The sequence below is a fragment of the Strigops habroptila genome, chromosome 8 (assembly GCF_004027225.2).
Source record: "Strigops habroptila isolate Jane chromosome 8, bStrHab1.2.pri, whole genome shotgun sequence".
Lineage (NCBI taxonomy): Eukaryota > Metazoa > Chordata > Aves > Psittaciformes > Psittacidae > Strigops > Strigops habroptila.
Genome location: NC_044284.2, coordinates 29,188,387 through 29,453,608, shown reverse-complemented (window position 1 = coordinate 29,453,608; position 265,222 = coordinate 29,188,387). Strand labels below are relative to the sequence as shown.

The 265,222-nt window shown below is 40.0% G+C and overlaps 1 protein-coding gene across 9 annotated transcripts; it reads right to left on the bottom strand.

The window, feature by feature from the left end:
• Positions 1–32,478: 32,478 nt before the first annotated feature.
• Positions 32,479–246,200, bottom strand: LOC115611793 (multiple epidermal growth factor-like domains protein 6). 9 transcript variants are annotated; one of them, XR_003992698.1, is made up of 38 exons: positions 246,003–246,199; positions 231,435–231,569; positions 230,692–230,801; positions 229,108–229,212; positions 132,560–132,682; positions 112,297–112,419; positions 98,975–99,100; positions 94,788–94,910; positions 92,045–92,167; positions 89,268–89,405; positions 87,080–87,202; positions 86,384–86,506; positions 85,267–85,425; positions 82,607–82,738; positions 80,343–80,471; positions 79,875–80,003; positions 78,907–79,041; positions 77,786–77,920; positions 77,217–77,342; positions 76,190–76,321; positions 75,160–75,288; positions 73,432–73,563; positions 67,288–67,416; positions 60,325–60,453; positions 55,422–55,550; positions 54,151–54,279; positions 53,534–53,659; positions 52,337–52,465; positions 52,018–52,146; positions 50,785–50,916; positions 45,924–46,052; positions 44,911–45,036; positions 44,101–44,218; positions 41,749–41,877; positions 41,303–41,431; positions 40,492–40,617; positions 37,951–38,079; positions 32,479–37,172 (listed from the first exon to the last, which is right to left on the bottom strand). XR_003992698.1 is itself a non-coding variant. In XM_030495230.1 (38 exons), the coding sequence occupies exons 1-38, from the start codon at positions 246,095–246,097 to the stop codon at positions 37,093–37,095; spliced, it is 4,797 nt and encodes a 1,598-aa protein (XP_030351090.1). In that variant the 5' UTR covers positions 246,098–246,196; the 3' UTR covers positions 32,479–37,092. The 9 variants fall into 9 exon arrangements, 7 of the variants coding, with proteins under 7 accessions (XP_030351090.1, XP_030351091.1, XP_030351095.1 ...); XM_030495230.1 differs by having other exon boundaries at positions 41,749–41,880; positions 44,101–44,229; positions 246,003–246,196; XM_030495231.1 differs by having other exon boundaries at positions 44,101–44,229; positions 246,003–246,195.
• Between the last annotated feature and the right edge of the window lie 19,022 nt (positions 246,201–265,222).

The window sequence follows — 265,222 nt, the reverse complement described above, 5'->3', positions numbered from 1 at the left end:
ATCCTCACTACCACAGTGGGTCTGAGCCGCTGTTCCCGTGTCAGCCCTGCAGTTTTTCTGCATTAATAGCCACATTTGTGGAGTATGGGAGAGGAAGTTATTATAAAAACATTTGTGAGGTTGCTTTTGCTCAATGATTCAGTTTGGCCCATTGCTCCATGCGTGTCTTGAACTTTAAAACTTTCTGTCAGGTCCCTCTTGCTCAGACATACAGAGAATTGCTGCAAACTCCTGGATCGTTTTGCCACACTCTGCTCTTTCCAGCTATATTAACTCTCATTTGTGGTTTTGCTGCTCAGTAATATAGTGGCATGGAAAAGCTAGCTTGTTTTAAAGATGCTTCCAGTAATGATTTAAACAAAACAAAAGCATTCAGCAGCAAACAGAAAGCCCTTTCTCCATGTCAAAGACCACGTACCATGCCAGGACTCCAGTTATAAGAAAAATGTATTCTGCAGCCTGGCCAAAACCATCCTCTCTCCCATCCCATTGAATGGCTGGGTAGGTTTGCAAATATACCTACTCTGTGGCTTCCAATAGCCCGATTAATTCATCTTTTGTTTCTATAAAGAAAATGGTGCCAGCTTTAGGAAAGGCTGAGCTTTACAATTCAGAGACACTTAATGAAATCTGGGGAGAGGGTGAAGGGGAGAACATCAAATAAAAAGAAAAAAAATTACTGTATTCCTTTTCCTTTATTTTTTTTCCCTAGCTCAGATTCATCTGCTGCTAGAGGAAAAACAATTTTCAGCAAAATTTACTGTTTTCCCAGAATTTAGATTTTAATCAGACTAACATTTAAATAATCCCTGAAAAGAGGCCCCACTGCCACGCAGTGATTCAGGAACTCATGGCACATCTTGCAAGACTGAATCCTTTTTCCTAAACCTGCTGCCCAAATTTTGCTTTGGACTGGTTGTCCCCCCTGGCTATGACCATAGACATGCCTGAACACAGATCCTTTTGCTGCTGATTGCTGGAAGCAGATACTCCTTTTTTCTGATCTAGGAGTGTCTGTATTTTAATGGCAATTGAAGCTATTTATACCTATAAAGTTGGGGAACCTTTTATTATGAATGGTGCTATGGAAATATAAAAGTAGTCTCATATAACGTGCTGGATAGGAGCTTTAGCAGTATCTGCTCTGGCTGTCTGAGCGGAGGGTCTGAAAGAAGGCATCTCCAGAAGGCACCCTCCTTTTCCCTGCTTTATTATAATACTTATTAATTCCAGAAAGGCTAAAGAAATTTGATGAAATGCTGTACTTCTAAGAAAACGTTTTGCCGGAGAGTCTTAAAGCAGGCCTCCCAGCCTGGGAGGGTCTAGTGGGAGAAGAGAGTTAGTGGTCATTTTGATGCTTAAATTATAAGTAATTAAGAAGTTGATTTTCTAGGATTGAGGAAAATTTTAAACAGCTGCTTCTTTCAGGCCTTTACTCCTCATTTTCATTAGCATGTGTTAAGGCAATCTGGAAAATATATTTATACCTATACTATGCTATGTCAAGACCTCAGCATCTGTACCTTGGGGCAGATAAATGTGAGATAGCCAAGGGTAGATGTGCCAGCACACACATGTGGAAGAGTTCAATTTGTAATATGATTATAGCCCCAAAACAAAGCCTGCTTGATACCTGTGGCGTATTTGTTTCATGGTAAGTGCAGAAAATTCTCAAAAATCATGTTATGTTTTGCATCACCAGCCAACTCAAACTAGAGAAGTAGCGCTTTAATTCCTGGGGAATCTCTTTCAACAGGCATATGTCAAGCCCAATAAGGTCCAGGCAGCCTCACACTAATTAGATTGAGGTATGCAGCGGTGTAACATAGCCATTTAGCAAAGCACCCCCTTTGTCCAGGAGAGCACCTGCCCTTGTGCTGGCCAGTCTCTCTTCATGAGGACAGCAGACAGTGAAAATCCTCCTGGAAAATCACCTGGAAAAAGTTATCAAGTGGAGTGAGATTTTCTAGTAGTGGTGGATAAGACAGCTCAGGGTGCTCAGCCAACAGCTCACTGCTCAGTGTCCTGCATTAAAGTTGCCGTCACGGGAGACAATGGTAGTGAGCTACATCCTCCTCCCACGTAATGCAAGCCCAGCATCCTCCAAGGTGCTCTCTTTTCTTGTCTGGAGGTCTTTCTTCACTTCGAAAATAAGCACTTCTCTTACACCTGAAGTGCTAATACACTAGAACAGAGGAATAAAATGAAGGCATGAGCTGAGATGTGGAAATGAATTCAAGTGTTGAACCTCTCCTGAATTTTAGTGCGATTTGTGTGAAAATCCCAGCAATGACCAAATTCATCTGTAGTCTGAGCATGGCCAGGAATGTTTTATATCACCCTGCTTCTCCTGGTTCATGTTGAAAAGGAGGATAATCTTTGCCACCCTTGTACCAGTGTAAAGTCCCTGCACGCCGACACATGCCTACCCTTTCTCAGGAGGGTACTCCCAGAGGCATGAAGTCCAGTCAGCTGCAATCACAACTGTGTAAAAAAGTTTAGTTCAGAAGGATCCGCAGACCCTCTGCTCTGTGTAACCACAAGTCGCAAAACACTTTGCAATCCACTTTAATGAAGTAAAGACCTTTATTACATTTAGACTTGATTCCCTGGTACTCTTTTTGGAAGCAGTTCTGCTGGTTTTATTACTTAAGAGCTATTAAACCTTAACCACTGCATGGAGCAACTCACTCCAGCTTTACACTCGTCCATAAAAACTTTGAATGGGAGATCAGGAACTACTTTTTGGACATAACACCCCATCAGCTGAGGAATGCCAGAATCAGGTCTGAATTTGTCCCTGTCCCATCTGAGCGTACAGACCAGGCCGAGAGATGCTGAAAGGCAGGATCATAACTGTAAATGAATTTTACTAATGCTTTCCTCTGTGGCTAGTAGGGAAGGACAGAGAGTAGGAAGCCACAGTGACCTCTACTTTCCCCTTTTGCTGGTCATAAGCCAAGCTCTGCACTTGCCACCCTCTGTTAGCTTAGGAAGGAGCAAAGTTGAAAGAGAAGTCACTGTATGAAGAACTAAAGAGAAATGGGGTAAATCCCTCAAAAAAAAAAGAAAAAAGAAAAATCTTGAACCAGCCTAAATTTGGCATGGTTCTGGGGGAGAACAGCATCCACAGGTAATCAGCAGGATGGCACAGTGGTGTTGGACCAGCTCAGTCACCCCTGAAAAAAAGAAACCCTCTGAAGCACGAGTGCAAAACCAAGACAATGTGACACGGTGTCATGGAAAATACACTGGCCAAAAACTTCTATAAGGGAACTCCCTGTGTCGCTCTTTACATTGCCCAGATACTGGTGGCGTGCGTAATACAGAAGCTAGCTCAAAGCCTCTCATTATTTTCACTTTTTTTTATTATAGCGTTGAAAAATCTGGCTTTCTCAGCTCACCGCTAGTGCCAAAGCATAACTTCCTCCTCCTCCACTCTGCCACTGAATTTTTAATATTTCCTCTTCGGAAAATGTCAGGAGTCTCAGCAGGGTGTGGGTTTCTGCTCTAATACAGCTCTGCTGGGGGTGAATGAGGCTGGGGGGTATAAGGGAAACACTTTGCCCTTGGAAAACACATTCTAGCTTCTCTCCCCACAGAGAAAAAAAAAAAAAAAACAACCAAAAAAAGCATTTTTTCCAACACCTGAGGAACCAACCTCATAAATTATCCATTTATAGTGTTTCTTCGTTTCAGCTGAAACAATGATCCAAGTACATTTACTTTTAAACTTTGTCTCCCAGCCCAAGTGGCCACCTACTTTGTTCTGCAAATTTCTCGTGCACTTTGAATCCTACAATGCGTAATCTCAGTAGGGTTATCAGTTATGTCATGCATTATACAGCCTCCAATCAGCGTAGTGGGAAACAACATTTTCATTTAATACCAGGAGAAACAGTGGAAGTCAGCGATTGATACCAACACAATGATGGGAAAAAGTGTCCAGAGGTGCTACTCACATAATCTCACTTTACAACATCTTGAAAATTCAATAGAAAGGACTTTGCTAACAATACCAGAATGACATACCACTGATTATTGTTCCTAAAGCTCTTAACAATAAGAAAGCTCTCTAAATATATCTCAACAAAAAACATATAACAGTTTGTTTCTTTTTTTTTTTTCTTTGCAAAGCACAGAGTATTAGTCAACAATTGTTGTGTGGTGTGAGCCCGTTAGGGCTGTTGGCTGGTAGTGTTCTGGGAAATGAACTCTTGAAAGATCCTTTTTTCTTTTTTAAACATGCCTAACAATTGTATCTTAAAACAATCCTGGAAACATTAAATATCTGCAAACTGCAAGGACCCACTCTAACTTATTTTCTTAAGACTAAAGAAAGAACTACCTACCCTCGCATTTTATTCACTTGCTTCAAAATTCAGCCGTGAGAAGTAATTTTCAGCTCAGAGCAGAAATGAGAACCTTTTTAAGGACCGTTTCTTGTTAAGCCTCCGGTCTCTGCAGGGTTGGGTGAGTTCTCCAAATGACACTTTCCTGGTTAATCTCTCCCCAGCAGCCAGAGTCCCCAGCTTAATATGACTTTAAGAAAGCGTTAAAACACAATTAAAATGACCATTAAATATGCCATGACATTTCCCTCAGAAGGAAAGTTGAAATAGGCATATTTACTGCTAAAGCCACACTTTAGAGTTCGAACTATCAACCACTTAGCAATTGGTGTCTACCACAGAAGAGACCTGAAAGTAATTGCTCAGCACCCTCCAAGAGCAGTGCCCACCTTTGAGGCTGTTCCGGCTAACACTGAAGCACATAAGTGAAGCCACATGTGGGAGTAAAATCCTTCACTTGCTTTGCAGAGTCAGGCACAAAGTTATGTTTCATTATTGTACAACACTTTTGGTGTGTATGGCTACCCATAAACTCATTGGTGAAGATTAAATAATAATTTAAATTCTTTTATATTGTTATATATCAAAAGCAAACCTAACCCTTATATTTGATGCAGATCTTCACTGCATTTGTAGCACTAAAAGGCCAATGAAAGATACCTAAAAATCATTAACTGAAGTAATCATTGAATCACATTACAGAATCAACAACAGAAATTTTTGAATGAAATAAATGTGTCATGTTTGAGGATATCAAGTGAAATATCACTGGATTTTCTGTTATTGCATGCTCTTAATCTCTCTGTTTATTATTGAAGTGGTTAATAAGCAATTCCTAAAACAGATCCAGAAGGTGTCTTTAGCAGCCTGACTGTAAGCCCACACCATCAAAACATATTTTCCACCAACCTTTTGCAATCCTAGCCTGATTTCATCTTAAACACTTTTTGGAATGATTATTTTTGTTCTCTGAACTTAGACATTAATTGTATAGATTCAGTTAAGATTTGTTTGTGGTCAATATAAACATCATTTACTGGGTACAAGATACATCAGAAGGAAGAATTTCAACTTCTGAAAACATTTTAGGATGATCTAATGAATGGAGCAAGAAAACTTTGGAAAATCTGACTTGAGTGCTGGGCACTTGGCACTGCTTTCCAGTGGCACCACCACACAGTGTTTGTTATTGTCCATCAATAAACCGGAATTTATTTAGAGAAATAGACCTGTTATGTAATTTACTTTCCCTTTCCCCATTAAATACTATCGGAGTCCTTCAAAGCACTTTCTGGTATGCTTTGTGGCACCTAGTATTGAACCAACCATCTGATCTCCGCCAGTTGAATTTATTTACATAAATCTATATATTAAGTATTAAATATTAAGTATCTATTAAGTATTAAGCAAGATCTTTTCTTACCCTTTCTCTAATATTTAAGTACAGACTTAATTAGCAGTATCATTGCACATGGCAACCTGAATGAAGCATCAGCTAAATTAGGGGATGACTCTCCCAAAGGCAGGACTTGCCATGGCTTCAAAGATGGCTTTGTACATTTTGATGCTTTTCACTCCTCCCTGATTTTATATACTTACAATACTCATATAACAGTATTGCATATAAGAATGAATTATATGTAAGTATTGCATATAATTGCACATATACTCACGCAATTTGGAGATAGCATTTACTGCTCACCAAAGGGACGGCGGCAACCACAGTGGCCATGATTAACCCTGTCAATAAGGAGATGACTTCGAATTACCCCTGGCTGAAAGGTGTGGGAGTCCATGCACCTGTGCCCAGATTGGGTGTGTGTCTCCTGCGCTGGGTTCAGCGCAGGCCAATGCAGGGCAGAGCCTGTGGTTGTTGTTGTTTGGTTTTCAAGTCAAGACATAGGAAACAGCTTGAATGGCCGGAGCCAGAGTGTCTCTGCAAGGGGCAGCCAAATACGAAAAGCACACAAGGCTGTATTGGTGTTTAATTACTCTGTTGTTTTTAAAAAACATTTATTTTTTTATCCCTGTTGAAAGGCTCCAACTTGACAGTACCAGGTAGCGGGGCTGGTGTTGCTCACTGGGAACAAGGTGCCTTTGAGGATGTGAAGCAAAGCACCGAATTCCCTTTAGCCTTAGGCACCTTTTCCTTCTTCCTCCTTTCAACAGAGAACTTTCCCAAACCCAGACCTAGGAGCAAAAACTCTCTCCCCCATGGGATGGAGCCCTGACTGAGAGACACACTACAGCCGAAAGCAAAGAGCCAAAACAGTTTTGCTGAGGCTATTTACTGTGCCATGCAAGACATCATGGCGGGCCCCTCCCCGCCAGAGTGGACACCAACCCCAGCCTTGCTGCAGAACAGCTGGCACATGTTCTAGGGGTGTGCAAGTCACCAGCAGCTCTGGCAGCAGCAGTGGGATGGGATCAGAGCCTTGGCGATCGCAACTCTCAGCTGGGCACACTGCCTTGGACCTGTGCCCGTGCTGCAGCCTGAGAGCAGCTCTTACATGCCTGTGAAAATATGTACCCCAGTGACCACACAAGTAAACTTGTGCCTCATGAACTGCATGATTCATATGTAATCTGAGGTTTTAGGAGCAGAGATTTCTGCTTTTTTTTAATACTATCTGGCATATCTGAAAGCACTGTCCAGGAACATAAACGTCTATGTAAATGATTTTCCATTATGTATTGTATTTATGTCTTTTTTTTACAGCTCACCCTAAACCTTACAGTAAAAACTGGCATAAACTCTTTGAAAACAAAGGCAAAACCTGAACTGAGGCTTTAATGTCTGCTGGGAGTGCTGAAATTCTCCATGGGAGCATCAGAAATGTGTCCTGGGGTGGACAGCCGTGGGTGATGGGACAGGCCATCCCTGCTTCCCCACAGACCCCTTTCCCATGCCTGCTTGTACACACAACATTTTTTGTCTGTATCAACGTATCTAATATGTGAGAAATAAAGTGTGGAAAACTTATTTCAGCTGTATTTCATGGGCAGGCTCTTTGATCAGCCAATGCCTGAGTATTATTCAGCACACAGGAAAATGGACAACTTAGGTAAAGAGCTAGCCGCTGCTAAACAGCTGTCGACATTGCCAGCAGTCATTAGGCTGCCTTTGTCTTTGAACAAGAATATCATAAGCCAGGGGAGAAATTCCCTCTTTCCCTGCACTGGGGCAGTATTTCACAGCTACCGTCCCAACGCACCAACCCATGGCTAAACCTCGCAGAAACTTGCTACTCAAAACAAGTAGTGAGGGTTTAGTTAACCCTGGCTTGTATTCCTGACTCCAACTTTGTTTAAAGAGTATAAGGCAAGGAAGGAATCCTGCGAAGGGTTTCTCTCAACCTTGTCAGTGATTTATTTTCCTTCTCAGAGCAGCTCAAAGCCCTTCCAGACTAATTGCCGGGTGCTCTCTTGTGGCTGCTCGGGGAAGTGCTCACGGTCCCTCCAGCTCAGACCAGACCTTCTTCAAAACAAATTAAAGATAAGGGCCCATCGCCAACTGGAATTAACTGTTTATGATTGTAAAGTCCCCAGTAAGAACACTCCTTACAGCCCAGTACCCAAGTGCTGGGCTACCACAGCTCCTTGCTGGGCTGGTGTTTGAGAGCAAATTCAGATTTTTACCTAATTATTGCCTGTTGGAGCAACAGGGAGCTAAACCAGGTCTTGTTTGGCAGAGGTACCCGCAATGACCTCCTTGTGCTGGCAGCAAGTTTCTCTGCAGTATCTGGTAGCTACTATAGCAATTCTGAAGTTCTGCTTTACCATTTTTTTAGTATACATTAGTATGTGGAGAATAATACATGAGCCAGACCTAAGCAGTACAGAAAGGCTGTCTTGATTCGTTGCACTCATATGATTTTGGCTGCAGTAAATTCACTCTCCTGCTACAGCATGCAATTTGAGGGTTTATTGAATACTGGCACAAATAGAGGGGAATCATCAAAGTCTAGATAATTGCAGGGCTTTTTTTGCTTCTGCTGTCATTGCTTTACCAGCTATTGTATCACTGCTTGGGAAAGCATGGCCAGATACCTCTCATAAGAAATAAAATATTAAAAAAATAAATTTAATTCCTTCTTCTATTTCTTTTCCCTGTGGTAGGACTTACTCTTATGTACGAGTCTTTACAGTCTGCAGGAAGTTTTTGCTTTCTTCTCCTATTTCATTATCCCCCTTTTTTCTTTTGTTAGCACCCAAAATCTTGGCCCCTTTCTGTTAGAGATGGAAATCTAGCACTTTTTCAGCAGGAGTTTGGCTTGTGAAATTCCTAGAGAAGCTTTCTGTTCACCTCAGGGAACACCAGGCCGCTTGCTGAAAGCGCGCCTTCCCTCCTCAGCCTTCCCCTGACATTTGCCTTCTCTGCTATCCCCACGTTTCAGTTCCCTAAAAATCACCCAAAGATCATTGGCCATTTCAGAAGAGACAACTGCTCCATCGCAGTCGAAATCTGAGCTCGCACATATGGTTGAAGTTAAGCTAAGGTCTTCTTCCCAGAAATGCTTTGTGAAGTTCTTCTCCAGGCAAGTCTTTTCCAGGAAGATAGTGTCTCCTGCCTGCTATTTTGCTTAGTCTCGCTTTCTTTTATCTTCCTTGTCGAACTTAAATGTCGCCATTCACTGCTAGCAGATGTGGTTTGGGATTCTTACATTCTTTTATGCCTTTATTTCAGTGCTTTCATCACAGCTTCTCTTTCAGCTAGGTGAATCAAAGGCCTTTCCATAGTCCAGTCAGTGCAAGCTATACATGATGGCTTGTTTTATTTGGCAATCTTCTCCAGTATGTGATTCATTGTCTGCAGGTGATTCATAGTTAGGAAATTACTTCTGAACCCTGCCAGTACTTGTGGTTGATTAAAGTTCAGAAGTCCCTGTAGTCTGTTCACCAGCGCTTTTTTGTCAACTCAAATATTTTTGTGCAGTAAAGAACAGTAAAAAGTGGATGTGCTATTGACATGAGCAATTTACTTGAATGTTTGCATCTTTAGAAAGTTCTACCGAAATCTCTAGAACTGGCATGAAACTGTTTCACAATGTCTGACTAAATGAATCACGTTTTACAAATAAATAACTGTCAAATTGTTCAATTACTTGAGATCCAGTCATTAAGCAATAAAATAAAGCAGTAAATAGGAGACATCTGCTGCAAAGTGCTACAGAAACATAAGCATCTTTCTCAAGTTACCTTCTTTGCATTTCGGTATAATGATTCACAAAAAATGTCTTACCCAAGGCAATCAAACATCAGAAAATTGTCCTGCAAAACAATATTGGCATACCATGGTACCTTACCCAAAGCAAATACAGCTTAACATCTTGGTGGAGGCTACCTAGGAACAAAGTGGAGAAGAATGATCAGTTGATGTGCTGCGGCATTATTAGGTGAGATCAGATGGTTCAGGATACCGAACCCTGAAAGAAAAATAGAATTGGAGGTCATTACTTATGATCTTGAACTGATTTTTTTAAAGATGTAAATGCTGCCCTGCCTTTGAAAGGTAATATTTCCCGTAATGGCAGAGAGAACACAACTTTCTCTTTATATCAGAGATACTTTACATCAGAGGTGCTTGTAAGAATAACATTAAAACCCAAAGTGTGGATGATTGAGGGGTTTAAACACTGAGTCTTTCAAGACCGCCTGGTCAAATCCACTGCAGCAGTAACTGAATACCAAAGGTTGGTAACTTTCAGGTAACTGCTGTCAGACCAAAGAGGGGATAACAACTCATGTTGGTCAGGCACATCTCCACATCAGGACTGCCACTTTCCTCTGAAGGAGGAGGGACTTTCTGGCAACATCAGCCTACAGCATTGACCCAGAAAATGATATTTCCAAGAATACAAATTAATTAAAATACCTTTTGGAAAGGCACTCAGATAACAGCAAATTTAAGGTGTTGTAGACTCTTCCCTTTGCTTTCAGGCAGCTCAAGCTCATTGCTTCATCTAGAGTATCGGTTTGCAGAGCAGTGCTTGATTCACATTTCTTAAAAAAAAAAATAAAAATTAAAACTTATCTTGATTGTTATAGAATTTCCTGTGAAAGATACATTTTTCCTGCCAAAAGATTCCTACAATGCTCAAGTAGCACTTCAAAAACAGTAAAGCTGGAATGACACTCGCATATTTTACTGGTAATGGAGCATAGTAAAAACAGAAATTGAAAGAATACCCAAATATCCAAAGCTGCATTATCACAGAAGTATCAGATTCCTTCAGACCTTTCTCTGCATAACATTTCAGCACCAGCAGCCCTACCTAATACTTGACTCATGGATTATGACTAAAATTGGAATTGCACATATTAAACCCATACCATATGAAGGTTTCTGTGTATAACTTAAAATTCTTTTCTAAACAGAAACCCTGTAACTTCTCTGTGCTTCAGGTTGCAACAATTTCTCTGTACATATCTCCACTTCTACGATTGGGTGTTTTTTGCCACAAGTGATGTTTCAGATATCTATTTAGTGATTTTAGCTACTTTCCACAGCTCTCACAAGCCTGAGAAGCTCTAGCAAATGCAGTGTGTATTTTAAACCTCCTCACAATATGCTTGTTTGGACAAATATTTTTGCTGAGTTCAATTTCTCCCAGGGAAATTTACTTTGGATGTGAAGTGGTTAAAAAACATCCCCCAGGATTTGACTGAGTACAATTGGCAGCAATTTAGTAAGAAAGAACACTGGGACATCATGCAGTGCAAAATTGGATTTTTTTGCACTTCAAAAAAAAAATAAAAATCCTTAAAACAGCAGGTTAAGACCTCAGTTTTCCATCTCACCCAAGAAAAAGCTTCCAGCAAAATTTAAATAATGATGTTCAACAACTAAGTGCTGAATGCTTGACTTGTAGCCACCCTTTAAACCTGTCTCAAAAGACACAGAAATGCTCCACTCAGGCAATATTTTCCAAAAACCATCAGCTCCTCTTTGCCAGCTGCAATGTGTGTTTGCAAGTCTCACTGGCTCAGCAAACCTCCAGGTTAGATTTGCCTACCAAGATCAGCCTACAACACTCCTCTTTTATAAAAAACTACAAACAATGACAATGACTTTGGCATTTTATTCGTACGCAGTTCTCAGCTTTGAATTCCTGCCTCATTTAGACAAAGATATTTGGCTTGGTCACTCTTCCTTTTTGACAGCTTAGATATTGGTGCACTTTGCCTTTATGCAAACATGTGCTTTTCATTTTAAGCTATGCAAAACCTATGTCATGACCCCCAGGAAAATATATCCTCCCACAAATTCCAGGTTAAAAAGGAGGTAGTCGATTCGAATTGGTGCCCACTCTTCCATAGCAAGTGTATGCACATCTAGCTGATAAATGCATTTATTTCCAGTGTCTCTGTGTGGTTCAGATGTCAAGAGAAGCACAAAATCCACTACACATGGCAAAAGGACTTCCATGAAGAGCCGTGCCTCTGGCTGATCTTTCTAACTAACCAGCAAAGGCCCAAAACAACAAATGTGTCTTTAAAGTAAGGTTCGGTATGTCTCTCAGTAAGGTTCCATGGGACAAAGCCCTAGGGGGGAACGGGGCCAAGACTGCTGGTTAATACTGAAGGATGACCTGCTCCAAGCTCAGTAGCATTGTGTCCCGACAAGAAGGAAGGGCAAGAAGGCCAGGAGGCCTTCATGGATGGATAAGGAGCTGCTGAGAAAACTCATAAGCTTCTGAGAAAAAAATAAGCTTATAGAAGGTGGAAGGAAGGACAGGCAGCCTGGGAAGAATACAGGGATATTGTCCGGGAAGCTAGGGACCAGGTCAGGAAAGCTAAGGCCCAGTTAGAATTGAGTCTGGCAAGGGATGTGAAAGATAACAGGAAGGGCTTCTAAAGGTATGTAGCAAACAAAAGACAGACTAGGGATGATGTGGGTCCTCTCCGGAAGCTATTGGGAGAACTGGCTACCCTGGGTTTGGAGAAGGCTGAGGTTCTCAATGACTTCTTTGCCTCAGTCTTCACTGACAAATGCTCTGACCACACCAACCAAGTCTTGGAAGGCAGATGCAGGGACTGTGAGAATGAAGACCTTAGGCCCACTGTAGGAGACGATCAGGTTTGAGATCATCTTAAGAACCTGAATGTGCACAAGCCCATGGGACCTGATGAAATCCATCCACAGGTCCTGAAGGTTCGAACTTAAACAGGGGAAGTTCAGGTTAGATATAAGGAAGGAGTTCTTTACTATGATGGTGGTGAGGCACTGGAACAGGTTGCCCAAGGAAGTGGTAAATGCTCCATTCCTGGGAGTGTTAAAGGCCAGGGTGTTGCCATGGGCGACATGATCTAGTGTGAGGTGTTCCCATGGCAGGGGAGTTGGAACTAGATGATCTTAAGGTCCTTTCCAACCCTAACCATTCTATAATACTAAAGTAGGATTCAAAAGATAAAGTGCACAGACCAATAAAAAAAACTAGCATGGTTTTTACCTTTCTTCTGAAAAAAAAACCCCACAAACCCAAAACCCAAAACATCCCCAGGTGTTGTTATAAAATTCCAGTGTTCCTAGTTATGATATAGGGACTAATCACACATGGGGGAGAGATTGGAGGTAAAATGATGACTTTCTGAAATAAAACCCCAGGATTGCATGTTGCACTCAATTACACACAAGGAGAAGCGAGTGGAACTGCACATGCAAACGCCACAAGAGCTGATGTCCATGTGCATCCTGGCTGCCCAGTCGTCAGAAAGTAGTAGGAAGGTTAACAGTATCAGGAGTTGACCAGTCCCACTGGCGCATTTTTTGGGCATATAAAATAAATTAAACCCAAACAGTGAGCACAAAGGACTAACATAGTGAAAACTCTTTTTGAAAGTCTGGAGAGACTCCTTGGAAACAACAACTCTTCAGTATCATTTACAAATGCTGCCCCATCTGTAAACACAAGAAACATCCTTAGTGTAAACAGCGTTCTCTGCTCTGAAAGTGTGAGAAGAAATGAACAGGAAGCAAGGCAGCAGAAGGAGAAATAAATCAATGACAGAGTTTTATGAAACAAGACATCTTGGTCCTTACACATATACTCATACACCAAAATCACTTATTAACTCCACATGGATCAAGCAAACTCTTTGGAAAAGAAAGCCTAAAGAGATGAGGAACATGAAAGGAACATCTAGAAACAGATGGGACATAACGTTTTCAATAAACCCGAACATAGATGGGAATCTCACATAGCAGCAGCTAAACTACCTCGTGCTGTGAGCCCATCAAATTTCACAAGCTTAACAACATTGGACTGAATCTATACATGTGGATGAGAATTTGCAGAGGATAAATCTAGCATGTTATTTGAAGCTGATGAGCTCTGTGGTTCAGCAGTAGGGACGTTCCCTCCAGGTTAATACAGGATACCCATATAGCACATCATTAGAAGCAGCAGCTTCTCAATGTGATTTGAAAGCAGGTGATTTGTCAATGTATCTTGTCTATGGTTAATTAACTGATCTTGCAACTCCCTTTCCTGTTCTCTAAACTGTGACTGGGCCACAAATTCTTGCTCTAAGCCTCACTTTTAAATAATTTTTTTTTTAATCCCCAGTGTCTGGTAATATTCCATGGTAATTATTTGCTTTATAGGAAGATCAAGAAGTCCAAAAATAAGATGAGAACCAATATGCTCTCCTCCGTACAATATAGTGTAATTCTTCTTACGCTGAAAATTTTACAGTCAAATTAGGCAGAAATGACCAGAGATTCAAACACAAGCAATTAGCAATGCAGAAAATACCACCCCTAGTTCCTTGATAACCCACATACTGTCCTGTCCGTGCTGCCCATTCATCCTAGGCCTTCTAACAACTCCTAATGACCACTGAAGGTTGTTTTTTGATCAAGAGCTGCTGTGGTACTGATGAATACAAGTATTTCCTGTGATGATAGAGAAGAAAAGCAATCTTGACTGCAGAGAGAAAATGCCCCCAGGTGCAATCAGATTTCTGATTAAAAAGCTTCGTGTATCTTCAGATCTGACGAGACACTAATAGTCACCAATTATACATGACACGACAGATAGATAGTAAAAATCTATTGCTATCTCTAATATGTAACAGAGCCTACAACATAATTACCTTAATCACATTTACCCTTACTATGGGGCTGGCAATTCATGACCAATCATTCCACCAGCCTCCATCAAGTGTTTGATAAAAAGCACCTTTGAGGGAAACTTGCGCTTTACAAGAACGCTCTATTAGGCTATGGATTAAGAAAGGAAATTAGTACCTAGGGTCAAATCATTTTGGTACTATTTACATTGGAAAGGGGCTCCCTGATTTATATCTCTATAAATATTGTCTCCTCACGAGGTGCCAGCTGCCAGTGCTGGGCCAGGCTGGACTGCGTAGGGTGTAAATCAGGACAGGGCATGGTGCATCCTCTGTTTCTCAGGTTGATGAGTCTGCTTAAGAGCAGGTCCCTACGGGACAGCACAGTGTAATGAAGAGCCTTCCCTGGTGATATGAGTGGAAGTGTAGGCTGTGACACAAGACGCTTCATTTTGGGCTCCAGAAAATTTAAGGCTGAAATATAAACCCAGAAATGGCACAGAAGGTGGGTCACATGTATTCACACACATATATAATGTCTCTCCCATTTGGATCAATATGGATTAAGGGATATCCCAGTAACTTGTAAGCACTCCTTTAAGCAGGAGCAACAGCCACCTGCCTGACCTGGGGCAGGATTTATTCAGAGGACAGTAAATGCACCTCACCCTTCCCTCCACGTCCATAAAGATTAGGCTGTGCTCTGGAAGTTGGATTTTCTCACGACTATATCAGACATTATCAGCCCTTACCATGAAGTCCTGCAAATGGCACACAGGCCAGATCAGTCCTGCTTTTTCATCTTTTTCTGTACTGTGAGGTCAGTCCCAAAGGATGAATGAGCAATGAGCATGGTGCTGGGCATCCCCTTCCTGCTCCAGAAGCTCTTCAAGACCCACTTCATCACTTCACATCCTTCTGGGGCACGAGGTGATGTCAGTGATTCCATCATGGGTTTTTGCCATGATTTTGTGCAGTCCTGACCCATCCAGAAAGGAAAAGGTGATGCCAAAGCAAAGAGCCCATGTTCAAATCAGACCTGAGCTGCTGCCTTGGGGGATTCCCAGCAGAGATGGCACTCGGGTCACTAAGGATTTTATTTGTGAACTGCCTTTGCTAAGTCAGCAGAGGCTCTGCAGTGCACAGCCATTTGCAGGAAGCGTTTGGTAGAAAGACCATTAATTTTGTTCTACATTTCAGAAAAATGCCTGGGCAATTTAAACTCCATGATATTTTTGACAAAAGATGGCACAGCAGGAATATTTCAGAGAGGAAATCTGGATCACTCCATATTACACTATCCTCCTAGTCCAAGTGTTAGAAGGATTTATGGCAAGATTATGACTTCAACTATTGCTACCACAACTGCTAGTTCTACCCAGTCATTAAATATTGGGCTTTTGGAACAGCTGAGAGCCTTTCATAGTAAATAAATATAAGTACCCTCATTTTACTATTGAAGAAACAGAGAGCAAAGACATTAGATCTTCCTGACATCCCAGTCTGTGAAATATCCATACTAGAAAATCGCGATGCTCAGGAAAAAAACCCCAAAGATACAGAATCTAAGAAAGCTTCAACTGTTTTATAGAAACATTTATGCACATCAAAACATTTCATCCCAGGCCACTGCAGGTAGCTGCTAATTAAAATCTGGTGTGCTGCGGCTACTGTCCTTAAAACTCTGTCCAGCATATGTTTTATTTGTCTTCATTACACTTTTTTTTTAGCTTATAAGCTTGTCTGATGATATTTTCAAAATTCAGTTTTATGTTTAAAGACTGAGTTTAATAAGCTTGTACGATATATAAAGAGATTATAATTTATTATTTAAAAAGTTTCCTGACAAGATGTCTACAAGAAACATGACCCAAACCACAGTGCCTTGTAATAATACCTCTTAAAAATTCCTGACCTCCCACTAAACACTCCTGCAGACTTCCCTGCTTCAGTCCTCACTGAATATCTCATATATGTCCCCTATAACATTACACAGGAGGAAATGAAACAGGAAAGTCATCAGCTCAGACAGACAAACAATGGTAATTATTTAGCACCATGTTATTTTCTTCCCTTTTTTTAAAAATCGGCCACTAAGAGCATGGTGCACTGGAAAGGGAGAGATGGCACAGGCTGCTCCTGTGCAGATAGGGGTGCAGTACCTCAGCAATACCCTAGGCTGACGATTATGTCTCTGCTCCCAGTGGTTTCCATGTACCCGATGCCCTCTCCTTACCCATGTGTAATGGCTGCCTCCCTTCCCTGCATTATACCGCCTCTAGGGAGTTTATTTGCAGTATGAATCACAATAGCTACTCAGCCTTGTCTTCAGGTCTGACTGCAAATCCTTGCTGGGCTTTGGGCCACGACCACCTTTTTGGCATCACTGCTGCCCCTGTGTCCCTGCAGCTCCTGGTGACAATCTGTTGGGCAAGGGGTCGGTATTGTATTGACACACTGATTCATCAGTTTGTAATTTGTATCAGTATGGATCTCATATTTGCTAAAAAGTACTTGCTTTTCTAGCTGGAGAAGATTTTTTATTATTATTATTTGGTTTTTTGGACCTTGTGATAGGGGTTTGTAACTTTAGGAGCATTACTGTAAGAAAGCTTTTGTGTCAGCTCAGCCCACAGCATGCCAACAGCTATTCACAATCAGTAATAGGTAAAACTACTCTGGGATTTTAAAGCTTTTAAGAAGACCCTGTCTAGACTTGCATTTAGTAGCAATATAATTAAATCATATTGCAAAAGGAAAAAAACCACAGAGATTAAATTATTATAATTACCTTTTGAAGCCACTTCTTCCCTGTAGAGGTCAGATCTTGATCTGATTTAAATCGGTGTACATCAGGTGTTACTCCACTGACGTAGCAGCAGTATAAAGGTTAAAAGGGTCATGGTTCAGTCTGTCAGACTAGCTAAAGCCTGGTCTATAGTACAGCTATATTTACAATAAATTTGGTTGGTCTTTTTTCCTTCTACAAACTTTGCCAAAGGAGTCCCACAACACGGGGTAGTGACTCAGGACTTCATGTGAAATGCCCAAGATCCAGACACCAGGCATAAACCTTCCTGGAACGCACGGGTGTATTTTTCCTGCCTGCTCCCCATGGGCATCTCCTCGGTTCCGTGCGTCACCGCTCTGCCCTGCAGACCCTGCAGACATTGTGGCGAGTAGGCCACTGACAGTTTTGCTGAAGGCAGATGGCAATGGGCTTCCACCAGTTACTGAGAAGAGGCATTTGTGGCCATTCAACATGGCACTGACCTAGAGACTATTTTACCTCTTAAATGGGCTCATGATCCCCAACACAGAGTGGGAGAGGGCTGGTGCCTATGTATTTCTCCCATATTGTCCCATTTATTGTTTTCCAATTATGCTGGGGTGAATGGCTCAATGCTATTGCTTTGCTCCTTGGGCTTTTGCAGCCCTCTACATCAGATGCATTTCCAATGCCTGATATTCTTTCCGTAGATAATTAAACCTTCATTTGTTGCTTCCTTGCAACTCCAGATTTTAAAACTATACATTTTTTTTTCTGTTAGGTTAGGATCGCTTCCAACTTCCAATCCCCAATTTAGATTACATGCTCAGAAACTAACTCCAAACATTTACTGCGTTTGAAGGTCACAGTGCTATTGATTGATTTCCAGTTATAATGTATGTTGTCCTAACATGAGTTAAAAACATTTTGGGCTAAATCCAAAAATGCTGGGATCAAAGCATCTGGACTTGTTGCTTTCATGTTTGGCACATAAAGGGGCTGGCAGTCACCAATGTGGTCTTGGCTGGGCTATAGTTGTTTTCATTCTCTGATGTGAAACAGTTGGGAATCACAGACCCTCCAACAGTTATAGTGGACTAAATAAAAATTGGCTTAATAACCTGCCAAGCATTTGAAAGTGCCAGTCTCCAGAGTTTTTTCACAACTTATTGACTATGGCATGTTTTCCTTTTCATTTCTCTTGCCCTTTTTTTTTTTTTTTTTAAGAGAGAATTTTCTATAAAACTGGACTTTTTCAGTTCAGTATTTGAAATAGGTAAACTCTTTATCTCATCAGACTCAATTTATCATCTTTGATCTGACTTCACTCATTTCTTTGGCTGATCCATCTGAGTTTTAATTTTTGAAAAATAAAATAAAAAACAAACCCAACCCAACCCAACCCAACCCAAAAAACCCAATCCCAAAACATTTTCCTTACCTAACTTATCACATAAGAAAATAAACAAGGGCCGATTTCTTGGCTAGCCCGACTTAAAGATATCCCAGCACTGTATCTGCATGTCAGTTATTCACTTTCAAATTCACTTTAAATAGATTATTCCTAAAGTTTTTTCATTAGATTCCTTAAAAATCTTCTATTTATATTTGCTGTTTATAAAATAGTATCCAGAGGCCATTGTGCAATGCACTGCACATAGTCAAAAGCCATCAGGCTCTCGAGACAAACAATGGAAATACTTTACAGATGGGAGCTGTTTTACAGATGGCGTACGGGGGCAGGAGAGACACGAAGGTTGGAGAGAGGAAGAAATATGGACATTGGCCATGGTTGCGAAAGAAGCCAGTGGCAGAGCCAGGCACTTAACCCACGTTCCCGTTCAATTGCTTCCCTATTAATTTTCCTCTCTCATCCTTTCAGGAGACACATTATAATTTTTACCCCCTTCTCTCATGTTTCTAAAAAAATAAAGTGCTGGCGATTGAAAAATTTAATTCTCCGTGCACGTCACACATTTTTCAGACACTTTGGCTAATTTCAAGGAATTTTGCAACGGCTTTCAAAGTGATGCTTTGGAGCAGACATGGGGGCTGCCCATGGCGAGGGCACCCTGGGGCAGTACCGGTAAGGTCAATGCCTCCAAAGTAAGAGAACTGCTCCTGTTATTTCCAGCCGGGCAATGGCATCTCATTGCACATTAGGTTGAGGTTTATGCTCAGCCAACTTTTAGTGTAGTCTATCGGTCAAAGAGAGCAACGCTCTCCTCTCACTTCCCACTCTTGACAGCTAATCCACACAAAAAGTGAATTTATTGTGGCCCCATCAGTGGTTCAGCGTTGCACTAGACCTTGGAGTTCAAGATTGATGCCATAAATGTTTTTTGCCCATCCCTGCGAGGCTTCAGCAAATATCTCCCAAGGGACCATGTGCTGCAAAACCCTTTTCAGCTGCCCTAGCTGGGCCAAGATTCCTTGAATTCATGCAACTGATATCACAGGGAAAAACAGGAGAAAAAGGACTGTATGGTCCTTAACCTCTGAATGAGGAGCAGGGTCTTCTCTGACTGAATTTTAAGCAGCAGATTTTCGACATCTCCATGAACCTTGCAATCAGTTCTGAGATGGTGAGGCTTGGACTAAAGAGAGACTAAAACCAGCTAAAACTAATGTTTTAAAGATGGTCAGGACATGAGGAATGAAGTGTTTACATAAAGAGATTATTTCAGTTCTGGCACCTTTGGCAGGCCTAAATATCTCTTTAGGACTCGTAATAATGAAAAAATGAATCTACCACTAAGAAAACCAACACTCAGCATAAAAAATGTATTTACCTGTTACCAACAATTTCACTGTTGAATTTGTAGTCTAGAGACATCTAAAAGTAAGATTACTTTACATTAAAATGAATATAAATTTGCCCTGCTAAAGGATTTTGAGGATTTTTTTGTATTCAGGTGAAACATTATCAGTTGGTGCTGTGTGTGGCTGTATTTATACAGTTTGCTTTTCATACTGCCATCAGAAAAACCCATGCACATTCTTTCCGTGTAAAATAATTTTGTAAAATAACTTAGTCCAACAGTTACACCTAGTCTGAGTATCAAAGATTTTTTTTTTTATTATTTTTAATGTTTTGATTATAAGTGAGTAAATGAGCATATGTGCAATTATATTTAGGGTGCAATAGCTTCAGCAGCCACATTTTGGCATTTTATTTTATTAGCTAAAAGATCACATATGGTTTCCATGTTTCCAATCTGGCTTTAAGGATGCAATGGCTGAATTAAGAAATGTTTCTCCTCACTCCAATTCCCTTAGATACACTTAAAAGGTCCATTCAGATTATAAAAAAAGTAAATTAAGGTTTATAATATTCAGAAGGTGGCCCATGGTAGTGACGAATACAGTGCTATCTTGTAAGTACCCTTGCACCCTGCAGAAACTCTTAAAAGCCATGTTTCATAGTTTAAAATATTAAATCATTTCTATGATCCTGTGGGGCAAAGTCATGCCTGAATGCCAACATATTTCTTTTACGAACAACAATGCTGTTGTATCCGCCCAGGAGCTGCCAAATCCCCCCATGTGGCCACCAGGATTTTCAGGTCCTCCAGCACCTCCCAGTGTTGGACCCAAGGGATGTGGGGAGGACTTTGAGAGCTCTATTCAATGCTGTCTGACAAAGCCTAGAGAAATGACCTGAGGGAAGGAGCTCAGGGCCATTTGATGCATAGCCATGAGGGTGATCAGTAGAAGCGGAGCAGGAGCAGTGGATGGGATAGAGGTCTGGAAGAGGGGCACAGCTCCAGCGGGGATGTCACTGGGGAGAAACAAGTGTGCTGCAGCCTCAGAAACAGCCACACTTGGGAAACAATGAGACTGAAGTACTCTTATATATATGTGTATATATATGTATATGTATGTATATATATGTGTATATATATACACACACATATATATGTAAGCTTGAGAAGAATTGAAAAGGTGCTTGTTTTCACATGGGAGATGTGCTAGCTATCTCCTGGTGCACAAAGTGTGGCTATGAAAAGGGAAATGAACTCTCAATCCCATGGGAAAAGAAATTGCCCATGTTTGCAACAGAGGTGGTGTAGCTTGGATGTTAGGCAAAGCTTCTCAACTGCAAAGGTCATGAAGCACTTCGTGAAAAGAACAAAGATAGCGAGTCCCTCGAGAAGAGGTATTCAGTAACTGCACAGGCAAACACGTCAGGGACGGCCTTGGCATCAGTGCAGCAGCTTGACTGTGTGACCTCCCACGGTTCCAGTCAACCCCACGTTTCTGTGAGCCCATGAAAATGCATCTAGCATGTCTGGAAGCACAGGAGCTTGAGGCTTCTCTACTGCATCGATGCGAAAGCAAATCAGATTCAGGATATCATTCTTTTATATCCCTCTTCTCCAGGTTACCAACCTAACACTCAACCAAGCTGCTACAGTTCCCTTCTGGGCTTCCTAATTCGCTTTGGGCTGCACATTTCTGCTGTCAGTGTAAGATGATGTGTATGCCCTCCAACTCCATGATCACTGTTGACAGCAAGTGTGACATTAGGGGCTTTTTCAGAGCCACCTTCTCAGCATGGCTTCTCTGTTGGTGGTTGACATGAGATGTTCAGACGCTGAAGTACTGTGATCCAATCTGCATCACATCTTACAGACATGAGAAAAAAAATGGATAGGCAGATACTGAGCCCAAATCTCTACTAGTTATCATTGCCATGGGGGAAACTGGCCTCCGCTTTCGTTACTTATCTGAGTTTTTATTGATCAGTAAATAACCTGCCCGAGTAAAGCCCAAAGGATCAGAGATACAAACTTGCTTCTCCAGATATTCAAGTTTCTATCTAAATCCACCCTAATCCACCAAAACCTGCAAGTTTGAACATAAACCATATCCACAGGTACACTTAAGTATGGGATTAAACATTTTGCTGAATAGGGTCCCTACATTACTAAGGCATTTGGCTGTTAGTCTTGGCTCTTTTTTCAGATAAATTGTGATGGGAAAAGGTTTCCACACTAGGCTGAAACCAAGGTTTTTTTCTTTCCTTTTCTCTCTATTTTTTTTTTTTTTTCCTCCTCTTTCTCCAACAGAACTAGATAGATGCCCAAGAACTGTTTCTATTTTGCTAATATCCCGGAATTTAGGCCTGTCGCTGTGGGAAATTCAAGACCAAATCTCTGCTCAGATACATTTAGCTGAAAGTTGTAATCCCAGTTCTCACACATATGAGCTATCTGGCCACTGGGCTGTATAAAGCAGCAGCATTCTTGTGATTTGGGTAAATCACAGAGTAAGAAGTAGATACAGCAGAAGGTACAGTTTAAATTCACCTGATCCTCCACAGGGCTTTGGTGTTGACAAATGATTTTCTAAAATTTTATTTTAAGTGTCCTGACAAACTCTAAACATTCAACTGCTATATTTTAAAGGGCGAAGCCCTTTTAAAGGGTGAAGTCAAGAGACTCCAGGCTCATGCCTGGAGTTATGGAGAAGAAGATGACCTCAGCTTTTCTGAAAATCAGCTGTGTGTGTCATGTTTGTGAACAGAATTACTGTCTGCGACCACTTTTTAAAATGTGGACCTTGGAAGTCTTCCCTCGCTAGTACCAGTGAAATGAAATAATCAAAACATTGAGAGTTGGGAGAACAAGTGAATATTGTGTTGAAAATTCCACATACTGCCTGGACTGGTCCACATGGACATGCAATCTGGAAGATCAAGAGATGCTTCAGCCCTTCTGCTGACACTTGAAAAAAACAGTAAAAGGCTTAGGGAGGAAAACAAATTAATGGAAACACCCGCTTAAAAGGAACGTTTCCAATCGCTGGTACTCCATTCATTACAGGCCTGAGTTGTTCCAGAGACAACAGAAAACTATGCATTGTTGCAATGCCAAGAACAAGAGAGGTAATATGGATGTTGTGTTGCTGCTCACGGCAATCTGAATGTTTTCATGCCCTTCCCATCCTGCTTGGAGGTGACTGGCATCGTGTCACTCATGACCAAACTTTGGGGTAGTAGTGGTGTTTCAGGGCCCTTCCAGCCAGACATAGCTTGGGTTGGGGTGCTGGCACTATAGCTGCATCTGCTTGCACAGCCCTAAGAGCAACATAAGGCATTTGCTCGAGAGCAGGCAGACGCCAGGCAGTTTTTCTGCCTAATGCATTGTCAAGCTAAAAAGCTTTTATGGGAGGTAAAGGGTTTTTATGGGAGGTAAAAACACAGCAGTCATTTAATTAAGAGTACCTCAAAGTCTTTAGAGAACCACATGGCTGAAGTTTTCCCAGGCCCACTGCGATAACCTTTTTAAAATTTTGGACAACATTATTTAATCTTTGCTCTGTACGCCAGACTTCTGCTATTTCCCCAGCGTCACTGCAGAGTAGCAGTTTCCTACATTATGGCACAGACTCTCCAGCATGGCAAAGATTTGAAAATGTTACCATATGCTACGGGTATCTCAGAAGCACTGAAAAACTTCATATCAAGACCTAGGAAGACACACACAATAATATAGTGCTGTGGTCTTTTTCAGAAAGTGAACCAGCAGCCCTTCATTGGAGTTTCTTCCCAGCTATGTCTAACAGAGGGGAGGGTGCAACATTTCTGTTTAGTACCCAAGGGACTTCTGCTCAAAATACTCACTGTTTCACAAGGTAAGGCAGAAATAACCCTACATTGACCAATACTACCTGTGTTGAGGTTGATGGCCCAATGGACCATAACCAGGAGTAAGACATCATCTGCCACAGCCTGGTGTAAAGCCCATTGCGGGTGTGTAACGAAATTGTGCAACTTGTATTGTTTTGGCGCTACATATATTTTAAACTAATGATCTTGGCTGAGATAGGTTTGGTTTTTTTTTTATCTTTCCTTTTTGGCTTCTTGTAATTTAAGCTTACCCCAAAATTTATGGAAAGAATACATATCTGCTTTATTCCAACCAGTGAAGATCAGTATTTGCAAAGACTACTTTTGTCGTGCTATTTTGCATCTTGGTGCAGTTTTCTAGATCTCTTAAATGTAAAAATAAACAAACATCCATACATCTGGGAGCAGATTTCCAAGTGGAGCTCAGTGCCAGGTTTTTTCCTTTTCTGAGTGCTCAGCACCCATGATGGGGCCAGATTTTAAGGCCAGTTCAGCTAAACCAGGGCCAGGTTTCCACAGAAACACAGAGATCCAGAGGCTCCCATCATGACAAATATGTGCAGATTCATCGTTTAACTCATCCTCCCACCCAGGAATGATAAAATGACACAGTAACATAGCAGTAATAACATCAGCTATTGATAACAACAGCTATGACCCTATGATGGACGCATAAACAGCTGGGAGGAATGTTGGCCATGGAGGGCGATTGCTCAAGTCCCCAGTGAAGACCTGAGTGTTTGCTTATGTTCTTGCTTGGCAAGATACGGCACTATCAAGATACTATTTAGCTTTTGAATAAGAGTATCACTTCTGACATGCCACTGATTCCTTGGAACATAAGAAAGCCATTGGGAAGAGAGATATGCCGTTGGTAACTGCTCTTCCTTGCCGATTTACTGGGCCTAACCCTAATTTATGAAGTGCAGCTCTGGACAGGATGTTGCCAGTTGAGGCTGTATATAGCATGTCAGCTGCAGAACTTAGGGATGACTTATGTCCTGCAGGGAAATGGTTCTGCACTGGACAGAAGATGATCCGAGCAGGTGTTTTCCATCTCCAGCTTCTATGGTGAACTGAGTCATTCAGTTTGATGACTGCCAAGTGCACATTTAATTGGATGGGAGAGATAGTTGAGTGAGCAAAGCAGGGAAGTCCTGCTCTTAGCATACGAATAGCCTGATGAACTTCTTTCTGCTACAATCCCTCCTGTTTTGTGTTTCCTTTCCACAAACATTTGCATGAACAAAATTAACAGAAAAGCAATTCCATGGTCTTATACAAACTAGTTACTGGAAACCATTTTTTTGCACATACAAATACTTGAGCTGGTAATCATATGCCAGACAAGCAACATGGTCAGATGTTGGGTATCTGATCGACATCTGAATATCAAAAGCAGGAGTAGCAAATAGCCACACTAAAAAACAATTTGTTGAGAATTAGTGAGAAAAAAATTGTTATGGCATAACAATTATATAGATCATCTAGCTTGTAAGAAATTATATAGCATGTTGGGAACAACATTCATTTTGTCTAACTCCTCTGCATGCCACATCTTTTTCATAAGACTTTTTTCCAGTATTACAAAAAAACCTCAAGCAGGCCTGCACTTATTTGCTCATTGTTTGTAACACTCTGCAACTTTAAAAATTCTTCCTCCCCAGTGCAAACATACTTCCTCAGAGAGGCAGCAGCAGAGCCCTGCTAAGATGCTTGAGAGGAGGTCAAGAGAAAAGTCATTTACCAAGGGAATATCTCTCACTTCTTGATACATTTTTATTACTACCTATGCACACAGTGTTCTCTCAGAGGCTAGATGAATAAGTATGCCTCTTTTGAGCAAACATTTATAATACTACTTGAACATGGGGGAAGAACAGTTTCAGCTTAAAAATGATACTAGTACCATGTTTACATTTTTTCTTCCCAAGCTGCAGTTAAAATGAAATTATCCAGACAGACATGCTGCATGAAGCTCAGGAAAGCATGTTTTTTTTGGCCACTTCCACTACAGAATTTCACCTAAAAATGAAATACAAAAAATTGAGGTTGGGGGTAGGGGAGAAATACAAAAGAAAGATTTGTTTGTAGATTAATTACCCTGTGCAAATCCATCCAAAAACATCCATGTAATTGTTCATTAATAATAGACTTGGAAGATTCTTAGAAATGTTTCTCTTCTTTTGAACTTTCTGAAGGTAAACAGAGTCCTTGAGCTGGCAATGTACTTGTGCATAGATTTCACTTGTAGTGAAGGGGTACCCTTTACCTTCTCCTCCTCCACCACCCAAAGTCTAGCAGATAAGGCCCTTGCCCATTCTGGGGCACTCTGGGCTCAGCACTCTGGTGTCAGATCTGCCCCATGGCAAGGAGCTTTCCTCCTCTTTTTTACCTTTTCACATCCAGATTTTGAATTCCCAAGGTCAGGGCGCAGCTCATATTTTCTAAGATGATGGAGGCATGAGCTGGACCTCTGGACACTATCTCAGCAGCGTTACTAACACCAATTTCAAGAGGACTCCACACATACTAAAAGTTTAGCAGTGCTTAAGGGCTTTCCTGACTGGGGACTGGAGGAGGGTAATTAGCCCCTGTAAGGATCCCCATCCACCAAGCTGCAAGAAACTTCAAATCCCACTGACTTCACCGGCACTTCAGGGCATTCAGCGCCTTCCAAGATTAATTCTTCAAGCAGGGAGAGGTCTAGAAACATATATATTAGAGCACTTTACATCTTCAGTTGCAGTAGGGCTCTTTCTGGTGAGCTTGACAAAGGGCAGATTATATATTACTCTATGCCATAAACTTCAGCAATCTAAGAATTCAGAAAATACCCCGTTCTATTACTCTCCTTGCTTTGACGTGAAATATTAAACACCGCTTACTAAAGTAATGTTATTGAACACAGATGTCCTCTATCACATTCAAATTGTTCAAGTCAATCTAGTTTTATATATTTTCTTTACTTAAGCGTTTGTGTAAACCCAAGTGTGCCCTGACAGTAATGATTTCACAATATACTATATTCAATTAAGGAGACAAATACGCATCTACATTTTTACTGAACTTGCTTCACACACATGAGCTCCAGCTCCAACTTATTTTTTGACATTTGGTGGAAAATAAAGGAATAGAAAGGGTGCCACCTACTGTGTCACTCAGACAATTTTGGAGGCCAAAAAAACATACAGATTACCAATACGCTTGTTCCAGTTAAGAATAAACAAACATTAAAGCTATATTTATAAGCCTGTGGGAAGATAGGCATATATAGTGTTTTCCTTATCAAATCACTCAGTGACTGGAGCACTTACCAGGGTGTAGGAGATCCCAGCTCCAGCTCCCTCTTGTATCTCAGCAGGTTTGAATCCACCTATTCCTGCAGAAAACACAAGTAAAATGAATCAGGCTCTGTCATCACAGTTCATGAATATCTTTTACAAGCAATGGATGGGATACTCAACACATGAGAATCTAGGAGTGTTGCACCATCAACATGGACTGTTCCTTGGGTGCACATCATTTAGCAATCTGTCACTAACTGTAAATGTATGCTATCAAAGAGCTGACACATAAACCGTACAAAGCAGATGAGAATTAAGCAGATACCTAAACTTACAAACCCACTGTGAGAAGGTGTAGCAAGCCTTAAGAATGAAGACAGGCTCTCAGTACAACTTCAAAATCCAATGTCCCTTTTTGACATCCATCAAAGTATAGTCTCATCTTTAAGATCTGGCAGTGAGGAAGGTATATTGGAAGTGGTGTGCTAGTGCTGCAGTTTCCTTACTTGGGGGGGATAAATTATAGACCCCAAGTAAATAAACTTCAATGTTGCCTGGATATCAGGCAGAGAAGCTGCCATTTATGGTTTTTCTTTAGTTGCAAAGGTACACAGCCTGGTCAGCCTTGACTTCCACAGGAGTAAGTCTACCATGCCTTTCAAGAGCTCTGTAAATACACCATAAAAGAGCAGGCTCACATCTCTAATAAATCAGTTTTTTGCTGGTGTGAACTGGAGCTAGTGACAAAGCAACACCTTCAGAGGGATGAGGCAAATACAAGAAATCCACCCTGACTGGCCACCAATGCCACTCTCCTCCCTTCCCTTTAGCAGCCTCTGTACTAAAAAGTCAGGATGTGCCTTGAGTAGTTTGTTGCTTAACTTTCTTCTACAAGAGATGAGATATTTGTGTTAATTTTCTTTGAAAAAGTTGTTGTCATGACTGATAGAGCCACAGCTTTTTATTTTTCCTCACTGCATACAGAGCAGGGGGAGATATGAGGTCAGGTGTGCCCCATGTCAGGGGAATGGCATGAAAAGCACAAGTCTGAGATTTTTTCATCTCTAATGAAGTGGATCAGCTTTGGGACTGAAAAAGGATAGATTAAAAGTGAAGAATCACAAGGCTGGGCAAACAAATAATTCAGTGGCAAATAAGACCTTTAGTACTATGGTAAGGAGGCACGAGAATAGGTTATTTTTCATCTATGGACTGCTCTCTCTTCCCTAGTGCTAGTTCCCAAAGGATTCCGAGTGTGTGCCCAACACACCCCATTAATCCCTCCCTGCTGCATGCAAGCTTAGCTCCACTAAGCCCTCAGCAGACCCGCAGATGGAGCTTTATCTTGGTCTTTGCAGATGCAGCCAGACCAGAGGTTTTCACAGGTATCACGTGTATTTAATGTTTGCCAGAATTTCTTGTGTTGGGGACTGGTGTAGAAATAACATACTTGGGAAAATAATTGTGAAACATTAACAAGTCCTTATTGTTAACAGGTATTGCTGGCAGAGATTCCTTCAGGGCTACTTGGACAACACACCACAGTTGAGTTGGTAATGGCATTTTTCCCAGAGGGACCTTCAAAGTCTCTTGTGTGGTGCTTTGTATTCCTGGCAGCAGAGTCAGGAAGAAACATAGTTTTCAACATCCTCCTTCATGCCTACTCAAAATAAAACATTCATTTATTGGCTGCAACGTTTTTCACATCTCCTGGGACTTGGCACACGCTTATCACGTGATAGCTGTAGTGCAGGGTACTGAAGCACCATTTATGTGCTCAAATAACAGGGGCTGTGGATTTGTCTCTTTTTCAGTTCCTGAAGTCTTCAGGGGCTGCTTTCTGCTTGCATAAGCACTTACTGAGATAGGCATTAAAATGGATTTTTACTGCTGCCATGTTTAGGTAAAACCATTCTGCCCCAAGCCCTTAAAAAGGCCTTGTTTGATTTTTCCCATGGGAGGCAGCCCTGACTCTAGAGCTGAGGGATTCTGCACCCCTGGGAGCAGCACTGTTATTCTTCTATGGTTAAAAAAAAAAAAAACAAACCCCAAAACCAAAAAACTAAGTCCTTTTTCTGGAGCTAGAAGTCAGAAATAGGAGAAAATTCACTGCAAATTCGTCATGACACTATACTTAGTTTTTTAGGGCAAAACCCCTGGAATTAGAGGGCTGGACGCACTGCCCGAAGTCAGGCATCTCCATTGTTCCTCAAAGACAGCACATTATCAAACTAGTGACTACGAAGTTAATCTGCAAAGCTTCCCAAGGGGAAAAAACCCTCCAACTACCTTTAGACAGCAAAAGCAAAAACAAACCAAATCAAAACAACCCATGCCAACACTCTGAAAAGACGTAAAGATTTTTTCAGGACCTTGACATCTACCTTAACTTTTTAAGTAATATATCCTGCAGAGAGGATTCCCGTTGGATCAGAAGAGAGACCTTAGCTACAACAATAGCTGCACTGGCAAACCATCTCCTTTCAACACATTTTTGAGTTTGTATTTTAAGTGGTTTTGTCACATTGGCAGCCAAAAATAACTATTTTGTGATCAAATTCACTAGTTCTTGTAAAAACATTTAACATTCTAAATCTGACTGCGAACAGTTTGAATAGTCCTTCAAGGTGTCTGTTCAAACTCTTGCTTTTGAGAAGATGGAGAAGGGCTCCACAAAAAGCTTGAGCAGAACAAAGCCCTGGTCAGAACAGTTTGTTGTGAGGCTTCTTCTACAGCACTCCCATCCCTCATTACCCAGGAACATGGCCCATATTTAATCTGATGCTATTACGCTTGCTATTCTGTATTTCATATATACCCTTAAGGTTAAAGTAATAATTAAGAGCAGCCTTCTCATGTGCCTAGTAAAGCAAGGCCAAGATCCACAACAGCTACCACAACATAAATGTTGAACAGCAAAGGGAAAATAGCAAACAGACGGGCAGGAATTACCCCCACAGCCTCTACTCGCACTGATCTTACTCTTTTCTGATGACATACAGCAAGGAATCCTACTGCATATCTTACAGGAATAGAAATAATTTAAAACTGGATTTCTGGTTAAAAAACCCCAAAAACCGCCAGCTGCAAAAGCCCAGAGTTTCGTTAAGTCACTTTGTCAGTAATTTTATAGCACCATAAGACTTACAAAACAAAGAAATGACAAGCCAGTTTCATGTTAATGAGAACTGGAACAACAGGGCAGAATCGATGGGAGCACAGGGTATTTCCACCCTTTATCCAGGCGATGTTCACTCAGTTGGCTCTGGTGGTCCCACGTTGGGAAGCCTCCACACCATCTTCAAAGCTAGGGACAGAGATGAGACAATCCTTGAGCTTCTCAAAGTTTCCTTCATGTTTCTGGATGAACTAAGAAGGACTTGTAGGTAAAAAAGAAACATTGATGCAAAGCACAAAGACTTCTGCAAATTGGAAAGCTCCAAACTTTGTATTACTTTTGGTAACAGGTCTATGCAAGCACTAAGGCTACCTGAACAGAGTTGGGCCTGAGTTGCTGTGGACAAACATGGCGGCCTTAGGGTAGGACCATCGCCTTGCTACCTTTATGCAGCCTTTGCTCAGATGGGCCATGGTCTACAACTGTAGTGGGTCATATTTTATTATATTAATTAATTAGCCAAGATTTGACCTCTGAGGAACAGCAAGCCTCACTCTTTGATCTCTTAGCCTCACTCTTTGATCTCTTACACTGAGAAATCACAAACCTTAAAATAATTAATTAGTTTAATTATCATTAAGCTCTTGGAGTCACTAGAGGGAAAAATGAGCACATGCCTTAAGCCAAGATATTACATCTGGCCTGGAAAAAACACCCAGTAGATGATGGCATGAAGCATTTTAAACATTAACTATAATATCTACACCACATGCAGCTTCTCAAGATGTTTCGCTGTCATCAGCTTACTAAAAGATAAAGATTTATAGAGCTATTACTGAAAAGGAAGCTAGATACTGCCAAATGGCATGGACAGTTAGATGACTAGTTGCTGACATCTTTATTCATATATAAAACAACACAACTGAGTTGTATTTTTTTTTTTTTAAGTACCATGCTTGAAGGAATCAACAAAGCAGTGCCTTATCATACAGAAATTCTAAATAATTTTGAAATCATTCATGAACTTTAGACAGTTTTTGTTTTTACTGTGCGCGTACAGAATACTCCATTAGCACCCTGTGAACTTTTAGTGTTGACTAAAAGAAGAGATAAGCAGTGCTGACAACAGACTGGTTTCACAGCATCTAAAGCCACTGAGGGGACCATACCATGGAGCAGTGCTTCAAGGATCACAGCCACACGATCCCTCTTATTCTGGTGCCATACATCTATTGGAGGCATACATGACCATTCCAAGTGTTGCAGAGACATGGCTTAGTTACAGGTTTAAGACAAAGACCAATACTAACTCTGCATAGGTTGAGAATATTATGGTTTAATATTCCTATGTCTACTTTTTGATCAGCTCTCAATAGCAATCATTGGGACTGAAACATTAGTGCAAGATCAACAGTTTCTTTAAATAAATAGTTCTAATTTCTAATAGAGAAATTATTGAATAAGTTGCAATGATTATAGAACTATCTTTATAATGTAAGTTAAAAAGATGACAAAGTGAACTTAATTATTCTATTCCTTGTTGAAAACTATAGGAAACATGAAGTAAATCACATACAACAAAATCCTGCAGTACTACAGAGCTCAATTTCAAATGTTTCCTCTAAAATTTAAAAATAAGCCGAAGCCTGCAAAGCTGTTCTCCTGGAAGCTAGCTAGCCATATCTGCCCACTTCTTTGACTGTTTGATATACTGTTCCCCCTTTGTTACACATCTTGAATTCAATTTAGCATGCTACTTCCAATTAACCAGCACACACTTATTGCATTACTTGGCATTAAACAGGCACATGTGTTCCTTTAGCTCCTGCCGGTGTGAGAGGACAATACTCTTAAGGCGAACCAGGCTAATTGTTCGGCGGCTATTAGGCTCTGGGAAGTGTCCAAGAAGGCTGATGGAAGCCTGCAGGTGTTCAGTTTCAAATGCTTTCAAAGTGTTTCATGGCCAAGTCTTCCAGAAATGTTACACTTCATAACCATCCTCTTCAAGCAAGATTTATGCTATGCTTTGAATATTTTTAATACTCTGGAGTCTGAGTGCCAGAAACCTCTATTTATCAGGCTCGGTCACTGGACAAGTTGGTCTGGTCAGGGATCACATATAAACCCATTTATGTATAGGTCGTTATTTTATACAAACTACTAAAAGCAGGTGTGATTTCAGTGTGCTTGCTCTGAATGTGAAGCCTATTGCTTCAAGACTATCAATGAGGAGAAAACAGGAACAAGTTTTAATGACATGTTTATATAAAAAACCCCAAAACAGTGTCCTTTTTCTATGATATGTCTACAACAGAAAGTACAGTACAGTTTCGAGATACATCCCACATATTCTTTGAAGAGGGGTGACAAATTCACAAAGGCATAATACTGCTATGCAAGTGCTTATTAAAAGCAATAAAAAGAACAGAATGAACAATTTATGGTCCACAAATGAGAGATTCGGTGTTTACCAGGGGAAATTGCTTTACGCAGTGTTAGAATTTAAAGCCTTGACCCTGCAAAAGAATTACTGCGAACAGTTGCAGCTCATGCACAGAGCTGCTGCAGTTAGCCACAGGCCAATATGCAGGAAAAGTTCTTCGAGAACTGGGGACTGAGGTGGTTTCTAGCCTAACTAACTATATATATATATAAAATCAACACAAAGATGGGAGGATGGAGATTTCTTGGTCCACCAGTTCTCTCAAGAACTCTTCCTAAGCTTTTCTTTGCTCTGGTAAGAAGCTAAACTCTAACGGAAACATCATTTGTCACCATTAGACCAACAGTATGAAGCCATGATGGCTCCAAAATGTGTCTTTGGCTCTTCTGAGAATGACATAAAGGTATAATTTCCATGTTTGTCCTATTGGCAACTCCTGACACCAGGATGGTTATTACTTACACAAACAGAAATCTGCAGCCAATCAAAATAATATGGTTGGCAAGAAATCTGGGCAAACTTTAATAGCTATGGTTCTTCAACATCAAAAGGATAAAAGTAGAATAATAATTTTTGGCAGGGGAAGTGGAGATTTTTTAAAATTCTGATTGTTTTCCTATGAGGATTGTGTTATAAATACCAAAGTCTAACTTAAAACATGTTCTGGTTTCACGAATTCACATTGAGTAAGATTCTGCTGGACCCACTGAGTTACACTCAACTCACTTCCACTCTTCTCAAACTGAAGTTACCTGAAACAAAACAGCTAAGAGAGTGGGATTTGACACAGAAACTGCATGGCCAAAATTGTTTAAATGTCTTTCTGAAAGGAATTATCTATGCATGCAAGCATGCTACAGTGGAATACACAGAGTGCTCTTTTCCAGAAAGTCTAATTAACTTCAGCCTTCTGGGAAATGGAGAGCCAGGAAAGGCACTTACCAAGTGGAAGATGTACGTAAATTTAAATGTAAAACCTGAAGTTTTTACTTTCATTTTCAACCAGCTCCAGTGCTATGTTCAGGACAGTATCAGCCTGTCTTTCACTGGAATCTGATGAAGCAAATAAGCAGTTGTATTATTTCAGCAGGACCTATGCTCACTTGCCACAAGATTGATCTACGGAAAAGCTGTTTTAGTAGATTTTCCATTAAAAAAGTCCATGCTATCTAATAAAGACTATTTTGTAGGCACAGAATTAGGTACACTTGTTAATCTGCAGTGAGGAGCAGAATCAAAACATATTAATGACATTGCAAGCAAGTAAACTTCCTTAATTAATAGAAAATGACATAAAGTTTTGGCCTTCTTCTAGAAAACAACATCCTGTAAACATTTTCCTTGCCTTGTGAAAAGTGAATAGCCCCACAGGGAACCAAGAAAAAAATGTTCAAAACCCAATCAATATTTTTGAAATATTTGATTTTTACCTTTATATGACTGTACTTTGAAAAAGTCATACTGAGTCCTGAATCAGAATTATCTGTTTAATGGCACTGAAATGAACTTCTTTCCCCACGGCAATAACATAAAGAAGCAAAGAAGTATTTTGAAGGAGGAATAAACAAAAAAGATTATTTCATGTGAGTGGTTTTGTACGAATTGGTATTTTTGGATTTAAGTAAAAAGTTTGCTGAAATATTTCCCAGGCAGATCTACTTGGGCCTCTCATTCACTGGCACAAGCTCAGTATCAGTCACTTAAAATATGTGTTTCCTCATGTACCTAAAATTGTGAAATTCCTTAAAAATACATAATACAAAAATCTTTCCTTTATACTACATATTTACAGTTCTATTACCAATGTACTGTGGAAAATGTAAACAAGTATACACACGTGTAAATATTATGGCTTGAGAAAGGTTTCCCCTTTGATTAGCTGCTGTAATCACATATCAGTATACATAGATAAAAAAAAACCAATACATTTTATAAACTGCTGTCAAACAGCAAAATGTAAGTTTTGGGGTTTATGCATTAGCTGCTGAGTAACCACACCAGTCATTAGGCATCTTTCCCTAGACTGAAATGTCCGACATACTGTAACAGTAGAAGGTCACCAAGGTAATCGGGCTGATACAGGTGGGTCTGAGGGAGCAGGGTGTGCTCAGTCTTCAGGAGAGAAGACCAAGGGGAGGTATTACTGCTGTTGTCAACTACCCCATGGGGGCTGTAGATGAGATGAAGACAAACAGAGATGCATGCTGAAAGGATGAGAAGCAGTGGACCAAAACTGTAACTTAGGAAATTCTGATTAAAAACCAGGAATAAAAAAAAAATTAAAAAATCATGAACATGAAATTTTCACTGGGACAGAAGCTCAAAGAGGTGGTGGGATCTCCATCCTTGGAGACACTCAGAACTCAACTGGATGAATCTCTGAACAACCCCATTTAACTTTGAAGTTGACTGGGTTTTGTAGAGAAGCCTGGAACTCCAGAGGTCTTTACAACTGAACTTTATGATTTTATGGAAAATCGTGAATATAATGCAATGTTTGCATTACCACTGTAGTTTGGCTCTATGGTAAATACATAGTTAAAATCAAAATATGTCAATTGCTTAACTTGGATTGTTCTTCTCCAGCAGTTGCTAACATTACATCTAATTGTCTCACACAAGATTCACTTTATCAGTTCCAGTTTAGTGAAACTGCACCAAATTCACATAATTGTAGCATCAGACCCAGGCCACCACACCTCCAAAAGAACATTTAAAATGTCACAGCTGATGATAGTAAAGCCCTGCTGAGAGCCCCACACTTCTGACTAGTTTTGGGACAACAGCAATTTAGTCACATTTACATTGAGTAAGGTTTCCAGTGAGATTCACAACTCTGAAGAGGAAATGACAGAGAATCAGCATGAGTGTTGATCAGCACTGAAAAATACCAACCAAACCTGTATTGCTCTTGGTAGATCACAGTTTGAATTAAACTCCCAGGTGAGCAAGTGTTGTTTGTTTTTTACTGAACAGTTACTGACTGTAGATGTATTGAAGACCTGAGGTGAACCATGGGCTAAAACTGTTACTTCACCTTCTCATTATCCTACTGCAACAGCAAACTTCATCTTTAAAAATCACAGGTTAGCATCAATTATTGTCACTTTGTCTCTTCTAAGACAATTATCTTCTCTTGCAGAGTTGCAATTTGTTACAATGTGTAAACAGTGGTATGAACGAATCCAAGACCTGGAACTCCTTGTAATACCTGTCTACTGAGCCCACGGTCCTGATGCCCTTTAATAAGTGCACTTCTGATATAGCCAGACTGAAGAGGTTACTACATAGATTTTGAAACTCCTAGCCTAAAAAGAATTATAAAGAGGCACTCTGAAAGCTTTTAGTCTGGTTAATGCAGAATATTAAAATAGAGAACATTTCTATATAATGACATAGCCCTATATTGAAGAATAATGTGTCTAAACAGACAAAATAGCACCAAAATGTCTTTGTTCTATTAAGTGACCAACAACAGCTGTTGAATGGTATCAGGACTTTTTAAAGCTGACTTAATCAAGGTATTGTGCAGTAAGTGCATATTAGAATCCTTTATATAAAGAACAAAGATTATCTTTAAACATCTACCCTTGTTTACTATCTGCTTTCTCCATTCAAGATAAAACTCTTCTATGTTAGAAGGTACTGTTTGATGAGAACTGCTGCACAGTTTGACTTGACAAACCACTGAGAAACTCAACTGACAAGGTGGGAGTATGCAAAAAGCCAGAATAGTCTGACAGATGACACCATGCTCTTTGGAAGACAGATTCAGATGTCAAGAAAGATACAGATGGCGCCTTTCCAATCAGTCAATCCACACTAGATATGCAGTACTTAAATTAATTAACAACTGATCAAGGACTGTGGTGGATTCTTCTTCAGTTGCAGGTGTAAAATTAGACTGAATGCTTTTCTAGAACATGCAATGTTATTCAAAGAGGAATTAATTTGGTGAATCCCACTAGTTTCTGTGCAATGACATTTTGCAGTGAATCCATACTGGCTTCATAATCTGTGAAACACTCATTAAACTTCTCGCTGGTTGTCAAGTGGGTTTAGAAAGCCGCTTATACATGGTGTGACTCACTGCATGTTGATATGTTGCATACTGCTTATCCTGATACTCTTTGGAGCTGGTCTTATTAAAAACATGTCCAAGCTTTCAAACAATGAATTATATTATATCAGAAAGAATGCCCAGCGCAGATTAATGGAGAGGTAAGAGGCTAGGAATAAATACATGAAAGAAATTCAACTTTTTAAAAGGAACCAGCTACTAAATGGCCTCTGTAGTCTTCCATAAGAAGTGTGAATACTTCAGTACAATTCAAGCTGAATTGAATCGCTGTTTTCATATCCAAATTCAAATACCGTCTGTGCATATAAAACAGTTCATTTATTAGTCCAAATGTTACTGTTGTAGAGCTCTTGGAAAAATATTCCCTCTTTCTTGAGTTTGCTCTTCATAAAAAGGAAGCTTTGGAAGGCCACCTAGAGAATTAAGTAGAAACACAGTTTCAGGTCTGTATAATGTAATACTGAAATATTATAAAGATTATACAATTTACACTTACATAATTCAATAAATGGTACTTTTCAAAACAATGTACAGGACTGAGTTACACTGGCCTCCTCACAGAGGCAAAGAGCAGGCAAAACAGTAAAACATCTCTCAAATGGAAGATTCTCAACATGTTTCCTAAACTAAATGCAGAACTATATGGTATCACCATCAAGCCAGTTGTGATTAGAGTACAACTGGGAGGAAACTTACACTCAGTACTCTATCTTGCTAAGAATAGAAATTATCTAAATAAAACAAAACAAAACAAAACAAAAAAAAAACCAAACCCTTTTGTGACAGTGTGATTAGTGTTTCAGCACACTCAGAAATCAATCTAAATCTGTTTTCCAAAGTTTTGTCCACTTATCTGTCTTATCACGTCTCGCCATGCTCTTCAAAACCTGACACCTTTACAAAAAGTAAGTGAATATGGTGGCATGTATGGCAAGCAAGCTCCCTTATTCATTTTACAGAGGCTGTGGATATCAAATATTTCAGGGCAAGATTTCATATTGGCAGGCAGACAAGAGGGATAGAAGAGTGTACCACACTCTGGCACAGCTGCGCCAGAGGTAGCCTCAGGAATCCTGCACCATGCTTGCATGGTGGGTTGATACTCCCGTCCAAATGGTCCACTGCCCACCACCATGGTCAACATGCGATTTCTCCTATTAAGAAAGGTTGCACATCTCCAGCTTGTGTTACCTTCTTTGCAGGTTGGCCCCATCCACGTGGCTGGACATACACAGTTCCCGTTGTATGGATTGCACTGGGATTTGTTGGCACACTGGCATCGCAGGGAGCAGTCAGGGCCATACTGGTCTGACCTGCATCCTAAAAGAACAGAAATGTTTGGAAGAGGGTGAATGCTCCCCTAGTAGTCTCCTTGTTCTCTGAGATCAGGAAGCTACTTAGACACATTTGGTAACATTAAACCATGACATTTTGGAAAGCTTTGCAATCTTCAAGTTTCGTCTGCCCAACCTGCAGCCCAGCTGTCCTAAAGAAGTTCCCAGAATGGAAATCATTACTGGTGTAAAAACAGGGGTTGACAGCCCAATAGGAAAGATCTTGAGATCTGCTCAGGGAAGTTACCACCAGCATTCTGGATCCACGCTATCTCCTGCACCTCTCCACTGCATGACTTGGCTGTCACAGTGTGTGCCAGCAAAGAGCCTTCACTCAAAGAATAGGGAATTAAAAATTAATCCATTTTATACATACTTTTATGTCTTACACCTATTACTTGACTCCTGGCAAATTAAACTCACAAAATGTCTCACTTCCAAATGCAAACACATTTCATATCTAGGCTGATAAATCCTCACTGCAATTTTTTAATGCAGTGAGAATACAGGCATGAAGGAAAAGTTGGCAGCAGGTCACAAGGCAGGGTGCTAAATACACTGTAAACAACAGCCCTCTCTCCCTCACCTCGCTAGAAAATACTGTATATAATCAAATGTAGATAATCAAAGCACTTGTTTTCTCATACAAGCACCATTAGGTAAATAAAAGTGCTGCTGAGCCCTGCATCCGCTGCAGCCCCAACACATGGGAGAACTCTCCCTGTGCGCTCAGAGCTTGGCCTTTTCAATTAGGAAATGTTATGAGGAAAGGTCGCCTCAAACACCTCTGGACCTGATTTTAATTTATGTAATACCACATTTTCATGTTAATAACAATGTGTATTTAAGACATCTGTTTGAAAGTCTGCAATGTTAATTTACTACAGAAAAAGAGTGCCCATAAAAGTCTGTTATATTCTCTCTCTTTCTCTTTTTTTTTTAATTAACATTTTGCCTGTTTAATGGGTGCTTTACCAGAGTTCAAATTAAAATCAGGCCTTTTATCTTTATGGCTGCTGCACAGTCACAGCTGCTCACAGTTATATCACAGATGAACTCAGCCTAATTGAAAATAAAAATGCAAATAAAACCTACCCCATAACAACTTTTCACGGATGGGGGCTACCCCAGATGATTTAAGAAAAATAAAAATGACTCCTAGAGTTTGCAAGATACAAAACCTTGGTTCACATTTTTGGCGCTGAGCTTCCCCCTTGTGTTCCACTTCTGCCTAAAATGTTGCTGGAAAGGCCCCTGGATACACAGCGCCAGGCTGGCCACAGGGGTGGCTGATGTCCCGCACCAGCGTAGCCCCTGCTGAATGGGTGGCTTCAGCTTCTGACCACAGGACAGTGTGGAGAGGGAAGCAAATCCTTTCCCGTTTTAGTTTTGCAGGTTGCACTAGCACTTAAGCTCCCAGCAGTTACTTTGCATTAATAACAGGCTGCTTAAAGCTGCTTCCTGCCCTATCCTAAAAGAAAAGGAGAAATAATATTCCCCCATTGTGACTTGGAGGCTCAGGAGGATTATGGTTCCTGGTGTGAACTTCCAATGGACATTTACTCCTTTTACCTTGTTTGCCACAGGATTAAGATCACAAATCTCTTCCTACACTTGTTTAAACCACTGCAATTCCTTTTACTCCAACGATTACCCTAAATGTACCCCGTCATAACTGTGAGTGTGGCTCAAGAATTTTGCCTGCCATTGCTGCCTCTCAGCTCTGCCACTATCTCATCAGGACACAGTGGTGGGAGTTTGTCTTCCCTGCAGGAGAATTTTCTCACCTACAAAATAATTCTGCTCTTGTGAGCAACCATTTCCCAAACACACAGCCCAAGTGCGTGTGCTGCAAATGAAGAAATTTCATTTGGATTAAATGTTCCTGGACTACTGTTGAATCCTAGAGGCAGGCACAGCTGTTACAGCTGTGCTAGCCTCATCCACAGGGATTCTGACCCCTTCCCAGGGAACCAAACATGGAGCTGGATATACTTTTGCATTGGTCTGAAAAGGGTCACAAATGTCCATGTGACGAAACACATGGCAGTTGGATCCCTCTGTGCCCATTTGCACGCTCTGGAGTTTTCCCCACTACATCTGCAGAGCTGTGGGCTTCTTGGTATATTCTTCACCAGCATGTGTTCTCCAAAACTCAAGGCAAATGACATTTTACAGCTGACTCATAAACAGTTTTCCTATCAGTGTATCAATTTCAATATTGACTAAATTAAGAGGTACAGCCTGTTGACAAAACTGTTGATAACCTGTAAGAGTAATTTGCTACAAACAATGTGTTCCTGAATACCAGTAAATGTCCTTTTACAGTTACACTTAGACAACAGGTCAGATTGGTTTAACTATACATAGTCCAGCCCTCAGAAAATATTACCCTTACCAACGTCACATTTTTCTCCGGTCTTTCCAGGTGGGCAGAGGCACTTCCCAGTCTCTGGATCACAAGGAGCATCTCCGCAGTTGCACTGATGCCGGCACTTCTCTCCAAACCAGCCCCTGTCACAGCCTGAGAGCAAGAGCGCTTTTTTAGACACACATTTGAATGGCAAGACCTACATTAAGCCAGAGGAGATTTTCCAGGATGTCTCAGAGGAAAGCTCATAAACTCTCCACTGAAGCTAGTGTAAATGCCAAGTTTAATGAAGAATCCAACATAGTGGAATAGGCATATTTATATTTATAAACTCTCCTTATGTTGGTTTTGTCTAATCTAACCTATCAATCAAAGGTATCTGTAAATCTGTCCCAGAAATGTAACTGGCACTTATTTTCATTTTTAATTAGAACTCTCTTGAAGACCATTCCACAGCATTCAACAGGTCTGACATGCACCTATTTAATAATCTTATTTGGAGTTTTAGAAGCAAATTTTATAATCAGTAAAAAGGGCTTATTTTAATAAACATGTGGAACTCATTGCTGCAAGACATCACGGAGACCAGGACTTTCACCATATGAATCAGAATCAGAATAGTTAATTTATAAGGAAATGAGGACACCCAGCTATAGAACAGGTAAACTATCCCAAATTTAGCATTTCAGGATATTCATAAAGCTTAAAACATGGAAGAAGTTGCTCTTAACAAACAAATATTTCAGTAATGACATGGAGCTTTTTGAGTTTTATTTTTGTTTTGTTTTTTCATTTGCTGGGGTTTTTTTTTAATTTTACATCAGAGAGGTACAAGTACCTTTTTCACAGTGGACACCTTGAAAACCCAAACGACAAATGCATTGTCCTGTCACTGCATCACAGCTTGCTCCATTTTTACAGGCACATGCATGAAGACAGCTTAGCCCATAAAATCCAAGGGGGCACCCTGAAAAAAATGAAAGTATCAAGTGAGGAAGGTTTATGAAGAAAAACATACATCCCTTATAAATTCTCTGTATTCTCAGCTACAGCCCCTGGGAGCCAACAGAAATTACATTTACCATTAACTCTAACAATGCTAGGTGCTTTTAAACTTGTACTGCCCCAGCATCAGAGATATGCAAGTTACTCAGATCTGGAGCAGCTGGGTGATCTGGCACACCCCAAAAATTTCAACGGAACTGGCAAGGTGTTTATGTGACTACTCTAAAGCGCCACGTCCCGTCACTTGGAAAACAGGGCACTCAGGGTGCCTCCACTTACTGTGCTCGCAGGAGTGTCCATAGTAACCCTCGGGACATTGGCAGCAGCCTGTGAACCTGTCGCAGGTGCCATTGTGCTGGCATGAGCAGTCCAAGACACAGCCAGACCCATACTTCCCTGGGAGACATTCTGCTGGCAGAACACAGACAGAAAAACAGACAAACAAACAAAAATAATCACTGACCTCACCCAGAAAAGCTCTTACGTGATAGTTTATACAATAACTTGCAGACCCAAGGAGAATGTTTATTATGAAGATACAGCATTTCTGCACAACTATGATGTATTGTATGTATTGTATGATGTATAGTATGTATACATACTTGGATGAGAATTTTTTTATATTATATAGACATTCAGACAGCAATTTCCTTGTACTTTTTATAGTCCATCTTTTAAAATTTGTTTATTCATGTAGTTGATGTTGAACCCACACCACGTTGTAAAGCCACACAGTATATGGTAAAAATGGTATCTTTTTAATTTTTTTTTTTTTGTATCTAGAGCAATAATTTATTTTAGGCATTTAGAAAGTGTGAAAGAAAACATAAAGCTTTTCCTCCTCTGTGTTATCACTGAGTTCAGACTATTCCAATTCCTAATAAAATCGGGGGATCTCTCCTTCACAAATAGCAACAGACTTTCCACGTATAATGAGATATCTGCTTTTACAGAACTAAACATGTCTCAAATTACTGAAAGTCAAGTCATGCAAAAGTTACTGTGCCAATATAATTAACCTAGATATTATTTCTGCATAGGTTCACTTCCCACTGCTGGGATAATGTGAATCTGATCAGACCAACTTAAATAAGTGTGGCGGTCCAGATAATCAGGGTTCATAACTCTGCAAAGGTCAGACAAGATCTCTTAAGAACATCGTATCTAATCACTAGAAAAAGGATGCCTGACTAGCGGTCTTCGACTTATAGTCAAAACACAGTCAAAACCACACTGCTGGGGAAATCAAGACTCAGTTTTCCAATAACTTGGCTATCTCTCACAGAAGATAAACCTTGAAGCTCTTTCTAGTGATATAACACACAGTCCCTTAGACAATGTCTTCATGGATGTTTAATCTAAGCACATCTATAAGATATACCCATGATTTGCTGCTCTACGTGGCGACACCTGTGTGACCTCCTGAGGCTTTGCAACCCCAATGCAGCCTATAGGTCATTACAGAGATTTCAAGGAATGGACAAACAGAGATGAACAAAGGTGGTCTACACAATGCAAAGTTAGCCAGTTATTGCTAAACTGCATTTTTCAGTGCCTGTCCACAGTGGTATTCACACTGTGAGTGGCTCTACATAGTTAACATCATTCCTTTTCTCCCTGCTCCTTCTCTGCACACACGTATCTGTGAAATGGGTCTGAGTCTTCTCCTGAGATTCGAAGTGAAACAACCGCATTAAAGAATGCTGCTAAAAAGGTGCAATTTTTATATGACACTTTAGATAGGCGTACTTCCCTAAAACAACCAATTCTTGGTAACGGTAACTATGGAGTTTGAGGTGGACATTGTACAGATGTCGGGGACAGAAAGGCTGTAAGTCAGGGCCTGGAAATGTGTAGGGGAGATTGCACCATGGCAGTTACAATGTAATGATGACATTTGTCTTGAATGTGAACTCAGAACTATTTTTATCTCATACCAGTAAACTCATGGTTTCCTGAACATTTAAATCCATAACTATATAGATATCTCTCATGTAGAGAGAGAAATGGGAACACAGAAATGCAGAATGATTTCTGGGAGATGGACAAAAGGAAAGATGTGGAAAGACTGAACTCAGGACTGGCAGGAGGGTTTCTGGAGTGAAAACTGAGCTTATTCCATTCTAATGAGCTGTACCTTGTGAAAGGAAGAGCTGTCATGGAGTAAGAAAGGTGAAATAGCAGGACAATCTCAATTGCTTTGGACAGATGTTGCCAGAACTCTACTAGCAGGGAAGTCAATACATGGGAAGTTCACCGCAGTCCAGTGTCAAAAGAAAGAGAGTAACAAGAGAGGAGGGAGATGCAGGATTCTGCTGACATTGGAGAAGCACATGAAAGAAGACACAGAACAATATTCCCATGGAACAAAAGATCACGAAAAGCTGGACATGAGAAGAAACAGAGTCCATGCAAAGGAATTTATAAAAGTTACAGAGCAGGACTCAGGAGAAAACTGTCTCTGAAAAAAAGACCTAAAGCTCTATCTAGGGGCAGTTCTGTGTGAGAGAAGCTAAGAGATGAATGCAGCTGGGAGGGAGTCTACTTAAGCAAAAACTGTCCCCTTTTGTGGGTCTGTACCTGTAGACACCGTGAACACACACAATCACTGTCATCAAAGCAGAAAATTACCTTTTTCACACAATCTTCCTGTCCAGCCAAGCCCACAAGTGCAGTTGCCATCCACATGGTCACAGATACCACCGTTCTGACAGGTACATGTCAGGAGGCAGTTGGGGCCATATTGTCCCTGGGGACACACTACAGAGAATTAACAGTTTGAAAAAAAGAAAAAAAAAAAAAATTAGCATCCCAAAAAGGGATGAAGGTGACAGGGAAAAAATACAAACACATGCTCCCCACAGAGTATCCCAAGTGCCTTGTGTCTCCAGAGGGCTGTGGGACACTCTACTCCATGCTTATTAGCAGTTTCATCCAAACACTCTCTGTCCCACCATAGCTTCTCACTTGGCTTAACTCCACATTCACTCCCTTTGTTCTCCTTCCTTTGTCCCATCTTTCAACTCCCCCTCTTCAAATCTTCTCCAGTCATTTTTTTCAGCTCAAGCAATTTGCTTCTAAATTTAGTCCTATCTATCCACAGCATGCTCACATTGCTCATGTCAGGTGGTTCAAACTACCCTTTTCACCTTCTTTATGTTCTGTTTGGACTGCAGTCTCTGAAAGAAGTTGCTTCAGCTTTTTTGAGAAACTGATGCAATGGTACCAAATGTAGCAGAGCAAAGCAGTGAGATGTGGGCAGGAGAAAGGGAGGGTGATGGAGCAGAGAGGGACAGGGGCAGAGTACAGCAAACTGCAGTGTTATCAAGCAACGGCATTGGGAAACACACTTCTAAACAATGTTTGGCGCTGAGTTTTATTTGCTGGTTGTTCTAAGTATGTCACCAACTGACAAGATGACCTTGGGTCCTGCTTTGTTACCTTGCTGACAGCTGGGTCCCATTTGGCCAGGAGGACAGGTACACTTGCCAGTCCGTGGGTCACACTGACCTTTACCACACACACAGAACAGGGTGCAGTCCTTCCCATATCGATTTTCAGGGCAAGCTGAAGGAAACACATTCTTTTGTTAAACACCCTGGGTATCCAATGCCAGTCTTCATTTTTAACACAGGCACAATCTTAAAGGTAGAGTTGGCTTTGGTTTTATTCCAGTTAATGCACTTTAAAGCAACAACTATGAAACCAAACCCCATCCAGAGACACGACTGCTTCATTCTCTGAAACTTTGCTTAAGGTTATAAATATAACCCATGGCTTCACATGGAACATTTAGCAGGTTTCCTACCAAAAAGGTGAGAGTACAATTGAAATATCAGCTGCTCATCGTTTCAGCTAAAGACTTCCAACACAAATCCTTCCTTCCTCAATATTGATGCTGTCCTATGCTGAAGAACAAAGCTATAGACTACTAAACATTAAAACACTGCCTTTATGTGAATAAATTGAAGAGAACTTCACAGAGAACATAGCTTTGGAAATAGCACAGAAATTCAGCCACACAATTTAGCTCTGAAATAGAGAAGTAAAAGTAGAGTTGCCATGGAGTCTTTACCAGTTTTGCCATGACAAAACTTGATCTTTTTCCCATTTATTAAAACTAATGGCAGCACACTGTGAAGCAAAATATTTAAGCTAATTTCTCAACCTAGAAATTTTAAACAGGAAGAAGGAACTTCAGCAATTCATGCTGAGCTGGCTCTACAAATAGATTTGGGCACGCAGGTTGTAATCCTGGGATGAGTGTCCTTGCTTCTACACATGCAGAAAAGAGGGAAAATATTTTGCAAGAGATTTTTTACAAAGCTAGAATCCTGATTTACAATTCAAGGAGGAGGTAGCTGGGATCTGTCTGTTTTTCTACTGACAAGCTCTTATGCAGATTACTCTTTCTGCTGTTTCTTGAACGAAGCAGAACATGAATGTTGGCTTACTTTTACTACAGTCGGCTCCAATAAAACCAGGCGTGCAATCACAAGTTCCTGACGCGGGGTCGCAGTGGCCTCCATTCATACATTTACAGAGGTTTTGGCAGTTTGAACCATAAGTACCTTTTGGACACCCTATTTTAAAAGAACAAAACAGCAATTAGGCTATGTGCTATTGGGCCCATTGCATTACATGTCATAAGTACTTTTGTTACTTTCAACCAAAATAAGTTTTTCATTTTCTAACTCTATTCACTTCTAAAGGACCAGGAGGAGGCACTGACAAGCAGATGGCTGCCCCAGGCAATAGAGTCCATTGGGCAGCAAGGCAGCACTGGCTTGCAATGGAAAACCCCTGGAGAGCTGGATTGACTGCTGCCACTGATCCCAGTCTGACTACTCCTGGCTGTCTGCTTCTCCCATTCCTCATATGTGACAGCAGCAAGAAAAGCAAGCCCAGTTCTTCAGAAGATTTCCTCTTGATTTCTGTTCCAAATCAACCTGTTCGTCCTTTCCCTCCTATGGTGGAGATGAAGAGATGGGGCCCTGGTCCCTCTTCCTTTGAGCAGTGACAGCCTAGTTTGCCTGAGGTGGAGAGAAGCTGTGAGCCATCTCTGCCTATTTTAGCAGAGGTCATTTTAGCTGACCAGTTACGGATACTGGGGCAGGTCTCACCTTTTAAAGATGTTTAAGTTGGAAAAAGTTTGTTTCCTCTATAATCTACTCTTTCCCTCCAAACTGAAGTTGGCATTGCTCTGGCACATCTAGTGCTGTGGATGGAAGACGATGAAAATGTACACATGACAATAACATGAAATTTCAGAATACACCTTCTCAGAAGATAGATACAGGAGAGAGATGGTTTAAATGCAAAGCCAGAAAATCCTCTGAGCAAAAACACAAAGCAGCTGTATTTCATAATAACCAGAAGAAACATGGATGGATTGCTGAGCCAGGGTTACATGGCAACGAGCTGTCCATGAAGAGGTTTTTGAGGTGGTAGCAAGTATTTCTGGTTTCTTTTTGGACAGCTAATGTTGAAGGAGCACTGAATGCAAGATCGGGGAGACATGAATGCATTTGCCATGCTTAGCTCATGTCCTCAAGATACTCTTTGGACGGATGGAGCATGGAACCGAGGAAAAGAGCTGGGCAGAACTGCTAAGCATGTGCCTCTGTCTGTCAGGGTTGCCTCCAGTGTGCCACCACAGAACTCTGGAGATGCAAATTATTAAATTTTTTCACTATACTGGAATAGGGAGAAACTGGTGCTTTTAGAGCAACATGATCATAATTGAACTGTTACACTAGTGCTACTACATTCACATGTTATTTCTTTGCTCCTTCCTTCTCTTCCCCTGGAAAAAGGAAAGCCCACGGCTAATTTGGAAATCTGGTTGAATATACATTTGCACACGTCTCCAAGCAACAGATCTCTCTCAATCTGTGCGTAAGTAACTTCATATATTTTTTCTCTCTTTTCTGAAGGCATGAAAGCATGGTCTGAGCAGCTAGTGAAATCTCTGGATTTTTTGAACTATTCAATAGAGAGGGAGAGCTTATGGTGAAGCTTTAAAGTGATGTCTTCTAAAATAAAACTGAAAATTGGCTTCTCCTCAAATCACGATAGCAGATCGTAAGAACCAAACAAACACATACACACTTTTATACCATGCAGATACTTCCCCCAGCCCTTCTCAAACATGGCTTCTTCTCTATGAATACTTTGTCATCAGTGCTTCCATCTGTCAGTACATAAAATCTGTTTCATGTGCAAACCCTGGCATCAAGGAGTGAGCCCTGCAACATCTATTTCATTTACACCCAGACATGAAGTTAAGGACACACCCAGATTCAATGATTCAATTGGACTCTCCGTGAGTTTCTTCTCTTCTCCTCCCTTTCATTTCAGTCATCATATGGCTTTTCTCTTTTTTTATTTCTGTTTCCTGCAGTCCCAAGCATGTTGCTTCTCCCTGGCAAAGCCCTCAAGAGTTGCTCCTCAGCTCAATACTAGCAAGAGCTGCTCCATTACTGAAAGGGACGCAGTAACTCCCACCCTTACAAATTTATTTACCCTTGCAGCATTTTATTTATTTTAGTTCAACAGGGAGCAGCACAAGCAAGGCAAACACATCAGCTGCGATGTTCACATGATTATTAAGAAGGCCATCTCATCTGCTACTATTTTGTAGAACTTCTATGCAGATAGGTAGGGCAATTTACACAGTGTCCTGCCATTTAAGTAGGGTCTGCCTTCATAAAGAGGGTTAGACTCCAACCACCAGTTATCTCATAAAGACATTTTCTAATTTAACAGTTTCCTGTGCATCTGCCTTCAGTTTTTCTGAGAACGGCAGGAGTGGCAGCCAGATTTATAACTCATTTCCTGATTTTTTCCTTCTGATTTGGGTGGGTTTGCCATGACCAAGAGCTCCTAAATCTTTTCATACCAACTGCATACACTGGGGCTTTTCTTACCAGTTATTAATTGCATTGTCAAAAAAAATCACTTCTGAAGCATCCTGTTACCTACAGCTTGAAGGTTAATCTGATGAGGTCTTTTTGGCTCAGGGTTCACCCAGCCCAGTAAATGTCACAGAGACATAGCATGTTTTTTTTAATCCATTACACCACCACTTACTGCTTTTTATTCATAACTTCACTCAAGTAGATCTGCCTGTCCACTGAGTTATGGACAATTGATGGGAACCTTATTGTTAGTTTGTCTGCTTCCTCTGGATCCTGCCAAGAGCCTGTTTCGGCTCTTCACTCCAAAATTTGAGAACACGAAAGCCTCGCTGCTCTTGGCTCCTGGAAATTTGACTTCCCAGCCAGCTACACCTTTTATAGATACTTTCTTGAACCCTTTCTCACAACACTATAAATATAGCAATAGTTGCCAGAAAACGTTTCCAGCAGCATCCAGCCACATGTTGACTGGACTAAAGCCCATTTCACGTCTTTGGGAGCGGCTCCCTATGCTGTTTTTAATATTATATCGAAAGCTTCTTCATCCTGGAGCAGCCCTACTTCTCCCTGTAGTGAGAACGGTGGGACCATGCAGTATTCCCACCAAAGTAACACTAGCTATCCTTGGTTATCAGACAGTCACTTCAGAATCAGGTCCACAATCTCTCACTTCACAAGCCTAAACCTAAAAATAACTCACTCTTCATCTGTTTTCCTTCAATTTTTATGTCTATGCAATAGTCCGAGTGACACAGGGGAGAACGGGAAAAAAAAAAGCCCACATAGATGCAACCTCTCTGAACGTCCACCATTCCATTACCTCTCCAGCAAACATTTAACAAAACTGTATTTATTAAGAATTTGCTGCACAAAATATTATGTATTTTTGGAATTGAAGAGAACACAATACATGAAGGCTCACGTTTCATACGTTGTAGGTTTAATCCTAGCTACACAGAATTCTGTGGCAAAATTCCCTCTGAACGCAATGAACCACAGACTTCATTTTGTAAGTAATTTCTTTTTATATCACAACTTCAGTGTAATTATGCTTTAAATCTTAAAATTCTGAAATAAAATCTTAAAGATCTAAGTAAGCTTGATAACTTACTATAATCTATAGAGATTTAGTACTACATGCACAGGTAATGACTACTGAAAGATTGCTACATAAAAGTAATAGGCTAACCATGATTAAGTCTTTTAAAATGATACTGTTAAATAGTTGATCTCTACTACTATAGCATTTATTATATCTAGTGTATAATGGATCCAGATGGCTCTAGCCTAGATGTTGAAGGATGGATTTGATCTCACACTGAGAACTGATGTACAAAGGAAGATAGAATCAATCCTTACATTTACATTTATATTTTAAAGAATAATTCGTGATGACATGGTGATAATAAAAATGCCCATCTCTAAAATAAGCCTCTTTTCTATTTCTACTGGAGGAATAAGGCACAGGTTTAACCCTTACTAGAACCATATGTATTGCAGCTGGCCTTTGTATCCAAAATATCACCCCAAAAAGCAAGCAAACCAAACAGAGCTGCGCTGGATTCCCAAGGAAAGAAAATCATCGTTTGCCAAAGAGAGGAAGACTTAGCTTGAAAGACCACGGCTTTTTTTTTTTTCTTTTTTTAAATGAGACTTACAAGCCATGGAGTAAAAACAAAATTAAAGCTGTAAATAAAAAGGTAATAAACTGTCTCCTTCATTGGATACTTTGGTATATGTTTCTTATCAGTTGCCACATTCCACCAGAAACAACTTTACAGATGTCCTAAAATACCGGCATGCAGCATGTGGATCTGGGAATATTTTTTATGATGGAGTGTTCAGCCAATTGGCATTTGTCCTCTACACTAGTTACCATTTTTCAATCCTGAGTAACAATTTGTTTAATTTGATTGTTCCTCAAAAGGCCCTACAACTTAACTGACTTTATGAATCACTTAGATTTATTGCCAATTGCAGCTTGTTGTTTTCTAACAACCATTTGTCCTTACTTGAGCATGCAGAGATTTTGGGAAGTATTTTGGCCTAGGTATTTGGAAATGAAAGAGCTACACAGTATTCAGGTGTAAATGCAGAGAATGATATTGATGTTCTTCAGCATGGCATGAAACTGGAAAAAATTTAGCTAGTAAATGAGTCTTTTTTACATTTTTTTTCCATTAATCCCTTGCAATAATACAGGTTTTTTTATTGTTGTAAATTTATCCCAGCGTATGCTTACTTCTTATAGTATAACTTACTTATATTATAACTGACTTCTATTTATGTCAGTCAACACTGAAGGTACTGACACAGATGAACTCAAAATGCTAACACATGCTTCTGCATAACTTGATCCTTGCTCACAAAGTGGGCAGCCCACAAAGATACTCACGGAGGTTGCAGCGTGCCCCGTAGTACCCTGGGCGGCACATGCAGTTGCCGGTCACTGGGTGACATTCCTCATTCTCAGCAGAGCACTGACATACTTGCTTACAGTTCTTGCCATACATGCCTGGTGGACAAGCTTGGGGAAGAGGAAATGTAAACCAATAAATTAAATTTGTCTTGGTAAATATAGCACGCAAAAAAAGAGCAAGCTCAAATTTATTAAATAAAAGCCCTGCCTACAGAACGACGCTCTCCTCTGGGACTTTGGATTTATTACATTTACTTGGGGGTTACTTCACTGCTTGATTTTGTTTCGTTCAGTCAATTTGTGCCCAACTGTCAAGGGCCAGATACAATTTTCTTGTCACTAGAAAAAATCATAGGGAAATGTCAGGTAAAATTGACTAAAATAACAGCATAATTCACAAGGGACCAGGCATGCGGATAAAGACATTCTACCTTTTGCAGGGAGTTTAAACTTGCAAAGCTCCTGTAGCACCAGCATCTTTACAGGTTTCATGTTCCCTGTTGACAGCCATATTGCGTAGAGGTTTTGGACATTCCACATCTAATTCTTATGTTTCACTTCCATTAAGTTGCCCTGATTGTGGGTCAGGATTTAATAGTCCTTTAGTGGAGGATATGGGACACCAATGTCAATTTTTTTAATTCCTTTTTGCTGTCATTTTTCTCTTTGCTAAAGCAGTGCTCAGGCAAAACATGGTGAGGAAGAACAAAGTTAAAATTATGCAGCTGGGGTCACAGAATGATCCTATTTTCAAAGCCAGCTCCAGACAGCTAAACTCAACACTGAAGAAAAAACAGATAATGACATTTCCATGAGCTCTGACAGCAGGAATAGACGGTCTCTCATGGGGACAAGGCCAATAGAAAGCAGAGCTGGTGCTTTCCCCATGGCACAGTAATGCCTGCGGGCTGGGCTCTGTAAGCATCTCCTTAGTTTATTTTGAACCAGCTTAGCCCCCAGCTTCTCCCTGCCAGCCTGAGAGCTGCAAACCTAGAGAGGGCAAACCTGACAGCCCAAACTGTGCCAGGCACAGGGGTCAGAACTGGCCAAATCATTTGAGTGAGTGACAAGCAGCCCTGGTCCATATTCACTGCTGTGAGGTTGCTGTTTCCTCCCTCTTCAGGCATTTTATCATCAGGTTTTTATTTAAGAAATTAGTTTCTTAATTTATTTACAAGGGAAGTATTTGTATTCTGATAACAAACTTACTTTTCTCACAGCTGGAGCCAGTGAATCCCGGAGGACATCCACACTCGCCGGTCAAGTGATGGCAGGGGGTACCCATGGGACACCGGCACCGCTGGGCACAGCCCACACCATAGCGGCCAGGCAAGCAAGCTGCAAAAGTGGCAGGACAGTGCAAAGTTACCCCCTCCAATGGATCTACTGCACCCATCCCCATAAGCACTTCCAAACCAACCCCAAAGAGCAATGCAGGAACGAAAGGATCCTGGCATCAGCTCTGGATTTGGGAGAAAGGTACATGCCGACCCGAACTTCCCTCAGTAAACACCCAGCAGACACTCACGTTTGTCACAGTGCCTCCCTCTCCATCCCTTTTCACAGTGACATGCTCCAGTTTGATGGTGGCAGGACAAGCCGTGTATGCAGTCACATTGCTCCTCACACCATTTGCCAAAAAATCCTACAGGGCAGACTGTGAGTATAAGCAAAGAGAGAGCAACAGTTCTTCCTGCTGCATGGAAAGCAACTGTCATTGGCAAATGAGCCAATATTATTCTTCTTGCACATGGTGATGTATATTTAGAAGACTGCATGCCCAGAAAACATAGTTGAAAATATATCAAAAATATTAAAAACATTTAGCATCAGCTATTAATGAGTCTACATGTGAAAGTTTGCAAAGGCTTAGTCCTAGTCGAGAGTACAAATCCAGATGGTGTCTACAGAGATGACAATGCCATTCACATTTACACATTATCCACAAAGGAACAGATGTTTGAACAGTGAAAATATGCTGTGTTCACATACTGCTTCCCACCTCACAGGTCTCTGCAAAGTGATCAAAGAGAAAGCGAGGCCTAAAGAAAAGGAAGGTGGGCACTGCGAAGACTTGACAGGTCATGCTGATGGCTGAGGTTTTGTGAGTCCTCAGCACCGCAGAAGACATGCGAAAATTGTTCGTGGCTTGCAAAAAATCACAGCATGTCAATGGTGAAGCTGAAAGCCCATTTCAAGTCATCCGATATCTACTGCTTACAAGATTTCTATTTCAGGGATTTACATGGCCCTAAACACACCAGACAGCTATGTCAAATCTGGGCAATCTAGACCACATGCAAGATTGGTACAAACTGAACTGTTACAGTTCAATTTGCTGAGCTCCCCCTCAATGGCCCACAGAGGTACAGCAGCATGTGGCTGATTTGGCAAACTCTCCTTACAACTCACTCCCTTTTATATGTTCTTCCTTGTACCCATAAGGTAGAGAAATACCTTCATTTTCTCAGCAGGCAGGGAACAGAAGTAGGAGGACATAAAATGATTTGGACAAGGACATATATACGCGGATTGGCAGAGACCTGCCTGTGGTGCTTCTGAGATACTCGGTGAGCGCTCACACCGGCATTGTCTCTTTTTGGCCTACAGAACACTGGAAAATTAAGATACAAAATAGAAACGGACTTTATATTGCGGAGGCGGAAAAGGCTGATTGCAGAAGAGAGTGTTAAAGTAAAGCATCTGCAGAACGAACTGCCCTTACCAGCATCACAGTGGTCCCCAGTCCAGCCAGTGTGGCAGATGCATTTTCCCGAGTGCTGGTCACAAACCCCATGGTGGCAGCTACAGCTCTGCTCGCAGCCCTCTCCATACCTCCTGTTCCCACACTCTGAAATGAGAGAGGGGACACTGATGGGGGGCCAAGCTGGAAGGACTCCAGAAAAACATACTTATGCCTCTGAAATAGGCTGGTCCTAAAAACCTTCAGTGAAGGATATTTTGAAGCCTTCCTTAACAGAATTCTCTAGAAATAACTTGTTTTCCTCTTGGAGGATTTACATTATTTTTTAGTCCTCAAATTGAGCTCATTACCTATCTTTCCTGTGCCCAAGGGACAGAGAATAGCTTATTCCTCTCCTCTATCCAGCAAGTTTCTAGCACTGTTGTATATTCAAGCGCCAATACCGCATCTCCCCTCAGTATTCTCATCTCTGACTAAACCCAAATTTTTTCAGCTTTTCCACACCTGGTGCTCTCCAGCCCTCTACCCCTCCTCTCTTTTTTCTGGGCTGTCTCAAACCAGACCTCATCAGAACTGAATTTCCTTGCACAGCAACAGAAACAAGGTGCTGGAAGGATGGAGGACACAAAGAGACTCACCCAGCTCACACGCTATCCCCGTCCAACCCTGGGGACACTGGCACTTGCCCGTTATATGGTCACATGTCGCCTGGCCGTGGCAGATGCAGCGCTGGAGACAGTTTGCACCATACCATCCAGTGGGACAGGCTGTGAAGAGGAGGTGGATAAAAGCCTTCCATTAAGAAGGTAGGAGAAGGACAAAAGTTTAATGCAACCTTTCCCAGCTTACATCCCTTCTTGCCCTGGTGATCATGCAGACACTGTGGGAGGTACGAATGAGTAAAAATGGAACCATGACTGATAATGAATTACACAGACAAGTGTAAAACTGGTCCGGGAACAAAATAGGTGATTAAGTGAATTAGCTGTGACCCAGCAAAAGGCCTTAAGATTTTCTGTTCATACCTACAAAAAACATCTCTTGGTTCCTACCATGTTTCTCAGCACCAAGGAATGGAGTTATTGATTTCCTGTTTTCAGAGTTTCTTTGTAGTCGTCTTAAAATCACAACTCCTTTTCTAATTGATCCTGCTACCCGTAGCTGGCTGATGACATTGCACATTTTACCTAATTTTAATTAAGCAAGTTTATTAGTTCCCATCACAACCAATTCCTATGGATAGAACCTACTTTTTTGGCACAAAAAATACACACCTCTGTTGTGTGCTAGAGTGGCACCTTTTTAAGATGTTAACAGGAGCAAGTCCTCGTTCTGCAAAAGCACACTTACCAGAGGACAGCTCACCCAGCCTCACACACACTACCACCTTACTTCCAAAGAGAAAAGAAATTCCCAAATGTATCATTAAAGAAAAAGGTCATTTTTGGCAATGTCTTCATATTTGACAACAGCTTTTTTAACTTTTGCTTTGGTTTTGTATTTGAGGCCTTCATGCAAACCAGAAAATTTTAGTGCTGACTCCAGACTGCAGCATGGGACAGTAAAGCAGGCCATAGAAAAAAAACCCCAGAGGTTCATTTCAGTGTCATAATTGGGAGATTTACGGACCTTTTCTTCCTTAATCAGCCTTCAGAATCAGCTCTCTTTCCAGTTAATGACTCTGTTTCAGAGCTTGCCCTGCGTACCGAGCTCCTACACCCAGCCCCTACTTAATGGACCTATTTAATGTCCTATTTAATGGACCAATCCATGTAATTGTGCAGATACAAAACCAATGACAACACAGGGCAATGAGCTGATAATTAAATACCAGCAAAGGCCCCCTGAGTAGAAGTGCAATTTTTCCCTCCTATAATTCTCCGGCAGGGGTTTGAATTTCCAATTGTACCTTCTTGGCAGGTGGCTCCTTTCCACCCTGGGCTACAAAGGCACGTCCCAGTTATATGATGACAGAATGCTCCATTGTGACACTGACATGTGTGGCTGCAGCCTGGCCCATAGCTGTCCCCCTGGCAGGCTGCAATGAGAGAATTCCATAAAACCCCATTAGGAAGCATCAAAGAAGGCACTGCACAGAGCAAACCTGAGACACAACCCAGTGACAGGGAAACCAGTTTGAAACCAGCTTCCAGTGACACACTTTTCACATCATAAGGGTGTGTAAGCCCATATATTAACCACACCTGACACTAAATAACGTGGATTAAAAATACATATCATACATGTTCCAAAGAGGTATTTCTCAAAGGGCAGGATTGCTCAGGTGATGGATCAGCTGTCATCCCCTGCCCTGCAGAATGCCTTTGTGCTAAACTAATGGTCCAGCAGAACCGTCAGCTTGACAGCCCAGGTATTTATTTGCATCCTGGTAAGAGAACTGACAACTTCATTGTTTTCAGTGTTCATTTTTCACAGCTGGATGCCTTTGCTCACCCAGAGTCTCATTCTTTGGTCAGAGAGGGGTGATATTTTCAATGTGTTCGGTTAAGCAGCTGGCTCCCAGGTGAAAACTTAACACAGCCATCTCGCAAACATACTCCTGCTGCAGCTTCGTTTTCAGTGCTGCTGCCTATGAAAAATGGCAGTGATAAAAGTCCTCTAGTCTCCACTGCACTAGAGATTTGGATAGCTTTAAATGGCGGAAAACAGACAGTACTGCTACCCTGTTTTCTTCAGCTATCACCCAAAAAACGCAAAATGAGTCGATGAAGTTGGATATAGCCTCCTTGCATAGTTTTCATGCCTGCCTTGCAGAGGCTCTCCTTCACTTGCACAAGATGTCAGAGCCTCTTGTGCCTGCAGCACTGCTGCCATGCATTGGAGAGGCAAAAAAAGACCTGATCCATGATCCAGAAGAGTGTCCTGCACTCGCTGAATGTGAAATCTCCCTGGATCAGATATGAACGATGACTTTTCACCGAAACCTCTATGCCTTTGAGGGTGTCAGAGTACAGAATAAGATGCAGGGCTGTGGGAGGACACATCCCTGGGGACTGAAGTGAGCCTTGAAACCATCTTGACCTCAGGGGTGAACTTGGTTGATGTATCTGACCCATTCTCAGCCCTGTTCTTCCCATCTGAGGACTTTCAGTTTCCCAACACAATTCTCACAGACACCTTTTCTCCCAGTACTTCTTTTCAACAGTGTTCATTTTTGTCATTGCTTGGACCGCATCCACACTGAAACCACAAGAAAGTGCAGGAGCTCAATCCCATCACAGTTAAAAGTTTATTCTGCAAATGAGGCTTGGTTGCCAAGTTAAAAGTTCAGCCCATCCTACAGAGCTCTGGCTCAGTTTTGGGAGCAGAACTAAATATTTCCACAATACAGACCAGAACTATATCATAACCAAGCCAAAGGAAAAACCAGCTCATAACCAGGTCCTCTGACTGGGTACTAGTGGTTTGTGTGAGGTTTTTGGAGTATGCATGCAAAGCTCTTGTTATTCTACTGAGAAGACACAGGAGTGTTCCAGTGAAAGTTCTGGTAAGAAAGCAGAAATTTCTGGACAAGATTTAAAATGTTCTATTGGGTGGATATAAACTTTTTTTATCTTCTTGGTGGGACAGTCCCAATTATCAAAGTACTTTTCTGAAGATTAAGATAACAAGTGATATATTGAAGCTATTTTATGAAGTTCCACAACTGAATGCACAAATATCCCTGGGCCTTTTCTCCCTTCTTCTTGATAAATGCAAAGGGAAAAAGTGATAGAAAGGTTTAAATTATTAGACTTCTTCCTGCTTCAAAATTTTCCTCTCAGTGCCTTTCCTCTGTAAAAGGACGATTTATTCATTTGCAGTCTTTTAGATTCCTTTTTGCACGCAGAGTAAGGAACACATAAAATTGGAGATTTTCTTCCAGACTGTAAGTCAACAGCCATCAAACACGCCAGGGAGAACAGGGAAATAAGGGACACTAAGACACTACAGGGTGTCCAGAAGCTTTGATTTCATGCAGCTCCTGTGCATTATTCTCCCCAAAATGAAGCTTTGGCTTTAAGAGAACAGGGAATTTGCAAAGCCAAGTGCTCACACACCTCGAAATGTCAAACCCCTGGTTATCAGCTCCCACCAGCAGAGATGCTGGAACAATTGATCTTTTCATACTCATATATTTTGCAGACCAGTTTGGTCTCTATTTTTTACCACAGGGAATTGCTTCTGTGAAGATCCTGTAGAGCCCCAACAGCTTCAGAATGAGGCATTTTTACTACTAATAGAATCAGAGCAAAATGCAGATGCAGAATTGTGTTCAGATTCCACAATCCATATGCAACATGAGACTTTTGTTTACTTTTTTTTGGGGGGGGGGAAGGTGGTGGTGGGTGGTTTTTTGGTTTGGTTTTTGGGGGTTTTTTTGGGTTGTTTTTTTTTGAGACAGCAAAATTTGGACTGGTGTGTATACAGAAACGAAGGTGATATTACATTTCTGACACAAAGAGATGCCAAATGTCAAATCCTCACTTCTTTAGCACTAAGGCATCAGACCACTTTGTGAAACTGTTAAACCCCAAACACCACCCCCAGTAAGTAGGCAACATACTTTTCCTAAACCTCTTTCTTGGAAACCTGAAATGTCTTAGGCAGACACTCAACCCTCCCACCAGCCCTCTCCCCAACATAAAAAATCACCAAATACAAACTTAAGCCAAGGCAGAGCTTGCTTGGCAGATTTCATCCCAGATTAATATAATTCATTTATAAACAATTGAAAAACATGGTCTTGTAATGGAAAGTGTTAGGCAGCTTCAACAAAAGGCATTACTGTCCATATAGCCCATAATTAGATAGCAATGTATAAAACGCACTGCATGGCTGGCTTAAGATCAATTCAAATCCCATGATGTCAAAATTATTCCTCAATCATCTCCTCCAGCACATTGCCTGAAATCTCATTACTTGAACACAAGTGCTGTCCTTCCAGCTGCTAGAGCTAGCGAATCCCAGGAACTGGCAAAGTAAATATTAAACACCAAACAAGGATGGAGAATGGTGAGCTGGCATCTCTAACCCATGGTTGCCTTAGTCTGGGCAGCTTTGGAGTGGTGTGGCTGAGATCCAGTCTTAAAATCAAAATGCAGATTCATCATCTAGCCATGAGAAAAAGAGCTTACCCTCTACACAATTAACTGATCTTGCTCTTTTACTTACAGGCAAAGAAGGCCCCAGAGGCCTGGGCATCTTCACCAGTGTGAAGAATAAATCGACCCAGCATAAAGCTTTAATGGCTGTGGCACAAGAGAATAATTATTTTTTTTAAATTCTCATGAGTAGAGGGGGGCACAGAAAGCTGTTGACAAAGAAAGAGCTACATTTCTTAATTGAATTTCATGAAATATGAAACAAAGCTTCTCATCGCTAATGCAGTCTAAGGAGCGGGGTAGGGCCAAGGTGATATGTTGCTAATGCCCTGGCTTGGCACTAAAAATGGACTGTGACCGAGAAGCAAACATTGTACCTGTTCAGCAGCACCTTTTGTGCTCTGCAGTATGGCTATAATGGCTCTGCCTCTGCATTTATTTCATGGTCAGCTCACTAACCTACACCCACAGGGGAGTATTGCCATCACCATCTTCAGGTGGTGAGAGACAGAGATCCAAGCTTTCCTAGGAGGGGGCCACAAGGAGGCAAAAAGGACTGTAATGGTGGGATTTTTGCAGAAATATCTAAAAAGTTGAAAGATTTGCCAGCATTGACCCTCCTGTAAACAAAAAGAGCAAGGGATTTTGGAGAAGCATTTCAGAAGACAGGTTATGTGATGGGGGAAAATGAGGGAAAAATATTATGAAGAGCAAGCCCAACCATCAAACATGGCTGATTGTAACATGGTGTATGGCTGGAGAATAGAATTGTTTCAATACAAGTAACATTTCTCCATTTCTCTCTGTTTACTAAATTAAACCAATTTTCTATTGCAGAAATCTGCAACCCATGGATTAAAGAAATCTTGTGAAAGTGTTCACTAACAATGAAAGTTGGCTCCTTGAGGAGCTGCTTTGGACCCCAGGTCTACAACATAGTCCTGCAGATGGCAGTCATAGTTTCAAAAGGAAGTATAGACGACATCATCTTAAAGTGAAATGAGAAAGTTGAGAGCCTAAAACCTGAAAATCTTAAAAACCCCCATATATTTGCTAAATATTGCAAACAGGCTCAGTGATCTCCATGTGTAATGCCATATAGCTAAAGAAAATACTTTAATTTCCCATGAAATTTCATGAACAGTATCTCAGAAAAGCCAATCTTATATATGCATATACACAAACATACAAAAAAACCTTATTAGCTTCAAGATTGTGGGATAATCCATACTTGTGAAAATCTAGGAAAGTGTCTTTTTGAAAAACAAATAACTTTTCTAAGAATTAGTTAAAAGGCTATTTTGTCATGCTCAAATAAGTAGTCCCAGCTCTGATTTTTCCATTTTGTGCATTTGTAATCTGTAACATTAAAATTGATAATTAGATGAGATAGACCAGAAGCAGTGATACAACATTTCATCTCTTAATGTTGCACAAAAATAAAAAGCAGATATTTGCCATATGGTAGGAGACAGCTCTGCTATTTAAAAACTGATGCTTATAATGTTTGACAAGTGCCAATAGCAGTTAAAGAAAGCTGACTATTTACACAGCTACCAAGAACTGTACCCTTTTTTGGCACCTTTGGAAAGGAATGTGACCTGTCTAAAACTGTACTCTGGTGGGTCATCCTACATTCCCAGAAGAAACCCGTGTTAGCACTGCGAGAGTTTGTGAACAAGGATGGTGAGTGCAGCCTGTACGTACGCTGCTCGCAGGTCTCTCCCAGCCAGCCAGGGAGGCAGTGGCATGTTCCCAGGACGTGGTCGCAGCCGGCAGCATTCTTGCACTTGCACACCTGGTGGCAGTCAAGCCCAAAGAATCCATCTGGGCAAGCTGAAAATGTAAAACATTAATCTTTTAGCAGAGTTCCTGGTTCTTTTCTGTAGAAATTCTATATCTCTGAGGTCTGAAAGCACAGGGCGCTGCTCGTTTTTTCATGGATGCTTTGTCACACGTCACTGTGCTTAAGAGCCACAGTTGCTTCAAGGGTTAAGCCTGCACAGCTCTGCTACATGCATCATAAAACACGACCCATTTTACACAAGCAACAGATTTCTGCATAGAAACACGTAGCTGAGAATACTGAAAAGCCATAAAACAGAAGAGAGAAATTATCTGGATTCACACAAGCCAGTATTTGCATTTCTGTAACTAACAGTGGACAAAAAAAATAATTCAACACAATGCAAGACTATGGGGCCATCCCTGATGATCTCCCTAACTTCTGAAATGTAAAATTTATGTTCCCATTTACTCTCCTAACACTTTTCTAAAGATTTTTTTAATAGTGAACATAAGCCATAGTGTTGTAATTTAATGCTGAAATGAACGCCTGGCAAAGAGCATGAATAGAGAAGCCCAAGACAAATTAGATGTAGCAAAACAGCAGGGAGCTTAAGGAGCTCAGTACCTACATCTAGGACACGTAAGGAAGAGCAGCCCCATGGATTCGATTTACATCTGTACCAGGATTGACAGCAGCGAAAATAAGCCATCGGTGCTTGTCAGTGAGCCACATCATACCAAAATGCTGCTTAATTTGCCGCGGTGAGCAGCTCCACAGAGGAGCCTTCAGCACCGGAGCGAGGGGCAACGCCGCGTCCCGGAGCCCCAGCTCCGAGCGCCGAGAGCGCCCCAGGGAGCCCCGAGCTCTCGCCAGTCCTCGCCCAGGGGCCGCAGCTCCGCTGCTGCGCGCAGGGACTCACCGGGGGCGGTGCCAGGAGGGAGGCACCGCCCGAGCGGGGAGAACCCGCCCCGGGGAGCGAGGTTTCTCGATTGCGTGGAAGGCAGCTTGCTCTTGTAAGTGATAGAGGAGCCGACAAGGAGAGGGGCCATGCCTGACCTCGTGCTCACCAACAGGGAGGGACTGGTGGGGAATGTGACGCTCCAGGGCAGCCTTGGCTGTAGCGATCCTGAGATGGTTGAGTTGGAGATCCTCAGGACAGTGAGAAGAGCATGCAGCAAGCTCACTGCCCTGGACTTCAAGAGAGCAGACTTTGGCCTCTTCAGGAACCTGCTTAGTAAGGTTCCATAGGATAAAGCCCTAGAGGGCAGTGGGGCCCAAGACTGCTGGTTGATATTCAAGGATCACCTGCTCCAAGCTCAGGAGCGTTGTGTCCTGACTAGAAGGAGATGCGGCAGGAGGGCTGGGAGACCTCCATGGATGGATAAGGAGCTGCTGAGGAAACTTACAGGGGAAAAAAGAAGCTTATAAAAGGTGGAAGCAAGGACAGGCGGCCTGGGAAGAATACAGCGATATTGTCCGGGAAGCTAGGGACCAGGTCAGGAAAGCTAAGGCCCAGTTAGAATTGAGTCTGGCAAGGGATGTGAAAGGTAACAAGGGCTTCTATAGGTATGTAGCAAACAAAAGACAGACTAGGGACAATGTGGGCCCTCTCCGGAAGCTATTGGGAGAACTGGCTACCCTGAATTTGGAGAAGGCTGAGGTTCTCAATGACTTCTTTGCCTCAGTCTTCACTGGCAGAGCTCTGACCACACCACCCAAGTCTTGGAAGGCAGATGCAGGGACTGTGAGAGTGAAGACCTTAGGCCCACTATAGGAGAGGATCAGGTTCAAGACCATCTTAAGAACCTGAATGTGCACAAATTGATGAGACCTGATGAAATCCATCCGCAGGTCCTGAAGGAGCTGGCGAATGAACTTGCTAAGCCACTGTCCATCATATTTGAAAAATCATGGCAGTCAGGTGAAGTTCCCGATGACTGGAAAAAGGGAAATATAACCCCCATTTTCAAGAAGGGGAATATGGAAGACCCAGGGAACTACAGACCAGTCAGTCTCATCTCTGTGCCTGGCAAAATCTTGGAGCAAATTCTCCTGGAAAGCATGCTAAGGCACATGAAAAACAATGAGGTGGTTGATGACAGCCAACATGGCTTCACTAAGGGGAAATCCTGCCTGACCGATTTGGTGGCCTTCTATGATGGGGCTACAGAACTGACTGATAGGGGCAGAGCAGTTGACGTCATCTACCTGGTTATGTGGTTCGGTTGATACGCTGGAGGGACGGGGTGCCATCCAAAGGGACCTTGATGTGCTTGAGAGGTGGGCCAGTGCTAACCTCCTGAAGTTCGACCAAGCCAAGTGCAAGGTCCTACACCTGGGTCAGGGCAATCCCAGGCACAGCTACAGGTTGGGCAGAGAAAAGATTCAGAGCAGCTCTGTGGAGAAGGTCTTGGAGGTGTTGGTTGATGAGAAGCTTAATATGAGCCAGCAGTGTGCCCTCGCAGCCCAGAAAGCCAACCGTATCCTGGGCTGCATCAAAACAAGCGTGACCAGGAGGTCAAAGGAGGTGATCTTGCCCCTCTACTCTGCTCTTGTGAGACCCCACTTGGAGTATTGCATACAGTTCTGGTGTTCTCAACATAGGAAAGACACAGAGCTGTTGGAACAAGTCCAGAGGAAGGCCACGAGGATGATAAGGGGGCTCAAGCACCTCCCATATGAAGACAGGCTGAGAAAGTTGGGGCTGTTTGGCCTGGAGAAGGGACAGCTGCGTGTAGACCTCATAGCAACCTTCCAGTATCTGAAGGGGGCCTACAAGGATGCTGGGGAGGGACTCTTCATTAGGGACTGTAGTGACAGGACAAGGGGCAATGGGTTTAAACTTAAACGGGGGAAGTTTAGATTAGATATAAGGAAGAAGTTCTTTACTCTGAGGGTGGTGAGGCACTGGAACAGATTGCACAAGGATGTTCTGAATGCTCCATCCCTGGCAGTGTTCAAGGCCAGGTTGGACGGAGTCATGGGTGACATGGTTTAGTGTGTGGTGTCTCTGCCCATGGCAGGGGAGTTGGAACTACATGATCCTAAGGTCCTTTCCAACCCTAACTGTTCTATGATCACAAGAACATTAAGGCTGTACGCAGACTTAAAAAAATAATAAAAAAATTGGGAATTATGTTGTATCTATAGCTTTAACATCTCTGCATATATATGTGTGTGTTTAGATTATATAAGTTCATAGATAGAATCATAGAATGGTTTGGGTTGGAAGGGACCTTAAAGATTACCTAGTTCCAATCCCCCTCTAGTCCCAACCTTCCAGTAGACCAGGTTGCTCAAAGCCCCGTCCAACCTGGCCTTGAACACTGCCAGAGATAGGGCAGCCACAGCGTCTCTGGGCAACCTGACCAGGGCCTCACTGCCCTCGCAGTGAAGAACTGCCTAATATCTAGTCTAAATCTGCCTTCTTTCCATTTAATGCCATTCCCCCTAGTCCTATTGCTACATGCCTTTGTAAAAAGTCCCTCTCCAGCTTTCTTGTATGCCCCCTCAGGTATAGGAAGGCTGCTTAAGTTATATTAAATGATAATAAATTTGTACATATATATGTCATCCTTTCCACAGAATCCCCAAATCACTCAGTCTCAGGAGTGACAGTACTCATTAAATAAGCAGTTATACAATAGAACTGAGTCCTTTGTCCTCCTTGTTCAATATAAATTTATATTTAAAACCCCATCCTTGCACTTCTACCATGAAATCGGAATGACTGGCTTTCCAATAGAGTCTTATTATAATTACCATCATATACACTACCCAACAGCCCCCTACACTAATTTCACAGCTCTCTACCAGGTTAGAACATCACCGTTATCCATCTGCATCCTCCACTGCTGGACTCTTCTGTCTAACTCTTTCTTGCCTTATATCTTCTTCACACCCATGGTCTTTGTCCTGGTCTACTCGTACTGCCTCTCCCACAAATGTAAATTCAGCTTTTTAGCAGAAAGCACAGCTGTCTGCTTCAGCTGTAAGCATGGGGGAAATTTAGTATCCATAGATACAGGCAAACCTGGACTTTCAGACAGCAATGGCGATAGTGCAACACAGCCCAACATCTGCTTTGGCTTTTCTACTCTCCAAGCTACTGCTTAGCATGTGACTACATATGATCATCTCATCTCAGCTATTCAAAATCAAAAGGCTCTTCTTTTCATCCTGTCCAGACTGCAGCTTCTTCTTTGGCATAAGAAAGATTTCAGGCTTACACCACTTTCCAAGTACGCGCTGTCTAGAGAAACAGAAGTGTGCCTCATACCAATATAAAACTGTAACGCATCTGTCAGCCTCTGTTCATTTCATACCGAGGAGAGAGCTGTTATCAAGTTGTAAGAAAGAGACATCAGCATGTGGTTCCAATCTTTGTGTCCTTATTAATTATGCTTCAGTAGGCATGTACGGCACAGCATACAAGAAAGGACTTCTACTTAACCCTAGGTGACTTCAAAGGCTGACAAAGTTTTCCATTGTTTAATGCAGGAACTACACAACATTGTCAGCTATTCGTAGACATGCACAGTATTTATTTTTCCCTTTATCTTGTTAAAGCAGAAATCTTGCTGGGCTTTCTTATGATAATGATTAACTGCTGAAATTCCAAGAGAGATGCCCAGTCAGTCTGTCCTGCAGACAGTGCTGATTTAGGCAGAGGTTCAAATGCAAACTTTGAGTGCTGCACTTCACAAGGGCTGTATGTTGCATCAATTAATAAACATAATGTAGGAAATGTCCCAGACTCACTCCTGCTGCCTCCAGTGTGTGGGCTAATTAATTGTGTGGCATTTTGGATATTCAGTCAGATCAAGCAGAGAGCTGGATAATTCTTCTGTTGCCCTGATTCCATAACTGGACACCTGCCTTGGGTCATACAGCACATACCAGAGAGCAGCGGGAAACAAAATTAAACAAAATTACAGTGCGGTGAAGACAACTGCAACCTTCAAAGCGGGAGCAGCAGATGCTCAGCACTTCACAGAATTAAATCAATTATAACAATTGCCTTCCCAAACAGGAGCAGAGCAACCCTAGCACAGGACAGGGTGACTTGGCTGGCTCAGTGTGGCATGGCACACTTCTAACTAATCAATTAGTTAGATTAGATTTTGTATTAGATTTTGTAAAGTACTGTCTCCTCGTAGGACTTACTTTGAACTTAGAAGGCTGCAACAACTTCAGTTTCAACGTTCCCGTAATGACAGAAATGTCCTTCTCAACCTTGGGATGAACCATCAGCAGTATGTGAGAAGTGTAAGGCAACTGCTGTGCCAGGTCTCAATCTCTATATTCTTCTCTGCAAGGCACAGAGCTTGGCCAACGTGGGTGGATTGCCAAGAGGACGGCAAAAAGCACATCCCTGCCAGAAGGAAACCCTGCTATTCTGAGAGCCACTAAAAACAGAAGTGCTAAAGCTCCTCAGAGAATAGGTGCCAAGAAGGTTCTACCAAGGGCAAACCGCCCACACATTTTCCTCCCTCTCCATCTTCTGGAATCAGCCAAACAGTTCTGGCTGAAACTTTCTATATGAAAAGGTAACACTGGTCAGCTCAGAGCACTCTGACTGCTGGAGAGAAAACATGTAGAAAACACGGTCTTGCGAATGATGAGCACTAAATTCTACTCTCCCCTGTACAATCTTCTTTCAGGAATTTAAAAGGATAAAAATGTCCCACGTGAGTAATTTGGATGCTGAGACTTGTATTTTTTTTTTTTTCCCCAGTGATGTCACCCAGGCTTCTCCATATTCTTCACACTTACTTTGGTGAACCATATTTAGCCTCTTTGTCCCCATTTTGATTCCTGCTGGAATTAACATATTTACACCATAGCACAGATAACTGTATAACTTCTCCATTAAAAAATAATAATTAAAAAAAAAAGATAAACTTGAGAAAACAGAGTTCAACTAAATAATTTTAAACGGAGACATAATTGAGATACCATAAATTATGAGGCAAACTGCAGCAGAACCTTGAAAAGAGTATTTATTTTGTATAATAATTCCTGGTAATAATAAGAGAGAAACAGCAAGCAGTATCTTAACTCATCAATGGAATGCTTTGCTACATTACCGGTGAGGCTGTGGAGCACCTCTCTTTCCATCAGAGGGCAGCAGCTGCCTACGAGAACTGCCACTTCCCTCCATCGTAGCTATAATGCTACCTTTGTAAACCATCTGATCGGCAAAATAATTGTGACTTTGGTTTAATGATCATCATTTGTAGAATCTTCAATCATTTACACTTAAATAACTTTCATAATGTCTGACTATGTGCTGCTTATGTTGTATTCAAGACACTATTTTTTATGATCCGTGCAATGATGCAGCATGACAGTAACCTCCTTAGGCGATGCAACTCACAATAATGTACCTAAGGAATCCAATCCAATCTTTCCAATACTTTACCAAATGATCAGGTAATAGAAAATGATCTGTTGGCTTTATTAAAGTTAAAAGTATATCTGTTCTTAAAGGGTTCCTTTGGGATGATTCACAGATCCATGTTTTTCTCTAAAATATGTCAGAGAGGCACTAGGCACAAGCAAGTGTAAGGCCAGATAAGCATCCTTCTGGTCAGTGTTCAGACAACAGGACTCTGCTTAAACAGAGAGTCTTCATAAAGATGTGATATAGTAGGAGCCTTAAGCATGTACCTAATTTTATCTACTTTAAAACATGTGCCCAGCGTTAGGCACCCAGCAAATTCTTCCTGAGTTAGGATGGAAGCGCACATTTCAATAACGTCTTCCAACTAAGTTCAATGATTTATTTAGATGAGGTGGTGTAAATTGTAAAACCCACTCTCTGCATAAAAAAACTCCATCTGCATAAACCCAAAAGGGACCAGAGGGAGCAGCAGTACCTCTTTCACAAAAGGTTCCCGTCCAGCCCGCTGTGCAAGTACAGGCTCCGCTCACGTGGTCACAGGCAGCTCCGTTCTGGCACTGACAGCTGTGCTCACAGCTCGGGCCAAAGCTTCCCTCAGGGCACCCTGCAGCAAAGGAATCAAAACCAGATGACAGGTTAATTCTGGAGCAGATCAGGGATCAATGAGGAATTTTTAGATACATGGGAATTCTTATTATTTCCAAAAGAAGAATCCAGGCATAATGGTAATGCCTTAAAACTGATGTGATTAAGTGTTCTCCTTGGGGTCCAGGTAAGTTCAGCTGTTTTTATTAAGGTCTGTTTTAGAAAAACGCCAGGGTGTTGAAAGTCTAAATTCTGCACAGAAAACTAATATCATCTGATAGTTGCAAAGCCTGTGACTTCCCAAGTTCTGCTTAATGACACTTTGCACACTGGTCTGGAGTCGCATATGTGCACATCTCCTCTGGGACTTCATCAGCCAGGAGGGGGGAAGCTCCCAGCTTTTGTACCTCCCTTTGAGGCCCTGTCCTCTGTTTTCCTGCAAATCCTCTTTCCCCAGAACTCTGGAGAAAATATGAACTGTGGTGGATTCCTTCAGAAAGCTCCAAACTGAATGCTGCGTACTTTACTTTCAGGCTTTCCTTTGAAAAATTCAAGCAAAGCATTACATCTGGAGGACAGATTAACAATTACATTTCCACAGCAGTAATATAAGGAGTTTTAAAAGATTTGCATGGTATTCACTATTGGAAGAAAGAAAACAACGCTTGAGAATGAAAATAATTTCTTCCAGGATTATAGGAAAATCAATTAAGAACAGTTGCGTAATTCACGTTAGATATTTTGGACAGGCTGAAATACATACTTGGCTAAACACAATATTACAGGGCCTCTACTCATATTTGAAGGTTTTGTGAACTCTTTTCTAAATGAGTTACATAGATTATTGCCAGATTTCTTTAAAAGTGTATGATTTTAGCATTTACATCAACAAAGTGATTTTCAGGCAATCTGGAAAGAATCACAGAGAGCAGAGAACAACGAGGATCCTCAAAGACAACTCTATATCTGGAATAAAGTGATGGGTTTGGTGTTGCCTATTCGGTGCCGTAGGTGAGCAGTGATCGGAGCCGGCACGAATTCAGTTGCTCCTGCAGCTTAGTGACTCTCTACTAACTGATGCCAGCCCCTGGGTGTCTTATAGGGGCTATAGGCTGGGATGGGAGACAGGATAGCAAAGTACTTTGAGTACCAATTTGCTTCCAATCATCTGTGTCAGAAAATGGGCTGATTTTTAAATGTGGAATTGTTTGAATATATTTTTTGCACTTACAGGTGAAATTCAGTGCCAGGATGGAACCAATGCAAAACCACATTTGCATCACCTCCTATTCCCAGAGCTGCAGGTCATCAGGCATCATGCTCCCTACGCTAGTTTAATAAGTAAATAGACAGGAGTGCACTTGTGCCTTAAAAGCTTCATCCTGCTCAGTGTTTACCTTTCACTTGAAATTCCAGACAGAAACCAGGGAATCTATGCAAGGAAAATAGTATTCCAGTGCAGTAATAGGGGTGGAGCTCTCAGCTGAGCTTTCTTCAAACCTACAGTGTTTACCCTTGAGGTGAGACTTTCAAAGTAACGGCAGTGGGTCAGTACACTTCACAGATGATTTTGCAGTCCACATTACAGAGAATCTGCCCCCTGCTTGAGCAGGCACGGGCTGCTGCAGTGCGGAGATACATCCACCCCATGGGAGAACCTGAGCTGCCTGCAAAGCCACAAAGAGCCCAACCTGCAGCAAGAAGCTCGAGATGCCTCAGGAGGAAAGGAGCTCTCCAGGTACAGTAAAGCTCTTGCCTCGAAGGCAGCATAAAATGTTTAGGGAAGAATTATGGCTTTCATAATCTTGCACACACACATATCTGCATTTTTTTATATATAGGTATATACACATACAACTAAAGTGGTGTAAAAAGCAGACTGAATGAAACAGGAAACCCACAGACAGAATGTTAGGGGTCACCACATGTTTTGTCGGTGGCAATGGCTTCACTGCTTACCTTGCCAGAGAAGATTACAACCAGCTCTTTGGCTACCTTCTGCCTGCAGGGATGCTATTTTGAGAGAGGTCAGGAGTGAAAGAGAAGTGGAGCTGGCACCTTTTTCTCCAGGAGCTGGTCTTCCCAACTAATTCTCCTTCCAATCCCTCTGTGCCAACTACAACAGGAGCTGTAAGATCAACTTTCCAGGGTTTTTGTCTTAGGTCACTGTTTCAGATAAATCGTTTTGACGTTTCTATATGACACCAGCAGTTAATTCTGCCTACACTACTGAGACCCTGGTAGTTATGTATGTGCTACTGTCAGACTGCTAAACTAATAGATAGAATATTTATTTTATTTAACAACTTAATAATAATAATAATGATAATAATAGCCTAACTATGCAACTTATTGCCACAAGATGAAGTAGATACCAAATATCTGCATGGAACCAAAAAGGAAATAGGCACATTAACTGGAAAAAAAACCCCAAGTTGTATTAAATATGGAGATATTGCTTCTGTCTCAAGAAGCTTCTGGGTGACATATTGATGAAACCTGGTGTCCTGGGTTTACCTGTAAGAGTTCTTTTTCTCCTTCCTAGTAGCTGGTGCAGTGCTGTGTTTTGGCTTTAGTCTGAGAACAGTGCTGATCACACACTGATGTTTTAGTTGTTGCTAAGTAATGCTTATCCCAATCAAGGACTTTTCAGTCTCATGCTCTGCCAGTGAGGAGGGGCACGGGAAGCCAGGAGGAAGCAGAGACAGGACACCTGACCCAAACTAGCCAAAGGGGTATTCCATACCACAGCACGTCATGCCCAGTATATAAACTGGGAGGAGTTACCCAGAAGGGCAGATCACTGCTAAGGTTGGGCTGGGTATCAGTCGGCGGGTGGTGAGCAATTGTATTGTGCATCACTTGTGTTTATTGTTGTTTTTTTCCTTTCCCCTTTTAGTTTTATATTCTCTCTTGTTGTTATTTCCCTTAGTAGTAGTAGTAGTAGCAGTAGTAGTTTTATATTATACTTTAGTTATTGGGCTGTTTTTACCTTAACCCATGGGGTTTATATTTTTGATTTTCCTCCCCATCCTGCCCAGAGAAGTAGAGGGAAAGGAGAAGTGAGCAAGTGGCTGCATGGTCTGAGTTACCAGCTGGGCTTAAACCACAACAGTCCTTTGTGGCACCCAATGTGCGGCATGAAGGGTTGAGATAATGACAGATCTGACCAGAGTGTGTCTAACCGTATTTGTAATAAGCATTCATTGTTTCGGATTAATAGTCACTCGCCATAATATTGATTTATTTGCTCTCAGAGTTGTTGTACTTGGTCTCTTAGTTTCTTTATGTCATACCTTACTTGCAGCCAGCATTTGCTGGTTTAGTGTTTATCGGCTTTGGGGCCTGGGCTAAGGTTCTCGTTTTGCTGTACTTTATGATAATGGCTAGTGATACAACAGAATTATTGATCATGAAACTGATCTGGTATGTGTTCTCAGCATTGCCATCACCTCTATAATTTGGGAGCATGTAATGGGAATTATTAATAATTACACCTCTTTTTTTCCTCCCTTGGAGGGCCAACTTATGGAGGAGACATCCTCTTGCACCTTCCCCTCCCCCATCAGTCTGTTTACAATGGCATTTGAGAATTTAAAGATTGTGAATATCCTTTGAGTACCCTTGAAACCAGCCTGCTCCTTTTGCTGGGAACCATCATTTTGTTGAATATGGTTCACATCTTGTCTAAGATTAAAAAACTATCATCTAAGAATACCACCAAGAGATCTTCCCCGGGACTGGACAGTCATGAGTGGCAGGGTGTGTGGGACAGTATGGGCAAGTATCTAGGCCAATGGGCCCCTCCAGTGCTTTGGAACTTCACCCCTGAACAAGTGCAGAATCCAGAAAAACTAGTAAAACACTTAAAAAAGGCATGCTGTCATCCTGGCAATACCAGGGAGATACAAATAACTGCAACATGCTGGGGCTTGACCTATGCCTACAGAGTCCTGCTGAACACTGTCCAGCACCCTCAGGCAGAAGAGGATGTCTCTGGATCTGATGGCAAAGCAACAGATACCACGGCTACTCCACCCCTAACAACAAGCACAGCAGCTACCCCAACCCCAGCAACAAGCACAGCAGCTACTCCAACTCCGACAACAGACATTGCAGCCACTCCAACCACAGTGAAAGACACTGCAGTCACTTCAACCCCAGTAGCAGGCACTGCAGCTGAACCAAAGGACCAATCCGTGCCGCTATCAGTTGTCCCTATATGCAAAAGGAAATGAAAACAAAAAGCCACTTGTGTAGTAAAGGAAGATGAAGACTTCATGCCAGAACTAGAGGGGGCAACACCAGAACGAGAGGAATCAGTATGAGGAAGAGGCAGAACAAGAGGTAATTTCTCGATCCCTGTCCTTGACTGAGCTGTGGAATATATGAAAAGATTTCGGCCATCTTCCAGGGGAGCACATCATCACCTGGATACTCTGATGCTGGGACAATGGGGCCAACAGTCACGAACTAGAGGATAAGGAAGCCAAGAAGCTGGGATCACTTGCTAGGGAAGGGGGAATTGACAAAGTGACTGCAAAAGAAAAGTGAATCCTCAGCCTCTGGAGGCAGCTCTTGTCAGCTGTGAAAGAAAGGCATCCTTACCAGGAAGATGTTATATGTTGCCCAGGCAAGTGGACCACGATAGAGAAAGGCCTCCACTACCTCAGGGAATTAGCTGTTCTAGAGATGATCTATCATAAGTCAGACGATATACCCATACATCCAGATGAAGTCGAGTGTACACAACCCATGTGGTGGAAATTTACACAGAGTGCGCCATCATTATATGCCAACTCATTGACAACAATGAGCTGGATGGACGCAGCACCACCAACAGTGGATGAAGTGAGTTGTCAACTCTGGGAGTTTGAAGACAATCTCGCCCCCTCCATCATTTCAGCTGTCAAAAACCTCCTGTCCAGGAGTTCAAGCAATTGAGAGACAATATATCCAGCTCCCCACGTGTACAGACCCACATCTCAGCCATTTAACAGTAAGCACCCTATTGCTCGAGAGGGAAGATATAGGAGGTACACGCCATGGGGCACCCTATGGTTTTACCTGTGGGATCATGGAGAAGACATGACAAAGTGGGATGGAAAACTTACCTCAGTTCTGGAGGAATGGGTATATGAACTGCAAAGAAAAACAACAGTGAATGGGGATCTTCCAAAAAAAGTTGCTGTTCCAGACTCTGGTGGGCAGTTTCCCAGATGAAATGAAAGAGCTGATTTTACTCTGACTCCTATGAAAAGGAATTCTAATCCCTTTGTACGAGAAGTAAGTGAAGAATCTTAAGATCACTATTAGAAGGGCCCTGCCTCCAGCCAGGTGGAGGAGAGGGACAATCGGGTTTACTGGACTGTGTGGATTAAATGGCCTGGCACATCAGTCCCACAGGAGTATAAGGCTCTAGTAGATACCAGTGCACAGTGTACCCTGATGCCATCAAGCTATCATGGGGTAGAACCATGACACCTGGGGAAACATATCAGGAATTATCTATATTATAGATATCTATATCTGTATGTTTTTATCCTCTTAAGGCATCTGCTATTGGCCTCTGCTACAGATAGATTAGTGGAGATTATGGGCCTCTGGTAAGACCATTGCGTATTTTTTTGGTTGATAAATAGGGGACCCTAAATCTTCCTGATTTTGCTTCTGTAATGTACACGCGAAGCATTTCTATATGCCTGGCCTTAAAAATAGATTTACAAAAAAATAGTGCAGACCTAAAACCAAATAAAACCAATATGGAAACTTTTATAGCACAAGCCAAATATACAACACTCCTATCACTCACACGAGGTCTTAACATTAAAAATAGCTTGAGTCCAAAACGAGTCTGAAAATAACTTTTCTGGAATCCAAATTAGGGAAACTATCTAACCCGAATGAAACCTGAGAGCCCTGTGACGTGCTGGGCAGACTGGAGGCAGCACAGCCTGGAGGGAATTATCAGGACAAACACAATTTCCGCTGCTTGGTTTTGCAAATTCCCTGTGTTGACAAAGCGGCAACTTACTCCATTCACAGTGTTTCCCAGTGAATCCTGGCTCACAGAAGCAGGAGCCAGTGACTGGATCACAGCTACCGTCGCTATTATTGCAGACACACATGTTTTCACAGCGCTGTCCCCAACGGCCACTATTGCAGGCTGCAACGTAAAAAGATATTTACATTGAGAATCAACTTTAAGCTTGCCTAATGGATTATTTTACAATTAAATGAGAACAGAAATATGCGAAATGACCCCCTTAAGATACAGGAGCTCTGGTCTAGACTCTCCACTGCAGCATGGGGCACAAATCAATGAAAATAAATACATTTTTGCCAATTTATTTCAGCTGAAAGTAGGCAGATATTATGCCATCCACAAAAAACTAATCGTTCATAGCCAATCCATATCAATCATTCCACAGTCACAAACGCATAATTTCATGGAAATAAAATATCAGCTATTGACTCACTGCGCAAAAATCTGCATAATCAGAATAGCAAATGGGTAAAACAAGACAGATTTGTAAGCATCCTCCATATTTTCCTCTAAAATACTGGGAAATGCAACAAGCACACAGAGAAATCTCACAATCTTTATTAAAGCAACTTCCTGCTTTCATTCTAAAAATCGCCTAAAACTGACAGGATTATGACAATGTACCATAGCATCTCCTTCCATTCTTGCAAGGATAAAGATGAAAGTGCCAATTAAGGCAACAGAAACCTGGTTCTGCAGTTGGGCATCCATTTCATGCCCAGTCTGCAATAGTTGGTAGCACTGCCTTACTGAGACATCTCTGCAAAACAACTTTTCTCATATCTTATCCTGAATAGAAATAAAAGCTTTTCTTTGCCATGGTCTCTTAATGCTTTACACAGCCTAGGGAGTCATGGAAAGCTATCCACATGACTCTACATGTTACCAACTGATTTGATTTTTAAAATATGTATATTGGTGGAAACTACAGATTTTCCCAGAGTTTTCTTCAGTACCGAGCCTGAGAAGCCAGGTCCAAAGCTTTCTTCTGTCAACAGTGGCAATTAATTTACACGATTTTATGTGTTTAAGACCAAGTTTAGAAAGAGGTTTGCATTCTGTTGGCTTTTTGCAAGAGGGCTCGTAATGAATCAAGCAGAAAAGACATGAAACAGGAAAAGGAAAGAATCAAGCAGGATTGCTTAACATTTATATGGTGCTATCTAAGAAGGGCAAATCTGCACTTTTACATGGCCATCAATATGGAGAGGGATGCTAAAGTCAACAGAAGGATGCTCTGCTCTTCCAGGGAACAGAATTTCCCCCCGAATTTATATTCACAAGTTAAGAAGTGACCTTAAGACACACAACTGTACATGCCGCTCACTTGTTGAATAAATCCCTAAGCAAAATAAAAATTTGAGAATTAATCTTGAAACTAATCTGTGCTGAAAATGAAAACCAAACCTGTCAGTCAAAATGCTGCCAGGACAGATGGTATTGGGCAAAGGGATCCACAGCGTTGAAATAAGAAGTTATATCAATACTTTGTGCTTCATCAGCCATCTATTTCAATACTTTGAACCTAGATAATTAAGGATTATAACCACCCAGGCTGTGCAAACCCATAAACACACAATTTCAGAAGCAGTAAAATTAGCAGAAGTATATTAAAAAACTAATAGACTAAGAACAAACAGAGCTGGTTCTTACATTTGAAGTTCAGTCCCTGGGAGATATCATGTACCCTGTGGAGCAAATATGCATTTGACTTACGGTGTTTGCAGTCATGGCCAGTCCAGCCAGGGGAACATATACACTCTCCGGTGACATGGTGACATTGAGTGCTGCTGCTACAGCTGCATAACAGCAGGCAATTTTGTCCATAGTAACCATCAGGGCAGGCTGAAAACAGATGCACCTAGGTAGTAACTCAGGCATAGACTGATCTTTTCAAACAAGATGGCAACGGCTTGCCCCTAAAACATGCATTTGCTGAATCCAGAAATCAAAATGGAAAAAGTAAACATCTGTAATTTGTATACTAGATGTCTGGGGCCAAGTTCTGCAAAGTGGGAATAGCTTGAGTGACTTTCGGGTACTTCTCCTGCACATCAGGATCAATCAGAGGAAGAAAAAGAGTGCTAAGCAAACCTTCATCAAAAGTGAATTTGTGACTAACAAGGAGAAAAAACATGCCACCACAAAGGTCTTGCATGAAGCAGTGCTGTCCCTGAGAGCCTCTCTATGCCAGCATGACAACCATACTCAAAGTAGCATTTAATACCCAGAGACTGAGTAAGGAACCATACTGCAGTAGCACAGACCACTTGTGTGAGCATACTCCCATGGTCTCTGGTCAATCTGCAGAGAGAGCACTGACAGTACTCTACCATTCTCACTGTTATTTAATCCTGAAGTATATACATCAAAGAGTGTTGCTGCAAACATAACCCAAGAGTGATGCTGTATGGGCCAATTAGTCAGCACCTCTTGCCAAGCAACCAGGATTGCAATACAAGTATTGTGCCTATTAAACATTGTCTTTCTAAGGACATATTGCCATAAATTAGGTCTAATGATAACACCAATTTGAGATGCAGTTTAGCTGGTCATCTGCATTTATCTGTATTCTCCTTCTGGTAAATAATGTCAAATTCAACCTGGAGAATTCCTGAAGCCAAAAGGTACTTTATCTTGGATCAGTGTGTCTAACATAACAAGCATCTCATAAAAGAGCAAGAATGTAGAAATCAAATCATAACTTGACTGTCTTTTCATGGGAAAGGCCGATGTGAGAACTTACATGTGGAACAGGATGCCCCACTGTAGCCTGGGGGACAGTTGCAGGCTCCAGTCTCTCTGTTGCATTGTCCCCCATTGGCACAGGGCTTACAGGAGGACTGGCAGTCTGGTCCCCACTGACCAGCTGGGCAATCTAGATGAAAAAGCATGACATGTCCCCAGTGCCATTTTCTGTTTCAAGGAAGTTACAGATTTCTGCCATTATCTTGAAGAATTTAAAAATATTAGTAAAACTAAGCTGGATAAAGGATTGTTGTATCATCTCTACAGACCTACAGTGCTGTCACAGTAAACCTGAGAGTCAACACATCTCTGTAATGCAGCACATGAGAACACAACTAAAAAGAGACCCAAGGGCTCTCTTCCAACTTCTATTGCAGTGTGCCTGTGAGGTGGAGCCCAGGTCTCCATACAACTCCACCTCCTTCATCAGGTTCCTGCAGTGGTGAGCCACAACCTGGGTCCAGACAGGGTAGATGCTCCTCGGGCGTGCAACAGCTAGAGGTCTGCAAGTGGCAGAGGGGCAACCCATGGTGCCTTAGTAGTTTAGTATCCCTGAGACTTGTTTCATTCCTTTACTTAGTTGCCCACAGTAATGCTGTCTTTTTTAATTCCTTCCTCTGTTCACTTGCTGTTTCCACAATAGCTGTCTTTGGCCAAGGCCCTTCAACAGCTCCTGAGGAACACTGGGTGCATATGGCAGCACAGTCCCAAGTTCTGCTCTGGGATTCAGAGGTGCTGCAATGCCCCAATATCTCTGCCCAACATGCATGAGCGCAGCCCAACATATGAATCACTATTATTAATTGGAGCAGAGAGGTGGGTCAGGGTAACTGAATCATGTTCCCTCCTTTGCAAGCAACCCCACGTGGTGGACGTCGTGTTCTGTACGAAGACTTAACCTTTACCCATTCTACAAACGAAGCATATTGCATTGCAGCAGTTTTGGTGGGAAACAGAGTAATTCCAATTCTTCTCATATCTTCCAAAGGAAGACTCTCACTACCCCAGTCCAACATCTAACACACCTTGCTCACATGTAGCACCAGTCTTCCCAGCTGGGCAAATACACTGCCCTGTCTTTGGATTGCATGGCAGTTCTCCGCAGCTGCACCTCTGCCTGCAGTTCACCCCAAAGCTCCCAGGCTGACAGGCTGGTCAAAAGAAACCCAAATACACAGTATAAGGAAGCATTTCAAAGACATTAGGAGGCACCACCAGCAGCAATTTCAAACTGAACTGTGCTGGTACAAAGTGATCAATGTTAGCATCAGTGTCTCATCAGCTGGTGGTCTGTAGTTAACTGCAGCAGAGCTCTAGAACGTCTGCCCCAGAAGCTTTAAAAGGAACCACAGTTACCTGGACAAACATTTGTTTCAGTAACTGGCCTCAGCCTTGTGCCTCGACCCTTGCAAGCAGGGAGACACAGTAGTTGCCAGGTTCCAAGTATTAGTTTGGCTTCAGTGGGGAACTGCCAATCTGTACCAACAACAAATGAACCCTTTTATTTGCAACTTCCATATCTGAACATAAGTTTCCTGAGTAACTTTTCCCAACCCAAGTGTACCTCCCAGGAAAACATGTGGTGAGTACCTACATAAATGGCATTTTTCTCCATGAAACCCAGGTGGACATGAATGTTGGCAGACTCCTGTCTCATGATCACACAGAACATCAGTAGGACAGTTACACCTCAGTTTGCAACCAGCCCCATAAAATCCAGGCGTGCACTCTGGAAAATGCAAGTAAACATGCAACATGTATAAGAAAAAGGAAAATATAAGAAAACTGAAGTCAGAAAATAGTTTGGCAGAAACTTGTAGAAAATATAATATACATTTTAGAGGTGCTGATAATGAAGCATAAATACTTATTAAGCACTTGTGTGGACATTTCAAAGAGGTTACAGCTTAAATACAACCCAGAAACAGAATGGCAGAGTACTTCAGGATATATTCAGTTACAGCCATTACAGAATTACTCTTCTTATCTGTGTGTACCTTCTGCTGCTCTCTGCCTTGGTTCAAAGCCAGTGCTGGGGAATGGTCTCCCCCAGAACTGAGCACATCACCAAGAATGCTAAAGATATTAAATATCATCACTATTATTCTTTACCAACTTCCTCCCAAGCACTGGTGTCGTAAATCTGATACATTCCTGCCTGCCCAGAGAGGAATCTGAAGGAAGAATCATAATCTGAAGGAAGAATCCATTACTGTCTGGAGAGGGCTACTGAGACATGCAAACATGAATGTGGAATACAATTCTCTTTGAACTACCCCCAAAAACTACAAAGAGTAAGTTGAATTCAAAGACCCACAAACCTGAACTAGCATTACTGAAACCGTTTACAAATAACCCTGTGGCCATAAACCACAGTTTTTGCCACTTATTTAGTGTCCGTGCAGAAAAAGGAAAGAACAAAAGTGGTAACTCTCACAGTCTTCGTTATTTAGGGTTGTATTAGAATTTGGTTTCTAGATTTCTGTTGTCATTTGCTCAGGCTAAAACTCCTGTATTCTTAAGCTGTACTGCCCTTGATGTCCCTGTAAGCCCTGTGACAGCAGCCACTCATGGCGTTTGATGTATGAAAAACCACAGACAAAATAATTAGTAGAATATGAGTATCAGTAGCAGCAGCAGCCGAACAAAGCAAATGAGAAATAATCCTGTGACAAAGGAACAAGCAGATATAGGGAATCTGGCTTTCTATTATACCTTTCTGACACTTTTTGCCATGATAACCAGGCTTGCAGGTGCAAGTCCCATTCCTTGCGTTGCATTCCAGCGTGTGCTCTTTCATGCACTGACACTCCTCTGAGCAGCCAGCTCCGAAGGCCCACCTGGGACAGGCTGCAGCCAGATAAAAAGGAATCATTAGCTCTGTAATTATGCATGAGTTATTTGAAATTGCATACTGCTGCAGAATGCAACTGCTGCAAAAAGCAAAATGTTCATTTTACTTTCAGCAAATACATCCACATTCCTATGACGGTGCCTATTAATGTGTGGGTGTGTAAAATATAGTTTACATGACTCCTATATTAAGTAATTAATTTCATTTCAAGCAATATGTGGTGAATGCAAGAAACAGAAATGTTTCAAAGAAAACTTAGTTAAGTTTCTGAATGAAAAGAAAAAATATTTGGATACAGTCCAAGACAAAATCTTCTATTAAAAAAACCCAACAAAACCAAACAAAAAAAACCCCCCAAAATACACACAACTAATCTTGCATAGATTTACAAAGAAAAGCTGTAAGCTATTTTTCAATATTTTTTTTTCATTCTTTGCATCCTCATTTGATATTTCATCCTCATCCTGCCCCAGTCAGCCCCACTCCTCAGCTCCTACTCTGATGCTACTGGAAGCCACTAACTCCAACCGGACTTTAGCTTCGCCAACAACTCTAAAATTAACCTGCCCAATCCAAACCAATCCTACCTATAGTCCTCACCTTTGCACATCAGTAAATCTCAGTCCTTACGGCCAAGATCAATTGCTAGAGGAAAAGATTAATGAAATTTCTGGGGCTTCCCAGCATGCATCCAGAGTCACATCCTCCTGCTACTCCCAGCTCATCACAGAACCCAAAGCCTCACTCATTTTGTACGTGATGTGGAATCTTTTAAAGACCGTTATGTTGTGCATATGTTAAACATATCTGAAAAATTACAGAAACTTACTAAGATGGCAGAAGCGCCCGTAGAGCCCCGGGTCACAGAGGCAGGCTCCATAGAGTCTGTGGCAATAGCCGTTGTTGGCGCAGTTGCATGGTTTATTACAGTTCTTCCCAAAGAAGCCTTTTGGGCAACCTTTTAAGTGCACAAACGTAGCAAGGCATCAGCTGTTAAGCATTAAAACATAAACACCAAATCGGCTCTCTTTTAGTTGGCGCTAGAGAAAAGATGAGGTTGACTTGTTGCTGACCTGGGGCTTGCAAGCCCATCCTCACAAGCCACATGCTTTTACTTATCCTCTGTCTTGCTTATTATTTAAACAAAAGTCACTGCAAGACAAGCCGCAGGGTTACGTTTCGCACAATGGAGACTGTTCTCATTAGGGCCACTAAGGTTTACCACACAGAATTACATCTAGATAGAAACAAAGGAAAAGAAATGGTGAGGTTTCGGGCAAGACAAGGGGAGCCATACCATCTTCACAGAGCTTGCCATGCACACCGGGCGGGCAGCGGCACTGCCCTGTGACAGGGTCACACGAGCCTCCGTTCTGGCACTTGCAAATGCTGGCACAGCCTCTGCCGGACATCCCTGGGGAGCAAGCTGTGGGGAAAGTAGGGAAGATGAATGGGCCAAGAAATCCTGTCCCTTTACAAAACAAGACCAGTCATCAAAACTGAGCAAGGAGAGTCCTTTTAGTCAAGCGGGCTCTAATCAAAGTCATATTCTTTCTATATAAGGTAATGCACATGTGTCTGATATTTACTAGATAATTTTAAAAAGACACCTGAATTAAGCTGACTCACATGAAGTACTACGTGATGTATCCAAATTCTCCCCTGCATATGCTCCCCTCCACACAATTCACAGGGCTCAAAAAACATTGCTTGTTAAGTACAAAGCTTAAAAATCAGAGCACATTCTTGAATATTTGGAGGTAGGTATTTTAAACATTTTTCTTTTTTCCCCAAATACTATTATAAAAATAACGTTGTGTTTTTCTAACATAGTTTCTGAAATTCCCCAGATGATCATGGCAGACAATGGATCCACAACAGGATTCCTTCCCATCATCGCTCCAGTACAAAACAAATTGTGAAATGAAGCCTTGATCCACCGATTACAGCCTGAGCTAGCTGAATAAATACAGTTGCTGGAGTCATCTGACTTAACTGACATTTTATCAATGTACATTAAGAAAATTGACATTTCACATCAGTTTCCATTCAGCTTCTTTGGTGCGTTATTACCAAAATTTAGTTTCAGTTTTCCCAACTGTTTATCTCACCCTAAACCCATTAACTATGCTGTACATTAAGAAAAAAATAGAAAAGAGTGAAAGCAATCACATATGACTAAATCATAGATTATATATTGTATTTATCATTGTCAATTACTACTTCACTGGGTTGCAGGTTTGGCTCAGCAATGCATTAAATGCATCCCATTAAAGTTCTTTAAATTCCAGAGGTGTTTTCCACCAGATTACACGCATGGATATCTACTGTAAATATAGAGAAAAAATGTTATTATTATTTATGAAGTGAACTAAAGAATTTGGATCCTCTCTTGAAGTTTTTATGATCTGTCCTGAACCACTAGAGCACCATAAATAGAAGTAAGAATAACCTAACTGGTCTAGTCTTAGGTAGACTAGAAATTATCATTTTAATTCTCTTCATTCCTATTCTCTCAGCTGTCTCCAGTGTTAACAAACCAAACCCAGGATCAGCCTCCCAAAATAACTATGGACAGACTGTTGGTTTCAATAATTTGCCATTTTTTCTATATTTCTGTCCTTGTGATGATGTCTCCTAAACAATCTTGATTACGTTAACCTGAACATTGATGTCTACTGATGCTAAGTAATAATTCTTCACTGACTCTGTCTCATCAGTGACACAACAGACTTTCTGATGGGCCATCATGCCACACACCATAAAACAGAGGGACCCATCTCAAACACGTAGGAGACCTGCTTTATGAAGTCTCAGACAAGCAACAGACAAGTTTAGCCAAACTACAGATGAACAGTGCATGGTACATCAAGAAATCACCACTCTATGATTCCAGTTGGTTTTGACGCAGACTTCTGAACCAGAAAGACCCTCTGCCAGGAAGCAGGAATAAGGAGGGTAAAAAGCTATTACAAAGGGCACTGTTTGACTTGGTAAGAGAATTCTGAAATAAAAAATTTCCAATATTAAAAACTAAGCATCATAAGAAAATGATGCTAATAATAAAAAGCATTATAAGGGAAAAATACAGGCCCAAGTTTACCAACACAAGTTAAAAAAATTAAAAAGGCAATGTTTTGGAATGTTACAATGGAAAAAAATCAAGCTTGGTACACATGTCCACCCAGACTGTCACACCACCTGCCAGGACAGACCTCTGAAAGTCAGTAAGGCAAGTTGTGGAACGAAGCATGGCAGGCAAACTTCAGCACTTTTTAGCAGCAGAGTGAATAGGAATGAACACCAGCCAAATACTGTACAATACTGCACTGGCAGGCAGGGACCCCGCTGTTTGAGGGTTTGTAGTATATGCTGTAGCATCCCTTACAATTTCTATTTAATGTACCCCATTACAATAAAGTTTGACCTGCCTATGAGACAGCTGTGCTCCTTAGAGAGCTTTACAGATAAAAAGTACAACAGGTTATTCCTATTTCCTACCTATCTGCAGCATCACAGCACTAGGAGAAAGTCTCCACCTTTCCAACCCACTGTACTCACTTTCATTACAGATAATGCCAGTCCACCCAGGAGAGCAAACACAGCCACTGTGTTCACTGTTACATCTGCCTCCGTTCAGACAATCCTCACAGCTCAAGCTACAGTCATTTCCAAAAGTGTTATCAAGGCAAACTGGAATGAAAAAATACAGAAGGCTTAGTGAGCATCCAGACAAGCTTTCACCTCTCATCTCAGATGTACAAGTGTAAAAAGGAACCTACGCAACATTGACAGTTGGAAAAAAAGTATTAATGTTGGTAGTGTTGCAAATACTACTGATTCATTGCATGTCCCAAATCGTTATTCCTCTATTTCCCTCTTTAAATTTTAGAGTCTAAATAAAAGGAAAGCTGGGACTTAGCTGGAATTTACTCCTTTAAATGCTGTAATTCCCCATCAAAGAGCACTTAAAACCACTTTTTAAAAGCAAGTATCTTGCCTTCAGAAAAAAGTGAATTTGCACCTAATGCTTGATAATATTGTATATAATTAGAAGTATTTTGTAGGAGAGAATCTCCTTTTCTCCATGCTAGGCTATACTTTTTGTTCTTCTATTGCAGGAGGTGGATGTGGTGCTATTTAAGCATAGTTCAGTGATATTTTTAACAGCACAGTCTGAGTGTTAATTCTAGGAAAACAAAGCATAACAGACATTTATCCCTTCCTTTTTCTTCATGGATATGAAAAAAGGGTTAGTTTATATGGGAAACTAAATGAAAATGCATTTCTCCCTCACCTTCCCCAACCTCCTTTTCTCCCTTACGCCCACAGACACTTGCACCCTCATGTTCTTTCTTTGTGGGGTCTATTGTGAAAGGCATAGAAAATAAATGTTACTCACTGCTAAAATACCTCGGTGACATTAAGATCTTATCCACATGGTCAGTTTATTGCCTCTGAAGCTTTATGGCTTTGGCCTAAAGCATTTTGGAAAGGGATTTTGAACAACACCTGAAAGCGAGCTGGCAGATTGTTTCAGCTAACAGTAAGTCAGCAGGCTGGTTGCTTCTTGCCAGCAATTTTCCATGAGGGGCCGGATTTCCTCTAGGTCTCAGCACCCAACTGTTCTTTTTTCCTGTACCTCAACAAATGCCCAAGCTTCCAGAGACATTCAGAATCCCAGTGCTCTCACTTGGAACAGGTTATAAGTTCATACTTCAGGAGAAGAATACAGATTGTGAATAAAAACATCATACTTCTACATTAAAAAGTCATTCAAGGTATAGAAAATATTTAATTACTTTTGCCAGTTTACTGTTAAAGCATGGGGGTTTTACATGATATAGATAGCAGTACAGAAATATGTCCGAAAGTATGAGGAATAAATTAATATTTGGGAGGTAAAAGTACTTACTAAAGCATTAAAAGTTCCATTTCTCCCTTACCTTTTCCTACAAACCATCATGTGCTGTAAAGCCTCAGCTGTAGAAAAAGAGCAGATGCTCTGCTATGACTGATAACACCTAAATTTATGTGGCTAAATATAAATAAAACATGCAAAAACTGGTCAATAAATATTTGATTGTGGTTTCTAGGCCTGATAATTTTGCCTGTGGTTATCTCATTTATCAGTTTCCCAATTGGTTACCAGTGTCGTCGAGTCCAGCTAGATGCTATGTGATTTGGGAGGTCTTAACTGTTTTGTTCATAAAAATAAGTTAATTTTTTATTAAAGCCAAGACCAGTTCCTGATTTTTGCCTGTAGGGCACAGTCCTCAGATGAGTAATTAGAGCTCATATAAAAATCACAGGACATACAGAACAAAAATAAGAAATCTCATTCTTCCCTGGTGACCCACTGGCACACAGTGTACTCATCAGAAAGCAAGCACAGGGTTTGAACTCATAATACTCTTTAGGTGGTGAAGTTTCTACCTTCAGGTGGAAAGACTGAAGTCATGCAAAGCTCAGGTGGGGTGCAAAGCAGCTTTGCACTCACTCCTGTGAGTGTGTGGGCTCATGTGCTCTCTTTGCCACCAGTCATGCCAAGCCCTTGGCCAGCCTGAGCATGATGTGGATGTGTCCTGGCTTTTTCCATAGAACATGCCCAAAGCATCAAAAGGGACCTGAATCTCCAGAGGGTTGTTTTTTTCCATGAAAAAGAATGCAAATATATTAAGCAAAAACTCTCCAATGATTATAAAAGGGCTTGTTAAACAGGTACACATGCCCTCAACTTCCCTTTCCTACCTCTTAGGAGAAAGGGAGCATTTCCCAAGAGCTTGTTCTCACTAGGCCAGCTTTGGTGGGTTCTGTGCATTGCAATAACCCATGCAACCCTCTAGCCCTGGGATCTCTCTCATTGCTTCTGAGGCTTTGTGCAGACTACCTGTTTTTCCAAGAAACCTCCCATCCCCTGGCTTGCTGTGCTGCTCACTTTTCCCCTGCCTCCCCCCGCATCCCTCCTACCACATCCAGGCAGCAGCCATAAGCAGCAAGCCTCCCCGTTCCTCAAACATGTCCCATTTGGGATGGGACATGGTAACGCCACCTCCCTGATGGCATGGAGGACAGGCAGAAAGGATTAAAGCTCATCCCTCCTCTGCTCCTCCTGACAGCTTAAGCCCAGCCAGCCCAGCATAACTCTCACCCAGAATTCTCTTTCTGACACTATTCCCCCCGTTTGCTGTAATGGCTAAAAGCAATGATTGTTCACTCACCGACCCTGTGCAGCAGGGTGAGCTCTCCTCGTGGATCTGCATCCTCATAGAGGGCACCAAGTGCGTAGCGAAGGAGCTGGGGGGGATCTCTGAACTGCAGCCCTGGAGCCCCGGCAAACCCCACTGCCTCCTCTGCATCCACGTCCTCCCCACCTAGGGCTGACACACACACGTGCCATCAGGAACTGGCCCTGACTCTTCCTTACATCGTTTTAATTTATTACTTAAAATTTTTATTATGCTGGTACATTTTCCACCTACACCCTGTGCAGTCTGCACAGCAGTCACAGTTGGTTCATTTTCTCATCTGCATGTATAAACAGAGTTTCTGCTACCCAAAAAAGAGAAAGGGGGGGGGGGGGGGGGGAGAGGAAATCCTTCCCTTTCCTTTCTTCTGGAAATAAACTCTGGTCCTGGAGAGTCAAAAAAAAAAAAAAAAAAAAAAAAAAATTAAACGAGGATTTTAATTTTCCTCACTTGAAGTTTGAGATTATTTTTAGTTAATGAAGGTCATTACTTTGGCTCATTTTGGAGATGACATATATAGAGTGAGGCTGGCTGTCCAATTTATTTTCAGAGAACCTAAAATCTGAGCCTTAAAATGATGGGAAATCAGTTGGCTTTCTTTTTGGAGCTGGTTAAAATATCAACCTCTGCCCAAGGTTTAACAGGTGCTAAACTTGGTTGTAAAACTAAGTTGCTAGGCTAAATTCTGTACTGGTTACACTGGCAGAAATCCAGAATCACACCCCTGACTTCAGTGGAAAACTTGCCATGGTTCATAAAAGCAGAATTTGGCTACCTTTTTTTCCACAGGATGTTAAACTTCATCAAATAGTGCAAAACTGTCAAAATAGTATTCATTTCTAGAACATGAGGTTTAGATTTTCCAACATGTTCAAGGGATTTAAGCACTCATCTCCCATTACCTTTGGCAGAACCCATTACTTGAGGATTAACTTGGGATCATGCAACTTGGTGTTGCATGTAGCTCTACCCTTGCCACATTCAGACATGGATCCCAAAATCCCAGAACCTATGAAAATCCCAGTTCTGAATTCATATTTTGGATCAGTGGGAAATACTTAATGGCCTCCAAAATGTAAAAATAACTTACCAATGCAGGACCGTCTGTTAACACCAAGCCTGTAACCCTCCTTACATGCACATTCGTATGACCCCAGAAAATTAACACAGAAATGGTCACAGTTGCCGTTATCTAGATGACATTCATCCACATCTATTAAAAACAGATACAAATGATGATTAGGTGCAAGCACTTCTGCCTGGAGAGCGCCCTCCGTGCCTGGCTGCATCTGAAAAATTATTCTGCGCATATGAAAACCTGAAATTTTAGTACTTTGGAGGTCTCTGTTTCTCATTAGAATTTGAGATATTAAAACATTTCAGGGCAACATGGAATGGATTATTTCACCTATATTTTTGTCTGGAGTGAAAACAGCTGCTTTAAGCTGTTAAGCTCCGTTGATCCTTTGGTTATTTTGAAGGCTCTCCTTTTGCAGAAGTAGTCTTTAACACATGTCAATATACAGTGTCCATGAAGAGGGGAGGAAAAGTTCCTCTTTGCTGGCTTGTTTCCCACAGCCCCACTTCTCCATGCTGGATGCTGGGTTATTACTGTATCCAAAGTGGAAATTACATATTTGCAAAACCTTATCAGCAAAGCTCGCATACGGTCACTGATTCTCTTATTAGAGAAATGTCCACAAAGCTCTGTGATAAGCTTTGACAGCATTTCTTCTACCCACTGCTGTGCTTAGTTAGACTGAGCCACTGGTATCAAGGGACTCACCGTCACAGTCACAGCCATCGGCATTTGGCTGGAACCCTGCTTTGCAGGCACACTCGTAGCCACCTGCATAGTTGATGCAGAATTGGGAGCAGCAGGACTCTCCGGTCTTGCACTCGTCCAGCTCTGCAAGAAAGGGGCAACTTGTTCAGCCCTTAGGCACGGCCTGAGCTGCTCCAATAATTTGGCTCAGTTGCTATTGTGCTTTTCAGCACATGCCTTTCTACATTTTTCTCTCCCATTACCCACATAAAACACTGAATCCTGACAGCAGCTCTCTTCTACCTTCTCCCACAGCAGCCAATACCCTCTATGAACAGGGAGAGGCACCTTTTCTTCAAGCCTTAGCTTCCACGAGGTTTATTACAACATAAACAACAATTAGGTCTCACCAGCCCACAAATACCATCTATTTAACAGTAATCTACATATAACCATTTGCACTTTTTTTACATTCAACCTTATTCAGTACAAACTGATAGTGAAACAAAGCTCTGATCCAACAAAGCATTTGCTGGACATCAGCAGCTTACTAGGTGCAACTGTAGTTTTTGATAACTAATTGCCCATTGCCTTATCTTGCCCTGTGTCCATCTGGAAATTGGTATCATTGACACTGCTGTTCCAGTGATTAGACAGGCGAATCGAGCTGCTATCTTCCCACTGCAGGCTCTCAGGTGACACCAGCCCTTGCAGCCTGCTGAGCAGGTCGGTGGCCATTCAAGGGCCACCTTGTCAATGCTGAGTCTGCAAAATGCTTCTGAACGTTACCCAGATGAGCAGCCGCAGATGGGAAAGGTCAGTGTCTCAATTAACCTTGGAAGAAGTACCAACATTATTAGGAAATGCCAACAGGAGAAAGAGGAGGAAGAAAATGTAATTAATCAATTGAGGTGAAGAGGTCAGCATGAAAATGATTAATGCAGGTTATTTGAACACAGAGTCTTTTCCAGAAATGTTGCAAGCTGAGCTCCTCTGAAGCACATCAGACAATGCCTTGCTCTGCGGTCTAGCAACAGCCCCTTGTCTGTGCAGGAATGTGAAGTGTGCATCCAACAAAAAGGAAATTTTTGTTGTTAAGAGCAGCTTTTCATGTCCTCAGCCTTGCCAAATCCTTCCCCTGTGCTCTCACTTCCCTTGCTGTGTCCAGAGTAACTGCTTCCCTCTGAAATCCCCATCAGCAGGTCACTGAGCTGGGGCACAGGCAGGAGGCTGCTCTGCCTCCTCTCATCCGTACACAAACAAGACTGCATAAACTATCCCACCTTCGCAACGCTCTGGGTACAAATCTGCCTCCCTGACCTGCTTTTTAAGCTCCAGCATCAACTGCCCTTGCAGACCTTCGTGCTTCCCTCCTCTCTCCTGCATTTGGCTTTTTGTGTTGCAAGGCTCTTCTTGTCTGTAATGCCTGTCACATTAACCAGTGCTCCCACTCTCTGAATCTCCTCACAGTACAGTAGTACTGCTCTGTGGTACCTGCTTTGTTTCTTCCCCCCCTTCTTCTTGGCTATTCTTTAAAATTTTGATGGCATAGTGACAGCAAGCCTAAAACAGAACAAGAAACAGTTTGCATAGCAAAAGCCGTAAACAAACAAAAAAATTAAAAATCACATTGTAAAATTGTTTAAAACATGAATGAATTTTTAAGCTCTTGAAATGAAAACAAACCTAACTATTGCTTTCACTTCCTAAGTGAGACTTCTCACAGTCAGAAGTGCAATCTCATTACTGAGCCAATCTGATGGAAATACAGCAACTTCCACAACACAAAGTGGAGTTTGCACATGAAGCACTTCAGAATAGCAGTGCTACCTCTCCCAGCCAGAGGCGACCTCTTCCAAGCCACCAGCTGAGGATGGGAACGAAAAAAGTCAGGCAAGCAATGTTTGAGCTGCACGAAATGAGATATGGCCAGAACAACTGGCAATGCACCATATTATCATCTTCCATTTGAGAGGCAGAACTCCTTCCCCATGTTAATTAATACTCCCAGCAAACATGCAGAGCGAGGCAAGCTGGAGCAGCGGCTTGGAAGCACCAGAGGATGGTATTAATTAAAACTTGTAGAAGAAAGGAAGGCGATGGGAAGGCATTTCCTTGAGTGACACCTCTCCTGCAGGCTGCCCTTGCAGAGAGACTGGCTGCACCTCTTCCCTCCTCCCGCAGGAATGCTGCATTTGCCATGAATTACCCGCACACGTTTTGCCATCAAAATCGAGGTGATAGCCATGGTCACAGGAGCATCGTGGTCCCGCAGTCGTGTGCTCGCAGTGGTGAGAGCAGCCACCATTGCTTTCCTGGCAGCTATCGACAATTTCCATTTCGATGCCTTTCGGAGAAATAAATCAAAAGGATGTTAAAAAGCAAGCACAGGGGGAGAGTCACTGGAGAATAAGCTTTCTGTAAAAAAAGCATCCATAAGCTGACTGCTGTAGCAGGAAATATAAACTCAGCTCCCACTCACACCACAGAAAAGCATGTTCTGGAGCCACTGAACTCCGGGTATTTGTCTCCTTGTGTCATAACAGTATATGCTCTTGACTTTGGTAATGTGAAGACAGTCTGCCTACTATAGGAGCACTCACAGGTTTCCTGAGATTTATGCTTTATTTGAATGCAATGGCAAGTTCTGCCCTTGCCTCAAAGGAGGAAAGGAACCATCTGAGGAACCCAGGTGGTCCATCTCAACCCAGACTGCTTATGCTTTCCAATAAGTGACTTTTAGTGTTGTATGTGAATGGTAAAGAGTTGGATTCTGAAACATCCACCAAACACAAATGTCTTAAAACTTTCACAGCAGAGTCTTGTGTGACACCTAACCACAAGGTGGCAGGTCTGACACCTAACCACAAAGCAGAACAATCCACAGGTTTTGACTGTTGGATGTCCCTTCAAGGGGGCACACAGCAGCTTCCCTGCTGGGACTTTTCCCCCTATAATTAAGACAGTGTGGTGGTACGATGCTGTCGCCACCGCTCTTCACCCTGATGGACCATCCTCATCCTTCTGCACTTGGTTGTGCTGGACAGTCCTCACAACATTTTGGCCAAGCTCAGTGGAAGTCCTCATATAGGAAAGGGAACATCTGGCTACCTCATTCCTACCCAGGTGCTTCATTGGATGATTTCTTCAGGATGAAAGGAAACTGTAAGCTCAGTTATAAATTTTCTCCTGAAGAACTACCCAGATTGTCTCGTTACATAACTATGTAGAGAGGAATTAATTTCTCATGATATGCAGGAGAACTGAGAAACACCCTCCTTAAAGAAGCCACCGTACTTCCAGAAACACCCCAGCTCAGAGTGGAGGCCATCAGATCTGGTGCAGAAGGCTGGCCTTTCCCCACTGCTGCGGCTCTCAGACACATCTGTGTTGGAGGCTCTGCTCCTACACTTTTTGTGCCCCCAGGGAGCAATCTGCCTGCCAACAAGAAATGCAAGTCTTGCTGGAAGAGGATATAAATTAGGAGGACATATATTGAGGGCTACATCTTGTGCATAGTATGATTATTTGCAGCAGGGAGAAGAAATCTAGTCTCTTGCCCACTGTGTTAAACTGGGATTTAGGAAACCCAGCAATCAAATGCAGAATCTGACTTTATACACTGTCTTCATCATTTACTTTGTCTCAGTTCTTCATCAGTAAAAACAGAATAACAGCTCTTCCCCCTGACACTGGGGAAATGAAAGAATATACGAAGATTATAAATTGCTCAAACACTGGGATAACCCTGATCATGAATAGATGCAGAATGTTTTTATTTTTATTGTTTGCTTTGTAATATTGTACCTATGGCACAGAGAATCACCATCCCCTGAGATCTGCTGAACACGAAGAAAAAATATTATCAGAAAATCACAATGAAATCTAAGTGGTCTAAACCACTTTTTTTATCCCCAGATAACAGATCATTTCATATCTATATATTAATTGCATTTTCTCTGCCATTGCACTATTCACAGTTCCTCCCCCCCATCACCTATGAAATAATTCTCCAGGATATCTCTCACATAATTGTTTTTTATTTTTAATGTATGTTAATTCTTTGAAACTGAATTTCTAATATGTATATCTTACACACACATTCTTAAAGAAAGCATTAATTCTCTGGCATGCAGCATATTTTCCTAAGGAAATTCTGCTGAAAGCTCTTGCACAGTATTATTACATTGAATGATCTTTGCCCACCTCTTTGCTAAAACAGGTCATGCTTTTGTCTGCATTCCAGTGAGCTTATGTTAGGTCCATAATAACACCAACTTTTCCACATCATCTCCTTTATTAATCTAAATTTGCCCTCAAGGACAGCCTAGGGATCACCTATCAACTAACAGTGCTGGGAATCAGTCCCTTCCTCAAGAAAAATGGTGTTGATTAAGAAACCCTGCTGACAAGAGATAAGCATGTAAGGGAAGACAACAGAGCTCAGCATCATTTTAGTTTAGGAAATCTCAGTTGTTCAAATATTTTTTGCATCCCCAATCTTGCTTTTGCATCCCCAATCTTGCTTTTCTCCTTTTTTTTAAAGCATCTACTTAATAGTGTCAATAATCTCAGAAGAAACATAAGTAAACTTAGAGAGATAAAGACAGGAGCAGAACATCATGTTGGTTTTTTCTTGCCTCAGATCTGGCATATAATAAAATTGGGAGAAGGAGGGCAGGAATGAATGTGTTTCACAGAAGAGCAATATTTTGGTAGCTCTGCAATAGAATTCACCAGTCTCTGAAGATAAGCCAACATGGTTATTTGCTCTTTGAAATGCAGTAATTAAGGTCTGTGAACACAGGCTTAAGAATATCAACCTGCAAAACCAGCAGTAGCAGAAGATGAAGAAAATAGTATTAAACTTGAGCTTTTGCATACATTTATTTTGCTGGGAGTGCTAATCCAACTGAATTAAAAATGAAGCATAGCAGTTTGCAGATAAGATAGCCTGAAATGCATAACTGCAAAAGCGTCACTTACGGTAGCACTGCTTTCCATCAGCCCCCAGTTCGAAGCCCGGATTACAGACACAGGTGAAGGATCCCAGACTGTTCACACAACGATGAGCACACCTGGCTCTTCCTTCTGCACACTCATCAATGTCTACGAAGCACAGAGAAAGGCAAAGACATTCATTTGGATATTAAAGTAAAAAATAATATTTCTGTACATGAACATGGCTGAAAAGCGCATCCTGATGTTAGTCTACAAATGACAGCATCTGATGAATCCAGGAACACTGAACTCAACATTATTCTCCAAAATAACCTTTCTTTCCAAACACCATTGACCTTGAACCATTCAATGTGAATACTTACAATATCAAACATTATATTTACAGTATCAGCCAAAGCAACTTATTGTTCCTGTAAAAAAAGCAATGGCCAAATAAGTCACATGGAGAATTCAGAAGAAAGTCCTTTCTCCCACTACCCTAAAATTACCACTAGGTCTTCAATACTACTATATTTCAATTAATGGAGCAGGAAATAGCTGATTATTTTCTGAATGTCAAATGATTTGGATTGAGTGGTGGCTGGGTTTCAGCAGGTACAACGGAGACAGATCTCCTCTGTCACATCCCTGAATCATGCAGCTGTTTCTACATAAGTCCAGCTGGGAGGCATCTACTCTAATCAGCAGAGTTTCACCACACCTATAAGAAAAGAAAAAAGGTGAAGAACTGTGGTTGGAGAGACTGTTCTTCGCCCAGCGCTCTCTTAAGGCTGTCAAAGCCCTTCTCAGCTATATACTCATTAGTCTGTATTTTGGAGTTAAATGCCACCAAAGGCATCCATTTTCCTAAAATCTCAGTGGAGCATAAAAATACTTGTAAAGAATAATTACTGGGGGGAAAAAAAGCAAAGCAAAAACTTACACTAAATGCTGCTGCTGTGGAGCACAGCTGCAGAAAACATTAACCTCTGTGCAAAGACTGCCATTACCTTGCACACAGCAAACCCCTAACCCACCTCCTGTTCCTTCTCTTGTTCTGACATTTTGCTTGCAAAGTTATTTATTGCACCAATCCTAGGTCAGTGTCTCTCACACACACGAGAGCACAGTCCGGTATGCAGCTCCTCACCTTTTACCACAGCAAACCACTTCCTAACAGGCTTTTTTTATCTTCCTATGTGTTGTAACCAGCGCCATAGTCATGGCCCCTTGTACTTGAACACAAGTAGCTTTACAAATGCAATCAGCCTACTTGCAAAAAGAGGCCTCAGGCAGTGCAAACACCACACACAGACTCATGAAAATTTCAGGATAAATGACAGGTTCTCTGAAGCAGCCATGTGAGTAGCTGCTGTTTAGACTAAAATGGGTTCTCTCTCCTTTTTCTCTAATTGTCATTTTGCAAGTAGATTATGTTGGCAAATCCTGTAAATGTGCTTTTCTCTTTTTTTGCTTTTTCAAATAGAAAAAGTTGGAAAACTGAAACACAGCCACCATTCTGCACGTTTCTTCTTATCTTTCAAACACAGCTAATAACTAAAGTATGACACTTTAGTTGCCCTCTGTCTCCTTCTAGCTCATCTTCCAGAGAGTCAAACATTAGCTTGAATTTTGCAAAAGACATTGAATAATTTCTGAAAGAAAAAAACAATAATTGTATATCCATAGTAAGACATGATGCTTAGTGATTCAAAAGACTGTTGCCATGAAGTTGGGAAGAAAATTTGTTCCAATATATAACACTGGAAGTTTCCCAGTCTGTTAGTTTATACATAAATTAACAGAATTGTCAATGAATATCTGAGATAAAACAAGTAACATGCTGACCCTAGTATTAAACCCACTGCTGTTTCCACCTATTAATCATCAGTGAAGTGTCTACACTGCTTGAAAGTACTCTGCTTTTTCAGTAACCTCACTCATGAGTAATCCCAGTAAGGGAGGATAATCACAGAGCTGTGCAATGCTACTCACAGAAGAGCTTAGAGACAACTGAGTAAAATACTCAAGGTAGGAAGGAAGTATTTTGCAAAGCACCCAGCACCACATAAGACAATTTGAATATTGGCAAAATCTTGACAAAGTTTTCAAAAGGAGGAGTTTATAATTGGTATCTGAATACATACCCTGACAAGGCTGTTAAAAATCTGTGCACCATGAAGTCCACAATTGCTTTTTCCTTCATAAAACTGATAAACTATCTAGCTTCTAAGAATCATATTGAAAGAAAAGCAGGTATTTTGATAGCTAATTGCACCCCATTTCAGGTCAAAAAAACTTTAGATCCTTTTGAAAATGTCAGACTAAATACAGGACTTTGGAATTCAACTCTTAAAGCACCTCTCTTTGGAAATCTTACACTTTATGATTTGCCTTAACAATAGTTTGTCCATTAATATGGAAACAGTTCTCCAGCTAAAAAGCCATTTGAATTCTAAATAAGTTTTCAGTGACCTGGTTCAGAGTGTTACTTGAACCAATTTTCCAGGAGCTGTATCTGGGGTATTATTTTAAAGGGACCCTACAAGAATGACACTACAGCATCGACAAATCCAGTTGCTAGAAAGCATGACTTAAGGGATCACAGAGTAATTTTCATTAATAAAATGGTTCTTCAAGATTATTGTGTGACATCAATATCACAGAAAGAAACACCATTTCAAAATACAGACATGTATTTGTATAATATATTCTTTTCCATTCAAAGCTCAGCAAACCAGAGTGCGTATTAGTATCTTTCTTCCCAATAAATAGCCCAGTTTCTTACCTAAACAGGACGTTTTGTCTGCGGAAAGATAATACCCTGCATGACACTCGCATTTTGCAATTCCTCTCTCATTCTGACAGATTTGTGGGCATCCTCCATTCCCAGTTGTGCAGGGGTCTATCACTGAAACCAATTAGAGCACACTGTCAACTTAAAGGTCATGGTTTTGTCTGAAAATGATCTTACCTGCCACTGTTACAACTAACAACAAAGATTACTGTAGCTGTAAGAGATTAGACTGGAAAAAAAAATTTGACAGAATTTGGTGTACAGTAAAGCCATTGTTTTTCTGTACACTATTTTCTCTGTTGCTGGACAGCATTTTTCATAGAGCAGCAACAACGCTTTACACAGTGGGAAACTGGGCTTGTATTACACCTTGGAAGTAAGACAAGAGAAGTACATTTTATTCTGATTTTGCTGTAACTGAACAGATTTTAAGAGTTGCTCTAAACAATAGCAATTAGCACTCCAATATGTGTGAACCCCTAAACACATACAACTGTGCAGTTTGCCACACAGAACAGTGTGTCTTTAAAAGTCTCTAGAGGAAATAAATGCTGAAAAGCCCCAGAAGACCTCTTTCAGTCTAAAAACTTATGCCATTCATGTTGTACATCAAGATTTTCTTTCTTTTCTTGAACAAAACCGTACCATTTCAAGGATAAGCCACTCTAAGTGGCAAGTACTTAGCAACATATTTATAAAGGACCTACAGATGTCTCCACCTCAGAGATTTCACTATGGTTTATGGGTTTATTTCTGGAATACATACCTGCTGGAAACAATTCTGATGCATCTGCCCAAATAAAGACTTTGCACACAGTAAAAGAGACCTACTGGGACTGTTTGGACAAGTCTGATTTGCGTTAAGAGCCTGAGTTTTCATACCAAAATCTGATATCCTGCACAAGGCTGAGGTGTCAGTTTGGAGTACTAGTTACACTAACACACTAGTGAATAACATCACATAGGTAGATTTGGAGGACACCTTCGAAAATGTGTCCTCTAGAGTTCTGCTTAGTTTCAAATTAAGCTTTTGAAAAGTCAGAATCCAAGCTCTAATTCAGTTTTAGCATTTTACTAATTACTGTCTGATTTGAGACATTTGACCAGTATTCCTCACTTGCCTCCAACCTGACAACTCCTTCACCAGCCATCTCAAGCTCTGTACAAGCCAACTTTTATCAAGGCACCAGGAAGAAAGTTAACATCAGTTCAAAGTACTGGTGGTGCAGTCAGGGTTTCAGTAACCCTGGGAAAGGGTTGAAGCTGTTTTCATTTTTCATTTTTTCATTTCCTTTTTCATTTCCTCCAATATTTTCATTTCCTCCAATTTTCACTTTTCTGTGTCGTCAGTGGCATTTCGAGCCATCATTTGGCAAAGGATATTGCCCCAGAATACCTTTAAATTCCCTTGTTTCACCTCCTGCCATTGCAAGAACATAATAATTCAAGTCTGCAGGCTGAGTTTGCCTTGAGAGTATTAAAAAAAAAAAAAAAAAAAAAAATCACTGTTAAGAATGTAGAACTGAAATTTTCTGTTGGATTTTCAACACAATAGGTTGCAAATATGTTTCCAAGGGACAGCAGCACTTCATCCTACGTGACACTTTCAAGGCTGACAACTTGGCTCTACAGTTCGACAATTTGTGGTCTACAAAAGATTTAGCTTCAAGAAAGAACTCATTCCTTGCTGATATGAAATACTGAGTTATTTGTTGATTTTTTTTCTATTTGGTTAAATTAAATGAAATCACTATCAAACAGCATCTGTTAAACCTGCATATTATAACGGTTTTCAGAGCATCTAAAGCTTTAATTTGAGAATGATTATAGCATAGAGTAAACTTGTAATACTGTGTGACATGACAACAAACAAACAACAAATTATAGGGTAGATGTTAGCACAACACAGTAATTTGAATAAAGATAGCAGCCTTGGAAGTCGTTAGACAAGATAAAAGATTGTAAAGGAAAGATCTTCAGCACATAAGGCAACCACTGATTGACTTGTTTTCCACTGACATATCTGTTCCTTCCTGTTATAGGCAGGTTTCAGGAAAAACTAAAAATAACTCATTAGAGTTATTTTTCCTATACATTTGGCTCTTACTGACTTAATAACTTTAGTAGATAACAGACTGCATCCTACAAAACTCTATTCCAAGCTGTTAAACACTATGGCAAAAAATTTAATGGAATGGTTTCATTTCCTAGATATTCCAGGTCAGTTTGCCTCCATGCTGAAAGCTGCGCTACCCTGCTAGGCTTGGATGTTTCTGTGTGGCCTTTCAGGGCTATGGGGTGTAGTATTAACTTCCAAGCAGTCAGCAGGGATAACTCCACACCTGCAGCACAGTTACACCTGCTGTAGTAAACACCCTCATGACACTGTAGTTTCTCTGTCCAAACCAGCACTACAACAGCCATCCTTTCTGCTTGGAAAGTAAAATCAGCCAGGATCACCTCTTCCCACCTTTTCTACTTAAAACATCTCTAATTGCCAACCCCACTGTGTTCATGGCCACTTTATGCTCATTTGTTCCCATAAAAATCTTATCCATTGGCTTAACTATAATTTTTCTTTCCCAGGTGTTTATTTGCTAAGGTACTTATGGGAGAAAGCATCCTACTCGATCTTCATTTTGCCAGCTGAGTTCCCCTTGTGAGACACATTCTCCTTCCTCTAAGCACAACTGTCATCCCGGAGAGCCTGTGCTATTATATTTTGATTTATACCATCCTGAACACAGGTAACCAGGTATACACGTGAACTCCAGACAAGGTCTCACCCGCAGACAAAGCTGCCCTTGCCCCTTAGCCACTGTTCAGCAGTTACTGGCTGGTGACGAACAGCACCAACTCCTTTGGTGGGTGGCTGACCCTCATCAGCTACACAATGCGAAGAAGCCAATGGCCACAGCTGCCTGCATGGTGGCAGAACCTCACCAACTAGGGGAATGAACCTGCTTGTTTTGCTGCTGAGCTGAACCAGCCACTGACAGCTGAGATAGAGCTTTAAGTGGCACATGGAGGTTTGAACAGCTCCATGACCACCCAAGCAGCAACTCCCACCCAACCAAGCATCACCACACTCAGACTCTGCCAATCCAACCTCTGTCCCATCACACCACATAAAAAAAACATTGAAAAGTTTTATGCAGGGGTCCACACGCCCAGCTGGCTTGGCCAAGGACAGCTCAAGTGCTAGAGGCAGCAGAGGAATCACAAGAGGTTTGGAAATAGGCTGGAGAACAGCAGAAGGTCTCAGATGCCCTTTCCCCTCCCTAAAACTCCCCTTTTCTAACTCTTTCTGGCTATCTCGGGGACAAAGCGCAGCCACCCGGTGAGAGATGGAGAGGTGAGCTGGTTGCGGGTGCCCTGTGGAGGGCAGGACTTGAGGAGGCCAAAACCGAAGGCTAAGTGCTCATTGCACACAGCGTGACTTGTAACTAAGCTGAACAGCAGGATTTACTTACACTTTATACACAGCATATAAAATCTCCAAGCAGAAGAGAAGCCATATGGAAAAGGTTTTGTGACAGGAATTTTAGTGCAGTAAATCCACATATTTGGCCCTATCTTACTCTGGCATATTCAAGGGTACTATGTGTGTGCGCCTATGCTGGGGAAGGGGAGGAATTGCCTTAAAAATTGATGAATATATATGAGAAAAAAAAAAAACCAAACTAATAATCAAACCCAAAGGTAGCATTTCTGTTATGCTTATGAAAGTGTTTGCTTAGAAACCTGAAGGGGAGGAAGAATGAATCAGACTATGATTAGGAGCGACATAAACCAAAATCAGATAAAGAAAAGTTTATGTAGAACAAAACATGTTATAGAATTATGTAGAATAAAACACAGGGCAACTTGATATACAACTTGATGAGTAATAAAATATTAGAATTACAACATGATTAAGTTCCTAACCTATGTCATCATCGTCAGTGTGCAACAAAGAGCCAGGGGTTTATGAGGCCAAAATCTTGTTCAAAATTGTGAATCAATGTGAACTTCACATCTCAAATGTGTCATTTTAAAATTCTGTTAATAAGCAATTCCTGGAGCTGCTTTTGGCAAGCAGGGTGAAATATGAATGAACACAGCAACCTGAAGCACTATCCTGGGGTCTTTTTAATTGCCTTTAAAGTGTGTCTCAAGGCAGGTAGTGCAGGACTTACCTTCACAGGATCTGGCATCCCTCTTCAGCTGGTAGCCTGGCTGGCACTGGCACTTATAGTGGTCTTCACCGATCTGAACACAGTCCTGCTCGCAGCCTCCCTTGTTAACACTGCAGGAATTGATGGCTGGAGCCAAGGAAACATTGAAGGAACATATGTCAACAACCCAAAAAACTTATTTCCTATTTTAAATACATAAATGACAGTAAAATACACAAACGTCACCAAACAGCTTTCAGAAATGCACCTGTCCCCATCCTCTGTGTGATTGCTCTCCCTTGCATTCAGGGTTCTTGTTTGACACAGTGTTCCATGTCAGCAAAAGCTGCGATTCCAGTGAGAGGCAGGTGAGATCCAAGAGCTGTAATGCTGACTGAAGTACAGCCACCCTTTGATCTGACAGCAGCAAAGCACTTGAGAATCCACTGAGGTAAGGAGGAAAAAAATACATCCCTACTGGCACTTGCCCATTGTTGTTTTGTTGTGGTTTTTTTTCTGTCCCTGCTGTCATTTATTCTAAAAAAAACCCCAACAAAATGACAAACCAAAACCTGTCTTTCAGTTTGTTTTCCTCAGCCTCATGCATAGGAAGCTACAAATGACAGGAGTCACAAGCTCCACAGGACAGAGTTAGAAAGTAAACCACAACAAGCAACAAGAGGGTCTTTAGCATATCTCTAAAGATGCTGCTTCTTTTACTCAAGCAAATTAATATTCTTTTTTGTTCAATGTATATCTCCAGCTCCTAGAGAAACATTTCTCCTCCTGCCAAAATACGTTATCACACACCCACACCTATTCGCACACTGCATATAAAAATAAGAGAGATCGTTTGAACCTGTTGTTGTGCTGTACATATGTAAGTGTGAGTGTGTGCAGGACTGTGTCTATATATATTTTAACATCAGCGGATGTATTATGTTCTCAATGAGTAGCTGGAAAGACTATTTGGCCCTTCATGAAAGACATCAAACTCCGGACCCAATGAAGTCAGCAAAGAGCTTTGATATTTATTTTAGGAATATTTGTATTAATTCATTTATATGTAGTAGGCATTAAGAAAACATTAGCCACAAAAGCTGCTATAGGAAGCAAAGTATATGTTAAAAATACCAAAAGAAAAGCAAATTTTTACATTCTCATGGATGCACACACAGCAGTAGCCAGGAGAGAGCTTGCTGCATGCTGGACCTGACCCTGGCTTCTGATCTTCACCTGTGTCTGCAAACCTCCCACCCAGTTAGTGACATAACTTGAAACCAGCTTGATTTCTACACGGGAGACAGAGGACCCAATACACTCTGAGCTTCCTGCTTGCTGCACATTTGTGTCCGAAGACCTGCTTTTCAGCAAGAATATTCAAATGAGATGAAAATATTTCAGAAGATGAAAAACGCCTTAAATCAGCTCCAAGTGACAGAATATACATCTTGGTTTTTAAAAGTGCATTTTCTCCCCCCTTTTCTGTGCATAAGCCAATTTGGATGTAAGGGAAAATAAGCAGCAACCTGCCATACTGAGGATTTTGGAGGCTTTGAAGCCAGAAGGGGACGGGTGTGAACTCCTGCACAGAGAGCCTGCACCGTGGGGGGGGGGCTGTGCCGCCTGGCCAGCATGGGGCTCTGCCGGCAGCTGCAGAGTGAGGGATTACTACTCCAGAGCAGCCACGGCCAGGTTTCATGCCTGCTGCCAAGGCATCGCGTGTGCCACGTGAGAGGAGGTGCCAGACTGAATGAGAAGAGCCACTAGGGAAGGAACAGAATGAATTGTGCTTGTGCTGTTTGGTGCCAGCAATCCATTTTTGATCAGAAAAAGGGAGAGACTCAGCATATCATGAGTCTAATTCCACCTCCTGTAAAGGGGCTTGTGGCTGGAGGTCTGAGCACATACATGGAGTTCAGGCAGAAATACGGTATGCCCTCCACTTTCAAAGATTTACTCTCGAAGTTTGGTAGAAAACCCACCCTGCTGTCAAGTCCTGAGAAATACACATTTCTCATCCCATTATTTTTTTATAATAATGGTCATATTTTCATAGAAAACCTGAGTATGAAGCCATAGCTAGATGGATACGCAACAACCACAGGGTTAGAATATGCAGTCTCTTCAAATCTATGTTTTCCATCACCTTCAATCCAACCTTATCAATGACAAAAAAAACTTCAGACATACTGTGCTTTTACTTATGTGGAAAAACATAGGTTGTAGATTTATAGTGATATATTCTTTGTTGCTTCCTCCATTAAGAGCCTTAGTGTGTAAAAGTCTCTGTATAAACCTACATCTCAACAGCTTTTCTACATAAGGCAGACACCAAAGATAACAGCTGGCACCAGAGATGAATGAGGGTCTGAAGACTGTGTTCTGCTTTCACTTCTAGGAGTTTAAACAAGAATAAATTCCAGTGAAGACAATGAATTTACATCAGTCCAAAACCACAGCCCAATACTACAATAAACATGTACTCCCTCTGACTTTCTGCCTTCCAGACACCAGTCAGTTAAACTTTAATGAAATTAAAGTCATTACGTTAACAAAATCAAGGCATTAAAAACAAGGCAAAAAAAATGGACAGTGTTACCTTTGGCTATTTTAATTACCTAACTTGTAGTGAACATTCAGTCTGGCACATATATCTAAAAGTGAATTCAATATTGAGCAAAATTTGTGGGATCAAAAAGCTAAGGAAGAAAAGGTGCATTGAAAAAGATGGGATTCTGACATGGCACATAGTATCAGAGATCATCAAAGGATTCAAGATGACAGTAATTTACTTTCACACACTACTTATCACTGAACAAGGCAACCCATTTTAGAGGTTGTTTGCCTTAGAGTATGGGCAGAAGTTTCTAACGAGAGCAGGCAGAATGAGAAACAACAGATTTCTTCAAACCATGTATTTTGAGGCTCATACAAGCAGTGGAGGTATGGACCACCATGAGTTAGTCAAGATCCCAAACATACTATGATGATGTGGTAAGAGGACTGGACTCATTGGGAAGAGTTTGGCAGAAGTTCAGTAATCTTCCATGCAATTACACAAGAAAGTAGCTTATCCCAGGTTTTTGACTCTTCAGATGTAGCCTGAATATCTCATAAGAAGATAGATCCACGTCCTTATGTATGAGAGACATCCAAGCCATCTAGGCTGCAAAATCTGCTTCCCCTCAAGTGATTTTGGCACTTTTGCTCCCAGAAACATAGGATTGCCAAGAAGAAAAAGACAATGTGGAAGGAATGAATACAACAGAAGTCTGGGCTGGGTTCATCATAAAAGCCTGTCTGAAGGGATGCTTGTTTCTTATTTCTGCAGCTGAGGTAATCACCAGAACATAGTCCCTTTTTATTCTTAGTATGTGGGAGAGATCATTACATCCTCTAAAGTATCCTCAGAATCATAGAATCATAGAATCGTAAGGGTTGGAAAGGACCTTAAGATCATCTAGTTCCAACCCCCCTGCCATGGGCAGGGACACCTTGCCCTAAACCATGTGGCTCAAGGCTCTGTCCAACCTGGCCTTGAACACCGCCAGGGATGGAGCATCCACAACCTCCCTGGGCAACCCATTCCAGTGCTTCACCACCCTCACTGTAAAGAACTTCTTCCTTATATCTAATCTAAACTTCGAAGAACATAATTGATAATGCAAGCCCTGTTTGAAACACTTAATGTTCTGCTTAGCTGCGCTAGGTCAAAAGAGGTGCAATACCTAAAGGGGGCCTGCAAGAAAGCTGGAGAGGGACTTTTTACAAGGGCATGTAGCGATAGGACAAGGGGGAATGACTTTAAACTGAAAGAAGGGAGGTTTAGATAAGATATTAGAAAGAAGTTCTTTACTGTGAGGGTGCTGAGGCACTGGAACAGATTGCCCAGAGAAGCTGTGGCTGCCCCATCCCTGGCAGTGTTCAAGGCCAGGTTGGATGGGGCTTGAAGCAACCTAATCTAGTGGAAGGTGTCCCTGCCTGTGGTGGGGGGGTTGAAACTAGATGATCTTTAAGGTCCCTTCCAACCCAAACCATTCTATGATTTTATGATTATTGGGTCTACTTCTTGATTAGATGAGTGCTCAAAACTGAATGTCTAAACTGGTGTCCTGGGTTCAGCTATAGCAGTCATTTTTCTCCTGCTTAGTAGCTGGTGCAGTGCTGTGTTTTTTAACTTTCAGCCTGGGAACAACGCTGATAACACCGATGTTTTTAGTTGTTGCTGACAAGCACAACAGCTACTCAAACCCTGACCACAACAGACAACGCAACTACTCCAACTTCAAATACAGCAGTTACACCAACCCCAGTGACAAGCACAACAGCTACTCAAACCCCGACAGCAACAGACAATGTGGCTACTCCAAGCACCGCAGCCACACCAACCCCAGTGACAAGCACAGTAGCTACTCAAACCCCGACAGCAACAGACAATATAGCTACTCCAAGCACCACAGCTACACCAACCCCAGTGACATGCACAGTAGCTATTCAAACCCCGACAGCAACAGACAATATGGCTACTCCAAGCACTGCAGCTACACCAACCCCAGTGACAAGCACAGTAGCTACTCAAACCCCGACAGCAACAGATAATGCAGCTGTTGGTGTTACTCAACTCCCAAGCACAACAGCTGCACCGACCCCAGCAATAGACATTGCAACCACTCCAATCCTAGTGGCAGACACTGCAGCCACTCCAACCACAGTGACAAACACTGCAGCTAAACCAAATGTCCAGTTTGTGACAATGTCTGTTGCCCCTGTAAGCAAAAGCAGACGAAAGGCACAAAGAGCAACCCGCGAAGCGAAGAAAGATGAAGACCCAGTGCCATTACTATATGCAGCAGCACCTGAACAAGAGTTACTACTACGTGGGTCAGAGGAAGAGGAAGAAGAAGAAGAGGTCACTTCTCGACCCCGGACCTCAACCGAACTACGGAATATGCGAAAAGATTTCACCCGTCTTCCAGGGGAGCACATTGTCACCTGGTTGCTCCGGTGCTGGGACAATGGGGCCGACGGTCATGAACTAGAAGGTAGGGAAGCCAAGCAGCTGGGATCACTTGCTAAGGAAGGAGGAATTGACAAAGCGATTGCAAGAGAGAAGCGAGCCCTCAGTCTTTGGAGGCGGCTCCTGGCAGCTGTGAAGGAAAGGTTTCCCTACAAAGACGATATTACGAATCGCTCAGCCAACTGGACCATGATAGAGAAAGGCATCCAGTCCCTGAGGGAATCAGCCATTATAGAGATGATCTATCGTAGGCCGGATTCCAGGAACACATCCGTAGACCCAGATGAAGTCGAATGTACACGACCCATGTGGCGGAAACTTACACGGAGTGCGCCATCATCGTATGCCCACACATTGGCATCAATGACCTGGAATGACGGAGTATCACCAACAGTGGATTTCCTGATTCGTCAACTCCGAGAGTTCGAAGACAATCTCACCCCTTCCATCATTTCAGCTGTGGAAAAACTGTCCCAGGAGTTCAAACAATTGAGAGACGATTTATCCGATCTATCCAGCTCTCCACGCGTACCAACCCATGTCTCAGCTATTAACAGAAGGCGCCCTACTGCTCGAGAAAGAAAATATACGAGGTACACGCCACGGGCCACCCTATGGTTTTACCTGCGGGATCATGGAGAAGACATGAGAAAGTGGGATGGAAAACCTACTTCAGCTCTGGAGCAACGGGTGCGTGAACTGAAGAGGAGAACAATGGTCAAGGATGATCCTCCCAGGAAAGCTGCTGCTCCAGTCTCTGGCGAGCAGTTTCCCAGATGGAGCGAAAGAGCTGATTTTACTCCAGCTCCTGTGATAAGGAATACTAATCCCTTTCTACAAGACAGAAGTGGAGAATTTTGTGATCACTATTAGAGGGGCCCTGCCTCCAGCCAGGTGGAGGAGAGGGATAATCGGGTTTACTGGACTGTGTGGATCAGATGGCCTGGCACATCAGTCCCACAGAAGTATAAGGCTCTAGTAGATACCGGTGCACAGTGTACTCTGATGCCATCAAGGTATCAAGGGGTGAAACCCATTTCTATTTCTGGAGTGACAGGAGGATCCCAAGCGTTAACTATGCTGGAAGCTGAAATCAGCCTGACTGGGAGGAAGTGGCAAAAGCACCCCATTGTAACTGGTCCAGGGGCTCCATGCATCCTTGGCATAGACTATCTCAGGAGAGGGTATTTCAAAGACCCAAAAGGGTATAGATGGGCTTTTGGTATCGCTGCCTTGGAGACAGAGGAAATTAAGCAGCTGTCCACCTTACCCGGTCTCTCAGAGGATCCTTCTGTTGTGGGGTTGCTGAAGGTCGAAGAACAACAAGTGCCAATTGCGACCACAACAGTGCACCGGCGGCAATATCGCACCAACCGAGACTCCTTGATTCCCATCCATAAGCTGATCCGCAGACTGGAGAGCCAAGGAGTGATCAGCAGGACCCGCTCACCCTTTAATAGCCCCATATGGCCAGTGCAAAAGTCTAATGGAGAGTGGAGATTAACAGTAGACTATTGTGGCCTGAACGAAGTCACACCACCATTGAGTGCTGCCGTACCGGACATGTTAGAACTTCAGTATGAACTGGAGTCAAAGGCAGCCAAGTGGTATGCCACAATTGACATTGCCAATGCATTTTTCTCAATCCCTTTGGCAGCAGAATGCAGGCCACAGTTTGCTTTCACTTGGAGGGGCGTCCAGTACACTTGGAACCGACTGCCCCAGGGGTGGAAACACAGCCCTACCATCTGCCATGGATTGATCCAGACTGCACTGGAACAGGGGCAAGCTCCAGAACACCTGCAATACATTGATGACATCATCGTGTGGGGTGATACAGCGGAAGAAGTTTTTGAGAAAGGGAGGAAAATAATCCAAATCCTGCTGAAGGCCGGTTTTGCCATAAAACGGAATAAGGTCAAGGGACCTGCACAGGAGATTCAATTTTTGGGAATAAAATGGCAAGATGGACGCCGCCAGATCCCCACAGACGTGATCAACAAGATAACAGCAATGTCTCCACCAACTAACAAGAAAGAAACACAAGCTTTCTTAGGTGTTGTGAGGTTCTGGAGAATGCACATCCCAAATTACAGTCTGATTGTAAGCCCTCTCTACCATGTGACCCGGAAGAAGAATTATTTCAAATGGGGCCCTGAGCAACAACAAGCCTTTGAACAAATTAAACGAGAAATAGTTCATGCAGTAGCCCTTGGACCAGTCCGGGCCGGGCCAGATGTGAAAAATGTGCTCTATACCGCAGCTGGGGAGAATGGTCCTACCTGGAGCCTCTGGCAGAAAGCTCCAGGGGAGACTCGAGGTCGACCCCTTGGCTTTTGGAGTCGGGGATATAAAGGATCCGAGGCCAGCTACACTCCCACTGAAAAAGAGATACTGGCAGCCTATGAAGGGGTTCGAGCTGCCTCAGAAGTGATTGGAACTGAAGCGCAGCTCCTCCTGGCACCCCGGTTGCCTGTGCTGGGCTGGATGTTCAAAGGCAGGGTCTCCTCTACACATCATGCAACTGATGCTACATGGAGTAAGTGGGCCGCACTAATTACACAACGAGCTCGAATAGGAAATCCCAGTCGTCCAGGAATTCTAGAAGTCATCATGGACTGGCCAGAGGGCAAAGATTTTGGGATGTCACCAGAAGAGGAGGTGACGCGTGCTGAAGAGGCCCCACCATATAATGAACTGTCAGAGAGTGAAAAGCAATATGCCTTGTTTACTGATGGGTCCTGCCGTATTGTGGGAAAGCATCGGAGATGGAAGGCAGCTGTGTGGAGTCCCCTGCGACAAGTTGCAGAAACTGCTGAGGGAGAGGGTGAATCGAGTCAATTTGCAGAGGTGAAAGCCATCCAGCTGGCCTTGGACATTGCTGAACGAGAAAAATGGCCAGTACTTTATCTCTATACTGACTCATGGATGGTGGCAAATGCCCTGTGGGGGTGGTTGCAGCAATGGAAGCAGAGCAACTGGCAACGCAGAAGTAAACCCATCTGGGCTGCTGCATTGTGGCAAGATATCGCTGCTCGGGTGCAGAACCTGGTGGTGAAGGTACGCCACGTAGATGCTCATGTACCGAAGAGTCGGGCCACTGAGGAGCACCAGAATAACCAGCAAGTGGATAAAGCTGCTAAGATTAAAGTGGCTCAGATGGACTTGGATTGGCAACATAAGGGTGAATTATTTTTAGCCCGGTGGGCCCATGACACCTCAGGCCATCAAGGCAGAGATGCAACATATAGATGGGCTCGTGATCGAGGGGTGGACTTAACGATGGACACTATTGCCCAGGTTATTCACGAATGTGAAACATGTGCTGCAATTAAGCAAGCCAAGCGGTTAAAGCCTCTCTGGTATGGAGGACGATGGCTGAAGTACAAATATGGGGAGGCCTGGCAGATTGACTATATCACACTCCCACCAACCCGCCAGGGCAAGCGCTATGTGCTTACCATGGTGGAAGCAACCACCGGCTGGCTGGAAACATACGCTGTGTCCCATGCCACTGCCTGGAACACTATCCTGGGCCTTGAGAAACAAGTCTTGTGGCGACACGGCACCCCAGAGAGAATTGAGTCAGACAATGGGACTCATTTCCGGAACAACCTCATAGACACTTGGGCCAAAGAGCATGGCATTGAGTGGGTATACCACATCCCCTACCATGCACCAGCCTCTGGGAAAATCGAATGGTACAATGGGCTGTTAAAAACTACACTGAGAGCAATGGGTGTTTGGACTTTCAAACACTGGGATACACATTTACCAAAAGCCACCTGGTTGGTCAACAGTAGGGGATCTGCCAACAGGGCTGGCCCAGCCCAATCAGAACTTTTACTACTGTAGAGGGGGATAAAGTTCCTGTGGTGCACATAAAGAATTTGTTGGGGAAGACAGTCTGTGTTATTCCTGCTTCAGGTAAAGGCAAACCCACTCGTGGGGTTGCTTTTGCTCAGGGACCTGGATATACTTGGTGGGTAATGCGGGAAGATGGGGAAGTCCGATGTGTACCTCAAGGGGATTTGATTTTGGGGGAAAACAGCCAATGAACTCAATTGTACGCTGTTGCCTGCTCTATAACACTTTTATAGCCCACCAGCTAGATATCTTCAGGTCGCCAGCCATTGACCCTGACTTCCCTCCGATCATCACCTCAACAAAGAATGAATTTTGAGGAAACCAGACGAGCTCAGCAGTGACCAGATGAGTTTGGCGGTATCATCAGCAGGCAACAACCCAACACTATGTACCGTCCCTCCTGCCCTGAAAGACTATTACAAGAGATGGAGCCTGACATCATGGACTGGATGAGTTCAGCAATTTTACAGGGATTGGTCCATGGACTAGGGAACGATATCTTTCTCTGTGTGTGGGTGTGGGTGTATATATATGTGTATATATGGGACAGGGGTGATGGTGTGCTGAGAGATATGGGATCTGAGCATGACGTGAATGGTATGGAATAAGGGGTGGATACTGTCCTGGGTTCAGCTATAGCAGTCATTTTTCTCCTGCTTAGTAGCTGGTGCAGTGCTGTGTTTTTTAACTTTCAGCCTGGGAACAACGCTGATAACACCGATGTTTTTAGTTGTTGCTAAGTAATGTTTATTCCAACCAAGGACTTTCTCAGTCTCATGCTTTGCCAGGGAGGAGGGGAAGCCGGGAGGAAGCAGAGACAGGACACCTGACCCAAACTAGCCAAAGGGGTATTCCATACCACAGCACGTCATGCCCAGTATATAAACCGGGGGGAGTTACCCGGAAGGCCCAGATCACTGCTCGGGTCGGGCTGGGTATCGGTCGGCGGGTGGTGAGCAATTGTATCCTCTCCCCTTGTTATTTCACTAATCGTTATTATCATTGGTGGTAGCAGTAGTGGTTTTGTGTTATACCTTAGTTGCGGGACTGCTCTTATCTCAACCCGTGGGAGTTACATTCTTCCCATTCTCCTCCCCATCCCTCCGGGAGCGGGGGGAGGAAGAAGGGGGGGGGGGGGGAGTGAGCGAGCGGCTGTGTGGTTCTGAGTTACCGGCTGGGCTCAAACCACGACAACTGGTGCAGCAGAAGAGGCAAATTCTCTATCCCCAGTGGTCAGCAGCTAGTGCCCAAATCCTGAAGCTGGGCACTCCTAAGTTACTGGTTTATATGAAATGCTTCTCCCTATCCTCATCAGTTAGTAACTGTCTTGCGCTCCAGCGCATAAGAGCTTATTATATCCATTTATTTTGGTGTCTTGTCTAAACAGCTGAAATGGAACTCAATATCCTCCACTTATTATCCATTTTATGATAGCAGTTCTCTCAGAAACCTATTCCTGTCTCTCATTTTAGGATTTATTTCTGTTTCTCCTTGATAATTTCTGAGACACTGCAAACAGAACTGAACAATGTATTAAGTATTTTTAATAACTTCTTGTGAATACATACATTTGTGAAAACTTGCCTTCTGACAATGTTCATAGCTAGGGCAACTCCAAACTGAGCTTTTTATTGTTTGTGCCGTGAGAAAACTTTACTATTCTATGCCCACAGAAGGTTTTACACATTACACGGGTAAATTAATTTAACTGCCATACCACCTACTTTTTGTGTTCATTCAGTTCTCGTTCTTTTTCCCCAAAGCCACTTTAGTCCTTTTTTGTTTAAAATTCCCTCTTCCCACAGCCAAAAATGAGACTATTCAGAGAGAGTAACACAACTCAGACATCACATCTTTCACTTCTGGGTCTTCCCTCGTCAGACCTGGTCAGAGAGATATGAATTTCTCTCTCTTAATTCACAGAAAACCACTAGTGTTTCTAGTTGAATATGAACCACTATGCTTTTACATTAATTTTTTCTCTCACACTAGTGTTTCCTTACCCATACCTTCTCCAAGTAAGATAATCAAGAAAAGAATTACACTTTACCGTATTTTTAATTGCAGTTAAGCAGTGACCACAACACTGAAAATCTCTTTATGTGGTAAACCAAACAAACCTAAAAGAGCAAGTTCTTTCAACAAAAAATACTATTCCCACAGCTTGAGCATTGGTACATCCTGTGTTCTAGTTGCATCAGTAAATTTATTGCTGTGATAATACCAGAAATGACTGATGACGTATTTGGCTGATGTTAATCACAACCAAGGGACTTTGAACAAGAACAATGGCCAAACTGTGAGAGAACTAATTCTGCAGATGTGATCTGACCAGATTTGACTGTTATTCTCATATTACCTAAAATCAGGCTTAAAAAATTAAACAAATGACATTTTCTTCTCCCAAATGACAGACCATTTTAATCCTTTTTACAAAATTCAACAACTTGACTTCTGTACTGATTTAAATGCAACACAAGGATGGCATATTTTATTTTATTATTATTTTTAGCAACATGCAGAATTAACTCTGCATATCTTGTTTCAGGGCTCAAAGACCAACCTAAGAAACACAGAGTTTATTCTTAATGGCAGAGCTGCCAGTTCCCTCCACAAGCACATAAATGAGCATTGTGTCATGGGCTGAACTGCCAAGCTCCACAGTGCTCTCACTTACATGAGCATACACAGGGTAACTCCATCCTGTAAATCAGTGGCTTTTCATCCTGTTTTTAAAATTCAGGTACAGCCTTTGGGATCATATGCACCCTCCTCCTACTGTTTTGTAATGCCTGTTTCTTGGAGCAGCATGTCTGTCAGTACAACTGCGAGCATCATTCAGATTAGCAGAGCAGCTGCCAAAACCCGCAGTCAGCCCAAGCTCTGCATTTAATGTTGGCAGAAAGGGGAGCACATCCACAAGCAAGCATTCATGAGCTGAAGATCTTCAACATGGGAGATTTAAAACTAATTCACAGAAAGGCAATCAGTTTGGTTTGCAACTTCTTTTGTTATTGGCTTTCATGTTCTCTTTTGCTTGGGTGTGCAACAGAGGAGTTCAGCAGGGGTTTCGCTGGCTGAGCAAGGGAAATTAGTTATTAGTTGTAATGGAGATGTTACAGACAGGACCGCAGCAGATGAAGATGTATCCCTGATATACAGGAGTAGTGCAACCTTTTAAAGACCAATGTAGATAAAGGAACAGATCAAAGGGCATAGGATCACTGTGGGAACAAGGAGCTTTCACAATTCTATAGCACCCTAATTATCAGCCCACAGCATGAGAAGAATCGCAGGAAAAGTGCTCAAGACTCTCCGCTTCACATGCATGAGCATCTCTTGAATGAGGTAAAAGGATTAGCACAAGCTAAACATTCATGTAATATACCTTGGAGGAGAGTTTTCAGCCCACCCCATCCATACTTCTCACTGTACCTAATAACTAAAATGAAAAACAGACTTAAACAGACAATTCTGCATTACCGTTTTACATAAAAAAACCCTCATCATACGGCAAAGACTGAAGAGATGAAAGGTAGGGCTGCTTCCTCTCATGGACTCTCTGAAAACCAGAAGACCTCTGAAGGCATACTCAAATATTTCATTAGCCTTTTAGAGCTCCCTCTCTAGCTACCAGACCATAGCACCATATTCTAAGATGCATCTTAGTAATTCACAAATTTGGCCTCTGCTTTTGATCCTCCCAAGAGGATTTTCTGCTCTGCTCACTGTAGTACAGTCAGAGATTTTACTTCATCACTGCACCTCTCGACCCAGTTAATGAGATCCTCCTGCCTCAGCTCATGCCACTACCTGGGAAAGCCTATGGGGACCCAGCCTGGGCAGTCTGATGGACTAAAAGGCTAAATCCAACTTCTCAGTGGCAACCACAAGCTTTATTTTGTCTTCACTGCTGAAGACACAAGCTACATTTTGGGATTGCTTGGTCAGAAGAGCAGCGTTTTGACAGGCAGCTGTGGGCAAGGGATTTTGCTATCTGCTGTTTCTAACTCTTCAAAAACAGGCAAAAAGACTAAGAGGAAGAGTAACAGGGCAGAAAAGCCCAGGGCAGTGCTGGAACATGCAGGGAGATGCAACACAAATAAAAAATGCTCAGAATTCAAAACATCATTTTTATTTGAAACTAAGAGCCCCTATTTCTTTAATGTTTCGGGCAAACAAAAGAAAATTTCAAAAGATTGCATCACAGAAACACTGGACACCACCACTCACAAAAGAAAAAAAAAGGAACAATTGTATGCCCACAGCAAAAAACGAACGAATTTGGAAATACCTGAGTCAAGCTGCTTGAGCTGGAATGGATAATGATATCCTTTGTGAATTAGTCAAAACTCAGACTGGGATAGTCGACAAGCCTTTGTACTTATGCAAAGACAGGTTTAGCAGAGAAAACCATGTCTTGAAGTATGTGAAGTGCTTGTCAACATTCACTCACCTATGCAAGTGCGCCCATCAGCGTGGAGCCTGTATCCTGCCCAGCACTGGCAGTGGAAGGAGCCATGTGTGTTGACACAGCCTTGCTGGCAGCCACCATTCACCACTGTACACTCATCCACATCTAGAGAAGAAAGACAGATGATGAGAATTACAAGACAGCCTCAGTAAAGACATACCCCAGTTCTTCTGGACGGCACATAGCTCATTCATACATAATGCAACCATTACACTCAGACTGGGTTTTTGTTTGCTTCACTTCTGCGCTGTAAACAGAGCAAAGAAAATTGAAATTTTATGGTGTTTTTCAAAGTTCCCGCAGGCACTGCCTCTGTAGTCTCTACTTCTGAAGCCCTTGTTAATTAGAATGATCTGTAACATGGCTGTTTCCTCAGGGCCAAGAGAAAAATGCAGCAAAATAATTAGGGTAAGGTAACACATCTGAGCTCGTAGGTACCACTGGTCAAACACTTGGCTTTTTTCAAAATTTGCTGTATGAAGATTTCCTTTTGCATCAGGCCTTTAATCCTTTTAGCAGGTGCTCTTGAAGGTACAAGCACATACAACTGGCATAAATGGGAAAAAACCATGCAAGAACAGAGCTTGTGCTCTCAATCAACCTTACATTTTCAGCCACTGAATACACAGAGAGCTTAGACGTTACATTTAAAAAGAATGATGATTTTGTGCCACATTTTCTATGACTCTTAAGGTCCTTTCCAACCCTTACGATTCTATGATTCTATGATTCCATGACTCGTTCCCCTTAGGCTTCCCTGTATTCACCTGAACTTTCCAGAGCATCTTTTCAGATGACCTCCAGGAAAACGATGTGATTTCCTGATGATATCTTTTCCGAACTTAAGCAGGTATCTTTCCATATTTCATATTTTAGGGAATAACATTTAGTCAAATGAAGAGGGAAACTAGTATTAAAATAGCTTCAGAATGCTGCTTTAAAGTTTTATCTGAAAATGATACACAATGATGGACAAAAAAAGATCAAGAGCAGTTTAAGTATACAGGTGAAGGTTTAAAACAGACCCACAAACCTGAATTTCCAAAAATACCAAATAAGCAGAGTCTGCACCTTTTCAGCAACACCGGGCTACTGTAAGCAGCATCTGATTGGCATGTTGACACCAGTACCTTAAAAATCGACACAGAAGTCATTGGAAATAAGGGTCAGTTGGTCCATTCCCTGAACAAAATTTCACCTGGCAGATGTTTGCCTAGAATTTGTCTGTCTGTTCCTTAAGAGCCCGAGGAATGGCAATGCCACCTCCTTCCATCTCACCAAGGGGCGATGCTGGTATCAAATTATCCTGACCACCAAACACATTCTCTTCTTGCTGAAGCCAAACTTCCCTCCTGTAAAAGACATCTAAAAAGAACGCCCCTTTCAACATCAAAGACTCCCATTGATTTAATTGCTCTTTAGATCATGTTCTCAAATCATCTAAGGGGTTTACCCACCCAAGCACAACAAAGCAGGTGTGAATGGGGAGATTGAGATTTGAAGAAATAAAAAAGAGTGGCTGCAACAAGAGGCAAGTCTGCAATTGCTGCTGTGGGGAAGCGAGCCAGCAGTGGAGCAGAACACAGCAGCACAGAGGTCCCCCCCATATTGCACTGGAAGAACAAGGGGCCTGGCTTTCATATTTTTGCTGTTGATATATTTGCTTTGCTTTTAGCCTTCATGATTTACCTTTTTTTAAATACTTTTACATTTATTCCATTTTAGAAAATCTAATCAAAGTTAAATGAAAAAGGAAGTTTTAAAGATTACTTGGAAAAGCACAACGTCTTGGTCCTAAAGAAATGTATTTATAAAGTTAAATTTTAAAACTTCACATGTGAATTGCACTCACCTAAAATGAAATCCTGGTGTTGACCAGTGTTTAAGATCAGACCATTTGCTAATGTGCACCACTTTTTAATCCTTCTGCTGTATTTGCTGTTTTATTAGACTGTATACTACATACATTTCCTACTGCCTGGAGACATCTGGAATACTCTTTTTTTAACAGAAGTTTTGCTTTTTAAGATGTAAACAGTAAACAGAAAATGTTATTCATCTTTTTGAATTCTATACTGTTAAGAACTAGCCTGCTGAAAAATGTCAGGATGAAATCAAAACCAGGAAACTATTTGTCTCAAGTATCACAGAAATAAAACAAGCAAAAAGGCTCAGAAAAATGTAACAAGGAAGCAGCTGAACTATATAGCACACCACATTCTCGTACTTATACCTCAATAAACTCAAGTACTGGGAGCTTCAATATAGTAATTTTATAGATATTCAATATAGTAATTCTATAGCTGATTATAAATCAGCTGCAGAATTAATCTAATATACCAGATACAGTTTTAAATTATCATTTCAGCACTTTGAAAGGAGAAAAAATTAGTCCAGCTAATAAAAACGAGCACTTGGAGTTAGCTCTATTTATTAGACTCTATTTGAACATTTAAAGAAGTGACTTGGTTTACAGGGGAGCTCTGCACCCAGCAGCTCCTGCAGCCGCTGGGGCTCTTCCTTCAATGGCGTTTCCCTCATGACAGCACATCCCAAAAGGCCATAAGGCAATTATATTGCTGAAAGGCAGTATAATTATATGAAAAATAAAGACCCTGAAAAAGTTGTATGTAAGAGCTATACCCAACCCCACCCCAAGACTCCCTGCAGCAAGTTAGGAGAAAATCAGAGGCAAGATCAATGAATCTGCAACGCGATTCCACTACTCTCTTGTCAGGGTGCCATGTGAACGGCAAGTTTGATAACACACGATCCCTTCTAGTTTCAGGCTTTCTCTGCAGGATCAATATTTCAAGGATTATATGTTGAAAGATTTCTTCACATACTACAGATATAATCATGAAAATTGCAGTGCGCAGTCGCCGTTCAATGTCTCCTACATCTCAAGGCCAGGAAAAAACTTTGCCCCCAGTTACAGAAGAAAAATGCCTTAATTATCTTGTCTGGGGAGCAGTCTGCAAAGTAGACACTAATCTAAATGTTTCAATTGAGCTTGAAAGTTATGAAAATCCTGCCTATTTGGACTTTTATATTTAAATTGCTATCCTGGTAAAGGACATATATACACCGGAAAAGCAACAGCTTATGCTGTTACAGGTACAGACATAGCCGTTTCTTTTTCTACATGGAAATAACTATAGAAATATAAAATTATTCTAGAATGATGAAGTTTTAAAAATAGAAAAAATATTATAGAAATATAAAGTCATTCTATTGTAATTCTAGAATATTATGGGATTATGGAAGATTGCCTCTAGTTAACAATACATAATAATTAAATTTTGATTCATTTCCACTGCAGATCACACTGAAACACCTACATGCTCAGCTCTCTGTAGTTACAATTTAGGACAATTATCTGAATAACCCAAATTTCAAGCCATTTACGGCTTGCATCTCTTGAGTCAGACTGCAGTGAAAGCGCCTGCATTCCCACAAAACAGAGGCAGAGCAATCTGCTGAGATGAGCAGTGAAATGAGAACAGCATGCCATCCAAGGCTATCTTGCAAAGGGAATTATGCTGTTGGGTGAATAGAGCAAAGTCGGTATGTGAATATCCTCCTTCCCACCTATGGAAGATTTCAACAGAGATGCATTTTAGTGGGATTCCCCACTGCAAGTATCTCTGCTTTCCATGTTGTCTGTACGCAGCATGTGCCCCGACTCCTGCCCAGGGATACCTACTTTTTGTCAGGAACAACTTGGCAGGAATAACCTCATGGTGAGTCATACAAACCAAAAGTCAATTCTACATGTTTCCAAGATGCAAAGTATTTTAGCCACCATGACTAAAGCTTTTTTAGCTCTTCATGCTTCCAAGGCCCGTGCACTTGGACTGAGGTCAGTGCATTTTGACTGCACACTGCCCTTTCCTCCATCCTGACAGGATGCACATCTCATGTCTCAAACATGAGAAAAGAGGATGCAGTGTACAAATGCACAAACCACTGCCAGCACAGTGCCCCTTTTCCAAGGGCAGATCCTACTGATGAAGTTAGAGATTTTTAAGTCCCCCATATCCTTGAATAGGTTTTTGATAATCTTCAAGGAGGTTTGTCCCCAATTGACTTGATGAGCCACATTGGCAATAGTCTGTTTGCCCTGCGCCAAACCTTTTTAAACACAGAACTGTGTGATTGCTTGTTTGGAATTCAGGGTCATCACATCAGTGGCTTTTTTCATATTGTTACTAAAACATTTAGGAACATCTACGATCAATCAGTTCCTCAAAAATAAGCAGACAGTGGTGTTAAACATAGATAATTAGTGAACTTGAAATCATGTTTTTATAAAGGAAAAAAAGACAAGGTGTTGCCAGATCAATTCCCTACTAACAAGCAGCTTAGCTTTTTAAACTATTAAGAAGTGTAAACAACATGCAAAACAAGAAAATCCCAAAACAAGAAAAACACCAATTCTGAGGGCAGAAGGACTTTTGCAGTATCCTCTCCATTTTTATCATCTTTCCCCTCTTTTCTGGCCACACTGTGCAAGACAGAGTTGTGAGCAGATGGGCTATTTTTCAGTTCCTTCTTTTCATGTTCTCTGCTTGCAACAGCCCAACATCACCTGCAGTCAAGAGCAGGCTGCAGCCACAGCTCCCATGTCTCCAGATGGAGGGGAGCTGATGTTGACAAAGGCCCTCGTGCTTACACTACAAACCAGGTACCTCCTTAAATCTGCTCCTAAATACCCAAAGAATCAGGAGCCTCCAAAGGGACACAGAAACGCTTGTCTATTTTAATCACTGGATAACCACTTACTGCAATCCTAAGTCCTCTTTGCTTTTACATCTTCTTTTTTCAAGGAACTTGTCTAGCAATTTCTGCAGTGACTGCTCCCACAAACAATGCATCACCTGCTCTTCCACAGGTCTGCATGGATGCATCCATAACCACCTGTAGGCATATGCATATACTTGAGCTCTAGTACAGGATGACTGCTACTTTGGATCTCAAAGTGCTTGTGGAAATACTGAAAGGCAGATCTGCCTTTCTTTCTAATTCAATTTATTTTTTAAAGCACTGCATTCCTCACAAGGTCATTGTTTGCAATTTCTATCACCTTTCATGTGCCTTCCTTCTGTGCACGTGTGCAACTGCTCTGAAATTACAAGGTGAAATGGTCCTCTAATATGAAGTTTACTGCACGCTTTTCCTGCTTGCATGTATGTTTCGTAAAATCAAAAATACAAGGTTATTTAAAATACAGCCTCTACTGCAGACCTGAGTTCCCTTTTTTGGGCTGGCCAAGTCAATGGCAGCACATGCATTTTGAGAATCCTGAATGTAAAGAGAGATGATGTGCCAAGGGTATCACAGGGATGGCATTCACATGGAGGACACTTTGTCAAGAGCACCATGCACAGCCTAAGCAAGGACAGGTGGCAGAGCAAGGTTTACCTCTCAGCAAGCTTCACAGAGCCAGTAGCATTCCTTCTGGGTGACAAATGAAAAGGCTTTCTCTCCCTTGACTGTAAAAACATGCACAGATTGACAACGGTTCAAAGCCACTACTTTCTGACAGATAAGCAAAGAAAAAAATTTCTTTTTCGCAGTGTCCAGACACTGCTGGAGAAAGAAAACAGAATTGGGAAGTACCGACCTCATCATTTGAGGATTTTTTATTTTTAGCAAAATCTCTCTACTTTGGCAAGTAAAGAACAACATGGAGCAGCAGAGACCAAATAGTTGTGAGCACCATGCACCTCTCACTCTAGAGACTTGGTATGATTGAAAAGATTTCTGTCCAGTTGGGAGCTGATGTACAAAACATGTTCTGGTTACATGATAGCGCAATCACCTGTGCACAGGACCCAAAACACCAAAATATCGTCTGCTAATCTGTCCCAAATGACTTTCACAGAAGCATAACTATGCACTTTTTACCAATTGCCTAAGAAATACTACATAAAATTGGAATGAATGACACACACACATTTCCGTTTTCCAGTCACCGCAATCCCCCCAGCTCACTGCAGACAGGATACAACCAGCAGAAGCAGGGAAACACAAAACCCTACTTGCATTTATCCAGAGGATGGCTTATGCTAATGGTTTTAAAGTCAGAGTATAATTAAAAATAATCATAGTAATTATTTGTTAAAAAATCATGATCAGGAAAAGGAAGCATGGTCCATTCCATACAGCATTTTCTTAAAATTCAGTAATATCAGGGGTTTGTCTCTTCTTTACTCAGGGAGCCCTGTGGGTCATTGGTCCACATGCAATATTGTGAGGATTAGTCAGTTACGATGGTGACAGAGAAATAGGGAAGATTGGATCTTACATGAAGAACAAACACGAGAAAACTTAAATGGCTGTATTTGAAATTATGGCAAGTGTATAAACTGTTCAACTCAAACGTTTATTTGGAAATAAGTTAAAAATCTGGCTTATGACTCCCTTGCCTGGACTACCTCACCTAGTCTCTTCATCTCCAGATCATTTTGTACATCTGACATGGAAACTCTGTTGTTGTTTGCTATTTAACATGGTATTTAAAATCAACAAAGATGTATGACAGTGCTTTCCCTTCTGTTATTTGTAATGGCACTGTGATTAGTCTCTTTTATATGTTCCAAAGGGTGTTTAAACTTCACACAAGTCATGAAGTGAAAATATCATATGGTCTTTCCCCACTAATTTACATGGCGGATTTTACACATCAGTTTAGTGTGTTTCTAAATTAATTAATTCATATACTTAAGGGAAGGAAGGGAAGCAGGCTTGGTTCCCAGCCATTCATAAGCTCATCACAAAAGTCAGAAATTTTTCTATAAAAGCAAAACATAAAATAAGACCTGATATTGCTATAAGTAAATTTATGACAGATTAAACTCACAGGTTCCTTTAAATCACAGTTGATTTAAATTGATTCTGAAATGGTCCAAAATTTGACAATCAGTGTGAATCCACTCACAAATATACCCACTATTAAGCATGACATATTTTGCTCTTGCAGCAGAAGTTTTTAGAATTATCTGTCCTGTTTTACTAACACTAAAGTGGTTTTCAGGGTTCGAAAGTTTGACTGGAGTAGTTTTGAAACTCCTATTACTAGAAAAATAATTGTCCATTTTTTCCGCAATGGAGGAAGTCTGATATTAGTATTGACTCTAGGAAGAAAAATACAAGTTTAACATCTAGTCTAAAATAAAGCCTGTAATTCAACAAGGAAAAGCAGAATTTTTGTTCATATAAATAAAAAACCATATTTTTGTTTCATTGAACTAAACAGAGGAGCAAAGAGAGAGAAAAGCAGTTTTCTATGGCTGTGAGATTTTACATTGTGAAACCTAAGGCTTTCTTACGCTTCACAAAAAAAACATAAATATGGTAGAAGCTCTTTTGAGTGGTTTACTAGAACCTGATGTTAAAACACCTTCATGAAACAGCTTTCAGCATAGATGAATGTGCTCCTGCAGAGCTAGCTGGGTAATTTTGAACTGTTAACACTCCTGGGCTTTTATTTTTGCTCCTCAGTTATTTGTTTCTGCCCTTCCTAGGTCCTCCGATGGATTACATGAGCATCCATTGTCTGCTCCAGTTCAAAGTCTGACAGGTTAGCTCCAATCACTGCTGAAGCTTACTTAAATTTCAGTAACTCACAGGTGACTGAGGCAAGCCTGCTGTAACAAAATTAACTAACAGAAGAGCTTCAGCAAACCATACTGAAAGGAGCATGTCACATCTGATAAGAGACTGGTGAAAAGGCATGGTTAAGAGATTCTTTACCCAATTTAGTCCCTGCAAAGCAACTCTCTAATGAAAGAGGACCCTTGTTAGAGCAGTGAGTTTTCCCACTATGTTTCTTCTTTGCCCAGGATTAAAGACAAAGCAGCTTTAACCACCACTTACTTCGGCAAGGCTATCCAATTAGCCATGCACAGAAACAGGCTTTCCAAGTTATCTGAGTATTTACTTTCCCCTGAAAATTGATGGCATTAAAAAAAACCAAAGCTTTTTGCACTGGCTCCAATGCCTTTCAGTCTGTCACCTTCCTTTAGACCTCCTCAATGATTCGGTCACATTACAGAAAGGAATTTTCTACCCTGTCATCAGTACCTTGCCTTACATTTCAGATGTTTTTCCAGGTAGCTTCAATGACTTTTAGCTGTGTCTAGGTCGCGTTTCCACTCTCTCAACCCTGGTTTATCTGTCTTTATTCTGAGAACACCAAAGGACAGAGACCATGTCACTGTGAAATGCTGAACAACAGAGTCATCTATGGGACTATGTCTGTGTTCAGTAATAAATATTTATGTCCAGTTCTGAAGGGAGATGCCTTTCCTGATGACTGGTTTCAAGAAGGGAAGAGGACAGAGGCATCTCTGAGGTATAGCTTTTTGAGGAGATTCAGGAATAGCAGCAGAGGAAAGGCATAGAGCTGCTTCTAGCAACAAGCCCAGTGCAAGCTGCCCTACAACCTTCTTTTGAGGAGGAGACTTGTAAAAGCACTGAAAGGGAACCGATCAAGTCTAAAAAGACCTGAATTTAATTTCCCGATCTGTCACTAGCCTTATTGGAGAATAAATACATGAATATATTTCTGTGAGATGTCATGCAACCCTCTTAGTGGGGGCTGCAAATGATTTGAAAGACCAACATTGATTTGCCAAAGACTGTGGTTATTCAAACTCATTGTCGGGATGGGGGAGGACTATATCAGGGTAAAAGATGCTCTAAGACTTATTTTTTTAACTTTTTTTTTTTTTTTCTTTTTAATACCACTTTCATGTGAAGACTGGCACAATACAGCCATTGAAAGTGGTGACTTGTTCCTTGCCAAAGACTGGATCCTGCAATCACAGTTCATTTCTTCAATGTCCTTCAAGAGCAGACCGCCTGGACAGAGAGATGCAAAAATGCAAAAATGGCCAATATTTGTACTGCTGATTTCTGCTTACTTTCAATGTCTGACATGCCAATCTCTCCTGAGATATTTAACAGTGGTTTAGCTCAAAAAACAGCCAAGAGCCCCTCATCCACAACTCTATATGCAAACCATATGTTGCAGTTGAAAACTCTGAAAATTATAATTAGAACTGTCCACTCAATTTAAACAAAGTCAAGAATGAAAACTATTTCAAATTCAATAAACAGGCCATTTGAAAGTGTAGACGCTGTGGAGGACAAGCTTAACAACTTAATTGACAGGTAAAGCTTCATTTCTAATCCTCATTTTGATATTGTCTGTAGCCTCAGGAGTCAAAACACATCACTGCTCAGTCCTCAAAATATGCAGAGAAAATGAAAATGTCAGTTGAATGAAAAAAAAGAGAAGCATCTGTTTGATAGCTGTGTAAGCCTGTGATACGTAAACCACTTTAGAGTCAAGCAGCCCTAATTAGAGTTTCAAGGCATTCTTCATTAAATATACACAGAGATATATACCTCTATATATGAGTTTTAAGCAGTTATTGAGATCAGATAATTTGCAAGAAAATCAGGGTATAGAATTAAAGTAAGGAAGGAACATGATAATTTCATGGACCGACCTCAGACAACACCGTGGCATTTTCACACAGCTGCAAAGCAATACTTTTCTCCATCTTTTCACAAAGCAGATCTGAACATTTTTCTCCACTCTTAGTCTTTAAAACAAAAAAGAATGATCCATTTCTGAGTCTTGGAATAGCACACAGCATCTCAGCAAAGTAAAGCCAAAAAGAAAAACTGATAGGGTTACCAGCCTCCACAGTAGGGTTATACTAATAGATATTTTGGCAACCGTACACCCTTGACGACTCAAATTCACATTGATATGAAACCCACACAGATGGACAAACTGTCAGAAGAAAACTGGTGCCAGGATAAGTGAATGACCACATGAAATAACAAGGGAGTACAATTTGAAGAATGACAATCCAGACAAATGTGTAACTTATGATCTTTAAAAATGTTTATATACTGAAGACGACAGCCTCGTTAATTTTACTGTTTCCTGCAGAAAAGAAGTGAATGTACTGGCTGTAAACAGTAAAGTTGGAAGAGGACGTTTTGCCTGTGCACCGCAGCAGTGTGGGCTGAAACACAATAATTAAAGTTTTATGTAATTTCTCTTCAGGAGAAAGGCTTTGAGATCATCAGCATCAGCAGCTTCAATGCAATGCTCCTGCAAGTTTTACTGATGTGGTGGAGAATAACAGAAGGAAAATTTGTTATGGGGCTATTGATTTTTAAACACAGTTCCCCAGCACAATTCAGTCACGCCATGCTGGGAGGTGGGTGGGTGGCAACGGAGGAAAGGATCTCTATGAGGAAATGTACTTAATAAGCGACAGCATGATACAGCCAAAACTCCTTGCATAGATTCAAACCTGAGATGTACTAAGGAGGTTTATACGCTGAGCCATCAGCATGTTCTCTCTTGGCAGGATATGACAGTTCGAAGAAACAGTTACGAAACAAGAAGAGAGAAATGACTGAACTGATGAGAACATCTTTTTTTTGTTAGCAGCAATATTAATGCCCACTTGCTGAGCCCAGTAAGTATCTTTACAACAGTATAATGCATAGAGAAATGTCTTTTCCACACACAGTAGGTAAAATATGCAAAAGAAAACGACAATCATGCAAATCATAATCTGATGTTTCCATTTTACAGTACATATGCTCTGCTGGTCAGAAACATCAATGCTATTTGTGACAAAAGTCCTACTTGGGTTGGTAAAAAGCTTTAAAACATGACATGGATAGACTCATCTTGCAAACCAACTGGAACATAAGCCAATCTTGGGAATAATTGGTTTCGGAGGAGCAATCACCCATCAGAACTGTATTGCTCAACACATTAAATGCAGGAAACACTGGCATTGTGCTTGCAGTGACACGACTGTGAGGGACTAGGAAAACAGGGAGAGAAAACACACCATTCAGCCACCAAGTTCCATCTCTCTTCCAATCTCACCTATATGAGACCATAGCACAATCCACCCCATTTCTGTAAAAACTGGCTGTCATTGCTCTATAGCCATTACTTCATAGGGCGCCTCATCAGGAAGCTGCCACAAGCATCCATCCCCCACTGGAGCTATCACAGCTCCAGGCCAATCTGCAACACAAATCGCCAGCGAGAAGAAGACAGAACATTATACAGACTCTTTTGCTCTGCTTCCTTATGACATATATTAGTTGTGACTCTGCCAAGATTCAACCACAAGAAGAGAGTAGTAGCATTAACACATCCCAAACCTGTCCATACCAGCTTCCAGAGCTGGATCCTAATGAACAATGTCACCAGGCACAGAAGGTTTTTTTCCTCCTTTTTTCCTCTTTCCAAGATTAAAAATGACATCAAATTAATCACCTGATTGCTCCATTTTTATTGTTTTGATATTGTTTTGGTTTTTTTTTTAATTCTTGGCTGACATTGAATCTCTTCTGGGATAGTAACTGTTAACAAAGTTCTCAGGTGAGTCTTTCAAAGATCTGGTATGCAACAACAGCAGGTTCATTTCAAGTTGATCTTCTAATAAATCCAAGTTAAAGCCCTCAGGTACTCATGTAATTGAAGTTTGAGTAATCCAATATGATGTTGATCACACTGCTGATCTTTTAATAAGGAACTGTAGCCCTCCCAGCAGTTGCTATCTTGCTGACAGTCATGTCTGCATCGCTTCCTTTGTGCCAATGCTTTGAACAGAGCTGACAGATTTCTGTTTGGTTTAGATTTTATCACAAATTAGTTTAAAGCTTTTTAAGGATATATCAGATGGCTTGTAAAGTCCATGTGCATTTCAATAAAAATGGGATTTCTATTAGTTGCCCTAGTGAAGATGGGTATTAAATGCTTCTAAAGAGGAACATAAACACCACTCAGGAGTTGTACTTCTTCCTATCTCTGTATCTAGTTAGTCCTTGTTTATGTAGCCTGTAGGTAAAGCTATAGAAAAAGCAGTAGTTACCCTGCACAATACTCTCCACTGAAAGGCAAATGTACACATTTTTCCTCTCATAATTTCCATTTAAAGTATGAATTGAAGGTTTCTAAGCCTTGCCTCTCTACACGAGAATAATTCAGTTGCAATTTACATTTTCAATGTGCTCAAAATGAACACCAAGATGACTCATGTGCGGTTTATAAGATGCTTGTATTTGCTGGTAAATACCTTGCTACAAACAAGCTATAATTTAAGTATTCAGAAGTCTTGTTTCTGCATAAAATTACTACTAACCGTAATTTTGGAGACCATGACCAGAGCTTCAATTTCAGGCTTGCAAAGCTCATCTTGCACAATGATTCTTAAGAGTGTATTTTGTTCTCTGACAATGGCAATCATTGTATGTCTGTAATTGTGGAAAAGATTACCTAGCTTTTAATACACATTAGTCAGCTGCAACAATACCATGCTTCTTTCCTTTCCTTTAAAATAAACTAATCATTGTCAATCAGCCCAGTGGAATGTTATCAATCTCTATAACCTGCCTTTCAGAGGTAGTCATAAATGCTAGAAACTAGCTAATATAATTAATCAGAGCTCTAGAAATATCTCAAAACATATTTGTACTGCAGTCTATCATTTTTGTCATATTATTTCTAGGGCTGGACAATAATAGGCTTTTCATAAAGTTACATAGTGCTTTTCATCTAACTATTCAAAGCTCCTGCATTAATTAAACATTAAATCCCTTAGTGGTATAGCAAATACTATAATATTTCCCAACCTTAAATGTTTTCATTGTCAAAAGCTGATCAATAAAGCTTTATGCATTAAGAAGTGTGGACAAAAAAAACTTTTCAGGCCAGTATGTTTGCTCATGCCCAACTTTCTGCAGAAACTTGCAATTGCAAGAGCTGGAGTCAGACGTAGTGAGGCCATGAAGGGGATGACTGCCATTCTCCCTGCACTTTACTCAACTACTCCTTTCCAAAGATAATAGCAAGTTACAGTTCGCACTTCATTTTTCCTTCCAGCTGGTAGAACCCATGTGAGGCTTTTCAGATCCTGGAGGAAGACTAGGGAGCTGAAAGCCTTGGGGAAGCAGCCCATGTGCAGAGTCTATAATCAGCTGTGACGCACAGTGAGCTTTCAAGCGCCATATGGAGTAAACCAGCAGATGCCATAGGGATGGGACTTTTCATTTGTTGTTACCTGGGAGGCCTGTGACATCTACAAACAATTCTTCCCTTTCAGTCCATGTTAGATCAGTGACTAATAACTCAACTCATAACTGAAATGTAGAACGTGGTGCAAGTTTTCTGTGGTTTATGAATAATACTGTGCCTTTTAAAAAACACACTGCTTTGGAACACAGCAGCAGCAGCAATGTATGACATGCTGGTAAACTGGACTACACTCAACCCTGTGTAATCCTCACATAACCTGAAAATTAAACTGCCAGTTGCATGGTTTATGCAAAAAGCTGTTATTAAAATGCTGCAGTTGAATTAAACATTCAAAGAGAAAAATCTAGACTCCAAAAAAGCCCTCCAGGGAAAAAATTAAATTTTTCTCCACTGAAAAAGCAGATTTCTTCCTCCATGGAAAAGGAGATTTACCAATATTATTATGAAATAATCACTGAATTCTTGAAATATAAGAGGCCCCAGTCTGTCCCAAGAACCAAGGCTGCAAATGCAAGTAGAACTCCTTCCGCTCTTGCTTTGGAGCCTCGGATCAGGATATTGCCCTTAACACCAGCCATTTCTACCCAACTGGTCTGCATAAAACATCTGCTTAAAAAGTGACTGAAAACTGACTGTGCCTGTCCTCAGCTTCAATCAATAAAAACATGCATCCGGGATAAACGAGCTCACTTTTCAGTGGCAGTACTCACTTTGGGGGAAGGTGTCATAACTGCTAGCTCATCTACCCTGAAGGATATCAGATGTGAGAAATTACACGGGTTAGCTCACAGCCGTCTTTGTTCAGTGTGTCAGAGAGGAGTGGAGAGACTTGAGCAATAGTCAAACATGAATCACGAAAAACCTAAACAAATGCAATTAAAATAATAATAAGAAGAAAAAACCCCAACAACCAAACACCACAATTATCAGCATTAGATGCTGCTCTTGGTGAAGACTGCCAAATACGTGCTCAAAAAATAGGTTGGAAGTGTCTGTTCTGGTCTAGCCTTCCCTGACTGAAGAGAAACAGGTCAGACAAAATGACTGTGATTTTGCTGAGTTTGGTAAAAGCTACATTTTAATAAGACTAGAAGGGTTCATGTGTCCCCAGCATGTACTTGAGTGGATTAGGCTTAGGAAGGTGCACAAAATGAGAGGGGACTGACCAAACCAACCCATGGCATTTGCTACATGCTGACAGCTGCTGCGAGTGTCAAATGAGCCCATCAAAATTCAGCTCAGGTCCCTGTCTGCTTGGGCTTGCCATTCATCAGGATTCAGGTAATTAATTTAAAAAATCTGATAAACTACAGTTAATGTTACCTTTATTATGAATCTCTTGTAATTTTTACTACTTACTTTGAGCACATTTTTTGCTGTAGTACCACGAAGAGACAAATGCAGAAAGATGACACTATTTTCCTTGGAGAGTGCAACAGCTTCTCGCAGCTATTGATCCCAGCTGGCTCCAAATGCAGCACAGGAGCATGTAAGAAAGGTCAGAAAAACAACCTCCACTGTTCGTTTCTTCTCAAGAGCCAGAGACAAATGCTTTAAAACAAGAATCAGTAATTTCCAAAATAATTGCTCAGGAGTATAAGTAAAATTGCATTCCCAATAACATTTGCAAATGTAGCAAGGCATGTCTTCAGTACTTTCTGCCAGGATCCTCTCTGCAGCCATACACAAATACCACACAGTTCTCCTGCCTAAATCCAATAGTCTCCAGAAAACCACACAAGTCTGACTGCATAATGCCAAGTAGTGCTTAAAATGAACAATTAATCCTTAATCTTAGTTAATGTATTTCCCTTTGTAAGAGGAATAAGGCACCCTTGCTTTTATCAGCTGGGATCTGAAATCAAAAGCGTAATTATGCTTTCTATTTGTGACTAAAGATACTGATCTGACAGGTAGGAGTAACCATAGATAAACAATATTTAAATGTAAAACCAGGTATTGCTTCTGGTTGAATTCACTTCAAATGAGCAGGTATCTACCAGTATCCTGGATGTACAAGCTAATGGAGAAGTAAATGTTTATTCTTTGGCCTCTGACAGAGTGCTTCACAGCCTTTTTATGTTTTGAAACTTAAATACTTGGGGAATTTTCTGACTTTGCTATAAGAACCTATGAGAGCACCTAATGACAGGGTTGGAAATACCAGAAATTAGGTTCTGTCCTCCTTTCTCTCATAATTTTTTTTCTTTCACCTATTCTTTTTTCTCTTCTTTTCTGAATTGCTGTAAAAAACCCAGCATATTAAAATATCCTAGTAATCAAGATTGTTCACCCAGGGTCTATTAAAGTCACAAGATGGAGTTGTCCGCTCCCCTAATTCTCTAAGGTGGACACTAAGTGGACACAGTAATTCAGTTACAAATAATTAGATAATTGTGATACAGTTCCTGCAACTGATTTTATTTCCATATCTCAAGACAAGGTCTTGAAATAGAGAAAGATGAAGGATGGGTGGCTTCACCTCATCTACGAGTGCTTTCACTCGATTGCTCTGAGATTTGAGTTCAGGCAGAGGGGTACTTGTTGCATCTGTAATCAGAACTGGTATAATTTTCTTTTTGTAAAACATAATTTATTTTCCTTATTCTCCTTCTATTGGAAGTGTTCCTGAAAATAACTAACTCTGTGTCACGGTGTGCCATAGTATTACAAGTCAAATGCAACTTTCTGAGATAAGATAATGAAAAAGTATCCTGAATCCCTCCAGCAGACTAATTTCTTCTGTTCTATTAAAAAATTTAAAAAAATTAAAAAAAAAAAAAAGGGAAAAAAGAAAAAATTAAAGACCTTCTTTTCTTTTCCCTAGAGGTTCATGGTATTATGTCCTTCAGGCTTTTTCTTCCCTAGGAAATGGCAGAAGCCTAGCGCATTGATTTGTTGGGCAAGGAAAACAGTCCAAATGCAGAATTAGCATCGACAAAACCAGAGTTTGACTAGAGTAAGTTACACCTCAAACCTTACAGACTAAATAAATGCTGAAGTAATTTTAATAAGCACTTTCCTTCTCTTAGACAAATCCCTTAGTATTCCTTTTAGCCCAGCTATTAACTCTTCAGTGTCACTAGTGTTTGAAGAGTTCCTATCCGATCTGGGATCAGGCTAAATCAGTGACACCGGAGACTCTCACATTACTGGGGTAAACAGCGATGGCCTTGCAAAGTCACACACTGGCTCTGGATGCAGCTGCTCCAAAAGTCCCTATGTCAAAAGTCAAGAAACTTGCCTGGGCTCCGAGGTTTGACCAAAGCCCCTGGGGATAGGGTTACAGCCACTGCATATTACTCTAATCAGTAAAATACAAGCTTCTTTTCATCAACAGCTAATCATAGGATGTCATTTGTCTCTAACTTCTTTCAGTTATCCTGACAGATGAGAGCATAATCATATAAATAAGAAATGACAGTTTACCAAAGAAGGTTAACATAAGGTCACAACCCTTTTTTATTTGACTTCTGGAGCTTATTCATGTGTGAAAACATGCTTTTGTAGTCATAGCCTCAGCATCCCTTACAGATCTTGACTTATGCCAATAATTGAGTTTTAAAATGTTATTTATGTTCAGAAAATACCATTTCTGATTTTTGTGATGTTTGAGAAGAATTGTTTTATGTTAGTATCAAATATTAAATGAGAAAATCTATACATCTCACAGTGTATCTCACTGACGTAAGCCATTTGTGGTACCTCTGCTTATCAAATAAGGAGGTATTGCACACACACACACACACACGCATTTCCTCTCCCTTCCTCAGACCAAGTTACACCTTTCTGAGCAAATCCACCCACAGACACTCTCCAGACTGCGCACAAAACACTGAATGCTGGTACAGACACATAGGACACAGAATCAGGCTGTTAGTCGTACATGCATAAATGTGATATATTAATTTGTTGTATTATTTGTGCAGTGATTTAAACCCACATCATTTTTCATCATTAATTTCCATCAGACACGTGAAAAGGGAGAGGTAAGCATGAGCTTTCTGTCAAAATCTGTAATGCCTTTGCAACTATCTGCCAGAAAATATTTCTCTGTCAGATAAGAAAACTGAAGTTCTGTCCATGAACACTGAAGAGTAAAATCTGCAGTACAACATGTAGATAATTAGTTTTGAAAGGCTAATCAGTTCACTGCTCTAGCTGACATTGCTGTATAGCTCTGGCTGGCATTGCTATATAGATGCACATGCCTTTCCCTTACTACAACTTGTCTCTTGATCTAAGAATCCCTCACTGAAATGAGGTACGGCTTTATATATCACATCATCTGAATGATACATCTGAATGATACAGCCAGGAGAGCCCCCAGTGGGTTAGAAAAAATCCTTACAAGCCTCGGAAGGAGTGTGGACCCCGCAAGAGTGGGGTGTCCCAGGCTGTGCTGTGCTATCCCCTTCCCCATGTGGCTCTAACCAGCTGCAGAACCACCTGAGAAAGGGAAGGTTTAGTCAATGCTGACAGCAGTAACTTGTTTTAAGATTATTTTGCCTATTTTATGGTGTTGTCTTGTGCATATTCCTGGAGCCTTGTGTCTTGCACACACTTTTGACACCCTAGAAGACAGAGATGCTGAGCATCTTCAGCTCGTTCCAGCTGTGAAATTAGGCCTTTGGGTCTCCTAAAATTGCTCACAAAACCCTCAGCTATTATTGATCAAATCAGCAGTACACTTCATTATGTGAATTTTTACCCGCTTTCCCTTCTTTAGCATTAAACAGCTACAAATGGCTAAAATATTATCTTTTTTTTAAATACAGTTATTTCCTGATGTCTTCCCTTTTTGTCAGATTGATGCTCCCCCCCCCCCCCGCAAAACAGGATCAATCTTCACACTAATAATGATTTTGTGAATAAAATTCGTACTACTTCCATGGTGGTTTTTTAACGATACACCTTATTTGTACCTTGGTTTGTAAAAAACCTGTACATCCATTGATCATTTCAGTCACCAGTGAAATAAAAACAACCATAAGATGGATAATAGGAGCAGAACAATAGTACAAATCTATTTAAGGTTTGAGTTTAGACTAAGGGGTAACATAAAGCACAATGATGCTATAAAGAAAGAAAGAATATAACTACCCAGAACAACTATAAGCCTTATTCCTCTAAAGATGCTGAATAACCTGAACGAGAAGCTGTTTTACTCTCATCTGCAAAATGACCTCTTTGTCCAATGCAGAAGCATCAATAAAACACCAATTCAGTATTACATCCTGAAAGACCAGCACCTTCCAGCAGCACACAGCGTTTTGTTTGAAAGATCACTTTTGCCATATGCAGCAATAAACCACTAAGTTACTTATATTGTAACATCTGATGCTAGAGGTTAGCTCAAGTTGGCCTTCTTGCAAGTCAGTATAGCCATACACTTATCGTCATTATCATCTTCACAAAAGTTCAGGTGGGATTAGTGTCACTGCTACGTTCACTTTTTTCCATGACTTGAGTGTTTCCAATTTATAGTAAGTTTCCATTTTTGTCTGAAGATTTTAAAAAGTGGCTTAAAACAAGCTTATAATATATTCTCCTGTAATTCCTGGTTAGAATCAAATATCTTAAGCTCTGTTTGAGTTTTTAAAGAATTTCAAAACACTAAAATTTAAAGTATATTTTCAGAATAAAAGAATTGTGCAGAATGAACACTAATTTAACTTACACAAAACTATTTTAAAGGAAACAGGACTTTGCATGCTGAGCAATTTAGGGTTACAATGAGTAGAATCCCTTCTTTCAAAAACTCAGGTTTTGGGCAACTTTTACACAGATCTGATAGCAGTAAGAAGTCATCAACATTCAAACGTATATGCCAGTTCATGGCCATATTACCAGCTAGTCCCAAAAAAAGGTAAGAGAAGGCTGAGGTGAAGTAGCAGGAATCTATGAATTGTGCATAGTATTTCTAGCTTGAGTTCTCAAAAGGCCAAAATGAAAGCATGGAGGACCACAAAGAAAAGCTTCTATCAAAATAAAATAACCATCTACAGCCTATTTACACTGTCAAGTTGGATATCAAATGATAGATTGCTGTGGAAAATAATTCTATCATCTTCTAGTGAAAAAAGGAGTGCAGCCAAATAAATTACAAAGTTAGGATAAAGCATACACCACAGCCAAGAAATACATTGCTTTGTACAAACCTTAAGGAATTTGTGAGATACTACGCAACAGAAAAAAGCCAGAGAAGATGGTTTCTTGTGAAAAGATGAAAATACAGTTCATGAAAACCTATCTAGTGCCTTTCATCTTGAGATAATCAAAAACATCAATGATATACTTACTGCAGCAATGAAATGCAATCGAGGGTGCAACCCAGGCACACAGCCAGTGCACACAAGATCATATGGCAGTGAACATTCATTACCTGTGTTAGAGCAGAGTTCAAGAAGAAGGAACTGCTCTGGCCTGCAATATAGTACACCTTGGTTACTTTACACCTCATCTCCTCTACCTTTTGCAGCATCTGATGATGCAAATTTGTAGTGACTGTAGGTCAACAGATCAGATGTGCATATTTACACCCAGTCTATGTTTACCAGCGTATCTTTAAGAAGTCTAACCAAAATTCATCATGTGTTCCAACATAAGCTTATGTCATGTTTTGCTTCTCCATAAAATCAAGCTTTTAGAAAGAACAAATTTTACCCTGTAATGCACTAACTAGACTTACATTTCCTTTAGGAGGAAGACAAATGGGTTTACATAGCATGTGGTTTTAAACCCTCTTTTATTCAGTTAATCTCTAGCTCAGTGGAACTGTGATTGAAATGCAAAAATGTATGCATATTTTTGGATAAGAACCATTTTGGTTTAGAGGCAGACAAAATGTTATCAAACATATACACGTTCAAGTTTTTAAATTGATGATGGAAATTCCATAATCAGAACATGGCACAGCCAATCCAGGTTAAGTAATAACATTTTTTTCAAAAAAGAAGAAAACAAAATCCCAACCCTTTGAACTGTTTTTACAGTTGTATCTTAATAATCCAGACAGGAGAAGATCTGCACTCTTGACAAGTCTGAGTATACTCTCTTCAGCTGGCTCCAGATAAAAACTACCATTTTCTTTTCCTTTCCAATGTCTTCTCTGATTTCTTAATAGCAGTGACACACAGTACAAAATATTACCTCTGCATGATTTTCCATCTTCCTCCAGTTTCTGGCCAGCTGGACATTTGCAGTGGTAGCTGCCAACAGTATTACAGCACTGGTCATGACAGCCACCATTCTCCATGGTGCACTCATTTACATCTGTCAGAAGAAAGTGAACAGCAGTCACTAAAGAGTCAGCATTGACCACGTTACCTGGTTATTTGAGGACAATCGTGTACAATGCTGATGTGACAAAACGAGAACATTACTGAGATGTACAGCTAAGAGCCCTAAAAGCAACCACAGGAGCAGTGACTGCCACCTATGTCACTGTGATTCCCAACTCCACCAAGAGGTGCAATGGGGGGATTTTACTCCCTCAGTTTTACGCCAGGTAAGCCACAGAGTACACCTGGCTCCAGCTGCAGGCTGTACCCGACTCACTAACTCCCTATCTCTGTGCAACAAGATCAGAAACAATCTTTATACTCTTATTGCTACCAGGCTCCCTTGTGTATTAGGTTGTTTCTAGCAGTTATAGCAGATGAGAAACCTCTGAAAGGTGGTAGTATTTTGAATCAATTAAGGTCCTCTTTCCTTCAGATATGTGTGCACTAGTATCTACACACCTTAGTTTTTCACCTGATCAAATTAAGTGCTTGCGGGCATGCAAAAATAGAACTTTACAAATATAAATGAAGAATGTTAAAGAACCACATAAATAAATAAGTAAACAGGCAATGTCTGAAGAAAAATCAATAGTAAAGACATTTGCTTTTTAACCTATGTACTTATACACCCTACATAAGAGTTTCTGAGGAAATGTGTTAGAAATCACCAGGCCAGTAATACTGCTCTGTTGAACAGGATCAGAGACAACAGATGGTATGGAAATATTTCCAAACTAGAGTATTTGTCAAACAGGGTAGAAAATGTAACAAAACCAGCGGGTATTTGCTGCACTGATTTCACGTATCCTGGAACGTATGCTTGTACCATTGCTTTCTTGCTTGTTTTGCTCTCTCTGAAGTGCTAATATCACAGAGAGATGTAATTCCTCAGTGCAGGGACAGCAAAGAAACTTCATAAGGATAATGGGCTTGAGGTATCTTTTTTTCAGTGTTTAGACATATGTCTTGAACTGACTTGGTGGCAGAGCAGACCTCCTCAGCATGTTGGAAGGGGAAAGCCAGGGATAAGGGGACGAGCTACATTAGCAAAGCCTGGCACAAGGACACAGGTGACAGATCTCAGATCTGCAAGGCCTTTGGCACTGGTAGAAATCACACATTACATTCAGGCTAGAAAGCAAGAAAAGCAGAGAGGAGGAGAATGATTAAGCAACAGAAGATAAGCATCATCATGACTGTAAAAATCACAGGCAGTAACTTTATCCTAGTGGCATTTCACATCTTTGATGGGGAAATGCAGCTTTTTTAAAAACTTCTGATTAGAGTCTGGTCAAAAGAAATACAAAGTGCTGTAAAGACAAATAAAAAGAAAAAAACAACTACAAACAAACAAACAAAAAACAACCAACCAAAACCCTTTCACATTCATGCAAGAGAAGCGAGGGCCTTTCGGCTGCAATCCTTAGCTGTTAAAGACTAAGATTTACCAAGATCTGTTAGTTCTTCAAAGAGCTTGAGCTTAACTTTACTAGCTCATTTCTGATCTTGGCTAAAAAGCACAGGTTAAGACATTTTTGAGGAGGTTTCAGACTATTAAAAAGCTAAGAGAGAAGTATATCATGAAATGCAAACATTTACTAAAGTGCAGCTGAAGAGGCACAAACTTACTAAAATCATCTCATTTCTTTACAGTTCTAAATTCAGTGTAATGACTGACCCAACAAAATTTTCTTTGTCCTCAGTGACAGTGAAAAACACTGGCAAGCTATAGTAAAAAAAAAAAAACAAAAACAAAAACAAAACAAAAAAAAAAAAAAAAAAAAAAAAAAAAAAACAAAAACAACAAAAAAAATTCAGTTATCTCTGAGCTACACAACTAACAAAATCTCAACTCATGTGAAGTCAGCAAAGCTCTCCTCAATTTCCTGGGAACATAATTTAGACAGAAACTTTTCAGAAGAAAAACACTTCCCCTCCCCTCTCCAAGATGTAAAAACAAATCATATAAAAATAAGACATTCATCTGTTCACTTCTCTTCAGCAAGAGATGGAGAGAACATATGACAAGCAACAGATTTTAGACATATTCCTCAAAGCACTGGAAGAAAGCACGCTAGCGCTGAGCATTGTGCAGAAGATCGACAAAAGAGGCATGTTCCAAGTGATTTACTCCCCCTAACTAGGAGACATCTTGATGTGCCTTGTGGTAATAAACAGTAATGAGCCACATAATAACCCTGCTCCACAGCTTCAACTTCTATTTATACTAACAGTATTGAGAGCTAATAAAATCTCTTGCTCTTTTTATTTTTTAAACAAAATAATGAGAAGAACTATTTTATTCTTTTACACTGTGCTCGGCACCTACAATGCTACGTGACCTCCTAGAATAAAATATTGACTAAGTGATGTGGTTTACAATATACAGTCCAAATTATTAAAACCAGTGTCTCTATTTTGAACCTAAATACTGGAAGAAAACCTTTCTAGCTGAGGAGCTAATCATTATCCTCTTGATTTTGCTAGGATGTAATACGTTCAGCAGTATATAGTGCTATTGCATACTAATGTACAGAATGTTTTTCCTTTTGATTGCAGTGTGTTTCTATGAGCAGTCAGAAGTCTTTTTCTTTCTTGTTCAGCATAAAATGCTGTCGTCCTCCTGTAAGTTTTGCCACTCACAAAAGTATTAGTGCTATATGACTGATAACCTCATCTTCTTCTTTCAACTCTGTCTTCCTAATGCTCTGTCCTAGATTTCCTTGTCTCTGCCTTAATACCTGTTTTCATCCTTTGATGAAATGTTTTCATCCATTTCTTTGCTGCTTCTTACACCAGAAATCCACTGCTTTTCCTATCATATGCAGACAACCTGACTTTTCATCCACATGTCTCTAAAACAAATACCTCATTTACAGCTAATCATCATAACACAGAAATTATAGTTTATATTAAGACACCAAAATAAGCTTTTTGATACAGCTTTATTCCTATTACAAAGCACTCGCACTTGAACAAATACACTTGGTAGTTAGAAAACACATTAGTTTTAACCTTAATGTCATGAAAATTTGCTCTCTATGCATCTGTGTCCCTCACTGTACTTTCTCCTGTACAAGACCCTCACCATTAGCTGTACCTTACCAAGTTGTTTTGTGCAACTCAGTAAAAAAGGTCAGATATTGCTTCTGTCCAAGAAGCATTAAAATAAACCAGCTGAATGTGAAGCAATAAAGAATGTGTTTTACATTTGTAAAAAGACAGTTCGTATAGCTCTTATAAGCCACAATCAGCTTTTCTATATTCCTAAAACAGAGTAGCCAGAATTTTAAAATCTGAGTACAGCTTTGCCACTGTAAAAAAAAAAAAAAAAAAAAAATAAAAGAGAGAGAGAGAGAAAAAAACCCCAACAAACCCCACAACAAAACCAATTCTGACAAATGATAAATTTCTGTCTGCTTTCCATATTCAATGTCACTCAAAGTTGCAAATATATTTGCCTTTTGAATAGCAAGAAAAATCACAAACTTTCTGACAGGTAACAAGTCTGCCATTCAGGTCTGACAAAGTTCAATGTGATCAAGACTATCAATCCACCTGTAATGACATGCCATAGGTGCTTCAAACAAAAAACAAACAAACAAAAAAAAAAGTGATGTTTGCTACTTCACTGCTTCACAACTATTTATAGGGCCAATGTTACAACACAAAAACATGGGACATACTCTATGTGAGCTTTCAATCCCTCCACGTGAAGTCTTAAGGCAAAAAAATTTGAAAAAACCTTCATTAAGATTAACTTGATATTAACTTTATAAATGATCTGTCTACCATACATGTGGACAAATATCCATAGCATTTTTTAAATGCACTAGTATGCCAAAACGTGGATTGTAGACACGTGCCTATGTCCCACACTTCCTGCACATGCAGTATTATAGAATGTGAAAAGGTATTCATTATTCCTCTGTTTAAAGATCTTGTCAAATATTTGATATGTAAGGGATCATGCCTTTTTCATGAAATGGACCACCTTTGTCCAATTAAATACGCCTAGGAGCTGTATGCTAAATGAAGAAGGACTGATTCCAATCCCTTTCCTTCTCTATTCTTGTTTAATGCTACTCACTCCCTGTCTGAAAATACCACACAGCAGAGCAAATCAGAGATCCTTGGATCCAGGGAAAATAACCCTTCATGAAGTTTTTATAGGTTATTTCAGATTTCCTACAAATAAATGAAAACTATATCTAAAAGCAGACACTGGACAAAGTTTTTCATTGGTAATTCCAATTCTAAATCTAATAGAAGCGAAGTGCACTGTTACTAGCTCTCACATATAGCAAGTAGATGAAGGGAAAAAAAAAAAAAATCAGTCTGAAAAGCAGGATATTTTCATCTCATAGAATCACAGAATGGTTTGGGTTGGAAGGGACCTTAAAATTCATCTAGTTCCAAACCCCTGCCATGGGCAGGGATACCTTCCACTAGGCCAGATTGCTCAAAGCCCTGTCCAACCTGGCCTTGAATTAGGGCAGAAGTCTCCTCTCCACACCTCTGTGCTAAGCTACTGGTGAAGGCTGCAGCTCTGCTGGTCCTCTACATGGAGCTGAATTCATTATCTTTAAAAACCTGCCAAGGCTTAAGCCTGCCCTGACTGCATGACTGGACAACTTGCTCTAGGAGAAAGCATCTGTACTGAGTAGGAACCACCTACAAGGAGAGGCCATTGTGGGAAAACAAACAATTTTATTCTGGCAACAGTTTGGATGTTTAGATCTATGGGACACACCAGCTAACTGCCTACAGGTTAAAGTATTTTAAAATATATTTTACCTATACAAGTTTATGCAATATACATTAATATAAAGATTCATTTTGAAGATAACAAAGAAAATCTCGTAACTGCAGCCAAGTAATACAACCCATTTTCCAAGGTTTCTATATTTATCAGCTGTTTATGAGCAACAACTTTATTTATTTAATGCAACCACATGCAAACTTGCCATTTCAGTGACCAGCCCCGGGGCTACCCTGTTCTCTGACCCATAAGCTGCTGACTTCAGTGCATGTCAGAGCTCACTGGATTTGTAATGAATCACTGAAGTGGATAAAATCTGTAAAATCATTCACATTGTTATTGCAGTAAAACAAGAACAAAGCCCACCACCCTGGAGAGGAGAGGTTATTTTGATTAGTTTAAAAGTGTTAGGCTAACACACCATGCTTCAGTTAGGGGTCAAACTAATGAGAACATATTTATTTAGGAGGAAGACAGCATTTCACTAATAACACTCCTTCTCAGTTGGGAATTTCTCCTGAAGATGGTCTGATTTCAAGAATCTAAATGTTAAATATCTTTATCTAAGAAAAATGTTCAATTACTCTTTCTAACAGGCACTGGCTGCTTATATTAACTTTAACAGCAATTTAGAGATGTAAATTCCTAACTCATAACTAACACATTCAGGTACAAAACCCTCATAATGGTTAGAATCAAAGCCTAAATACAGTTTATAATGTGCAACTTAAGTGCACCTATATGGGTTTCTTAATATATCTGAGTGCCTGGTACTTGAACAAAGGAGTGTATATGCAACTGTATTACAATTCACTTTTATAAGGAGGTGTTTTAGGTGAGTGTCTGTAAACTACAATACACACTTAAATTCTCATTTATAGATCTAAATGATTTGATTAATTTTTTTAGAAGTGCTAAAGATCCAGGAAATAGGTAGTTCCTTAGTTACGGTTTTAGATGCTGTTATTTTAAATTATGGCCAAGATGGTCTGCAACCAAAACCATATGTCTAAAAAATCCTGAAACTACAGAAAATCAATTTGAACTTTAAAGGCGACTCACTGCTATGACTCAATGATGTAGTTCATGCGAATGCATACAACCGTATATGACAGCAACATTATACGTAAATATATATTTTATATACATATATGTATATAAAAAAATACATATATATAATAAGCAAATGTACTGGACAGGTTTTCGAACACAATGCTCAGACTCCAAAGACTGCATTTGTCTTTTTCTTCATTTTGTGCAAGAGCTTTGTAACAATTGTCTTTGAACAGTAATTGTCTCTAAAACATCACTTCCAGTCCTAACCGTAAATTATCTGCCTGAATATAAAACAAAGCTGCTCATTCTGATAGTCAAGCGCAGTCCTACACGTGTATTGATTAAGCACTCTTAAAGCTTTATTAGGTTTACTTCCTCTACAAAGTCAATAACAGGATGAATATTTCTTCTTGTGCTGTTATGAAGTATCATAAATCTGAGCTGTTATTAACAAGTGTCTGATTAGTGGAGCAAACTTCGCTGAGAGTTTGGCACAGACTCTTTGTGCGCGAACTCCCAGAAGACACCCATCATTGCCCTTGTCTCCATTGGCAGCTGTAGTACTTGTGCTTTCACAACTTATCACCCCCTTCTTATTTTTTATGCTTTAAAAATAAATAAATAAATAGATAAATAAATTACTGCTACACTCATTCCTCTTTATCCCCATGTCACATTTGTATACGCAAAGAACATCAGTCATGTAACAAATGCATGCATGGCCCACACTCCCCCAGGATGTGGGTCTCTGCCATGGTTTGCTTTCTTTCATTACTAGGGCACTAAAAAATTCCATTTTATTAAACTTAGATGCAAAACCAAAAATCAAACAAAGCCCCTTGTTAAACATACTTCTCTAGTATTAATTTTTCCTCATTAAAATCATCATCTGAAGAAAAAAACAGATTCATCAATCATTTGTACTTGCTCACATTAGGAAAAACTGCTTTGAAGTCAGAATGAAATTCTGCAGAGGGAAAAAACCAGGCTCAAAGTTTAAACAAGTGAAACAACAAACTTTTAAAACCCAAGATGCTGGGAAGCACTGCTGTGCTAGACTGGACCTTTAGTTTGTCTCATGCAACAGCAGAGAATTCTTGATGCCGTGCTGAGGGTACAGAGATGGCCTGTTCCACCCAAGCTTTCCATTAACTGAAGACTAAACTCACTTCTGATAATTGGCATTTAAAAATGCTTTTAAAATTTCTATCACTGGTTATGGCAGTCCTCTGTAACCATATACATAGCTGCTCTCTCTTTTTTTTTTAGCCCAAACCCAAACTGTTATGTGAAAAAATACCAGCTTTTTTTTTTTTCCCTTGTCCCTCTTTAAAATTCTCTATCAAGCAGGAATGACTATTTGCTAATAGTGAAATGCAGGATCTAAATCATGCACAAAGTTTTCCTTTCTGCACCAACTAGAATAACTAAAATGAGAAGTGTAGTGGGGAAAACTATCACAGTACAATGAAATCCTGTAATCATACTCATTCTTAAAATACCTTGTCTGGGAAAGTGTATGAATAATGCAACTAAGCATCCCAGAACATCTGAATTAAGCAACAACAGACTAACAGATGCTAATTGGCAGTGATTTGAGATGATTGTGGAGCATGGCTGGAACTATGATTACAAACAGAGCTTACACATCCAGCCCAAACCTCAAGTACCGTTGCTGCAATTAAAGATATTTTATTAAATTAGGCAAGTGTTTGCCTTTGCCTGCTATGATGGCTATAAGCAAACATAAAAGAAAGCATCGTTTGCTGTACTGCAGCTTTCCTTACATGATTGCTCTGCCAAGATGAATTTCTTTCTGCTTCAACTTTTCATACCACAACATGGAGCCTTTTTAGAAAGAATTCAGGACTTCGCAGTGCCATCCTTAAAAAGCCCTTGCTTTTGTCTAAAAGTGCTTTTGTCCTAAAATGCATTCTCTTTGCGATACATCTAACTTCCAGTACCAACAATGCTGGTTATGTACACAAAACCAAGAAAAGATTTGGAACTTCAAAAGTTTGATTTCACAGTGTAAGCCCTTACACATTTTGCAGGCAGGTAAACATTCTTTACAGATCATTTCCAAAGCAGTGATTTATTAGCAAGACTTCAAGACTTTTAGCAATCATTTCTTTTATGCTTTAAGTGCTAAATCCCAAGCATAAATTGCAAACACAAGCCAGGAGGTTGACTCCAGCCAAACCGAGTCCTGGTGTCTAAAGGGGAGTTCGCAAAGTGCACTTTGAACCAGAGACAGGCTTGCTTCTTGCTGCCTTCTGCTCTCCCGGGTAAGAAAATCAGTAGAAGATATCAGTCACTGGGTCACAAACTAAGGCTAGCTCTTTCCATTATTTTCTATTATTCCCAACAAGATGCCCAACTTTCCTCTCTTGCTGCTGTATCTCAAGAAAATTTACATGCAGAACTTCTGCCTTTCCTCCCACTTCCTATGATTTCCTATGAATCAGAGCTGAATTTAAAAGGATACAGAAAAAACAGGTATGCTAGGTCATTTCTAAAAGCTTAGCATTTACAGTCATTTGGATTTTTATAAATCGCCATAAGAACTAGTTGCTTCTATATTAAAAAAAAAACAAAAATCAAGGCTATGAAAAACTATGGAGCATCACAGGCCAAGACAGCTGAAGAGTGACAGCCAGTATATGTAAGTGTAAATAACCTGAAGGTACCCATGGGTTAACTAGTGACAACATTGGTTAACTAGTGACAGCATCTGCGAGACCAGACACAAGCTCAGAGACACACAGCAGTGGCATCAAAAAGGAACAGCAAGGAAACAAAAGCAGCAGCTCCTGCATTCTGCTCAACCTATATTTTTAAGAGATTTAAGGACTCTTGTCCTACAAAAAGCACTTCAATAGTCCAACACATAAATAACAAAAGCAGAGATAGAGGTGTACGTTGTTGATGCCTTTCAGACTCACCAGGCTAAAAGGTGAATGAACAGTTTCAAACGTACATAAATATGCCTGCTCCAGGTAAAACCTGTAATGATGGGTCAGATTCTACCAATTCACTGGTGGCATACTTTGGTGCCCCTGTGGAAAATGGGATGTTTAAAAGCTCTGCTGTACTATTACTTGAAAATCTATGTATAGCAATAATTTGAGTTTGCAACACCAAGAATCTGGAGCAGGGCGAGCTCGAGCCAGCAGCATGCAGGAACAGTGAATTGGGAGTTGTGAAAACAGTTTAAAGCCACTCCCCCTTGTCTTACCACTAGTCCAGAAGTTGCTGCTTAACACACAAACAGGCTGATGATTACAACAGTATGGTCTGTTACAGCTAGCAAATTAAGCAGCTTAAATTTCAGGGCAGTCCTATTGTAATAAGCCAGTTCCTTACGAACTATTCTTTTTCATAATATAAGTAACCCTGGGACTAAGCACATGAGCAAATTAGTTAATTTTTCACATGAATAATGAAAACCTTCCCCCTTCCTTACCCCCCAAACCATTACAAACTGAAGTGAATGTAAAAGACTTCTCAGCAGAGAAAGGATGATGTATGCCCAGCTTCTTGGTTTAGAATTAGAATTCATTATTGAGATTTAAATGGAAGCCCCTATTTTCTTATTTTCTTAATAGTTGTCCTTGCCAGTCAATGTCAATCACTGGTAGAACAGACTCTGCTCATCATCAGATACAGCCTGGAATTAGATCAAACAACAGTGAATGACAGGCCTCTGCTACTGACTTAAATGGGTTAAATATTTCTTTCCTCCTATGTCCTCCTTAATATTCCCCCCTATCTTTTGTTTTCCATTTCTAGAAGATCTTCCTAACAGTTACAGGGGCAGAATTATTCACTGCCCTGACAAAAATCCTGTAATAATTGTAAAGTCATCTTACCTTCCACTACAGAAAATAACTTTTCTGTAATCATTCCCTGCATGACTGAAACACAACCATACAACCAGGTCATTCATTTACAAGAGACATAAATGAGAACTCATTATTTGGTTTACACAGATATATGCTATTACCACTTGGCTGCACTCAGTCACTCTGTCTTCTAGTAACTGATCTTGTGTGTCAAGGGCAAAGGAACCCACAAAAAATAAAAAAAGCAAACAAAAAACAAACCAAAACTTCATCAGTTTAATTTGTAGAGGAACCCAAGGGAAGTCATTATTTCCAGAGACTTCCAGAGACTAATTTGTCTTCTGAATTCTTCTAAGTTATCTGACACCAATGGGTGCTTGTTAACTATTGCTTATTGTGACTGCAGGGCAGGTTTGCTAAGGAGCACAGCAGGTGAGCAGCGTTATTCAGTGCTGAGCACCTCGATGAGAGGGACCCACTGGTTGCTTCAGAAAGGCAGCTATTTCATTTAGTGTTAAATGAGAGCTAAGTATTTCAGAGAGGTCTGGATCCTTCTCACCAGAAATGGCAGTGAGGTGAGCATCCTTTAACTGAAAGGGAATTCCCACTAAGGAATTCAAGCAGGACACATAAACTTGGATATGGAGTTAAAGTTGTAAAACCTGTAATGATGGGTCAGCTTGAAGGAAGAGAGATGTACAAACCATTACTTGCATACAGTTTTTACCAGTGACAAGCTCAAAGCAAAGGATGGAAAAAATAAGATTTTCTTTTTCCAGTCAAATTAACAACGAGTAGCAGAGAACAGCTGTGATTTCTTGGGGCCTTTCCCAGCAGAACAGCACAGAGCTCTCCTTTAAAACAAACAAATCAGGCTCCGCATGACAGTGTAAGTCAGACACTGCAGAAAGAACAATTTGGCAGAAAGCTACCTCAGCCTGATACTGGCATTTGAACCCGGGACCTTCACTGCTTCTGCCAGCACATGTGTTCACCACGTGTAGCAGCTGTTGTTAGCAGAGGTAGCAGCCATAATTTTACAGTCTGGGAGTTCTGGTTATAAAAATATGTGATCTCAAGGCTTTTAAACTGTCAAATGTCAAAGGTGATCACAGGCAGAAATTAGAGGGCTGAACTTGTTAATCCTGCATTGCTAAAACTGACTCATACCAGAGCCAGAAAGAGCAAGATTCATGTAACCCAAACTTTACATTCTGGTTCCCAATCCAAACTAAATTTACCTTTTAAATCTATCTGGATGTCAGGCATCTGGTTTCAATGGAGAGCCATACCCATTTTTTCCAGGGGTCAAAACCAAAAATGAATTTGCATTTGTGTTTTCAGCAAGGGATCAGTGAGATGGTATAAGTCTTCAAAGTTCCTACATCAATTGGTCTTTTCAAACATGATCATTTTACACCTTACAACCTGCATTCCTCTACCTCTACCTCTCACCCCACAAACACTGCTCCTCACTATTAACAAAAGGTATTCCATTTTAAAATCTTAAATAACACACTCTTATAAAATTGATGGATTTAGGATAACCAACTATATTTTCTGAACAGCAGTAAGGTCAAAGTATTACATTTAATACTCCTAAACAGAACATATATTAGAGATAAATTCAAAGTTTTTAAGATCTATTGTAGATATTTACTATATTAAAAACAGACATCAAAGGGCATACATTATTAAGGGACAGAAGAATCCAAACACAGCCATGGAGGCTATGTGGAAATACATATGTAATCCACCTGGCACTTGTGTGCAGCATACGTAACTTCAGCAAAGACAAGTATATTCCACGGAAACATATATTATTTGGAGTTTGAGTCCAGTTTTCATAAGAGTGGGGAAACAAATCAGTAAATATGTTTACCTTGATATTTTAGCTCACACTTACAGAGCACTCCAGAGCATCTAATTTAACTGAACCTCTTCAAACCAAACGCTTCAGGCTCTTCAGAAAGCAGAAAAACAGTTGTACAACATACGTCAGAAGAATCCAAGGCTGAACAGCTTGGCCTGAACATCCCCCAGACTGGTTTGAGCACCAAGAGCTTTCTTGCTATATGCAAGTCCCTCCTAAACGTGAGCATCTAAGCCATAGGTCGATGCCAAGTTCTCAGCTCAGGTTTCCACATTTGGAATTTCACCCTTTTGATTCCAATCAAAAAATAAATTCCTCACATTCAGCCAGACTAATTAATCTTTTGCATGGAAGAGACAGCCAAATTCACTCTGATGCACAAAAGGGAAGTGTGATATATGAGCAAAGTACATGTATAGTATAATGTTACGGATGGTTCTGAAAATCTAGCCAGAAACATACGTTGCTCCTAACATCATAGCTGTTGCCAACAGTTACCACCTAATGTTGTCTGAGAGACTGCAGTGATCTCATGTTCAAAGGAAAAGGCAAAGACTCTGGTATCTCAGATACCTCACTGTGATTACTGAAAGCAACAGCGAATTTTTAAGAACTGGAGAACATTCCTAGGGAAAGCAGCGATCATCTTCATGTGGGATGCATTCACTGCATGTGTGTCCCTGTGTTACTTAAAAAACAACACACCACTGCAAAATCCTGAAAGTTGGCCGGGAAGCTTTCTGGCAAAAGAACTGACGCAGCGGGGCCATCAAGCTGATCTTCAATTACAGGATACTGAAATTGTGACTCTTTCTGTGCAACTGTACCACCTCTTTGGCCCACATAGAAGCTTAAAAGGCCTTATTTTACTAAATACTTACACCTCTTCTCCAAGGGTACCCACATTAGGAGCATTAAACAGTGAAAAGCACTGATAACATGTGGACACTTCTGCACATCTCTTTTTTTCAATTCAGGAAAGTTGTGAACAGTGACCAACACAAGTAACACTAAAACCTGGTTACTACCGCACTAGAGCAAAAGGCCACAGGAGGAATTTAACAGTTTAACTAAACAGCAACAACATAAAGCTAAGCAGGTTTGTTTGGGAGTTTTAGACAACCCAAAATCATTAATGGAAATTGTTTTAGCAACTGGCCTTTTTACCGAGTAGCTAATCGTCATGCTAGTATAGCCCACAACTCAACTTCCCACTGGGTATTAGAGAGGCTTTAGTGAGATATTCTGTGGTGACAATTCCTGACACTTGGAGAGACCCCGACCCAGCATACACCTCTGCCAGATCCATGATTGTTCCACTCAGGATCAGGTCAGATGTCCCAGCTGCAGTGCAGTCACCCATGTCTCAGTGACACTCTCAGTCTTTGCACCAGTGTGGACAAGTGGTCACCAGAAACAGGAGGATGAGAGGACAACCACAGCCCAGAGAGGAGAGACAGCAGGGAAGACAGCCAAGCATAGAGAAGTTCAAAGGGAATTTGGCTCATTTTCCAGTACTTGTGTCCTCCATGCTGTAGCCTCCCCACAGCTGGACCAGTGGTATCCCAGAAACCTGAATAAATCTATGTACTACGCCAGAAGAGCTTTGCAACACTTCCAGATGAAAAGCAATACTTAAAAGACACCCACACCTGATGTAATAAGAAAATGTTAACACTCAGAGGTGGCCCTGGCTCTTCTAACATGGAAAGACCCAGTAGGAAACATGTTTTTAGAAGATATGAAAAACCTGTAAGGTATTGCTGCAAATAATTTCACACTTGAAATGAGGAAAAAAACCAAAGCTCAAATCTGTATGTAGAACTGCACAGAGAACAGGAGCTCAAAAGGGCAAACCAACAGAGCTGTCATGGCGCAAGGGAGACAATGTGGCAGGACTGCAGCTGATAGTCCCTGTAGACTGCCACCATGCAGTGATTGTACTGGGGAAAAGCAAGGAGTTCAAAGAAATATTTCTCTCCATGACGATCAGTCCTACTTTCATTTACAGTTGAGTTTGGCCCACTGTAGAAGAGTTGACTGACAGTGTAAAGCAACAAGATATGCTGTACCACCATGTTGGATGCTTGGACATCTAACAATCATAGAATCATAGAATAGTTAGGGTTGGGAAGGACCTTAAGATCATCTCGTTCCAACCCCCCTGCCATGGGCAGGGACATCTCACACTAAACCATGCCACGCAAGACTCCATCCAACCTGGCCTTGAACACTGCCAGGGATGGAGCATTCACAGCTTCCTGGGCAACCTGTTCCAGTGCCTCACCACCCTCACTGTAAAGAACTTCTTCCTTATATCTAATCTAAACTTCCCCCGTTTAAGTTTGAAGCCATTACCCCTTGTCCTGTCACTACAGTCCCTAATGAACAGTCCCTCCCCAGCATCCTTATAGGCCCCCTTCAGATACTGGAAGGCTGCTATGAGGTCTCCACGCAGCCTTCTCTTCTCCAGGCTGAACAGCCCCAACTTTCTCAGCCTGTCTTCATACAAGAGGTGCTTGAGCCCCCTTATCATCCTCGTGGCCTTTCTCTGGACTTGCTCCAACAGCTTCATGTCCTTTTTATGTTGAGGACACCAGAACTGTACACAATACTCCAACTGAGGTCTCACTTGGAGAGCAGAGGGGCAGGATCACCTCCTTCGACCTGCTGGTCACACTTCTTTTGATGCAGCCCAGGATACGGTTGGCTTTCTGGGCTGCAAACGCACACTGCTGGCTCATGTTCAGTTTCTTATCAACCAACACCCCCAAGTCCTTCTCCGCAGAGCTGCTCTGAATCTCTTCTCTGCCCAACCTGTAGCTGTGCCTGGGATTGCCCTGACCCAGGTTCAGCTTGGCTTGGTTGAACTTTATGAAGTTGGCACTGGCCCACCTCACAAGCGTGTCAAGGTCCCTCTGGATGGCATCCCTTCCCTCCAGCGTATCAACTGAACCACACAGCTTGGTGTTGTCGGCAAACTTGCTGAGGGCACCTCAATCCCACTGTCTATGTCGCTGACAAAGATGTTGAACAAGATCGGTCTCAACATCAACCCCTGAGAGACACCACTCATTACTGGTCTCCAGTTGGACATCGAGCCGTTGACCACAACTTTTTGCATGTGGCCATCCAGCCAATTCTTTATCCACTGAGTGGTCCATCCATCAAATTGATGTCTCTCCAGCTTAGAGACAAGGATGTCGTGCAGGACAGTGTCGAACGCTTTGCACAAGTCCACGTAGACGACGTCAACTGCTTTGCCCCTATCCGTCAGTTCCGTAGCCCCATTATAGAAGGCCACCAAATCGGTCAGACAGGATTTCCCCTTAGTGAAACCATGTTGGCTGTCACCAACCACCTTGTTGTTTTTCATGTGCCTTAGCATGCTTTCCAGGAGAATTTGCTCCAAGATTTTGCCAGGCACAGAGATGAGACTGACTGGTCTGTAGTTCCCTGGGTCTTCCTTATTCCCCTTCTTGAAAATGGGGGTTATATTTCCCTTTTTCCAGTCATCGGGAACTTCACTTGACTGCTGTGATTTTTCAAATATGATGGACAGTGGCTTAGCAACTTCATTCGCCAGCTCCTTCAGGACCGTGGATCTGCAGCTGTCCCTCCTCCTGGTGCCACCTCCTGTGAGTCCCTGCTCCCGTCAGCGGAGCTGCCAGCTCCTGGGCAAGGCCTCACGAGGGCTTGAGGCTCCCTCGGTGGCTCTCGCCGCTCAGAACTGAGGCTCCTGGATGCTGTGTTTCCCCTCGCTCCAGTGTTGAAGGCATCCTGTCTGGAGCTACTCACCTCAGCAAATGACCTTACACCTCTGAAATACACATTTTAAACCATGACTCTCTTCCTCTACTCTTTTCTCCTCTTCTTCATTTTAAAGGATCTTTTTCTGAAATTCCTCTTGTGCATTGTCAGAGGGACCAAGAGGCAACTTTTCTAGGAAGAAATGAGTTGGTTTGGGAGAAGATCAACTATTCTTGTGAGGCCAAGATTTAGGCAGTGTTCTTAACTGGTCCCCAAAGCCAGTGACCCAGAGAGGTAACATTCCTCTGTAAGACTGACCTCACGCTTAAGTCACAATAATCTTCTCCATGCTCAGGTATGAGTTCTTCACAAAGTGCAAACTACTTTTAAGCAATTTTCCCTTTTTCTTCCTTTTCCCCCTACCGCAGCAGCTGTACGCTTTGGATTAAATTAAAAATTGGCCACCTATAGTTTTGTGGGGTTTTCCCCTCAAATGTTGAAGTATAATTATAAGATGGGGGGAATAAAATTACAAATTCAACCAAGGTCATTAATGTACAAAATGCAAATTTTCTCCCATTTGTCAGAGACCCTGGGGAAGTCATAATTGAAATGATAGATGAACAGAGGAGACTAACTGCTAATGGTCTGTATATCAATGAATCAATGTCACATTTATGAAGGGCTTTGGGAAATTATTTGAAATACTTCATCTATAGCTGAAGTTTAGCCTACTTTTTAATGTGGAAAAATAATGATAAAGTTCAGTTATAGTTATACAAGTGTAAACCTGTGGTAATTTAAGTTCAGTATCAAGATATTGAAAAACTACTTTGTTTTGTGACAGAAACGACAAAATTTCTCAATTACCAGGGATTACAGTATAACTAAGAGCAATATGTATTTCAGAAATAATAAAATATAGGACCAGCCTTTAAACTCATCCATTTTCCTGTCCATCTTATTTCTTCCAGAATTTGAATGAATTGGAAAAACAGGGAGTATACATACCACTGATTCTCATGCTTACTTATTATTTCCTCATATTTTTAATTAAAAACTGAACTACTTAGAGCAGGGGCTGGTTTTGGATATATTTATGGGACCAAAAAGGAGAGGGAGAAGAGAAAGGAAAAGCAGAAATATTTCCTTCTTGAACAGAAAGTGAAACAAATCTTGGAGGTAATATTGGTACAGTTGCACAGAAAATTGCATTTCCACTTCAAAAGTGGAAATACCACAAACCAGTAAGTCACTCTGCAGAGTCTTCTCCTACTTGTGTAGGGGCCATGGAACATTAGCAAGTGACAATAAAGACAAGGCACAAATAAAAAGGAAGTCTTTAATATTAATATGTTATTTTGTTTGGATCTGTAAATAGTTGGGATGGGGAGATCACTTTAAAGGGTTGGTTTATTTTTTGGTTGGGTTTTTTTTTATTACTCTTATTCCCCCTCCAGTATTTTTTCTGCTTTTCTTCCAACACAATAGAAGGGTTCCGATGAAGAGAAACCAATAGGACATCTGCAGACTTTTTTATCTTTTCTAGCAAAAATAAATAAACCATCACATCCCACTTAAGTGGCAGAACAGGTATCATCACTACAAAGTCACCTGAATTAAACCCCTTTCATTCTCATTCTCACCGAATGAAATCACGTGAGAAGACAGGAAGAAGAGGTGAATTTTTATGAACAGTCTATAGGATTGAGAGAAAATTGCTTCATCTGAATTGAGCAGCTTGTGGAAACATGAACTAATCTGGAAATTATAACTGGTTTTGCCCAGAATTTGAATAAGGTGGTTATATGTAAAACATACAACTGATTCTCCTATTACAGGATTTGGCACATGAAGGAAGCAAGCAAGCAAATAAGGCTCTTAGGAAAACATCACTGTCCAAGAGGAAACTTCACTGCTGTCTGCGGAAAGATAGCATGTGTGCATTGCTTGTAAAAAAGTTCACACTAAATTTTCTGGTCATTACTCCTTACAAACATTTATAAAAAGAATGAAGAAGTGCCATCAAGGTGCTAAGAAAACAAGGAGGGATTACCATGTGTTGGAACCAATCTTCTCAATTATAAAATATATAAAAAATATCCACAGAAAGGGGCTCGTATTATTATTAAATTTGCAATACCTATTTTCAGGAAGGAGAAAGGAAAGAAGGAAGGGAGGGAGAGAAGGAGAGAAGGAGGAAAGAAGGAAAGAAAAGCTAGCAGGACAAACAAATCAAGGTGTCTTACAAACTACAAGACAGCCTTGGGGAAAAAGTCTGATCTGGATGTTTCAGTTGGTTGGGAAAGCCTGAAAACACACAAAAATAGTGCCTGCTTGACGCTGGGTTGCTTATTTTATATGTATCTCACCGTGTCCTGTTTCTCCACCCTCCCCCACCCTTTTAAAATCTTAATTTCTCTATCAGTCTTCCTTAGTGTAAACTCAAACTAACCACTCTAGAACCAGTAATGCAACACCTTGCCTTAGTTAAGTGAACACATTTTTCTCTTTTTATCTATTATTACACATTTACCAACTGGTGAATAGAAAGGGGAGCAGTAGTGAGCAGAAGGGAGCAGGAGTGCTCCCTCTCCAAGGCTTCAGAGCTGCCCTTCCCTCCAGCAGCCTCCCCTGTCCTCCCCAAATCCTTCCCTCAAGAAAGAGGCACAGAAAAGAGAGAGAAAAGGCCTCCACTAAAGCATAAAAGCTCCAACAAAGAAATAAAGTTGATCCTCACAGAAATATTCAGCTTTCCAGTGTAGGTGGATATCAAAAAATTTCTCTAAGCATCTGAGTTTTGCCGCTTTCCCCCTGTGCTGAATTTCCACCTAGGGCTTCATGGAGACACTAAAGGAGCAAAAAACCTGGCCTTTATGGATTTTCAGGCGAATGTTAACTCTCCATCACCATGGACTCTAGTGCTATGCAATGTGAAAAGGGCTATAGGTCAGCCATCATTTCACCCCGCAGGTGCACCATGAGGCTCAATTAATGACTTTTTGTGGAGTGCTGCCTCTCTCCACTGTTGTTGTCATAGCTTACTAAGTAGTCAATAAAACATTCAATTCCTTCATTTGCTGAAGCACATTTGTTCTGCTAGATTTTAATTTTTTGAATGAGTGAAATACGAATAAGATAATTTACATGAGTTAATGATAGAGTCTAAGTTAACTGATCAGTTCTTCTGCATGAGGAGATACATATTTGCAGGGAACAATTTATACGCAGCCTTTCGGGAACATGATTACTTGCAATACCAGAGTCTCAGCACGCTCTTCTATTTCTATTTTTTCCTATTTTACAGATGTGTCACTCTCAAAGTCCTAAGTGAAAGCAGATTACCTGCCACTGATTACCCAACACATCCACAGAGGGAGGTAGGGGAAGCATCTCTCCAGTAGACAAGTTTTGATTTGTGGGTGAAATTCCCTTCCTAATTGAGCCACGCTTCTTTTGCTAACAAAGTCTTGCCAAACCCCTGCGATAAATTTGCCTCTTTGTGGAGTAAGTTTTCCTCACATCACATCCTTCACTTTTTTCTTCTTATTTCATTAAGATTTTGAGTTATATATACAAACCGTTCATTTCAAATACTCATTATGGAGATACTGCAAACCCAGAAGATGTCACAGTCATTTCTTTTACAGCTTTTCTTTTTGTAGGCGACATTCATATTGCAGAATAATTTAGAGAGTAATTTAATCACAGGGTTTAGAGGTCCAGGAAATGTTACATTTACATAATGTCAGTCTTACAGCAGATAATTTGGTCCTTTGCATGTGTTAAAAGATGACATGGCTTGTTAAGTTCATGTTAGTATGTTAACCCAACAGATGAATGGCTGGTTTGTTAATCTGCCACATGTTTTTAATTTTCCTAAGATGATTAGAAAATTCTATTTAGAGTAAATTCATGAGCACCTTCATTCCAGAGTGGCAAACCAAAAAGATGATTAAATCTCAGGGTCTAGAATCTCCATAAAATGGTCATATGTTCTTGCTACACAATAAATACCAAAACTTCCCTTATATAAATACCACATAAATTAATATTTTGCTTATGCCTACTTTGAGTACATGTGACTGAAGTTATTAAAATGTGCCTCATAACTCATAAGGAAGTATGGGTATTTTGTAGTTTGGAAATGTAATATTCTTCTTTCTGTTGTCAAAAACTGCTAGAGAATGAAATAGGATATAAGAAATATGATTTAGTTTCACTGTGGTAATGCTACTACCCTGGACAACCGAAAGATAAAAGGTGGTAAATCATTATTACTCAAAGATAAATAGCACGTCTATACAAGTGATTTTCAAAAAGTAGTACTGTGTATTTAAATTTAGAAGAATAATAACCTAGTCAAACAGCATCGCAGGAGCCTTAACACATTTACATTTACTGTATTTCTGTCTTTTTATTTTGAAGTTGCACATGGTAATCTGGCTAGCTACATTAAAATCAAAATTTTCCTTTTAATTTAAACTTGTACAAGACCAGAATTTACTGCAGAAAAACTGTTGCAACATCTGGCCAACCCATGGATATACCGCTATTTTCCACTGCTTTACTTGTCTGACTTTACATGTATTGTAGCTAACCACAGACAAAATCAATAAGCCAAAAATTACACCTGGAGCTGATAGCACATTTTGATCATTTACTTGTATCTTGGAACAATTTCACCACCCTTTAAAATAGAAGTGTGTTTACCTAGAGAACAAATTCATACAGTCTTCTATCAATGAAATATACAATAGACATCAAAAGCAAGGGTCTGAAAGAAGCTGGAGAGCAAGGCAGCAAAACAATACCTGGAGACACTCATTCTCCTTAATCCACTCAACTGACAATTATTACCAGTCCTACAGTGCAGGGAAACATTCACTTTCTCTCCTGGCACATGATTTTGAGAAGATTGTATTTCATTTCTAAAACAATTTTATTTCTTGTCATCATATACTTAATATATGGAAGTACTGCTCCTTCCCCTTTATTTGTGTGGTATCGTCTCTCTGCAGGATATTGGAGTTGTAACCACAGCCCATGCTGCAGGCTGATAAGAGACCTAATGTGAGTTGTGATCAAGGGACAATATAGGGAAAAAGTAGAGCTGCTTAAAAACATCTAAAAATTTCAGTTCAGGAGTTTAAAATCTATATCCTTTATGAATTCTTTTTATGTATGACAGTAAGTGAATGAGGTTTTCCATTTATCATTTAAAATTATATTCAAACAGCATTTTTGTTACAGCAAGTTTTGGCTGAAGACTCCAGAAAAGCAAGGAAACCCTAACTCTTTAAGATGCAAGACAATTGTGTGTCACCTTAGCAATGAAAAAATGGAATTGGTTAATTTGCATTAATACTTAGATGATAAAGTTTTAAAACAATCCGAATTAAATCACATAGAGATTTAATTACCACTAAGGTTAGAAAAAGGATTATTTGCTATTGATGCTTAAACACAGCAAATTCCAAATTTACTTAAGACACAGCATCTACAGGCAATTCAGAATGCACTGATAAGTTTGTCATCCCTGTGATAAAATTATAAGCTCGAGACACTTCCTTTGTATGTTTTTTTTTTAACATAGTTTGTGTTATGGCACTAAGACTGGATGACCCATCACTGAATGTATTTCCTTATACAGTTGCTAAGTCCTTAGGCAGTTTAAGGAAATAGCCTACCAGCAAGAAGCTGGAATTCACTGAATCAGAAGGTCCCACCAGTTGACCTCTTTGTCAGACTGGCACAGATATTACGACCTGTGGGTCTGCACTAGGAATACATTGGAGAAAGCATGCATGATGTCAAAGTAGTCCAAAAGTCAATGTGTATATTGACGTATAATCACATCTTTAATGGCAAAATCCTTAATGTTCTTTACATCAACCAAATAATTAAAAGAACTAAATGTTTTCCTAATTAAACAGTGTGAAGTGCCAAATACTGATCTATTTTATCTCTAACATGTTTTTGTCATTCTTCTCCTTGCAGTCCCTGATGTTTACCTATAGAAAAAAAACCTCAGCCACTTGGAGTTATAAAAAAAAACCCAAAACCTGGCATACAAACCCAAACAAAACCTCTAACTCTTATACAAGCAAGCAGTGAAAAGTTACAGAAGTTACTCCAAAATCTTCTCATTAGCACTTCTTTAGGTAACAATGAGAAACAAAAAAACTAGCTTTGTGAAGAATGAATGCCACAGCTACTTGTTGAGGCTACAATCGTATTAGTGGCTTCTTGAATTTCACAGCCACAGCTATACATCCTTCACTGACAACTATCAGTGAGCTTAACTCAGAATAAAAGCCTAAACCAGGATTAAAGTATACACACAATATGCTTACAAACTGAAAAAAATAAAATCTCAAAGGTCAGATTTACTTTATGGTGAATATATGCTCAATAAGAACACATATAACACTCTGATTCGTATCTTAACCTTAGCAAAGCTATAAAAGGGTAACATGTGAAGTTCAAATATTACATATGTATTCCCTGTTGTATATCAACACTGCACAATACAGCATGATAGAGAATATTTCACTACTCTCTTTTGCAAACAAATCTCATTCAGTGCCAGGAATGAGGAACTACTTTGGTTTCTGGTACTAAACTGTTACACAACACTATTGGGAGCCTACTCCAGCCTCTGCCAATGTCAAACCTGGGATGGACAACCATGATCCTCTACTACCAGGCACAGGATGTGCAACTTGCCTGGTTTCCCTAAGAACCCACAATTATGAATAACTAGCAGCTGGCATCAAAGTAAATCTTGCCTAATCCTTGCTAGCACAGGTAACCTTGCTCTTGCAAGAGTGAGTCATGCAGTGTGAAGTGAAGCAGTGCCTTTATGATATAGAGGCTTTTCTTAAACACAGGTTACACATTTAATTTGCTATTTACTGAAACCTCCAAACACGTCAGTAGAGGGAGACTGCACGATCGCCAAAGTAATTTGAGAGAATTAAGACTAGACAGTATAAAAATGACAAAAGCCTCAGGAGAGAACACACATGTTTCTTGATGCTAAGCACAAACTATCTGCAACCCCAACTAGTAAACAATAAACTAACTGATACAAGCCCCCACCCGGTGCAAAAGGGGAATACTTCAGTGATTTGATGTGTAAAACATCTCACCTGTTTGCACTGTCCTGCACAAGGCATATAAGCCTCTGGGCTGGTGTCATGGCAAAGTCTGGAAAACGTCAGTCTTAAATGGGCAAGAAGACAAACAAGACCTGTGATTTAATTAGGCCACAACTTTATTAACCTATTTCTTCAGGGAACAACCAGTGATAGCTCACACAGTGATTCATTTTTTAATCATCTCTGTCTGGTAAGGAGTTGTGCCAATGTTTCCCTTCCTCCTCCTCTACATAGCAGAATTCTGAATACTGCTATCTAGATGTGTCTAGGTGCCTTTACTATTATCAATGCCATGCTGTACCCCACTTCTTTTTAAGGACAATTTTGGTGCTCCAGGGAAGAAGTACTTGCACAGGCAACATGCACGCATCACAGTCATTCAGCTCCTTCACCTCGATACCAACTGAGTATGGAGACAATTAACAATTCACAGAATGGTTGAGGTTGGAAGGGACCACCAGAAGCCATGTAGTGTAACCTCCCTACTGAAACAGTTCCCTAATCTAAAAAGTTCCCTCTACAGAATTTCCCACTGGGAAAGTAGACATTAATAATAATTTAAAAGAAAATAAAAAAATTACATGAAATACAATATATTCAGAGGGCAACTATGCATTCACATCTCTCCTGTTGCCTTCTGGCCTTGTCACCATCTGAAGTCTAATAATCCCAATAACTCCTTCATATACGGTCCCCTTGTCAAATCCCAAATGAATCTTGTTTACATGCAGAAGAAACTTCACAGGGCTTATCCTTAGGCGGGAAATTAGCCCATCTGGTCTTGTCTTGGTTTACCAGGAATTGTTTTACCTTTGAGGTGAATTTCCAGGGGAATTGCCTGTCTACTTAAGACTCAGCACACAGTAGAACCAAACATTAGCTCTCATCATGATCTTTTTTTTTTTTTTAATAGAAAGCCTCCACGCCCAAGATATGTTCAGATGAAGACACAACAATCAACTTTTATGACCTTTGCAACTTTTGGGCCAAGTATGCTGCAGGCAGAGTTCCAAAGACTTCAGTGTCACAGGAAAGAAAATATGTTAATTGTCTGGCCAAAAGCACAAAAACACCCCCAAAAACATTCTTGTTATTGTTGTTAGAAACCAAATGACAAGCAATTCATTATTGCACTGTAATTCAGTGCAATTTATTGGTTGATTTGCTGTGAGGGATTTTAGCTACATACTAATACGCATACTATAAAAAGAATGCAAATTCAGTAATTCAAGTCTAAATGAATGAGAAGTAATATTTTCTCACAGTTTGCAAGAAATTAACCTTTAACGTCTTTCCTATGCTTTGGGAACAGCACTTGGCCAAAAGCTCTTACGATAATAAAGCAGTGACCCATAGCAAAGAATAAATGTCAGAGTGAAATGACAACAGCAAGCTTATTTGTCAGAAAGTGGTAATTTATAAGGTTTTAATTTGAGTTCATCATGGGGGGTCAGTCTTATCAAATAATTCAAAATGTAGGTCACAATTATAGCCGCTGAAGTGCGGTTCTGCTCTGAAAAGTGACTGTAAAAATGGCATGTTTATTATTTCTAAATGATTTCTTTATCAGATGTATTGAGTTCACAAGTAAAATGGTAATGGGACAGATTTGCTTTTTGCTTTCTCCAATTTTTACATTTGTGTAGCTCACTGATTTCAGCAGTTATTTCTGATTTACATTACCCTAAAAGGAAAATCAGACCCCTCAGTTTCTCACCTTCCCACTTAAAGTTCTGCAGAGCCAAATTATGTCCTTGTTGTCCCCTGTGTCACCAAAAGCTTTCAACAAATTTACACATTTCTTAGCTAACTGAAATGTAAAAACCCTAATTCTCTCAATAATAAGGAAAAAATACAATCCACCTCTCATTTCAGGCAAATTCCTTGGGTGATGTCAGTCAGTGCGGCTCCATCAGAATCAACAGTTTGCTAATGGACAGCTTTCTCTACAGCGCTGCCTCTTGGCTTTGTTGTCAAACAGCAGAAGGAGAAAAGGCATATAACAGGTTTTTAAATCATCCTGCTGAAATAGTAACTGCAAACCACTAATATCTGTGTGGAGCATATCACTAGGAATGGCTAGAATCCAGCATACATTTCAAAGTGAACCATACAAAGAAGGTAATCCAGGAAAAACAAAGAACCCAACACATTTCTTGCCTTTTCTCACACTTTCCACACCTGCGAACTCCCCATTCCAGATGAGTTCTTGATATAAAGCAGTGTAATTGCTTATTACTGCCAGCTCCCCAGCATATTTTCTGAGATGCATTTGGGCCAGTTCTCAGCCGACTTCCAGAGAAATGAAATTAATTCTCATGAAGGAAGAAAATGAAACAAGAGAATAGGGAGCACCAGCTCAAGACAAGTGTGTTTGCTCCACCCTCACCTGTGCAAAGGTATGGAGACAAGGATGTTGTTTATGTGCAGGGGCAACTTTGCCTCTCAGTAGTAGGCAGAGTGAGTCAATTCAATTTTGCTGCTGCCAAGAAGCAAGTCCTGTCCATTCTGTTATGTCTTGAGAACTTGCATCTTTGCTTCTTTTTCCTTTAAACTACCATGAAAGTTAGGAAAGCTAAAACATCCCTTACTCATCTCTTTGGCAAAACAAGCTGGAAACATAAAGAACATCAAGAACAATTTTCCTTACCATGACACGGCTTGGAAGTGATCAGAGTTTGAATAAATCAGACTTAAATACAGTACAAGTAAGAAGATGACATGAAACATCTCTATAGTCTCCATTCAAAACAGGGTCATATTCTAATTTTGTCACATCTCCAATTTTATTAAATAATTTCAGTCACTAATTACATTTCCATGTAGTTCTGTCTTTTGACATTCTTCTTCTGCCACAACTTTCTGTAAGCCAGCATATGCATTCATAAAACTCAATACTGACATGCAAATAGGTGATCAAAACAGACTGAAGTCTGTATTTGCCTGCCCTAGAAACTACCATGGAAAGAAAAAACCCCCAACCATTAGAATACAGATTTCACGGGATTGCTGAACACCACAGTTTCAACAAGTAAAATGCTGCTGTTACTTCAAAATACTTTTGAACTGATCTCATCTTCTTCAAGCTATATTCCCAAGAGAGGGAATAACTGAATAGTTATATAGACTGAAGAGCTGGTGGCACTGTCTGGGGGTGACAACTGAAGCATAACATTATATATAATACATTTCATTACAAAACAAGATAGGAGAAATGCAACAAATTATTCCTTACAGACAATTAGTTGCTTAATGGCCTGAAGCAATACCAAGGGCTGTTAGAGCTGATAAGACAGTCCTTAACCATAGTAATAATCTATACACTGATATTAATCCTGTCATAAAGTTCAAGCAATGGTTTATAACTCCAAATATTGGCAGAAGCAACCAATTTTCTGTCTCTTGGAAAGCAGAATAACTTACGTTAAGTAAATCATAACTCAAAAGCAAGGAGAGGGTAAAAGAAAAACTCCTGCCCTCCAAATGTACGTGTGTTTGAAAACATATAATTATGCGTCAGGAGACAGAACATGAGGTAATGCACTGAAAACACCCTTCTCCCAGGCTGAGTCAGCATTCAGAGAGCATTTTAAGGGTGATGCACATGGCTTAGCAGACACAGAAGAATAAGCCTGCTTTTAGGAGGAAAATGCCTGGCAGTACATGCTTGGTCACAAATGCACATGAAATGACTGGAGATCTTCTAGGAACAGCTGGTATTTTGTCGAATAATCTACCAACAAAAGTAGTCTGAAAAACACATCCTCTTTAATGGTACCTGTCTCTTCAAAGCTTCAATGGACAGCCTAAATCTCTCAAAAGACAAAGTGTGAAAACCTGAAGAGTGACAGTGAGAGACAAAATAAGCCCAAACTCAGACCTAATGAATTTGGACTGCATACTATTCGTGCTTTTAAGAAACAGCATTGGGGTGCCAAATCCCACAATAGCAAGCTATCTCATTAAATTTTTACATTTAACTTCTGATCCAGACTGGAAAAAACTCAGTAATAATTTCTCTGTTCAAGTCATGTACTGCATTTGAGTTTCCAGATGGGTCTAGAGCAGATGCAAGTTCAGGAGCAGCAAGGTCTGGATTCCTATTAAAACGCTTGCTTTTTCTTATGAAGGATCAGAACCAGGTTAATTAATGTTAGAACTATCTTTTATGTTCTCCCATGCAGTAAGAATTTTGAAATAAAAGCACAATATGCTTCAATTAGCACATCTGAGTATTTTGTATCTTTGCTTGCCCTGCAGAACAATGGAGTGGGAGTTGGCAGGGTTGCACTATTTGATTTTATTCTCTCTGCTTCCTTGGACAGTGCCTGCACTGGTGTCTGCCCATGATCAGGGCTTCTATGTACTGTTGTGATAGGAAAAGAAAACCACCATATTTCCCCTCCCCACCTTTCCTACAGTACATTAAAAAAAAATATATATATAACAAAAACCAAACCAACACATTTTAGGTAGAAAGCTTTCAGAAAACACACTGGCCTTTCGGCATTTCAATGCCTTGTGTATCATCTTGCTACTTGCTTCATCTTAAGTGGCTACATTACTCTTCCAAACTAGCAATGGGTGTGAAGTTATTTATTATCATATATATTTTCCATACAGGTTATCAAAAGATAGTGAAAAGTGTCTGTGTGCAGAGAGGGTGAAAGAAATGTAATTAATCCTGCTTGATCTGTTTATTTTAGAAGTTGGACACAAGTCATTGCCATGACATTTTCATTTTCCTGGATACACAACTGGATTCTAATCTCATTTGTGCTGGTGTAACTGCAGCAGGATCAGTGAGCTTCCCCCCCTCCTTTACATTTTGGTAAGTAACAGCAGGAATCAGGCCTATAACCCTTGATCGTTAATTCTGGTTCACCTCTTGCATGTAACAGTAGATGTCGAAAAGATTTTAGAAAACTGTCAATCTCTGCTAAGAGTCAAAATCTTGATTTATAAAAATAATTTAAAGCTGAGTTTGTTCTATTGGAAAGAGAGGTCATTGGCACACATGGTATTCTTAGGGGAAATCAAAGCAAAGTCTGTACAGAGTCTTCTGCCAAGTGAGCTAACAACTCCATTTAACAAAACAAAACCATCCTGATGCCTAGAACAACTCTTTCCTTAACAAATAAAAATCAAAGCAAAATGAAGACCCAAGTAAAATTACTTCCATGAACAAAACAGAAGCTAAAGACCAAACTGTGCATGTTGAGGGGAGAGTGGGGGGGAGAGTTTTGCTTTCACCAAGTAAAAAAGACTAATGGAAATGATCAACAGTGAAAATTCAGTTATCTCAGCTTCTGTTCAGCTCTTCTGTGATTTACTAAGAAGTTGTTTAACAGATTTGAGTCAACAACTCTGCTCAAACTGAGAAAGTCAAGATAAAGACTCCGTAGGAGTTATGATGTTACTCAGCCTGACTGTCCCTTTATTTGCATTCATTTTAGATGTGTGCACTTTCTCCGATACCAGCTGGCTGGGTAATGCTATTACAGCTAGCTCATCTGAGAGCAGCCAAAGATTCCATGCAAGGGTTGCAATCATCAGGTTACTTCACCTGCACATACAGATCTGCAAAACATGATGTTTTGCAACATCAGGCTCTGCAACTTTCATTTATGACACCTTTCAAAAACAAAACCAACCCATAGATGGCATTCCCATACAGGGCCAAGCATGCATCTGTGGATGCAAATATCCTTCCCACGTGTGTCTACTCATGCTTTTGCACCAGTACGAATGCACAGGTAACAAGGTGAAGTATCCCATCAGTTAGCAGACACGTGTATGTACAACACTCCTTGTTTGTTTTTAACTGCTGATAAGTTTTGTGAAGATACAGAGATTTTTGCTCCAAATTGAAATTTGGAGGAACTATGCCAGGGCTCCAACAGATGCAATGCAGTTCAGTGAGGGTCACCTCCAGTTAAGCTCGGAAAGAAACTCTAATATTCTGAAATCTCAGACCGAAATCCAAAATGCCTTTGATCAAGTTTTTCCTATTCAAGTTACTAGAGGCTACGCCTAAGAAAAAAAAAAAACCAAACCCAAGTCAAGACTCATTCTGTGATTCTGTGAAGCTGTGCTTCTACGGATACGAGTATGTGTACATGTTGCAGATAACTAACTAGCTACATGACAATATGCAGTGGAGATGAAACCAAAGCAAATGCCAGCATGATATATTGTGTCAGTAACATCAAAGGAGAAGGGGAGGGGAAGTGAATGTGAAAATCAAACAGAGTACTTGGGAAAGAAAGCTAATTTTGAGTTTGATGTGCACGAGTGACACTCATTAAAAATTGACGAGTGCATGTGAGAGGATGCCACCTGGGATTATGCAACTGCTAATTAACATTTAACACCATTTTCCAACCTTATAAAATATTCTTAGCCTGCTGAAGGCTTCTTCATAACAACCACAATGAAAAAAAAAAAAAAACCAAAAAAACCCAACAACCCAAACACAAAAAAATCCCCACCCAGCACCTAGCAACAGCAAACCGAATGGGAAAACTTTATGAACTTTTTAAAACAATATAGGAGACACAAAAGGCTTGTTTAAAGGGACACTGCCAAGACAAGTACAGTCCCTCAGCAGGGGAACAGCTGTGTCTGTGCCCCTTCTCTGTCTCAGTTATGGGCACACAGCTAAACCCAGCAAAGAGACACAGCACTGGTAACAGGTACCATTGAGTGAATGTGCCTCCCAGTCCAAACAGAGATGAGTCCTGTTTGGCTCCCACCACCCTGTGGCTTTCACAGTGGCGCTGGCAATCCTGCTTGGATTTTCGTAGAATCATAGAACCATTTAGGTTGGAAAAAACCTTTAAGATCAATGAATCCAACCATTAACTTAACACTGCCAAGTCTACCACTAAACCATGTCCCTAGGCACCACATCTACATGTCTTCTAAATACCTCCAGTACATATTGATAGGAAATGAATATAAAATCCACATGAACCCGATTTCACCCTGAATGACACCCTCCTACTTACAGTAGGCCATAACTGAGAGTATTACGTGAGGTCTCTCACTGTTGAGATTTAGCACAAGCCTTGCAATTGCTGCTGATTTCCCACCCCAGAAAGTGTCCTGGATTCATACCACTATCCAACAGCCGAATCCTGGTTTCTAGTCCTTTTTGTAACAGTACGCACTACAAGGCACCTAGCACCTACCCTTGCTGTAAGTTCACATGTCTTAGGGGTCCAGAATAGCAATTTTGAGAAGATGGGTGGGAATTACTGGAGAAAAGAGGAAAGAACTGAAGAGAACAGGAGAAAGTAAGAGAGAAAGCAGATAAGATGACAATAAGATCTGAGCCTGGTGGAACAGATCATTGTAGTGAGATGAAAGGGGTACACATGCTGATTCAGCACAAAGTTCAAGGAGCTTGGGAACTTGCACTTCAGAGCATTTAAAAAACCTAAGCCGAAAGAAACGAAGTTTATATATTACATTTGGGATTGGCTATTTATGCTGTGTGTTTACATTATGCATTTCATAGTTTAAACAAAGAAAGGAGACCAGAGGGACAAACCCAAACAGAGCTTGTTTCTACAGGGCCCAATGCACAAGCATCATCTCAACAGATCTCCCTGTGGTAACCACAATATGGTTCTTTGCAGTTACAAGACATTTGTATAAACCCAGGAGCCTTCCAGACTTTTATGTATCCCAGAAAGAGTAGAGGTTTTTCAAAGATAAACATCTAATGCTGTATATATACACTGTAACTTGATGAAAAAAAGATGGCCCCAGGATATCTTAGATATGGCCCTATCTGCAGAATACTGACATATTTAGATATATTTTAATTAATACATTGGTATTCACATAGCATGCCCAGGAGGATTCTTATGTCTTTCCTCACATGCTTCCAGATGAACTTGCTAACTGAATGGTTAAATGCTTTACACCCAGGCAAGACAGAGATTCTCCCTTTTCACTGGAAAAGAGAATGGGATTAACTCTTACACATAATTCTTCACCACAATCAAAATCTTTTAAAACAAAGTAATACCTCCAGCACTTTCAAATGCATTGCAGTTTAACCATGTCCTTTAAGTTTCATAGATATACAGCTATTGGTGTAATGTAATTTATCTGTACCCAAAAGATGTGATATGTTGCCTTGGATGTGTTCTCTGTTATAATTAACAACTACTACGGTACTTCTATCCTGAGTAATGGATAACAGGAACAATACACGTTAACGGAAGACTGAGCATGCATGAAAAAAAAAAAAAAAGGATGTTTCTCTAAAGAAGTGTAAAAGAGGGCAGAAAAGGGACTTAGTATATAAGCAGCAGCTCATATACCAAGCTATATACCAGCTACAACATGAAACATCAGGACCAAGAGAAGACAGTCTGGGAGCAAGCAGCATTAGATACTGGCTTGGCAGACAGGGTACTGAAGGAAAGCAGGGAACAGGAAAAATGTTAATTTTTAAATAAGAGGTTTTTTTCTTGCAGAATATTAAGCAGTGCACTTCCAGATGTTCTGCTTGGGACTGTCCAAGCCTCCACCCGCAGCTCCTGCCCTTTTGATTTTATGGGGCAGTGTCAGGAGAAGAGACAGCTCTGAAGTCAGAGTTGTACCCAGAGCAGGACATTACTGCACATCCAACATGAAAGGCTATAACCTATAGAAACTGTACAGGAGATATTCTCTAAATAGAAGATGAAAGGGATGTCAACAAAGGAAAGAAGAAGGAAGGATGCCTAGGATAAGTATTCTATCTGTAAATAAGAACATTATGGGCCCAACTTAAAAAAAAAAAACCCACCGTATTACAGGTTCCTGGACTAAATGAGAGCATTTGGTCAGGCTCAGGGCAGGACTGTGCTTCATGACTGGCATCCATATTACCTTGAGTGTGCCTGTCCTCAGGTTTGGATTTACAAATCCCAGATACTAAGTTGGTTTTTTTCCTTGTTAATTGCAAAACCTACACTGAGAAAATGGACAGAATGAAGTCTAGATTTTTATTTATTTATTTATGATCGGCTTTTTATCATTAAACATCATCATTTTAAAAATTTAAGAAGTATATTGCCTTTCCTGAAATGGTCCCTGTTTAAAATGTAAAAATACACTTTCACATAAAGAGATACTTATTTTGCAGAAAACCCAGAGAGGTAAAGCTTACTGATTGCTATGAACTGTCATCTTCATAGGAAAAAGAAAAAAAAGGGGGGGCGGGGTGCAGGAAGATCAAACACAGAGTTTAAAATCTGCCCAAAGCTTCTAACCCTTAGGCTAATAAAAGAAACAGTAAATCAGCTTTAAAAATATGCTACCCAAAACTTTATATTCCTAGAAAAGACATGTATCTGAAAATTATTACACCACAGATATGAAGAAAAAAATAAAGACCCCATCTTATATGCCAGAGGGAAATAGAGCAATTAAAAAAAAAACAAACAAAAAAAGCTTGAAAAACATATTCAAAGAATAAGAGAGTAGGTTATTTTGATTGTCAGAATGCAAATGAGGGATGATCTAGATAAATAGCACGCAGGGATGCGATGTGGGTTTTAGTTGGTTGATCTGTTGTTGGGTTGTGGTTTTTTTGTTTTGTTTTCTGGGAGGTTTCTTTTTGTTGTTGTTTTGTTTGGGGTTTGGTTGGTTGGCTGGTTTTTTTAACTCTTGCCAGAGCCTTCCAATGAACTTTCCGTTTATATTGCAAAGTTATGTTTGGGGATTTTTCTTATTTCTGCCTTTATTTTCTAAGCATTTGAGTTTAGAAAGCCACTGAACATAAATTTTGGAGCATTCTCAGAACAGGTGGCTTGTTTTGTTTAAGATTATTGTTAATCATTGAGCATATAACAGTTGCTCATATTTGTCCATACTTTCTCTATTTACTTGTTTCTCTGTCAGTACCCAGAGGCAATTCAAAATCCGAAAGACAAGGAGTAGATTTTCTGTAGCAAAGTGTTGATTTCCTGGCCCACCACACTTGCCAGCTGCTTCAAGGGGCACCACATCCAAGGTGCATTGGAATATTTGATTCACACAGCTACACCTGCACAGGCAAATATGATCAGATCCACAACCAGGAGAAATGGTAACATGCATTTACTGTATTCCACAGGAAACCAGAAAAATCACATTCACTGGTTAAAAAAAAAAAAACAACTTTTTGGAAACACTGGATGGGTATCACAGATTCATATTGCTTCCAGCCAGTTTTACCTTTGGTTTATTCACAGTTGATAACACTACAATTTTGTTGGGAATTTTCATTCCAATTTGGTAAATGGGAATTTGAGTAAGTCTCTAGCTGCTTTGGACCAAAACTTGTACAACCTGTCCAGCAAACTTAAACAATGAAGTTTTGGTACTCAAAGATAAAAAGCTACTATGGGACATTTTCTGATGGACTTCTTGTATAAACCCAGCATTCTCAAAAGGAAAACTAATTTGAGTTTTCTACTTTTCAAGAGAATAATTTAGGGAAAAGTAGGTACAGCATAAAAAGTGTGACTCCTTTCCACCTCCTAAAATGACAGTAATAATAAAATCAAAAGACAATAAGTTTATAAGTAGTAGGCTATATAAATTGCTAAGGAAACGATGTTTTCCTTATTTTACAAAAAAGCTACATTCAATGAAGCCAAGGTGCTTTCTACAGAAATATATATATATCTATGATGCAGCAGGGATAAATTTCATTTTGTTTCTAATCACTGTGCCTTGAAAGTCTCCCTCAGATTTATGCCTAGTATGATAAATAGGAAGGCAAGAGTTTAAACCCTCCCTGCCTTCCCTCTTCGACAAAAAGTAAGCTTGATATTTGCTAATGCAAAAGGTATCTTACTATGATTCATTCAACTTTTTGTTGTCATTAACTTCATTGCAAGCAGGGGAAAAGCAAAATTGTTCTCTACTTGCCATGCATAGACTTTTGTGTAAGAAAACAAAGCACGTACACACACACACGCGTGTACATCGATAGCCCGCAGTGATGATAGCCACACAGCCCCTGAAACCAAGTATGGGTCGCCTTAAAGTTTGCTTACGAGGTCTTACCCACCCTTGATTTCTGGAGCCATGGGGGCAGCTTTGGGTGAGTGGCTGCATCTCTGTGGAACCCAGCACAAGGCAAAGATGATGAGCGTGACATCTGTCTGCACCAAGTCCTTATGGATTGATTATAAAACAAATGGGTTTTGGCCAAGAAACACTTATGCCTGATCTAATGACTTCTATTTCCTGCACAACATTCCTCTTACATCATTTGTACTGTCTCCACTGCACTTTACTGGGAGACTAATAAACATTCCACACTTACTCTGCAATGTATTTTCTGCCTGCAAGACAGCCTACTTTGCTATTATAGCATGTAAACTGCATGCTTGCCAGTCAGGCTAATCTCATCAATCTTGTCCAAGGCAGAGGAGCTCGTACCTTCCTACAGTATTTCTGGGATTTCACTTTTAAGTTACTCATCCATTAATTTCAAGTAAAAATCTTAAAGACTTCATTTCTAGACTTCAAAAATAGGACATATTAATGGAAAGAAAAAGGACCACTTCAGTTATTTTTAAACTCACACTTCAATTTTTTAACCCAGAGGAATCCATTTTTGTGTTTCCCAGAAGAATATATTACAATTTCATCCCTGCTTTTAATTAAGAAAGCAGAATGAAGGAATTAAGATTTTTTATAACAGCTATCAAAACCATGCTTCGCATTTTTGTGTTTATGCTCTCTCAATAATGACTAGCAACCCACCCCCTGTGGAGCAGAATAAATTAAGCATGTACGATACTAACACAGCTTCTTATTCAATATTCTTGCATGCCCCTGCACTGCATGGAGAAGAAGATCTTGATGCCTTGAAGAACAGGGCTCTAACCACATGCTGCCAGCATGCTCTGCGAGGAAGGCAGTCTCTGCTGAGAAGATCTTACAGTTGAAACAAGATGAGGAAAGAGGGCACCAGTCCCTGGTGATCAGTGTCTGACCCAGTTCAGCCACCTGGCTGGCTGATGGCTGGCAAATCAGTACATCACAAGAGAAAGGAGGAAGTTCTCTCTTCAAACTCTGTTGGGATTTCCTGAAACAAAAATTGCATCTGGGCCACAGGGTACAACTGTTGCTGATGAGCACAGAGTTTATCTAGTCTTTCTGAATTATCTTTCACATATTCCACCTACTGTAAAACTAAGTTACCTCATTTTGCATTGCTTGGAAAAGTAATTTGTCACTTTCTCTAAAAAGGAAGCATAAGTAGCTTTGTTTTATAGTACGGAGAGACAGGCAGAGAAAGATTATGAGCCTCGCTCAAGACTGTACAGGAAAACCACCAAAATAATACAAAGACCTTTTTAAATTTCATCTCTGATATTTTAGAACCAATTCCTGAATTCCTCTGGAGGATTTGTGAAAGAAGAATTTCAATATGTTGCCTATGCCTGAATTAACATGAGCCTTCATTTGACAGAAGAAAACCTGAAACCTGAAAGATTAGACCACAAAGTGCAAAAACATTTGACATTTCAGAAACTCTGTTCTTTAGCAGTGCTGCTTCCTAGCAAAGCTTTTCCAGATGATACTTCACAAATTGAACATTGCTTATAATGTGAACAAAAGCTTTCACCAGTAGGAGGGTGAGGGGGAGAAAGCATCCACATTATTTCATTCTGAAGAGTGGCTGTTGTACAGCAATTACTTTGCATGAAATCTTTCGTAATGAATTAAGAACACCAAGTTAGTGCAGCATCCAGTCTGACATAGCAGGCAATCCATCACAGAAATGATTCATAAATTAAATCATCCCCAACTAAGGCCTTCACATATCACTGTATAATAGCTCCTAAGGAGTCATTATGGGTATTCTGTCAATAACACATAAACTTCATGACCCTTTTAACTCCTACTGCCCCTCAGATCCAAACCATAATAGCCCATCACTCCTTCCCCCCTTCCATGATTGCTGGAAGGGGGATTGCTGGAAGGGGATTGCTTCCCCTCGTCTTAATTTTTACAAACAAGAAATTCAAAATCAGTGGTGCTGCCAGGGCTTAAGCTGCAAGCAGAGGACATGGAGAAACAAAGGAAATTAAGGATTAAATACCCTCTTTGTTTATATTGCCAAAGCTCTGCCCAAACCATCATGTGTGTTACACACAACATACATACAGTGGTGGGCTTGTCCAGTCAGTTTAACTGCTACCAATTTTGTTAATCCTCAGTTTTCTGCTTTCACGTCATAGTTTCATGTGCAATTTCACTGATAAGAATTGATGAAGCCAGAAGAGAAAGTCCTGTTCGACACGGTCTATGCGACTTGGTGGGTTTCTGAAATATTCCACCATAGTGCCACAATTACTGGACTGAAATGATGAACTATATGATCTGCTAAATGCCAGCACTGCCAAGGTGAAATCATCTGGAAGGCACCTCCTGTAGCATAAAAGACCCAGAAAGCATTTTAGCAGTTGCCACCAACTTTTCAAGTGAAGTGTTTAATATCAAGAAGTCAGCAAAATTGTAACTTCAAATATGAAATATATTGGTTAGGGAATAGAATAATTCAATGTGAAATTCCAAGTCTGATGTTTTACAGCACTTGTTTAAAGCAAGCTATTTTGCAGAGGTTTCTTTTAGTAAAAGAAACATGGCCAAATTCAGAAATGAGCGTATTACTACTAAAAATAGCATAACAGGTTATACCTTTATTAGTTTGAGGACTACTTCACAGAAGAAATTTGTGTTCTTTTTTAAAAAAAACTTGACTAAGAAGCCTGGTTTGTTATGTACAAGTAACCATCCTGCAGCTTGGTAAGAAACAACACAAAAGCAGTGGTCAAAATACAGCAAGGTTTCTGCTTAGATGGAAGATTTATGAAAAGAAAAAAAGAACAAAACACCTTTTAAGCACAATGTATGCACAAGAGCATTTGTACTTCCAACAAAATCTCTGCCGCAAAACACTAAATAATTTGGAGGTCTACTTGAATTAATGAAAACTAAAATTCTGAGTTTACATTAGGATGCCCTTCACAATGTAGCATAGTACAAGTCAGTGTAAGCTGCAGCTTCATACATACAGTAAAACAGACTAAAATAAAGCCTGCCTCATTACTGTAGCTTTTGCAATTTCATTGTTATTCATCTTACACGTTGCAGAGTTCACTGGTGGATCAGTCACATCAATTACTGCTTTATGCTATGAGGCTCTGATATTACCTTAAGGAAAGCTCTGTATATCCAAATTCAAAGGCTGCCAAGATGCAGTCATGACTTAAACATTATCATTTAGTTTTCTCACACAACAAGGAAACTTACCATTGTGAAAATGGGTAATCAGCCAAATAATCTTGTATTCACTTCAATTACAGGTATGCAGTTCTAACAACTGAGTAAAAGTGTTGGGTTTTTTTGTTTGGGTTGGGTTTTTTTCTGGTTGGTTGGGTTTTTTGGGTTTGGTTTTTTTGTTTGGGGTTTTTTTGGGCAGGTTTGTTGGTTTGGTTTGTTTTTTTGGGGGAGGGTTGTTTGTTTTGGTTCCAGCAGTAAATATCTTTTGTAGTTTATTGGAATTTTCAAAGGGGAAAAAACAAAACAAAAAAAAAAAAAAAAACACCAAAGGACAAGAATGAAATGAAAAATACAAACCACAAGAACTGCACATACTGGGTCTTTTCCCAGTATTACTCTTTGGGAGGGTTCAGATATTTCTTTCAGGGATTTTATGCATGGTAAGCAGTAACAGTAACCAGAAATATTTTCATTGCACCAGCCTTCCGGATCCACTGGGATAAATCACTTCTTATAATAGTAGCACCAAATACTTCATGTCATTTTAAACCTCTGGATGGATAAACCCATCCTTTACTTCACTAGTAATTACATTTTTAGACTAAAGAAATATTACCTGGTTGACAATTTAAGCTAGTACTGACACATTAATCTTTCTCTTCAGGTAGTGTCTTGGGCTGAGCATCCCTCCTAACAGCAAAAGCCCTGGCTTGGGGAGACACAGATGGGTGAGGCATCCTGACACCACTACCAGTCTAACACTGGGGAAGGTCAAAGAAATGACAACTTGCAGATGTTAGATTTGGTACAACTAGGGTTCATTCCCCAATCCTCCCCCCCACTACTTTTCAAGACAGAAGAACTCAAATAATAGAAGTTTATTTTCATATTTTCTGGCTGTTTCCATACCTGCACATCATGAGCCACAGCTACTAACTGTATTTGTGCTGAGGCTGTCCCTGATGCTCTCTTGCTTTTGCATATACAAACATACACAAACACATTTTTCATGGGATATGTAGTACCCCGAAAATCATCATTCCCACTAGAGAGAATTCTGAGAATTGTGGATTTTCCAACTCCATTCATTCCCACTAAAAACTAAGCCAGATTTCTGTTGCCATGCCAGGTGTGGAGCAGAAGGTGCCACTAAACCATGGGATACACGGATGGGACAGTTGCATCTACACAGTGTCAGCTGTGGGTACAAGAGGGGCACATCTGCAAGTGGTGTAAACAATAAGTGAACCTCAACAAATGCAGCCAGAAGGATTTATAGGAGCTGAGTATCTTTCCCATCTTATGCAGCAATGTGACAAACAAGGTCATGGAGTTGGCTTCACCTCTCCCACAAGACACTTACACCAGCTCCACAGTTCAAGTGGATCTATCTGCTCCCTACAACTCTAATTTTACATCTGACACAGCTACACAAGTACTGAAGTCTCTCTCTTAATTGCTTCTCGTATACTCTGATACCAGCTTGGTAGTCTATGATCAATAACTTTTTTAGGATTATAAAGCGGTGGATGAAGTAGCGAGGAAGATGGCCATGCTTCAGAGGGAGCAACTCAGAGGGGTGGCATCAGGTGGAAGGGGAAGTTTTTATTGTTGTTCTCTGTGTGTTTTTCAATACATGAATCTGATTCCATGTCCCTATATTTATATTTTAAAGCCCAACAGCTCTATAATCACGGCTGCTCGTATCCTACTCTTCCTTCAATCAACTCTTTGTCACCTGCCACTCACCAGCAACTATTCAGGTTTTAATGGTAAACACTGGAACTAGCATCACAGGGCCCAACGCAATAAGACTGAATGTGAAAGCTATCCTGGAGCACCCCCCTGCACCGATTTGTATGAGGAAAAACAACTTCATACACTCAATGTAATTTCAAGCATATCTGGTGAAAAATTACATCCGCAATTCAACTGCATGCTGAATTGAGTTTTCTGCAAACTTAGATCAACCAAGTGTTCATATACGAAAAACATAAGATAATCAATTGCATTGTAGCATAAACACTTGACACATACACTACTTGGGCTATCTAGAAGAAAGAAGTACAAACACCCCCAGAATAACAACTTTCCTTTCACTGAATTTATTGTGTACCCAGATATCCAATAAGGCAAACCTTTCTTGATCTTTCCATTACATATGCACTGGTTTTTATTCATATTAGAACACAAATGCAATCCACTGGTTTCATGTCTTTACTCCTCATGTATTGCGGGGTTTATGCCCTTACCTGGCCTAGTTCCATTTATTAGGAGCATATAAAAAAATGACTGCCTTCTATAACTCTTTTTTTAGCAATGCCTCCAGCCTGAAGGCTTCATGAAGTTATAAGCCAAGATTTATATGTAATGAACTACTGAAAAAGAAAAAGGTCTTAAATAAGATTCTGTCGTCTGCAAAAGCAGCAGTATATTTCAGATAACGACTTTTTAGTGAAGATAAAAGTGTATTTAACAAGTATTCTGATACTATAAACTAGAATACAATATGCATGCTCAAATATATTACAGAAAAAGATGCTAATTCAAATCCTTACTATGACTTACTATTGTAAATTGAAATCCCAATAAACTACACTACAGACTTACATAGCTACACAGTCCAGTTGGCAAAGAAAATCCACCTAAAGATTTTATTACAATAAACAAAATATGCATATTATTGTTAAATAGCCAGAGGAAATACTAGAATGAGGTTTCCTGCCTCTGTAGCACATACCTTCCCTCTTAAATATCCACTCGTAACTTTCACATAGGAGTCCTATATCCACATCCCATCACTCAGTTCATAAAATGGACACAGTTTTTATACAGAGAAGTTACTAAGTGGATTAAATCTTATTTTCATGGGTGGCTTCAAAAAAGAGTCATTTTGCCAAGACTCTTCCTTGACCAATCTTGACTTAGTTCAATACATAATTTTAAGATGATTTTATTCATACAAACACATGAATTAGATCACGAAGCTATACTACTTAGGTTCATTATACCAGAAAACAACTCTTGAGATTCAAACTCCAAAGATGGTTCTAAAAACTACTGTCATGTGTGGGTTTTATGTTTTATTTCAAATGACAATAAATCCATTTTCACTGTACTGATAGTTGACTGTGACTAGATAGTTTAGAATCAGATTAAACTAGTTTTAGATAGTTTCTAAAACTAGTTTCAGCTACTTCTATATCTTAAATTGAAGTACCTACAATGTCCAAATAGAATTTATATCCACATTACACAAATACCACATAAGCATGGAAGCCAAAATGAGAACACACTTTCCCAACAACAGAAATTAAATAATATTTAAATAATATAATACAAAAACCTCATGGACAATTTCTTCTAAATTACAGTATTAACTTGTGCTAAGGTTTTAGTATAAGAAGCTTCAGCCTATTATATTGACAGAAAAGCTTTCTAAAAATGTTTTCACTTTCAGTATACAGAAGAAAGACAATGGTATAAAACAAAGGTTATAAAATAGCTACAGAAGGATAATTCCAGTATTTAATTGCCTTAAAACCAGCAAATTTGCAATGCTATTACTGCTAAAGAGCAAGTTACCAGTTCTGTACCTGTGACAAGTAGTGTCCCTAACATAAGGTGAGAATGAGCTATAAGGTGAGAATGAGCCATAAGGCTTGAATCTCAACCAGTGCGGGGATGTGAAACTTGCTGTGAAAGCTGATACTGTACCCGCCTCTCTCCGCGAAGTTCTTGGGGAACCACAAAGAAACATTATAAAAATTTAATGTAAATAGCTGATCACCAGCTTATGAACACCAATTGGCACCTACCAGCAACTGAATAAAAATACAAACCAGAGGCCAAGGGAAGTACGCTGCTCAAGAGATGAACAAGAGCCATGAGTGATGTCCATGCACCTGGAGCTGATTCCAGCCCCCAGGCTACATTATTTTATTAATTTAAACAGGGACATGGAAGTTTTGCATTGCTTCATGTGCCCGCTTCCATCAGTTGTATTGGAAATAAGAAGCACTCTCACACTTGGAAGGCTTCTCCCTAAACTCCTGAGATTAGAGAAGAGAACTGCACAGTTTGGTGGCCCAGCAAAAGAACTGAAAGTGTGTCCTATATCTCTGGTCACCCTCATTTAGAAAACTGGAAAGGGAAGTGAAGGAAACTGAAAATACAAAGGTAGTCTAAAGACAAATACTTTTAAGGATTTACATGATGTGGCTGGCCTATGCAGCAGAAAACTGGACCTGATTACCCAGACTGATCCAGCTACCCTAAATTTCCACAAAACAAGCACCATAGCCCCAAGAGGTCCCATTCTGTCCTACCTCAGCACACTTGCACAGTTCTAGGAATACAGCACCAGAACCAGTTTTTCATTCTGAGGGTTAATATCCCTTTCTAGCATTGTGCAATCAGATTTGCATTTTGCATTTGGGAAAAAAAATACACACAAAAATTTCCCTACAATTATAAATTTCTGCTGCAAAGAAATATACTTCCCAGTAATTTTGAGTAATATACCAGTAATTTTGAGTAGTGAAGTGCTGTTTCTTTCTATAAATAGAGTGCTTTAGGAGATTCCCAGGAGACTGTCTCACTCCCAGGAGATATTTAGATTTATCTTGATCAGTTCATTGGCTTCCTCCCATTGATTTCCATCAGCCTATCAATTTCATTTTGAATCTAAAAAATCTTTTTTTTTTTTAATGCTGTATGTATTACTGTCCATGAAGATCCTGCTATCAGATCTTTCCTAATGAGTATGGGTGGATTTGCTTAGCCCTGAGAAAAGCCCAACTCCTATTTCCAGGAGCACGCTTACTCCAGAGCTACCAGCAAACAATCTATTTTAGTGTCTACCATCAGCAGGTTGGACTGCAAATATATGCAGGAAGTACATCTGCAAGTAAGAAGGTGTGATCATTACATACTTATTTTCAGGATAATGCCAGGCTTTAATATCTCCATAATCACAATTTACCATTTAAAAGCTGTCCCAACCTATTGTCAGTTTCTAGCAGACACCCATGATGAGCAATAATTGCTTGTACTGTAATAAAATAGATTTATTCTCCATAGAAATATACTTACTGAAATAGCTTTTCTTAAATCTTTATGAGACCCATCAGATAACCCAAAAAAAGAAAGGAAATATTTGTATGTATCAGACTTCTCACTTCACTTCCTAGAAAGATTACAGAACATCATCGATGCAAGAATCACACTAAAAGCTACATAGTCTAAACAATTTCAGAGAAAATAAAACACTGAAGAGAGGGATCTCTACAGAAATCCATGCAAATATCAGTTTACATGCCCATGTTTGGCTCTAAACTGCACAGATGTAGGTCAGACTTCAAAAGGAACAGAGTCTATTTGACAGACCTTCTGGAGATATTTATCTGACAAATCAGCCCTCTCCCCCTCCCCCTTAAGATATTACCTTTATAATGTACTGAAAAAAAAACCTGGCCTTCGATATTCACCTAATAGTACACTGGGTTGTGTTGAAATTAATAAATAATAGAGCCACTAGCAACATACTATTGATTTTCTGCCAGATTTGTCTATCTCCTCAGAATTTTAAGAACTGCTTAAATAGATATATCCATTATGTGTTGGAAAGAATTTTAAAACTCCCCCAGTAGGGCTGTAGTTGATGACATATTGACAGTATCTCAGACTGAAATAATTTTGGACACACTGCTTATGTAGTCTGTGGATACAGAGCCAAAAACACAGTTGAAGGGCAAAGTGAAAGTCAAATGCCTAAAGCACTCACAAAAAGCAGCTACACTACACCACCATTGCTTCAACCCTTGGTCACCAGTTAGTGAAGACAGAAGCAATTCCTGTTATCAACTGTACAAATAAAATTATTAACCATCAGACTGTTTTTCCATCAAAAAGACTTCCCTAAGGGCTGAGATTTTAACTCTACTGCTGAAGAACTGAGGAGTTCTTATCTTCATTTGCTAATATAAGCAGAATACCTTCACTAATTCCCCAAAGTAGCTCCCAGCTCCTTTACAGAGTGTTCCTGAAGTTCCTTCCCCATGCTCTGCTGCTATTGTGGCACAATTTAAGGGAACATTTCATGCATTAAATCTTGAAAGCTGCAGCTTTTCCATTTGAAATATAGGGCACCAGAACATTGTCACCTTGCTAATAAAATGGAATGATGTGGTTTCCAATCCCTTGGAAACTAAGGTGTTTGGGTTTGGGGTTTTTTGGTTGTGGTTTTTTTTTTTTTTTTCTTTTGTTTGTTTGTTTTGGTTTTTTTTTTTTTTTTTTTTTTTTTTTTTTTTTTTTTTTGTGGGTTTTTGATGGGTTTTTTTTTTTGTTCGTTTGGTTGGTTGGTTTTTTTACATTTTAATGCACAAGTTTAATAGAACATGTAAGAGTTTTGGTTCAATTTTGACAGGAAACTAAAACAAGAACATGTTAACCAGCTGCATAAATGCCCTTTCTTGCGCTATTCCTATTTTCTGCTCTTTTGCTTGAATAGAAATGTTTTCCTCATTATGGTCTTGATTAAGAAGTTTGATGTGCTGACCTTGAATATCAAATTAAGCTCCACACTGCAAGCAAAGCATCCTATCTTCTCTAGTGGCTTATAAACTCATTAGACACTTCAGACATAGTTTTAAAATTTGCTGACACTAAGTTCATTTAATACGGAACAGAACCGTTAAGATTTATGAGGCAAATTTGCAGTTAAGTGAAACATACGATCTCCAGGTGATTTCCACGAGGAATCCCTTCCGTCTTGGTTTTGCCTTGCTTTTAAAACAATGCCCTATTAAATATCAGACTGTTAATTATCTTCTCATTTTCCAGTTAAATGATCAATACAAAAAAAGAGACAGCAGTCTAGCAGCTGTTGGTACAAATCTGAGCCAGAAAGGCTACAGCACTGAAAGACAGTGTTTGCTTGGTGCTGCATGGCTTGATACAGTTGTGTTGCACACAGAAGTTCAAAAGGAATAATTTCAGTGTAAAAGTTCACTTGCTGCTATGTAGTGAAAATAATTTATTTCAGATGCCACGTTTCTGAAGCTGCTGGATCAGAATTTTAAATCTTTTTGCCATATATATTCTCCTAGGGCACACAAAGTGAATCAAGACTCTTTTTCGCTTTCATGAATTCTAGACTTTGACAAGAGTTCACAGAGAAAAAAATAACTTCTGAACACCAATCAAGCCCTGTGTGCCTGGTCTTTGCTTAACATGCTTTGTTTTCTTTTTGGCAGGGTATGTTTTGTTTACATTTAAAATGAGGCATTTGATATTAAATAGAAGTCATTTAGCTAAAAGGCAGCTCCACCAACAATGCCAGTCTTATCTAACATGCAGGATAAAAGTCGCAAAAGAAAGTTAATTTAGCTGTTTGTAAAGACATTTAAAGGGGATGTCAGGATGTAAAGCCTGGTCACAATACGAAGGAGAGATAAGGTGCGGGAGACATAGGGTAAAATTTATTATTGGAGTAATATTCTCACAAGACTAATTTGTCCAATATAAGGAAAAGTACGTGCCCCATACCCTCATGCTGACAAGATTTAACTAAGCAGGTACACTGTAGAGAAAGAGTCAATATGAGGACACAGAGGCACCTAAAATACCTAGCAGCCTTCCCTACTCAGCTGAAATTATTCTCTCTCATGTTCCACATGGTGTGCGACACAACAGTCTCAAGCCGTATGGCACCAAGGATGCTGATGTGCACTTCTGCTGCCATCCTGGCCAAAAACCCAGAACAGCAGCAGCTGCCACAGGGATGTCTCTTCTTCCACATTGATCATTTTGCTAAATAACAAGGATCAGTGCAGCTGCACACATCATAGCTCCAGGGTGGAGGCTGTGTGGCTCATTCCAAGACTTTCTTGGAAGTCTGATGCCAGTCTGTGGCCTACTTGTGAGAAGAGGATCCAAAAATCAGAGTGGTAGACAGGATGCGTAACCAACTGATGCAACTTTGAGCAAAAAATATTCTTTTTTGTGGAGTTTCACTTGGAGCCAATTTTGCTTCAAATATATACTTCACAAGAGAATACTAATATAAGTAAAAATTTGATATGCCGATAGAAAACATGTACAAATTCTTGGGTCAAAAATGTTTATTTAGAGAGCAATTCAAACTTGCCTGAAGAAAAAGTGGCCTCAACAGAACCTGATATTAGTGTTCAGTTGACTTTTCTGTTCTTACAGTTGTTTGAGGGGAAGCAGATATATCTAATGTCATCATTAACTGCTGGAGCTGCAATCCAAACCAGGATGGCAAGGTGGGAAGAGGGGTCACATGTTGACCTTGTGAGTAAAGAGAAAGTGTAATTTCAGTCCACAAAATACCAACATGCAAATATGAAAGGACAACAAAAGGACTTTATCCCACATTCAAGTTGACATTTCTAAGATCTATTACAGAAATGAAGGGTTTAAAAGTCACACAGCTAACACACCAGAGTGTGACCTTCACTAACCCAAGTAAAAGTGAACCTAAATAAAATAGTCAATCAAAAGATGAGGTGAGAAAAGGGAACAGATCGCTTTTGTCTCCTCTTGAACCAGAAAGTAAAAAGGAGAGGAAAGAACTGCACTTAGCCCTGAATGGGGGGAGAAAAACATTAGCTAACACCTTTTATTGTATCTAATCTTTCCCTGGGCAAATACAATTGGCTTTAACGTACAACAACAAAGAAGTCTGTCTTTTGCATTTTGGCCACTGTCCATTTGATAAAATACCAAGGAGTGTTTAATTACTGCCACAAATCTTTCTGAAAGCCAGAAATAATGTACTGTGGTTTAGTTAAATGCAAAAAGAGAGCAAAATAGTAAAACACAACATGAAAAGCTGTACCTTGTGTCCATGCATGTTGTACAAAGCAATCAAGAATTATTATTTTTAATATTTTGCACTTAATCTGTAGCAGCACATCTAAAATTTTTAAAGTGTCACAGTAACTAAAAATATCATCTTCAACATAATTTTATGTGTTTCATCTATCTCTTTTTCTTCTCTCCTGTTTTAATGTTATAATGCTTACCTTTGATATTCCTGTTAATGAATATCTGCATTTGTTCTAAAATCACGCACAGGATTCCCTTCTCCTATTGCTCCCCTTCCCAGATTTACCACATCTTTATTCCCCAGTTAGCTATTGCAACACACAAGCTGATCAATCAGCTGATCTGTCACGGCTTGCATTAGCATGAACTTTCACATAAAATTTTTAATTGAAACAGAGACACAAAATTTGTGGAGTGTGGTATGTTTAAGAGACACTCATCTTTTTGTCCTGTTCTACAAGGAATAGCAATTCTGAGAACACTTTCCTTCACAGCCACTTCTACACAGACAAAAATGTTCTTATTGGCATAAAGGTAGACAAACTGGGCAGGTAAAGGAATAGAATTTCTTTCCCTCTTTCTTTTCATATTTTTTATAACTTCTCGAAAAGAAAAAAAAAAAACAAACACCCAGACTTTATACAAGAAGGCCAATATCTATAATATTTTTTGCTCTGAAATGTTTGTTTTAACTAAACACAACAAAAAAAGCAAGTTAAGGTTCAGTCTATGTTTTCAGCAAGAGCTGCCTGCATGTAGGCCATAAAATAACAGAATGAATAGGGGGTTAGCCCCTCAACTCTTACTTTCTTTGGATTTATGTCTGGTACTAAACCAGGAAACAAAAACCCAACAGGAAAAGAAGAAAACCTTGCTAAAACTAGAGATTTGTGTCCACTGCCAGATGGATTAACAGCAACAGAACTGGGGAAAAAAAAAAAAATTAATGACCATAAAAGCTGAAACAAAGATACAAATACTAGAATATAAGGTTTTTAAAGTAATTGCTCAACAAGTTTATAGAGGGATTAATAAGACACATCTGCTCATGCTAGCTGGAAATCCTACCAGTGGCCCAGGAGCCTTCTTCCAGTCCTATGTCTATATTATTTGATGGGATCTCTTGGTCTTTAATATATTTGCTATCAACATTCTCTTGCAAGGCAGGGAAACATCAATCTTTCCATTTTACCAACAAGGAGACTGAAGGCCCTGTCTGGACGTACAGAGGAAGGAGAGATCTGCTGCCCCAGTGAGTATATGCACCACGCCGAGATCTCACATGGCCTCATTTCAATCTTTCACATAATGATGAATGTTGAAACACTTCTTTTATTTTTTTTACCTACAGTGAAGTCTCAAATTCCACTGGCTGCTGCTAGACATCTGCATACTGCATGCATTCAGAATTATCCATAGTCATCTTAAGTGTTAGAAACTCTAGTAAGATTTGTGCTTTCAAGTTCTCCTACACCTTACAACCTCATTTCTATTACTATTTGCTTTAGCAAATACCAGCTGCTTGTTTTTCCCTTCCCTGAGTTAGCACGTTTTCAACCTCCTTCCAACCTTATAGGGATGCTGTGTTCCTCAGTAACAACGTGATCGCATGAAGATCAAACTCCTCCCATTGCCCATTTTTCCCTATGTGGTTTGGTATTCTCTCCAATGAGTTAATTAACTATTCCCCTACCTTTTCGAAGATCAGCAAATCTCAATCAGCTCTCATTAGTGTAATTCTCTTATCATAGCACACAATATGACTATCAAAAGAATTTCCTGAATCTTCCATAACCGTGTTAACAAGCCAGCAGAAGCTTCTGGATGGAAGGTGTTTAAATACTGCTATGTACAGTTTAGTTTTGCCAAATGAAATTCTTTCTCTATGCACCCAAGAACATAAATGTATATACAAAATATGGCATAAACTGTTTTTACGTCTGTAAAGAGTTGGCTGCTCTGTTTCTACTGTGAGGTACCAATCAACAAGCAGAAATTGCCAAAAAAACAGACAGACATAAAAGAAAAGCAGGACTATCTTGAAATACCCAGCTTTCAAAAAGAGGTCATGTTTTTAGACTAGTATCTGATCTTGGGTTAATCTACAGCAAAGTCTTGATCACTTGCAATTTAAAGACACAAATGCTACCAGTTGGGTTAAGGATGTACCACAGCATTATTGAACGGTATCCTTGATCTTAAAATGTTAAATGTCAACATACTGAAAGGGTTTGATTTTCATTTCACGTTGTTCCAATACTACTGTCCTCTCTCAGGTTTCTCTCTGTTCTCATCTCCTTGCCTTCTCCAAAGGTACCCTCATAGGGGGACCAATAAGTGGAATGAGAATAATGCTAAGTGTGGCAGGTATCCAATTACCAAGCACAACGCTCTAATCTTGAGTGCTTTGCAAATTCCCAGAGCCCAGGCCAACCTACATGAACTTATGTATAGCAGGTTCTGTGCACAAAGTCACTTGCTTACGTCCCACCCCAACTGAAGACAATCTTATTAAAGGAAGTAGCACAGTGACTTAAATGAAACTTTAATTCTAAGCCCTTTATAAGGTAATCAATCAGGCATTAAAAACAGCAGAAAAATTAGCTGCAAAATTATCTAGTCCTCCAGCTGCTAAGGATTCATAACCACCTTCCTGTTTTGCAGCCTGATTCAAGCAGTGACCTTCAAATCACAGAAATTCATCTTCTGCCACTAAGGAATGTTAAAGCAAACCAGCTGCCACTTCTTGCAGCCAAGGGCAGCCTATGGCAACCCCCAGGACAGGACCCCCCTGCAGCACTCACCTTCAGCTCCCCCAGAGCAATGCTTTTACAACAGTGTATAAAGGCATAGAGGATTTTAAGAGCTGGCCCATTTTCACTGCTACATAGATCTGAATTTGCTAGAAAGGTTAAATTGCGCATTTAGATTAGCACAAGTGTACACATGCCTTTTAAAAATAAAAAAGCCCTGCAAGGAAGTGCCGTATTTCCATGATGTTGTTACTGCCCATTGTCAGAGATCCCTCACAAGTTAATGAGAGCCATGAATCTGACATTCCTGCATAACACAGCCACAGCTTTCATTAGCAGACTTGTCCAGCACAGCAGGAGCAGGCCCCCAGAAAAACCACAGAAATTTCAGCTAGCAATTCTGTTTCGATCAGAAATAAACCTGTGTTTATCCCTCACTCATTTTAATCCACAGACTAGATTTCAAAATATGCTGGGGCATATTTTAAATGCAATATGATGTTGGTCTTTTCTCCTGAAGGGGGGGGGGGGGGGGGGGGGGGGCTAAAAAAGTCTGATAAGGAGGGGAAAAAAAAAAAAAAAAAATCAATTTTTATAATGAGTTAAAGTTATGTTAATTTAACAATATTTCAGGATGACTGCACATGGATTCTCAGACTGCCAGCTATACAAGTTACATTCCCTTTATAGTCTTATGCGGCACCTTGGGATCTCCTAATTGTTTTAGCCTCCTAAAATTAGTTTGGAAGCCTTGCTTGAAGTTTTTTGTTTGTTTGTTTGTTTGTCCTAACTTTACATGAAAAATTATCCCATAAAAACACTTCCAAGTGTGATCAGTATTTCTGATATCAGAAGGGGCTTTGGTTTATGATGGTTATTATTTTTAGTTTTCTTTTAAGACCTAAACTTCCCTCTCCTAGTAATTAATTAATTCAGCAACAGGATTTTATAGTTATCCTGGAGGAAGGAGGATTCCTGATAGCTCTTGTCCTGCAGAGGACAGAGATGCCTATGTGCACACTTTGTGCTGCTTTACTGCATCCAGAGCTACTCTTATCTACAGCTCAGGAACGTGCTTTATTTAGAACCATGAGTAATGCAGACCTTAGTCACCATATCTGCCTTTCTAATTTTTAGAATCATGTATGATGCCTTTGGGAGCTGATGTACAACAAAGAAAATGAAAGACGATGATCCCATCTATGAAATAAGAGTTTATGTTTGAGGATATTCATTTCTTCTTACATTAGTGACAAATGGATAGAAAAAAAATCTACTAGCAATCAGCAGCAGAGAGCTAGGGGCAGTCTCATTTGAATCCTCAAGGGAAATTTAGCTAGACAAATTAAACATCCCAATTTAGATTTCAGCTGGTTAACACAGCATGAAAGGGCAACAAGAATAAAGTTTTGGGTTTCAAGGTGCCTAAAGCCCAGCACCTACTACTGTCCCGTGCCTTTTACTTCCAAGATTAGGCTTTTGTTCAATAGAGAACCAGATGCAATCTCTGCTCACCACACTACCTTTAAAGCAATTTCTGCCTCATCCTGTGCTTGCTCATCTAACTGCTAACAAAATCTGACATAATTAAGCTTTAAAAACTAAAGCTACTGTTGGGTTATTTGTCTGCATCAACTCTTCCAAACTTAGAAACTTAGATGGTAAAGTTCCTTTAGTTTTGCTTAATTTTACTAGTCTTAGAATGTTTTGTTACATAGTAAGTTTTACAAAAAATATAAATATAAACTGTAGGACAAAAGGAAGAAAAATTCAAGTTACTTACTGTGCATTTCTTTTGCTAGAAGAGATTTATTACTATTTTTCCTGTTAGGAGAACACCAGAGAGTCTGTGCCTTTCAAATGCACTTAACAGGATGATGGACATATCTCAGAGAGTACAGCAGCCAGTGGAAAAAAATAATGAGAAGCTGCAGCCCACAGGCAAGAGACTGTTAAAGTCAGGGTGAGTGTGTGCTTGACTAGAGATCCATGTGCTGCAAATCTGGTGATAGAGCAATGGATTTCAGCAAAGAAAAGAAAATTCAATAGTGAAATGATGTGCAGGAAGACCTGGCAACAATCATGAAACAGGACCAGGGGAAAGACACTAACATGCACTAGAAATACCAAAAGAAATTCTGGGTAGCAGAGATTTTTTTCCAGTCATCTTTAACTACCTACTCCACAGTTCTGAGAACTTCAAAGTACTTAGAGTGTCTCAGAAGAGAAATTTTAAAAGCACAACTGGAATTGTACTTTATCAGGATAATACTTTCAGACCTGTCAACAGCCCCCTCACACACTACTTAAAGACTAAGTTTTCTTTGGAATTTGCTCACAGATTGGTGGAAGAGGTGGCATTTGCTTGGGAGGTGTCCCTCCCCCAGGAAATGTTAATGAAAGTTAATGAAATTACTTCAGAAAATGCGAATGGGTATGAAATCAAGGAGAAAATGCACACAAAAGTGACAGCATTCAATTTCGGGTCAGCGAAAAATTAAGCTAGGTTTTAAAGTTTTATTCCTGAAATAATTAATATTTTAAAATTCTTTCTGTTTTGATGAGAGAAAAGGTTTGGATCTAAGTAACTCTCTAGCAAGGTACAAATTTTTTTACATATTGATGCAGTGTTAAGACTATTTAACATAAAATCCTCAATTGTAGTTAAGTGCCAGTGTTCCCACATCTTTTATGCCTTTGAGCACTGGTTCAGTTGACTGGTATAACACCATCAAGTGCATGAGAAAATTGTCAGGAGTTATTGCAGAGTTGTACCTAGAAACCAGAAACTGGGCATAACAGTTAGTCACAGACAATTGAGCATGTTTCACTTATCCTGATACTTAAGAGCCAGAGATACTGAGTGGTGAATAAAAGAATATCTGTCTGATAACATCCATTTTGTGTGTGTTACAAGTTTCAGAGAGCAATTATACAGCATTTTTGTTTCAAATTCAAATCAGATGTTTAAACTATTCTGTGATTGCGCAATTATCTTATTTTACAAGGCAACACAAACATCATTTAAGAAGATTTGAGTACTACTGTGTATTTTCAATTTATTAGCAAAAATACAGAAACCACACCCCAAAACATGACAAGAAGCAATGGAAAAGGCATTCAACAAAGAGCAGAGGTGAGAACAACCTTGTTGGGCCAATATCACTCCCTATCTTAACAGGAATAGACATGCTTCCAGCTCTCCTGCTTCATTATTGCAGGATTATTGAACATGCAGTAGCTGCTGATGAAACAGAGACACAAAGGGAAGCCAAGGCAGCTCATTCCTACCAGCTTTCCCATAACTCTCATCTGGTAGCCAACAGCAAGGGGCAGAAGAGCCCATTCCCCACAGCACAACAATCCAAGTATGAGGAGAAGCTGCTACAGTAAAAGTTCTTGATCTTTCAGGTAGACTGGGCCTGTCATCTGCAAATCTGGTTAAGCTATGCAGTGAATTCTCACAGAAAGTCAGAAAATGAGAGACAAAAACATCAGCCCTCTATTTGGGTAGTCAGAGACTTTCCAGGACCCATTACAGCAACAAGCTAAGAGCTAGGAAAGGAGCTAAAAGCAGGACTGGATCCCCAAGTTACTTGGTGAACTGCAGTACAAACGAGTTTTCTTACTCAGACTTTATCCAGATGTAAAATTGGGAAGGAGAATAAGCCAGATGCTGCCCTGGAGAGAATAGAAGCTGAGAAGACATAAACATAATTCTGTTACTCACGAATTATTTCTCACCAAAATATATTTCTGCCACACTAAAATCGTAATATTCAGCCTCCAAATTCACAAAACTCTTTCCAGGAGTATTCAGTACAGATTACACCCTTAGAAAAAGCTTTGATTTATCACATCTCATTTATATAACCTCCTTCTCCAGTCTACAGCTAATTTAGTGTTTTCTAACAGAAGATTTCCAATGATACTGTACTGAATTAAGCAATAAAATTGAAAAGCCAAGGCCAACTCTCAGCTCCCAAAGCAGCATTGTTGAGCAGGGCACGACAAACAAGAGTCTGAATGCTCACTTGCACCTCCCAGTTTTCAATTCAGGAGCACAAACAATCCCATGCAGGAACAACCAGTCATGACCTTGACTTGCAGAATGATGGGGGCTCCAGATGTTGACCTTTTAAGGTAAACCTCAGCATGTCCTTTTAGTTTTTAGCAAGATATTTTAAGACGAGGCTTTTTCTAAAGAGGTCATGAAATACATCATCTCTGCTATATAACTTGCACTCTCAGCGACTACTCAGTGCAGGTTTAAGTCTTCTGTCCCCGCTAGGGCCTATCATTTGTTCTTATGACTGCCAAGGGCTGGCAAAACAGAACTCTGAAAAACATTAAACCAGTTGTTCTTGCAGTGAAAAAGCGGGAGAAGCCAGGAGCAGTGGCTAGCAGGCCAGATTGAACAGTGCAGTGCAAAAATCTTGGCAAAATAGAAGAATCACCACTGAATCTGGCTTCAGTCTGCCTAATTACTTCACAGCACATGGTGGGAGACAAGCAGGGCTGCTGCCTGAAAACATGGCGGAAATTGAGGACTGCAGACATAAGGCATTTGGAGAACAATGACAACCCCAAATCACAAAGTAACTATAACTGAAAATAGTTGCTTATTAATTTGTCTGCCATTAATACGGTTAATGAAGAGCAATTACTCTGTTCAGTTTTATGGAGGAAAAAAAAAATCTCAAATCTTTAATGGAAGCAAAATAATTTAATCATTCCTCCACATTTAGGAGATTGGAGTTTTAAGGAACACAGAAGACAGTAACAATGAAATATGTACTTTGTTTCTTTCTGCCTTGCCATCAAGTACATTTTCATGGGCAGAGTACTCAGACCTAAACTCCTTTCTTCAACTACTTCAGAAAATGTATACCATAAGAAATAACCCTGCAATAGTACAGGGACAGACCAGATGACTGAAAGGTCATCCAGAGCTCTTAACTTTTAACACTGATTTGCTAGACTTTCAGTAGAGGCTGTATGACTATACATAATTTGCAAACTCTCTTCTTCCCGAATCATCTTTTATTTACCTTTCTTCTCCTTGCTGACTTACAGAACTAGCTTTATGACTAAACAATTTTGGTAAGCCTTGCAATCAACAGGATTAAACAGTGTGTGTTAGGTGAACTACAGACAGAATTCGTCAGATCCCCAGCGCCCTGACTTTAATCAGGGGTAATAAAGCCAGCAGTATTGCTAATCCAATCACCAAGTCCAATGAAAAAATAAATTTGTAAATGCAGTTCGAAACCTGCCCTTTCACTGTGCAACGCATAAATTCAGTGAAAATCTCTCCCTTTTTCCTCTCTCTGTCCAAAGGTCCCTAATGAACAAAAAAGTGAGGAGGCAGAGAAGTTGTGTATCAAAGCTCAGTTGTCCCTTGAAATCCAACTTTGATTATTAATACATGTGACACGCTGAGCAAAGATATACTTTAGGTCTTGCAAGCTTACACTGCAAAATACTATGTTGCAAAGCTATATCACTTAAAACCAAGCAGACTGCCTTTACAAGAAGTTTTTCCTAATAAATTGTTTACCTTAATATGGTATTTTTCTACTTTTTCGGGGTGGGGGGGAGGGGAGTGGGGAGGAGGCGGATCAAAACTTAAGATGTTTCTTTTCCCAGAAAATCGTTCTCAGTGAATAGCTACTTCTTTATTTGTTGCAAGGACTGAACAGGCCACCATGATTTATGAACACTTGCTGACTCTCTTGGTACAGACAGATGCCAAGAGCTTCACCAACTCACCTGGAGCGAACACGTATGGCAGCACTTTCTTGAAGCAAAGTGAAAACTAAGGAATACGTACATTACAACTCTAACCCCCCTATACTATTCCAGGAGTCATCACTATTTTAGAAAGAGCTATGGTATTTCATTTACCAATTATATGTTTGCTCCTATCATTTATTACCTGTAAATCAGCTGGATTGAGGACTAAAGCAACTACATCCTGGTGGGAACAGACTCCCAGATTTTATTAGAGTCTGGACTTTTCACACATCTCACAGAGAGATATTCCTTATCTTCTTAATGGCAAGACATTAGCTTCACAGGTATGTCAGTGAGGCCAATGACTAAAGCAAGAAACATTTGTGTGTCATAACTTTCTGCCAGACTTCTGAAGAAAGAATGACAGCAGTGAATGAGCACAATGAACCTCGCCTACCTTAGTCCATGGGCTCCTCAGTCTAATCTGCCTACACCTGACTGTTACCTTCTGAAACCTAAACTAAAACAATGTTAACCTGTGGCTTTCGCATGGTCATTAAAAAAGCTAGTTAATGCCAGCCTCTTTCAAAGAGGGTACTTCCCTTGGAGCTGCTCCTGTTTTCATGGCCGCAGCAACCCTAACTTTCTTCCTCTGGCTGATACTATTTCAGTGTAAAACAGCCCCTCCCAAGTAACAAGTAAAGAAGTCTGACTATATTCAACTGTCTCAAATTTGTCCAAAGGGACATATGTCACTGTATTATTTGGCTTGGTTTTCAAGCCATCAAGCACCATACCTCCAAGCTTTTAAAAGAAATGAAATGGATGTCTTTCCACCTTACCTTACACTTCTTTATGTGAGGGTTTCACTCAGCATGGTTCCACAGATATGTGAACTCCCTTTGTCTCTCCACCAATTTTTAAAATGATAGACTCCGAGAGTGTGACCAAAATCAGACAATTCCTAAAAAATTCATTATTTAAACCTTAAAAAACATCTCCCCCAAAAGCACAGATATTGGCAGGAATTTAGAAACATACATGTCAAAAGTAACACAGGTAAGGAGAAAACCCACATGTCACTACAACATCAAATGCACCAAGACCATCACAAGAACCATCTTCTGGATCAGATTTTGAAGAGGTGAAGCAATTATTCAAAATCACTAATGAGTGCAAGGAAATGGTTAGATCAGTTTGCACTAATGACAAGATGGTATCTAATGCCTTCCTGAGTTTGGTTTCTTTATTATTATAATCTACATTCTCACCTATGCCATTGTTACTTCAGCTGAATATGTTGTTTCAGACAACTACGCAGCTGCTGTAAAATAACCACTGCTAATACACTGATTATAGCAATATCATCATTAACTTGTGCTCTCTTAATCTGTTGCCTCCACCTGTTATTGTTAAGTTTATATTTATCTTATTACAATATCTGGGAAAGAAACTATCTTCCTATTCCATAGCTGTATATTGCTCGGCAAAGCAGGGGCCCAAGCATGACCAGGCCCTTTATACCCTACCAAAAGAGGAGAATAAAATTTTTAAAGTTCTCTCTCAGTTTTGTCTATTGCTACTGGCACACAACGTCATGACTGAGGAGCTCCAGCCTAGAGGTTAATGCATTTTCATGAGAGAAGGAAGGAAGTTCATAAACACTTCATAAAGCCCACAGGCACTGATGAAAAGCAGAATATACATCAAATACAAAACGTAATTCAAGATGCCAACCTCTTAGCAGGTAGGCACTGCCTATTTGAACAGACTTTTTTTGTACTGATGTTGATTTAATGAAGCAACTTTTGCTAGTTGTTAAAAGAAAAATCACTGTCTCTTCATTCTTTCTTATCATATCCTGTTGATCACTACAGTAGATGCTCTTTTGGTCCTCTGAGTCTTGCAGGAAGACTACACAAATGCCATAGGTTGACTGAAAGTCTGAGATATGGGCTTTGGATCAGCTCCTGTCCAAAGGTATGTAATTTTAGGAATGGTGACAGCTTTTACTGTCTAAAGCTGAAAAAAAAGTTGTCCCAACACAAGACCACACCTTACCTGTAAGTCTACTTCTTAAAACCAGAGAACATCAAGAAAAGTTTCTGAAATTCTCTCTAGACAACAAAATCATTTCACATTTTCCACAGACAATGAAATTACTTCAATTTTCTTTACACTGATAGACTGTTTCAGGGCATATTTGTAAACAGCCTAGGGAACAATAACTAAGCACTTACTTGATGAACAGCAGCACTTTTTTGAAACCAGTCATTAAAAGTAAGGACTGAGTTACCTGCCTCATTGTTTAACAAGATTTATTAGAATAAAAATGTGAAATAGTTACCCTGGAGGAGAAATTATTCTTCATAAAATATTAGATAGTTATATTTGGGATTCCCACAGAGTTTCTTTCCTGGCTCCAAATTTCTTGGGGAAGAAGGTGGCATCTCGTTACCGTTCTTGCTCTTTTAAAAGAGCAGTGCTTGTGATTTAGCAAAAAAGACTTATTCAAGGAAGTGGGTGACCTCTACATCCCTTTTAGATCTAAAAATTCAGGAAATGTAAGGGTTGCAGTTTCTTAGTATTCCCAATTAAAGTATGAAGATGTCACAAAGTCACAAGTGAGGGGTGTTATTCATAAAACATTTTTTCTGAATAGTGTTTTTCTAAAGCTAATTTATAACTATTTTATTCATTTATAAAATCCATACATTCATTAACACACACAAGTTTTCCAAGACCTTTCACGTTGTCAAGCTTCAAGAAGAAAAACCTAGGATGCTTCAGTTTTGAAAAAAGTTGGCTGTAATAGACAAATATTTTAGTCTCTTTATAGCCAATTGCTTTATCAATCTGCTATAGACGAAAGTATTTGAAGATATAGCTCAAGCTTCATGAAAAATACTGTTTATTTTTTGTATGACCTTGTTTAGGTTAATGGGAAGACTCTAGTGACTTCCACTTATGATTGTACCAGAATATTCCAGAAGAAACATTAAAAGGAAGTGCAAGACAAGCATTATCATTATTACTATTAAATGTCAGTTCCCTTTGTCTAACACAGTCACTTCAGTGGCAACCAAAATCTCTTTTCAAACACAAAGAAATTAATTCAGCAAAAGAAAAATCATTAGTCAAGAGATCAGCTTTCTCACTAAAGGGACAATTAGAGCCTGGTCTATTCCCAAAGTAGACGATGGAAAGAAAGTCTTAAGAGTATTTGGATCAAACTGAAGATAGGAGTAGTAGAGAAAGGCTGACCCAGATACGTATTTCGGATTTGTTTCAGTTTATGGTGTCATTAATCTGGAAGGATAGGGCTGAGGTGGGAGGAACTGTATATTAGCTTTAGACAAGTTTGGTCTTCAAGATCTCATTTATGCCACACTGCATTTTACTCAATCCAAAGAACTTTTACTGGTGCTATGGTAGTGGTAAATATTCAAGAGTTTAGTCAAAGAAAGAAAAACTCTCCTTCTGGAACTGACTTCACTTCAGAAGACTGTGGGCATCATTCTACAACCCAAAAGTCTTATTTTCACAGTTGTCAAGCTCACATACCCCAAATGACTTCCCAAATTAATTAGGTAACTGGCATTTCTGAAAAAAGCTACAGTAGCTACCTGTTCTTCAGAAAGATGAGCAGATTACCATCAAAATAGATACCCTTTGACAGCAAGGTTTAAACACCGAATGAACTGGCACACAGGAGTTACAAAAATAGCTTAAGGAAATTCAGCTTAATTATTGCCATTTTCACTAAGTCATTGTATGTCCACAAACACTGAAAAACAATGTGCCTCAGTTTCTCCCATTTATCACAAAGTTTATATAAAACTGCCATGTGCTTAGAGATTAGGTGATAAGGGGATGATGTTTAAAAAAATCCCCAAAACATTAGTGTACTGATGCCTACAACTCACCCCTGAGAAAGAGGAGGCAGACAAAAACATTTTGGCAGTCAGCCCTACAACTTCAGTGGCTCTGCAGCAGTTTGTATTAACTGAGGGGCTGCAACAGATGAAGCTACATTCTGTTCTTTCCTTGTATTGGAACTTTTCGTGGGGAAAACAAAACATCCTCAAAGCTCTAACCTTGTGTAAGCATGAAAGGTTAACAGGCAAAAATCAGGCCACATTATGACAGACTATAAAGGGCAAAGAAATCTTCCTGGCCGAAGCAGTTATCTGCTCCAGAAGCAGAAAACAGTCAGAGATAACACAATTTGCTCCCAGAAGATAAAGTTTCTGGTGCCTGTTCAATGCGAAGGCTTCTGCTTGTTCAGCATAGTACATTTTCTTGTATTTGTTTCCCTTAGACCTTGGTGATCTTTCCTGTATTCAATTGCTCGGCTCTGTAACAAAAGCACCTATTCAGGACTTGGCAGTGCTGAAACTCCTTATCTTGAATTTTAAGGACAGATTACAGTAACCTCACTCACAGTGAACAGTATTTTATATCAAGTGTATGCACCAATGTCCCCAAGAGCACCAATGCTACAGAGTATGGTGCAACAGGAGTAGAGATATCACAAATGATTAAAAGGTTTTCTTGGCACTTCATGCCAGCTGATAAATAGACCAATGCAATACAAAATTTTATTGTTACAGACTAAGTCTCTGCCATTTATTACCTAAGAAAATTTAACTAAAAATACACAGCTGCATCACAACTATAAGGCAAACTACATTTGTACAAATCTGTTTGTATTGACTATTCTTAAAATATTTCCCTCTGCCTGGATTGAAAGCTCTTGTAATATGCCAAGCAAATCCAAAGGGGAGGCTACATCTTTCTTGCTTTGGAATAGATTCAGATGCCAAACCACAGGAGTTGCTTTCACTCTAGAGAACCAAGTCTTCTAAATTTCCCTTTCCTGTCAAGAATTACAGAAAGTAAATCAATCTCTATGTGAGAAAAAGGAGATACAATGTCATTTCCAAGAAAACAAATTTGCAGGACCTCATCTATCACATCTCAGACAAGTGAAGATGAGCAGACCAAGCATCCATGAGCACAGAGACACACAAACCTTTAATTTCACAGATGGGGCTGACTTGGAGATTGCCAACCCAACAAGGTCAAGCTGGCAGCAGTCCCTGTGACAGGTACTACAGTCCAGCCAAGTGTACCATGAACAAGCTGCCAAGCAAAACTCACACTGACCTACAAATTGTGCCCATCAGTTGTTTTCAGGTGAAAAACAAAATTGCTGAAATTTTGCAATGGAGGTAACCTCTTCATGTTTTATTCGAGTCTGTCTACAAATTGTTTTCCTATCACTCTTCATTGAATCAAAGGCTACAGTAGCTTATTATGCTTAAGATTAATTTCTGAAGACCCTACAGCTTCAGAGCACCTTACATGCCCCCTAAATCCCACCAGCTCCCTCACAGATGCTCCTCTGAATGCCAACAGCAATCAGGGCACTTACCAACCCCATACAGCAAACAAAGCAAAGGCTTCAGCTAGAGTGAGCTGAAATTGACCCAGGATTCCTGGCAACCCCCAACAGTGACAGAAAGGCTCTGTAGGCTACCTTTTAAGTAAAACCATCTATGAAGATATAAACATAATATTTCTCCCTTCCACCATTTTTTAGTTTCCAACTTCAAAATTATCTTAGATAAAATTAGTGCATGTGTATAACCCAAGAGCTTCCCCTCCTCTGCCATTACTGAATCTCATGGAGATAGCAACAGATAGCCTGGGTCAAAAACCCAAGCTAACACCGCTGAGAGCACATAGTGCTCTCAGTTTCACAGGGTGAAACTGTCCCCATTCTGAATTAGTTCAAATGAACCAGAACAAAATGGTAGGAGAAGGAAAGCAACAGTACAGCAAAGCAAAAAGGACCCATCAACACAGAGTAGATAAAACAACCCTACAGCAATGCCAACACAGAGCCAGGTCTGCTGGCTCCCTTTGCTTGCCCAGTATATCACTCCCATAACATATGGTGAAATTCTGAAAGAATACTAATGAATTATAAAAATTCTGATTCTTGAAGTTAATGTATTTCTGCACTTTGCAAAAGGGGCTTTGTGCAAGTACCTTCTGTGGGACAGCAAAAAAAAAAAAAATCGTAACACTCTTCACAGCTACAGATTACTATTAAAGTCATTCCACAGATGTTGCTTTCCTATGGAAAAGTGCTTTCTAAAATGCCCACTCCCTTTCCCTTTCCAAAAAATGAGAGGTTTGAGCTTGCAGGATTAGCAATCCCTCTTGCAACTGCTTGGATTCATCAGTCAGTCAACCGCCCCTGGACCTGCCCCTCTCTGCCTCCTTATTCAAAGTGCCTGGGAACTTTCCAGTGGATACAGCCCTCCTCTGCAGAGTCTGCCTATAAGACAAAGCTATTCTGTTTCCATTGCAAATATTATTCATTACTTGTCACCAAGGCTAACAATATTTGGTTGTGTGTAACCATAAAGATACTTTCCTTAACAGACAATGTAGACCCACTACATTCAATGGCTCTTTATGGATAAGAAAGATAAATAGATTTACTGAATATTGATGCTACCCTAAAGTAACCCAGCATCAAATATAGCCAAGTAAGGAGAAAACAATCAAGCAATGGCCTATACACAGTTTTTGCCTATCACAAATAAGAAATGAAGGCCTTTGATATACAAGAAACACTCTTGAAGACTTGAATTCATATAAAATGCATTTTGTTTAGTCACTTTCAGCTCCTAGTGCTTTCTTACAAGCCTCAAGTCTTCATCTTTAAACAATGAACCCTTTGTGTTCTGTCACACATTCACAGTAGTAAAAGCCAGATGTGAACTGCAGTCTCATTAAAAGCATTCTTGCAAAGGGTGATGGAAGCTTAGAGGACTTATGACCACGCAGGGAGGTCTGAGACTTCTGTAATTCTTTTGGTGCGAGAATACATTTTCAGAGAATAAAGCTGTCTAATGTGAAACAGCCTTTGAGCTTTCAAGTAAGTATAGTGCTGAGAGCACTACTGTTCATAAGCAGTAAGGAATAAAGATAACCAGCATTTATTAGGTTTACTTTATTCTACATGCCCTGAAACTAAATACAGCTCCTAGCCAAATAAGTCCTATACTCCCAATACTAGTTCCAAACATAAATGGCTTTAACCCAGATTACAGTTAATAGCTCACCACACTGAAAACATCAGTTTACACAAATCACCGTACAGGAAGCCTGAAGTGGGAACAAAGACAACTCCCTCCTTGGAAGGGTTTCCACCAGAGACAGCATGATTGAGGCACATTGGTGATCCAGTAACTGGAGAGGCAGCTTCCCTACTCCTGTTCTGGGACAAATGGAAGGATCCAGAACTGATGTTTCACATGATTTCACTTCTTCTTTCACACAAATCATGAGGAATATAAAGTAAAGTGTGGACTGAATGAAGTCACAGTTTTAAATGTATTTAGGATTTGTACTGTGACCATTCTGCATATAGGGCACTTCTGTTGGTAATTAGAAGGATACACTTTTAAAAGATGGTAGTGAGATCCTGTGTAAACACTTTCCTGGCTCAAATGCTTAAAATCTCAAGCCAACAGAGAGACGAAAAACATACACAGCCAAAATTAACACTGTACATTCAGTTCAGACTTGATAAGTCTTCAAACCTTGTAACAGTGAAGTTATTTCAGTAAAATAGTATGCTCCTCTCCTAGAGGACATTGGAAAACTATTGCCTCTCTGTTTTCCTAATTATTCCTTTAATTTTGAATAAAGCCATGTCTCCCACTTTCCCTTTATCTGATGCATAAAGAAAACATTGCATTAGAGAGAAACTGGGCAGATTTACCAATTCAAACTTGTCTCCTCTTTTGGGAATGATACAGTGAATTTAATCCGGAAAACCTGTATCATTAATATGTGCTTACAGGCATTCCCTTGAGCTTTCGAGTTTGGAAAATGGTATGAGTTATCATATCAAAATTGTAAGCACCAGACAGGAAGAGTGGCAGTTGCAAGGTCTATGATTAAACATTAAGATAAGATGCGAAAAAAGTTTCATTTTCACATAGGCAAGTTCATTTTTCTTTTAAAAAATAAGTGTTAGATTTACCAGCCCTCTCGGTATCACTGTTTGAGTCTCCTTGCATTAGGTCTACTAACCATGATTACGAGATGTAGTCCAATTCTCTTCTTGGGGGGGGGGGGGGCGGGGACCAAAACCCACATAGCAGTGAATGAAATATTTCCACCTGGTAAACAAACTGCCACAAAAATAGGAGAACCACTGTTACTGCTAGCGGCAGCAGCAAGACAGAGATTTCTATTCAACCTTTAGCTTTGCTCTAGCTATCTGAAGTGCTTAACATGTTTTTTCATTTTATAGTAGGCTGCTTGAAAGGGAAAATAATTCAGTGTTGTCTATACAGAAAAAGAACATTAAATTTGCATTAAAATAACTGCTTAAGTTTTACATACAAAAATTGCCTTGAAAGTACCACTATCTGAAGCGATAGAGAAAAAAAAGAAGTTATAGGGATTTAACTAGTGAATCAAATCACCAGAAAGTAGGACATATATAAATTTTAAAATGAAACCCCTTGCTTTCTTAGTGAGATGTCACCTAGATCATATTTTTATTAAAACAAACAAACAAAAAAAGAACCTCAACAAAAATCCATAGTTTACTGGCTCAGATACTGCATCATTATTGTTGTTTGCTATTCACAGCTTGCACAGGCAAAGTGTATTAATAAACAACCCCTTTGTTTACAGCATGTTACACCTTCCCGTTTACAAGTGTTTGCATAATATTGCAATAGTTGGATCAAAAATACTACATAGAGAAGAGATCCCCAACCCAAATGACTGGACAAATTCCTCTTCTGAGACTTCCCACACAACACAGTAATTCTGGACACCTGATAAAACAGAGACATCCTTGGGCATGCAATAGAAGGGAATACTGCTGACAAAGACAGATTTTCTACAGATAACACACAAAAGGGAAAGCTGCTTTTGCAGGGGTGATGATCACAGGAAAGAATAACAGTACACTGAGCTACTAATTTCACCCAAGCCAGCATCATACTTACCTGAAGAAAGGTACATTTGCTTCTGAATAAAAAAAGTGTCACACACACACAACCAAAGCTTGCAATTAGCTATCAGTTATAGTGTCTAGTAACTAGTCATGGCATAGTGATTGGACTAAACAACTGAGGTGATCATTGTATCAAACAAAAGTTCCTGTAGAAAACATATTTCTGATAAAAACAGTATTGACACTTTTCAGTGCCAAGCAATAGTAATTAAAACTAATTATAAACAGAAAATTTGCTTTCCTATATAATTATACTCATTCAGATCTGTATGCTTGCTGTATGAAAGGAGGGTCAGGAAAGAGACAAACAGGCAGCGAGCTAAACAGTTCAATTCAATTTTTTTGAAAGTCTCAGCAGATTTCCAAAATAGAGGAGCCTTATGGAGGGGTAACATATCAGCTGCACAGGTCTGAAGCTAAATATGATTTAGCTTTAGAAAAAGAAAATGCAAAAAAAAAAAAAAAAAAATATTAAATGATGAAGCATAAAAGATTAATTGTTCTGATCATTATCTGGCATTCGATTACTTTTCTCAAAGTGACAAGGTGAAAAAAATGAAGGTCAAGAAAATTGTTAGCAATTACAGAATAAAATATTAAGAGGAGAAATAAAATGCAAAAAGACAGGCCATGTTGCATGTAATGAAAGTGAACAACTTCTTGAGACCCATCCAAATCCCTGGGGTAGCTTTTCCTGTTAAATGAATTGCTTGATATTTGGTATATCAGTAGTTTCATCTTTTTTCTAATTCTCAAATGGTTTTGCTCAAAACAGGAGCTAGTTTACTGCTGGCTTTTATTTAGATTTAAAATTCTAAACCTGCTTTCCCACAGAAATTACAGTTATTCCAGTCCAATTATTTCATTGGACTCCTAGGTACGTACTTTCAAATGAGCAAACTAATTAACAAATTGTTTTGATGTTTTAATCAGGTCTCCAGCTCCAGCCACGTTTCCTGTCTGGGTGAAAAAAAAGTTACTGCTACATCTTCTCTCACCTATTGGGTACTAAATCATCCTGTCAGACAACCTGCTAATCTGCACATCATCTGGGTCTGCCTGCAGATCCCAGCTGCAAGACCTGGTTGCCTACCAGCTTCAAAACCAGAATATTCATCTGGAGAGCTTAAATTCTTTTTGAGACTCTCATTTTTACATATTGACTACTGTAAAAAGGATTTTATTCCCCTCTCTCCCCTTCCCCCCACTTTCCCCTCCCCCCCCGCCCATGTTGCTATTTCCCTTGCTGATATCCATACACACTTCTGAAACCCCCAGTCCAGACAAGTGGCATTTGCAGCCAAATCTCAGTGCTGTTTCTTCTACTGGCTCTATTTTTCTCTGCAACATCCAGAATATATTTTCTTGCCTTACTGTACTTCAAGGTCCCCAATAGCTCTGTCCCATCAATCAAATGTCAGGCTTCATTACCCATTTATAAAAATAAAAGCAAACATCTCTCCTTGCACAGGGTCTTATGCCATTCCTCACCTTGCGGGACCAGGCAGGGACACAACTTTCCCTGAACAAAACTAAATCATATCCCACCTTCAAAAAAATCCCTCTATCAACTTACTTTGTTACTAAGAAGCTCAAAAATTAAGCCATGGATATGACAAACCCATAATCTAATACAATAAATAGTTTAAGTTTCTATCTCCCTGTCTGTTAGTGTCTATTGCCTTTTACATTTAAGATATAATTGGGCAGGGATAAGCAAAACTCCTTTGTATTTTCACCACTTTGAGGACCTTATCCATAACTAAAGGGCACAGTAATAATGTTAACATGAAATCCTGTCAAAAAAGTGAAATATTTCTTATCTCTACAAGTTATACAAGAAAATAGTCTACTGTGTTGCATCTGTAAATTCAGTATAGGTAGATGTCCCCTGTATTTTTGTCTCTTTTTTTCCCCTTATCACCAGGAATATGCTCCTCCTCCTCTGGCCTCCACCCAAAGTTTCTATTTTGGCACCACTGTATGTTGATATATTAAGTACTGTATTTTCCAGTGAACCACCTCAACCCTCTCCAATATCATGCTCTGAGCAATGGTGTACTTGCTTATGCTAATGTGGTTTTGTTACACCTACCAATATTTTCTACTCTTCTAACATTACTAACTATGGAGTATACAGAGTGTGTTGGACAGGTAGCATGCATTAATTTTACTGCCAGAAAAATTAAGAATTTCTCATTAGAAGCATCTGGTAAAAGCATGCTAGGGGCCTTGAAATCATGACTGGTGCTCTTACTATTGGCAAAAAATATGAGTAAAAACACACACACACACACACACACTTGATTTCCCAGAACCTGTTTGCCCAATACGAACCATCTGCTTCCATTCATTGACTCCTATACACCCTGATCCAAAGTTCATGAATCCAGCAGCAACCATTCATCCTTTGTCTGGAGTGGTCTTCGCATTAATCCAAAGCAGAAAATGAAATAAGGAATGTTAAAATGAGCTTTAACAATCTATAAAATTCTTCCATTATGCAGCTTATGGAAAACTATTATCACTACACTTTGGATTCCCATAATGATTTACTTTCTTAATAACCTCTTGAGGGCATCATAGAACATTGAATGGTTGAAAATGATACGGCAAACAAGACAGCTCTGAGTCAGCATTTTATATTCAACAGCAACAGAGATCTAAGTGGATTGACTTGGGTCCTGCATCCCAAGATGACTTCAGTAACGAGGCTGAGTTAATCTAAGAGAAGAATTACCAGAGTTTCTCATAACTTTACTCAGCAAAGCCTGTGTATTTTTGTCCTCTGAAAGTATATATTTGAGACATTTAAATAACATCAGATATAGCTGACGCAGAGCAGCAGATTTTCACAAAGAGGAGGAGTTGTAGAAATCCTATGTGCTGGACAGCACACTGTTACTCATCACAGACAGCGGTAATGGAAATCAGGACTACGTGAATCATCTAAACTGCTCTCTAGGAATATACTGGACCATTCTACATAAGCCATAATAATAACATTTGTTATTTTACAATGGACTTTTAGATTAACTGTCTTATCTGTTTTTATGATGCTGTGCTTGGTGCATTTCAACACAGCAGTCTTACAAAAGGTAAATCATTTCTCTAGCTTCCTAACAAGAAAGCTATAGTAAATCTCTAAGGAAACACATATTGATCAAACCTGTCATAATTACAGATTCTTCAGAACATTCCATTTTCACCAAGGAAATGTTGCCATTATTGGGAAGACAATGTACCTGCAACGAAATCTGCTATCTCTAAAGATTAAATTGGAAGAATTTCAACTGAAGGTCAGGTTAGGATGAGTACTGGCCAATATTTATTACAGTTCTAAATCATAGTCTTTTGTAAATGATAGCCAGTGAACAGATGTAGCACTAGCAAGTAAAAGCACAAACAGGAAGATGCTGCAATATTTGCAAATTCTGATTATTTTGCTTAATAATAATTATTTTTCCCAAAATTTTGGGGAGCTTACAGATGCAATACAACAAATGCTAACATGCAGAAAACTGTTTTCTAGATTTACTTTCTTGCTTTCTTTAAAGGATGGCAGCCACAAAGGTACACCCTTTGAAGAACCATGAGAACATATAAGGATGCTGGGGAGGGACTCTTCCTTAGGGATTGTAGTGGTAGGACAAGGGGTAATGGCTTCAAACTTAAACAGGGGAAGTTTAGATTAGATATAAGGAAGAAGTTCTTTACTGTGAGGGTGGTGAGGCACTGGAATGGGTTGCCCAAGGAAGTTATGGCTGCCCCATCCCTGGCAGTGTTCAAGGGCAGGTTGGACAGAGCCTTAGGTGACATGGTTTAGTATGAAGTGTCCCTGCCCATGGCAGGGGGGTTGGAGCTAGATGATCTTAAGGTCCTTTCCAACCCTTACTATTCTATGATTCTATGAACATGAGCATGTCAAGCACAAGGCTACTAGAGTTTCTAAAAGTGTTTCCATGAGCAGCCTCTCTTATTCTGGTTAGCTACGTAAAAGTTATCAAACATCTCATTGCAAGATAAGCTCAGTTTTATTTCAGAAACTGAGGAACACAGGTGAACTGACAACCCTAAGAACAAACTAGTAGTAAGAAATGGGATCAGAAGCTGCTTATAATAGTCCCATGAAATACATATCTCAAAAAAGCATCATTAAAGAATTTTCTCAGAAGCAACCTTTGAAACTTTGTTCTAAAAGGTGAGCAATACAAAAACTAAAAATAAAAGTGGGTATAAAACCTGATATATCTTCAGGTACTTTCAAATCTCCAGATACATAAGAGGAAAATAACATAGGAAGAAAAAACATTACAGGAATAGTTCAACAGACGAATGTTTTCATGTTTTGAAGGAGTTAAAGATTGTTAGAAATATTTACTTTAAAGTAAGCTACCCACTGACAACTTTTAGAGCCATCAGTGGGTTTTTTTAGTATGATGTAGACGCTGAATTCTGCTTGAAAGAGTAGTTTATTTTACTCCTGAAATAAATTGTAAACACTATGCTCTCTTTGAAATCCAGTACGAGCCCCCATTCTGCTGCAAGAAATGCTTTGGGGGCAAACCTGTGTTTCAAATTTATTAATGATTCCTCAAGTTGTTATAGAAACGCAATTGTAGCAAGGCAACATCTAGAGACACGAGCCTTTTTCATATTCACTTTCACAGGAACTGGTTGCTGAGGTTACCTAACAATGGAGTAACTTGTACATCCAATTCCCTCTTTACAAAGGCATTACAAAACCAGGGCTTCGCAACAGAACAATGCTCACTAAAGCAACTACTGTGCTTTATTTACCATATATGCATTTAGAAAACATAGCTATCTGTTTTTTCCAAATACCTGTCAGCCATTGTAAGTAGAATCTTCAAAGACGACGTAAAATAGCTTTAACTGGGGAAGCAAAACACTATAGTTGTAAAACAGGCTTCCACTCTACCAACTGCTTAAGAATTTATAGCAATGCTAAATTCAGTTTTTACTTCAGTAGAACAATTGAGTGCTCAGCAAGACAAAGTAACTTGATAGAGCGATTTTTTGAAGATGAGACATGATTTAGTTCTGTTCAGGAAAAGTTGTGTCCCTGCCTGGTCCCTCAAGGTGAGGAATGATATAAGGGTGAGATCTTACAGGCTTATGTACACTCTAATACCTTTACTCAGGAATATAGATCCTTTGGGCTTTCAGTAACGCCCCCAGACATGAACCTAAGTATACTTTTTTAGACTTATCTAGCATGCTCTACTTGCTGTCAGCATCAAAAATTATTGGGCTATTTCTTCTCTTCAAAAGGCACAAAAATTAGTGAGAAAAATTGATCGTCCAAAAGAAATAAAGGTTCTTGTTGCTACAACATGCAAGTAAGAGCATCTGAACATAAGGCAAGTTAGCAGGGATGAAAAGTCAAGCAAGGAGAGAGAAGGCAAAGGAAATGAAAGGGTAAGGCTTGTTTTCATAATTAAAAACAGATTTCAGAAGGAAAACTCAGTTTCACTACAGTCAATGAGAGTTTTTCAATAAATTTTAAGGGAGCTATGACTTCACTCACAGTCAGTTATGAAGTGCAACTAGCTACTCTAAAAAACAAGCAGAGACATAATAAAATGAAAAATCTTAGAATCTGGCAAATCTCAGAAGAGCAGTTGAATATGAATGAGGAGATAAATGATGAAAAGTGTGTTAAAGAAATTTTTCAACAGGTTGGAACAAAACCAAAGTTCATAATCTCACTGCACATGCCCAACATAATTTTTGTGAAACTGGAACTAGAAAATCATGGATTGGTGTGGGTAGGTGTCTCACTGGTTGACTGAACAGTCTCAGTGGATTTGATAAGCAACTCCTGCAGTATGTCTGTGAAGCATACATGCGTTATGCACAACCACATTTGCTACAGGACAGTACTTAGTTAAACAGTGTCAAAACAAACAAAGCACTTCAAAACCAACAAGTTCTGCAATTCTTCTTTTGCAATAAGGTCTCTACTACCATTCTTTGGAGGGAAAAAAAATAGCTGCAACTGTGTGTGGATTTTTGTTTGTTTGGGTTTTTTTGTTTGTTTGTGGGGCTCTTTCTGGGTTGGTATTTTGTCTCCTTTTTTTTTTTCACTTTGGCATCTTGGCCAACCGTGTGTCCTGGGCTGCATCAAAAGGTGCATGACCAGCAGGTCAAGGGATGGGATTCTCCCCATCTATTCCATTCTAATGAGACCCCACCTGGAGTACTGCATTCAGCTCTGGGGCCCCCAAAACAAGAGGGACATGGGCCTGTTGGAGCAAGTCCAGAAGAGGGCCATGCAGATGATCAGAGGGCTGGAAAGCTGAGATGATCAAAGGCCTGAGAGTTGGGTGTGTTCAGCCTGGAGGAGAGAAGGCTCCGGGGAGACCTTACAGCAGCCTTCCAGTACCTAAAGGGGGCCTGAGAGTGGTGAGGCACTGGAACAGGTTGCTCAGAGAAGCTGTGGATGCCCCATCCCTGTCAGTGTTTAACGCCAGGTTGGACAGGGCTTTGAGCAACCTGGTCTAGTGGAAGGTGTCCCTGCCCATGGCAGCAGGGCAGGAAAGAGATGATCTATACGGTCCCTTCCAACCCAAACCATTCTCTGATTCAACAATTTAAGTTATGATTATATGCATTATTCTTCTATAGTTTCATAGAGGGGATTTTTGCCAGCCCTTAACTAGAACCCTCAAAGCATTTCTGCGCCTTCTTGGCCTTTATACTAAGTGAGTATGGACAGTAGGGCTATGCTGCCATAGTCATTTTGCATCCAACACCCTTTCAAACACATTCAGAAACAATTCCTTGCTAGCATAGCTTGCACTGGGTCCCAACCCAATATACATTCAGCAATACTGGTCCCAGTATAAAAGTACTGGAAGAAGACTGTGCACCAATGCAATTAGAGGAATTGATCTTACTTACAATTCATTTATCTGAAGTCTTCAATTCTGTATGGGAAGAAAGAGGTGACTGAATTTTAAAATGAAGAAACAAATATGCTCAAAAGAAGATGGTCTTAGTATATTTAGTTTCAGAAAGAAAATGAGTTTTTCTCTTTGTAAGCCTTCTCTATATGGAGAATATATCTTTCTGCTCAGTGTTTCTCCAGTTCTTAAAGCAAGCTTCTGATTCATGTCATAGCATCTACACTCTCCAGTTCGACACTAAGGAATGCTATTCTCTATTCAGACACATAAAAAATTATTTCAAAAGGCTATTTGTCACAGAAGTGCTATAAAGAACTCTCAGTAATTCCAAATACATGATTTGTGTATCACTTCTGTGTATGTACCAGTATATAATTAAATCATAATGGCACATACGTCTAGAACTGGCATGATTTGTGTATCACTTCTGTGTATGTACCAGTATATAATTAAATCATAATGGCACATACGTCTAGAACTGGCAGGCTTCATTTACTGAAGATATTAAAAAATTAAATGCCTTAGTTTCATTATGCTATTCAGAGGGTGTTCTTGTCTCTTTTCCTTGCCAAACACAGTCCAAAATCTAGATTAATCTCATAAATAATTTCCTGTAAACACCTGAACCATGGACTAGAAAGGAAATTCATCACAAGCTCTTCCCACCTATTGTAGTATTCTCCAATTCTCTAATGAAAAGATCTCGGACTTCAAGAACAGCATTTTATTTAATGGTTATAGTTCAATAAAGCAGATATAATCCAGAAAGGTTTTAAAAGGAGATATCCACTGGATACGATCCATGTATATTTCAGTTTTGTCCAATAAGAAGAAAATCGGTTTTACTTACATGACAAAATTTATGATGAACCTGTCTTGCAAACTACTCCCCACTAGAGTCTTAGAGGTTTGACAGCATGCCCATAACAATTGCACTTTCATCCCCATCAGATGACTGATGATCATAAAAGCGTTTAAGTCCAGTGTGTCTTACTGAACTTTATTTAAACTCATAGAAGCTATATAATTGCTCTAGAGATCTCATGGAATTTCTCTCATTTTACTTTCAGACACTTATTGATAGGTTTGACCCAGTAACGAGGCTTTCACTGTCTTTTGCCGCTTTATGGTCCAGACAATCAGGGACTTCGGGAATGCAGGTCTGCCAGAGGACTAGGCAAAATGGTACTGGACCTGTCCAACCAGCAAACTGAATTTGCAGGAGGTACCACATCTACAGCAGATACTAAGGTATAAATTAACTGGATACCTTTCTTCATTCCACAATATACAGACTAGAAGCTCAACACAGTATCTCCACAACGGGTGAAAAAGCTCCTTCTCACTTTCTACCACAAAACCTTTTGCAGGCTGGTTTTCAAACTCTCCAGTTTCAGTAACATAAGGTGGCTTCAGACTGGGGCCAGTAAAGCTGCTCCTGATTTAAAATGATGGAAATAGAGGAAAATTTAGCAGGAGAGTTCACAGAAAGTTAATTGGCTGAACTTACAGAGAGAGTCTTTCTCCATTAGGCTGTTACAGAAAATATAGAATTAAGAACAAAATGATCCTCTGAAGCTCTGACCACAACTGAGTCTACAAGACAACAGAAGGGGAGACAACAGTAAGTGTTCCCCTCCAACACTGACCAAGTCAACTCCCACAATGATCATCCCTAAACTGACTGCCAGAGGACAGAGACTGATGTATATTTTATAGTTGCTCCCCTGCCACTAATGCATTTTCCCCTCCATACTTCCAAAGATTTCTCTTTCTTTGCAGCTATCATTGCCAGCTCCTTAAGGTTTCCATGACTTCTAGCGAGCCTAAAGAGAAGAGGGCCTGTGGGGAAAAGGGGTAGATGACTCAAATATGTAACTACATAATGGAGGAAAGCAAGCCACCAATCTGACAGACAGGAGCTCCAGATGTCACAACAAACTCCTGTTCAGTATTACAGTCCAGTATGCACAGTGAAGTTGACAGCAGTGGGACAAAAGAACAACTGAGACAGAACACTCTTAAACGGTGACCTTTCTTGTATCTCCGCCTGCAATCCAGGACAGCCTCAAAACATACACATGCTCTGCTGGCATCTCCAGTCCTAGTCATTCCTGGAAAACTAGGTAAAATTATACTCTAAAAACTTCACAGTCCACATTGAGGATAAGCATTTGAAATTCCCACTAAAGCGAAACAGATGTTGGAAAGCAGCAATGGAACTAAGAGTTGCATCATAGCACAGAAATTATTTTGAAAAATTATTAAAAAGTGTTTGGAAGACAATATTTCTAGAATTATGCCAATTTATAATAAGATGAAGATTTAAACATTAATATAGAACACAGCTGAAGACTCAACTCTCATTTCTACTGACTGTAACACACGTTTCCCCAGAAAATGGGTGAAAAGGGAAGATGTGTTTTCTTTCAATGCCAGACATGCACATGGATCTGACACTGAAGAAAGTGTTTCACAATATTCCCCAGTGGCTGCAGGCATGATCCAGAAACCAACCCTTTAAGAGTATTTAGTCATAACAATGGTACTTTGCAAATAAATCGAAAGCAAATCAAATGGCCATAGCATTAGGTAAGACATGGGATGATTTTGCTCAGGACCATATTTACTAGTGCTGGGAAGAGCCTACTCCACTCTTACTACAATTTCTTTGACTTCTAATAGGACTGGATTTTTGGAGAGAAGGGTGGCTTTTTTTTTTCTTTTGCCCTCCCCCCCTCCCCCCCCCCCCCCCGCTTCTTTTTCAAAAAATGATACTGTAATTCAAATCCTGGTAACCTTGGAAACAGCCTCTCTCCTCAGATATGTCTGTGTCAATTAAAGTAATTGGGACACTCTAGCTAATGGTGCCTAGATTTCAGTATCTAGGCTAGGGCTAAAGCATTAGTCCTAAAGGACACTCAGCTGAGAAACAGATCCTCTGAAAAAAGATTCTCTTAGAAAGGTTCTTCTCTTTTTGTAAGCATTTGTCAGAAGGTTAGGTGGGAAGAGGCAAGCTTTAAAGAATTTCCTTGCATGTAATACAGGAAGCACAGGGACTATTTCGAAATAGTGAGCTCAGATTTGTTTTTACTGGAGTTTACTTGTATATATACGTAAACAAAACTCCCTAAGCAAAGCAGAGAAATACCATTCACCCCTCACCTTTACTGAAACCAGAAAGACTTACTTAAAAAACAGAATATTTTCTAACATATGTTGAGCCACATAACCACCAATCAATCACTCAGTTCAATGACATGCATCACCACCTTTCTGCAGATATATAAGTACAATCCCAGAAAAGGTTTTTGCTAAAGTGTATCTTGAGATCCACTCCCCCACACCTGAAAAGGAGGCATAAAAAATTTCTTCCACAAAGGATGTTCACTGAAAGAATATTGGCATATAGCTTTGCTAATTAAAAGGTACAAACATTTTAAAGATATTTTCTCATTTCTGCATATTAAATTACTGTACAGCAGAAAGTGATTTTTACTAAATGCTTCTGGTTATTATGCAAATGGTAAAATGACTCGATCACATCTAATATCTGTCCTTTCCATCCTATCACTAGCCAGGAAACAGAAGGAATTATGTAGTGTTTGGGGAAAACTAACTAAACAACGATGGTTTGAAAGTATTATTATTGTGGATTTCAGTTGTCACAGAACACTGGCAAAAGAAATAAAATAATGAAGTCCAAGCTTCAAGGATTTTTTCCCTATATTAAAGATCTCCTTTAAGTCTTTTCTAAAGCCTAGATGATCCAGGCCTTACAGGGTGAAAGGCCAAAAGTGACCAGCAAATAGGTTATTCAGACCTAGGCTGAGGTGACTAAATGATCCTTTGATATTGTTAACAATGGAAAAGAAAAAAAAAAAAAAGTTAAAAAAAAAAGGGCAGCCAAAAGAGCACAGTAGCTGAGTCAGGACCAATACACACATTCACTGCCAGCAAAGGCATAAAAAGATCAGAAAAGTCTCAGTCCAGAATTGTCCGCCACAACTGCTGTTTCAGTCCCTTTGAGATTTAATTTTATTTATGTAAGAAATCTGTAATGCAATATGGAATAACTCAATCAACAAGATTTAAAATGAGAAGCATACAAGCCTACAGTGGAAGAGCTGCCAAACTGGACTTGTGACAGCTCAACTCTAGAAGACCATTTTTTAGTTTAGACTACAATAAGCAAAATCATGAAATATTATGCCTATAAAACAGTTTGGAAATATGCTGTAATACTCAGCAAAACCAGAAAAGGTAATGCAAGTTTCAACTTGTTAATCATTACAGTTTGAATATGGAAAACACATTCTAGCCACTGAAAACCTAGACAAGAAGGTTTTCTGTAATAATTTATTCTTACAAAGTAAAAACTTGGGTGTGTCTTCTCACTCTTAACATTAAGGTCAGGGTCCAATTCTCCTTCAACTGAAGGAGACTAAGTTTGACATTCACATCAACAGCATCAGAATTAGGCTATAAAGTTACAATTGCATATAAACAGTTGTCTGACAATCACATTGCAGAATAAATAGAAACCTAAAATTAATTCAAATTATTTATATAGGCTTAAGTGACATGAGCATCGTGGATTTTTTTTATTTGGTGAAAATAAGTTATCTTTCTTATACTACCTCCTTTTATGTGAATAGATGCTGAATTTTGCTTAAGCACCTTGCTTAAAAACATTTCGTATTTTAGCCTAAAATATCTTCTGCTGAGAGAAACTACTTTTTTAATGTAAAACTAGTAAAATAAAACACCAAATAAACCACTTTGTCTCAGAAGGAAATTGAGTATATGTATTTAGACTAAAATTTCTGCCAGAAACACGAGCAGAATGAAATATACAATAAAGGCTATTGAGAACTTTCCAAGAAAAAACAAGCTTGTTTGGTTTTAGATCATTCACTGAAATAAGTATCTTACAGAAAACACGAGTTGAAATCAAATTCTGATGAAACATGGAAGAGGCATATGCTAGTGCAGAGCATAGCTGCTCAGCAGCTCATTCGGATGGCTGCAACAACCCATAAGAGCCCATCTGGAGCAGTTATGAACCCTGACACCATAGGATTTTCCTTCAGTCACAGAACTGAGACATTCTAGGGATACATCCCCTGTGTCTAGAAGCCATGCTGGCCAGGGTCCCAAAACAGCCAAGCTGCAAGGCTTGTGCAGAGCCATGGACATGTCATACTGTGCGACTGAACAGCTCTTCATTATATTAATAATGGAAATTACAAAGATTATTTCAGGTTTATTCAATACCTGCCCAAACTGTCTTCAAGTAATGCATGTACTCTACCAACGCAGAAGAATGAAGATCTTAAGGTCCAGAAACACTGGAATTTTGGTGCTCTCTTCTGAATTAGAGCAAGATCAAAACAAAACAACTCTCTGGTCTTGAAAACAATCACATAACAGAAATACTGTTGCCTGGCTAGCCCTACACTATGGCACATTTTCTCTCATGCTATTTGCAAAGGCATCTGCAATCTCAGCCATCAGTCTAATATTCAGTATTTTGTTCACTTCAAACTAAGTACAAGATGATGAAACTCATGAAACACAATGGTGCCAAAAGAAAGTCTGCAGCACCATTAATTGCTATATGAGTACATCAGATCTGTCACGAACAGTGACATGCCAGGCATAACAAGCATCTCTGAAGTCAAACTCTCAGTTTCTCTCTGCCACAGAATAAAGGATGCTGATGACAGATGGGTAGAGTTAAGCAAGCCATGTGGCCAAAATCCTAGATAGATGACTATAGCTGCATTTCATTGCCAAGACCAGAACACTAGTTTGTATCAGAAACCATCAACTTTCTGGCTTCAACCAGGAAAAGAAGAAGACCTATAAAAAAAATTAATGTAACTAAAATGAAGCAATCATCCACAATCCTGGCTCCTATTCCTAGTTTTCTCCTCTAGCTTCAGGACTTTTCCCTCTGCCTTCAGAGTCTCAAATCAACATAATTGCAGAACTCGTTCCACATCACGTAACACTGCCGTCCACTTAAGGCAAAACTCCTCTTTTCCCTTCTACCTGATTTTTTTATCCTCTCCGCCTGAACTAGCACGTACTTTTCTGCCATGCTGACCAGGCACCAGCTTGAAGTCACTGGACAGAAAGGTTCAATCATGCCTTCTGCCTATGAAGTCCAGCATCACCTCTGCTAGGAGGTGACCATTTCTCATTTACTCCATGGTGACAGCACATCACTTGCAAAATTATACTGAAGCTTCAAAACACGCTTAGGGTGCATGCAGTTAGCAAGGACCCTGCTAGACAGATCCATCATATGTAACATGGTATTTTACCACTTTGTTCCTGCTCTCTCAGATTCTGCTGGGACAATTTGTTTCAGGTCTGTATATCTGAACCCGAAGATGCATTGTTTCTCATTAAGTCTTCCCAGCAATTTCAATAGGAGCTGCAAGTGTCTAAGAATCAAGAAGATCCTCTATTTTATTGAGGTTAACTGTGCATCAAGTCCTCTTTTGCCTCATATCCCTCCCTCAAAGCCAGCAAGGCCAAAAAGAGCATAAGTCAGGGTAATTTCAGTCAAAGTTTCTTCAATTATTTGCAACATTCACTTTTTTCCTACCTATGAATTGTAACAGGAAGTTACAGAGTACAGTTATTTATATAAAGTTGCATTTTAAGCTTAAACCTGTTCTCAATAAAATGAAACAATTATTTACTTCAGCATGAGAAAGAATGATATCATGACAAGTACACTACAGTCAAACAAAATGGCAAGGAAGTTTTCAAATATTTTCTGATATTGGCAAATGGTGCAGACTTACTTTGCTAGTCATTACCATCTGGTCAAAATTAAAATAATCAATAATATATTTCTACTAAAAGAGAAATCTAACATAGCACAACACCATATTGTTGTATGTAATAAATCAATAAACCTCCTCAGTTAACACAGTTGTTGTAATACTTTAAAGAAAATTTTGAAAGGAGTGGTTTTTAAACCACAGAATCTTACTTTCTTCACTGTGAACACAATAGGCTTTTCATGAGTGTTTCTCCATATAGATAAAATTCTTTATAAAAGCAAATATCTAAGATTTAGAAAGGCTTTGCAATTATTAGGAAAAAAACTTCAAACATACACAACATGTATTTCATAAATGGATAAGATGAGGCTGCTTGCTCCCACACATAAAACAAGCCAAAGAAGCCACGGTTTTCTATGTTTTAGGGCATCATTTCATCCCCTCTGTGCTCAGAAGTACAGTTTGTAGGATCAGCCATCTATTTTTCAGTGATATTTATTCCTACCTGTAAGCCCAGATGCAGGGACATTTATGCTACATCTTCATGAAATCAGAGAATCATAGCATGGTTTGGGTTAGAAGATCATCTAGTTCCATCCCCTTCCATGAGCAGGGACACCTTCCACTAGACCAGGTTGCTCAAAGCCCTGTCCCAACCTGGCCTTGAACACTGCCAGGGATGGGGCAGCCACAGCTTCTCTGGGCAACCTGTTCCAGTGTCTCAACACCTTCACAATGAAGAATTTCTTCCTAATATCTAGTCTAAATCTACCCTCTTTCAGTTCAAAGCCATCACCCCTTGTCCCAATAACATTGCAGGAGTCCTACAGAATGGCTAACGCCACCTTCAGCAGAGAGCCAACGAGTACAACTAGGCTGAATAGGATGTGGAAAAGGATAAGACAGGGGACAGTTGACTGTCTCTGGCTAGAACAGCCAGTATCCTCAAACAGTTTTTTGGAAAGCTCAGCTGGAGCTCTACACAACTGCTCACTCTGTTCCTTTCCAACCTCCACTGCGTTTGGACCCTATTACTCCATACTTGTAAAAGGAACATAAATTTTACTTACTGCTATTTCTAGCAGCAGTAAGAGGTAGGACAAGTGTCCAAACCACCCTGTAGTATCTACTGGTCATCCCCAGGAGGTGGTCAGAAGTACCATTGTGCCATTTGAGAAAAGAAAGTAATATGAAAAAATATGGCATGTTTTGCATGTCAAAACCTTCATATTTATCCAAAATAAAATTAGACTGCTCAGCAGAAAAGGTCAAAAGAAACTTTGAGGAAGACCAGTTTAATATTTTGACATTTAAAAACAGTATTACAAGAAGAAGAGTAGATTAGTTTGATTCAGGATACCGAAGGAAGAGGGAGAAAAATCTGCACAATTAGAACTAAAAAAATGGTTTCTTGTTCTCATCTACGAACAAGTGACAGTAATGAGACAAGAAAACGAATAAATACTAATTTACCTTCTCCACGTTTATGGTTTCAGAATGTTTTCGATTGATATTCATCAGTGGGTTTGTTGGGGGGGATGTTTGATTTTCATCACTAGTTTCAAGTTTGCTTTTTGTTAAAAAACAAACAAAAAACAAAAACCAAAAAAACCCACACCACACCACTCCCAAAACCATAACATGAACAAGCACCACACACACACACAAAAAAAAACCAAACCCACATTGCAGTTAAGATTACTCCTAATGAAGGAATGGAAGTACCACATACTAGTCCCAGCCATTAAAAGCTTTAAATCAGAAGCTGATCCAGGAAAAAAAATAGTAAAAAGCCCTTAAACTTGCAGAAGTGCCTCAGACTCACCCCTATTAACTATTCCAAGAGAGACTGCCTGTTACCAGTTCAGTTAGTTACAGACAACCATGAGCCTCTATATAACAATCCATGCATGCAAAGGTAGGAGAAGTGGGAGGAAACAGTAACTTTTTAGCTATTCTGTTAGGCACTACTGGCTCTGCATCTATCCAGACATATGAAGATGCTTTTTCCCCACCCCTACAGACATCGACTTTCCATAAAATACTTGTAGGGTTTCTAGATGAATACCAAAGCATTCACCCAAGTATCTAATTTTCAGAGGGGCTAGAAGAATGAATCGCAATACTGTTAAGATGATCCATTATCATCCTGTGGAAAACACAGGAGCTAAAACAAAAATCCTCCCTATCCTTTACCAGTGGATTCTCAGCATAACATGTTCTCTCACAGGAAAGTGCTGACAACTTATCCTTCCCACACTGCGTTTGGACCATGTCTTCACTGCCTCCATTTGACATAGGCCTGATGTGCAACTGAGTCAGTCTTCCCTTCATGTCAGTATGTGCATATGGTACTTTTGATCACCAAAACCTATTTTTGCAATCTAAAATCTGGCTGCAGATTGCAACAATAAGAAAAACATACTGGGTTTGATCTAATTTTCTTACACATAATTTGTTGAAATGTTAAGTGCCTATGTTCTTTAGAAAAAGAAAATAAACCCAATTTTGGAGTTTAAACATGGCAAAATATCTGCTCCACAAAACCTCTAAACAGAGCTTATGAGAGATCAAGTGCAATGCAAATGGCTTCTGCTAGGCTGTGCAAAAGCAGAGATGGGGCAAATGCTCATCAAGAGAAAAAAAAGAAACCACTGCCATAGTTCTGTTGGTGAACATTGTTCCCTCTGCAAGGGCTGCTGATTCTTTAAGGTCTGGAGAGCTATAGTAAGGCTTACATAGTTCTCAGCTCCTCTGAGGAAGCACTTATGTATTAATCCCAAAAAGCTGAGTGACAGAAATACAAGAACAATCTTTTATTGTGGAAGGAAAGACTTGGGGAAGAACAGGACAGAGGACATCATGCCATTGAGCATTTGCCTTTGCAGATTTGAGTTGCTGGTGCAGCAACACGTCCCTTCTGGCTTTGGAAGGAGATTAAGTGCTTCACACATGCTCTCCAGAATTTCTGTATCAACTTTAATGATAGTCTAGTGCAATAAAATGCAATGCAGAAGACATGTTCCACAGGAGTTTGCAGTACGCTCTGGCCCATGCCCTAGTGACTATCAAATAAAGCCACCTACCTGGGAAAAGGAAAATGAATACAGTCTCATTGTATGAGAGCAGAGTGAATGGATGTTGCTCCAGTGCTGTTGTGCCTCACAGCAAGTCATCAACTAATTTAGCCTGTATACATTAGACTGCCATTAGGGAGAGATCGGCACATTTGTCAAGATAGTATGTAGGCAAGGGTTCTTTACTATTACTAGTTGAAAAATCTAACCAGGTTTCCTCTTTGCACTGAATAAGGTTAATACTGACCACAGAAAAAACCTCTGAAATGGTAAAAATGGTGACAGAAATATGGGTGCCTTTCAGTAGAGGGAAAAAAGGGGGGTGGGGGAGAAATTATCTGTTTAAAACTACAAAGCGAGGAAATTTGATATTGGAAGGGAACAAGCCAATAAAATAAATCAGGTGACAGTTACTAAGTACCTATGTCAGGATAAAGGGGAAAAAAGGCTCAAGGCACTATATCCCATGAACTGTACAGACAGAATGAACTGCATTGCAGGTCAGCCAGAAATGTTTGTGCAAGGTAACTGGCCTATAACCTTCACTATGAGGAGTCATGCTTCAAGCGTATTCAACTTCTAAATTCCAGAGCACAATATTGCCCTGATAGTATACCTTAAATTTGCATGTGCTGTTCCTATACACACTTTCCAGTAAAAGAAAAAGATACTGCCATTGAATTTGCACTTTTGAAAGCTTATGTAAATAAGCATTCATAAAGAGAGCATGAGAGCAATACATCAATTAATAAGGAAAACTTGCAGTGACAGAGTAGCTCCATTTCAAGAACTTGTGGTTAACAGAGGCCATGTCAGAGCATGTTTAACCTCACAGTTCCTCTCCCGCGAGTTCTCCCCCACCACAACTTGTGCATCTCTCCTTTTTAAATGTTTAGATACATTCACTAGGCATGGGGACTGCATATTCTAGGATTGTTCAAGCTTTTTTCTTTAGACAGCCTTCCTTAAGACTAAAGCATGCAGAATGAATCATTACTGGGATACAGTAACTGAACTCTGCAAAGTGCTAGAGTTCACTAACTGCCCAGCTAGACTTCTACAAAAGCATGCATGTAGCATACTGCAAGTCAGACAATTCTTTCTTACTTTTTTGGTTTGTTTTGTTTTAAATGAAGACAGCATACTGACATTACAAATGCTTATTTAAGAATACACGGGAATTTTGAGAAAATGAAAGAAGTCATCAGGTACTGACCAAACCTCAGTTTGAACTGTTCTGGACAGATAAAATTCTCACCAGTTTTAGTGAGTTATGTTACCCTTCACACACTTTTCAAGATTACTGGTTAGCTTTATCGTTCACCTCCAAAAAGCTGTCCACATTCTATGATAGGATTGATGATGTTGCAATTGTTGGTGAATTGTTTGATTTGCCATCCCATTTTCTTACAGAATTAGATGAAACCAAAAGAAAATGTTTTCTATGAAATTGAATTAGCTGCTCAACACAAAAATTCTAAAGTATTTATTCACATATACAGTAGTTCATCAGCTCTAAAACTCTCGGCTTTATTATGTGCTTGTCAGAATAAATGATAATGCCAAGTGGCTGGCAGGATAATGAACAACTGCCATGATAAATGGATTGTCACACAAAGCTATCTGAAATACAAAGATGACTACAAGAGCAACACTTCGAGCTACACCTACAGTTTCTCTTTTTCCATTTTTTCCCATGTATTGTGCAGTTTTCTTCTGTCTCAAATTTGCTTGGCTGGAACGGAGGTGGAACATGAAACAAATAGTGGCTAAATTCTCTAGAGGTGTGAAGTACAATTCCCCTGCAATCAATGTATAATTGTACAGTCATGTCACAGATGAGTTTGCCCTGCAAGCAAAACATTTAGCAAGCATTGTTAATATATTCACTTATTTCAGTTATTCAATTTGCCCTCTGATGAACATATATCTGTTATCTACTTTATTAGCACATTCTCCTTCCTGTTACTTCCCACACTATATAAAACTAAAAGGAAGATTATTACAAGTGGAGATTGTTGTTTTACTGTGCTAAGGTTAAAAAGAACTCCAAATTCAGTTCCAAAATACATTCCTTTAGTACCACCTTCAAGCCAATGAAAGCAGATTTTAACCACAAAGCAGAGAAACCAGGGAAGAGAGGATTTAATTAAACTCAACCTCTTTGACTGTGCAAAGACCCAGAAGTAATACACTGCAGACCCCAGTTTGGAAAACATCACTTACATAAGCAGTCTTTATTTATAGTAGTACCACAATGAGCAGACAAAGCTATTGAATTAATCAAGCATTACACCCATTTTCAAGACTATGTTCCATAGGATACAAAGATCCAAAATGAGAAAAATATTCAGAAAGCTTAACATCATATTGAATACGATTTTTTTCCCCCCACACCCCAAGTAAGTTACATTTACAGTTTCTACATTATTTACAGCATAAATGCAGCACTGGGATGTAAAGACCACAGTAAGAGTTGCAGGGCGGGGTGGAGGAAAAAAAAATTAAGAAAAAAAAAAAAAAGAAAAATAAAGTCACACTTGCACATGCAGGTACATTTCAGATTGAGGCAGAGGTGCAGGAAGAATAAGACAGACGGACAAGACCAGCCCTAAAAATCTCTGCTGGAATGGGCTATTCCCCCCACCCCTGTTAGCCTTTTGTTATATACTAACAGGATTTCTAGTATTCATATGTGAAGTAAACTATGAAAGACATCTACCCTCTAATGGATCAGTACTGCTGCCCCTAACTCCCGTCAGCTTTTCTGAACTCCAGAACAGTATGAGATTATGGAGAGAGAAAACAGATTCAGGTCAGCAGCCCTGATAACAAAAGCTACACTTGCAGTATAGGTAATTGTGAGAAAAGCAATTGCCCATGAATTCTCAGTGAACCAAAAGCAATTAGATTTTACAAAAAAAGAAATTGTTAGAAATGTTTTCTTTAAAAGGATAGCAAAGACACTTCAGTACCTTACAAGTGATGCACACCACCAGAATCTCCCAAGCATCTTAAAAATAAGAGTAGCCACTTATATTACAGACAGCCACAAAACAAATTTGGCCTTTTCAACTTTGGTTGTACTTAAAAGAGGTTGTTAGAAAGTACCTGAAGAAGTAGAAAACAGTTTTGAAATAGCTGGATCTGAAGTTTAAGTCACAACTTCAGGCTTCGAAAGTAGCAAGGTCAGGGAAAGAAAAAAAAAAAAAAACCACAAACAAAAAAAAAAAAAAAATTAAAGAAAAGGAAGAGTAGGAAGAATGATCAAGACACTCAATAGCAATGAAAAAAATTCAAAGAATCACAGGGCTAACACCTCCAGAGACCATGTCCTCTGTAGCTGCCTTTTCCTTCACAGGAGAGGTGACAAAGCAGAAGCGAGAGATATCCATAAAGGCAAATAAAAACTGTGCTTTAAGCAGTGTAATTCAATGCTTTATTATTACTAGGGAAAAAAGGGTGGCACCTAAGAACAGGCCTAAGAAATATCATGCGAGGCTCAGCTTTGAAACAGTCAAGTCTGGAATCTGACAAACATCCATCTGTCTTTATGTGCCCAACAAAACATACCTTAAGTGGGGCCTATTTTCAGAGAACAGCAAGTCTTGTAGCAGAGAAAACAGAAAATGATTTCAGATATTCCAAATCATTACTCACCTCAAAATTTAAGAGAGCACAGAAAGTCATTTTAGGAAGTAACTGTGACCAACGGTGCTGGAAAATGACAGCAGAGAATGTCTGAAACGAGTAAGCAGAAAGCCTGCTCCACAGTGCAAGCCTAATTGTTGAGGTTTGTACTGTACAATTGCAACCATTTTGGAGCTGCTAGAAAGCCTTTCTGAGCAGGACAAAATTAAGCAAGAGTAGTTAAACTTGTTTCACCTAATTAATGTGTATACAAATCTCATTTGTATAAAGTCCTGACATTTCTTCTTCTAGAATTAACTTTTAAATTGATCATTACCTACAAGTAATACTAACATTAAGCTTATACCACAACTTCCAGAGATTAATTAAAAACATTATTGGTTACATGCCCATATTACCATTGAAAAACTACCAAAACTCCTGGGAGTAAGACAGCAACTTATCAATGAGAAAGGAAATTCTCAAAGACAGACAGCTGCTATGGCAAATCCTCATGTAACAGATCCTAGAACAATTTGGGTCTGAAGCAACCTTAAGATCATCTAGTTCCAACCCCCTGCTATGTACAGGGACACCTTCCACTAGACCAGGTTGCTCAAAGCCCTGTCCACTCTGGCCTTGAACACTTCCAGGGATGGGAACAGCCACAGCTTCTCGGGCAAAAAGACAACACCGCAGGGTCTGCAACATACACATAATACTGCAGATCTGCTTAGTGTCTTCTCCTGAAAACACACTGGTGTGCATGTGTGAGAGACTGAACTGAAATCAGACTCCACCGTCCATTGTCTTAAAAGATTGGTATGAGAAGTTGAGATGAGACTCCACCATCCATTGCCTGAGACATGTGTGGGAGGAGCCAAGACTCCTCCATCCATTATCTCAAGGACTGATGTGAGGAATTGCTGTCCATTATCTCAAGTATTGCTGAAGGACATGTGCAGTTGAAGAGCTGGCTGCAAGAGCAATGAAAATGGATGCACATGATCTAACAAGGAATGTGCAATGCGTGACATTAAGAACAGGGGTACTCTCCCCAACACATAATAGCAGGGGGGAAAAAAAAAAAAAAAAAGAAAAAAATGTAATTGCCATGGTGGACACCCTTCACCGATGATGACTACAGATCCTGGGGGACACCCACCACCAAAGATGATGACCACAGATCCTTGGGATGCTGCTGGATCCATGGTGGCAACTATCTCCCTGCACTCTGAATGCTTGCTTAATTTCTACCTTTTTTCTCATCTGTCCTATTGCTCTTTTTTAATAATAATTTTATTTTTTATAATTATTGTCTTTTTAATAATTAAAAAAAATGACCGATTGCCATACTTGACCTCGTTTGTGTCTTAGTTTCATTCTGGGGATCACGAACGAAGTATTTCCAACACTGGGGTTGTCTTCATTTGGACCCTAACAATGTGTCTAGTGACTGCCAGAAGAGGCAGATGTGCCTTGAGAAAGAAGTCGTACCAACAGTTTTTTGGGGTAAAAGGCAAAATATTTGAAGTTGTCTGTGGAGGCTGTAGCTTCTAGTTTTTGTTTTTTCAAGACTCAAGTTCACTTTAGAATTTGAAAATTTCCATTTTATAAAAACTGGAAAACATCAACAAAAAAACCTGAAATTCTATTTCAATAGCTACATGTTTTTCTATATTATGTCAGCCACAGTCGTCTACTGCTGATACCTCATTGAATAAAGTAACAAATAAAGTCAAACTTTATAGTGCCTTTAGCACATGTTTAGCCTTCTCCCATCCCTCTCCCTTGTCATGTTTCAGGCAAGGATAACGCTTACTTCATAAGACTACTATAGAAATACAACAAAATCTCATAAGTATTATTTCCTTTCAAAGTTGTTTAGCCACATGTTGATCCCACGATGCTTAGCCTGGACTGTCTAGCATTACAGAAGTCACTCATAATACAAAACACACATGCACACACATTGCTGTTCAGCAAGTTCAATACCTTAGAATGTTAGGTATTCTAAGGACATATGAAGACAGGCTGAGAAAGTTGGGGCTGTTCAGCCTGGAGAAGAGAAGGCTGCTTGGAGACCTCAGACGCCTTCCAGTGTCTGAAGGGAGCCTACAAGGATGCTGGAGAGGGTCTCTTCATTAGGGGCTGTAGCGATAGAACAAGGGGTAATGGATTCAAACTAAAACAAGGGAAGTTCAGGTTAGATATAAGGAGGAAGTTCTTTACTGTGAGGGTGGTGAGGCACTGGAACAGGTTGCCCAAAGAAGTGGTAAATGCACCACCCCTGGCCATGGTGGCCAGGTTGGACAAGCCTTGGACAACATGGTCTAGTGTGAGGAGTCCCTGCCCATGGCAGGGGGGTTGGAACTAGAAGATCTTAAGGTCCTTTCCAACCCTAACCATTCTATGATTCTATTCTATGACATTTGTGAATAGTCTCATTTTTGGGTGGAAACAAGAATAAAATGCTGCATGCCTGGTGTATCTGAGCAAAAGCCAGATAGACAAAAAACAAACTGCAGCCTCCCTGGGGAAATCTTTGTTCATTTCAATACTTGTTCAGTCAGCTGTCTCCGTGAATGACAAGGTTTTATCTCTAATGTGAATGGCTTCTAAGGCTACTTGCATTATCCATTCTTCAGCAGCTGCTGCTGAAACCACAGGGTTGCAAACTTATAATTAAATCCAGCTGCCACTACTGTGAGTTCAGTTATATCAAAGTGAGCAGTAATGGCTCATTGTTGCTGGCAAGATTCTGTCTCAATTTCTAGACAATGTAATTAACTCTTTTGCCCCTTTTAGATGAAATAAACATCAGCATTGAAGAACACTGTTAAATGACTGTAAAGTAGTATTTATATAGAAGTCTGTTGCAGTCATCACATCTGAGAAGACAAATTTCTAGGTGGATGATGGCTAACAACAAATAGCTGTTTCCTTGAAAGCACTGAGAGGACACCCAAGGAGACACAAGGCACAGGATGGAAGGGTTTTTGTGTAGAAAGGAGGTATGACAATACACATTAACAGACCCATTCTTCAAATTTAAAACACAATCTCTAAAATAAAGCAAACATCAAGATCCAGCTTGAGAGAATTGCAGGCAAGGGCTGGAAAGGAACCAGGAAAGGAACAGGCCTTCCTTTAACGGTAAGATCATTTCTTGAAGGCCATTGCCTGTGTCTTAAATCAGACTTAGAGATACAGCCTGACTGGGTAGCTGCATGCACACACTTCTAGAAGTATAGCTTTTTCCTTCTACAGTCAAAACCTGTTCATATTCACATGTCAAAGTGTTTAGGTTAGCAAAAATAATTAGCAACCTAAATTTGACTCTCAGTCATAACCCTTGAAGTGCTGCTCAAGAAACCTCCACCTCCTCACTTCTGTAAGAAATGTTGCAATGACAGTGCCTCAAGAACTTTTCATGGGAGTAAAAGCAATCAGCAACGACATGCTAGAGTAATGCTGCTGAAGTAGAAAGTGACAGTCAATCGAGCTTGCTTTGTGAAGAGTTCTCATTATTTGTACCTCTTTAGAAACACATGACAGTGCAATCACTTCTGAGGGTGAGTAAGAAAACACAACCGAAGACAGAAGTGCATGACCTTTGACTCCAAGCACAAGAAGGTTAAAGAAAGGGGAGAGCTATCTGTTGAGATAAGAATGAGATGCATAGCAACAATTTCAGAATTCACTCTGCCAATCTCCCAAAACACATCAATAAGATTTAAAAAAAAAAAAGACAAAAGCAAACCACAAAAAACCAAAACACACAAAAAACCCAAAAAACCCCCCACAAAACACATACAAAAAAACCCACACAAAAACCACCACAAAAAACCACTGCTGGATATTCTGCCAAATCAGTTAAAACCCTAGGTTACTTAGATAATTTTAATATAGGGGTTACCTACAGATCTACATAAAAACTGCATAAACTGGGTGCTGGCAAAAGTCTAGCCACAGTACCATAGGTTATTTAAACTCACCTGTACTACCTGACCTAATTGACCGCGATCTAGCTCAGATCCCTCTGCACTGCACTGAAGCAGAAAGGCTGAATACCCAAATACATTTGCCCATGGTCACAGAGACCAGCGGGAGTCATGAAATAGAATCCATATGTTTCTAGAGACTCAAGGTCTGCTCACCCACCTTTTGATAGGGAGGAAGGAAAATAAAATGTACCTGCAAGCATCTCTCTGCAACGTTCATCTCTTCTCTGGTTTACTATCACATTTCTTGAACCAACATCAAATAAATGCTAACAGCTAGAAAGCAAGTTTTCTTCCATTACTTTTTCCAGCAAGGAAAAAGTAAAGAGCCTTTTGTACCAAAGACAATAAGGATGAATATGCTCTCAAGTGGTTATTCTTAGGTTCATTTACTTTCGACATATTTGTTTGCTGTTTCACTCCTGTCGTCTGTCTACCTGTCGCTTTGTACTAATGGCTGTGAAGCCCAGGCACTCAAGAGCATTTCAGCAAGATGGGCTGATTATTATATCCTGTCATATCTGGGCAAGAGCCAGGCTTGATTTTTCAATCAGTGTTTTACCATTCCGATTTTAAAGTGACAAAGCTTTTATTCCTCCTAAACTTTCAGTGGCTACTTAAAAGAGCTTTTTGATCTGCAGAGGTTCATCTCTCACCAATGCTGAAAGGTGTTCCTATAGACGATGCCGGCAAAGACTACGTGTGTGTCAAGAGGGAATTGAAAACAGGGGAATGGCCGAAGAAGAAAGAATCGAAAGGCTGAAGGAAATCATGATCTTGGGGTTTTTTTGTATCCTTCATAGGATCTTGCTTGCAACTGGAAATAATCTCCAAATCAACTGTTATCCATCATTAGAACAGAAAATGCCATTAACCATAACTTTTTTCTTGAGATTATACATAGCTTGGACCTTCTGCAGTGTTTTGTGCGCTATGTTTGTCTTTTGCAAGTCTCTGCACAGAAGAGCTTTTAACTCATCTTTCCCAGGAGTTTCTAATTCAGCTCCAGCTCCGTGACATTTTACATTTAGGTCCAACATTAGATTTGTATTAATTTGTGACCATTTATGTCTATAATTTATTATTCAAATCACAATCTCTTTTAAGTATCAGGATACCTATCAGTTGCCATCAAAGTGCAGAATACAGGAGACAGATTAGAGAAAGGTGTATTACCATGACACCAAACCCAGAAGGCATTATTCAATGACAGCAGACGACTGTTTTGATAGACCTACATGTAGGGGTTGGCATTTTACATTAGAAATGGATTTGTGTTTAGGGTTTTTTTTATTTGGTTGGTTGGTTTGTTGGGGTTTTTTGTTTGTTTGAACACTTACAATAGTTTGTTTTGGTTGTTTTCTTGTTTTTTTGTTTGTTTGCTTGCTTTTTCTTTTAAAATATTTAAGAATCTAATGTGAAATTTATATGCTACATTAAGGCTTGGAAGAGGTGTGGGAGAAGAAGAATTAACCACTGTATATTTGTTTCTCAGGTTTTCAAGGCAATTAGATCACGGAAGTGCTGAAGGTCTCCAACTACCCAGTGAGACCAGAACCTGCTAAAAGGTTACATCAGAAGACTTTACCATGGCTAAAATTTCATTAAAGCTGGTAAACTAATTATGGACTGAAAGAACAAGACACCAGCATTTGTCTCTTCCCTGTTGCTTGTGCAAAGGCCAAAACCGGATTTGTAGATTTTGTGAGGCTTTGCAGCCCCAACCTTAGGCAGAAACAGGCAGTGCTGACAGCAGCTTCCAAGGTCACCAAGAAGCAGATTGCACACGAAGCACCAGAATGAATGCAGTGGTGACAGCGGAACACCAATTTAACCCTGACAACTCCAAGCTAACAGAGGCTGACGATACAAAGGATTACACCAAGAAATACAAAGGCTGAATTTGGTACAAACTCCCCTGATGCCAGTATGCTACAGACAATATCAAAGAAGGTGAAGAGATGCATACTAAGAGGACTAACACGCTAGTAACAGCAGTATCTTCATATGAAAGAAGGCACTGATTTTTAACTAATGAGGGGAAATTTGAAAAGGTTATCCTGATTTTAGACTGAGCAGATTTCTAGATCTCCTTTTGGGTTAGCTTTCTTGCCTACAGGACCGCTCTACATGAGTTAAACATACAACTTGCCATGCCATACAAATATGCATCTAGCAGTTTTAGCAAGGGCAGAGTTGTCTAACCAACTGAAGTAGGACTTTAAACCAAAAACATTTAAAATAAGCTAAATAATGGGGATTTTTCAAATGCATCTTGAGTAGTAGAACACACATAGCACTGAAAAAAAGTCACCTGAAACAGGCTTTGAAACAGTTTTAAAGGAACTGTAAAACCTTCAGTGTTGGAATGACATACAGAAAAGACGAATACTGGATTCTCGGGTCACTTCACTTAAATTAAGGGTTTTTGCATTTGTAATGTGCCCTATTTATATTAAGGTTGTTTGAAGTCTAGAATGCCTGCTATTTCATTGAACTAAAGCAATTTGCTTTAGAACTGGCTGAGATATCTGCACTGTCTACTTCCTTAACACAACATTGAGCATTAGTTGCTGGCTACAACCAGCCTACCACATAAGAAGCAAAGATGGTAAAGCACCATCACACGGAACTGCCTCATGCTGCTCATCTCTCCTGTGCAATTCACACATGAAAAACAGAAAGGAAGTGTCATGGTCTACTCTACACTTCTGATGAGATGAAACATGTCAACACACCTTGTTAGCTGTGCTTGTTGTTTAAAACAAATTCACATTTTAAAATTTCACCACTTGGAAGGGTTTTGGATACTCTAGTACAACACCACTGCTATTACTTCGACAAGTGCTAAAAAAGACACTCATTACCACAGCCCCTAATGCAGGCATAAGCAGCTGCACAACTTTCAAGAGTATGTATCAAGCCAACAGGATGCTCTCAAGCTGTCAGGAGCTCACAGGACACTGCTGCTTCTTTCCTGCAATACAAAGGACCAAAAGCATCTACACCTTCATATTTTCTGTCAGCCAATGCTTCTTAATCACAAGAATGGTAAAGTATGGTAGCCAAAGAAAAAGTTACAGGGCTGATGGATCTTGGGAGTTGAAAAGGAGTAGAGAGAGAAGAGTAGGGCCCACTAGGAGTAGAAGACGATCACAAGGTTTCCTTCTACCAGACAATAGTACCCGCCTATCCTGAGCAACCTAATCGGTCATCTCTGCTTCTCTTGCCATGACTGGCTCGCTAGCACTTCACTAGTGAGACTAAGTCATTTGGAGCAGAATGACCGTACTAGAACAGAAAAAATTCCTGATAATCTTAAAGAGATTACATGCACTACTCTAGAGTAATCTGAATAAGTTACCTTTACGTCATCTTCTTGCACCCTCCTACGGGCTAATGGAGAACCACCATGTTAAAAATTTTGTCTTTGGTAAAACTGCATGGCCAAAATATGAATACAAAAATTTCATTGCCAAAATATGAAAACAAAATGACAGCACCCCTGGCAATAGTGAGAGCCTTGCTATCAGCAACACTGCTTAAGTACATTAACAACTAATCTATCCTCACAAATACCCAAACATTAGGTAGCTCCACTGGGAAACAAAGATCCATGAAAGCTAAAGACATCTCTGTGGGTAACAGACCCATGGGAGTTTTAAGCTTGACATTTTAAGGAACCCACAAAGACTGAAAACTTGTAGTACTGTTTCATGGATATACATTGCCCTGTAAGGCTTATCTAGGTCTCCATCTCAAAGAAGAAAACATGCATCTCTACAAGACACCAAAATGGCAGACAGAATAATAATCAGAAGTTCTATCAAATAACTTTGCAGGAAAAAATATTTCCTAGAGGAAAACTGAAGAAAATTCTTTTTCACAGTGAATGAGTACTTTTAGTTGCGAGAAGATACATAAGAATGCATGCCATTTTAATCAATGGTTTAAAAAAAACAAAAACCCAAAAAAAAAAAAACCACACCCCAAAAAAAAAAAAACCACCCCCCAAACAAAACAAAAAAAAAAAAAAAAAAAAAAAAAAAAAAAAAAAAAAAAAAAAAAAAACCCCCAACCAAATCTTTAAGCAGTTCTGTAGTTTAAACTCTGATCTACTTGGATTAGGAGGTGCTGACATTTTTGTTTATATAGTTCAATATCTTAATAGCATGTGACCAGACCTATGGAAGAGATTGACAGCTAGTCAATGAACTGATGAATATCTCATAAGCATTTCATTTCAGGTACCCATTCACTGTGCATTTTGCCTCTATATACACATTCCAACGCTATTACCTCATGCTTAATTACTTAGGTCTCAAAGCACTTTACAAAGGAATGAGCTGTCATTACCAACATTTCATATACAAAGAAATTGAGCCATAGTGGTATAACTTGCTAAAACTCACTGAACTAAAATCCAAGGTCAGCAGCAGGCAAAAAAAAGCCCTTATCTCAAATATCAAGCGAGCACTGTATTCAGCAGACTACACTGCCTCTTGAGATGTAGAGTTTCCCAAGCACACAATCTTTAGTCATCTACATCAGGCATTGTAAGAGAATTAATTTTAAATTCCACCTGCATTACAGCCAACATCACAGTGTAAAACTGAAATATATTGACACTTAATCTGTTAAACACTGGAATACTGTGTTCAGCTTTCTTCAAATGATTAAGCTAAGATGACAAACATCATGTCATTGTAATATAACTTCCCTGACAAGTCTGCCTTGGTCATTCCTTACCTACTTTTATCTGTCTTCTGATAACGCTCATGATCTCAGAGATGCTCAAGTGAAGTTACTCCTTCCTAATTATGGCAGCCTCTTGCAAAACCTTTGTAATGCTGGTATTTTGTTTCAGTCATGAAATTCTAAAGCCTATTCAGTTCTCACTCTTGCTTTTACTTGAATTATTAAAACCAGCAGGAGCACTTGGTAAAACCTGTAATAACTTGAGGTTTGATTTTAAGAATCAAAACTAACCCTTAATTTTAAATTGAACAACTTTATGTACACAAGGAGTAAATAAAGTTACTCTTGTTTGTAGAATGTGGCATGCTTTCACTAGCTGTATGTCCAAGTACAAGTCCCAGGGCCAAATTAAACAAGCTAAATGAAGTTAATTTACTTTGATGTCCAGCTCAGGTGGCTAGCAGGCCTTGAACAAGATTACCTGGACAACTAGTGAATAACAATGAAACCAGCACTGCAGCAGATTTGATTCTTGGCACTGGGTCTTACCATTTCTCTTTTCTGTTAAAAGCATTCCCTCACCTCCACTGGGCTCAAGAGAAATGGGAATCTCAACTCCCAAGCAAGTTAAGAAATAGAGAGAAATACAGCTTGCAAGTTTACATTGTAATTGATATAAGTCTATTATTACAAGACAAATCGCAGCAGACAATGCAAGAGACAGCTCAATCTGTTACTGAATCCTTGTAATGGCTATATGAAGAGCTCGACCATTTCACCCATAAATCTTTCTAACTTTTTATTGCTGCTTGTGTGGGTAAAATAATAAAACTATGGAGTACAGTATGGAAGCAATGCAGCAATACATTTCCAGTCACAGTTACATAAAGTTTGTTACAGGACTCATAACATTGTGTTGCAGGCTGCTAAAGCACCATATGATAAAGTTGTTAGATGCAATTGTGCCAATTGTGAATAATCATCTCTGCTACAGATTGGTATGATGCACTGGGCTGTCATAAGTCATGCTCAATGATCTATATCAAACTTTCTGTAGGACAGACCAGGACAAAGCATGTAGCAACTTGATTTGCAGGAGGCTGGCCTACCTACTAACTTTATGGCAAATATAAAGTTGACAAATAGAAAAAAATTCAGATTAGGAACGTATGCTCCCATTTACCTTTTAGAGTAACTAATTTTAATAATATTTTTATAATAGTTTCTTGTCTATTGTCTGTGGATCGTAGTGCCCAGCAGGGAGATCATGAGAGTCACTGCACAAGTGAAACTTCAGAATTAGCTGTCACCATTGAATGACAGAAACAGAAAGATGAGCAAAGAGGTTTGAGAGGGGAGCTATAAAATGGAATACATACAACAATTTTGCTCAAATGAGTGTACGTATAGTTAGGAAATGCTCATGGTTCCCCCCTGTCAAGAGATTAACAGGAGGCCACAACACCAAGAGTGATGGAAACCAAGATTACAACCAAGGATCCCTGATGGGCACCTTTTGGCCAGTAGTTTGTGGTCTCATATACAGTTAGATTCTCCCTTCTCCTGTAAAGCCCCCAAAAGGGCTACCTGAACATTCCTGGCAACGAATCAATTGAGGAATGCAGTCGAGAGGTAGAAGTGTGCCTCTGTACCACAGTCCCTTCTAACAGCTTCATATATTATAGTATAATCTTTTCCACTAATGTTTTATAGCACATTTATAAGCCATTTTATAGCACAAAATTATAAGCCATGGTTTTCCTGGCACCCATCTGTTTCACTGAATCCTCAAAGCAAAAAATGGTGGCAGGAGAGATTCCTTTTCCTTTTGTTAAGTATTGGAAGGAAAACAGTTTATTTACAGTAAGATTGCACAGGCAAGTAGGGAGGAAGGGACAGACTAGACTTAACTGTCTAAAAGCTCAAGATATTACTGTTAAGTAATGCAGTCACATTAAATTCAAGCTGATTTACAAGAGCAATATTCCAACATCAGCCAGAAAAAGAGAGTCTATAGCTTCTACTTCCCCAGTACATTTTCTTTAGCTTTGCTTAGAACAAATACAATACAAACCTCACCAACATCTAACTGAAGATGCCTGCAACAGTTAAGAGGCCTTATACTCTAAATTACCTTGTTTTCATTAGGCAGATGAATTGTCCATGAAATGAGGTTTTTCCCTTCAGAATTTAATTTATAAACTTACCCTTGCCAGACTGCCATAGCAGCAACTGTATAAACCTGAAAATTATGACTACTGAAATTCCATTCAAACCTCAGCAATCAATAGAAAGCAGACAAACCACCAAGATAAAAATTCCACCCAACTGCAAATATCAAGAATTGCAGGATACCTCGCACTGATTTTAGTATCTGCAGTCACCAACCTGTGACAGAGACTACACAATCTCATTTCAGTTTGAAATCTGACCTGCGTTATCCACGTCACACCCACCTAATCTGCCTGTTAGAAATGCCTTAGTGCTGTAGGTATTAGCAAGAAACAGGAGACTCAAGACTAGCAAAGACTGTTTAGAATTTGCTGAAACTTACATTGTATTTGGCAAAAGATTATTATATGGACTCCTTAGAGATCCTGGTGCTACTTACCTTGAACCAGCAGCTTTACTGTAAGTCAATAACAAAGTAAACTACATTGGTGTCACTCTGGTTCATATCAAGTGACATACATAAGCTTGTTTCTACAGGCAGTAAAGAAAAACACAATTACAGCATCTTCCTTAGAATGTGCCCAACTGAACTCATGTCTGAAGGCAGATGTTGGCACACTGTGGTCTGATGTCAGCAGAAGTTTCATTGTAAAGAGCTCTGCATTTTATTTAAATGCTTCCTTATAGTGAACAATGTTATCTATGACCAGGCATCAATAAATAAAATAAACAAACAAACCACAACACTGTTGCAACATTTTCTGACTTTTTACATTTCCCACTTACCATGGCTGCTGCAACTCCAGCTGCTTTATACCTTTGCTGAGGGAGGCTGCTGCCCATGCAGACGCGGCTGCTTTGGTGCAGTAAGCCCACACTATCACATAGCCTTGGTCAAGCCCAGAGATCAGAATATGACAAAGATTATGAAGCAAGCATGATAGAAGCCATGTATCAGGTACAGAGCTTAGCTTTTCAGCTCTTAAACGCATTGTTGTAAACAGTTGTTAGGTTCCTTCTCACTTATACTTCATGACAGACAAGCCAGGTGAGGATGTGAATGTATGGGTATTTAAAAGTGAAAGACTTACTTAAATATTCAAAAATCCGCCTTTCTTTGAAAGAAACACAATGTGCTTCAGTTGAAAAGGAAATTATCATTTTCTTAACACAAAAGAAGTCCTTCGTCCCAGTCACAGCCTACTCTGAAGGAATGACTTTTTTCCCCTGCCTTAAAGAAGCCAGATGGATGCAGCTTTGTAATTTTAGAGAGCTTTACACAGTATGTGATTGTCTTATTTCACGTAAATTACAAGACAACCCATTGTGGGTTTATCAGATTATGAACCAGCGTATGAGAGAAAGATTCCCACTAAGAGTGGGTGATTGATAGTATAAGTCACGTAGAAGGTAGTCTATAATAAACTAGAACACAGTTACTGAAATGAAAGATTGGTGCATAAGTTATTTCAAGAATACTAGGAAATATTTGCTAGTGATCTGTAAAACCAGCCTTCTTACTTACAGATGCACCAAAAGAAATTCCATGAATAAATATATTCAGTTCATTTGCTACATTTTTTACCTGCTGTCCAACCTGTTTTGTCTCAGAATGTATTCTCACAAGGATAAAAAACAATGCTGAGAAACTTAGCAAGAGTATCAAGAGAACATGCAAGTTCAAAAGCAATAGAATGATATTCCACTGGACACCACTGCTGATATTCAATGGTATTATCCACTACAGAAGCTCATCTGATATCAACCAAATTAAATTTTCTTCTTGTTTTATTAAAATTCAATACCAAAAAAGGCAAATTCTGGAAAATAAGAGAATGACCAAACAACAAGTTAGAGTGCAAAGGCAAATTGATAAAATGTTCATGCTATAACAAATATTATTTAGCATGCTTTTTACCCAACCACCAGATGCATTTGAGATATTTAAAGTTTGACTCACCATACTGGCAGCGAGGACCCTGAAATCCTGCAGTACACTGGCAAACCTCGGATCCTGCTTCAGAACACTTCCCTCCATTGAAGCAAGTGCCAACAGTGCACAGCACTAGGACAGACAAATAGAATGAAATGAGGATGGGTGTGTTATTGGTTTTTGTGCCAAGGATCTTCCAGAATTGCCTCTTCCTGTCATAGTCCTGCTGTAAGAGGAACTTCCAAATAAGAAGAAATCCAGCTTTTTAAGTGGAGAGGTTAGACTGCAATAGAACTTATCATCATGGGTGAAGCTACCATGTTGATATGAAGAAATTTAACTTTAAATGAGAAATCAGACTAAGATAATGCAGTTTAAGCTGAATATGCTTCAGAGGCCAAAGACAGTTTCTTAGGACTCAAAGCAATGCCTGAATCCAGTATGAAAGAAAACATGAACTGCCAGAGAGTAATGCAGCAATGGTTAAGAAACACTGGTGTACTAGAAGATGTTATATATGTCCGAGGGAATTAAAATATTTCCCTTCCTCCAACACAGAACATTATTTACAATAAATCAAGTTCCACATTCTTAAGCCAAACTTGCAAAGAGTATCAAAATAAAAGACTAATTCAACCTCTTCTGTGCCTTTAAAGAATTCAAAGCAAGCCTGTGCTGCTCTTTCAGAAAGAAAAGGATTTTATATTGCTATTGGTGTTCAAATACTTCAAATTCCTTTACACCAGAGATTAAAATAGAGATTGTAAACATCTCTTACAGACTTCTTACAACTAAACAGGTGCACACTAAATATGTAAATTCAGTCTGAAACTAACAGGAATACCTTTCAGACTTGTTTTTGGTTTTTTTTAAAAACAAAGAGACAAACATAAAAGCAAGCTTTCTGAGTGCATCCCTCAAGTTGGTATGAAGATTAAAAGATACAGAGGAACAGATGCTAACTTTCAAACACAAAATACAATTACTGACAAAACAGAAACAAAACTAAACACCAAGTAGATTGCCATCTCCTACCCGTGTCTTGTTAACAGTGGCTAAATTGCTTCCTTATCATTTAAATTAAATTCCATCTTTCAGGAAAACATCCAATCATGATTAGAAATTACTGACAGAAGCAGGTTCTCATCAGATGGAGAACCCTAGCGTAGAGGCACAATTGCTCCAATGGCAACAGCAGCAGTGGAAAAAGCCAAAAAAACAGTCAGACTCCGCAATGAGTGCTACATCCAAGAAACAAGTGCCTTACAGCAGATTTCTTTGTATAATTTGGGTAATAGCAAGAAATTTTGTTGGCCTGTCAAAGTCAGGCTGGCATAAAAATGCTGCAACTAATATAATAAAAACAAAAAAAACAAAAAAAAAAAAAATCAGTTTCCACTGTTTAGATTAGAGATACTTGGTACTTGTTCCTATGACAGCTTTTGTATTTCTGAATGTTTCTTTACCCATCAATAGACTGCCTCCTTTTAACTGGAAATCTTTGTCACAAATAGCAAGAAACAAACCCCATCTTTCTAGAATTAAGCATAGGAAGGTAAGACCTAAGCATGTTACCTCTCTTGGTTTGTCAGAGTTTTGCCATCAACTTACAGTGCAAACAGCCAGGTTCATTGTCATGTTGGACCCATCCAGGGCAGCACTTATAGACAGTCTGATGCTCCAATCTGTACACCTGCTTGTAAATTGTGTAGTATCCAGACCTTTAAAGATAGTAAGTTTAAGAGAACACTCAACTTCTATTCCACTTATTTACATCTCATCAGTAATAAAACATACTCCTGTCATATTTACTATACCTTTTTTCAGCCCCTACCAGTAGTTGTTAAAAAAGAAACAAATAGTAAAATGCATCCTGATAACATCCAATAGCTCTATTATGTCATATCCACATATTTTCTGATTAATTTGTATTCAGGCTGGTCAAAGGTGAGTAATTTTGTTTTGTAATCAATTTGGGGTTTAGCTGTTGGGGGAGTCAGATCTAACATCAGTTCTAAGCATGACAGAAATAGAAAGAAGTTCAATTTTTCAAAGTAGATAACTTGACAGCTAGACTTTACCTGAAAAAGGATGAGACAGGAACATATTACAGTAATATATAATTGTGATCTAAAGCTAGCCAAGAAGTTCATGACACACCCAAAACACAAAAAGTTGCATTTTCTACTCAGTAATAACAGACAAAGCAAAGCCTCACCAGGACACCAACTATATACATAACTACACCACATCTCTGATGTAGTTTACAACTTCCCTTACAAAAAATAAATTCATAACGAATTTGCATTAAGGTCAGTAACAGAATCAATTTATAATTATTGATAATAGACTACCTTCTCTCATAGCCCATACACCACCTCCTCCTTGTGCAACCTTGTTTCCACATCTTCACCATTCGACTAAAGGCTTGAACACATGGCTGTGGGTGTCCTACCAGTGCCAACTCTAACACTGGACAGACATTTGGCCTTGAGGGAAAGAAAAAGATATACTTTATTACTTCTAGCACAAAATTTAGAAGTCTAGAGAAATACACAAAATCATATTGTGTCTTACATTTAATAAAATCTGAAACAGGTTTTTAAATTGCTATTTTAAAAAAAAAAAAAAAAAAACCACAAAACCAACCTAGTTCTATGACTTTTTTCACCTTGACCTGACCAAACAGCCACCTTGCTAAAAATCCAGTATCGATAAACAACTGACAAATCATGATTCAGTGATTTCAGAATGGCAAATGGTCCACAGATATTAATAAAGCCAAGATTTCATTAACGTATTGGTTGTACAAGTCATGAGCACAAACACATTCCTGCTAGCAATTTTTACACAAATGGCCCAGCTAGCAAAACACAATTGTATGGTGTTCCCAGGATATGAGAGCTAAAGTGTTGGAGCAGGATTTGACTGACAACCCGGCAGACACTCTTCGCTGTCTCTCAATAACACTGGTCTACGGTAACCCTTTCAGATGAGACACTGCCTGACAAAGGATAGTGCCCCACAAGCTGAGGAGCAGATGACTGAGGCTAGGGAGCTTGAGAGGCTCTTCCTACACTAAGACCACTGCAAGTCCCACTACTAGGTCTTGTACATGCAACAGCCCCTATTTCAGTTGACATGCGAGGGTGGGAATCAAAGACTTGACAACTATAGGCACTAACCTCCACAGCTCAAAGCTACTGAATAGCCAACATATACACACAATGAAAACACAGTGCCTGCCTTATAAACAGTATGCAAACATACAGTAAAACTCAGGCTTCATATAAGACAATGGAAGATTTACACTGGATTCAAGGGCAGGTGAGATTTATCTAATCTAAACTATTTGCTATGGCAAATGCATATTCTGTAAGAGCCCCTCTGTGCTATCAGCCCCCTCAGGGAAGCACATGTAATTTGTAAGAGGAAGTGTCGTTGTTTTCTGCTAATTATTCCTAAAATAACAAGACAAAAATAAAAGCGTTGCTTTGTAGGATGGTATGTAATCTTCATCCTGCTACCTAGCCCTAGTTAGAAAAATAGCAGGATTTCAGGGGGCATGAAGGGTCCAAAAAAAAAAAAAAAAGTGCCAGACAACTAAAAACAAACAAACAAACAAAAAAATTGATGGTTTTGCAAAGATTCTGTTAGCATTATTCCGATCTCTTTGCCATGCTATAATTTAGGAAATGCAGCATGTCAGATAATAACTGCATAAAACTTGCAAGGTCTACCTAAAGCTACTGAACATGGTGGGGTTTGTTATCTTTTAAGGCAGGAGCCTACTGTAAAAAAAATGAAATTCAGTGATTTTTAGTAGGCTAGATTGTTAACATAATAATTAAATCATGAATTCCCCAAGACAGCCTGTTCTAGTTGGTGAGGCTTTGCAAATTTAAGCACAGGGGGGCTAAAAACAGGGTCCTTGCATACCCACTCTGGTAAATGGTAAACAACATCAAGCAGTTGTATCACACTGGCCAGCAGACAAGTCCTTCCCCAAATTTACATTTGAGACTTCTCTTCGGGCCAGAAAGTAACGAAGAGTAACACACTTGTTTCCTCCGTCAGTCAACAGAGGTATGAATGTGAGTCTGCGCTAGAAGACAGGAGAGGTTTTTTTGCATTAATAAGAACTGCTCTGGGCCAACAGCTGCCTGGTAGTTAAGGTTACCATTAGTTACACTGGATATTGTTAATATCTCATTCAAGCTTTATGGTGTTTTTTATCTCAGAGGCCCCAAGTACTTTATACCTCCCTATTATGTCTGAACACCATGCAAGTTAGCCTTTCTAATAAAAGAAAAAAAAAAAAAAAAAACACCAAACAAAACCAAAACCAAAAAAGCCTTTCATCTGCAGGTCTTCAGGTAGTTTAAATTGCACCTATGCAGCACAGGAAAACACAGTAAGCACGGTCATTTTTACTGCTGAGCTAAATACTCAGAAGAACCCTGCCTGCCTACATCAAGTCCACTCCACTGTATTCCCAGAACTGCGCAGAAGACGTTCAGTACTCTGCAGAGGCCAGTAGTCATGCAAATCACACACAGAATGAAAAATCCAGCCAGGTCTCCCAGAGGTAGTGCAGCTCCCCAGCTAAGGGTAATACCAGAGATATCCACCTCAGCATAACAAGGACCTTCACCCAACAAAGACAGCTAAGTAGAGAAACTGATGAGATTTAAAAGTCAACCAACCACCTCCTTAGGAATTCCAGGTAGCCTACTTAAAGTAAGTTATAAGAAGAAGGTTCACAACTGTATACTCTTATCTCTGGTTGTCTTATCTCACCAGCACAAAAACATTTGCATTAGAAAACCTCATCTTGACAAAGATTACTCTCATAGAATCATGGAATGGTTTGGGTTGGAAGGGACCTTAAAGATCATCCAGTTCCAATCCCCTGCCATAGACAGGGACACCTTCCATCAGACCAGGTAGCTCAAAGCCCCATCCAACCTGGCCTTGAACACTGCGCCAGGGATGGGGCAGCCACAGCTTTTCTGGGCAACCCATTCCAGTGCCTCACCACCCTCACAGTTAAGAACTTCGTCCTAATATCTAATCTAAATTTACCCTCTTTCAGTTTAAAGACATTCCCCCTCACCCTCTCCCTACATGCCCTTGTAAAAAGCCCCTCTCCAGCATTCTTGTTTCCTGAACTTGAATGCCAGGTTTTGGAGGAACTGCTCATGTCCATCATCCTAAAGCACACTTTCAGGGGACATCCCTCCCACATTGCTTCAAGTTCTTCCTCCTCCACTCAGTCCATTTTTATATTGTTCCTTATTTGCCATTCCTTGAGTTAGCCCTGCTCCATATTTGCCATTCCTTGAGTTTGCCCTAACTGCAGCTGCCAACACTGTGAAGCAAGACAGGAGACAGTAGCATTGTAGTTCCAAATAGCCTTAAATTCCTCCAGAAACCACCCTTGCTCCACGTTCCCATGTCATTTTCATTACTCAACAATTCTTCCCACATGTCTCAGCTACCCCTTCCTCTCAAATTGCCTCACTATTTGACATACTTAGCTTAAGTTCAGAGCTATTGTTCCCAAACCATTCTTAGTGCAAAGTCTGCTGTTTGTTTCACATCCAAAGGAGATCTTTGTATGCCCAAGATCTTGCCTGCTTTTTTTCCATTACGTCAGTCGGTCTAATAAAACCCTCGCCTTACTTAGCAACCATGCCTCCCTTAGCAGGCTTTTTAAAATGACTCTCCCTCTAGTGAATAGAACATCATGTACTGATAATTCATGCATATCTCCTTTTATTAGAATTGCCTAAAACTTTCCAGATAAAGGTACATTCATATGCATTGCTCTTCTACAAATAAAAGAGAGAAGCTGACAATTGTTGCAATGACAATACTAAGCCCATCCTATAAATTCTTACTCATGTGATATTGCCATGTTTCCAGGAATAGCTGTATTGACTTCTATAATATAGTTAATAGGAACAAATGGCACTCAGAACAAAACAAGCCAGCAGCATAAAGTCATATGTTTATTAAGATTTATTCAAAGTAAGCCGTTCCTCCTAGATGCCCTTGAGATAATTTAAAGGCAGATATCAAAACCTCTGCTACACTATAATTAAATTGCAGCAATTGCATAACATGTAATCCTCTGCTGGCAAAGCTGGGAAATAAAACATGCCCTCTCCAGCAATTAGCCATCCTCACAACTCCCACACCCATTCAACACACCAGTTTTTTAAGCCATCTGACTCATTGCTGTGACACGTTACCTATAAACTTAAGAAAAGTTTCTTGAACAAGACTACAGCTATTGAAAACAGTTTTGTATTACGGCATTCTATTAATTGTAGGCCATCGAAGACTGATGTGGAGTTTCAAGTGTAATGGTATATTTAGACGAAGAAATTTTTACTCCCATGCCCTTTGCATTCAGAAAATATTTCTTAATGGGAGCCTAAGTGTTAAAACAAGCAAAATACACAAATGCATATTATGTTCTATGACTTGATTGATATACCAGCCCCTTAAAACCTTTTTATACTGATGCTCTCCATTAGCCAAGACTAACATGAAGGCTATTATTAGCTTGTCAGTCTGACTCAGGCAAGCCAGAAAGCTCTCTCAATATTTGCATTAGGAGACTGCACTTTAAACGAAGACACCCTACACACTTCCAGCTCAAGACTCAAGATTCTAATGAACAGATAATTAGACCAACATGAAGCAGGAGCAGGCTTGGCTAATCATATGGCTGTGATCCCTGTGAACCACTGCACAACAGGAAAAGTTCAGAGAAAATTAAAAATATCTCCAGGCAGGATATAATTCATTCCTGTGTTTAGAATTTTAAAAGGAGTTTGCATCTTCACACACACCAAAAAAAAAAAAAAAGAAAAACCACACACCAAAAAAAAACCAAACACACCTACCAAAAAAAAAAAAAAACCAAATAAAAAAAAACCAAAAAAAAAACAACCACCAACACACACCTACAGCCGAAATAGCACCCATGGAAGTTTATTTAATACAAAGATGGCAAACCTGGCTCAGGAAGTCTATGAGCCTGAAGTTATGAGGCTGAGGCAATTACTCAGGCAAAGACTCACTGCATGCCCACCCCTTGGCTTGTTCTTCTCACCAGCCGTTTGCTGTCCATTCTAGGAAGCAGCCCACAACCTGATTGGACTCTGATCTCAACCACCCAGCACTTGGACATACAGAGAGCATCCCTGAAGTCCTCCAAATCACTGGCAATTGTAGTCATTCACCCTGACCTGCAGTCCTACATCTTCCACCTCAAGCTGTCACTACCAGTATCACCTCAACTGAGCTCCCCCAAGAAGTGATTGCAGCCTTCCCACTACTCATGGCAGAGAATACACAATACAAACAGCCTCCTGTCTACAATGTCCCAAGCGAGGTTCTTGGCAGTTTTATCCTTACCCATGATTCTGCAAGTCTGAGAAGGACATCAGTGCAACTAGCTCTTTTATACACACTCACCAGAGCATAAATGATTTTACATAGCAACAGATGACCTCTTATGAAGTGCACATGGTTTTTGTCTAATAAAGGAAAAGACAGTTACAGGTGCAGGCCAGCTGCCTGTGGGAGCAGAGAGGCAGCTTTCTGCACACACTCCTGGCACATGTGGTCCAAAAAGGGCAAACAAAGGTGAGGAGATGGGAAGATAACTGAACACACAAGAGGCAGAAAGGGAACAGCTCACCATTTCAAGAGGTGCATCATCTGTCTATGACAGGGATATTTTCTTATTCTGCCTAGCATGGTCCTAACACCTGGCTCTCTGACAAAGTAAATCTCTCATTCAATCCACCTTTTTCCAGCTCAAACCAAGAGGCTACAAGTAGGTAGATTTAATGGTAGAGAGAGAGCAAACACACTTCAAGATATCCCCAAGGATTTCTTTCAACAGTGCAAACTTTAAATCAAAACATTAATGTATAAGCAGCAAAGCATGATTTGGCTGTCTGATTTTAGATCTTTCCACAGAGACTAAGTGAATGACACCACTTTCTACACTAAGCCAGAAGGCTGTTAACATCTTCCTAAAAGTGATATGTTATAGCCTGCACTGCCTCAGCTGAAGAATCTGCAGCATGAATGCTGTCGATCTTCCCATGAAACAGTCAATAGATGAAACCTGTCATAAGAAGTGACTTGCCAGAATTCTGTATTTTCAAAACACTAATTGGTCGGTGTTCCTTCCCTTTGTGCCATTATTAAAAGCTTAGAAAAGCACAGTCTACATGCTTTCCCAGATTCAGTTTGAAAAGATCAAATTAGAACTTTCCTTAAGAAAACCAAGATTATAGTCAGGGCTAAATTATCTACTCCTGTGATGACACTGGTTCTGCTCTAGAGATAGATACACTGATGTTGATCAGGACATAGTTGTACGTTGCTACAATGGCTTTGGCTAGAACTGTCTCAGGGTATAAAATTGGCAGAATCTCCTCATACCCCCAACTACCCAAGCAGAACATCCCCAGCTTCTTCTGAAAGAGACATCTAGAAAGGCAGGTTGGCACCATGCACAAACATGCTACACTGTAGTGGAGAATCAGTTAGCAACATGATGTTGTATACAAACAACATATTAATTAGTTTGCTATAAATAACATCTCAAGTGGAAAGGAGAGAAAAGCAAGTTTCATCTGAACACAAAGTCAAATTAGGAAACAGGCCACAGAAACAAAAGATCCAAAGGACAAGTTACCTATATATATATATGTATAAGCAAAGATATAGATAAATTTTGTCTCTAGGTATATATTGCTTAATAGCAACAATAATTCACAAAGGCTGAAATGACAGAAACGGCTTTTCTTCCTTTTTAAAATGCCAAGCTCCCCTTCTACCCTAAATCTATTTTAAGGCTCATTTCCCCACATTTCCCTGATAAAATTAATCAGCCCTACCAGAGACAATTAGAACATCCTGCTCCCTTGACCACTAATCAATCCCTGTGCTCTACTGATCCTGTATCAATATTTGTGATGTTTATATGCCCTCTGGGATATGGCTTGTAAGCACCAAGCACATTTAGATTAGATCTCATTATCACTGCCATTCTCTGGATCTGTGGACAAAGGTCCACCACAAAAGACCCTCCTAAGCCCACAGGTTACTAATGCACTGCTGTGTCTTATTCACATCCTCTCTCTGATTAGATGGAGCAGCTAAATAACATGAGGGTCCTTTCAACCTTTGTGCACTGCATCTAGATTAAGAACAAATCAATATGAGATGATTAATTACACACTCAGCTATTATAACAACAATAAGATTTTTAGTTCCTACTGCTATCAAAGTGCAGCATCTGTCATTTAGCTTCTATTTAACTATCCTCCTCCCTCCCCCAAGACAGAATAATCTGTTTTGCTTAGCAAGAGAAGCAGAAGATAAACATGCATATCCAGATCATTTAACTGTGACTTGCTAGGTCACCTTTTGTTTTGCATTTTAAATGAAGACAATTATTTATTTATTTTAATAGTGTCACTAAGCCTCAGCCCCCAGGCACACTCAGTTTTACAGTTTCTTCTACTGGCTGACCTCTGCAGGCACTAAGTGGCATCTGCAGGATCAGGCGAGCGAGGCATCAAAGAACATTACCTGCAAGACAGCAAATGTATTATCACCACTTTAGCATACAAGTAACCTTCCAACACTCGTCTCCGTTCATGTTCAGGGAAGCGTGCATATTACTTGTATCTACTGTACCCAAAACAGTTGATTATCCCAGAATTTGGCTGCTTTGAAATGAGTTTTATTGTAAACAAAGAAAATTCACTACCAAAATAATGGTACAATAATTTCAGAGACTACTGATATTAGCATCTTCTTACAACCATTATGTTCTCTGTTGTTAGATACCTTCCGTGCACCTTCACAGATTTCTAGACTGGGGTTATTTCTAAGCACATGACTTAAAGAACAGCATCCAGGAGCATGTCAGCATCAGTACATGTGGTGAGGCCTAGCAAGCCTCACACAGCACGGACAAATCCTCCTAGCACACACACTGCCTTACAGACAATTTAAGAACCTTTGTCCCAGGGATTCAACTCTAATGTAATTAGAAAACCATATTGGAGGTCACACATAAAGAAGCTAAGAAATAGTTTGCACCTACTCATTGTTAAAACAAGCAAGTTGTCCAGAATTCAGACAAAACTGAGCATTAAAAAATGTGAAATTATAAGAGGAAGCAATTGTATAGCAGCAGTCATCTCTAGATGACATTTCACGTTAACTACACCCATCTCAATTATCATTCCATTGCAGAAAAGTGTACAATAAATGTCACCCCAGTAAATCTGCCAGGTACACCCCATCAAGCTTCTTTTGGCAAGAAGGCACCAGAGGACCTGATGCTAAAATATTAAAATACGAATCACTGAAAAATGTCATATTATTTGTGTCTTAAGGACAAAAAGCTCATTTTGGTTTTTAGCAAGAGCCACATTGTTTGACAGTGAAACTAGCTAGAAGGTAGTAAAATCTTCAGTTTCAGTTTGGCAACCAGTGTCTAGGAATTGTTCACTGCTTTTCTAGTATGTGTCAGATTTTAACAGTTTAGAGCCAAAACCTCTTCTTGAAGTAGCATGCAATATATGCAAGAAAAGTTCCTACATACTAATGTTTTAAGTGTTAAATATTCCAAGGCTTCTACTCCCCTATAAATCCTTAGCTTGGTACCACTTATGCAAATGCCCATTTGATTATTTTTAAAACATTAAGCAATTTTGGTAGAGCTAAATATTTTATGAATTCTAGCCACACACACACCAAGGAAAAAAAAAAAAAAAAAAAACCCACACCAAAAAAAAACCAAACCACAAAAAACACACAACAAACCGCAAACAACCACCAAACACAAAACCAAAAAACCATCACCAAACAAGGAGCAAAACCAAACATGCTACATAAAAACTAACAAGCATACATTAGTGAATTAGTGTTCAATAGTGGTAAACAGAGGAAAAACCTCAAACATTTGTATATTAAATATTAGAAACCAGTACTGAAGTTCTAAATAACCCACAAATTCCTGGTGTTACTTTACAGACAGAAAAGGATGGACAGGCCTTGACTCATGAAGAATACAATTATAAGTGATCAGTTCATGCAACCATATTTTTCACCATTGATGATGCATCTGTCAGCAGGGATAGTGCTAGCAATAACAAATAGGATAACCCCCAAAGAGTATTATATGGGTTGAGGTGTATGAAAACTCATTTCCTAAACAGCAGTATCCTCACCTGAAAAGACTAGGCCCAAAATACACAAGCGTTTCATCATTTGAGATTGTCTGTTATAAAGCAATACAAAGCACCTTACAAAGCCTTCTTCTCCAGCATAGCCTGAGGTACTATATTTTCAATAATGAACTAATTTGCGTACACAGAAACACAGTCTGGGCATAGTGTTCTCTACTAAGCAACAATTTGAACCAAGTTCTGCTCTGACTTACAAAGGCAAGGCAGCATGGTGTTTCTACCAAAGAACACAAAAAAGAATGTCAGCACTCTGACTAAATAACATTCCCCTTTTCACGCACATAAAAATAGTGTGTTCACCAACAGGTCAAAGGCACTGAGAGAAGTACAGCTAAGCGCACAGCCCAGCTTGTGCCCACATTATATCCAGAAGCACGCAACTTCTTACGCCAAAGGCAGAAATCTCAAGCTTACCTCCAGAACAATTAATGACTAGTTTTAAACCAAGATCAGCATGGAATCGAAAGTATAAAACCAAGGCTATGTATGTTAAGTACGCAATTTTAAAATGCTTTGATTTAGCAATAATGAAAGGAAATTTCTTTCTGCTCAGAAATAAAAGCCATAGATTTTAGAGAGGACATAAGCAATAACAGGCTTGAATTTCAGAAAGAGGAAATCTATTAACTGTGATCAAAGAGAGAAGGTATTTAATTGGTGAATAGCACAAATCTGCTATATGGTCTATTAACTCTGAGAGACAAAGCACTGCTTCCATCAAAGAAGGTTCTGCTGACAAGTCATCCAAAGACTGGGTTTTACATTACCAGATAATCTTACCCCTTCTCACCAAGAGGTTTCTTTAAATTTATTAAAAATATTCCACATTCTCTGTCATATCTAGATCATGGTATGTCTAGAACTGGATATGAACAATATCCAGTTATGAACTAGGCAGCACTGGATATGAACAATAAAGAAAAAAGCTGAAACAAGAAGCAGGCAATTTTCCTAGTAATCAGAAACACTGCAAACACACTATATGCACATAATAAATGTATGCATAAATAACTAAACTATATCAGTATTTCATAAAGCAGCACAATTAAACCTAAAGAAACACTGACAAGTCCTCCCCTCTTAGGGTGCATTTTTGAGGAGTAACTTAGGAAGTCAAATCCCATTAAAAATGAATGAGAACACGGGCTTACCTACCTTAAACTTCCAGATTTAAGAATCATACAGTATATATAAGCTATTGTGATTATGGGCAGCAAATGTCTAAGCTTCTTGTAGGTACATTACGTGATATGTATGAAAACAGACATTTATAAAACTGGTATTTTACAGTCCGTCATGAGATCAAGTTCATCTTTGATAAATACAGCTACTTCACGCTGTCACATTTTATTATTGTGTATTTTCAGTCTTACAGCTATTTCAGAGTTTAGGAGGCAGTCTTCATGTCAATTGTCTCCTGAAGAGCAAGAAAACATGTCAGAAATCAGGAAAAGAACTACATATACCACAATGACACTCACTCGTTACCTTTAAGTTTACCACCAATGAATATAGAAGCAGCGGGGGGGGTGGGGGGACGACAGGGAAGGAGAGGAGAAAAAAAAAAAAACCAAAAGCCCTTAACCATCTGTTAAAAGACTAAATTCAAAATTAATTTTCCTTTAGAAACAGAGGCTTTAAGTGCAAACTCCAGAAAAATGTGATTCTGTGTTTTAATGCTGACCAGCACGAGCTCTATCTGGTGGCCAGATACTGTAGTGCACAGGCTAGAAAGACGTTCATTGTGATATTCACGTTCATGAAGATGAGAAGCATCTCGGTCTTCAGCATTTATTTTTCTTACCTGGAAAGAACTACTGAATATTAGAAGATTAGCAGGAGAACTGGGGGCAGAGGGGGTAGGGAAGAGGAGAGGGGACTGTCATATCTTTTATGCCAAAGCATTTAAGCCATGATTACTAGAATCCTAGAATCACATTATCCAAACCTCAAAGGCTGGAGGTAGCTACTATTCAAAAGTACCGAGGGTTTACTGCAACCTTACAGATTCTAGGCAGACAGGACTGGGAAGTAGTATTTGAGGTTTCATCTGAAGAAACACTTGTTAGGTAAAATTCAGTAGTCTAAATCAGAATTTGGCAGCAACGCTGGATTGCCAGCGTCACTTTAACCACTGTCTTAAAAAAAAAAGTCAATAAGAAAAACTTAATTTAATCTTACTTAATATAATAGACAATTTTAAATACATTAGTGGAAAGTCAGGTCCTTTTCTTCACCAGAAAACCTGCAGTCTCCTTTTAACTATCAAGTCTCTGAACACAGAGACAATTTCCCACCAAGAAATGATTACACAACCCACTTTTCACATCATTTGGACACTATTATGACAAAACTCCAGGTGATACAGCTTCAGCTTGTAGCCAAATACTTTACAGAAGCAATTTTTGTGTTACTTTGTTTTCTGCGTTGCATTCCAGCATACTCAAAGTCACACACAATTTGTTCCACTATAGCAATCAAAATTCAGAAGCACCTCTTTCTATGGAAATGCTTTGTACAACAGTAGTCTATTTTGAAATATGTTGAAATAGTGTCCACAGCCATATCTGTTTGCAGTGAGACATGGTGCTAAAATAGTCCTGTATCTTTGTAGCCCAATAACTGGTACAATTAAAAGACCAAGCTTCAGTGTTGCAAATGCAGATACCATTCAAATGCTAGATTTGCCTTTTGGAAGTAGGATTTATCTGGAGGAGCACAAATAAGCTTGCAGTGCCCCATAGGACTGAAGAGGCTGGAAAACAGTTACTCAGGCGCAAATCCAGCTCTAAATCCAGGTGTTCCTTGGAATGCGACCAAATTTACTTGCTTATGGATAGAGTGAAAATTATGCAGCTGCAACACTTGAGCAGTCAAAGAAACCTAAACAAAATTGGTTTATTCCCAGATTTCTACTGAATCTTCCAAAACCAAATCAGACACTTTAACTGTCATCCTGGACCTGCAAAACTACAGAGCAAATCAACAGGCTTAATGTAGACAGGGATGAAGTTTCTCTCACGACTTTTTCAAAGAAGTTCTCATTCATGCCACTTGGGAACAGAAGAATCCAATCTTGAGCCACGTTCAAGTCTTAACTATGAAAGGTAATATTTATTGCACAAACGGGGTTCCCAGCACATACCTCATAACCATTCCTGACTTTTGCTCTGTCCTGTATTGCAACTACAAGCCAGCATCTGCACTTCTAAAACTTGCAGTGGAATATTTCTCTAGGAGAGGATTTACCACTTCTGACAGCAGCTCAGGCCCCCTACAATTAGTTCCTATTTTTGTACTGCCCCACAACTATCTTTGCCTTCTGGGATGCACAATCCTGAAAGCAAACTCAACACTAGATAACTGCACATCACACAACATCATTATGTACTGCAATTTTGAACTACAAAGCTCACTGCCAAGTGAGCTGCTAAAAATGTGCTTTTTATGATGAGAGATAGTTAAATCCTTGTTTCAAGGCCTAAATAGCATGCTTTTTGATGAAAACTGTGTATTTGTTCTCTGGTTGTTCCAATGTTCTCTAAACTTCTATTAGAAGATCATCAAGGGCTAATTGTCTGGAAATGTAGTTGATGGAAATAGCTAGTCATCCTATATAATCTGTTCTACATTAAATCTCCTCAGGGGGCTTGGAAGAAGAATACCAACATCCACACAGATCCCTTGCATTTTTAGCTAGGAGCAAATACTCGAGCTAGCAGCAGAACAAAAACAATTATGAAGAATATCCTGTATATCCTCAGCCACATAAGATCTCAATCAAAACAACAGCAAATGCTAAAGAAAGCACTCAACATGGTATGTTCCAAGGAATAAATTTGTTGTTCTTATCCCATTGACTGCAGATAACTAATGTCACAAAACAAAACAGAATTACTAGAAAAAGGTGATTCATTAAGTGTCCTTTTGAACATTTCACTGTTTCTTGGTGAAAGCTGGCAGGCTTACTCCTAAGGGGTTATCACGTCTTGCATTTCTGTTTACATCAAAGGTAAATAGTGTAAAGCAAGTATGGAGTAATACGTATACTTGCCCTAGCTCAGGAAAAGTAATAAGCACTACAGTAATCGCAAGAATGTGCTTCTTGGGAAAAGCACTCGAGGCTCTGCCACAGGTATGGGTGGGGTTTGGTAGGCTTTTGGGTTGCTGTTGGATAACACTGCACTGCTGCTCCCAATGACTTGAGCCCAACAGCAATATCCTCATACAGTGTCATTTCCAGAAGGAAGTGTTTCATGTATTCTTTCAGTGACACTACCTTTAAAAAGGTAAAAGCAAACACAAATTGTTTGGAGGCAATTTGCAGTTAACATCACCTTCAGTTTCAAAAGTGCAGAATCCTAGTTATTACCAATGTCCAATGCAAACAGATTAATGTATGCCAATAGTATTCTTCCTCACAGCAGAATAATTGCTTACAAAGAGGGCAAGAAGCATGCCTGAAAGAAACACAGAGCACTTTTAATAGAAAAATGCTTTACCAGAAAATCAACTTGACTTCTTTCTGTGATACGTACTTAGTGCTCTAGCAAAATGGAGTAACATAAACCACCTTAAAAGCACTTCTGGTAAATACATATTTACATGATAATGCACAGAAAACCAACGAGAAATAGGCTTAGAAATTTTTAATTTTGTAACAGAAGAAATAAGTAGAATCAAAACAAATAAAAGAAATTAATTATAAAAGGGTGGAAGTTGATCAAGTCAAATAGGAAGAGAAAAGAGGTTAGAAATTAGGGTACACACTGACATCTGAACAGGCTGTTGTCAGGTTGCTAGAGGTTTGGGGACATGACATTCCTTAAAAATATAAGAGGAGGTTTGCAGAGGAAAAGGTGCCCAACACAAAGCAGGGAACAGTCTCCAGAAATTTAATTTTCCCGCAGTAAGCAAAAACTTCAACTGTAAGACTTTGAACATGCTGTCACCTATTCTGCTTTAGATTTGCCCAGAACACTACCTGTTGTCAAAAACGTCATACCGCATTTACAACAAAGGACTTTTGTTGCTCATGCCATGCAATACACCTTATAGAAACTTCCACACATATACGTGGTCCCAACTCCTTTGTGTCTGCAAACGAGCGGTGCTCACAGCCCCGAGTGGATGTTTTCCATTGCTCTCACCTCTGTCTCTTCGTGGTCTCTACTCCTCCTGACTAGATCTAGGTTTTACTACTCTGATTTTTCTATTGCTGTTCAGGTAAAGCTCGAGGTAGCCCTCCAAGAAGCACGAACCTGTGCAGCCGTACAAGGCTCAGCTCTGCCGCTCGTTCGCTTTTTAAACGAGAAGAAAGAAACTGACTCGGTGATACCGACGCGCTCTATGAAGCTCACTTCAGATCTCGAATCAAAGTCGAGCCAGCCCGTCCGCCTTCCCCGGGGGCTGCAGGCCTCACCAGTAACCACTCAAAGACAACCCCGCGGATCACAAACCTACGATGCGGGGGGCACTTGGGCAAGTTAAAGGCGCGCCCGGCTAAACTTTCTGTGTGGATGACCGCGGAGGTGCGTTCCGCGGGAGAGCCCCGTGCGGGGCCGGAGGGGCGCAGGCCCCCGCCCGGCCACAGACAAAGCCCCGGTCCCGCCGCGCCGCACTCACATGCCCCGCTGCAGCCGCGGCTCCATCTCGCCGCTCGCCCGGGCGGCCAGCGCCCAGCACAGGCCGAAGTACAGGCCCGCCGGCCCCGCTCCCATCGCGCCGCCGAGGCAGGGGAGACGAGGACGGCCGCGGCCCGGCAGCGCCGGCACCCAGAACGCCGCCCGCCGCAGCAGCAGCACCAGCCCAGCACCTACCAGCCCTCCAAATCATTTAAAGCGGCGGCGAGGCGGGCCACTGGAGGGGCGGCACCGGCCCGCCCCGGCCGCCCCCCGGGGCGGGGGGACCGCGGTGCCCGCCCGCTCCTCCGCCTCCGCCTTCGTGTCTTCCTCCTCCTCCTTCTCCGCCTCCTCCGTCTCCTGCGGGACCGGATCAGGACGGATCATAGGATCATAGAATCATGGAATGGTTTGGGTTCGAACGGACCTTGAAGACCATCTAGTTCCAACCCCCCTGCTATGGGCAGGGACACCTTCCACTAGACCAGGTTGCTCCAAGCCCCGCCCAGCCTGGCCTTTAACACTGCCAGGGATGGGGCAGCCACAACTTCTCTGGGCAACCTGTGCCAGTGCTTCAGCACCCTCATAGTAAAGAACTTTTTCCTGCTATGTAATCTAAATCTATCCTCTTTCAGTTTTTTTATTCATGGTTCCCGCTGTGTCTTCTCCTGTCCGGCTCTGTCCATGTCCTTTCAGCCTCACCTCTCCTTCTCTGCAATGTTTTTTTGGTTCCCCTCTTTGAAAGGGACTTTCCTCCTGATCCAAATTGCTGTTGGGTACAGCATGGAGAGGTGGACATAAGGAGGAATTTGTTTTCACTCAATAGCAAACGAAGTTATGTGCAACCTCATGTTCACGCTGGTTACCAGCTCTCGGAGGAGCTGACCAGCCCCCACACGCTCTCCCTCTGCTCAAGGATGCCAAGCCATTTCTGCTTCACTGCAAGAGGCACATCTTGGCTTCTCTTTATCCTCTAAATGATCCATCTTCTCATCTTTATGATCTCTCTAGACCTTTACTGCTGTCAGATGGCAAGTCTTTTCCCTTTGCTGGCAAGAGAAGGAAGACCAGCTGACCTGGAAAGGGAACTGCGCATAGTAGCAAATAAAAAATGAGAAAAACACACCTTAAGCATTTTATGATCTAATGTAGAACTCAGGGTCCATTACACCACAATTCTCCTCTCTCTAGAGAGCTGTGACTAACCAGTCGTTGGGCTGTGACCAAGCCAATGGGCCCTGAGCCAACCGATGCTAAAGATGACTGTGATTTCCTTCCACTCCAGTGGAATGGGCTTGGTCTTGAGTTGCTGCAAATCAGCTCCTGTACAAATCTGTGACAGAGAGAACTGCCGGGTACACTGACATCCTCCTGGGTTAGGAGTCAGCCTCAGTTTTACAGTGCATTAATTTGTCTTCCTTTCAGTCCTGTAATAAGATACACTGGCTTCTCCTTTACACCTGCTTCACAAACAGTTTCCTGTACGGTTTTTATTTTCTAAGGCCTTTGCTAAAGTGGGTAAACATTTACCAATCATAACAAGAAAGCTTGTTTTATATTGTTCATTGCTTTGAAGCTTGCATTGGCATGAGCCCCTTGAGATTTTATTGACTGATTTCTTTTTCATGGTGACGAAAACATATAGCCTTTATCTGACCTTAGACCAGATTAATTGTACCCTGAAATTTCCATTGAATGGCTAAGCCGTTCTTGTGTCTGGAGAAGTTCTAACTCTGCAGGATCTTGTGCTGAGCTAATTACCTCCTACAGAGCACATAGTTTTCTAATCATTTTATTTCTTAAACCCCAGAAAATCTTTCTTCGTAAAATAATAGACCTTCATTATGTCAAGACAGAGTGTTCATTATGTCCTGTGATGTCATCCCAACCTGGATTATTTTCAGGATCACATCATGGCAAAATAGCAAAGGATCTTATTGCTTGGCTGTTTTTTCCAGGAGAGGTAAATTAGTCTTTAAAAAATATTCTAATTTTTTCCATCTTAAGGAACTCAAAAATCAACTGTTCAACATTACTTTTCAAACTTGCATGTGATCGTTCAAATTATACACAACATTTATTACACCAATTTATTGAATAATGGAATAGCGACATGCAAATTGGGAGGTACTGAAGTGCAGAGTATCTTAGCTGGTGAAGGTCACTTAATAGATGAAACCTTTGCCTAAGGGCCACAGAGCAAAATACAGCTGCAGCTGAATTCTGAGAACAGAGCAGTGTAAAATTTCCCCGCAATCTGTGCAGAAAGCTTTGCAGGCCCCGCTTTAGCAACTGTGACAGTGACATTCTCCTGAACTGAAATGTAAACCAAGGGCAATGTGCCTTTCTTACAAATACTATCTAATGTTTTATCCTCAGCTGTGTTTTAACTGAGAATATCCTGCAAAGCTGTTGACTTGAATGGGACAGTTCACATGAGTAGGAGTTACAGCACTGGTGAAGCAGTTTCAAAAGCCTGCTGGGATAATTGTTCTGACTGTGCCCAAGTCAGTTAAATCTTCAGACCTGACACGAATAATACAGAGATAAAAACAAACTAATTTATTCTAGTTCTTACTGTGGTAACAGTGGGCTAGGTCAGGAAAAAAAAGGGTAGCGGATATAGCATCAGTGACTTCTTTATATTCCACATCCCTGCCTTGACCAACTACACACATATCTACTGTCCTGAATCTTATTTGCTATACAACTGTGCATCTTTGATGTTGATAACTACAAACCACATCGTGGCCACCACCAAACCAATCACTGAACATGCTGACCAAAGAATTCCCTTCCTGATTAGTGAAAGGAGTAAATTAAATTGAGTCTTGCTCTGCTAAAGCAGCTTTTGAACTGAGCAGCTGAAGAGCTGATTCCCGTTGGTAGAGGTCAGCCATAATCTAATCCAATTGCATAGAATACAAACAGTTAGAAAAAACCAGCTTGTACCCTCCATGTAGCACTGAAGGACTTTCTATGGGATGGAAAATACATAATTTTCATTATTCTCCTCTCTTGTTGACCAGAAAATTTTTCTGAGAGATTCTATTGCAATCCAACTTCAGCGCATTGTTTACAACACTGTCCAGATCACGAATTCTGTAGAAAAGTTGGTACCTCTCATGAAGATCCAGCCTATCACCTCCATTTTAAAGCATATTTCCTTCCCCATTAACATTTTAATTTTGATTTATGATTTTGTCTTCCTACAAAGACTTTGTGGCAGTTGTTGTGTATCCTCAAGCATGAATGAATGTGCCCACAACTTTAAGTCAGTAACACACCACCCTTTTCTATGTTTATTTTTCTGTTTAATATTCAAAATCTCCATTCTCAGTCTTTTTAAATCATAGCTAGTTACAGGATTTAACATTCCTTTCTGATAGAAAGAAAAAATTGCGCAGAGATTGTAATTAGGAAGGCTGTGCTGTGGTCTGTTATTAGCAGGAATTGTGATTTTTGGAGTGGTGGGTTAATTGCTAATAACCATATGCAATGCTTCTCTCAAGGTGTTTCCCATTACAATAATTAACTTAGCAGCTGGGGTAACAGACATTTACCATTTGTCTTCACAGTATCCCTGATTTAGGATTGTTCCAAAAACCTATTTGAACTTTGTGTTTTCAATTCCCAGGTGTAAGATGAAAAAGAGGGAATGCTGAGAAAGGGAGATTTGGAAAGTTGCAGGGATAGTACCTGTTTTCAGATGTGAACTATCAGCATATTCTCAAGAATTTTGAACTTTTCTTCACTTGTCTTAGTCTTCGATCATCATTTTCATCAGCACCAACTGGATGGAGAGCACGGCAGACCAGCCTGAAACAGAGAATGTTTTCAAAGACGTATTGATTACTCTGTTGCTCAAATTAATCTGATTAATCTTTAGCCTTCTTCCGGATTTATTAACTGAAAAGTGCAGAATTTATTATTGCCAACTCATATCCTTAACTTCAAAATCCCTATGGTTTGTGATTTTTTTTTTTTCCTTCATGTTTCATAGTCAACTGTATGGATATAAACATCGCTAAGTAATTACTTCCTTTCAATGCTGTCTTACTGGAGTTCCTTCCTCCACAAGGAAGGTAAAAGCTTCACCAGAATTACTGTAATATTTTTAAGTATATGGCTAACCTGAAATTTAAGAAGAAAATAAAGTTGTTCTACAAAGCCAGACCATATGACACAGCAATAGCAGTTTTGCTGATTTAATTCATTAACAGAATACATTGAAGGATTAATTTTGCTTACAAGATAATTGTAAAGACTTTTAGCACCACTATGCTAGATTTTTCCCTTTTTAAAGTTTGTCCTGGCCAGAGCAAACTGTGGCCAATGCTGAATTAAAGAAGGTTTGCTAATACCCTTAATGATGCAAAACAGCATCCCAAGGCCACTAGAAGCATTCTCTGTTGCAATGAATTGACATTGTATCATTGTAGTGAATAGGGGAATGCTAATTTACAGTAACTGAGGATCTAGCCAGTGTTGTTAATCATAATTATGGACTTACTTTGGGAGGTGTATTTTCTAAAGCAGTTGAGTAAGACAAGAAAATTAAGTTCAAATTATTTTCTTCCACAGGAGGTAAAAGTAGTACATAAATAAATACTTGGTGTTGCACTAGATCCTTAAAACATATAATAGATTTTTGGCACTGCGTCATTCCCCAATATTTTTTCCTATGGCACATAATAGTAAGTTTCTGATAATAGTGCTCACAGACAGCTTTGATTATAACACTTGTCAGAGAATGGATCACGAGGAAAATAACACCATATTCAACTGTGAAAAACGCTGCCTGAAATACATTAATACAGTGATAATTTCTGCTAATAGAAGCCTCCGAACCCCATCCATTAGCTCTGAATTGAAATTCCTGCTTCATTTCTATCTTTCTGAACATTTCTGCCCTCTGACCCCCTCTTCCATTACTTCATAGCAACACAACCATCCACAAACATTAACTGTCACAAAGAGCCAAAGCTCCGCACTAAGAGTAATGACAAACTTGCTATATGTGTTTGAGCAAACCTCGCTGGAAATGGGAAGGGACGCTGGCAGGAGCCCTGCCTGCAGTGGGCACTGCTTTGCAAGTGCTAGTGGTACAGGCGATGATGAGAGGCAGGGAATGCATGGTTCAGTACCTTTGCCTTGTGAGGGAATTTATTGCCAACAACCTACTCATTCCCCAGTCACTTCCACCCTACTCATCCAACAGTCACCAACCATGCTCTCCTACTTGCCTGATAAAACAGAAGCATGTTTTCATTAATATCTGAGGATCATTCGGAGGAGAGGCCAGGAGGGGTTAGAAGGAAGGGAAAATAAAGGGGGCCTGAACAATCTGACCGCATAGCAGTCTCTCTAAAAGAGAAAAGAACTTTCAAATACAGTATTACTTTTTGACAGAATAAGAAATCCATTGATTTCCAAGAGTATATTTCTGTAAGGAGCTATTACATCTGATTGAGAAAATAAAATGTTACCCACATTGACAATTACTTATATAAAGACTGCTGATGTCATTTCTTAGCTTTTCTCTTTAGCATTACTTAACCAAAATCCTAGCAAGAACATGCTATTGACAGTATAATCCCAAAGTAAGTTTTATATTGGCAGGCAATAACAACTGGGAATACTTGTATCTATTTCTGGATTTGGGATAATGACACTCCAATGAGTGGCTCATCTAGTGTCCTTGTTTACATTCAAAATAAAACGTCGGGGGGGGGACTCGCATTTTCTCTGACCTACACAGGTGAGAGCCACATGTAACTCAAATAAACTTAATGGAGCTATTCCAGCCTCATCTCAACACAAAGAAAAGAATTAGGGGTTAGACACTTCAGAGCAATCCACTATTTTGCAGGACAGTGCAATTATTACAAAACGTTTTCTGTGCGGAAATGTTTAATTTTTTAACAGTTCTTATCTCAGTGATCTTCTTTTGGTCACTGCTGTTGCTCACCTGAAAAATCTGCAAACAGCTGAACAATCAACTCATTCAGAAACTCGACAGAGTACCTGCATGCTTACGTGTTCAGAGAAATCAAATTTCAGGTATTCATGCTAGGGTTGTTTAAGGGCTCACCAAGTCAGGAAAGACAGAGCCCTTTGAGACGTAGCCAGCCAACCACAGGTAGACAACACTATCTGATTTTCAAATATTCTTGATCTATCCGAGGGTAGAAAATTCCAAAGAGCTATTCTCCAAGAAAATTTAAACAAACAGATGAAAAGAAAAAATGTGATAAAAGAGGTCTGTTCCACCTAATGAATTTTTCAGTCAGTCCACAGCATAGTTCTGCGAGTGTCAGGGCTATACTAAAGGGATGAACTCATTCACACAAAACAGGCAATAACAACACTCCAGCAAGCGCTGCATGTAAAACTACAGTCTTAACTAGTGCTAATACTTCAAGAGTTCTAATTTATCCTCTGGGGTAGGCAGCCCCCTCAAAATTTGGTTTTTAGATGTTAAAACTAGTAACTCTCATCTACATCACCGAAAATGCAGTTGCAAAATATATCAAAGAAAAAAGTGCTCAGAAGTAGAATTCTCCTCAGGCTTTCCCTGTCCCTCTGGAATTGCTCATGTATTTCAGATGTGAGCTGCTTGGAAAGCCCGTATTTTCTCCTTTGTCTAATAAAGTGCTAAGTACATCACTGGTACTTAAAATACTAAAATTCAAAGGAATAAATGCTTTGTTTGTTTCCTTCCAATTAGGACCTAATGAAATCCCAGGAATACACTTTCAGGTAATTTGTCACAGAAGAACTGAAACTCAATAGCGTGTTTCTCTGTATAACTTTCCTCTCTGTCTGTTCTGCTGACACAACTAGACCACACTTCATTCTCAGAAAGACATTAGAACATTACTGTTTTTTCCTCTAAATTACCTGCCTGGCTACTGTCACCATTGATCTTTTAAGTCCTTGACTGAGTAATCAGTCAGACAGCTAATTAATGTAGTGGCTTGGAAGGAAAAAGGGAGAGAAGGCTGAAATGAAAGAAGAGAGTTTTTTCCTTACTCTTCATGTCTTTATTGCCTTTGAAAGGTGCTTTATCCATAGCATAAAGGAGCATTTGTCTGTGCTTTTGTCTTCTGAGAGACAGTTCACCTACCATAAATCTATTTATCAACTATTAACAGAAAGCAGGAGAATTTCATGGGAATGATGAAACTGAAATCTAAGCAAAAACAATATATGGTTTTGTATTTATTTTTCCCCCATTACTACTTACAAACTGCAGTATATATTTTGAATGAGTAGAAACTACAAGACCTGACCTATATTTTCAGATTATTTTAGAACTAAAATAGATGTTTGTTTTAAAATCCAGATAACTCTGTCATATTTTGATAAAGAAAGAAGGTTTTATTCCTCCTTTCCTCTTTCTGGGCTCTCTCCCCATAGACAAGAATGACCCATGTCATCTACAAACACAAAAATTTATTTGGATTTGTTTCTAACCAAAATGGGTTAAGCTCAGGTGCACAAACATATTGTTTAAACACCACAGTTAGTTTAGTCTCAGATCAAACACATGAGGAAAGAGAATGCCTCATGCTAAAATATGTATTCCAAAAATACTCATCAGAGTCCATGATTTAAAAAAAATCACATAGGCATATTTTTCCCTTATGCTGCTGACGCACTTTGCTCCAGATCCTTCTCTAACTCCTAAACTTTTAGTAGGCTTTCTTTTCAAATGTCAGCTCTCGAAGATGATGCCTGCACACTGCAGTTGAGGGAATTTGCAGGTTTTCCCTCATATTGCTCTGACAAAGATTAGTAATCAAGTTCTCTTAAAAGAATAAATGAGCCATTAAGAAAGTTAGGAGAAGATAGATTCTGTTTTCCTACTCATGGATATGAGAAGCATAGGGGATTCTCGTCTTTGTAATAACTGTGATACATGAAAAGGTATTTAATTTCCTTTATTCTCAAGGACACATGTCCTGGAACAGCTCTCAATACATAAGAGTTAACCTCATACTGCCATGCAAATATATATAGGTATTTACATATTTCAAGGCAGAATTTAAACACTCTTGTCTACTGGGAGCTGATGAACAGAAAATAGTTTAATAAGCTTTCTTTTTAAATTGTTAAGGGAGACAGATATTAGCCTCAGCAGTATTTGTTGCTAAATGCAAATAAAATCATTCTGAGTATGGGAATTATGCTGACCATGCTTCATGAAACAGCAAGCAGAGAACTGCACCAAGAAAGTGGCAATTAAATATTTCACACATGCATGCATGTCTGTTTATCTACAGCTTAACGGGTTGTACTGTGATCATATTCAAGAACAACAAAATGGTGTTGGAATGGAATTCCCAACTAATAATTCTGTGAACTAATAAAAACTTGTGAAGAGACCCACATTGCTACAAAGACTTACATGGGAAGTATCTGAGGAGAATATTCAACAGACAAAAAAAGCAGTCTTCACTCCAACAAAATCAGCATTGTGTGGACTAAGTACTGCAAATCAAGCATGTTTTATTAATTTAAGTATCAAGACAATAATAAATTAAGAACCTAGACATATGGAGGAAAAAAGGCAATGTGAGCAATTACAAGGTTTTCAGACTGACCTCAAAATCTGTCTGAAAATCAAAAATATTTCTGAGGGTTACTATAATTAAAGATAAATGCAAATGCTATAAAATTCTAAAAAGTTTATGAAGCTAAATCATGCCAAATGAACTCAACATTCTTTTTTTATTAGTGACTTTTTAGATGCAAACTCTAATCTATACAGACTTCAGTGAAGCATTTATTACATGTGGAAAATTACTAGTTTAACATTAAGCAGCTTACTGTACAAGAAAAGCTAAGGAGAGTATAATGGGGAGTTGTGTTCGAAAGGGAATTCTTTAGTTATGGGAAGCTCACTAATGAATCTCTGAAGGATGAGATCTGGGGAAAGAACTAGTACAATCTCTGCTCATGGCACAAGTGATAGGCGCAACCTCATGGAGTTTGCTGGAGAAAAAGTAAGAATAGTTGAAGAGAATGAGAATATCATGTTGGAAACACAAGATGACTTTGAGTCTGAAGTAAGTCATGGATGAAATCTAAAACCACAAGAAGCTAGATGATACACTTGGGGACTAATACTAACAATCTTTGCTGGTTTTGCCATGACAGACAAACAGAAGAAATGGAGTCACTCATGCACCTATTAGGATGAAGAGGAGAACAGGCAGCCAGGAAACTAGAAAGAATTTGATCTGTTTAGATGGGCAAAAATGAGGCTTGTTTAAATGAGTAAAATGAAGGCTAGGGCAGAGAGAAAGATGGTTATGTGACTGCTCTTTTAAAACACATTGTGAAAAGCAGGATGGGACAGGATAAATATCAGGGGCACACAAGAATGTTGGCAAAGCTAGAAAACAATGCTTGCATAAGAACAAGCCAGTCCAAACTAGCCATATACATATGTTCAAACAGTAAGTGTCTGGCATATCCTCCCAGGACAAGCAGTAGGAACAAATTAAAAAACTAGGTACATGATGGAAATTTTTAAGTTCATTAAAAGAATTCTAAAATATATTTTCATAATAGGGAACTGGATTTGGTCACCAGGCAGTGCCTTTCAATCCTATGTTCCTTGCTGGTTTTCATCCTTTCAATTACAGATCCTATCACTATAATCATAGTGTGTTGCAGACTCAGGTACAAGAATAACACATTGATCTTTCACTAGTAACTCCTGAATGGAGTTACTAGAGAAAGAGGTTCTACCTCAAGTAACTATATGAAATAGCTTTGGAGGTTGCCAATTTAACTAACTTTCAGTGACTTCCAATAACTAACCTTTTTTCTCCCTGAAGTGGAAACAATCTTTGCAGTTTGTTTTTTGGGTGCAATAGAATCCTGAACCTTGCCTGGGGATCTTTAGCCTTATGTTAACACAAATAATAACAACAACAACAACACAAAAAAACCCTGGCAGACTAATTCTGACATTATAGCATGCCATGATGCTTTCTCTTAGGAGAGAAATATATTTGTCTTTTAGATCACAGAAAACATCTAGAGACTGAATCATAGAATCATAGAATCATAGAATCATAGAGTAGTGAGGGTTGGAAAGGACCTTTTAAGATCATCTAGTTCCAACCCCCCTGCCATAGGCAGGGACACCTTGCACTAAACCATGTGGCCCAAGGCTCTGTCCAACCTGGCCTTGAACACCGCCAGGGATGGAGCATCCACAACCTCCCTGGGCAACCCATTCCAGTGCTTCACCACCCTCACTGTAAAGAACTTCCTCCTTATATCTAATCTAAACTTCCCCTGTTTAAGTTTGAACCCATTACCCCTTGTCCTACCACTACAGTCCCTAAGGAAGAGTCCCTCCCCAGCATCCTTGTAGGCCCCCTTCAGATACTGGAAGGCTGCTATGAGGTCTCCATGCAGCCTTCTCTTCTCCAGGCTGAACTGCCCCAACTCTCTCAGCCTGTCTTCATACGGGAGGTGCTCCAGCTCCATCCCTCTTATCATCCTCGTACTGAATAAAAACATAGGCCAGCTACATTTTAGAAATGCAAATTAGTGTGCACCCGTCTATTGTGATAGCATGGGTAATTACACCTATGGTGTCAAGATAGTCCAAACCTGATGGCTGAGTTTATTTGCAATGTTACTGGTCATGAGAAATGCTCAGGTTTTATGTTTTAATTAGAAATAGAAAAATAATATCTGTCAACTTTCTTTTCAGTATAGCAGCACCTTCTTTTGTAACCATATATTTACTGATAAGCCAGATCTACTGAGGTTAGCACTGCAGGGCTAACAGAAAAACGAGAGAACTTCCACTGTATCTTTGTATACCATCAGCAATTGCCTCCTAAATTTTCTTTACAAGACCTTTATCTCTGGCAGTGGTGCATGCAGGAAAAAGACTGGTGATTGATCAGCAATTTCAAAGTTAATTTTGCGGATCTAAACAACTGCAGAAGAAAATCTCACTCCTACTGTGTCATTCCTTGTAACAGCATTTTTCCCATTTTTGTACTAAACTCATGGTAGGAAAATTGGACAGAAACATTTAATTTCATTAAACTGATATGGTAGACAACATTCACTTAACATCAATTAGCTTGTAGTATAGCTGATAATTTGGACCAGGGCAATATACAATTGACATTCAGAGCTTGGTCTGGACATGATATGGATAAAGGGGGATGCCTCTGAAGCTGTGTTGCTCCTCCCCTGTTACTTAACTATGTGTGTGTTGAAGTATGTAGCAACCCCCCAGGACATCTGCTCCTGTTATTACAAATTACAGCAATGTGCTAAAATTTCGTTTGAAAAGCAGTTTCTCTTTGTATACATTTTTAATAACTCTCAGTGAAAATGGAATTTGCTTCCTGAACTGCTGGAATGTATTTTGGCTATTGCAGCACTACTGACCTTGAAACTTCAAATTCATGGTGGTTTTTATATTTGCTTTCTATAAGTAAGTGTTGAGCATAGCAGTGATATCATTCAGATATACATTATTAACTGTTAAACCATTCTGTCCCTCTTAAAGATTTATTTATTTACTTAAAAGTCAGTAAATACAGCACAGGAAACAGAATTTGATAGCTTAGGCATTAAAATTATATGGAACATGTGGTTTATTTTCTTGCACCAAACTCATAGGTGACCTGAAAGAAGTCATGAGATGCTGGAGAGGGACTCTTCATCAGGGACTGTAGCGATAGGACAAGGGGTAATGGATTAAAACTTAAACGGGGGAAGTTCAGGTTAGATAAAATGAAGAAGTTCACTACTGTGAGGGTGGTGAGGCACTGGAACAGGTTGCCCAAAAAAGTGGTAAATGTTTCACCCCTGGCCGTGTTCAAGGCCAGGTTGGATGGAATCTTGGGTGACATGGTCTAGTGTGAAGCATCCCTGCCCATGGCAGGGGGGTTGGAACTAGACGACCTTAAGGTCGTTTCCAACCCTAACTATTCTATGATTCTAAGAGTAGTAAAGTTGTAAACCAATTGACCTCAGCCTGGTTAGCTCCTAAAGTAGAGTTTGCAACACCTAATCTTGCAACAGAGAAGAAATGGATTCTCAGCATCACCAAGAAGGAAGCTGTATAAATTATCCTATAGAAAAATACAAAAGACAAAGTGGTGTCCTAAATCTCCCCTTCCTCAGGGCTTAAGTACTGCCCTATGAAAAAATTATTATGCCTGCTTGGAATTTCAGCCTGGGATCATCCTGATCTTTGCATCAAGCGATCACTGGATAAATTGGCAATCTTTAGAAGAGGGATCAAGACCAAATAATCTCTTTTTCAGCTTAGTGCCTCTGTCTGCTCCTGCACCACACTGCACTGTACTGAGGAGCCAGGGTCTGTTCAAAACAGCTTCATTCATCTATGTTCCTGCCTTGGCTTCCTTATTCTCCCAGCATTTTGCCAGAAATCTCCAATTTCTCATCTTTATTTCTCCTTTGTCAGGTGCTTCCATAAAGGAAGACTGGCAAAAGTACAGGAAACACTGAGGAAAAGTCTCTTCTTTTGAACAATTGGGCAAGAATAGAGACCTGTATACTCCAGCATAATTTCTAGTGAAGATAGATACTGATTTCATATCTTCTGGAGAGGTTATATCAGGTAGCAGTCTGCACAGAGGGATGTCAGCATGGGACAGGCAAAGCTGCTGAGCCCTGCTAAGGCAGGAAAAGTTTTGGACACAGCTGAAACAGAATGTTAAGCACTAGGGAAACATCACTATCAAAAACATGGCCACTATGAGCTTTAGGCTTGCAATTCTCCCTGTACTGCCAGGATTTAAATACCCATATTTCACCTCAGTGTCCTAAGGCACTGAAGGGTTGTGTTTTAATTTCAAATTTCCCTTTAGATTCTTCCTGCCTTGCCAAGGTGGCCTAAGGACAAATCCATTAATGCAAGTGATATGCAAGTTTATTTACATTATGGGAATTATGTAAGCAGGTAGATCTTATCAATAATTAAAGTCTTTATGGGTAAAGTAAGATGTGACCATTTTCGTCTTCTAGCTTCTCAGAGTTTCTGTGCTAGTCACACAGTCCATATGCTTTTCTTGTGAATAATTTTAAGGGGCAATGTTTTAAGGGATGATGGTTCCAGTCCTCCCATCTACAGAAGCTGTGTGAGTCTCTCTCTGCTATTTCTCATGGAAACAAACTAGAGGAATTACCAATGTAAAATAGGGATTAAAAAGGGAAGGATCAAGCTCTCTCATTCTGATGACAATCTTACCAGGTATAATAAAATCAATAGTTTCTCTTGCTGAAAGATTTCATTCTGTCTACAGCAGTGACAAGAGGATAGTGGGCAAAGAGCTCTGTTACCTGTTCTTTAAGAATCAATCACACTTAAAAGCAACAGTCAGTATGACAGCAACTGCACAATGTACGAATACTTTTTTCACACAAATATCCTGAATTTCAGAGAAAAGGGATACTTTTAAAGAGATAGGAAATAAAATATCAATTTCTCTAAAAATCAAGAAAATACTAAGCATTTATTACTAAAGACACTGAAAAATGCTCAGTTTCTTCAGGGGTAAAAAACATACGAATTCAGTCCACCTGAACAAGAACATTAGACAATAATCAAGATTCATTTGAATGAAAATTTTTTCAGTCGCATCAGGAAGTTCAAATTTCAAGTTGTGCTCCTAGAAGGAAGTGTCCATGCCTGTGTCACTTCTACTGTCAAACAAAGACTTTTCCTCATTCACAGTCTTTCAAGCCTCTGATCCTCAGGATCTGGCGAAAGACATGAGCTGAGCCAGCACAGAACCATTGTCTTACACCAGATGAGAACCAGCTGTGTTAGGCTGCCCTATTATATCTGGATGCATCAAAAAAATGTAATTGGCAATTACAAAGTCACATTAAATGGTATGTAGTGAGCTATTTAAATACATTATCAGCACGTATAACAGAAGAAAAAATAATAAAGTATCAGGTAAAAGGCATACTCATGCATAAATCATGAGGGAAAAATATGACAATCAGCTTTTTCTATTTTATCACACTGAAATTTCTGTATGGTCTCGGCAGTGTGGAAGAGCAAATGAAAGGCAGAGCAAAGAAAGGAACTGTGCTTGGAGAATTATTTCTTGTTGACACTGGGTGAGTTTATTGTGGATCAATGGCAAGCATGAAAGCATGATAGAGATGATAAGAAACTGGTTAACACATGCCTGCTTCTGAGGTACAGGGTTTTTGAGATGCTGTAGTTAAGGAACAGTGCAACTTACTTTGAGAAAAAAAATAGACAATAGATGTATGTTGGAGTTACAGACAGAATGACTTTGTAAATGTGGACAGCAGGCTGTACTCTGTCTTTTCACGCTGTCATGTTTCTTTGTTGATGTCTGTTTTAAGATCAGTTTGTTGCATGCATCACCAATTGTCTTTTGTTTTCCCACAGCAGGGAAGGCCCAGTTAATCCATATGTCACAACAAAAAATTCAGGCTTCTCTTTGATAGGAACCAAGCATGATAGTAATCTATTGAAAAGGTGGTTTTGGCTATCATTTCTTCCAAGCTAATTTACTGACTGGATGGCTTTCAAAAATAATAGGTCTGTTTCCAAAGATAATGAGCTAAGATGTGATTCATGAAGTCCATGTAAGCACACAGACAGACTAATTATGAGAAATAAACTAATAATAAACTATCAGTCTCTAGAAATCACTATCTGTTGTGATATACAACTCTAAACTTCAGAGGACATGAAAGTTTCCACCTGTTCCCTACTGCAATGACCTTATCAGCCCTAAGAGATGTAAAACAAATTTATTACTATTAAGCCTTAGACAGATCAGGATGTTAAGAAAGTATCTGATCTTTGGAGGTGGGAAATGACAGTTTTGCCGAGCAAACTCCAGTTCTAGTGGGTGATTATATGGGGCAAACGTTATCCTACTAATACTTACTTAGGGTTCCAGAATACAGAGATTTATAAATCTGAGCTGGCAAAGTGAAGCATCACTCATTTTCCCATTTCTAGGACCAGTGGTGGACAGGACACAGCTACATTTTGATTGTAGAAAAGGCATACTAAAAAAAATGTGGTATACTTGGGAAACATAAATTATTGTCTCACAATGAAACTTCTTCTAGCAAACAAAATGCCTATAATCTTATCTTCCAGGAAAAGAGACTATGTCGAACTTCTACTGAAGCTGTAAGAATGCCTGTCGCTACCTAGTCCAGCCAATTTTTAACTCTTGAACTCCAGAAGAAATTTTCATACTGCAAAGAGCTTTTCTAGCATGTTTATGACATACCAAAACATGGGTATTCAAAAAAATCTTTACAACGTTCTCCTCCCTGTAGATGTAAACCAGACAGGACTTTCTATGATTATTGACTATGCTCACACTGTAAAAATAGTTGAACAGTAGAAAATTCTGGGCCATTGTGTGTTTATGACTCTTTTAAGGCAGCACTTTTAAGGCTGTCCCTGAATCACCTTTACTGAGCTGCTGAAACGTCTATGCCTTCTGTTTCCAAGGAAAGAAATTGCTGCCTTAAAATGTTCTTGACCTTGTTCAGCACATTCCTCATGCCATAACTGACTTGCTTGTAGTTGCCAATAAAGCACAGTCAATGAGTTTAGAGTTGACAAATGAAAGTTGCAGAAGTTGCTTCCAGAAGCATTAATAATATCTTCGAAGAATTAAGAGGTCCCTTCTAGCACTGTGAACTCCAGACTGTTGTGGATGCTCTGGGTTTTGCTTATATTTCTATGAATTATTATGTGATTTCTACAAGCACACTTCAGCATATTGTACTTACATCAACACTTATTAATACTTCGCAATACTTTTGACAAATACAGCTTGTTCTGGGTATGTACGAACAGTGAAAATAATACGGAGCTACAGAGCCATCATTATTTTCTAAGCCCTGTTTTCTCTTTAGCACAAAGATGTCAATTGAAAAGAAAAATATGTTTCCAATGCTTTTAAAATTACTAGGATTTTTCCTCTACAAACATTTCCTATAGAAGCTGTTCCTGAGAAAATGGAGTGACCAAAAGCCCCGTTTGGAGCTGCCTTGGTGAGCCCCTGTGTACACAGATTTCCACTTTTAGTGCCCTGAATCAAGTCTCCAGTTTGAGCAGTTCCCAGCAAACGTGGGACTGCACAGTCGTAAAATGTCCATTTAGCAGAAATGAACAGATGCATTTTCATTTATGAAATAAAACCTAGATTGTAAGGGGTGCAATTCTGAGACATAAATAATCCTACAGTGCTACAGCAATTTTGTTACAATAGGTTTTAAACCAATTTGCCAAAAATACTTGTGCACAAGCCAGAAAAGCAGTTGAAGTATACTAAATTGATACCTAGTAGGTCATTTCTAACTAGTGCAGGTCAGACAGTTACCTGTTGATTTCAATTAAGCTTTGGAAAAACACCCTTGTGTCATGGTGTACTGTGAAGAAAAATAATGAGGCAACATAAACCACAGTGCTTCACCTACTTACATTACAGGCTTTGGGCTGTGTGAATCAAGTTTGCACTGAAAATATGCAACTCGCCAGCACACTGAGAACAGTAGGTCAATGAAAAGCAGGACAAAGAGCCGGAGTGGGGAGAAGAAGGGAATTAGAAAGTTTTGTAAGAAGATCCCAGTTTCCATCAGTTGGGTATAAGCACTTTATGGCTTGTTTCCACTGAAACTCTATGGATTGTATCAAGGAAATAAACATTCTCAATTACTATCTCACATGGAACTTCTTTAGCATGTTCATCCTGTCGATCTCAAAACGCTTTACAAACCTCTATCAAAGGCTGCCTTAAAGTTCTGGAAAAGTTTTCCTGAATGTTATCAGCAGTTTATAGACAGAAAGAAAACAAACAGTAAAAACCCATAGCAGTCAAATACTTTTTTCTATTATATTAACATCCAGTGATACCCACTGAGACAAAATCAGTTGTGAAAAAACATACAGTGAGAGATTAAATTGTTATAGAATAAATAAACAACATATGGGAAGAAGCAAATGACCATTCCTAATTCACATGGAATAAAAGGGCATAATGTAATATGTCCGAAGTCAAGCAGAAGCAGAGATAGGATGCTCAGAGCATAGTTCTCGAGGCCCATGCCAGTGCCCAAGCCACAAGTATATTACAACAGAATGTTCTTTTTTTTTAAGATAGTAAAGGGCATATACTTAATACATGAAAGTGTATCAGCTGATGGGAAATTTAGACAGACATTACATGCAGTTACAGTTTCTTGTTTAGTGATACAGTGAACATATTTGAACTCTATGATGAAATCTCCACCAACTGGGTAAGGTTTGGTTTTTTTTCTATTTCCTATTCACCATTTCTGTTTTGGCTATGAAATAAAACTCGGAGATGTGGACAGTTGGCCCCAACTAGCATTTATTTTTCCTGGACACTACTCTTAAGTGAAGCAGAAGAAGAGTGTCAATAAAGCATTCACTACTTCACGGAGACGGAAACGCTGTTGCTCCAAGTAGCTAACCTCTTCAGTCAAACTGTTGTGTAAAATGCCAGTATCTGCCCGATGCAGATAATGAAAAGATCGTAATAAACAAAAATCCTGTTTTATTTACATGTGTACCAAATGCTCACACACTGAACACACTATGCCTTTGTGACAATACACTGATTAATTCATCTCCAAACCCACAAGCCAGCTCAAGCCAGTAGGAAACAGATGTAGTTTTTAAACTAGAATTTTTACTGAGACTGTTAGAAATTGATCAGAGCTGTATAGAATAGAAGCACTAACATATTATAGCATCTTGCAGATCCTTTCCCAAGGGCTAAGAAATATCCCTCATACACCTGGAACTGCAGGTGTGCAGAGAGAGGAACAGAGAACCAACAGTAGCTGTCCTACAGGGAAGAATCCACCTAGTGGGCAGAATCCATTCAGCCGCAGATGTGCAGGAAACCTGTGGCACAAGAGAACAAGGAAGCCAAGGACGGGTTCATGAGAGCAAACAGCTTTCCACAAAGGTGTTCTGGAATAGAAGGGTAGATGGATTGAAAGATCATCTCACAATGATCATTCAGACTGCGAGACTTCAACACTTCCATGTATCTCCATGAAAGATATACGCTGCCTTATGGAACTCTGTAACCAGGAATTTTTACTATTTGGGTGCAGCATCAGAGCACCAAGGGCTTGCTTCCATTGGGCAGAGAGCAGGTGAAAGCCACCTGCAACACCATCACAGCACCACAGTCACAGGACAGCCCAGGGCCAGAGACTTTGAAAGATCATCCAGTCCAAGCTCTCCAGTTTCTCTCTCAACTGGATTTTGTGACAGAAGGACATCTGTAAGGATGTAATATCCGTAAGAAGTAACACACTCCTGTGCCTTCTGTAGTGCCCAGGAACAATGCACAAGGTCCCTGGGCCCGTGGGAAGCTCTGAAATGTCATAACTGAACAGCCACAGTGCTTTCAGAATTACGCCTGCTTAATCCTTCGGATTATATTCCTTACAGCAGTAATCTGAAGCAGAACAAATGCTGTTGCTATTGAGGAATCATAGAAGGTAAATAGAACAGAAATTTAAAGAAGTCATAGTTAAAGATCACTGAACAAGGAGAAAAGAAAAAGAGGAAAAATAAATCTTAAACTGGCTCCCAGCTTGGATGCCTGAATGGCAGGAAACAGAATTACTGGGAAAAGCCTTATGTCAGAGAGAAGTGCTGGGTGGACTGGAGTAGTTTATTCTGTGGTGACCAGAGATGCTCTGCTTTTGCTGAGAAGTTCATACATCAGTGCCCTCCATATACCGTAATGGATAAACAGAATGTAAAAATGAACACTGGAACCATGCCTGAATAGTTTCAAGAGCAACTAACTCATCATGGCAGTGCACATACCTATATAAAGTAGAATTGTACTGTGTTAATTGGGAGCCAGAACATCTCAGCATTTTACCACCAGGTTGTAACTGTAAGAATTATTTCTGTCACTATATATTCTCATTACAAGGTGTTAAAATTGGCTAACAAATATACTGCTCCTTTTTAATTTATAACATGACTGTACTTCAGTCACTGTTTCTTGTCTCATAAAACAGTAAAACAATTTTTCATCTGCACAAAATAATTGCTACAGTTGATTTGCATACAGAAGCTTCCATATCACTGCCACATCTTGAATGATGAAGTCATATTTCATTGAAAACCCAAAAAAA

What these genes read in the sequence shown, in the direction of transcription:
- LOC115611793 (XM_030495230.1), bottom strand. Translation starts at nt 246,097, where the DNA reads ATGGGAGCGGGGCCGGCGGGCCTGTACTTCGGCCTGTGCTGGGCGCTG. An exon ending in TGGCAAGCTCTGTGAAGATG is followed by an intron (nt 80,004 to 80,342) that starts GTATGGCTCCCC and finishes TGCACTTAAAAG; the next exon opens with GTTGCCCAAAAGGCTTCTTT. An exon ending in GGGACCCAGCTGTCAGCAAG is followed by an intron (nt 44,230 to 44,910) that starts GTAACAAAGCAG and finishes AATTCTCTGTAG; the next exon opens with TGTGTCCCCAGGGACAATAT.